We start from the raw sequence: 286,423 nt of genomic DNA on the forward strand, positions 1-286,423 counted from the left end.
GAGGGCTGGGATGAACAGGCCATTCATCCTCCCACTGTTACCAGCTGCCAGATGGACAAGGCTGTTTTTATGATCTTAACAACTGTGATTTTACCTCTGTAACACTTCCATGCGAAGTGAGGGGTTTTTCCTCTTTATTTTTGCTGCACAGGGCAATAGAGGAGGACTCCCAGTCTGCCACGTAAAAGGATAAACAGGGTAAGGCTTGAGCATTTCCTTATTGTTAATGAGAACTTTTGAAGTTCTCCTTTCTGCTGGTTTTTGGTTGTCAAAGATTTTCCAGCTGCCCAACGTGCCTCCCTTCCCCGAGTCGAACGATAATGAAAATTCAACAAAACAAAGGTCGGGCGCTCACAAGGATTTATTACAAATTTCCTTTTTTTTTTTTTTTTCCTTTTTTTTTTTCTTAATGACCGGTCAGAACCGTAGCCGAGGGGAGAGGCGGTGCGGGGGTGCCCGGGCCCCCGCCCCCGGGCCGGGCCGGGCCGGGCGGGCGCCCCGGTGCCGTCCGGCGGCGGCGCGGACTCCAAGGCCCGGCATGCGGCGGGGCGGCGCGCAGGCGCGCTGGGCCGGGCTTGAGTGGCAAGTTGTTTGTTCCAGCGAGCACCAGCTGCTCGGCACTCCGGGCTCCGCTGCCTCCCTGCCCGGCTCCGCTCCGCGCCCCGCCGGCCTCCCCCGCCGGGCCAACTTTTGCACCCTCTGCTCCTTCATCCCGCCCCTCCCCGCCCCCGGAGCCGGGAAGGGGGAGAAGGAGCCAGGGAGAGGGGGGAAAAAAAAAAAAAGGCACCGACAATAACAGCCCCCCTCCCCCTCCCCATTCAAAAACACAAAATAAACCCCAGGGATAGATGAACTACAAATGAGAAAGAGGAAAAGATGGAACTGCACATCCTAGAGCACAGGCTCAGAGTGGCCAGCATAGCCAAGGAGAGCATCCAGTTGTTTACCTATGGATTAATCAAACTTGCTTTCCTGTCCTCCAAGACGAGGTAGGTGCTGGGGCAGGGGCAGCGCGGGGGCTGGGGGCGCCCTCCTTGCAGGGGGACAGGGTGCTGGGGGGCACCCTCCTTACGAGGGGGCAGGGTGTTGGGGGCCTAACCTCGCTGCTACGAGGGGGCTGGGAGGGCACCCTCCTTCGTGCAGCAGGGCAGGGTGCTGGAGTAGGGGGCACCCTCCGTCCCGGGGTGGGGGGTACCTTCCTTGCAAGGGGGCAGGGCAGCCTTCTCCTTGAAAGGGGGTGGGTTAATGGGGGGCGGGGGGCGCCCTCCTTCTTGAAGAAAACCAGGGTCCTGGGATGGAGGACACTCCTCCTTGCAAGGGAGCAGAGTCGTGGGGTGAGAGGCGCTCTTCTTGCAAGGGGGCAGGGTGTTGGGCTGGGGGCACCCTCCTTGCAAGGGAGCCCTTCCTGCCAAGGGGCAGGGTGTTGGAGTCGGGGGGACGTCCCCCTTGTAAAGGGGAAAGGTGCTGGGGTGCGTGAGGGCACCCTTCTTGCAAGAAGTCAGGGTGCTGGGGAGAGGGGGGCACTCTCCTCGCCAGAGGACAGGGGGTTTGGGGGTGAGGGGTGGTATCTGGGTCTTCCCTGCGCTCCACCCCCCCATCCCAAGACTGGTAGATGGTGGTGGGGGTCAGCGCTGGAGTTTGGGGTCCCCCCGTGAGGTTTTCGGGCAGACCCCGTGAGGCTCCTGCCGCCTGCCCGGGCGCTGCGCTCTGCAAGGAGCGGATGAATGAAAACAGGTGGGGGCCGCGGGGGGCGGCCGGGGCCGGCTGGGGGCGACCACCGGACAACAAAGGCAACAACAGCAACCAGAGGAGGAGGAGGAGTGGTGGTGGTTTCTTTTTTTTTTCCCCTCTCCCCAACCTTCCCCCCCCCCCCCCCTTCCCCCGGGTTGTTGTTCGTTGCAGCACTTACTGAAAGAATCATCTTTCAGTGTTTGTTTTAAAAGGTGCTTTTTCAGTGCTGCCAGATTAGGAGGACGGTGGGCAATGCATGCTTTGCATTTGGTTCTCTTTAAAAATTGTGGTATTGAGTAATATGCATTGTGATAGCTTTCGGGGAGAAAAAAAACAACAACCGTAGTGGAAGGCACTGTGAGAAATTATTATATTTTTTTTTTTTAGGGCAAGGAAAAAAATACTCTGGCCGGTCTATTGAATGTGTATAAGCTGCCTAGGCCTTTCTCAGCAAAATGACTGGAATTGCAATTGCATGTTCTTGTGTCTTCACTTAGCTTGTTGACTTTGCTCTATTCAGAAAGAGGAATGGGAATGTAAATAACACAAGTCAAACTCTTCTTGTTTTTCCAGACTGATAATTAGTATTTCAGTTTTCTCCCCAGATTCATCTTGGATAGCATTCTTGTATGAAGGTGGGAAATTTTCTTTGGCAGTAGGAAAATAATAAATAGATAATAAATTTGCTTTTTATTTCTTAAGTTGTTTTATTCCAAGCTGTAATTCAATCCTCTCTCTGCGATAATGCTTACGGATGAATGGACCTATTTGTGGTGTAATTTGATTACAGTCCCTTATCTTGCAGTTAAACTTCATGCATTGAAATTTCACTCTGATTTGGGGCTCATCCCATTTGGCTCACCACTAACGTTGTTTGCAGTGTAAAGTATATCAGCACCTTGTTTACTGCTGTCCCTGAATACTCAACAGGGCATTAAAGACTCTTCAATCTTAATTCCTATTTTTAATGTGTTGTTGCATTATAATTTAAAGTGGTTGCTGATTTTTTTTGAGGCGTTGTTGCTCCCCCTCCCATGCTTAAAATGTCACTGTTAACGTCAACAGTGAAATCTTTAAATCTGTCACTCCTAATGCATAGGCTGGGTTTTGGTGGGTTTTTTCTTTTTTCTTTTTTTATTTTTTTTAAGTTCAGGTGTGAACCTGTTGTCTCTTTGTTTCATATTTTCAACATTAGAGAGTTGTGAAAGGGTAAGGGCAGTAAGAGAAGCCCTTTGGGGTGTCATACCTTGTCCTGCATTTGGGTGCAGCACTTGTCAGTTTGGTATCGCTGCTGGTTACTGTGGTGTCTGGCCCCTTCCATGCACAGTGAGTATCAGTAATCTTTCCCTAGCTTTCATGGAATCTCACAGGTCAGGAACAAAAAACCTGTTTGTGAAAAGGCTTGTTGGCATGGGAAAGTTGTTTCCATTTTGTTTGTTTTGTTGTTTTTGCAGATAGTAGAGATGCAGGGGAGAGAAAAGGAAGCTTGTTTGTGTCATTCTTAAGACAACTGACAGTACTGAAACATAGCTTTCTCCTGTGTGCTTTTTTACATGCCCTGAGGCAAACAAGGTCCCTGCCCCACAGACCTCCTGCTCTGATGAACACCATGTGTTTGAAGAAGGTGAGGGTCTCTGGGAGATGTGACTCCATCAATTTATGATCCCACTGTTTCTTTTTCCTTCTCTTTTAAGAAGTGAATGTGCCCAGGAGACAACTTTTTTTATGGTTGCAAGACAAATCTCCCCTCCCAACCATCCCATCTGAAAAGGACCACTTGGGGGTTGAAAGGGGAAGGTGGCCTACATCCCTGCTCATCTTTTCTGATGAGAAAACAAACATGCCAGTTACTTATACCACCTACATTTTTCCCAGTAAGACTTTAAACAGAGGTTTTTACCTGTGCTGCAAGGCTGCCAGTAACAAATGATTTGTTGGACAGATGTGATTCAAAGAGGTGGCAATGACATCATCAGTATCCTTATGTTAGTCATGCAAGAAACTACAATTTTTACATAGGTTCCTCTGAGAAGTGATCTGGAGGGAGTATTGGAATCTCTTTCATGTTCTCATACACCAGGGAAAAGGGCTGGAACAATTTTTTAAATCCTCTATGTCTTCCTCTTGGGAAGAAAAAGTAACAAATCTCCTTCTTTATTTGGCCTTTTGCCACTTTTAGTCTGCCCTTGTTCCTGACATGAGTCTTTTAATTTAGCTTCTGTTACGATAGCAGTATTTTTTTGAACAAAGAACAGCAATTTTGGAACTATTCCGATGGCCACAAGCAAGAAAGCAGTTAACGAGGTGAAGAGGTGAGACCAGTAGTGAATAAAACGGTGGGCTGAACTAAGCTGAAAGAAAAACACTATTAATCATAACTCTAAGTTAGGCATGAGGTATTTTATGCGAAGTTACATTATAGACAGGTAGTCCAGAAATAAATAACAGTGAAACTCCTAAGCAGTTACACTGAGCAATGTGCTTTTGATACTCTGCTTGTGTAGGTAAGTGCAGACCTATTGATTTCAACTGAGCTCTGTCAGGCACCTTAGTGGAGGATCAGATTGTGCAGTTTTTACTTGCACGCTGAAGATTTGTGTGTGTCTGATCTTCTTCCTCTTGCTGCATTCATCATCCTAGTGTTTCACTGATTGTGATGTGTCCATATTTAAGAGTTCCCTGGTGCCAAGGATCTTCACCTATTCAGAAGGCGTGCCACGTGTTTATGTATGTAAATACAACAACTGTGCCTTGTTTTAGCATGGCATCCTTTTTCTTTTGTACATGCCTCTGTAAATGTTAGTTCTCTGGGGCAGAGAACCGTGCTTACCTGTAAGCGTACACCTTCAGCTCCCTGTGTGCTGCAAAAAGAACAGCTTTTCTCCCAGCAGAATTAAGTTTCTCTGCTTCCTTGGTTAGTTAAACCATCTCATACTGTTGGATGATGTGCCACAAGTAACCTGCTTTGAGGACTTGATAGACATACTAATGTGCTGTTACATTCCTGTCTTGATTTCTTTTCCCTAATTGCAAAATATTTTTAACTGTGTCTCCTTTTACTGCATAGGAATTAAATCTGAATGGAGGGGGAGGAAGGACAGTCTTGGATAGCGCTTGCACTGAGCCACCAGTGCATGCAATAGGGAGAGGGAAGCTGAGCTCGATCTTGTCTTTTGAGCGTATATAAAAATATATGGAGAGTTTAAGTCTTGGAGAACAAAGTAGGGTCAAGGTTCTTCCAAGCACTGTATCTGTATAATGTAATTAGCCTGACTTCTGGGTAATGCTTTGGTAGACCCGTGAACATCTGGAGTCAATGAGTTAACAAGCAGACTTTCCTCTCTGTTCTGGTACCTAATAGAAAGATTTGGTGGTAAATGGTGAAGTAAAGTAATTGAGAGAGAGAGAGGTATTATTTAAATTCTAAGGCTATTAAATTATAACAAGGATGAAGTTGAGAGGTTAGTTTGTTTACGGGGCTGGGTGGTTAAAGTAATTGTAGGTCACATCTAGCATCGCAAATTTTAAAATGTCTAACAGAGTTTTCTGGAGCTGTTCATTTTGAGATGGTTGTTATTTCAGCATGCTGAAGAGGAGGACCAAGTTCTGCACGTGTAAAGGATGAGACCTTGGTCACAGAAGTATTTAGGGCAGCCATTCCAAAAGCATCTGTCAGTCTGGTTTCTTTTCTAAGATGCTCAGGTCTTCTTCTGGAGGTGCAGTTTGTGTATATTGGCAACTTGAAGCAGAATTACAGGCACTTTGCAAGCTTGCAGGTTTTGCACTAAATACCGAAGGCTGGCTGTGCAAGTGAGATGCTTCCCAGAGAAGCTGGGTAAGGTGGAAGAGCCAGGCTGGGCTCTGTCCCATGTTTGATGCTGCTTGCATGCAGCTTCTACCATGGGATGCTCAGAGGCAGCAGGTATTAGAGTGTAAAGGTGCTTAAATATATTCATTCTTCTAAAAATGTAGCAAGAAGTGAACAATGATAAACTGTATAGAAAAAGACCTGGATTTTCTTTGGTCTTTGAACAAAAAATGAAGCTAGGTTTGTTATCGTTACCAAGTTTGTTGTGATATATTTGATAATATCTTCATTTTGCATAGTAATAATTGACACTTCTGGTTATGAGCAGTGTGTTGTTGCTATTAATGTGTTTCTTATTCCCTGATCGCTTGTTTTCTGTCTAGGTGTCCTGAAAGTGGAGATACTGTAATAAAAGGTCTATTTTGGATTTCAGAGCATAATGGGACAAGCAAGTGCTTAAAATGTATCTATGCACCATTGGAGGACATTCAAGAGATCAGTGGTCTGTTTCCTTTGGTATGAATGCGGACAAACAAATGCCATTTATGCCTTTATATGAAATACAGATTGGTCTGCAACATTGGGTGATCATCTGGCAAACACAAGTTGCTCTTGTTGTTAAACCCCCTTTTTTTTTTTTTTTTTTTTTCCTTGGCTGCTTCTGCCATCCTGTATGTCCGAAGAAGACCGCTGAATGAAAGGTTTTGCAAGTTACAAGACAATATTTACTCATATAAAACAGGTTGCTCATGTTTTCTTAAAGTGTGGCAAAAATTCCCAAATGCCTTGGTATTTCTTTTTTCTTATTTTTTTCTGGGGGTGTATGTGTGTGTGATATCTGAGGTTTGGGGACTTCATTTTTAGTCTGATATGGTGTCCATCTGTTACAGAAGGACTGAGTGCTGATGTCCAGGCACCACAGGAGGCTGGAGGGAGGGGAAGCCTCATGGCTAAAGCCTCCTGCCTGCCCTTCCCCAAAGCACTTTGCCTTCTTGTTTGCATTGCCACGTGCGTGTATGGTGCTGAACTTGCTGGTGGATATTCAGGATGAGTAAGAGCTAGTGAGAATCAGATAAATGAGAAGGGGAGAGAATAGAAGTTACTGGTTTGAGCTAAAGAAGGACATAAGCTATTTAATTGTAAATGCCATCAATTTGTGTTCAGGCCTGCTGGGTGTTTCAGCTGCTACTGGGCTGTGAGAACATTCTGCGGTGTTTTAATACATTAAACCTTGGAAAGAGCAGGTTTCCTTCCTGATGGTCTCTTACTGTTTATCTACAAATGTTATTATTTCCCTTTCTTTTCTGCTTCTGGCACACGGGCTGACCAAGGGGGCACTGCTGCCTGGCAGTCCTGTCCTGCAGTCCTCAACCTGCCATGTGGTCCCATCCGGCTAAGGCTGGTGCCAAGTCAGAAGCTGACAGGAGTGCTTAGAAACTAAATGAGATTGAGAAGGTGAAACAGAAGTACTGGGTCAAACCCACAGTGTAGTACTGGGGAGCACTGTGTGCTGGAGAAATGCTGGTTTAGATGTTGGATGTTTTAACAGGGCTGTCGATTTTTTTTTTCTTAATTAAAGATATTTTTTTCTTCTTTCTGTCTGAACTTGGAAATTTGGCTTTTAAATAAATACCTGGCTGTAGTGTGTAGTGGACTGGTGGTTCTTCCTTATTTTGAATGCTGTTTCCATCCACTGGCAGAGCTGCTGCATAATTGTAATGCATTAAGGTATATGTATTAAGGTATATATATATGTATATAATGTATTAAGGTATAACACCAGTGATGTAAAGGAAACAACACTGGTGCCCACTGATGCTGAGCTGAGAAATAAGAGGAAACAATTTTTTTTTTTTGCCATGTAATTCATTAAATATCCCTTCAGATGAATATTCGTTTATTACTTTCAGATGAAAGTCAATATTTAAATGAAAAATGTGGCTTTTATTAGTTCCTAGATGGCTCCTCCTGCAAGCTGGGTGCTCTTACGCTTCAGCAGTAGAGCAAATGTATTGCAGGTCTGTTAAGGAAAAGTATGACTTGTGCATTCGTCATCAAGAAGTAACAGCTGAGTTGTTCATAAACACAATAGTTTGAATCCACAGGCTATTTTTTCCACTGAGTTATAACTTAAATTAGGCTCCATTTGATGGCTGGAACTATTTGACAATACCTTGTTTGTGCTCTATAAATATTAAATCTTTCCACTTAATTATTCTCCTTTTTTTAAATCTGTTGAGCACATTACCTCATTTATTTAATACACAACTCCTTAATCGTCCTGCATGTTTCAATGTTTTAATGTATTTGGACAAGGGCTACAGTTTCTTTTTTCAGAGGAAACAGTGCAGATTTGTTCTTTTGTTTACTGCCAACTCCAGAGTAAACTCGAGCTCTGATCTGCTGATAGCTGAAGGCTGGTAAAGGAAGAATTATACAACAGGAATGTGAGGAAATAACTCCATTCATTGCAGTTCAGAATCAACAGAGCAAAGCCTGTAAGTTGCAGTTATAATTTCAAAGTTAAAAGATCTCTCCTCCCCCCAAGATCAGCTTGGTTTTGTGTAGATAACTATAAGATGTATTTGTTAAGAGAGAAAAGAACAGACAAAAATATTTTATTATGGCACCAAAGGAGTAGAGATTGATTAAGCCTGTTTTGTGACTGTACAACCCCGTGTTGGTTTCAGACGTACTGCACAAAGTTTTACTGTGCTGACCATGGAAACAGAGAATCTGATCTCTTTTTTTGTGGTCTGATGTATAATAAACATTTTGTACTGGTTGATAAAGTTTTATTTTCACATCCAAAGAAAAGCAGTGAATGCCTAAACTTCCTCACCAACCAGAACTGACTTTTTTTACTTTGGTCTGTTAAATGTGCTTTACTAGAGATTAAAATAAAAAGCCTACTTCTGAACTACTACCTGCTTTAGAAGGCTCACAGCAGTAATGCTGAGATATCAGTTGCTATTTAGCACAAAGCTGGCAAATGGAAAAGAGAAGTGGTGAATTTGCTTGGTGGCAGCAAACCATTTGTTAATCTTTCGGGGACTTCTGAGGTACGCTTTTCTGGGGATGTCTCAGCAGGCAAAGTGATATTTTTTTTTCAGACCTTTGCAGTCCAATTAAGTTTTGTCAACGTGATGGAATAGATGTTTTTAAGAGAACTTGTGCTACTTATTGGGCAGTAATTGTAGGAAGATGTAGGCTGTTATTGGTGGTAGGCTGTCCTTGACCTAAATTCTTTCAATACAAATTGTTTATAAGTAGGAACCCAACCTTCTTGTAAGTGTGGATGCATTTTGATCAAGATATAACTGTAAAGGAAAAGTTCATTTTCTTTGCCTGCAAAATTTTAGGGTCCTTGTTACAGAGGATACTGAAGATGTCATAAAGTGTTGCAAGCTACACCACTTAAGTTTACAGTAAAATGCAACCTTTAAGTTTTAGGTAAAGTGTTCAAATAGGTGAATTAAATTGATACTGGGTGAATTTCTAAAGCTGGGAGGGGACAACTTACAAGTTTTGACGTGGATAGAACAGTTAAAACATAGGTGTGACTCCCCCTGTGTGTCTCTGTTCAGGTTTTTTAGAAATGTTATGTGTCAGAGAATCTGGGTAATGATATGTACTGTTTTTAGTAATTCTTGCATATTTATCCTAATTCTGTGGTGGAAAGATCAGTATTCAACCCTTTATTATGCCACACATGTATCCTGTTCTACAGGGTGAGTTGGTTGAAGTTGACAAGTCAGGGACCTTGATTGAAATGGCCCATGTTAATCTTGTTTAACATTTGTAGTTTTTATTTCTTTTCCTAAAGAAAGAGTGACTCTTCTCTTTTGATAACCTCTAAGGCACTCACTTGCAAATAAATGTAGTCGTGTCAGAAAGAAAAAAAGGTTGTTCTTAATAATGAGAAGGATATACTTTGTATGCATCTAAGCAACTGTATACATTTACATAGATTTACTTAGTCTTTATGCTTTTTTGAAAATGATGGATGACTTATTACATGATTAATCTTTCAGTTGTGATCTTTGTCAAGCTGCTTTTGGGTGGAAATTGGAGTTAGATTGTAAATGGAAAACAAACATTTTCATTTGCTTTTTTAAAACTAATAAGTAATATTAAATGTGCTGAGTATTTAGGAACTAAATAATCTCACCTATCTTGTGTTTATAACTAACCAGTGTAATGTGACCTGTACTAAACAAATGAAACTGATGGTGATTTGAGACTATGCTTGTCAAGGCATTGGAGCTAGTAGATCTCCCATACCTACTTCTTGTTTGCAGTCTGGAAAGAAAAAAACCAAGCCCACAAAAAAAAAAACCCAACACCCCCCACCCCACCCCCCACCCCAAAACACAAACCCCAGGTTTACTTGCTTTTTCAGTTCCTAATTTGTTTCTCAACCTGGGATGAACTAGTGATCACTCTGAACGAAACTGAGTTATTTGAAATGAGGAAAATATTCTCCCTTCTTGCAGAAGATGCTGTTGCTGTCAAAATCTGCTTTATCGCATAAATGGACTGGTTCCAGTTGCTTTGTCACCTATTTCTCCTCAATTAACTTGTTTAATTTGCTTTGTAGTTTCAGCAGCAAACTTACTTCTTTTGCTAACTGGTTTTTAAAATACGTTGTTTCCACCTAAGATGCCATCACTCCAAAAATGATTTCAGGTATCTTTAAATCAGGTTAGCTAATGTTAAGATAAAATAGTGCTTTTAATTGTTTTCACATTCAGACTACTTGGTTGCAAAAGGGAAATGTTGAATTAACCCGTCTCTCACCTCTGCTGGGGTAAGTTTAGGACAGTTTATGACATACTGAGATGATGTGTTTTAAGTTGCATGTTATTACCCATTTGGCATTTTCATAAGCTGAGCAGAGTTTTAATGTGCGTGGCTTGTTTGCATCTGCTGAGCTAGCAAGGTGTGAAACCATAGACTTGTGGCTCATTCTCTCCTGAGCTTACTGCAGGTTTTAGACTAGTTAGTGAATGGTTTTCTGCACTGAGTGGTGGGACTGTTCCTTACAGTATTTCCTTTTTACGCACTAAGGGGACACAAATTGAGATAGAGTTTTATTTTTGTTAAGAGGTCTTTTTTCAGGCAAGTCTTGGCAGTGCAGACAGTCTATAGCAATTTCTGTGCAAATGAAATTAATATATTATTCTGGAAAATAAAATGGATTTGAGTTACCTGCTTTGCAGGCAAGGTAATGGTAGTTACAAATGTACAAAACAACTGGATTCCTGAAGAACAGAGCATCATTTTTGACACGGATTTATATATATTTTTTTTTTAAATGATTGCTTGCTTTTCAGTATTTCTGGCATACAGGTGTAGTAATATTTTGATGGGTGCCAGGAATCACTTCGCTAGACCAGTAGAATTCTGGCTGAGCACAGAGGAGGATAGCAAGAATTAAGCTTGACCAAAGCAGGCTTTATGGTTTTCTGGAGGGAAGCAATGAGGGGGAGAGGAAGACGAACAGAAGATGACAAAGGATAGGATTGGTCCCGTGAATGATCGTGGATGTCTCATAGCTAGACAGGAGCCTCATGTGGGACTTTGACAGTCAGTGCTGTAGCAGAGCCTTAACCATTTTGTGTCGTTTTCACTCTAAGCCTGGTACCATGCTGTCATCACAAAATTAGAAAGTAGCAAATCCTCACAGAACAGCCGAGGTTGAGAAGGATCTCTGAAGATAATCTAGCCCAACCCCCTGACTCAAGGCAGAGTCAACAAGAGCAGCCTGCTCAGGATTTTGTCCAGTTGGATCTTGTACTTAAAGCTGTGCATGGTGCATTGCTCTCTTCTGTGGTAACATGTGGTTGACCTTGTAATGCTTTGCTCCATTTAGTGTTCCTTTCCACATAGCATTATAATTTATGACTTAATGTCTCATTTAAACAGGACAAAGTGTTTTTTGAACATAAGAGTGGGCTTGTACAACCTCTCAGTTTTGGGGAGATCTGTTGGTATGGAGGAGAAACTGTCTGCTGCAGTAATTTGTTGGTCCTTTATGTTTGTTTGTAAGCATTTCATGAGAAACTGCTTCTTGGCTGTAAATTGAAAAACTGGAAACTAGAAACCAAAACATTCCATAGCTGGGTAAGAGTAAAGCTTGCCTTTTGTACTAGTGCAGACAGCTGAATTACAATTTATAACTGTTAGGTGGATGTATAAGACTAATGAAGCTACTTCTACCCGAGCCCTCTACGCAGGATTTTTACTTATGTCCTTGACATAAGTAAGGGAGTCCCAATGTTACTTGGTTTGACTTTAATGTACAATATTGTGTAGTGGAAATGCCCTGCAGGACAAGTTGTGCTTTGGTTATTGTACGGTTTCTGAAATCCTACTGTAATAGTGGTCACGCGTTGAAACCACCCTGTATGAAAGAGTTTCCTCTGTAGTCCTTGTATTAGTATGAAGTTACTCCAAGGCCCTGTATTTCTGAGAGGTTCTCGTAATTCCTGTATGTACAGTCATTTTGTTGGCTTTATGCCTTGTCACATTAGCCATCACAGTGCTGTAAGCCAGGGGCTGCTGAGGCTTCACCCGAGGACAGGCACTCTGTGTTGTATGTGTGGAAAGCCTTGTGTCTGAGGAAGGATAAAAGTCTCCAAGGGAAGGGTTTGTGTCAAATCACCAAGCTATCCCCTGGTAGCTCGTACACTGTGACAGGCCAGAAATACTTTTCGTTTGCACAGGAGTGTGAAATCAGCCTGGAATGACTAATATAAAAGGACTTTGTGTATCCTGTACCCATTTGAATGGCTTTGTTCATTCAGTTGGTGGTTGAATTGTAATCTTAGGCAATGATTTAAATATGAAGTAGTCCCAAAACAATATGGTTATCTATTAGCTTTTAATGATCCTGTGAAGCAGTGTGTTTTGAATTGATAGTTCATTGTAAAGGTGATAATGACCTAATTATTGGTGAAAAAAACTCAGAAATAAAGTCAGAAATTATAAACAGTGTGTGCAGATATGTGTAAATACTTCATGTAGAATTTGTGTCCTTTTGAGATGTACATAAGCATATGCTTTAAATTAATTTTTTTCTATGTTTATAGTATATCACTGATACTTTAAACTGATACAACCTTGGCTGTTAATCCATGTTTGATAGCCTTCCATGGCATGTTAACTGCTGTTTATCTCCTTTTGAGTTTCCTACTGACTGGAACATAGCCGTGCATTTTTCTTATGGATTTGTAGATGGCCACAGTACTTAAAACTGTGTACTGGCTCGATCTTTAGGTGCAGTCTCTCTTGGCTGGAAAACTGAGGGTGTAGCTGGAGGATCATAGCAAAGCAGTTGATGAAATTCATGGCCCTGAGTCAACAGTTCCCACCTCCAGTGTTGTGGAAGTTGCTGTTAACTTGGTGAGTGTGATCCAAGTTGAGGAGGAGAAAACATCCAAATACAAACAAGCAAAGCAAAGCAAACCAAAAAAATCCTAAACCCCACCCACCCACTAAAACCCCCACACCTTTGAAACCAAATTGTTTTGGTTATGTTTATGACACAGGCTCACAGGCAGTTGCTCTAGAGCAGCTATGGGATGGTTAATTTCAGAGTTGGAATGGAAATGATTGACGACTTAACCTTTCTTTACTGCCCAGGAGAATGGTCAGATGATTAGATCTTGTTGTAAGGATAGAAATAATTTATTTGTAGAGCTATGAGCTATGTGACTAGCAAGTGTTAACATTTTTTCAAAACTATATGGCAGGCTTATCCTATATGATTACTGGTATCGTATTTTTAATATTATATTTGCTCATTTTGTGTTTTTAATTCCAGTGGCAAGGGTTTTCCCCTTTTACTTGGGTTTGAAAAAGCTTAGTGACAGGAATAGAACCGTTCATGGATTCCAAATAGAGTGGTACTTTTTCCTTGGCTTGTTTAAACATATTACTGATTATATATTCCTTGCAGGATCAGCACAGAGAAAAGGACAATGAAAGAATTTCATGGTACTCCTTCAGTGAGTCTTATATAAAACAAAGTTTAAAATGAATTAGGACCTACCTTTTAAGCACTTGTCAAATGTTCTCAGTGTCAGGTTTTCTTCCCACTTAATGTTCACTTTATATCAATCTAATGTGAGGTACATGATAATATTTTCAGAATCACCTAAGTTCCATTTAAAAAAAAAACCGACTTGAGCACTTGGCACCCAAGGCTCATTGGAAGCCAATGGGGCTTACACTCTGAAATGTCTGTTGCTGTTGGAGGGGAGGACACTTAGGGGTTTTAAAAATTCTGCTTCTTGGACAGACTGGCTGACAACATTCAGGACAAGAGCATGGTAAAAATGCATGAAAGGGAGGGGAGGCTTAGTGTGACTGTTCGCGCTGGCAAGAGTGAAGATATGTTTTTGAGAACTAGTTTAGGGAATTTAAATGGAGGTCTCTGTTCTTCTCTCTTCACATAACCAGGTGGGTTGGGGACCCAGTTTGCTGTCTTTCTCCAGTGGTACAGCACGGGGTCCCTGCGTGCCCCACTGCGCAGCAGTAATCCTGCAGTCACCAGCCCCTGTGCTCTGGGATCACCCATTACAGCCTGTACTGGCTGCACCTTGGAGAGGCAGGGAGATGCTGCTGAATTCCTTTGCAGAGGAAGAAACTCAGGCACGTAGGAGGGTGAGTGGCTTATCCATCTCCCAAAGCAGGTCTTCAGTAGGACCTGACTTGTATTTTTCAGGTCCTGCATCATCTCCACCACTACAAGTGCCTTTTTTTGGTAGCACAAATGAAGGCCATGTTTTGAGTCCATGTTTGTATTAGCCACTTGAAATCCTTGTCATCCAGCTACTACTTTCTTTTTCTTTTGCCTTTTCTGTTCATAGTTTTTGTAGGGTCATTAGTGGAGGTGTGCTCTGTCGTCTTTGCTTATACTTTGTGGGAGAAATGTGAGCTGAAAGATGTCCATTTGAGCTTCCAGTAATAACAGCGGTCTTCCTGAGAGTCATAAAGAAAACAACGAGCAATGTACTAGTATGTATGTGTGGCTTTTTAATATGCATAAATGCACATATGTATGTATGTAATATATATATATGGGTATATAGGTGTCATTCCAAAGTTGGAGCACTCTTGAAATGGAAATTGCCAGAGTTAGAAACGAGAGGTAGCTCATGCCGACAAACCAAACCACATGTTTTTAGGGGCTTCAGTAGCTGTGCTTCAGGACAGAGAATGTCTCTCTTCCCCTTATCCTTCAGACGACAGCTGCCACAAAGAAGGCTGAATATGAAGAATACATTTTCACACGGCTGTATCCTGGGCGTTGGGAAGGCTCTGGAGCTCAGAACAATAGCAGAATACGGAGCTGCCAGCAGGCAGTCTGAGTGGACAAGTATAATCATGCACCACTCAGCTTTCAAGGAAATTGCAGTTAGTGCACTGACTTGCTCATAATAGTGATGCATTGTTTAGCTTAATAACTTATCAGCTCTCCAGGAATCAGCTAGTGATCACTGTCATCATACACTGCTAATCATTCTGTTCTCAAATTGTCCCAAGATGAACTAAGGACCTGTCACATCACCTATTAAACTGGCAAACTGAGTGCACTATAATTTTTTTTAAGCTAGAAGGAACAATATTGCCCACCTTTTTTGTTCTCTTGTTTTGTCATTATCTTTATCATACGTAATTGTGCATGTAGGTTTTTTTAAATGTCAGCTTGAAAAGACATTGTCAAATTGTGTTGCGATTTTTTTTTTTTTTTTTTTACATTTCTAGAATTTTTGTTAAATTGCTGTTCTTTGTGATAACTACTAGGAACTGAGTCTGAAACCTGCTTTTTGAGGAACATTTGTTTTTCATAAAGCATTTGGGGCAGAGGGGCGATTTTTTTTCTGTGTGTTGCTTGTCTGTAGTACCTAGGCTCTTGTCAATCACTAGTAAATGTATCTTGACAATGGTCCTCTGTAGTAGTGAACAGTGATTATCTTTCTTACACAAATGTGGAACTTGGGCATGGGAAAACTGAGTGATTTACCCACAGGTATGCGGGGAGCTGTGGAAGAACAAGGAGGAGAAGCAAGCTGGTTTGAGTCCTGATCCCAGTAGGCCATATATCCTTGCTGAATGCATGCTGGCTTCTTGTCAGAGGGTTATTTGTGGGCTCTGAGCTGCTAGCACTGGAGCCTTGGAGCATTTCTTCTGAAGGAAAAGTACCACTGATACACAAATGGATTCTACCAGATAATATATCTGGATCCGTTCTCTAAGAGGTGACGTTTTAAACTCTTCTGACTCTGCCTGTTACTGCTGCCACTGCTTACTTTTTCCTTACTAGCTGGAGAATCCAGGGACCAGGCATTGAGATCTTATTTTGCACTTCTTAGGTGCCTGATTTTGTGGCTGTGGTTGGAAAGCTAAAACTTCCTCCCTTGATACGTTACTGCTGTGTGGATTGGTATCTATAGCTTTAAACTAGGTAGCTTGGGTAAATCTGGTGCTGTAACCAGTCAAACACAGAACTTGGCACGGGCTAAGTGACCAAGTGTTACTCTGGGTTTAGATGGACTTTTTTTGTAGTCCACGCTGGTCTGTGCTGCTACATACATGAGACCTTTCTTCATGCTCTTACAGCAACAATGGTCAGATGCCAAATAAAACCCGTTCTTGTGGAGTACTGCAAAACAGCTTTGTTTGCTAACATTCAGAAGAAACATCCTAGATCAGTGCAGACTACCAAAGCTGTAGGGACACCTTTTCGTGGTCAGTGGTGCACAGATGTGCAAGTCACAGTAGGGGAGATCTGGAGATCTCCAACCTGTTCCGTACTCAGGACTGAAACGATGCGTCTGTTAAGAGGGGAGGGGGAAACAGATGGATGTGCCCAACTGAAACAAGCCTCCTTGCTGTTCTGAATAGTGCAGGCAGCTGCGGGGTAGGATCTACTGAGCTCAGGAATTGTGCAAACGATGGGTCGGGCTGTTTTTATTAGACCAGAATGAGTACACCAGGATTTAAATGAAACCCTGAGCATTTCAGTGTTTTGTCAGTTTGAGGTGTTTGCTTTGGTTTCACCTTTCCTGTGTGTCTGTCTTCAGAAAGACAATTGTATCTCTCAATTGGTGACGACTAGAATTAAAATAGGAAGGAGCCTTCTGCTGCAAGATTTATTGCCTGGCACATCTACGTTGTCTGATGAAGTGTCATCTTTCATTATGTTCTGAGAAGCAGTTCAGAGATACCACAGTCAGGCAACATCATGAGAAAACATTTGGCCGCACCTATTCTTGTCAATTATGGCAGTATTCTTCTAACTCAAATTATAAAGGTCTTTGTGTTTAATATTGGGAAAATTTAGGTGCAGCGTCTGCTAATAAACAGAAAAGATCAGGCTGTTGCAAAATGGTGGTCTGTACGGAGACTTAGCTTTGCATATGCTTCAAATACATCACCTGTTTCTGGCAGCAAGAAATGTCCCCAACGTAGAGTTTCATAATAAGTACATACCTGAAGCTTACAGGTGTGGCTTTCTCTTTTCCATAGGAATGTTTCCCACTTCTCCAGGAGTTTGCCATCTTTCTTCGAAAATAATTGTTCAGGTAGTTTCCTGCTGCAAATAAGCCCTGTTTTATTGGCTCCAGTTGCTGTAAGGGCCAACAAATGGCATCCAGCCCAAACTTCAAGGTTGTACTAGTTCACTATATTTTGCATTGTACTAAGCTGAAAAGTGTTGCCAGATGAAAAAAAAAAAAGGATCGAATAGACTTGAATCGGAAAACCTAAAACCGGGTATGAAATAATGCCAATGTGTACTTTAATACAGAATAACTACTGTGTAATGATTTACCTTACTGTTTGTATTGAAGTGTAGCTGACTTGGTAGTTATGCTTGACCAGAGCTTTTCCTTGCAAGAAGTATTTATTTCTTTAGCATGTCTACAGGTACAAGAGTGGAAACTTCAATATTTGAGCCAATGATTTTGTTACAAATCTGCTTGGGATGCCCTGACAACCCAGTTCTATGCCTGGCAAAGTCAACAAGTTTCTCTCCATTGATGTCAGTGAGTTAGAGCCCAGGATGAAAAATTCATTTGAGGAGGGAATGTTTCTGCAAAATTCTGTTCAAGCAAATTGGACATCAGTATGCTTGAGGTTTCTGGGAAAATAACCCTTTTTGCTGGATGTAGCATGCATTAGGATCCTTGGATTAATTCATGTTATATTAAAGCCAGCTCTTGATTTATCTCTCGGTGAATTGTGTAAACAGTGAAGTTCCTATACTAAGGGGACAAAATATCCCATCTGGATTTAGATGAGCAGACTGAAAGCAGCATGGCATTTTACTGTTGATTTCCCAGCTCGGGAAACTCAGCAGGCAACAGGATCGCTGACAGTTCTTTCCCCAGCATCCCATTCCAGACTCATTTGTATGATTTTTTGCTACTTAAAGTTTTATTTTGCCAAAGCTCTCCCATCCCTTTGTTGGCCTGGGTAACTGATGTGTACAGTGCTCCCATCCTGTTGCTCAGCAGCTCTGCCGTGGTTTGAAGCCATTGTGTGTTGTGGTGAGTGTGAAGACGCTGATACTCTGTGTGATGGTTGCCTAAGCCTTGCTCTTCTACCTCTCCCCCTTTTATTGCTGCCTTTGTGGCTGTAAGATTCTGTTCAATACTAGTTTGTTGAAGAAAAATATCCATGGTGGCTCTGTGACATCATTTCAAAGAATGGCTATTCACGAGGCTCTTGATGGAGAGGTTTAAGAGGAAATGATTTTGCTCCTTGGACATGAAAATGCTGGTTAAGAATGTAACTGGCACAGGACTGCCTTTGCCTGGGAGTCTGGCCAGATAGAAATTTTCTGTTTCCATTTAAGACGTGGGTCTGTACCCTCAGTAGTCTTTTTTCATAGATGTTTTGTTTACAGCTGTCGGTACTGCTCAGGAGCAAGATGTGATGCCTTGCACTGAGAATAGCCCATGATGCCTCAGAACATCTGCTAGGTAATGGTGGGCTGCCATGCTGGGAGCAGGAGAATGCAGGGAAAAAAGAGTGTTAGACTTAATCAAAGGTCTAAGAAAACTTGCATATAAATTTTGGGGTTTTTTGTATTGAGCTTTCTTTTTGAAATTGAGGGGAACATCGTCTCTACACATCTGTTGTGTAAGCTTAGCCAAAGATACCTGCTAGATCATAGCTAGGTCATAGTACTGCTGGCCTCATTACACCACCTCTGTTTAGAGCAGGAAAGACTGAAATTCGTTAAGGGCTCAAATAATTGCATTAAAAACATCCAATCATTTTATCTTTGCCAAATCTTTGGCTTTCTAATTTTGGACTCTCATTTTGTCCTTTTTCCAGGTACCTTATATGGTTGTGTTATAGCTGGCAGCGATACAGGCTCATTTCAGGGCAATACTTTTATTTGAGGAAGAAGTTAACAGGAGCATGGCTCAGCGTTGAACGGTTTTTGGTAGACAATGAGCAAGCTAAGCCTGTGTAACAGGAGAAGTCTTTATTCAATCGAAGGCAGTGGCATATTGACATTAATGTAATTGGAAGGGATGGACTTTTCCCTATTGGTTGATAGATTCGAATGTTTCTTTTTCTGGCACACTTACCTTTAGTTCTTTATGGTTCTCCAAGTAGGACATGCTGCCCAGTGCTCACACAGCTCTAGGATTAAGGCTTATGCACCAACTGAAACTTCACAGCAGTTGTAGCTTTCCTTATTGCAGCCTCAGATGAAACTGAAGCTTATTTTACAGAAATCCAGTCAACTACGCTTCAGCTTTTCTTTGGACAGGTCAGCAGTGACTGGCTTGGAAACCCTGGTATACTGTTGAATTTCTGTTGTGGAGAAAACTTACCTGCCATTTAATCGAAAAGATTCTCCCACACCCCATTTATTCATCTGAGTGCAAAATTCTTACTTTGACATTTTGTGAGCTGGTTCCCATCCCTGCAGAGAGTGGCCTGGGACTGTAGCTTCCCAGGAAATCTATCAAAACTGCTTCATCCTGGTCTGCATACCTTCACTGTGTGTAACATTACTATTAAACTAGTAGTAGACTTCAGTACAGGCTTACACACTGACAGATTCGTGGCAACAAGCTCTGTAAAGCCATTTTTAGTATTTTTACCCATGCATTTGTATGGCCACATGGAGCCTTCTCCTGATATGTTTGCATCTGTAGAGCAGCCTTCCCATTCTGCAGATGACAGGCTGGGAGCATGTTTCTTGATGCCATGTAGAAAATTAGTGTCATATACTCACATGTCACCAAACTAGTGAATGTTGTGGCTGCATCCAGAATTGGGAAATATGACTCCAGGAGACTGGCTTTAGCTGAATTATCTGGTGTTCTGGTTAGCAGATTCATTGCTGGCTTTCTCAAAACCTCATCATGTCCCCTGGTCGTTTTCTTCCATAGTTAACTTGGTTTTATTGATCTGGATTGTTGGTCCTTAAATAATTACATCCTTCATGATCAGTTTGTCCTGCTTAGAAAAGTTGCACAGACTCCTCTTCTTTGTGGGCTCCTATCAGGATTTATTCTTTTGGATTTTGCTTGTGTCTTAACATGAGTCCAGAGTGCTTGGGGATTCAGGGATTGTGTTGACTCATTTCCAGAAAAAGACTTTGGTCCCTTTGCTGACAGTTTGTCTTCAGTTTGCCAGCTTTTGAAATCGTCTGCAAGTTCTGCAGTGACAATCCGTCAGTCTGTTGTACGAGACAAGGAATGAGTGACATTACTTGTTTCAACATATCGTAACTTGCTCCCTCAAGCCCTGTAAAGTCTTGTTATGTCAGGATGTGTGGGAGAGGGTTGTATATATTTTCATTGTTGGGGGATCTCCTTTTGAGTCCTTTATCTTTTATATCTCAGGCTTTGGAAGTATTTGGTTCTTACCAAGATGCTTTGTTCCAAAGAAATGCCCCTTGTGCTTAGCTGGCTAAAGCCTTTGCTGCTGAAGCAATTGAATTTGATGCAGCTAAGCAAGCTCCTTGGGGCAGAGACTGTACGTGCAAGAAGCCTGAATGTAGGCTGGAAGCTGTGGCAATACTGATGGTAGAAGAGTGGGGCAGGATGAAAGCCATGCAGAAGATCTAGACGGAAGTTAGGGGCTTGATACAGGAATTTTTCAGCCTATGTTTTGCAGAAGATTAAACTATATAATTACAAAGCCTTTCATCTTCTCTCTCTCTTTCTCTATCCTTTCCCTCCCTCTCTCTCACACAGAAAATAATCTCTTCCCTTTATCTTTTTCATTCTTCCTTCTCTTTAGTCTGCAGAAAGCAAATTCCTGCACAATTCCCAGCATAAAGATGGAGACTGATAACACTGGCATGTAATGCTGAAGCTACAGCTGTTCCATAGTTTCCAGCACAGGGCTCTTGTGGTGTAGCTGATGGAAGATTCCTGAGTGAAGCCTTGCAAGGGCAGTGTGTCCTCTTGCTACATCGAAGTCCAGTTGAGTGCCTGAGTGCCCAGTATGGGAGAAGGCAGTGGTTATAGTGGCCAAGCAGGCAGCACTTGTGTAGCAAGTACAGAAGTAGGAACCAGGTTTCCCAGCTTCTATTCATAGCTCAGTAACCAAGTCATTGCAAAGCCTTTTGCAAATCATTCAGGCCTAATCCTGCACATATAATGGCCCCCAATAAAGTCCTTTTTGTTTTTTCATTGGGGATGTAGGATCAGCTTCTTAACTGTGGTTCTTCTCTCACCCGGTAGGACCGGGGGAATGAAAATCAACATCTTTAGGCATAAAGTGTGATAATTTGTTGATGTTTATGGAGCAGCGATGTAGGCATCGCTGTATGATGTGTGTGACCTAGCATCTGTAAAGGGGGATTGATTGATTGATTGCTGTTATCAGCTGGATCTTTGGAGCATGGGATTTTTGGCCTGTCTCATCAGAATACAGTTTTACATGATCATAGAGGATAATGCTAAGTGCCGGTGCACTGGGCTTGCCACATGTCCAGATGGCAAGGTCAGTGTAGCGTGGACCTTGCTCAATTGCTTTGTATGCCAGGGTAAGCACTGCAGCTTCTTTCTCTCTTTATGCTACTGGCTCAGCTAGAAATTCAGGAGTTCTATGGCTGTCAATAAATTCAAAGAGTTGGAAATTAATACCTACAGTGAACTCTCCTTTTATTGGCCTTAAATTAATTTCCCACCCTTTCTCATAGGTGAGTGGGAATGCTAATTTTTGTGTGATACTTTTGCTTTAAGATAATGTAAGCTGTTTTAAAATGGAGTTGAAAACATTCAGGGCTAGGAGTTAATTTCTGGAGTATCTCGTAAGATAAAAGAGCACAAGAAGAAAAGGATATTATAATGTGCAAATCCCTTACCTTTATATTTGGCTGTGCTGCTTTTTGTAGCACGTGCAGTTCTGGTATCTGCCGAGTGCAGCATCTTGCTCTGCTGGTTTGTGTGAGGCTTTATTTTCCCTGTGCAAGGACAGAGGTGGATTAATCTACAGAGCTGCTGGCAAAAAAAAACCTGTTAGGTTTTTCAGTGAGATCAGCTTGAAAAAAACACGACTGTATTTTTGTGTCAAGTGAGTTTTTGGTAAGTGTTAGAGAAAGTATGGTCTCTGTAAACTTAGTTCTGAAAACACAGAGCCTGGTAGTGGATTTTTTTTGTTTGCTCTTAGGAAACGTTTGTTACTGTAGTGGCAATTTGTGCTGTCGCCTGTGAAGGGGCAAGCCTGGCCCAGTGCTTGCTTACAGGGCTTTAAAGTGGGCAGGCCTCGCTGAATAAATTATTTAGGTAATTAAGAGGTAGATGAGCAGAATTATTACCTCCTGGGCCCCTCAGGCTGGGACAGCATCTTCCCTTCCTCTCTCCCCACTGGATGAAAGTATTGTCCTGGCTTCTACAGCAAGCCATTTCTGGGAGCCTGGGGGGCAACGGTGCACTGGTAGCCCCTAGCCAAAAGTTTGAAGATCACTTTTAGTTTGCTGGGAGCTACGTGCCAGTACTTTTAGATACACATATAAATCTGTTGGTGACTCTCCAGCTTTACAGTTTATCTAATTGCTACTGCATATGAGGCAACGGGCTGGAGCTGCCACCGGTGCTGGTGACTCCTGGTCCTCATAGTGCATCCCTGGGTGGAGCGCCTGCTAGTGCCTGTGTCCACCCCAGCACTGGGGAAGCAGTCCCTATCCACAGAGAGCCTTTGAGACTGATACACTAGGGCTGGGTCAGCACCCCCACCCCAACAGGAATAATAATGTGTGTCATACTGCTCCTGGCAGTCACCTTGCGGCTGTGCTTCGGAGCCCCTGTGTGTGCAGCAGGCTCCTGCTCTTTAATGAGGTTCCCCTCATACTGTTCCAATGCTTGTCCAAATGCATTTTCTCATCCTCAAAGTACAGGAGTCCCTAGCTTTGCTGTCTGCTCTCTTTCCCTCTATCAGTCGCTAGATCCCTCCTGCCTTGAAGGGGAAGGCTCTCTGAAGGAGCCTCTCTGCTGCTGTTTTGCCTGAGGGCATCAGTAGCCCCTGTGGGTGAAGCATGAGACTTTTTGGGGTAAATTGGCTGCTCTGCTTGTCTGAAGGATACTTAGAAGTAGATGTAGGCTTCCAATTTTCTTCGCCCCTCCTTTGTAGAGAGGGTGGCAGCCCTGAGTGCTTCTCACCCTAGAAGAGCAGGAGGACTCACCCCCCAAAAAATGGGCGTCAGAAAAAGGCCAGGAAAAAAGCTTTTGCTTCTCTCAGTACTGCAGTAGACAAACACCTTAAGGTGCGCTTAAATGTAGCCCAGTGTTGACTTAAGTTGTACATTTGATGCTTTTAGGATTTTGACTAAAGCCTGCCCGAAATCTAACAGAGGCTCTTGGGCTCCTTTGTACATGGCTATTTTCTTTCCCATGATTTTTACTGTGTTTTCAGCCATAAAGCATTTTTTTATTTTATTTTAGATTCATTTCCTTTTGTTGACACTAGAGCATCATATGATTTAAGGCTTTGTTTTCAAGCTTGATATGAAGGCTAATTACTTCCTTGTTGCATCCTCTCAGTAAGAAAACATGGGACTTAATCTTTCACAAAAGAGAAAAGCAAGGAAAAAAGTTTAAGCGCGTGAAAGTGTTTGGTAAGTCCCTGGCTTTGAATATATTTTTCATGGTGTGATGACAACAAAATGTTAGGAGCTAACCTCCAAACTCCATAGCTTTGTCTGTGTGGACACAGTTTTCAATTTGGTTATTTGTCCTCACTGGGTCCAATTATGCAGTTACAATTCAGCCTGCGTCTGAGCACTTTTAGTAATTAGAGGTACACTCTGGATATTTATTGTATAAAAGTCAGTATGTATTTGTCCTATTTCAGCCCTGTGACTTGCTTTGATTATCCACAGTCTTCTAGGTAATTAAGCTGTGTATTTTCTCTGTGTCTCTTCCATCATATTCTCTCTTGCCTTAATTTGATAAGAGAAGGAGAAACTACATCAGAAGACTTGGGAGCATTGGTAAATTGTTTCGGTGGGTGACACTGTTTGACAGAGATGCCAACATAAGGGCAACCTGCTGTGGGCAGTTTGGGAAGAAAAAGGTTATTGCTTCCTCATCAAGTGTTTCTTTCATACAGCCAAGGCAACATCAGCTCTTGGGATCGCTGCAGTAATGCAGGACTGACAAAGCTGAAAGGAATCGTATTTCACTTCTGATCAAAGTAGTTGTTAAATTTTTATCTAGAATTTCTGTTAATGGACTAACTAGTAATGACTGAAGGCATGCATTAGGAAATGCAGTGCTCCCCAATGTGGTGTAAATACCAGATAGTTTGGGGATGTCTCTCTGGGAGCAATGGCCTTAAAATAGGAAGGTGTGCTTTTATGAAAACTTGGTTTGTTAGATGGGTTGGTTTTTCTCCAGGGTCAGCATGCATGGTTCGCAATATCCCTGGCTCATCAGGCTGCCTTAAGGCATGCCTACCTTTAAGTGCATGAGTCACTCCATTTAAAATTTATTAGCTAGGTATGTGATTAAGTAACTTGATAAATTGGGAATGCAAGTTGTAAGTAGGGATTGGGGGACTATTCCTCAACCATCTTCTCTGGCTGTAATCCCTTCTGTGGTGGTGTAATTGCAAGATTTGTTTGCTTCCAAGATCTACTAATGAACTTTTTCAAAATTTGGCAGAAGAAAACTCAAGTGATTCTTTTGAGACAGGCTTGTGGGATTCAAAGGTGATAAAACCAGAAAACTTGTTTTGAAAGCAGCCAAGTTCTGTAGAGTATCATTAAGAATAGCTTCTTATCCATGGCTGTCTGAACCATTTTAAGTGTTTGATATGGAGGGATTACAATTCTTTAAATACTTTACAGAGATATTAACTTTCTCTAAGTGCTTATGATATTCCTCAAGACTTTTTCAGCAAGATAAATAAGGGATATATTAAAAAATAATAAAATCAATAAAACTGTCCGCCCACAAGCTTTGTAGCAAAGGAGTTTTTACAACCTGCTCATGCCTGTGGCTATTTTCATTGTTGGATTCTAGAGTTTAAAAAAATGCAAGATAGATGGTTTTAAACATTTTTCACTCAGATAAAGTATATATACATCTTCAAAACAATGGAATTAATTTTAAAATTTTGATATATTTTTTTAAAATAAAAAGAGAGCTATTCTTATTCATGTTGAAATCTGAGCCTCTTTAGTTACACATGCATCATGTTTACCTTTCTTTTTCTGTTCAGGTACCTGTAATACATATCCTTGGGCTTCATGTGATTTATTTTTATAAGCTGGAGTTTTTAGAAAAGCTCATATCACAGGATCAGTGACAGTAAAACAGATCAGCAATGCTGAACTTTATTCCAAGTGGAATCCCAAATAGTATCATATGTGCTTGACAGTTGAAAGTTGGAAAGCTAAAGAAAAGATACGGAAATGACTTTTTTAAAAAAAAAAAAAGCTTGATGAGTGTCTAACTGTATCTTCAGCTGAAGAATAGGCTCAGATCTGACTTAAAAGTGACTGAGCCTATTTTGAACATGTGTAAGGTTTCTCAGATGACTCTCAGCCATGGTTTTGGGTTTGTGTTGTACTTCTGGAGAGCAAGTGTGTACACACATTCCCAGTAAAGGGCAGCTTTGTTCAACATCACCTTTTATTCTAACAGCTGATTCTGACTTCACAAGTATAATTGTATAATGTCTGTTGTGTTGGCTACAACATTTAAATGTAGGCTTGTGCTTAGGGGTCTGAGTGGGAAACTTCTGGTTTAGCCATCTTTTGCTATCAGGTGAGCATTCAGGTTGTAAAAGCAGGTTTGTTCTTTTAAGCAGAAGAAGGGTGAAATAAGTAGAAAAAAACAGCACAGCACAACTTGGACAAGTGCTGATGGCATCTGTTCAAACAGGCAGAGACTTGCCAGAGGCCAAATGGAAAGAATGTGATGTAGTGGGCTTGTTGGAGTTGCTCCTCCAGGTTGCTACGGTAAAGGATCTTTTTTTGATTATTGCTGTGTGGAATATGAGCATAAAAAAGATGTGCAGAAAGCAGACTCTGGCTGGGCTCTTCTGGCTTCTGCTTGGTTGTTTTTAGCCTGGGTGTGCAAGAGGCGACTGCTACACAGTAGCCAGGCAGATTCAGAGAAAACACTGCTCGAAGACCTCTCATAGCTGGCCAGCTATTTTAGGAACGGTGTTACCACAAACTCTGAAAAGAAATAGCTGTCAAAGGACCAGCAGCATTTCATTAAGAGTGGTTAAGCCACAGAACACCTGCATGAGGTAGGTGTGGGCTGGACGTTCCATTTTCAGCGTCGATATACCCAGATATCCAAAACCCCCAGGAGGCTGGGCCCTGAGAAATAGGAAGACTGGCTTTAAAAGGTGAGTTTTATTTAAGAGTATCCAGTGTGTGATTCTTTCTCTGACTAGTATCCAGGGTTTCAGTTTAGATTTGTATGCAAAGAGGCCTGAAGCTATTTTTTTTTCTTTTTTCTTATGCTTGTTCTTTAATAATCACATTATTCTAGGTAGAGATTTGAGGAAAAAGATACCTGCTTTCTTAACCATGTTGCATTGAATGATGGTCCAGTATTGTGCAGGAGGCTAAAACAGGGAAGCAGTTTGCTCCAAAGCTGAAGTACCTCAGCAGTTCCAGACCTCTCTAGGTTTATGGAGATCATTCATCTGAATGTGATCCCATGGCTTTGCAGAAGGAAGCTCTCCCTTGTCTCAAGCTGCATCACGTTCCCTTCCCCACTGCCCAGAAGACCTTGACGTAAATTCTGGGTGTGAATATGTTTGTAAAGAAAAATGATATGGGGGCTTTGGATACTGGTGAAGGATTGATTAAATGACTTTGAGGTAGGAATAATGAACATGTGGCTCTCATGTGATGGAGGTTTAAACTAAATACTCATGGCTGTATGAATGATAGTGTTCGGAAGACTTATGTGATATCTGAACATGAAGAGCTTTTATTTCTTGTCTCAAGCCAAGTTTTGACAAAGCCTGGAATTTCCTGCACGGGAGACTGCAGGGATGTGGCTTCTTGCTATGGGATCAACATGTTGAGCAATAATTAAATTCAGTAACAAAGGGCATCTATTGGAAATTCTTCTTGGAAGAACAGTGCCAGATCCTGACGGATGAGCAGAAGGAACTAAAACGAGTAAGAAAATGAAGGAGAAAGGAGATTCCTTTTTCCTCTTTTGCTTTTGAAATAGCCGCGTTTGCAAGTTTTGAGTCTGTGCAGTTGAAGGACAGTAACTGCTCCCATTGTATTGGATGGTGCTTAATGGATAAATGGCTGCATACCTTTGGATTAGAAAGATCAGCAGTGCTCTTGGCAAGTGACTTCCATGAAATCCCTGTCTGAAGAGTTCCCAAGCTGAGCCACGTAGGTAAACTTCAAGCAGGGTGGACAGGACTGCCCAGTGCTCAGCTTCTCTTCAATGCCACATGCTGGACTGGCTCCTTTGCTCTTCTGACCAGCGCCAGGATCTTGGCTAGCTAGTGGGCACATGTGTGCGTGATACATATATGAGTTTTTTTCAGGGGGCCTTTGGAGCTGCTTGGAGGAACATTCTCCCTTCTGTAACACTTACTTTCTTCTTCCTGACCTTGATCTTCACGTTTGCATCTTCCAGGAGGTTTTGTACTGTGGTCACGTGAGGCTTGTCCTGCCTCAGCATAAAGTGCCATAATTTGCATCTCTTTGTGGCAGAGTGACTGATCTCTGCGTCATGCCTTACTCCTCTGAGCTGCAGTGCTGCTGTGTTACAGCGCTACGAAGCTTGTGTCTACTCAGTGTTTGCCAGGAGGTGTGTGAGGAAATAGTAAGCAAGGGAAACAGTAGAACCAAAGGATCTGCAGGATCAAGGTGGTACTGAGATAAAATAAACCATATTATCAAACTTAATACCTGGGGGTGGGGGCCTTTGTTGTATGCCAGTAGTGTTTGATCGTTCATGAGGCTTTACTTCATGGCCAAGTGTTTCTTGAACATACCCCCCCCCCCCCCGCCCCCCCCGGCCAGCTATGGCACAGTGTAGCTCTGCATGAAGACTGCACGGCCAGAGCAAGTGGAATGGTTGGTTGATGAAGAGATTTTGGTTTGCAGTTGCTTTCCTTGGGACACAGTCATTTATTTTAAAGTTACACTCAATCCTCCTGGCAGCGTCTGTGTCGCATCCCAGCCTTGTTGGCCAGCCAGTGCATAGTACTTGACGCTGTCTTGTACCTCGGGATCACTTGGTTCCTAGTACAGGTGGGAAGCTCGGGACCCTGACCCAGTATGGGTCCAACGTTTTCCTTGAGACACCTAGCCAAAACACAGTTCAGATATCAGAATGATTCCCTGCCACAGTTCACACCCTGTAGGGGAGGTTTGAGATGCGTTTGAATTTTTATTACGTTATTTGTGAGCATATAAGCCAAATACTTCTTTCCCACATCCTGTGCTATACAAACTTCTTGTTGGCCTGTCTGAGGCAGCTTTATGGTGTTGCCAGGGACTGAAAGTCCTTGTTTTCTGACATTAGACACTTTTTAAAAATTCTGCATAGGTACAGAGAGCAGCTCTCTTTTCTCAAAAATACACTGTTGTGTACATGCCCTCTTAGTAGTCAAGCCCTGTGCAGTGAAGTGGTAGCCCTGTAGCAAACTGGGCTGTTTACTGAATTGTTTAGTGTGTTTAATCAGCTTTCTGTTTTGATGTGTATCTCATTGGCTCCTAAGATACTTTCGAGACACTTGCACTTGTGGTTTTTTTGTTGTACAGCCCTCAAGCGTGATAAGGAACTTCACAGATGTGCATTGGGAGAGATGGTCACAGCCCTAAGATGCTTACATAGATCAGAGACCCATCTTAGCATGCAATTTTGATGAGGAGATAAATGTAGTTTGGAAAGGCAGTTTCCAAAGAATTTGTATTTCCCAGAAAGTATTCAGAATATTTTTGTGACATGGTGTGCTGGTTTTGGCTGGGATGGAGTTAATTTTCATCACAGTAGCCAGTATGGGGCTGTGTTTGGGATTTGTGCTGGCAGCAGCGTTGATAACGCAGGGATGTTTTCATTATTGCTGAGCAGCGCCTGCACAGCGTGGGGGCCCTTCTGCTCCTCACCCCACCCCACCAGCGAGCCGGCTGGGGGGCACCAGGAGCTGGGAGGGGACATGGCCGGGACAGCTGACCCCGACTGACCCAGGGGTTATCCCACACCATATGGCGTCATGCTCGGCATATAAAGCTGGGGGAAGCAGGAGGAAGGAGGGGGATGTTGGGCGCGATGGCATTTCTCTTCCCAAGTCACCGTTACAGGTGATGGAGCCCTGCTCTCCTGGAGATGGCTGCGCACCTGCCTGCCCATGGGATGTGGCTTGCTTCACTTGCGCATGCAGCTTTTGCTTTACTTATCAAACTGTTTTTATTCAACCCACGAGTTTTCTCACTTCTACCATTCTGATTCTTTCCCCCATCCCACTGGGTGGGAGTGAGCGAGCAGCCATGTGGGGCTTAGATGCTGGCTGGGTTTAAACCATGACACATGGGCAGACTTTGAGGAAGAATTGTTATTCTGCAGGCTTGTTCTGAGTTTTCAGTTGATAGCTTATGCAAACAGACCAGTTCAGAGAGAGGAATAACTCATCATTGCCCTTCACCTTGCTGAACTGAGCTACAAAAAGGACCTTAAAGGGGATTTTCATCTGCAATAGTTTTCTTATTATTAATTGGTTATTAATGTCTCAAGTAAGTTAAGCCTTTAGTTCCTGACAGGGGCACTTTTGGCTTCCTGGGTTTGTTTGAAAGGCTCCGCTTAGGGCCCGGGCAGCGCCGTGGGGGCAGGCAGGTACAGGCACCCAGTGAGGCAGGGCAGCGGCGCTGCATTCTGCTCCTTGGTGACTTCACAGGGGCTGGCTGCTCCTTTGGCAGCACAAGTTTGCAGCTGGAAAAACCCACAGATAAACAGTGGTAGTTAAATCCAGCAAAACTGTGGGAAATACACTGTCAAGTGAGCTTAAACAGAGCAGGACTTCAGTTCTTGCTTTGGAAGCTAGACAGTTTCGACCAAAGCACTTTCCAGGGTGTGCTGCTGTAGATGCATCAAGCAAATCCCCTAAGTTACCTGCATTTTCAGAGTCATGCAAGTCTGCTTTCGGCATTCAGCAAGTGTTTTTACAGCTCAAGGTGGTGGCTCCAATGAGGAGTGCGGTTAATGCCGGGACGTCCTCCCTCCTCCCAGTGGTGATCACTCTGCACTTGCCGCACGATCCTCTGCTGCCTGGCTCCATCCCCGGTGGGGAACGTTACTCTCCTGAGCTCATCTGGGGACAGGGGTGGACTGTTACCACCAGAAGCCCCTGAGAAGTTGCCTCAAGCATTGCTGCAGCAGAAGAGGGCTGGGGCCTGGGGAAAGGTGGCCCCAGCCGTGCCTCGAGCGGGTCAGGTCTCTGCTGCCAGGTGGTCTGCCCTGAGGTGCCATTGCTACGTCTGGTCTGGGGTGGGGGGGTTTGGGGGATGAGGAAGGAGCAGAGAATTTGTCAATTCTTTTCTTTTTTTCCCCACATTGTCAAATCAAAAGAGCTGTGACACCCACAAACCTTTCACAAAATCAATAAACTCAACCATCTCTCCTCTCCAAAATACTTTTTGGCCAAGACATTTTCTGCCTGCTGTAGTTTCATGGAAAGGGCTTTAAAAGGCCTGATGGCAGTATGAGCCCTTACTCCATGGCCAGGCAGCCTGTCCTCCCCGTCCTCCAAAACTGGAGAACCAGGCAGGAAAGAAACTCTCTTGTTAACCGGTAGAGCTAATCGATTAATTAGCAGGGGACAAAGTGCACCAAACAATCTGTTATGCCAGATGGATGCTTCAGAGTTAATTTATGTTCTCAAAATAACTGGACATAGATATGCTCAGCTCTGCGGCCTAGATCCTGCTTTTGTTGCATTCAGTGGCGAAAATGATGTTGGCTTTAGTGATCCAAGTGCATAATTCTTCAGGAAAAATGTATTTTGGCATCAGACGGTAACAGTAAAATTAAATGAATAAAAGCTGTCCAGAGCAATGGACTTCACCTCCTTAAACAGGCATATATTAGTGCAAAACCTGAAGTTTTGCTTTTATCTCCCTAGAGCATTCCTATTATCTGAATGCCAAGAAATGAGTAATTTGGGGGGGTTTCTTTTTCATTCTTATAAATAACTTTTGATGTTATTTTCCTAAGGAAGTCTGAACCAAAGCACAGTGCTGGAAAAGTTAAGATGGACATTGCTTTCTCTTTGAAGGCACCGTGAAGGAGACTGAAAGAAAAAAGCAATTAAGTTTAAAAAAACCCAAAAAAACTCGTAGTGGTGGCTTATTCTACCACACTCAATTTTAAATGAGGGAGGCTTGCTGCAGATTTCCTTCCATATTTTTCTTCTATTCTTTCTTCTGTGGTTTCCCCCCCTCCCTCCAGTTTTTCATAGCCAAAAGCTGGGAGCACCAGACAGATCTATTTCTTATGAACTGCCGGTTGGAGAACCGCAGAAATCGCTGACAATCTGTGGTCAGACTTCAGTGGGAAGCTGAAGGCTGTTCCTGCTCATGGGAGGGGGAATGTGGCCCACCACCTCTGTGATGCTGGGGGAGGTTGCAAATTAGAGTTTAGAGGAGCTCTGTGTTGTACCGATAATTCATCCATGTGTTGTAAAAGGCTGTGGATTTGTTCTGTCATGCTCGTACAAGGAGCCAGGTATCCACTTAGGGTATTATTTATAAAGCTGGAGAAAAGGCAGGCCCTGGAGGGTGGAAGAAATTTGATTTTTTTCTGGTTTTGGTTTTTTGTTGAAATTCAAAATATTGATGATGCATCTTACCAGTTTTTAACACTAAAAAAAAAATCTATGCTGACCTTTATCAAAAAGCATCTGGACACTTATAGTAATTTACAGGATAAATTGTGTGATTAGAAAGCCAATTCAAATCACTTTTCTTTTTGCTCCATTAGTATGCTTTAAAAATAAAGCACTGTTTGGTATGCACAGAGTGATCTCACAGACTTCAGTTCTGTTTTCGGTGTTTAACTAAAACAGTGAACTACTTCTACCTTTGTGGTACTGTTTGGATTATTTTTAATTAAGTGAAGTGTTTTAACATGCTCTAATTTGTTTTTCTGCAAATGTGTCTAACACTTGATGGGGGGGGGGGGGGGGGGGCTGGTTCTGGGTACAAGACGTGCTCTGTCTTGCCTCATTTACCTGAGAGCTGGGTAAATACTCCTTGAGGACCTGGGAAGGAGAGGTTATTGATGAATTACTTCCTATTATAGCCATGTACAGATCCCTGAATACAGGGAGAAGATGACGTGTACAGGTTAAATGCTCTGACACAGAGTTGTGCTGTAGGAGCACCTTATTCCCTCAATAAACAGAAAGCAGAGGCTGAATCTGAGCAAGTCATTAGCTCAACTCATTCTTACTCCCTGATGTCCTCTCAGCCTACTTTTAAGGTTATACTCAAGCCTGAATATACATTCCTGAAAAAAACATGCCACAAATAATAAACTGTTTCTTTACCAAAACAACATTGCACAAGAAATTCGGTACTTTCTAAACAAGGCAACAGATGAACTTTTGAGGGGTCAAACCCACTGCAGAAGAACCCGTATGTGGCTCTTTCTGCCAGGCTTGTGAGGTCTGGCACGGCATAGAAGACTGGTGTGGACCGTACGGTGACTGAGTAACCTCAGTGGGGTGATGTTCTGACTTGAGGATGTCAAACCAGAGAAACAGTATTGGGCTCTTTCATTACCAGTCATTTTATGAAAACTGCATGTGACACCATAGTGCGGAATCACAAGTTTTCTTGGCAAAATGCAGCTTTAGGGAACTTCAGGGGAAGATCCATGGCTCTTTACGTGGCCTTGGCCTGAGTGTAGAAGGTGGGGTAAAACTGTCTGCGGAGAGGCTTAATCCAGGGAGGTTTGGAGATGCTGGAAAAAAAAAAAAGAGAGAGACACAAAAAGCAATAGACAGAAAGTGTGACAAAACCTGGGAAACCGAAACTGGACACGTTAACCTGATCTGTGCTGTTGCAGTGGGATTTCATTTCCCTTCAGAGTGAGTGCTAAGATTTGCAGAGAGCATGAAGGTCTGGGGCAGAGCTGAGCCACAGTAAGGCATGTTGGTACTGAGGCTTTACTCTTTTCTTTATTACTCCTAAAACCCAAGAGGTGGCTTTAGGTTAATCCTACCCTGCTATCTTCTGCTTGCTGCAGGGGTTTTGTTTTCTTCTGTCCTTTTTCCTGTTGGCTCTGAATCTGTCTGCTGGTCTGACAGCAGTAAGGTGTAGGGCTGGGATGTGCCCACCGTACCGGCATCTCGTGCATCAGTACAGACCGAGTGAGAATTGCTAAAATGGGGGCAGTGTGTGGTGCTGGGGTTTTTAAAATCGATGCCCTCAATTGTCTGGTTCACAGGGAACATCTCTGGGAGAAAGAAAAGGGGTAGGGATCTGTCTGTTCCTATTTTGGTTGCAAGTAGGTCGTTTTCCCTTATTTACTTAAGCTGCATTCAGATACCCCTGATTATGACTCCCCTACCTCCATGTCAGCCAAAGGTATTTAAGCGGAGTACACAACCAGGTGGTATCTTAATTTTATGCTTGGTAGCTTCCAAAAACTCAAAAGGGGCTAAAGAAAGTTTGTGTTTGTTGTTTGTTTTGGAGGGCAGGGCGAAGGGTAGATGAGGGATGTTGACCTCATAAGTAATATTTAGAGAGGCAGGGGTTAGAATTCATGTTTATAGCTATCCAATGCCAACTTGCTCAATAAAAACCCTGTTAGGTTTCCAAGAGTATCAGGAAACACAAGGTAGTGTTGGGAGAGGGAAGGGAAGCCAGCTGCTTTTTATAGATCAGGTTGCAAGAAAACTTGGGTTACTGTGAAGTTATATTTATTACTGGGGGACAGTGGGGTGGTGTTAAGTGTAAGCAGATGGATGCGTTGCAGATGGTAGCTGAAGTCTCTTCTTGTATTGCAGACTAAATGAATGAGTGGCAGCTAAATCATTTTAAGAAATGATCACTTCTCCTTGCTGTGGTGTTCTGTTCTCCATTTTCCAGCCCAAGCAGTCGATGGCAGCAAGCGCTTACTTCTAGTAATGCTTAATGCACAAACCTTCAAAACAGCGTGTAGCCATCTAATCTCCTGCAGTATGAGACCTGCAGGCTGTTCAGGGGGAAAGCTGGCCACAGGATCACGGAATAATTTATGGTGTCCCTATCAGGGTATATTAGAGTGCAACTTTTGGAAGTACACCAATAAATACAAATACTGTACTTGAGCAATAATCACTGCACTGTAGCAACACTGCTTAAATGTGTAACAACACATCTATGGGGGAGAGTGTAGAATTACACAGTTCATTCACTACACAGGTAGGAAAAAATTGCTCTCCTTGTGTGTCTCTTCTATGGCTCAGCTGGGATTTATTGTCATAACTAGATGATTTTGTACCAACAAGTAGCCGTTTTCTCCCATTTTAACTTTAAGTACTGATTTGGAGGTGGAAAGGCAGCCCTGAGATCTCTGTGGCTGCGTCTTGCCTGTGTTTCCTTCCAGCGCAGCAAGCAGATATGATCCTGATCCTGACACAATCTGGAGTGCTGCATCTCCTCTGCTCCCAGCAGCAGCCCAGGGGGTGGTGGCAACCTCCATGGCTGCTCTCCAAGACCCTGCCTGCCAGCAGAAAGTGAGAAACTTCTACTTTTCTCTAGGATGAGAACTTCGTCTCCTGCTCTCTCCCTGTTTTCTTCATTTGTCCTTCCACAATAGTAGATGTCTTTAGTGGAAAAAAATCTGTGAGGGGTTGAAGGTATCTCTGCAGGCTTCCTGGAGGTAGCGGCCTTCTTGGCATAAGGAGCATGTCAGGACTGAATGGAGATTAGCTGATGCTGGCAGGAGCTGGTCTTTGTCCTTGGCTACAAACAGGGACTTGCAAGTGCTTCTGTAGGCTTGTAAAGGGAGGGCTTGGGTTCTGCTGGCAGTTTCAGTGCTGCCAATGCAGCAGCTTCACAGGTTTCAAGACCAACAGCACATCTTTGGGAAACAAAAACGTTCTTGAAGCCAAGTATTGACATTTCTGGTCTTAATTTCTGTTTCCTTTCCCTGCCTGCAAAGCAGGATAAATGTCCTTCCATCTTCACCCTTTCCTGCTGTGTCTTTCTAGATAAGGAGGTTGCTAGTGGTACAGTCATAGCTTTTTATAGGAGACATGTGGGACACATCTCCCATTTTTACCAGGTTGTCATCCTCCAGTGCAGCCTTAGGGCACCAACAGCAAGCCAAGGATGCAGCTGACTTCAGGATGGAGTTCTTGCAGTGCTGCTGTTGTCGCCTGGTTGGTTAGATTTGTTTGTATGTTTTCTCCTTCCTTCTAATTATGCTGATATTTACTACTCAACAGCTGTAGCCTGAGAAAGAAAGTGGTGAGCGACAGCTCTGCAGCTGACAACCGCCTTGTGCCTTGGCTGCTTGTCAGCAAAGGGCTGTTGCTGGCTGGGGTAGAGCTGCGCAGCCATTGCCTTCAGTTGACCAAAAGTCTGTTTGGAGTTACCCGCTATGTAGCCCCCTGAAAGTACTCCTTAAAAAAGAAAAAAAAAAGGGGGGGGGCGGGGAGGGGAAGTATTTTTGTTTTTGTGGCAGGAACTACCTGGCAAATGACTGAGAACTTGTAACAAGGGCTTATCTGAGGAATGGGATCTGCTGTAGTGAAAAGCTTCCTCAAAATGAATGCTTGGGCAGTTTTTGGGTAGATGATACTATCCTGACTCCTGGTCCTGGATTGCCTGTTAAGTGTTTCATTGTTTTCCCCATATCTCTTTCTGAGGATTTCTGGATGTGCTGGTTTCACAGCATCCTTCCTGCTATGTGCCCAGTCTGGGCGAGCATCAGAAAATGGTCCTAGAAATTTTTCTTGTCCAGAGCCCTTAATCCTCCATGGCCTGAAGCCCAGCTCCAGTGTGATACCAGCACTAAAAGAGGCCTGGATTGAATGATGGAATGGTCTTTTGGGCCTTCAAATATAAATTTCAGAGTTTGCATAATGATTTGCCACTCTTCTGATTCTGCAGTAAAGCCTGTTTTATCTTTTAAAGCAGATCCATGCTCTCATGACTCTCTTTTCAGGGGTCACTGTCCTAATTCAGGAACTCTTAAATTTGCTTGGTAGCTGCTTCCAATTTCCATTTCCAGTAGTGGGAGTGCAGAGGCATGGCAGGAGCATTACCTTCTCTGTGGAGCAGATACGGGAGTGAAGGGGTGGGATGTCGAGTTGAGCTCAGATGTGGCATCTAGGTTAATGTTAAACTTGGCTCTGATCTAGGCTCTGGAAGTCGGTATTAGCCCTGCTTCTGTTCGTGAAGAAGAAAGTGATGAAGTAAATGGCAATTCACACCTGTTTGCTTCAGGGAGATGTGAAGATCTATTTGTAAAATACGTTTGCAGACAATGCATGTCCTGAATTGCTAAGTACCAGGCAATAATGTGAAATAGGCTGCTGAAAAGCCCAGTGAGTGATGCTGGATGCTGCATCGTGCCTGTGTGTTTGAGGTGTTGGCCTTCCGTGGCAGCATCAGACACAAATTATCCCCTGCTCTGGTGATGGCAGGCTATTTGCCAGCATAGAGCTTTGTATCGAAATCTTTGCGCCAGCATACAGTAATTGGTTGGGTTTTAATTTCTTTCCTTTCTTTAAACAGGACTTCAAATGCTAGAGCTTTGCCACAGGGGTATAATTACATAAGCCATAGAAATGTACTTCAGTGACCAGTGAAATGACTTTGTTTTTGCCAGTAGTTTAAGCTTGCCATTTATTAAGCTGTTGAAGGAATATAATTGAAATTCATTGGGGAGTTTAATTTTATCAAGCCCTCTGTAACTGCATGCTTTTGCTGTGTGTCTGTGTGCATTTGGGTTGCCTATAAATGGCTTGTTTGCTTTCATAAAGGAATTAGCACAAAAGTGCAGCTGTGTAAGGAACCAACCCCTGATCCCTGCCCCATGCTGGGTAGGGTGCGAGAGTATTGACCTAAACATGTGCAGAAGTGGCCTCTTAAGTATTTCAGCTGGTAAAAACAAAGTTTTATTTTTTTATTAATTTTGCTCCAGTCCTTTGCCTTACTCTATTTTTGAGCATAAAAAGATGCCAGAGGTCTAATATAGTCAAGAAGGTTTTAATGGCTGCTCTGAGGATGCTCCTGTGGTGCTGGGAGGTGTCTGCTGCCCGGCAGTACTGTGCTACAGCCCTGTCAGACCTGACGGTCAGAAGGAAACTGTCTTGCTTTGTCTCCGTGCTGGGTTTTTGAGCTCTGTATTACACAGTTCCCAAACGGGGAGCTTGTGGGCTGGCCATGCAGGTGTCAGCTTGGTCTGGGGTCTGCCCACAGCTGGGTGCACGGGGCTCAGCAGAGAGCGCTTTGCACAACGGGGAGTCCTGTGCAAGCAGTGCTTGCTCCCCTGCTATAGCCCCCTTTCCTGCACTGCCCTGGGTGTTTGTCTGTGTCTGCCGTGCGACCTCGCACTGTGTGTCCCCAGTCAGCCCCTGCATTTTGCCTTTTCTTCTGCATGTAAGTTGTTCGGTACGATGATGCTTTCTGGCGCTCTGAAATTGGGAGGGAGGAGTCATGGGACTTGCACTCCTTTAGATGTGGCAGGCCTCCTCCGCTGGGATGTCTATAACAAGCAAATCCGGGGAGGAGTTAAGGCATCACTTGTCTGATCTCAGGACATGAAATAGCAGGAACCTTCTCCACCAGCTCCTGCTCTGCGGAAAATACTGCCTGGACATTAAAGCCTGAATGGAAATCTGCTGTCTGTCATTTTGCGGCTGTCTTGGCTTTTAGGTGTTGTGGCTGTTCTGCTGTCCAGGAAATTGGTGTGCTGATCATGCACACTGCCTTATCTTACTGCTGCTAAATATGTAATCACCGCTATCCCCATGGAAACACATGAACTTTTTTTTTTCTGTGCCTGATAGTGCCTAGTCTGGATTTTGATGCTTTGGCAGTATTTTTCCTTAAACCAGTGACTTTAGCTGTGAAAGGTGAGCATGTGGGCAAGTGCCTGGTTACAGAGATCTGGGCTCTTGCTTTGGCTTCTTTCAGTAATGGGGTTCAGGTACTCAGTTTTTTCACTGTATTCCCTCGCAAGCGAGGAGGGCAGAAGGATGAGCACTGTGGATGGGTTCAGTACTGCTCTGCAGTCTGAGTTGCAGGCTGGGGAAAGGGTTGCTGTATTACCACTCTAGGTTTTCACTTAAGTTGGACTTTTGAGTGATCATAAAGCTTTTTCTCTGGTCTGTCTGAACTGGTTCTTGCTGCTCCCCTTGTTTGTCTGCCATCCCTGCAATTCTTCACTTTAAAAAGAACAGACTGATAGGGGCTGTTAACGTGGGCTGAGCCCAGCAGTACTTACATGCTTCTCTGTAGTGTGCTCTCCTTGCCTTTTCTTTTAATCCAACTTCAGTGTCTTCTAATTGCTTTCTAGTGATTGTGCTCCACTCTGTTGACTCTGTCCTTGAAATGGCTCAGCCTGCTAAGTTTGCACCAGAGCTTCTGGGCTTCTTGTCAAAGTGTCATAATGTCAGTCCTTCTCAAACTTTTTTCTGAGGTAGATGTGAAAGGGAGCTCGTGGAATAAAGAGACTGGCCGAAGATCGCACAAGAAACCTAGAATGGTAGTGCAGGAAGCTTTGAATTCTCAAATTTGATCTGTCAAACATGAGGGGGAAAAAAATTCCCTCCTTTTACTCTTGGAAGGGTAAGAGCATCAAGGACAGTTCAGAAAATACTACAGTTCTGATGACCATATAAATAAGTTGTATTTCAGGCATGAGGTTGCTACTGTAATACAGACTCCCCAGATTCTTGTCACCTCAAAAGATCCAAATGTTGTGTGCTGACTGTAACTGCAGCTGCAGTCAACAAGGTTGGTTTTATGAATGCATTTTGTTTGAGGATACTGCTGTAAGCACACTAGCAAAACTGTTTTCTGAGACTGTGCAGAGCAGGGAGGAAATTGGGGTGTGTGTGTTACGCTATACCTTGAAGTTTTCTGCTTACTTAGTAAGTATAGCTTGATTTCCGCACCTGAGATGTTGAAAAGGACTTAATGAAATATTCGGAGGTAATTGGGGGTGGGAGAGCTTGTTAAGCAGCCTTTTTAAAGTAAGAGCATGAGTTGGGGGGGGGGGCAGGGGGCGTATCTATTGCTCTGTTTAGAATGGTGCTACGACTAAATCATACTTACATCAAGCCTTGGGAGGCTAGGAGTGTGGTCACAGGGTGAAATTGTTCGTAAGTTCTGTTCTGTGTACAGGGTTACCTGGGAACATTGATAACCAAAGGGATCCCAAGGCCACCCTTGGCTGCTTTTGCAACGGCTGTGTGCTCTTCATGTTTCTGCAGCATTTATAATTGGGGACAAAATTTTCACTTGAAGTGTTCCAATGCCACATCTGTGCTGAAACACTGAGTAGGTTGTTCCCTACCGAGGTGCTGAGCCACTGCAGCTCCAGCTGATGGCAACAGGAATTACCATAGCTCAGCACTTTGGAAGCTGCTAGAGGACTTGCAGGCAGATGTAGGTGCCTGCTTCTAGGCAGTGAAGTTGAAAATGCTGGCCTGATTTTGTGTGGCAGAGAAGCATGAGTAAATAGCAAGAAATTAAGCAGGGCAGAGAGAGGAAGAAGTTCCTGATAGTTTTAACTTTTATGGAAAATTAACTCTTTCTCCCCAGCTGTTCTTGGGGTAGCAAGTCAGCAGGTGTGAACTCCAGTGGCATTAAACCAGTAACAGTGATTTGGTGCTCGTGAGTTAAGAGCGTGGCTGGCTCCTAGCTGTGTATTGATTGCATTGATCTTATTTGATAGAATTTTTCCAGCCCAGTGAATCACAAGCTTTTTGCTTCTGATTTACCCCCACCTCCACAACAGCCTAATCGTCCTTTCATTAATGTTGGTGACAAAATTTTTGTTCTCCATGTGCACAATAACGTTACTGAAGATGTACCTTGTCCTACCATGGTGTTACCCTGCCAGAACTGTCTTGATTGAGTTTGCAGTAAAGGACAGGGAGAGACTCCAACTTTTGGTCCCTTGAGTCAGACATTGTCCGTGTTGAATTCAGTTGGAGCACAGCTCCGTGGAAAAACTGTTGTTAACCACACATGGAGCAGTTACGGTTTTGCAGGAGAGTGAACCTTTCTCACTGTTGCGTCAAATAAAAATGTATGTGTAAAAAGGATCAAAACTCCTTGTACTGAGACTGCCTCGATACTGCTCTGCTGGAACTGTCATGTGTGTCAGCACAGTGTCAAATACTAGTGAGTAATGGGGCTACCAGAAAACCTTGAGTTTTAAAAAACACTCCCTGCTCGTAGCAAGTCTGTCTTATCTGATAGCAGGAGCAGGCTCTGAGAGAGAAGGTGTACAGGTGAGCACTTGAGAGTGTAATAGGCTTTGTACTGGAGCAGCAGTATCCTCAGAAATGCCCTAATATATGCCGTAATTATTTTCCTCCTCCTTTGTAAGTGAAGAGGTGAAAGGTCGCATGTATTGGGAGCACAAGACGTTGATGCTTAGTGTGGAGGCTAAGTCTGGCACTACACTGAAGTACAATAGAGCTTTATTATTTATATGCAAAAATATGCAATAGTTATATTTCAAAGCCATAACTGAATGTACTTGGAAACTTTTTCCATCTATTGCCTCTTTCTCTTCTCTCCTTGTTTATTTTTTGCTCTCCTTTATGTGCACAAATGCTTAATTTTCTCTGTGGGCTTTTTTTTAGCACGTGCAGCCGTATATTTGGTCTGAACATCAAATTACTCTTAGAGAAATACTTTGGCTCATGTAGATCCGTTGCTTTTATCAATATAGTCTCTTGCTTTGAAAATCTTGAGGTCATTTAAAAAGAAGAGATACCGTCAAACACTTTTCCAAATCTCCACTGCTGATTGAATACTCGCCCAAAGGAATTATTTGGTAAATCATAAAAGCAGTGCTATGGACATGGCAGTGTTCATGGGTGGTCAGGCACAGGGAGTGGGTTAGTTGTTCTGTGGGGACGTGTTAGTGTTTGGTCTCGCCCCTCCTTGCTCTTCAGTGTGAGGTAAGAATTAGGGCTGTTCATCTACAGACTTGATTCTTGTTGATTATAAACAAGAAGCAAGTTCTGATGAAGATGAGCATTTTGGGGATACCAATGATACTGTTCTTCTGTAGCTGACCTCTAACGCCATATTATTTATAACATTTGGATGTTCCCTGGATATCGGTCCTTTTTTTAAAAAAAAATTGTATTGGGTTGTGTTTTTCTGTGTTGTCTTTTTTGTTTGTTTTGGTGACTGATATCCCAGTTTCTGCCTGGGAATCTGTAAATTTATGCTAATGTCAACTGCAGCATTCAGGGTGCTTCAAATCTCCACATATGCACGTAATTTGGCATCCTGTTTTTGAGTTATGGGTCAATGCTTCAAGACCTTTCTCCCCACCTGTGAAGTCTAGCTTAGCTCCTTCATTTAAAAAGGGCTTCTTTTTTTTTTTTTTTTAAATGGCATGTGATTACATGAAAACTTCCATCTGCTTCTAGATATCTCAACAACATGGTAGTCATAAAATTTGACAATAAAAAAACCATGCAAATTTGGTATCATGGTGCAACAACAAATTGCTGCAGTTTGGTAAGTGTTGTGGGGAGTGTTGCTTTCTCTGTTACTCCCTCACTTTTATGCCAGCATGTCAGCAAGTTCTGAGTTGTTGGTACAAGATGGAGACTGTCTGGATACACAGGGACAATAAGGTGCCAGCAGTCTCTGTGATTAAGTGGATTTCTCTGTACTACATTCTCATTTAATAGTACACCAAGGCTGTGCTTCTCCTGCCTCCCTACCTGTTGACATTGTCTGATGTCTAAAATATAACCCTTCATGTGTAACCTTGCCCTTGGTTTTGTAACCAAGGAGTTAACTTGGTGACAGTACTTGGTTCAAACCATGGGCTTCTGACCTATGTCTTACCTTTTATTTCTTCTTCTAGCAGCAAAGGCAGCTAGATATTATTTAAGTTGGTAATAATATCTGAAGCATGCCTGGAAATATCTGATAAGTTGCTTCATTCTTTTGATAAGGGAGCGAGGCAGAGAAAAACAGAGGTTAGTGTAAAGTTTATTAAGTGGCAGAGCACGTTTAATTTTCCCACCCCACACATTCAAGCCAGAATTCAGCATTTGTCTTCAACAGTGTCCCCGGCAGCATTACTAAAAACCAATTTGTCTTCGCCACAGCAGGTTGGTTTTTCCTTTCTCAAATGGACACAATGGGTTGTTTGTTCTTTCTCCTTGGGCAGCTGAATAATATGTGCACAAACCCGCCTACCTCTGTGCCTCAAAATCATGAAAATCAGCAAGTTACTCAGCTACCCATTTTAACAGTATGGTAGCATGCTGTCAGCACTAATATTCATTAATATGCTTTGGCAACTACTTGTGTTTTGAAATGAAGTATTGTACAATTCCCAGTAAAATGACAGATGAACATGAAGAAGTTGCATCTTGAGGGGCAGGTATAGGAACACTTAAGGCATGTACATAAGCTCTTACTTGCCCACTGTTGAATACTCCTGTCCTTATCTCTTGCCCATGCCTTGGCACTTCAGTGCACTTTAATGAATTTTAAGTGTGATTGCAAACTTCACAAGTGCTGAATTGAAGTCCTGAATAGATAAGTTGTCATAAACCCCTACCCAAGTTGCAGCAGTAATAGTAGAAACCATAATGTGTTACCCCAGATTGCTTACAGTTTGTATTTTCTGGCTTTTCTCCATGGTTGTAGTGTTTTACCACATCTACTGAACTGTCACGTGAAAACCAGAATAAATTGACTCTTACTGATGCTGGGTGAAAGACTTGCCTACGAAATACAGTGCTTCACCACAGCTGGTAAGCTCAGAGGGTACCTGAGAGGTTGATGTGCTTTTTTTCTACTCTGATTTTCACTGGAAAAAAAATATGTGGAAGAGGATTTTCAGCAGCCAGCCCAAAATACTGCAGTGAATTCATGTCAAAGCCATGAGCTGCACCTAAGAGCCCCAAGTCCCAGTGCTGCCACTTCCATTAGATATCTTCCCTCTTACTTGCAGGTAAAGGTCCAGGCTCATCCTGGCAGTTGGAGCAACCATGTGCAATCACATACGCATTTCTACTCTTGTGGCTGTTCCAGTTTTCACTCCAGCTTTCTTGGACATTTTCTTTTTATCTAGGCAAAAATTGAGGGTGGTAATTTGCCTGCTCCTGTGCTTGAAAGAAAAAAGCCTTTTCAATTATGGACATAAAGCCAGGGAAGAATGCAGGAGCAAGTGCTGCATTCTTATTTTTCAGGGACATTTTCTTAGAGTAGAGGAGCTAGCCTTTTCCCAAGGGAATGAGGCTGCCCTTTGCATTTGCCTCTTGTTCTCAAGGGCTCTCACACACACCAAAACATCTTAAAATGGAAAAGTATCTTTTTTGGCTTTCTTTTCTTCACTAAAACCATAGCACTTTGTTACAGGGAACTCAGCACCTGTATGTGCAGTTGTTTTCCCACACCTGAGGTTCAGCTTTATATGCAAGTTTTGGGCTTGATGTCAAAAATCTGTGGCATGTGCTAGGGCGAAGATGAGTCAAGAGAACGTCGCCTCTTGGCCCTTAAAACCCATCTTTGGAGCGCTGGCATTTGTGAAACTGCGTTGTGATACTGCTTTTGTCTTTGAGGTGCGTAGCTTGAACGGTGAAGCCACTCCAAGTGAAACCTGAAATAAATCTGCTTTGTTGCATCAGGTGGCAGAAGTAGATGCTGGCCTGTATTGACAAAGCAGATCAGTCTTGTAGCACCTGTGTGATACATGGAGCAAAGCATGTCCCTTACTAAGAGAAAACATTTTCTCTTGTTCCTTTGAGTTTCCTTGTCTCCAGTGAGCACTCTTTTTATTCTGCAGTGTGTCTATACAAATGGCTTAGAAAAACATCTTTGCATGCTATAAGCTGCGTAAGTTCTGTCTACCCCAAATCCCGTGGAGCAGCAAGATAAACTAGCAAGACTGATTTGGCGGATTGCTCGTGATCAAGTGCATAAGTAATTCCTGTAGGCTCAAATTCACAATATTGCCCGTGAGCAGTTCAGAAGAGAGTGCATGTTGTTAGGAATGGGGTTTTCTGTGTTTTGGTAAAGGGCTGGTTGGATACAAAGATGGTTATACTAGTAAAAACAGAAGAAGGTTATAGATAATTTCTGTATGCATTAATATGACTGGTATATTTATGTGTAGTGAGGCAGATGTGAATTTATATAGGAGGATGTAAATGGTGTTTATCTAAGATAAGAGTAACTTCTTTTCTTAGGAAGATGAGTGAAATTTCCCTTAACTCTCTTACCTGCTATGGAGTGGAATTTCTCATGACGAACATGGGTGCTAAAGAGAAAACTAGCAATACTAGATTCAGTCATGTCTTTAAATAAAAGACAAAAATAAAACTGTCAGTCAGCTCCATGGCTTATATTTAGCATGTCCATTTAAAGATCTGCAGCTTGAGTATATCTGAAACCAATGCAGCAGAATGAATAAGAAACCATAGCACAAATTAGTGCAGGATGACATTCTGTTCCATGTGTAGCATGAAAGCGTTTGGCACCATGAGCTCATTTTTATCTCACTTGTTGTGTCTTCTGCCTCCTACCAGCCTGGAAGAGAGCTGGAGCTGTGCCTTAGCCAGATTAACTCAACATGAATGATCTCTGGTTTACTGAGAGTTTATCTAACTTAACTTTTGTGACAGCGAGGATGGCTTAGAAGGGGTTTCCCCAGCCTACTGCCAGTGCTCAGTGATTCACTGGGTCTAGAAATGATAACAGCTACTAGCAAAGTCCCTTCTCACTTTACTGGGAAAGGACCCAGTGGTACAGCAGCACCCTGGTGGGAAGCAGGAGTTCCCCACGTTTACAGGGTCAGACTAGGCACTGCATGTGCAAAGGCTTTTTGTTCATTTTGACACTTGGTTACTCATAGGGGTTTTCAGAGGTTTGCCTGACTCCTTTTCCATTTCTCTTGAAGGGGTGGGTACTTTGGAAACCTCGTGGTCTGTGCTGTTAGCAACCATGCCTACCTTTGGAAGTCTGGCCGCTGGGTTTTAGTTTGGCAGTTGGCTGGCTGGCAAGTAACTGGAAAAGTGCTGCTGTCAGTGAGGCAGAAGCAGCTCAAAGTTGATTTTTCCCCTTATATCAATGACTAAAGCATACCTTCTCCCAGTCTTAATTTTGGGGGGGGTTCTCCTCAAGCCTTGTTTGCTCAGTGGCTTATAGCTAATACACAGTGCTGAAATCTGAAACTAACTCAACCATATCAGCATAAATGGGTGGCCATTTCCAAGGACAAGAAACTAAACACTCTGTACAGGTTTTGCAATATGGTGAAAATCCAGGTAACAGATACAGCCAAAAGTGAAGGCTGAATTATATTGGATTCCTGAGTCATCAGCTATTGATGCAGAAGATCCTGCTACCTACGCTTTTGTGATGATGCTGCTAAGTAGCATTTCCAGCCCTCTGGGCAATGACATCAAAGGATAGCGAAGATAAAAACAGACCACTGTTGACTTTGAGAGAAATGTTCTATTTATACCAGGCAGATGTTGAGGTAACTGAAAACTTCAGGATGACTTTAATGAAAGTTTGTCAGTCCTCAGCCTTCAAAAACTTATATGCAGGGGCTTGCCTTCTCTCCTCCAAAATCACAGAGCTGGCTTTGCATGCCCCAGCTTCTTAGCGGAGGAGAGCTTCTTCCAGAATGAACAAGGAGCTCCAGGAGGGAAGGAAGGCCTGCTGTGGCCTGGCAGTGCAGGAGGGTTTGCTGAGCTCTGTCCTTTGCCAGAGATGCCCCTCCAGCATGATGATCTCCCGAGGAAGCATGGGCACAGACCATACTTCTGATGCGGACATCCAGGTGCCTGGGCATAGGCTGTTTGGTTTGGGTCAGGTCTGGTTCCCATCTGGGGTGGTGGCATTAATGTATTGGTGTCCCCAGCTCAGGCACTGGAACAGCGCTCTCCCACCAGCACTGCAGTCCATGTGCTTTTCTCTTGGCTGGAGACACTCGCTACTGGGTTTTCCAGCCCCTTCAGGCAATTGGTAGAAAGAAACACCACAGCTTTATATGGGGCTTCTAAACCAGCTAGGACTCAGCCTTGTAAAGCATGTCTGGGCTCCGCTTCTCTGATGAAAATGAGCAGCCAAACTTGTAAAGCTGGTTTCTTCTTGCTTTCTCTTGCAGCAAGACTCTCTGGAGTCTAGCGTGGTGTGAGCTCTGAGGTTTCCTGTGGTCGGGACATGCCCCTTGTGGATTCTTTGCTCTCTAATAAGGTTTGTGCTTGCATTATGACCTTTCCCTCAGCGCTGCTGCAGACAGGCCTTCCTCTTCTATCTAGCACCTTAGGAACCATATATGAATTTAGCACCTTTGAAATTTCCAGCTCTGGCATTTAACAGAAATTGGCCAATAGGTCAAAAACTTACATGGAAGGGACAAGTAGCATAGTGTGTTTGCCTTAAAACTGCCTTTCTCTTTAAAACTAGGGCCAAATTAGAGGATCTATCAGTACTACTTTCCCAAATCATCCCTGCCCTGTCTTTGGGAAGAGAGTGACCACCTCTTCCATGCTCCACGTGTTGCTAAGCAATTGAACAGCAAGAAAAACCCAGACCTTTTCATCTGCATAAGATTTTCATTCCTTCAGTAGGTCACTGCTCCTCTTCGATGCCAGGCAGCTTCAGTGACTCACGGCTTGGCCCTGTCTACCTGCAAGGCAGTTCCCTGGCCCACAGCCAGCCCACTGCGCTCGGCAGCTGCCGTGGAACTGGAGGAACATCTAGGTGTGTGACCCTGGATCATGCCTCATCTGCTAGAGCTCAGGCACGATTTCTCCAAATGCCTCCTGGGCATCTTAACCCTCTATTGAGGTTAAACAGTGTAATGTAGTTATAGGGAAGACAGCAATTAAAATTCACATTCCCAAAACATTCCTGTTGCGGCGCCAGGTCTGTAGGAGACAGCAGTGCATAAACGTTCCTACCAGCCTTCTCGCAGGTCCATCACGGACCAGGCTCTTGATCCCACACTCACAGCGAACAACACCTAAATCCATGGGTGAAATTGCTGTTTATGGTGCAAAATGCAGTTTGGGCTCTTTGATGTGATAGTTGACTGCTTTGTATGTCAGAGAATCATTCTGCAATTCATGGAAATACTCATTTTAGCAGAGGAGCAAAAGGCAAAATGGCAAAGAACTTGCTGGCAAATAAATGAATGGTAACTTCCCTCTGATGGATTTATTCGGTTCTTTGAGATACAAATGTGTTCTTGATGGCCAGAGAAATCAGTCATTCTGCATTGGGAAGCTTGATTGATATCTTCAGCAGGCCTTTACGAAGGGCTGTGTAAGTGGATCTGGAAATAACCTGCGGGGAAAAATATGATGTAGTCTAGTTTGTTTAATACACAAGTGCTCAATTATGGTTTTGTCAGTTTTGCTTTTGTTGCTACTTAAGGAAATTTTAATTGCACAGACATATGAAAAATAAGTTACTTCATCCCTCCAAAACACCCCTTGTGTGACATTCATCACCCCCAAACTATTGTGACTTGCACCACATCTGAATTTTAATGATTGTATTGTTATGTTTCAAGTTGATATCTCTCTTACTGTGACAAGATCAGATGTGTTTAATTATGGAACAGGATCCTGCTGAGATTTACAGATAGTGCTTGCCCCAAGGACGTTGCATCTGAAGTGTGTGGCTGCTCATCTTCCTTAGCAGCCTCCATGGTGTGTGCGACTTCCCATCCCCATGGGGAAGGTGGTGGGGAAGGAGGGGCTGCTCGCCAGAGCTTAAGCAGTGGGAGAAGGTACATCAGGGTGGAGCAGAATAGACCAGAGTTGCATATGGAGATATTCTGGATCGAGTATAATAGCAAACGCTCTATATTTGGATTCAGATGGACATAGTGGAGTCTGAGGCCTTGCCTATGATAATGTAGGTGCATTCATGTGTATTTTGAACTGGAGTAACAAGGAAGACTCTTGGCTTGGCAACAGGGCATGCTGTCATAGCTGTGGGGAAGGCTGTTTTGTTCCTAACCTTCCAGTGGGATTTGAATCTTGGCACTGAGTGAAGAAAAGCTTGTGCAATAACCACTGGATTTCCTAGCACCTTCTCTGTTGCTCCCTCTCTTGATTTACAGCAGCCTTTAAGATCAGAGGTTCGTTTGTGATTGTTTTCTGTTCTTTGAGTGGCTTCCACCCCCTCACTCTTTGTCTGATCAAAAACCCCATGTTGTTTACTTACTCACATAGGTCAACGACAGCAGGGGGAAAAAAGGTGACTAAGCCAGTTAATTTCTGCCAGAACAAAGCCTGTAGACTATCTCAAAGTGTGAGCTCAACAGTAAAGCCTTGAGCTCAGCAAAACAGAGGTTGCCCGTATGGAAAGAGAGAGCTACTTTTCCCAGAGTGTCCTGCGCTCTCTGTTCCCCCCAGCAGTGAAGTCCTGGTTCCAGACAGTGTTCTTGATAAATCCTCCACGTGCTGTCTGGGACAGGAGCGCAGGCAGCGTGTGTTCGCAGAAACCTCCTGAAACTGCTGCTGGAGACATCTGGTTACTGGAGGCCAGAATCCTGCTGGAGACCTGTGCACCATGTCAGACCAAGTGTAGATCACTAGTCATGGTTAATAGATCTTATTCATATTCATTCTCCGTACAGGACAGAATTTTATTTTTCAGCTTTTATGCCATCGCTTGGATTGATCTGTGGATGAGGATGTCACGTTGCTGGTGGTTTGGATCAGACCCTGCTGTCCTGTGGGACCATGCTGTCTTCTCATCTCCTCACTCTTTCTGCCTGTGCAGAGCATGCATACAGCAATACCTGGTGGTTTTGTTCCTGTTTTGTTCTGTTGTGAAAAAAGCAAACTCTTGGCTTGAAAGCAAAGTCTTGTATATTGCCGAAGGCTGTGCTCACTTTATCCTCAGCATAGGTTAAAAATGTTCTTTAACTGTTATGAACTGTTTATTCTACTAGAGGACTTGCTGGAAGAGCAGTAAATGTTCAGACCTGTCTGGGCTGTGTGAGGCCAGAGAGAATTACTGCTGTTGTGCTTTGTCCTGTGAAGCCGAGATGCAATAAAACCTGATATTGATACTAACTTCCTAAAGAAAGTGCTTAGAGGTCTATTTGTGAAAAGCAGCAAACAGGACCCAGGTGGAATTCTGTCTTTCTAAGAGTTTTCTTCTTTTGTTCCCTGACAGTAGTAATTTAGCAGTTGGCTATCCAGTCCGCTTACAGCCTAGCTATACTTGTGTTCTCTAGTTCTTACTCCACCTGTGGTTGTCTTATTTCAACATTGTACTCAGGTTTGTATCTTCTTCTAGGATAGTCAAGTGTTTTATGTGACCTAAATGTATTTTTGAGAGCACTTTCTGATGGAGCTAATCACAGGTGTTTGCAGGCTCTGGAGGAGGGAAGATCGCATTATGTGAGCCAGGCTATTAGACGCTTTCATTGATGCCTTTGCGTCTTGCCTTATGCTACCCAAAGGCCAGGGCTACATCTCACCTGAAGTTTTTGTCATTTGTCCCGATTGTGGCTCCTCAGTAGAATAAACTGTTTATCAGACTCTTCAGGAAGCAGTAAGCAAAATTTAGGTCATTCACCGAGATGAACCAGTAAGCCTCTGTCTTACAATCATACTTTCTTAGGATCATACTGGGAAGCATTTGGAACTACCATTGGCAGAAAGGACTTATGCAGGCCATGAAGGAGAATCTTCATCTGTATTTGTAAAGCATGCTTTAAATCCCGATTTGAGTTGAAACGGATTGTTAACATACCTTAAGCATATCCTTCAGTTCACAGGGCTGTGCTTTCCCTTAGATCTTCAGATACTTACGTTCTACGCAGGTCTGTTATCCTGGAATGCTATATTGCTGAAGTGCTTAGGTTAAAAAGTAAGTGCAGAACTGAGGTGACAGAAGAGCCTGTTATATAAAGGCTCAATTTACTGAGGTTTTCACTTTTTTCCTTTCCAAGTTGAATGCTGTTGATATTGCCGACTTGAGCTCCTGGGCGTCTGAGCTGGTTGCATTTTTCCAGAGCACAGGAACCTTCCCTTTAAAGCAGTGTACGAGCACACGGGTGTCACGGCTGCTTGAGTGTCTCAGGACCTCTCTGGAGGTGGTTCATCTTCCCTTTTTCCCTTTTTGAGCCATCTGGTGGTTTTAACATCTTTATCGATGAAAATTAAAAGTAACATCAGACACTTGACAACTTAGTAGCTGAAAGGAAGATTGAAGTCAGGAATAATCCCAGGCAGCTGCCTAGGATGGAGGGGGTATTGATATTGCCCAGCTTTACTGTTGTTTATTCTTGATGAGCCTCAACACAACCACACGCAGAGGAACATCCAAGACTCTTCCTCCTTAAGTTCTCATACGTTGGAGGTGTCTTTTGGTGATGCAGCCTTGTATTGTTCTGAGAGTGTTTGTTCTTCCCCAGACCCTTACATGAGGAAGATGATTTAGTTTTGTTATGGTTTTTTTAATTCCAGCTAGTGATTTCACAATTTTAATTTTCTGTAAATCTTAGACAGCTGTTATTTTGTTGCTTTAATTTTTTCAATCTATTTTAATACTCATCCTGCTCAGCACTTGGTGAGTACAGGACACAAATAAATGATTACAGCCTGTTGGGTCTTCATAAAGCCTGGCCATTTTGCAATCTTTGGCTGATTCCAGACAGTATGTTTATGGACTCTGTCAGTTACTGAAACATCCCCTCTCCCCCTTTCCCTTCCTCCCCTTCTCTGTGGGGAAGCAGGGAATGAACAATGCAGTAAAACATAAACGGAAATGGTGATTAGAATTTCAAGCAAAGCGGTATTTTAAATGGTTCTGCACTTGATTCATCTACATTTTGAAGCAAAGAGGGTAGGGCAGGGGAAAATCTGTTAGTTAAAGTATTAAAACCTGCCAGGGGCACAGCATTTCCTTTCACTTCCAAAATGCCTATCCAGTCTGAGACAATTGGAAATGGAAAGATGCTGTCTGTGCCCTCAGGCTCTCACTTAGAACTGCCTTAACTTCTTGCTACCTCTGCTCGTAGAAGGGTTTTCCCAGCATGTTAAATGCATTGGATTTGTTCCCATAGACTTGAAATGCCTCTTTTAAAACACAGAGAGACCACTGCCATTTAGGTGCTTTTTAATTTGACTAAGGTGACAGCTAACACTGATCTCTGATAGCTGAAACTTCTAAACCATTACTAAAACACTGACTTTTTCCTGACACAGTTCTGTCCTGTCCCTCTTCCCCAGCACAGCTCTCTTGTCTAAAAATACTTTACAAATTTAGTAACTGTGAGAGCTCTGCCAGAAGAGGGTATGTCTTGATAACAGGCTTTACCTGGCTTTTGGCTCGTGCTCCCTTCACCCATCCCGACATATGGGCTCAGGAGTGTGAATCTGAGAATCACAATTTGAAACATGGAATTCTCTGTGGCTGTGTGCGAGGCAGTGGGCTGTGATTGACCTTAGCTAGACAAGCGGCTCCGCTTTGTGCCGGTAATTGTCAGCCCTTTCTCAGGGTGGGGAAGAGACAAATTTCTCCTGAGGTGGAAACTCAGCATGAAATGTTCCTCTAGGATACATGCTTAGAAGGAGTGAAAGGGTGCAATGACATGGAGAGGGGCTTTGCTCTCTGCCTGTGTGTGTTTGGGGCCATTTGACCTTTTGCTCTGAGCTGTGCTATCCTTTGGAATACCAGGTTGGTCAAAGCAAGGAGCCATCCTGCCCAGCATGGTGTCTCCCGTAGCACTGATTGTGCTGCTCAGGGATGTGAAAAGGGGCCCTGTTGCACCCTGAAGCACCCTCCCAGAGCAGGGGTGTAAGAGATGTCCTAAAGGGAAGATTTCGTCAGGGGCACCATGTTCACTAGTGAACTCTTCTTCCTCGAACCCATCTCTTCCCTGTGCATATTGGCTTTTGTGTTATTTTCTGGCCACCCCCTTCTCATATATGTACCCAGTTATGCAGGTTTGTAAATGGAAGACTTTGTGCTATCAGATCAATCCATTGCATGCCCCACTTCCACACATGGTGAGACAGTGAATTCTTCTTTGATGGCTTTGGCCATAATAACTTCTCCCATAACCCCACACTGAGCTGTTGTTCCTGCAGTTGGACAGTTCTCACCTGTTCAGTTTTCCACTCCTTGGAACACCCTTGGCCCCTTGTCTGTGTTTCTTTCAGCTGAATTCAAACCCATTTGGTAGCCTTGGGATGATTTGTTGGAGAAGTACTTGACAGCTGGTTATGTGCTGGGTTTGTGCTTTGGAGCAGTGAGATGTTCTCGCCTCCCTGCCTGGTTACTCCTGTTCTCTCAGCTTCTTTGAAAGCCTTGACCCTTTCAGAGAACACCCATGATGATTCCCGAATCTCCTTTCCTGAGTGGTAATAGCTCATTTAGAGCCTGCCATTCTTCATTCAGAATTTAAATTATTTTCCCCCAGTATGCATTAATTTCCATTTATTGGCTTTGTGTTTCACCTGCCATCTTATTACTCAGTCACCAGGCATTATAAGATCTTTAGGTGGAACCTGAGTTTATGAATCCTTGATTCTAAGCAGCTGTTTTCTCATCACCCAAGAAACTTAACAGCTTTACAAAACAGTATTCCTAATGCGTGCTTTTGTGCCACATGCTCTTTAGGAGTGCCTGAGCCTCGTCATGCTAGGTGCTGTACAGAGAGCGAGAGAGTTCTTGTGCTGAAACCTTGAAAGGATCAAAAGCCAAACACAAAGGCGCTGCGGGTACAGTGCAGCCAGGTAAAGTAGCCAGCAAACACATCCAAAGCCCCAGAACGCAGACGTGAGGGAATGAGTAACTCCGTTAACTTCTGGAGACTTTTGGAGCTTGGATGTGAGGCCCTGACTCGAGCTGCTTTGGAGCTTGTTTGACGCCTCTGGCGCTGGTGGCCCTGGGGGTGCGGGGCTGAGCCCTATGGAGTGGCTGCAACGTTCCTTCAGTGGCCGAGCAGCGAGCAATGTCTGTGGGATGGCGCTGGCCGAGATGGTGGGTTTGGCTCAAACACTGAGCCACTCTGCTGCACCAGTGGCCTTGAGTTCTCCAGGAGCTCTGCCTTTATTTTGGGTGTTGAGCTGGCAGCTGGATTTCAGGAGCAATATTCAGAAACTACAGAATTTGGTCTGAGCCATGTAATGCTCACTTGCCGAATAATTTCTCATCTTTTTCTTGGGCCTGGTGGGCCTGGGAAGTTTGATGTTTCTACCTTTACCGTGGGCTTTTCCTTCACAGCCTGAAGAGATTTATTTAGAAAAAGCATTTTGGAAGAGCATTGTTAAAAATAATACTGGCTGGCATTTTCTAGACTGAAACTTTGTGGATTGTCAGTATTCACTTACCTTAAAAAAAAAGTAAAATTCTTGAAATGCATTTTCCCCTTTGCTTGTGTGTATAGGGGACTTTTTCCAAAAGTCCAGAGAGAATTGACATGAGAGCAGCTTCCTGGTGCTTCATTAGCAAAGGAAGCAAATGAAGCTTCCTTTCAGTCCCTGTGACTGTGGTAGATGTGGTAAACACCGTAACTACAGGTGTATGGAAAGCTGGCTACAGGCACATCTACAGTGCCATTCAGCTAGAATTTGCAGAAATATTACTCTTCTTGTTCATCACTGGGCTAGTTAATACCCGTGTTGGGTAGGACCCAAAATCAGAACCTGGGAGAATGAGAGGAGTCAAAGGTAGCTTTTCCTGTGAATGTGTCCTTAATTCATACAAGAAACGTATCCCCCTCTCTGTGCTTAAGGGAGAGTTGATGAAACTATTTCAATATTTTTTTTTATTCAGGCTCAACAATGGTTAACAATTGTTAACATGCATTAAATTTGGGTTTGATGTGCAGACTCACAGACAGCGTTCCCCTTGGATGGGGTTATAATGTGGGGTTTTGGACCCGCTTGCAAATGGAAGCTCTTTGAAAATGATGAGGACTGAAATGTGTTTCTCTTGCTGCTCCATTGTGATGGAGTATGGCTTGCTCGCTCTCCTCCTCCCCCTTCAATCTGCCTGCCACACATGTTCTCAATTACTGCCTGCATTGAAGCTGCAAACATTTCTTGTGTATCTAGCTTTCTATATTGAGCGCTGGAAATATATTTTAGTAATTTGTGGGAGAACTATTATGTCCCATGCTGGGAAAATTGTGTTTATGGTTCCTGCAGGGAAACAAGTTCATCAATTCCAGTCCACAACAGTTTTGCTCTTTCTTTCTCCTTCTTTTGTATCGTGGAGCAATATCATAAGAACCTCTTGCCCCCATTGGGTTGAGCCTGGGTTTCTCCCATCTTTGAAATAAAAAGCATATGCTCTGCAGTCTGTGTTTTTCAGTTCTGTCCACAAAATAATCATTGCGTTTTGGCTGAACACAATAATAGCTACTATGAACCCCAGATATTTGGGTTTGGATGTGCAGCAGCACTGCACTTAAGAAAACTGAATTGTATTTTATTGTTGGTAGGATTTCAAAGTCAATATTCTGCAGCAGAGGGCATTAAAGGAAGAATATAAGAGAGGATCAGACTTGCCAGTACTGGTGTATAGTGCCTGATATGGGAGGGGAAAAGAAACAGGACTTACTCTTTTTCTCAGCATTTGCATTGCACTGTTAGGGTTATCATTCTGGGTCCAGTTGGTAAAATGTATTCACCAGCCTTTGCTGTACATTAAATCATGCTTTGTTTTCAACTGTAAACCTTGGGTCCCACACCCACATCTGTAACATGTTTCTCAGTTCAGTTTCTGATTTGTAGAAGATAATTTTGTGGTTAAGGAAAATTCTGTGTTGTACTCCACCTCTTTCTTGTGCTGAAGTTCAGCTCTGACAGTGATCAGGGGATACTGTTACTGCCATAAAGAAAAAGTTTTTAAAGCACAGTTACCTTCTTAAATAAATGATGGGCTATTTCAAATGGAAAGAATTGCTTTTGCATCTCTTGTGTGGGTAAATTGGCTTGCAATAGATGAGCTTTTAAGAGTGCTGGCAGGCTGGAATTGCAGAGAGAGAAGAGGAAAAGGTGTGTCTGGATCAATTAGTTAATTGTTAGATAATAAATGAATCCTTTTCCAATGCACACAAACTAAGCTTCCTTTTCATTTACTGCTCCAACTTCCCCTTCAGAGATTTGATGACAGCATTCTGTCCCAAAGCAAAGAGCTCCTGCCATTTTGATGTAAACATTCATTGACCCTCTATGGAGATTTGAAAAATTACTTTCCTGTCATTAACAATGGTAAAACTGTAAACAATATTGTTAAAGATGCTTTGGGGGGGCCATCAAACCAAAAGGAACAAATTAAAGGACTTGGATAAGAAGTAATGTGCACTTTTACCATCGTTCTTGGAAAAGGAAATTAATACAGGCAGCACTGCACTATGCATCAGATACTACTTTTATCTTTGAAAATAATTTTATATTTTTCAAGTTTGGGGATTTAAACATTTTTGCCTTATTGTTCTGTTTCTGATATGTTGGTTAAAAAAAAAAATTTGGAGGAAGAACAGCAATAAAACACGAGCAGAGTGATGCCTGGGATGCTCATTTAGTTCCCATCAGCCCAGTAAATGAGAAGATGATGAGGTTTGGTTTGGTTTGATTTCCCCATACTTCTCAACAGGGCTGGTTTTAGACCCGTGTCCCAAATGGAGGCTGTCAATGGCTGGCCCATAGGACCAGTGTGGAGCGAGGTGTTCAGAGTCAAGTCTCTGGAGCTAGCAACATAACTCTGGCAGTTTGGGTGTGGGTTGCTTTTTGTTGAGTTGGGTTTTGGTTTGTTTTTTTTTTAAGTAGATAAAAGTGTTGTTTCATTTTCCTATTTGTAAAGCCAAAGACATTGCAGTCTAAATTAGTGGACTAAAATAATAGCTGATGTAATTTATGGGTTTGCCTAAAGGGAAGACAGCTTTCCTTGCTGCCGTGTAGGCTTCTTTGGTCAGGAGCTATAGCCACAACCTCCCCAGCTCACCCTTGCACATGGAAATGCACCTGCAGCCTTTAGGACTGATGCTGTAAGCCAGGATGTGTTCCTGCCTGCCTTTGCACAGGGAGGGAGCTGCTCCCATCCCACCAGGCATGGTGGAGCCAGGAAATACAACTGTTCTCGGGGTGATTTCACTTCTAAAACAGGATCTGGCTTAATGATTACAGCCCGTTTTGTGACTGTCCTCACGTAGTTGGCTGTAATGGCTGGAAGAGCGTGTTATCTAAGGCTACTTTATCTGTTGAATATTTCTATTAGCAGCTGCTGTCATGTGTCTTGGGTTTGAGGGCTGTGATACTGTTCATGCTGCTTGGGTCCTAGTCCCTTCTCACAGTTGTTCCTAATAAACATTTTTAGGAGAGGCAGAAGGGGGGCAGGGAACCTGTTTAAATACAGGTTTTGGGTTACCAGAGGAAAATATGCACAGAGGTCCTGTGGGCAGTTTTCTGGGCTGAGAGGAGGTGTCCTTGCTCTTCCTGCATGATAACGGTTGTTATGGTTCTTACTAATGGTTCTAGTAGGTCACTATAGCATAGACAGCACCTTGACAGTGCTCAGTATGGCAATGGCTGGGATGTATTCCAGGCTCTTGGTTTCACTGGTGCTGGCTGTGCTGTGCTGCTTTGGCTCCTAGAGAGATCTTGTTGTGGGCAGAGATGTGGGTCTGGCATTTTTTCTCGTGCTGTGGCTCACCTTCTGCCTTAGGTTGACTTCTTTTCATTTCATCTAGTGCCAAGCCTCCAAGTATTTCACTTTGACATGAAGAGTGACAATTAAATTTTTTATTAGTCTCCTGGCTTTGTGGGACTGCACAACTCCCTGGTAGTCCTCTGCTGCAGAAACGTGCCCAGAGTCCATAGTGAAAAGCTGAATACAGACAGAGCGAGACAATCCTAATTGGAGTCTTGTGTGATGCAGAGGCACACAACTGCTGTTCTTTCAGCTGCTAGTGTTAAAGGGAGATTTCTATAAAGAAAAATATCCTCTGCTTTTGCCCTTTGCCCATCTTGTATTGAAGGTAGTGTTGGGTTTGATGAAAGTCAGAGAAGTTGGGAAGAGAGTCAGTGCAATCCACTAACTGGGTTATGTTCAGTGAATTGCATGGACAAACCCCATGTTTCACTGGCTTCTTTTTAAATCGGAATACCATGCTAATAAATCCTGTGCTCTTTCTGGTTACATTTCTGTGAACATTGCAAGTTTGTTGTTGGGTTTACATTTTGTTTTTCTCCTGAATTCAAACTTGTGTCAGATGGATTTCCCTGATAGTTCACTTTTGCAAGTTGAGTTCCTATAATATGATACAGGTCGTTGACGGTGATGGCTGGAGGAAGATTTACTCCATGAAGTTTTCAGTGTTCAGAACAAAAATCTGCTTTCTTTATGTGCTTTGCCCTTTGGGGAGCATAGAGTCTTTAGTGACCCCAGACCAACTCTACACAAGATCCATTCCTACAATTTTTTTTTTTGTTTAGATGTCCCAATACCCAGAAAGTAACAAACTCATGAAGGCAGAAGTCACTAAACTTCTTGGCTGAAATTCGCTTAATTTCCTCTTATATTGCAATTAGAACTCCTCATGTTACAAACAGGGCTGTAGTGAAGCTGCGGGAGGCTCCTTCGAGTGAAAGCTCAACGTCAGCCCTGGCTTGTGTTAACAGTCGGGGGGGAAGGGGGGAAAGCGGACCCCGGGAGCGCTGGGGAGCTGGTGGGGATACCCTGCTAGCACAGGGATAGTGCCAATGCATTGTACCTGCCTCTGCTGCAAACACGCCACAGTGCTGCTTCTGCAGTGCAAACATTGTCACCCTGTCACTTTTTGCTTAGTGGTGCAAGACCATCTAAATCAGTAGAAATGTGTGCCCCGTTTGGTGAAAAGGGGTAGCAGGGGATGAATGCTGACTTGGGGAGAGTAGAGTATCTGAGCTTGCCCCGCACCCTGTGACGCTTGCAATGTGTGCTTGGTGTGCATGGCATGGCATTGCTCCGTGCCAGGCCCGTGGCACAGGGCTCTCTTGCACGTCTGTGTTTCTTAAATACTCCTCAGAGGCTCAGCAGCAAGCCTCGTAAAGCTGCTTTTAATGTCAAAAAATAGAGCTGGGCTCAGTTTGCCTTGAGCTCCGTCGAAGCAGAGCTGCAAAACCGTTTTGCCATAATAACCCGTGCTGAGCCTAGGCAGGTGCCCCGTGCTCATCACCCAGGTGCCCAGCAGTGTCCCACCAGCAGCCCTGCAATGTTACTTACTGCCTGTGCTTGTAGCCAGCACCCAGTTGCCACCACATTGTGCCATGCACTGAGATGTCCCGAGGTGCAAGAGAAGCCGTGGCTTTGCTGCCTGACAGGGGTGTCAGAGCAGCCTAATGATTTTCACTTCTAGACAGGTAGGCAAAATCAGTTAATAATTATTATTCTCACAGAACCTGAAGTTGCCAGATTTATGTTAGAAGAAAAATACATTTGGAGTGAGAAGGAACAGCTGACGTTATGGCTGTGTTCCCCTATGAACTGAACACTCATGCTGATGTTTTCCATAGAGTCAAGGGACAAAGATATATAGTTCACCCCATTCATGTTCACCCCTATGCTGATGAATTTGGGCTCAGAATGACTGTGTGATGACAGGAAGGAAAACTAGTACTGCACAAACAGTATTAAGCAACAGCTCTCAACGTTTGTGAGAATAACAGAAGGTGAATGACCTAGTAATTCCCCTCTGTTTTCTGTCTCCAATGGTTAGAGCATGGAGAGATGTCTGCTTTCAAGCAGAAAGGCAGCTAGTTCCATCAGCAGTTTGACACAAGAATTTTTTGCCCATAATGAATCTAGAAAGTTCAGATGGTATTTGGGAAAGTAAAGCCTAACCAAATGTATCTTTCTTCTCATTTCTCTCCTCCTCCAGCCTTTTCTCCTGCCCTACTGTGTTCCCTACTTAAGCAGATAATAAAAATGGGTTTTCCCAGAGGGGGAAAAGGCCGGCACTACGCTGTGCAACTCATTTATGGCTGCAGAAGAGGAAGGTGGGGTCTGTCATGGCTCACTTAACGCAATGGGGTTGTTAAACCCGCTCCAGAAGCAGCGTTTGTAGTGCATGCAGCGTGTGCAAGCCAGAGGGATAGCCCTGTGGTTCCTGGGTGAGCAAGGTGTATGTGGTGTTCATACACGCTGTGAAACAGGACAGTTTCAGAGGCTGGAGAAGAGAGTGTAGGAGTAGAAGCATAAGCATGCACCTACCTAAATGCTGTTTTGTTCTAGTACTTTTTTACCTTTAAGATTAGTGGAGGATCTTGTTCCTGTCTGCAGCTCTGAATCACGACTGCTGGATTCTTCCATCCCCCTTGTCATCTGCTGCACCGAGATAAACAAACATTTCCCAAGCAGAAGGCATTAAGCAGTGAAGATTCTTTAGGAATTAAGATTTGAGGGGCTCAGTTATGTCAAAATGGAACAGTGCTTTCCATGCAATGTTTGTTGCTGGTGTGACATTTTTTATTTCAGTTGAAACTAGAAGGCAGTGTTTCAATCTGAAACTACAAGAAGTGATTTCCTAGTTTTGATTTATCAACAACTTGTTCCCTCAACTCTTTTGTCCCTTTTTGGGAAGTAAGATGGCAGAGAAGACAAAAGAAAATGACAGCTGAGAAGTAGAGATGAGGTAATTCCCTTTTACTTTTTTTTATTTATTTGTTTAGGTTGCTTCAGGAAAATTGAAATTATGTTGCTATAACGGATGTTTTCTTAGATCAAGAGCTGCTTCCTCTCTGAGCACCAGATACACTTTCAGGCACGTTGTATCCACCAAATCCTCATGAGCATCATTATCCCCTACCACTAAATATCCAGTAAGAATTCTAAAACCTGGAGAATGACGTCCTGTGGTTGTGTGGAGTGGGGTGCAGCATGGATGTGCAGATCTGCTGCAGGCTCCTGGCTTTGTGCTTTGCACCCTTGAGCATGCTTATCATTGAGGATGCTTTATGTGGTACTTTGCAGACGGGACTCCCAAAACACAAGTGAGCCATTTGGAGGTAACTGGGTGTCTTTTCTCAGCGTGTGGATGGAAGGACTCCAGCCAGGCACCTGGCACTGGCATCATCTGGGCACCAGCCAGAGCGGTAGAGTTCAGATCCAGGTTTTTGGTTCAGCCCCATTCACTAATATAGGTGGTGAGTCGTGCTGCTCCAAGTAAAAATTGCACAGCAGAGCTCACTTGAAATAATTTATGACCCAGGAAGAAAAATCTGTGCTAAGAATAACTTTTAATTACATCAGGTCAGTAAATTATTCTACAGATTCATGCCCAGGACAAGTCTTGGGTATAGAAGATATATTAGCTCCGGTATGTCCACACCTAAAATCAGTGGTTTGTGTATTGTTCTCATTGAGTTAATCAACAAAAATCTCAAATGAGCACAGTAATGCTTGCGTGGTCTTAAACTGCATTTATGTTTTCTGTACTCCATCTACGGAGCACCACACAGTCTTCACCTGTTAGCAGTTGTGCTGAGGTGGGAAACCAGCATTGTCACATTCATCAGGTGGAGTGGCTTAATGAGGGAGCTGCACTTGGGTGGACTTGGACCTTTTCATCAGCCTTACGTAGTTTCCTTCAGTAAGCTGAGCTTTCCACTCCATTCCAGCACGTTTCTTCATGTTTTTTCATTCATTCCAGTTAGTTTCTTCATGTGGTGTATTTTCTTACTACTACTTTGGTGTAGTTTTGGCTTCTCTCTTCACATTTGGCAGGAATTTATTTCTACACATAAGTCAAAATAAAACAGATTTTCTTACAGAATCTTCCTAAATACAACGGTGTAAGTCTGTTGAAGGGGGGGGGGGGGGGGGGGGGGGAATAAACCACCCAATTTGCATGTTGCTTGCTAATTGTTTTTTTTAGGAAGTATTAAAAAAAAATGCTCTCATAACAAATGAAGGAAAGTTGTGTTTTAGTTTCCCAAGTAAGTTTTAGAAAGCAATACTGCAAATGCTGTACTTTGAGTAGTGAAAGCATTATGACTTGGGCTTTGCTAGTCATACAAAATAAACTCCAAGCGTGTGTTTATAGAACCAAAAAAAAAAAACAACCCTCCTGTGGTTATGTTGCAGGATAACTCTTGAGTATTGTAGCTTTGTTTAATCTGCAGCTTGGGAAGTCTCGACTGACGGAGTCTGACTCCAGGAAAAATAGAAATCGTATCAGTATTACTAGTTAGTATTGTTTCAAACTACTGCTAATCTTACATTTGCAGCAGTAATTTGATTTGCATGGGCTCTTGTAGTCCAGACCACACAGAACTGTTCTGATGAAGACTTGAACCACACTTTGATATTGGTTTAATGAAGGCAAATACAGTAGATGCCCAGCTGACGGGGTTTTTTTGAATAATCCTTGTTTAATTTTGCCATGTGTACTGGCTTTATCAGTAAGCTGTACTTAAGATTGGTATCTTCTTCATCCATATCCATCTAGTTATTTTTCTGTATTGCAGGTCACCCTTTTTGTGGTTTGATTTCTGTTCCTTCAGGGTGCTGATCATTTTTATATTATTCTGATCCCAGTTGTCGCAAAGCCTGAATAAAGGCTTAGATGACTTCCCCAGCTACACTAAACTAACTAGCAAGGAGAGGGGCTGACTGATGGTCCCCCCATCTAATTTTACACAATGTAATCTGTAATTTAAACTGTCATTACTATTATTATGGATTAGACAAGACCATCACGGTTATCACGTTGGAAGTTTGGGCACAGCGCAGGCTGTAGGACTTCCCTGAATTTATGTCTGTTCATGAATACTTGCTTTCCTTGGCCACAAATTTGTTAGTTTTGTTCTGTGTTGGTTTTGAAAATTATTAACTTTCTGTAATGAACCAAACTGTGCTATCACGGTGTCTTTTTAGACGGTCCCTGATTGTATTTGCTCATGTCTCTGTCCCAGAGCTGAGCACAACTAATGACTGAAAGGAATGTTGCCACTGTCCTTTGACCATTTCTAACAGTGCTGTGACATCTTTAGTGTTTCCCTTGGTAGGGACGGTAGTGCAGACTTCATTAAACAGCTCATATGAACAATAATGCTCCTTTTAACAGGGTAGCAGCCTTCTAATACCAGGCTGCAGAATTAACTTGGTGTAAGAAAGGTGAACCCACTGCTTTCTGATCGGGGCGCTGAGTGAAAGTCAACTGACACCTATTGCAAGGGGGCTTTTTTTTGACTTTGGGGTTCAGGTAAGCTGTGTTTTCTCTGTCTCACCAAAAAGATGGCAAAGTGTTTTGGCTAACAAACAAGTGTGCTGTTTAGAAAACACCAACCATTTCACTGTTTGCAATTTTCAGTGCCATTTGACTGTATAGTCTTGTAATTAGATGGTGTAAAGTACTTAACATGTTACACAAATATGTCAAAACGCATTAGCAGCACAAGTGTTCTTTACTGCTTTCCTAAATACATTTCACAATATGTCGTGCTAGAATCCACCTCTTGTCTTTATTTATAAACTGCAAAGAAGTTAAGATCACCAAGAATTAGATGATTAGCATAAGACTTTATGTACTAAGAATATATATTATCATGATAATGTACAGAGTAAAGCATATAAATCCTTTCTCGTCTAAAATAAGAAGACAGCCTGGAATGAAACTCAACAAATTATGTTTTTCATATTCACTTGGATCAACTTTCTGCTGCTGCTTCTTAATTCCCATTCAGTTCAACTGCTTCTTTGCAAACTTTTGGGTTACCTCCAGACTTTACATTTGAATGCCTTTTAGGCACTGTGCTGCTTTTGAATGGCATTTGGCCGTGGTTTCTGACTGGGGAGGCCAGCCACTCACCTGCTTCTGGGCAGGATCTTTGCCATAGAACCAGCAGATTTGCAACCCTTTAGCCTGCTGAGGCAACAATGAACTAAATAGTTTCCTTATAAATGAGAAGATGGGACTTGTGGCTTCCATTGTCTGTGCTGAACTTTTGGATGACCCACAGCAGTATTCCTGCAAACGTGTGTGCCCCAGAACCAGTGGCAGTTGCGTTCATCCCAGTATTACTGCGCTTGTGGTCTAGGCAGGCCTGGTGACTGAGTGTCTGGAGGAGACACATCTGGTGTGGACCTGCAAGTGAGGCCAACCATACGCTTTCCTGCCTGCCTTCTCCTCCTGTGGAGGCTTGAGTGCTGTTTGCAAACTGAAATGATGCTGTTGCTGCATCCTACACATGCTTTCCTGGTCTGTGCAAGCTTGGGTATTACTTCCATACGCAGTGTAAGCTTTACAGTTTCAAAGATCTAATCTAATAATAGATTGGTCTACATTTGCTGCGTTGCCAGAAAAAGACATATGTTGTCAGGCAGTCGAAGTCAGTAACAGTGCTGAAGTGGAAATGTGCTGAAACACAAAGAAAGCAGAAAACCAGAAGAATCTATCTGAGATTTGGCTATTAGGAAACTAAAAATACTGTCTTCTTACATATATGCTTTCCACACGTACTTAAAGAAATACTGTTTGCCTGATGTCTAAAAATGGTTAAAGGGCAATTATTTTCCTTTCCTGGCTTTGGCATGACAAAAGAAGATGCTGTTGGCATTCAGCTTACTGAGAACTGGTGTAAGAAGAAAGAGAAATGATTGGTATAACTTGAATGGAAGAGGCACGTGTAGTATAGCGCGGGAGAGAAATATGATATTGAGTTCCTTCTGTCATTGATGTTTCAAGACAATTTTTGAGTTGCACTTACAGTGGAAGTAGATCTTTACCGTGCTGAGGCACAGGTTTTAGGGTGAGGACTTGAGTTTCGGCAGCATGCAATGGTAAGAAAATTTTCCATGCCTTATTTTATCACACAATGTTTGCAATTCCAGTTTTTCACTTTCACATTTTCCCTGGGAAAAAGAATGCATCGTTGGCTCACAGTGAATGTGTACCACAAGATCCACTCGTGTTTGTGCTGGTGAAAAGACTCTGCTTTTGAATTCGGATGGCTGTGTGCTACTGAACTTTTACAGAATTGCAGTGAGGTGGAGACTGGGCTTTGAGATGGTATATGAAGATGTGAGGTTTTGACATATGTTCTGAGTCAGTAATTATGGGATTTCATCTGTACATATCCCTTAAATATCATCACCTTTAGATGTGTGCTAGGACAATGGCATCTGTCACAATCATACTTTTTCTGCTGGGGTCAATGTGTGCATACAGATGTGTGTTACTGTTCTGGAACAAAATTCCTCCATAAATGCCATTCCATATCAGGAAGGAGATATATATATATAGATAGATAGATAGATAGATATACATATTTGTATTAACATTTCCTTTTTGTAAGACCACTAGGTTCTCCCTAGTCAGCAGGCACGTGGCTCAGTCAGGTAGTAGTAACAAAGAATTTTATTTCAGTGACTTGTCCAGGGAATTCATCCGCTAAATAATAAATACTTGTATCTCCTGGGACCCACCTGGAGCAGCATCCCAGAAGTCCTTTTTACCCACCTTGGATATCACCCCTCGCCCAGGTAGCATCCTTGTGAAGTTACAAAGTGAAAGCAAAAAATTTGGGTTGCTACTGTTTTCTGCTTCTCTTGGCACTACTCCTGGAGAGAGTTGAGTTAGTAAATGTGGCTGTCACAGTAGCTATTACCAATGACACAAAACAATTAAGTTGTGGTTTCTGTTGTGGCGGGGCCACTTCTGTATTTTATAGAGATATGTCTGTGCTAGGAGGGAGAGTGTCATGCTTGATTGTCGTGACGGATGCTTCCAGGGAAACAGGACGAGTCTCTGAAGACAGGTTGTCTAGTACTTTCCATTTACATGAAGTCCTGTTGGTTACATGGCAGGTCACTAATAGAGCTGCATGTTGTTTCCTCTAGCTTTTCTGATGAGGTGAGGGGGAGGGCAGCAGCCATCTCATTTTTTTTCTCCCTGTTGTTTTTGGAGAGGATAGCTGCAATCTTGGTTCTTTTCAGCCAGTTGGAAGAATGCTCACGCCAGTTTTCAGTCTGAGTCCCAAATCGCGTGATTGCTTCCATTTTTTGGATGTCTTGAGCCACCAGCATGGAGATCCTGGCTTTTAGAGGTCCTGAAAACTTTGGGACACAGATGCTCAGCAGTGCTGAGAAGCCCTAGTAGTCCCTGGTTGCTGAGTCCTGCTGATCTGTGCTCCATGCAGGAATTACACTGTGAAGACACTGTGAAATTTGGGGGCCTTAGGAACAATCTTTTTTTTCCCCAATAGTTGAAATATTTTCTGTAGATCACCTCAGATAAATCTGATAGTGTTACAGTGTAAAACTTGCAAAGCCTTGTGGTGTAAAACTGCAAAATCCTGCTCTTTGGTCCTTAAAGACACAGGCTCTTCCTGCTGCACCCAATTTGGCTTCACAGAGGGAAAAAGTTCTCTTGTGGCTTGGGCAGCAAACACAGTCCATGTGCTCTGGCATGTTCCTGGAGGGGCTGGGAGCCCTGCTGGGGCAGGCAAGCCAGCCAGCACTGTACTGATGCTCAACAAGTGCATGCTTTGCTGAAGGTGAAAATGAGCTTGCAAAATGTAGTGCAAACCTTCCTGCCGTGCTGGGGACTAACTGGATAGATGCTGGAGTAAGTTTTTTGTTTGGGGTTTTGTTTTGGTTTGGTTTTTCTAGTAATGTTGCTGTAGACATTGATGTGTCAGGGAAAAAAAAACTTTTCAACTATATGTGGTGTTAAACCTTAAGGCTGAGGCTTTTTTTTGTTTGTGTGCCTACAGTGGAAGAATCCCATGTCACATTTGTTTTGTGTCTCATGTTAGAGGTGACATTGTGCTTGGTGCTGAATGAGATGGAGAGGCTGCGCTGCACATGGCCTGCGGTGTCAAAAGATGAGCACGGACTGGAACAGAGGCAGTAGGAGATTGAGAGGGGGAAAGCTCAACCTTGCGTTCGTGTGCTTGATAGCCACGACCACTTGTCTCCTCGCCTGGGGCTCCCCAGGGAAGGGAGGCATCTACCAAGGGAAGGGGCAAGGACCAGCAAAGGGAATTGGGATGCTGTCTGCTGGTGGGAAAAGCTTCTGAAACAGCAAGAAGCGATACTGGGGCTTGGTTGAGCGATTAGATGTCAAACCTTGACAAGGCAAGAAAGTTCAGCGGGCAGATAGGGAAGACGGGTGCGTGTCTGAACTGTGGGAAGGCTTTTGGAGGGTGAGGAAAAATTTCTGCCCTAGGTAGTGCTGTACAGCAGGTCTTGGGCTGTGACGGGAAGCCTTAAGGGATATGGTAATTAAGAAAAGTAACTAAGAACTAAGTCATAAAAGTAATAAGTGTTTTACCAGCTCCATTGTGCATAGCCAGGCAGCAGGGAATGAGGGTCACGCAGTGCGAGTGGCTGAGCCAGGAATAAAATCCAGGTCTGTTAATGCCTCAGGCCTCTCCATAAACACCAGACTGTGACTCTTTCTTCCAGCACAGCCTGGGTGGGAAGGGATCTCCGTTTTAGGGGAAAGACCAGGCTCCACTCAGTCCAGCGGCTAATCATGTTCTCCTGTTTGCCTCTACCAGGTGCAAATTCTTCAGCCTCACGGAAACCCCAGAGGACTACACCATCATTGTGGATGAAGAGGGCTTCCTAGGTAAGTGTCAGCATGTGCCACTTCGGTATCCAGCCTGGGAGTGGAGGAGGAAAACATGTCATCTCTCACTAAGATTATAAACCAAAGTGTTTGTAAAACAGGTCTGTTTGTCAGTGCTAGTAGTACAGCTGTGAAAGGTGCTTTGATCACTTAAGCATGCTGTCTCTGCCGCTGTGCTGTACAAGGAGTTTCACACATGGAATATGAATATATTTTAATGCTGGGAGAAGAGCACACACAAGTCTTAAAGAGCAGCTCAAGTGTATTTGAAAAAGCAAAACCATCTGTATATCATTGTATTAAAATGAGCTGGCCTTTGTCCCCAGACCTCCACGAGCACACCACATCTTGCATCTCCAGCTTGTTCATCCAGCCTCTCTCTTTAAAAGGAGCACTTGAAGATGAGTGGCTCATGTCATCCCCGCAACCATTGCTGTGGAGTTGCGAATCAACTCCTTTGGCTCATCACTGAAAGCTGTGATTTATCTCCCTTTCTTACACCCAGTTCTCTCTGTACGGCATGTGCCGTCTTTGCCTGTGGTGGCTGAAGGTCTCTCAGCCTGTGTCAAAGGTGGAGTCAGCTGTGTGTCGAGGAAGGTGGTTGGTATGTGCTTGGGAGCTGCAGATGCTTGGCATTGGGCAAGTGCTGATGAAGGGAATGGTTTGGCTTTGGGGATGGAAATAGTCGGTAATCACATTTATCGTGTGCGGAGGTTTTGTTTGTAGCAGTGTTATTGAGGTGGTGGAACGCAGAATTGTTGTGCAGCTATTATTATTTTTATTCAGTCTCTGCTTTCTGTGGTTGGAATTAAAAGTCTACACATTTTACCAGTTTGGAGAAAATTCATTAAATTAGGAAAAAAGAGGGTTTCATTCCTGAATAGGAATTAACTGTCGAGTAGCTACTTGTGACACTGTAATATTCAATGGGTTTGTAATATTCAAACACTAAGGAGAAAATTAGAAACTATACCATCTTTATTTAGTACAGAGTTAAAGTTTTATAATCAGGAGCATTGCTGAATTATTCCCCTTTCTGTTTCAGTACTCACAAACATAGAATAGAATAAATTACTATATTTTAGAATACTACAATGCTGACTAAACATTTTCGTAAAATAATCACTAGGTTGACAACAGGTGAATGGGTCTTCACAGCTATTGCTGTTTGTAATTTGGGAGTTGTGGGGTTTGATTGGAATTGTGCGTTACGTGTTCTGCTTTTGTTCCCAAAAGAGGAGGTGACATACATGTCTGTACTGCCAGAATATCTCTTGTTGCATTGGTTCAGGGGGCATATGCATCTAAATTTTATTACTACTGTCAGGAGTATCAGCTTTTTTATTATCAGTGGCAGCTGGGGGAAATTGATTCAAGTTTGGTTTTGCCATAATAGTAGGATGCAAAGCCTCCCTCCGAGAGCTTCATTTTAAGAGACAAGTCACCAAAGGAGAAGGGTTTTTTTTCCAAGGACCATAGCACGTGGCAGAGCAAGAAACCTAGAGATTCCCATTTCAAGGAGGGATTCTGCCACTGAACTGTGCTGTCCCTGCAGATTTGCCATGCTAGGGGCATGCTCATCTCCAGCATCACATCTGTGTCTGTGACGTCCATGGCACTCATGTCTCTGCCCAGTTGGCACAAGGCAGATTCCTGAATTCAATCACTGGTGGCAAGTTTGGATTGCAACCATCCCCATACAGCCTCTGGCAGCCACGCTGCTATTTATCTCACTGGAAATTATTCCAGCTTGAAACAAAGGTTGTTTCCAACAAGCAAGTTGGTTTTTTTCATCTGTAGTGGGAGAACTGTGTTGCAGTGTGTGTGCCACTGGGTGTACTTGGAGCAAATCCTAGCCAGACCAGTGTCCTGGAGGAGCTGGGTGTCCCACTGCTGGCCCAGGTTATCTCTGTGAACCAGACAGCGCTGCTGCACTTCAAAGCAGCAGTCCTCTCTGCTTGGACCACTTGGACTTTGTCACCTTGGCTCTCACAGGTGCATGAATTTACCACTGATAGTTACAGTACCCATTGTAGCTTCTGTTGGGCTATGGTTTTGGCAGCATATAACATGCCTTTTTTTCAAATGCACTGCATGCACTTGGTGTTAAAGCAGAGCTTTGCAGGAGAAAAGATCACCTTCCAGGCAACGCAGGGGAAGGAAGGAGCAGGCTAAGGCCATCCTCTACTATGGCATGACATGGAAGCCACGTGCAAAGCCCAGCGTGGGTAGTGGTGTCATGGAGCTGGCAGCCACATCACCTTTGCTTTGCTTTTTGTGAGGAAGTGACGATCTGCTGGCAGGACTTGTATGCTCTGCACACTGCTAACTCTCCTAACATAGCCCACATGCCCTTTGGGTTTGTGTGCAGCCCATGTTCTTTCGGAGTTCTCATCACCACATCCAGAGCTTCCTCTCAGTGTTAGCCCTGACCACAGTCTCCACTTGTTGCTCCATCCCTCTTCCTCATCTGCATACGCTGTAAATTTCTCACGATCGGAAGGAATTCGGGATCTACCATCGAGGAGGTGGTGAAAGGGCTCTGCTTCGCTCCCTGCTTGCCCCCACAGTCTGGCTGTAAATGCCTCAGGAAGAGGAATCTCACTTGGCCTTTGTATAGCATGTAATCAGCCCATGGGCTTGGACAGGATCAAAATCTGTTAAGAACTGCGGCATCCCACTGTCTTGCAAAAACACCACCAATCCCGTCTGCCTCAAGTGCTTCGGCTGCTTCTTGACCGGACTAGTGAGGTGCCAGGTTGGGTTCAAGAATTACAGAGTAAATCTTCACATTTGGTGAACAGTTTAAGTCGCCAGTCCAGCAGCAAGTGACTTCATCTTTCCTCTCCAGGTAACTTTTGTTCTTGCAGTGCTGAACAAACTCGGTGTAAGACTCTGAAGAACAGGCTTTTCTGTGTGGAAAATTAGGATTGACCTTTCTCAGGCACCTGTCTGAATTTTTGCTGCAGCAGCAGTGAGAAGGTTGACCTGTTAGCTGGCATCTCTCCTGTTCGCCAGGCCCCTTCTCCTGCATATCACAAACAGCACTGAAGGGAAAAGAATAGGCTGGAGAAATGCTGGCGCTTTCAGCAGTCCCTGAGGTTAACACTTCAAACATACTGACATGCAGTAATCATTCTTAACTGGTTTGTCAAAAAAATAATCCTTAGGCTTGTTGCCCTGAGAGTAGCGATGAATCTGGCTGGTAAAGAAGTCATTATTTCTTCTCCCCAGAAAACTTCTGTGGTGCAAAGCCGTAACCTGCTTAAGCATTCATCGTGCTGGAAGGGAATGGCTACAGCCTAATTCTGTGCTTTAATTCCCCAGCAGTGAGGTGGGGATTATATCTGCACAGAACCTTGTTTGTTCCAGTAGCCGTTTCTCGGGCTTTGGCCTGTTAATGAGGAAGAATTTTATTCAGCAAATAACACGGGGACAGTGCACAGAAAGCTCTTTTCCTGGCCGGTACTGGGATGAATTAGCAGGAGTTTGGCCACGGGCCCTCCTGCGTGGAGACAAGTGTCTCAGCTACTGGGGTGCTGGGACAGCCATGTAAAATCCCTGCATTTGTCACCTGCTGTGCAGCCAGAGTGTGGCAGAAAAGTCAAGCGGCTGCTGCTCCCTGAAATGCAGGAATATTTGTTTTGAGTTTGGTTTGCCTTTTTTTCCTGAGGTCTGGCTGAAAGCAGGAGCTGCCTGTGCGTGATGCAAACGGGCCACAGCCCCAATGTTCTCTGCGTGGTCTGTCCCTTTTTCAAAGGGGCAGCAAGGACGGGCTCCCTCTGTCTCTGGGCAGCTGCACCAGGAGGGCTTTTAGCCTGCGGTCTCACTGGTCCCAGTAGTCTCCAGTCATCAAGGGCTTTAGCTTTCACACACTAAAAGGAAAGCACATGCCAGCACACCTGGAGGTAGCCGTGCCTTTGGAAACCCTGTTTCTGTGCACCAGGAAGCAGTTGCTGATGTTGCAGTCCTGCCCTGAAGATGCCATCTGAATAAAAGAGTGGGGTTTGGTGATAACGATGTTCCTCCAGAGGCAGTCCCAACAGCTATCACATCGCAGCTTCTGTGCCGTGTATCCAGAGAGGCTTTTATCGGAGATAAAGGGGCAGTTTAGGTATTTGGTTTGTTTTCATTGTCCTTTTTCTGTTCCTGGCTTCTCCAGCTGTTTTGTCTGCAGTCCTGTTCATCCTTTTTTCTCCGAGAAGTCCACTGTGATGTTTAGCGATAGCTCTGCTTGGGTAGCTTTCCATGAAACGCCATCCATGTAGACTCCCATTTTACAGCACTTCTCTAATTGCACAGCACAGTGTGAAATGAAGAACGAACGCTCTCCCTCAACCAGTTTTACTCTCTACAAGCCTCATGAAGGAAGAGCCCATCCAGTGTCGTCTGTGTAAGTTGGTCCAGTTGCATGGAGGTGGGAGGTGGCAACAGTTTACCCTCAGGTATTTCTTTGTTTCAGTATCCACTTGAAATGAAGGCGAACTGTTTGATAAGGACCTTCCCAGAATCACTATAACTGGGACCTGGCTACGTGCTAAGGGAAAAGGAGCTCCTCTGTACCGTCATTCCTATGGCAAGATAGTCTCTTTGCACCTAGAAGGCAACAGGTTCTATACTTTTTGAGTTTCTGCTCTGCTTACGATGGAAAGAGGAGTCTCCCTTTTTGAGACCTCTTGCAGCGCAGTGAATGGAGTTTGGAGGCTTCTTTCTCTACTGGGGGGACAACCCCTAGCCTGTTGCTGCCCTGACCTAGCTCCCTTTGTGGCCGTGGCAGCTGTTGAATTGCTCCATGAACGTCTGCAGAAATGGAGTCTGCCACAGTGTCACCCAGGTGAGGCTGTCCTGAAGATGGAAGATTGTAAAGCAACATGTTGCTGCAATTTTCCAGGTGAGATCACTGCCTTCCTGGCCTCGGCACTGGGTTCATGTTCTGTGCATGCAGTCTTTTCTTTGTAGGCAGTGAACATATCACAGAAGGGGAAAAGAAAACAAACGCTGGGGTCAAGGGAGGAGTGAATCCTTGTGATTTCCAAGTTGGTAAACATGTGTATTCTAGCTTCTGGGAAGCTGGGAGTCAGTAAGGGGACCACATCACCTTCATGGACTCTGGTCTTCTGTATCTTAGAACAGGCAAGCCCATTTCATGTAGGTAGCTGCAGTCAGCAGCCCTTATATCCTGACAGATCTCCTCTGGATTGGAACCAGAGAGGAGAGACAAATTTATTTCAGTACTGAAGCAGTGGTGGGAAACATCTGCTCTGGTGCAGGTACCCTGTGTGAACACAGAGCAAGACTCTTGGTCTCCCCACACGGAGGTTCATCTGCAAGACGGAGGTGCCAGTCCTTCCTTTAACCTTCTTTGGCTGCTCAGTGTGGCTAGTAACTTCTCTAAGGCCAGAAATCTGTGCATTTACAGTTTTCAGAATGAGGAAGCTCCTCATCTGAGTTCATGCTTCACAATAAATTGCCCAGTACATTAAGAATAATGGAACTACTTGAAAAATCTAAACTAGTTAGAGTGGCAGAGAGATTTTGTCAGAATTCATAAAATGTTGACCTCATTCTAATAAAAGGAAAGGATAAAAAGAAAAAAAAGCCCTCTTGCTGGCAGTGCTTTATTTTGATAACCGCCATCTCAGACAACCTGTTCCCTATCTGACCTTGGATTCAGGACCATCATATGCTTTAGTACCACACTGAGTCCCTTTTTCAATAACATCAAAATGGTAAATTGCTTTCAATGTCCTCTCTCTCATCCTGTATATAAAGTGGGCAAGAAATCAGCTTATAAATAAGTGCAAGCACAGAACCCATCTAGCTGGGAGCAATCTGTAACTTTATTTAAAGATACAGAGAAGCAAGCACATAGATGAATTTATTTTTTTATTTTTTTAGTATTTCTTCTATAACTATTTCTCCTTTAATTTTTTATTGCCCACTGACTAGGCCTTTGTATCTCAGGCACAGTGGCTTAATTTGCTTGCTGACATTTATAGCGCTGAATTCCTTTCCCTGGACCGCCAGGAGAGCGTTCTGGTTGCTAGGCAGAAGATGTTTTTCTCTATTAAACACGTGCACAATCGCTCTCTTACGGATCTCTGTATTGGCCAGGCTACGTTGAGTCTGTGGTTTTCAGGTTTTTTAAGTAATGTGGTATTAATGACCTAAATGATGGGGATTTGACTATTGGCTAATTAGAAGTATGTGCTTGGTTGGGGAGGTTTTTCTGGCAGTGCATGTATGCTGATACAGATCAATAAACACATTGGGGGGCTGTGATTATATGGGATTTCTACCCTCTCCCAAGAGGTGCTAGGGTTTGGTAGTTAAAGCTTTTGGGGGAAGGGAGGGAAGGATCAGAAGTATGTAATATTCCAAGGTCTGGTTTGTGTCACCTGGGGAAGGGAGCACTTAAAGCTCATAAGTGAGTGGGTTTGCAAATTTTGATAGCACATATTATTCCTTATGTTTGTAACCTGGCTCGTAAATTCTTCTGGTCCAGTTTCTCTGCTTGCTCCTATTTAAAGAAATACTGCGTAAATAATACATATTTTTCGCTGTTTCCTCCAGCAGATGGGTGTGTATCAATATCTATTTTTGTTTCTCAGCCTGTGGTGAGAAAGCCCAGACATCTCTTCCTGAACCACTCGACTGGCCATGATTTCCTCCTTTAAATTTATTACGTCTTGTCTGCTTCCTAGCACTTTCCAAAGTCTGAGATAGATGAGCAGATAGATACCATGGCTTACTCTTACCAACCTGCTGTCATAAATGCAGGACCGAGAAAAGCTTTTCTGGCTGAAATGACAGAACGGTTCACTGAAATTTTAGGTTGGTCTCGAAAAACCAAGATGCAGCTCGACAGAGAAGAAGCAGTCCTGCCTGTTTGTTTCATGAGAAGGCATCTGTCTGTTTGCTGTTCCACTGGTGCATTTCTGTTGTTTTTGTTTTTTTTTTTTTTCTTAAGGCAGGGCTTGAGGGGAGTTGGTGGCTTCCATTGTTTGCCCGTGTCTGGAGCTAACCACAGTCTGCCAGCTTGGTGGAGATGCGCCAGGGTAGCTAATGTGCACCCCGTGGCAGGGAAGGGACAAGGCCAATACGCTCTGTAAGACCTTTTGAAGCATTTCTGTACCGTGGTGCTGGTAGGACCATGATTTGTGATCTTTTCCTACTTTTTAAGTCAATGTTAGGTGGAGCACCCTGTGAGAGATGAGGCAGTGCTGTTACACCCCAGTACAAGGAGAACTGTGGGAAATGAACCCCTTTTCCCAAGGCTGAAAACATTCAACATCAGTTCCCAAACTTTGCTAATTGTGAACCTACTTTAAGTTTCCAGCCATACTTTTCTCAAGTTCATGACCTGACGAGGAAGTGGATTTCCTCCGCCTTGGCATCTCATAAATGCTGTGACCTTAGTCTAGAAGAGGTGAGACTACAATAACCTTCCAGAAAAGTCTGTCATCACCTGCAAACAGAGAAAACAGTTCCTCTGTGGTAATCCCTTGCAAAATGCCAGCACAGGGCACTCCCCAGGGCTGGTCTCTGAGCAGATTTGCCAGATTTTCTATTCAGTGCAGGAGGTGGAGGCCTCCATGCCTCAGGTTTAGCCAAGGCTCAGCAGTCATTCATGAAGGTGAGAATATTTCTGGCAGGTTTGTAGTATCCTCCTGGTCAAGTGAGGAGGGAAACTTACGTCCTGACTGTACCTACACAAAAGCTCTCAGGCAGAGATGGCAAGCTTGGTGCCCAAAAACTTCACCAACTTTATTTTCTGCTGATGCAGTGATCAGTCTTTTTCAGCTTTCTGTCGGGTTAGTACAAAGTCTCCTGGGCTCACAATGGATCAAGGGTAGCTCTCGTAATCCCACTGCAACGTGTCTTGTTGCTTGGTTTTCACTAGGATCAGTTGAGTTCCTTGTATCTAACTGGAAGTGCAGGGTGATGAATGTGTTTTGACTCCAAACCAGCAGTTCTCCTGAGGGGAACGGGGGGAGGCTTGATGCTTTCAGCTAACTTGTGCAGTTGAAACAAAGAGGGGACATTCTTGCCTTTGCATGACACACTGGCCAGCCACCATCTGATAGTGATGGAAAGTCTCTTTCAGGTTCGTGGAAGGGCTGCCTGTTGGGCAAAGGAGCCTTTCTCAAGTGAGCAGCTTTGCAAGGTGAAGAAACAGAGAGTCAGGGCAAAGCAATGAAGTTCCCAGATCTGCTGCAGGCTTTTCTGTTTGACCTTGGACAGGTATCTCATTATGTCTCAGTTTCCTCATCTGAAAAATAGGGATAATCCTATTAAACCATCTCATAACGGGCCTTATTAAGATAAATCAGTAAACATGTAGAAATACTTTGATAATATAACAGGCAAGGGCCATGATAAATAATAATTGCAGTAGCCTCTGTCCCACAGGATTCACTTTTACCATGGGTACCCTTGCAGACCTACTGAATAAATCGCCTCTCTAGCAGAACAGCAGATTGGAGATTAGGGTGGAAAAAAAATACCCTTTTATGAAAGAAGTTGCATAATCTTTTTAAAATCTCATATCTTAGTGTTTAATCTTGCACAGGATTAAGTCTCACAACATCAAGGTTATAGTCATACAGTGGTTAGGAGTTTTATGGCTCCATCTTCAAGTCTTGTTTGAAATGTAATTATTTGCTCTGCTCTGTCAGTCTGGTGAATAGTCTGAAATGTGATTTGGGAAAAAAAAAAAGAAGAAAAAAAGATTCCTTGTGTTATTTTGTTTGAAAATACAGAAGGAATTGGAAATGGGAGTCCAACTCCATCGGTTTCTTTTTTTTATTGCCTTTTATTTCTGTGTTTTTCGTTTTTTAGTGAAACACGCTGTCAGCATCCCCTTGCCGGCAGTCATCTGAGCCATCAGCATTGCCTTCAACTGGCTGGGCTATCGCAGATTCTGCGAGCAAAGCCTTTGGCAAGAGTTTTTGAAACACAGGGAAAGTTTTGTCAGGAAGTGGGAAATCTGCTGATTTCTGCAGTTCCTCTCCCCTGATTATCCGAGGTAAAGCAGAGCGAGTGGGTGAGGAGAGTCTGGCTGGGAGTGATGCTTTCCTGGCGGGGAGCAAAGCGTCATGATCGACAGGTTGGGAAGGACCCAGCTCCCAGTCATGGCACAGGGAGGGCACTGAAGTCAGTGCACTCAGGACAAGATACACCTGTGTCCATGCTCTGAACACATCTTGAGCCAAACTTTTAATCTTCATTTTAATCCTAAAGAGAAAAGCCAGTTGCTGCTCCCTTCTTCCCTCTCACAAGCAAACACTAGCTTTTGGAGCTTGGATCTGGTTTTGATTTTCCAGGTTTGCTCATTATTAGTGGTGCGTTATCCCGTGAAGAGGAAGGAAGAGAACAGCCTGATTTCCTCAGAGCAGACTGGAGCCTAACCTGGATTTGTCTTCCTAACCCAGTTCTCCAGTGAGAGTGGACATAATGATTATTTTTGGAATCTACCTTACCATGTTCCACGTTTTTAGCCAAACATAACAATGATGCTTTGTTTTTGGAGTGTATTCATACTTCCTGTCTTATGATACCCCTGTGAGGTAAGAATTAGTATTTTTCTCCCACATATGAGGAAACTGATAAAAAGAAGACCGAATTATTTGTTTCAAGTTGCATCCATGCTTTGTGGGACCGATCAGGTTTTGCTGTAACTACAAGCCCAAATTGCCATCTACTTGTCTGCACTTCAAAACCAGGCTTAGTTACCGCTGTATTCCAAAGACTTGGGGATCTGTTCTAAGACAGTGCTGTGAACCCACAGTTTTCTAGCGACACCCCCCCGCAGTCCGCAGTGAGTCACTTGCCCCTCTGTGCCCACAGCCCCACGGAAGCGTGCTATCGTGTTGGAACAACTTCTACATTACGACTTGGCCGCCTTGTGCAATGCTGTTTCTTGCTAAGTCAGTGTCTGGCCTGGCAAGAACTCGCCTCCTTGTTCTTTGACTCGGACTGTTGCTGTTAGTCTGAGGTTTTGTGTTTCTCACAGGAGAAATCACAAGTAGGAAGCTAAGAAAGGAGGCCACCATAAACGTATTTTCTAAATGGACATTTTTGTGCTTTTCACATGACTGCGCCAGTCTCATTGGAAATGCACTCCTCCTTTTTGTTTAATTTTTAAAAAGTCACTGTAAAAGTAGAGCCGGCTTAGTTTTTAAATCGCTGTCAGTTTAAAGGGTACAGGGACTGCAAGAGGAGAAGTAATTGATTGAAAATGAGATGAAAGGAGTGGTTTCTGTGTAAGCATTTCCTTTTATCAGTCCTTGATTGCTCTCTTAGTGGACACTTGCACTGAAGGTCTTTCCTCAGGAGGTGCCGACGATTTAAGTGAAGAGACAGCAGTGCCTGTGCATACATCTGGATTTGCAAGTCCTCGGTCTCTAAAGGGCTAGCACATCGGCCCCTCCAAAGGGCTGGTGGTGTGTTATCCTGTGGCTTGACAGAAAAGCATAGTTGCGTGCCCCAGTCAGATGTTTTGTCCCTTGGAAAGCAGAGGAGCAACTTGTCAGAGTCAGGATTTCAGAGCTAGACTATGTGTTTGTACAGCTTCATTTAATTCCAAGTTACCCTTGGGTTATTTAATTTCCTGACAGCTGCAAAAACAGTGTTCTCAGATAACAATGGCCTCTAATTAGGCAATGTGCCTAAAATGGGAGAATGTTTTATTTGACCATGGCACCAATATTTTGTATGCAGCTTACAGATGAGAAAGCCGAGTGAGTTGCATTTCCAGCTTCGCTTGGCAGAGATGTGTCTATCTTGTGATACTCAATGCATAATGCTAAAGGCATGCCCGCGCTTCTGCCCCTGTGGTTAAAACGCTTCTCATCTTTTTGGACTGTGTCATCAGTAAATCTGTCTTTCAGCTGTAACCACCTTCCAGAAATATGTTTTATCAGCACAGCAAGACTAACAGGACTTGCGCAGCCGAGGCTGCAGAGCGTTTGAGACACACAGGCAACCACAGAGCGTATGGGATTTACCTGTAGTCGAGGGTTGTAGTTTCTGGGGGGTTATATTACACTGCAGAGTTGCCCATATGTTACTTTTATGGCTCATGCACTTAGTACACAATCAGGCAGTGACAGAAATAAATATACAAGTCAACTATTCTTCCAAATCATTTATTCAATTTGGAAAGGGTGTTAGCATCAGGTTTTGTTAATTAGATCCTGACTCATGATTTGTGCTTATGGAAGCTTTATGCATTGGGCTGTACAAATTGATGATGTCTGAATTCCCTCCTGTGACAGCAGGAAGTGGTTGTTCGGGGGTCCTTCTCCTCTAATTCTTAGACTTCCCTTGAAGTCTTGAATCTAAAAGAAAATAATTTTTTTCTTTTTCACCGTTCTACTCCCTATTTCAATTCCTTTCCAGAGCTCACAAATCTGACAGTTCCCATACCAAGTCCTCATCACTGCAGAGCTTTACACTCTTTCTTTAAGGTCCTGTTGATATAACCATGATGCAAAATTGTGGTTCTGATAAATTGGATGCCTACTTAAAAGTTTTGCAACCTTAATTAGGTGTTTGCTAATCTGCAGTTGGAGCTTACCACTGCCTTTCAGTTGGGCAGCCTTCACATGCGCGTCCTGTACCCCTGAACCACAGGTCCCTTTTGAAGGTTTCTGGTATGGATTCTGTACATCCATTTGCTTTTAGGTGACCGATCCCGCACAGACGCAGTAATATAATGGGGGAGAGGTTACTGCATCAATTGCAGTGTAGAATAACAGTGAAAATTTACTGCCTGCATTAATCTGGACTTACCCAGTTCTGTTGAGACGCTGATCTGTTTGAAAAAACTGGGGATGTCAGCTCAGACCAGCTTGTGGCTAAATGAGCAATGCCCCGCGGGTTGTCCTCTGTGTAAGATCTGCAAGGCTAGGAGAGGAGCCAGAAAGTTTGTATTCTTCCTTCCCCACTATAGTTCCCCACCAGTCAACAACTGCGGGATTCCTAAATTACAGGTGGAATCCTTATTACCGTATTTAATAGCTTTCAGTATACCAATCCACCACAAAGTTGTCTCAACCCCTTTTGAAGCCTCTTCATTCTTCCCGTCTCCATGACATCCTCTGTCAGCACGCGCAGCCGTGTGCGTGCTGTGTGGATTTGTACTCCAGATCCTCTAAACCTGCTCACGGATAATGTCGTCGGGATTCAGGTGCTGTTTGTTTGCGCTGTAGCATCGTGATGCCTGTTGTCTTATTCACAGTTCTCCTCCCAACAGTTCTTAAAGATGTTCAAACATCTCCTTGATGTTCATCCACAGTGTCTCCACTTAGGAAAGGGGGTGAACAGAGCCTTAATAAAAATATAAAATAATAGGGGCCCCTGGCAGGACCTATGTTAAAAGTCCCTTCACTGAGAACTCACTGTTTATTGCTGTATTTCTTAGAATTCCATCAGAAGGTCTTCACTTTCATTCCATTCTATTAAGGAAGTAATGATAAAGTTTGTAAGACAAATTCTGCCTTTTGATAAGCTTTTCACAATATATTTTCCCTTAAAATCCTGTCTCTGAGAACTATACTACAGTTATAGTAGGTTTTCTTTTTAGCAGAAAAAAATCCAGTTGATTTTCTCGTGGTAGAGAAGAAAAAAATTCTAAAATTACAAACACTTCATCCCCAGAAGACAAATGGAAAGAATCACAGTATATTTGGGTACATACCTCCTTTTCTCTTCTTCCCCCTCCTCCTTATGCACATACCAGTGTATCAGTTTGCATCACATCATTTTTTCATCCAAAATCCTGTCTCTAGGAACCTAGTTCAGGTATAAGATACTATTTACAGTGGTTAACTTCCTTCAGAGTAGCATAAAAACTCAAGTTTATTTTCTTCCATAATCCCTCTCCAAGTTTCTGCACACCATCTAGGCAAAAAGTGGTAAATGTCCCCAGTTTTGCTTTGCATGAGTTTTGTCCATTTTCTTTTGGGTTTGCTTTTGCTGGGATTTCCATCACCATGTTCTACCAAAACATCCTCGTGTTCATGTTACAAGATTTACCAATCCCTTTTCAGTTCCAGCTTCCCGACTTCCACATTTATTGAATTTTTGAAGTTGGAATGAACTGTATCTCCGCAGTCACAGTCTGCATCTGACGTTTGAGTTGGTTTGGGAGTACGTGAAATTGCAGTTTTGTAAGATGTGAGAGGTGACTTCTGGAGGGCTGGAGGTGTCAGCAGCACTGGGCTTGCGGGTGGCATGTCCTTGGAGGGTCCCCAACAACCTGATTTCTTTATCTTTGTATCTTGCACATTGCTAAGCAGATTGTAAATGCTAAAACGGTAATCTCTGGAGTCCTGCTGAAGTAACCGTGTCTGCGAGGTATTTATTTCATAGTTGTTTTTCTCTTCTGCTTCCCTGGGCTGGGGTAAGGTGTTTATTTACTGAAACACTTTGAGCTGAACTTGTGTAATTAAGAGTTGCCAATCTATATATAGAGATATATACATGTGCATATATATAATACCTGTGTGTACATATGTGTATATACCTATATTTGTATATGTATATATTTATTCAGGGGTGTAGAAGGGGATTAAACGCAAACATTTTTAGCTGTTCTTTTTCAGAAACTTGTCCCGAAACTCTAGCTGAAAACTGAGAAGTGTATTGGATTTTCAAGCTTTAAGGTGTCTAGTGAGAGCATCTGCCAGGACTTGGTGGCCCAGGACCAAACAAAGGATTTCTTGAGTTTGTGAATTAAATAGGCAGTTCACACACATACCACGGACATCTGTAACTGATGGCAGTCTGACAGAGGAGGGTGTCCTCAGGAGCTAGGTGGCAGGTTGTGTCCTGGTGTCTGAGTACTGCTGGCTTACAGCTGATACCCTCAGTGATACCAGGTTTTAGGTTTGGTTATTTATTTTAAAAAAATAAAATAAACATTTAGGATCGAGCCTTCAGAGATGTGGGATGAGGCTTTATGTGGATCATCATGTGGATGAGCCTCTGGTGGATGTCTGTTTTGGCATTTCAACCAGTGAACAAAAAATAAAACAGCCCCTTGAACAAGCTCTCCGCTGTTTGCAGCGGACAGGAGTGCCTGCTCCGATGGATGTTTACCACGTCTCTTCATGCTCTAAACAGAAAAGAGATCACTTTCCCCCGAAATTCATTTTTAGAATTTGTATAAACAAATTTTTAACCTAGATGAATACTCCAACATGTCACTCTGTGCCTGGTTTTAGTGGCTTGTATGTACCTTTACAAGGGAATGTATTTATGTGTCCAAGAATCAAGGACAATCCATGCCAGCTTCTCAGATTGCCTCCCAGTTGGATGAAAGGAAAACCACAAACTGAAACCAGTTCGCTTTCAAAAGTACAACCTGTGTCTCGTAAACATGAAGTTCAAAGGAACTGCAGAGTACATTTCACCAGCCCCAAAGAAAAACACTCTTGAGAACAGGAGGTTTAATAGCAATGCTCTCGGTGGAGCAAAGGCTGCACCTTTAAGGCATCATTAAGTTATCTTGTTATTTTGCCTCTATATGATACAATTTTGAAGCACATACTTGGACAGCTGTCAGCTATGCCTTGATATGTGGAGCAGGATGCACCTGCTTCGTTTTAAGCGTTTTAAGCTGGGGCTAAGAGAGCCACTGGCGTGCTGAACGTGGCTCAAATATCGAAAAATCCGGACCCCTTTATGTACCGCCCCATGGAAGCGGGGGAAGGCAGGGCAGCAGGAGGGAGACCAGCTCGTCACAGCGGGAGGGATGAGGGTGTCAGCAGAGGTTTTACTCCATAAAATCCTTGTTACGTGCATGTATCTGTCTTGGGTTATGTGACGAGGGGAGGTAATGGTCTGTTGGCAGTGCAAGACACTGGGTTTTGAGCGGGGCTCTCCAGCGCAGCAGACAAGGCACGTGCTGGCTGCAGGGCGGCTCTGATGGGCAGTGCTGTATTTCAGGGTGTTTGTCACTGATCCTCAGTCCTTCCCCAGCTGCTTTGAAAATGCTTTCCAGTTGAAAAGTTTCTGGAGGGAAATTTAGGATTGGAAAAAAAAAAAAAAAAGAGCCTATTCTATAGAGATTCCTGTGGTTGTTTGGTATGTTTTTTGATGGGTTGTTCTAGGTGGGGACACTGTTGTTTTCAGTTTTGATTAGTTGGGCTACTGACGGTAGGATACAGCCTGCTTCCTTGTTTGAAAATGGAAAGATCATGCTTAAAAAGCGCTTGGTGGAAAATTGGGAGAAGGAAAAGAATTAGGTAACTGCTTTTCAGCTGCTGCTTTTCATGCTTTTGAATTTTTCTGATTCTCCACCCCCCCACCCTCCCCCATGAGCTCAAGGCAGCTGGGCTCTGGTCCACGACCAGGTCTTCTAGCCTCTGCTACAGCGTAAATAATAATAGGAATGTTGTCCAGGAAGCAAAAAACCTTACAAGACTCTTGTGTGTTTGGCAAATACTTTTTTTTCCAAGCAGCCGTTGCAGCTAGAGGGTTCTAGGTGGCAAAAAAAGGTTTTAAACGAAGCGCAGAAGGTACTTATTTCCAAAGTGAGCAGAAGGCAAAGAGGCTTAATGTGAACAATTTCCCGTATGGAAAAGAGCTGCCTTAATGAACTGTATGTTAGTAAGCGGACAGAGTCCCTGCTGGTGGATAGTGACCATACGTACAGGTTTTACAGTGCAAAGATGTGCAATAATCTATTGTTGTTTTTCTCCCAGCTGCTTTCTTCAATTCTCTTACAATTTGGCTACCAAGAGGGGCTCGTGAAATTGAGAGTATGATTAATTTGGCCTTTTTCCATTGAGGCGAGTGAAACAAGGCAGCCCCTTGTCAATATAAGTCTAATTGGACCGGATCTTCACCGGTTTGGTGAGGTAGTGGAATAAGAGCTGTAGTCGCTGGTGCCCGTTGGGCGGGTGGCTGGCACGGCTACCAAAAACACACAGTGCTCAGCAGGCTGGGGAGCACTTGATAAAGAGAAGGCCCTTGTACTCAGAAATGCCAGAGAGAAATTGTGTGGAAAATTCTTTCAACTAATGGTCTGAAAAATATTCCGCAAAGGCTATTTTCTACCCTTACTTCTAATTACATCTTAAACGTTAATAGCCTGAGCAACTGGAGAATCACACACACACTAATGTCACAGTTCACTTGGAGCAATTTGTTTTGTAAGATAATGAACTGTGTCAGCAAAAGTTTAAAACTTGTTATAGGTGGGGCTGGTAGTAAGTACAACCTTCTCTTAACTTTGCCCAGTGTTTCCCATTAAAATACCCCAGGTCTTTGCGTGATTCCCTGCTAAATTTGGCAACCTGGGGTGAGATCCTCAGCGCCAGGGGACCTGACTTTTTCAGTTGTTTGTTTTTTGGGATTTTTAAAAAATTTTAATTAAGCCATTCTCAGGCACAGCTTGAAAGGAAATACTGCAAAATATTGAAAGCCTTTTCTTTGAAGAGCTGTAGTCCTCTCGTGCTTTGGCAGGGGAGGTGTCTTTGGATGAGAAGGTGCTTTTGCCTTATTGAAACCATTCAGCCCAGGTGTAGGTTTGCTGTGCCCTGGAGTTTTTCCACCAGTGTCAGAAGTGACATGGAGTCTCTTGTCATTTGTTGCAGTCTGTAGCACAGCACGTGCTGGCAGAGCGTGCTGTACACCTAGGGTGCAGGTAAGGCATCAGAAGAAACAGCTTTGTAACACCAGCTTCGGCGCTGCAGCAGGGAGCAGGGACCCTCGGGGGTGTGCAGGAGCAGGGGAGGTTGCTGGCCCTGCTGTTACGAACATAATGCAAAGGAGGAAACAAAATAAAGGTATAAATAGTGAGTCTGAGATTAGAGGGGAGAAACCTGAGTGAGAGCAGCAGTGATGGAGATGGACAGGCGAGTGGGGTGGGACATAGTGTTGGGGAAGGTGTCGGGGGGAAGGCAGGGCACAGGACTAGTGGAGAGGACAAGAGGGGGGGAAAAAAAAAAAAGAGTAAAGCTGAATGTATGAACAAGGAGAATGGGAGGAGATGATGAGGATTGAGTACTGCTGGTGAGAGTGATCGGAGTGCGGAGGTGGGAGGAGAGGGAACAGGAACAGGCTGGTGGGTGTTGGGTGTGTGGATGAGCAGAAATGGGCTGCCCTGAGCACTCTCCGCTCCCTCTGCTGAGGACTGCCGTGGCGTGGGTTACCTGTCTCACTCACCAGCAATGGGTGCCTTTCATTCCACGCCAGCTCTGGGTGGCGAAGGCCAGCTGCAGTTGCACTGCATATGGCAGCAGGTCTTCATGGGCTGGCTCTAAGAGAGGAGAATGTGCAGAACACAATGAAGCTCTGATGCAGTTGGAGTTTTTCTGTAGTTTCCAGTGCCTGAGCGGGTTTTGGTTTTGAGCATTTTGGTTTAGCTATTACTAAAAGTGCCTGGGGTTGTTAGAAAGGCTGATCGCAAAACTCAGTTTGCCTGTGATAATTTACCTCCTCTTGTGTCTGCTTCACCATGCAGGTATTCAGTTGCATCATTACAGGCTATTGCTTTGAGATCCATTACTGAAGTGTCCAAAGCTCCCACACTGGGGTAGCATCTAGCATCTAGCTCGAGTGGTAAATGTGGCTGGGGGCTGCAGACAGCTGCATCTTTCCTGCTGCTGGAAGCTGGAAACTAAATAAAGCAAATTTTAGGAAAAGAAATATTGGTTTAATGGCAAATAGGTTTGTGTCCCTGTCTGTGACAACCTCAGTTTGGCAGCCTCCTACCTTCAGAGCATTCAGTATTGTACCACTTTAAACAACATGTTTATGTGTAAAATAAATCCTTAGTAACTGTGCTGGCGTGGTTGGTGTAAAGCAGGCTCCAGGGTGGTGGTTTGTGAGAAGCTGGCTGCAAGGAACCACTGTTTCCAGCTCCAGGTGCTAAATGGGTGTTCATCCTCCACTGAGATTGGTACAAGCTTTAGTGCTTAACTTGATTTGCAGCATTGTTACTGACCGTGCTGTGGGGCATGGTCCCTGATCATTGATTAATGTATTGCTTTTTAAGCATGGGTAATAGCCCCCAAATTCCAGGCAGTCATGGGATCTGGAGTAGATTTTTCCTATGGGGAAACTCTGCAGGTAGTGTCCAGCTAGACTGAGAAGGCGGCTCACCCTTTTTGTTAAGGGCACACGTATAGGGAAGTTATGAAAGGTTAATAAATGATAAATAAATAGTTAATCAATTATTAACTCGGGTCTAGCAGGTCAAGGGATTGCTTTTACCTGTTTGAAGGGCCATCCATGCCACACATGGGAGACGTGGGGCTGCAACAACGGAGCATTTAGGGTTTTCTTGCTCTCTTTCATCTTCACGATCAGTTGGGAGTCCTGGGAGTGGAGAGTCATCTCCAACTGTGTCTGGTTCAGAAGTCCAGATTTGTTTACCCTAAGAAAGAGGTCATGCGAGTCCAACACAGACACAACGGCTTTGTTCTGCAGGACGCTTCACTTCTATGCTTTCTTTCATACCATGCTGTCCCATGTTGTGTCACAACAACAACAGGGCACAGCAGAGCTGAAAAAGTTAGCTGTCCTTTTATTTATATTTTTAGGACCCAAGACTGGTAGGTCCAATTCTAATTCTTACAAATTAGAGTTTAGCTGTGTCAGGGTAGCACTTTGGAAACGGAGTTGGGGAAGGACAGCCTGAAGACAAGAGTCGAAGCCGAAGAGCATGCTGAGCATTGAGGTTGCTGGCAGGGCTGTGCCCCCTCTCCCCACAGATTTACCAGCTCAGGAGGAGAGGGTAAAGCTACGGAGCAGTGTTTTATTCTGCATCACTTTATAAGCCTCCTTTTCTGGGACATCCGTCATTCCTCTCAATCAGTTCTTTCAGAACTTGTGTTTATATGAAGACGCCTGTTCTACTTCTTTGCTCAAGAGGTTGTGCTGAGCTTCTGCTAAGCCCTGTCATGGGACTTTCTGTTGCTTTTGATTCCCAGCAATGCACAGAGAAGTTCCACTTCACACTTCTCGGATTATGTCTGCAGAAATGAATTTAAGCTATTCTTGTCTATACTTATCTTCTTTACTCTCCTAATGTTTCTCATGCTGTGAAAGCAGCTATAATGCATTTTTGCTTACATCCGTTGCCTCTCTGTATTAGATTGAAATGTAAACATGGGGGCAAGAAATATCTCTTTGAAACAAGTGCAGGGAGGGGCCCATCAGAGTACTGCTGTCTCTGATCTGTTTGTTGCAAGTAAAGAGATCAGTAAAAACTTATATTAAAAACTTATGTGGTACAGGCATTTAAAACAAAGCTGCATGTTAAATCAAATCACTCTCAGCTGGTGAGGCACAGTGAAGATACTGATGTCTGCTTTTCTGCTTGCTCTGTTCTTTTTTTTTTTTTTTTAATTACACCTCACCTTCCTAGGCAGGTTTCCCTCTCCCCCAGCTGTTGTGCATTGTAAGGTTAGCAGGTAGGAGCCAAGCCACAGAGGTGCTGCCTGCTCAGGACCCTGCCCTCGGAGCAACCCTTTGGGACTGTACCTTGTTTCGCTTGAGGATATCCAGAAGCTACAGAAGTGACTGTGAGTTTGAACCCCCACCATTGCTCTCAGAGTGGGAAGCGCTGGCTCTGACCGGAGCAGAGGAGTGAACTCGCTGAGTCCTTCCAGCCAAGCAGCGGTTTGCTGTGCTGCAGCTGCAGTCAGATGCTACGGTAGGACTAACGCTGCGCAGCCTGCTCGCCCAGGCCGACCACTGCTCTGCACGCTTTAACTGGTTATTGCTCTGGCAGAGTTTAGGTGAGCACTGTTTACCCATTTTCTTCCACGCAGACCAATCTGAAAGCCCTTTAACTGCCATTATTTTCCGAATTCTTAGTGTTTTCTCCCTCTTTTTAAACATTTGCTTTTCTGTTGATGAGGATTTGCAGCAATGCAAATATCTCTCGCTGCATCTCAGCAGAGAGTAAATGCTTTGGTGGGGAAGTTCTGTTTTGTAAGTAATCTTCCCCCCCCTAATTTGAATGGAAAGCAACACTTTACTAATCTTCTAAAACTGTCAGCTTAATTCTCTGTTTGTTACCAGTGTAACCTCTTGTCTCTGCAGCGTTCTGGGCTATTTGCAAACTGAGAGAAGTTAATGGATATTTTGCTCGGCACGAGTCGGCAGGGGCCACTGGCTTGATGAAACGTCAGCTCTCCTGACCCAGCCTAGGCAGGTTTCGGCATACCTGGAGTTGCAGGGGATGTTAATGCAGTCTGAGAGATGCTTCTGGTATTTGGTGTCATGGGGCTGTGGCAATACATTTAATCAATAGGCTATTAAAGAGGCAGAAGGCTCTCTATCGCTGGGTGGTTTCAAATAATGCATTAAATAGAATTGGGAATGATCTGAGGCTAACTGGCTCTGCCATAGACCGGCTGTGTTATGCCTGAAGATCTTTCACCCCTGGGTTTTTTTTTTTATTGTCTCCATGGTGTGTATTGCAGATGTACACAGCCATCATCACCAAACAGGGACAGAGGCACATTGCATACTACATAAAAGTAGGGAGAGGTGGTCCGTGCCCTACAGGTTTAGTTGTAACAGCTAGGCAGGAATTAGGAGCAGGGCATATTATCCCAGACTTCAAGACGGAGAACTGAGCTACAGAGAGATGCTCTGCAAGATAATCTGTGACAGGGACTGGTCCCAGCCCCCAAAGCTGGTATTCCGTGCCCCAAATGGCCTCCTCTTTGCTGGAGCTAGTTTAAAAATACATGTCAGTGAAACAGAGCTTGCAGGCCTCTTTGGCAGAGTGCCCATAGCTAATCACTAGAGATTTCACAGTGAAGTCTTTCAGAGTGTCTGTTTGATTAATGGCTCATATTTTGCAGATCTGAGGCTTTTTATTTTATTCTTAAATTTATTACATATCACTTACATGAGTTAAATATGTTTTAATTCCATTTTAAATACAGTGGAACAATCTTTACAGTGAAGTTGGCTTTTTTTTTACCCAGCAGAAGCGTGTTTGCAGAGGCTTGTGCTTGGCCATGCAGCTGGTTAGGATTCTTCGCAGTCCTGTTGCACGTGCATCTCTGGAAGGCTCTTAAAAGTGAAAAACCAAGGAGCACTGAAACACCATTGAACTGAACCTTAGTGCGTTATGTGTCAAGGTGATGAGGGATAACTGTGCTGCTGTCACAGGAGAGAGGGTTGGTAACGTCAGGCTGTTGCAAAGGCATGTGTGGAGACGCTGGGGGGAATGGGAACGTATGTTTGGGTCCACTGAGGTGTGGAGATCAAGTGGGGCAAGGGAAAGAGCGAGCTACTTGCCTGTGTCACCTCCTGGACACTGCTTTGGTAGGGTGAGTGGTTTGGGCTCAGATGTGACCACACGTCTGTGGCAGAGTGGGGGTAAAATCCAGGAGTCCCTTCCTCGGTGTTCACTCTCTCCCTGGTGTCAGGCTGTTTGCAGCGCCTCAAGCCCATCACAGCAGTGCCACTTTGGGCTTTGCCCCAGTTGGGTCCTTGAGCGCAGGAGGTGCATATGGAGCCCTTTTTTAGCAGCTTTTCCCCCTCCCTGCTGGCTGGGAGTGATGGGGAGCTGGACAAAGGAAGCTCCCGATGGAGAAGGGTTGTGTTGTTCTGTCCTCGTAGAGTTCAGCTGGTTTTCTTTGGCCAAACTTCGAGTATGTCAGAGTGAAACCTGATTTTTACAAGTTCACACAGTTAGTACGCTGCTCCCTTCCTTTTAAATTAAACATCCTTTTCTTTCCCCCCGGCAGGAAGACCCCCAGGCGCGCTCCCATTGTGGCTGTGCAGCTTGCGGACAGGCAGTTTGCTGCTGGCTCCAACGCAAGTGCTGCAACAGCAACTGCAATCGCCACTTTGATAAACAGTGCCTGACCCTATGTTCAGCTGTTGATTCCTGAGGTCTTCCCCCCCCGCCCCCACATTTGCATACATGTATGAACAAGCTACCGATACGTATGTAAAGCCGTGTAGAACGGTTCGTTAACAAGGGATTTAGCAGTTGTGCCGTGTTTGCCTGCAGAGCTTTGATCTTGAGAAGGGCACTCAACAGCAGAAACAACACTGCGTCCGGACCCGTATCAAATGCCTTTATCCTGAGCACCTGGGGCTGGAGGCTCAGCAGGGCAGAGTAGCTTTGAAATGAATTAGGAGCATTTCTCCTGAGAACCATGAACGTTTGTCTCAGTTAAGCTTGTTTTTGCTATTTCCCAGTGCTGCAAGTGATCGGTTATTGTAAAATCCCTTAATGGCTTGTGTAGAGGAGAAAACCATGACAAATGCAAGTAAACTTACTGCTTTTGCTTGTTTTGACACTTGTTTCTGTAATATTTTCAGTCCTGAATGACAAATGGCTGTATTCTTTGTGGTTAGCGTGGACCACTTGCAGAGCACTGTGGAGCAGGAGTCTCATGCATTTGTATCTTCACAGCTCAACTTCTCAAGCCAGCTTTTCCAGCGTATTACTTTTTTTCTCAAGTTAATTATTGAAGATCATAATAGCTAGGTGTCAGAAGCCCTCAAAACAGAGCAAGGCAGTATTCCCCATGTAATAATATAACAATGCATTTGATAAGGTTTTGTATGGTACTCCTCCCGGCAGCTGCACTACTTCAGCCCAAACCTAGCACTGTCGTGCCAGCTAACTAATTTTTATCCTTTCTGCTCCCTCTTTGTCCTGTTTTCTTGCCTTTTTTTTTTGCTCATGTTCGCATGACAAGCCCTGCCAGGCTGTCCTTCTGCACTGGGCTGCAATCGCTGCCTTCAGAGCTGCTATCAGTAGTTACGTCTGCTGTGTGCTGTGACAGCTTTTAAAGCCAAAAAGCCTCTCTCTGCATTGACTTAGTGCTCTTCAGGCAGCTGCCTTTGTATTTTTTATTTATCCGCTCTCTCAGGGTTGTTTTTGTTCCTGTGTGTGACGCCCAGTGATGCGCTCAGCATGATGCCTTCCCATCCAGGTAGCTCAGGGTTTGGTTTATTTATAAACCTAGCACAAGTCAGGAGAGTATCAGTGGCATTACTAGGTTTGGGGAGGTGGGAGAGTGAAACAGCAGAAGGGAGCAGCTTGCTAGCAAAGAAGTGATTATTTGTCAGATGGTGTCTTTTGCTCTTTCTGGAAGTGGCTCATTTGTTTTAGAGGACCAGCCTGAAAAAGGCAGAATTACCGAGAGCGCTGTGTTTGTCAGAGAGGCTCTGTGCTGGGATAACAAAAGCAAAGTGAGCCCTTGCCTAAGCCCATAGGGTGGCGTGATGTGGGAGCTCATGGTGTGCCACTGAACTGATTTTTATTTTTGCATTCAGAGGCAGAGAGCCTGCTTCGGCTCTCTAGGTTCGGGGATAGGAAATAAAGGAAAGGAAACATTTCTACTTTTTTGAAACTTTCTTCTTTTTTTTCCTGTAGCACCTAGTTGCGAAGCGAAGTCTCTGTTGCTCTGCCAGTATGGCTGTTAGGAAGGAAAGATAAAAAGTATGCCAGAGGAAGATTTTAAAGAAACACCAATGGGCAATGATGTTGCCAGCAGATAAAGAAAATCTCCTTCAGTTTTTCTTCAGTATCTCTTACATAGTGCTCCCCCCTTATTTTTGTCTTCTGAGCTATCATCACTGTGAGATAAACACACATACACACACCGTGTTGAGAAACACGGTGTCTGCACAGAATCATAGCCTGTCCCTTTAAACTACAGATAAGCTTTAGTGGAATTTCTATTCTGGGAATAGTTAATTCTGTTTGAGGTTGGGCAAGAGAGAAGCACTCACAGGCTTAGTAACAATATTTTTACTCCATGTGATTTTTTTTTTTCTCCTAAGGATTTGCCTCCCTCGTTTGATGGAAAGTGCAATTATTGATCCGTCCCCCCACTAAGGAGATGATTGGGGGGTGGGGGGGGAAGAGAGGAAGAGAAAGAAAAAAAAAAAGCCCAAAAGAGTATTTGTAGCTGTGGTGCTGTTATATAATAGCCATTATGTAATGCCTGTTGGTGCCAACTAAAAATATACTGGAAGATAACTTCCAGTTCATTGAAGCATTTAACTAGAGTCGTCCCAGGGTTTCTGGTTCTGGATTCAAACACTTCTGCAGATGTTGAGAAGAGCTTACAAGTCCCCTAGACTGCACAGCAACCTGTTCTGTCTCTTATCCCTCTTTTTCTCCAGTCTTGTTTTTCTCTTCTGCCTGGAGTTTTAGAGATGGTACATGCCTCTTCAGCTTGCCTCTGCACACCCCACTGACCACGCCGTCAGTCCACGCAGCCCCTTTTCTGATAGTTTGTTCAGCTGAGCTTTAAATGTCTGTGGTAGACACTGGGTTTTCAGGAGGAGGTGAGTGTCAAGCGTAGCAGGGAATAGGTTTTACAGTTGCTCATGCAGCAGTCATCGAAAACTCGACAGGTTCATAGGCAGTGTTTTATAGGGAGCTCTTCTTCTGTAGCTGAGCTGTGGCTAAAAGTATATTGCCTTTTCCATCCTAAAGCTCCTCCTTGAACTGCCGACAGGACCTGACATCAGTGTCTAAATGCTCAGCCCAGCTGCAACTGCAGAAATGGAGTAAACCCCCAAGGTGCCCTTACCCAGCGCTGGAGTGGTGCGATGTGGGCCACGTTTTGCCCTTATTTTCTGTACCAAAATGTTGATGTAGCTGTGCAGGGCCTGGAGCAGCATTCCCAGAGGCAGGGTGGGCAGCCTAGGCTGAGCAGTGCTGCGAGATGGAAGTGCCGTGTCTGGGGCTCAGGGGCAGTGGCTGCCTCTCTGGGGCAGGGAATTAGACATCAGCTCTGGTTGCTGGGCAGGGCAGGGGGGGACAAGGGGACGTGACAGACCGCTGGAGGTGACCCAAGCAAGACCTGCAGGGAGGAAACACAGGCAGCAGCAGAGAGCTGTATCACTGATGGGGACCCTGCGAGGTTTGTTACTTTGACAAGCAAAGCCTAAATAGTCCTGGCTAAAAAAGCCTTGAGCAAAAAAAACTCCTCACATCCACAAATCCAGGATTTCAATCTGCATAGAAACTTAAACGCCCATAAACAGCACTATGTATCGCAAAATTATATGAGTGATTTAATTAAAGCCTCGCAGTAGTACCAGGAGAGGGTAGTTAGACCTGTTATCTCAGTGGTGAGACTGAGCTATGGCTGAAGCAACCTCAGTTGGATCATGTGTTCACACGTCATGATTCAGAAAGCGGGGTTTGGACTCCCGTACACCAATTTTGCTGTAATTGGTGTATATCATTGCCATTTCTCTTCCTCATTATTGAAAACAGTCGTTGTGCTGTTCTATACCCAAGCACAAAGACCAGAATGTCAATATCAATGCCATAAATCTATATTCAGGTTTCTTACTATAGTAGATGTGTCTTGTTAATGAGCTATGGCATCTCTGCGGTCAAGGAGACTAATGCTTCCATTGCAGCAGTAACAGCTGCTATTTTAGGTGACCAGAGATTGTGTCTAACTGTCCAAGTCCTCCAGGATCGCTGGTTCAGTCCCTAGTGGGATCAGCAAGGGGTTTTGCTTTTCAAAAGAGCAAAGGTTGAGTCTAGCTTCAAGACTTACAGAGCGTTTGTTTTGCATGAATTTACCCAAGAAGCGTCTTGATCGCACCAAGCAAGCATTGCATACATCATGCGGCTCCGTTTGCTCTTGAAGGTGCAGTAGAACTCATTAGTACCCATAGTAATTATTGTTGTTGCTGTTGCTTTATTGCAGCAGTATAATGAAGTATGAGTGTAGATAACTCCTGGTTAAACTCAATTTCCTCTGCAGGAGCAGAAATGTTGACAAACTAATGAAGGGAACCAACGGTGCTCTGCACTCGAGTTGGCTCTGTGTCGGCCACAATGGCAAGTGCAGTTCTGTTGCATCCAGTTTTAAGGAGGGGGAAATCCTGATAAGTAAGTAGAACTAGGATTTTACTGAACAACTAGTTTTATTGCTTGTTTTTTCTCCTGGAAGATGCCTGTGTAGGGAGGGCAGTGGGTTAAGGCAGTGGATCATACCCCTGTGTGATTGACTGGCTTAGCTTGGTTGTGTGTTGATGCTTGTCCCTGGTAGCTGCTGAGTAGAGCGATGTGAATGCTTACTCAAAACTACAAGTTACGTGAGTGATTATTGTTTGGTGCTATGGGATAAAGATTTAGGACTCTACAGCCGCAGGGCAGTGTGATTTGCTTTCTGTGGGGTAAGATGCGGTCTACAGCGCCTATTGCTTTATTTGTATAAAGAGGCCAAGAGCGCCCGTGGAAAGGGGGTTTTGCTGGTCTCTGTGTTAGCAGAAGCCACTCTCCATTTCCTTGTGCCTACGTGTGTTAAATGCCAGGTGGCAGGCAGTTGGAGAGGAGAAACGCAAAAGCTGTGGAAAAAAAGAGCTGATGGCTTTAACGCTGCCGTGTTGGTCCAGCCAAGCGCAGTTAGAGCAATATACTTACTTTGGCGCTCTGCCCTCGGTGATGTCGTCAGCATATTAACTGGAGATGTGGCCATGCATTTTTTAGTGCCAGCAAAGAGCCGAAACTCTAAAACATGGACTAGGTAATGAGAGCTGCCGTCCTGCAGTCTCCCCTGTGGGACATTCACAGGGGAGGGTGGCGTGGGGCAGGGTCCTCAGCCTGCATCCTCTGTGTGCTTTGAATGGGGCTGGGGGGGGGGCTCGGCTGCGCCGCGCCATGGTTTTTCACACTCATGGGCAAGATGTGTTGAGAAGAGCATTCATTCCGTTCTGAATAGGCACAAATAAACCAGGCGATACTGTATCAGCGATATTGTTGTGTGGGATTGTTATTTAAAATAGCGTTTCATCTGGAAGCTTTGACCAGCTCTTTGACTGGGAATCATCTGGGTTTGTTATTGTGCCTGTGTTTAAATTGCGCGTTGCTTTTAATCTCTTTAGTCTACATCTCACATTAAAAATCCACTTAATTTTATGACCAGAAGATGCCCTGGCTGCTCTTCCTGTAACAACTGCTTCACCACCAGATATGCCATAGCCATTAAATCGACCCCTGCGGTGACCTGTGTATCTTTAAGCATTTAAATGAGTTTTACAAATTAGGCTTTTAGGATTAGTCATCGTAGATTTGCAGCATCATTGGTGTGTCGCCAAGGACCCCAGTTTTGTCACCATGACGACTACCGCAGGGTTACCGAGAAACACAAACTGCGGGGAAGTTTATTAAACAGAAGATTCACGTGCCAGAATGTGAGTGGGTGAGCGGTGACGCCACACCGCCACGGCCGGGGGAGTGCCTGGCTGCTGGTACCCACCGCAGCCCAGAGGTTGGGCGCCCAGGGGAGAAAGGATGCTGTTATCCACCCACCGAAAATCACCATCGTACGTATTTCTTGTAGCGTCACTTGTGCCTGTTCAAGAAATAGTGTGTTTTGAGAAGGTGGGGAGGCAGTGGGGGGGCTGTGCTTAGTCCGTGAAATGCTCTAATCCTGTGGGGATCGTCCCTTCCCAGGAAAGGCTGTCTCCACCGTGGGATGGGAAGATGGAGGGAGGGGTGATCCTGTGATGAAGCATTTGTAATGATAAATGGTAAATTTGAAATGATAAATGAGCAATTGTAATGATAATATCCCTGGGTACTGTCTTGTGAGATCAGTGGGCATGAACTGGCAAGTTTGGGGGATTTTTTTTTTAAACCTGAGCACTGAAAAACAGGATGCTGTGGTTTATCTCTGGCAGGGAATATAAAACTCAACTCTTCTCCTCTGTTACTTTTTTAAATATATGCCTGACTTGTGCAAGGGGAAGCTCCTGGCCCCTGTATTCACTTTCTCTTCTAGACCCTCTTCAGGCATGTGGGAATTAGGGTTTAGAAATAGGACTGCTGGAAACTTCTAAGCGCCATCCCTTCAAGATTTGTGCTCTTCTATCGTTTGAAAACCCAGCTCCATAGCTCTTCCCCCTGCCCCGACATCTCCTGGCATATATAACATGTCCACGTGAGTTTGCTTGGGAACTCAAGAGAGCGTGCATTTGGTGGCTCACCCTGGCACGTTTATCCCCACACTGTTGATATACCTGGCCCTTTTTCATGGAGCTGTCTCCTGTTCCTCAGCCTCACCTGACTGTTCCACAGGGGCTCAGGACCAAAGTCGTCGTCCTGGCTGAACCTGTCCTCTCTGGCACACATCCTGAACCCTCGTATCAAATCATTCAACAAGACAGTGCCAGGAATCATCAGGGGGATGTTCGCTGACACCTAATGGAAGTAAGGTTGAAGTTATGAGATGTCTTTTGTTGTCCTTGGAGGGAAAAGGAAATCCAGGGAATGGTTCCTTGGTCTTAGCTCCCTGTCATCAGCTCTGCAGGCGCCTCCTCCTGCTGTAGGCAGCGCTGATAAACCGGCTGCCCAACAGCACGCTTAGTGCTGGGCAGGAGCAGAGCCTGTTTTCAGAGGGTGTTTCTCCTTGGGCATGAATCTTCCTTTTTCATCTCACCCCATCCCTTCCCTCTCCCCAGCACCTTCATGCAGGTCTCATGGCAGAGCGTCTCTGCAAGGTCGGCTGCCCTGTCTGAACATGGGATGCTCCCTGTGCTGTTCCACCAGCTCCGGGCCGCCAGCTTGCCATCTTGGCGTGGAGGCCTGAGTGGGTTTTTTGGTTTTGAAAGAGATTCTTTGACTTCAAAACACAGCAAATTCCTGGCAGAGGCAGCTGATGGATCATGCTCTGCAAGGGCTCTGTGCCTGGGACTTGCTCTTCTGTGGTCCTTCCCTGACCTTCCAGCAACGCTGCCAAAAACCTCTGTCGTGGGTTACGGATCAAAAATACATAAATGGTATGAACCAACACGCTGGGGTCAAAAAGGGGACAAATGCTCCTGATGCCAGCTCACCTGTGTGGCCTGGAGAAAAGTTGCCTGTCGTGCAAGCCTGCTGCTCACTGGAAACGGGGCTGGTCGGGGGGGAGAGCACTGCTCGTTGTGCAGAAGCTGGTGGGGTTATGTGTTACATATAGGAGCATGTATATAGATGCACACAAGCACATGATATGTTTATGTGCTAGCAGGCCACCACAGCCCAACTGCTTCCTCAGTTTGGAGGTTTCCCACTTAAACCATTCTGGTTTCCTTCGTATGTTTTGTTTTTACCTCTAATTTCCCACAAATGAGCGGTCAGGGAGTTCTCCTACCACTCTCCTAAAGGTTTCCTTCCCCTGAACTAAACTGCTTTAGCAGGGGATTTTCATTTAGCAGTAAAGTGCTTGTTAGAGGTCTGTGTGGGTGACTAAATGCTATTTGCTTTCCAGTGTCAGTCCTGTTCCATATTTGTATTTGTCTTGAATGTTCTGGAGAAATAGAGGAAAAATACATTTTCACTTCAGACCCATCTCAGCGTAAGTGAATTTTGTGCCTATTTCTTCCAAGGCTGGCTGCATTGATACCGTGGTTAAGGGAGTGGAAATAAAGAAGTAAAATCCTGAGCTATCATAATCCTGTTTGGGTGAACTGGCTGCCTCTGAAGTATACAGCCTGGTGCGGAAAGCATCCCATTTTTAATTACTACTAATGCTGCTGTTTTGGTGACTCTTAGCGCTGGATTACCTGAAAGCCTGTCTCAGGAACACCGATGTTCTCCATAGGAAAGTAGGGAGGTAAGATTTGCACACATACAGGGAATGATCCCGCTTGGCTGGTTTCAGCCAAATTTGCTGGAGGAAGAGGAGAAAATTCTCAAGAATCCCAGATTCCTGGAATTAATTGCACAAGTGGGTGAGTGGGAAATGGGAGAGGTATTGTGTCCTTGTTCACCCTCTGGTGCTCCAGGCAAGGTCCCATACAACACATCAAAGGGACCAGCCTGCCTCATGTGCCTTGTTCCCATTGAATCGTGCTCCTGACAGCAGATGCCAAGGAAAGGGAGCCAGTGGTGGGAGAGTGGCTACTCCTGCTTCATCCCATCAGTGTGAGCCCCTCCTGGAGCATGCCCTCACCCCATTAATATATTTTTTTTTTCCCCACTGGCAATTATCATAATAACAATAGAATCAAATGCTGAAGAAGAGGTGAAAATGTCATGGCATCTCTCACAAGGTGTATAGCATTGGAGCTGGTCCCTCGGACGGGAGTTGCTGGGAGATTTTGGGTGCTGCCTTCTAGTATGATGTTGTAATCTATCAGTGTGTACTCTTGAACTGTCTTGTTCTTTGTCACTCAGGGTAATAATTACCCAGAGCATTTTACCTTCCAGATGCTTTGCAGCTATTAATCACTCGTCAGCATTCCTGAAACGACAGAGTTCATATCCCCATTACGTAAATAAGGAAAGTGAGACGAAGAAGATGGTAACAAAACTTCATAGGAAGTATCTGCTGCTCTGGGGTGGGTTTGTTTGATTTGCAGCCTGATATTTTCGAGGCGCTGAGCCCCAGAGCAGTGCCAGCACCTCTAGGCTGAGAGCAGCACTTGTGCAGAGTCAGGCTCTGTGTGTCCCAGCGTAGGGAGGGGCTTTTGAAAAATTCCCCCTAAATTAGAAAGTTGAGTTCGGAGTTAGATCAGCTTTCCTCCAACTGGTGAGGCTTGTTTTTCTGGAGGACTCTGCAGGGAGACGGGAGGTGAGTTCGCAGCAAAGGCAGCAGTCTGCAGCCTTCCTGCATCATTTTGACAAAGCACGAAGCTGCAGCGTTACCGGCAACCTGGAATCGGAGAGGACTCAAGTTTTGCCAAACACCAACCAACCATGCAGAGGCAAGAAGAGGAGCCTCCTGTCTCCCATGTGCTTCATTTGCAGCTAACCCTTATATCCTGGCCATTTTTGTTTGTGGTTTCTAGCCTGTCCTCCTCCTCCAGCTCTCTGTATCCTGGCGAAGGAAGTGCTGTGATCAAATGTTAATGCTCAGGAAAACCTAGCTGTGAGCAGCAGCGCTTGCATCCTGCTGTTTAATTTTCCTTGTCATGGGCTACAGCGGTCAGTGGTTGGGACAGCCTGACTTTCCTCCCGGTGCTGGCCGCTGTGCCGCCTTCTCCTGCACGGGCCTGCAGGGAACGGTGCTAGCCATCGGTGCTAGCCATCGCTGCCTCCCTCCCTCCGAGCGCTAAATATGTGCTGTGTGCTCTCTCTAATACTCCTTATCGGGGGCCTGGCTTTGTTTACTTGCATAATTCCCTCAGTGCCTTATCAGATTAGCATGATTTCAAAGTGTTAAGAGCATCAGTGCCTGAAAGAGTTTTGCACTCCGTTTGCCTTGGCCTCCCCATGTTCAGATTAGATGCAAACACATTCATGATAATAGAAAACTGTTTGGACAGAGGTGGTTTTCCTTTCATCCTAGATTAATAATAGAAGCAGGGAGACCTGTTAGAAAGGAGTAAGGCTTTGTCATGTAGTTGCTTTAATCTGACTTTTTTGTGGGTTGGTGTTCAGGAATGGTGGAGAAAAGCCCCCACAGCAAAAGGCAGGTGTGCTTCCCGGCTGACGGGGAGAGGGAGTTGGTCCTGGTGGGATGGGGAACAGGACCCGTGTGAGCAAATGTCTCATTTCTCTTGGGTGAGTTTGGAGATTTGGTTTGTTTGAAGAAGGGCCGTGAAAGAGGTTGTACTGGAGCCAGCCACAGTCATTTCTTCTCTGATAGCAACAGTAAAGCACGTTACATATATGTGAGCATTATGTCAGCACAGAGTAAATAATGAGATTTTCCTGTTCCTAACAGCGGCACAAATGATCACACCGTTAGCTTCATAACATCCAGAAGGATGAAGGTTTTTGGTGTGCATGCTGTCAAGGAGCACAGTTGGAGAGGGCCACCCAGCCCCTGCGAGGATGCTCGCTCCTCTGGATGGGGCTGGTCTGCACACTCCTGGTGGACCTGCCAGAGCCCTAACCGAGCTGGCACCTGCTTGAAGCATTTGCCTTGTGCCCATCCACATACCTGGCACAGCTAGGATCTGTTGACAGAGTAGTTTTGCCTTGCTTGGAGTGCTGGGTACAGCAGAGAATAGGCTTGTGGTGTAACTGGGCAGATACCTTTAGTACCAGCCAGACAAGATTTGCTCTGCTTTCCATGGTGGTACCATATACCCGTTCCCTGGATGCAGTGTCCACAGCCCCTCCAGCTCCCTCTTGTCCCCCTTTTGCCTGGTTGCAAAAGCATCCAAAGCCACGTTCATATTGCAGCTTGGGTTCAGCCAGAGCCAAGCTTGACTTTTTTCCAGAAAAATCTATCCTTATTCCTGCTGCTCTCACCTTTCCCTCACCACCCTCCCTTAAAATTCCCACTCCTTGGCTTGCTGAATAATTTCAAGGTGCTAATTACCCCATGATGCAGCTGATCCATTGATCTGGAACACAGTCTTGAGGTAATTTTCTGTCTGAGCCAGTCTGGAGCTTACGCAAGTGCTGTTGTTTGTTTCCTTGTTTTTAATTTCCTGCAAAGAAAAGCTTTTGTGCTGCTCTCGACAAGATGCCTGTGCCTCTGTCTCAGTCGGCGGCTGCTGTGTCAGGCCACGTGGGTCTCGAGGAAAATCGACACTAACAATACCCGTTTCTTCTGTAATTGATGTCTGGGGGTGGGAATCAAAAATCCTGCTCACTCATGTCCCTCTGTCAAAACTGTTAGTCTGTTCCTTGAGGTATCGAGTGGCTTCTCTAGCCCATCTTTAACCCTGCCTTTGGGACAGGCTGGGAGCAACTCACACTCTTTGTCCTATTAGGAAAAGACTTGTTCTGTTAGATCGATACTTGGAGGCAGAGGTTGCTGGGGTTGCTCATCCCGGAGGATTCAGAGATCCCTTTCTGTGATGGCTAACCACAAAAAAACCCAGCGCTGGGTAACGACTGGCCACCGGAGAGTGCAGCACGCATCCTGCACAGCAAAGAGTTAATTTTCCTATGGCTATTGCTTCCAGCAGCCTCAGCAGAAGCGTTGTGCCTTTGCAGGGTTTGATCCATGGAGGGGGCGGGGGTGTGGGGATGATGTAATGTTAGCAACTCCCGGTGCTCTGGTAGTAGGAGGCTATGCAAAAATAAACTCATCTGCATTCATTTCTCTCCCCAGCTTGTATGCGCTGGTTCAGTGTACCTGGAGGACTTGCTCTCATACCTTTTAAATAAAATCAGTGGTGGTTTTGCTAAGCAGGGAAGAGGGCAAGGTTGGTGCGGCAGCTCTGGGCAGGGAGCAGGGCAGGGGGCAAAGGGGAGCGCACAGCCGGGTGCTGGTGGGGCTGCACACACCCCTCCAGTGAGCAGCACCGCTGGATAAAGCACAGAATGAGCTTTGCATCCCGTTTCTGGGAGCAGTCTTGTCTCCAGGTGGGGGGTGCATAGCAGTTGTCTCTCCCTGAATCATAAGCAGATTTTGAGACGTAAAATATAACGTAACACCTCTCTCCCTCCAGCATAGCAGCCCCTTCTTTACAGGGTCAGGCGAGGTGCTCGTGGCTCAGACCCCTTTTGATGAAATGCTGCAGCCTGGCTGGGCCAGAGGTGGAGGACAGCTCTAAGGCGTGCATGTAACCAGGTGGGGAGTGGGGGGTGGTGGAGAGGTAGGGGGGGTTGGTGTTTGCATAATTTGCAGTCCTGGCCTCTTTCCGGGCTGGCTGGTAAATCCCAGACCTCTGGCAGATCTGTCACTTTGGCAGGAGGGGAAGGTTTGCTCCCCACCAGTGCCTCACACAATGCCTTTGGAGGGATGTTGGCTTGTGCACACTAAGCCATAGTTTTAAGGACTGTATCTATAGAAAAGGTACCATTTCTTCTGCTGCTGTTTTGAAAGGATCAGCCTGAGTGAGTATGTGTGCAGCCCTCGCACCTGCGTACTTGGTTTTCCAGGAAATGGCAAAGATGGATGTCACCTCTAGAATAATTTGGCACCTCCCAGCCAAGGGAGGATTTTCCTAGTTCCAACGAAGTACCAAAGGTATTTATTTCAGTCTATCCACAAGTTCACAGATAGTGTAGGAAAGGGGAGGCAGAAAGAAAGAAACATCTCACAAACTGGAAACTGAGCTGCTGTGAATCCTTTCCTCAGCCACCACCCTGGACAGAGCAGAGCTCAGCTGGTCTGCATAGCTGGCAGCCAGGAACAGTCTTTGGGTTTTACAATGATGGGCTCTGATGACAAGTGGCAAACAGGCATCATCCTCACAGTGACAGGTTGGGTAGCCAGCACTCCCAGGTTTCTCTCTGGTTTGCCCACAGACATACAGGTATGTCTGCACTGCCCTGAAAGTCCCTTTTAAACTGATGTAATTGTTTGGGCGGTGCTTGGGATCCGTTCTGTAGTCTCACGGTAAGATGGGAACACCCAAAAAATGGACCTGTGTGATCATCTGTTATTGGACACTATTGAAACTGCCCCTGGTGTGACTCAGTGTGGTCACTGGTGTGTCTCCACAACATCTCCAAGAGAGATGTCTTCTCTACATCTTTGAACTGGAACAAGGGGAGGGAGGCATTCAGAAAAACAACTTAAAAAGTTCGAGAGCTTGACATTGTGATGTAAAAGTTTTGCCTTGCAGAGCCCCGCTGGAGCACTGTCCATCAGAGACCCGCTTGAACATTAGAAATGACCTTTCTCATTCATTTTGTTGCCTTAGCCCTGTCTGTGGCTCTGGACCCAGACATGACCCAGGATGCACACAAGACTGCAGCAGCATCCAGGAACAGAGATCTCATGTACCCGCCGGGGGCACAGCTTCACTGGGCTTTTCTTCTCGCCACAGCCTTTGTTTCAGGCTCAGGTGAAGGACTACAGTCAGCCTTGGGGACTTCCGTGAAGCCAGGGAAAAATGATTGTAGCAGCAAAATCCCTGCAAAGCCCAGCGTGTACACTCGTCGGGTACTAAATACTGAGCCAGGGAGGGAGGAGGGATGGGCACATGAACTCGGTGAGTCTTCAGAGAGTTCTGCTGGTTGCTTCTGGTGCAGCAGCTTGGGCTGCGGCAGGTCTGGTAGGTGTGCAGCAGAACCTGTCACTGCTTGGGGACGTGGTTAGTGTGGGACAAGCAGACCTCAGGCAGTGTTTGTGGCCTCTGTCTGCAGCGCCCGGAAGGCTGCAGTGCAGCACTTGGCGCTTGTCAAGTTCAACTTTCTGTCAAGTTGACACAGGGATGCTAATTCTTTGCTTGGTGATGGGGAAGCTGAGACTGGGAGGAATATTTGCTAATTTTAAAGGAAAATTGTGCTTCACGTGGCTGGAGATCTCCCTCCTGCAAAGGGAGCTTGCATTGCAAACACATTCTTTTCCCCCCTGGGAAATCCTGGCCTTTCACTAATGCAAGGGGATCCAGCTGCTCTCCAGATGCAGACCAAAGGAGTCACTTGTTTTGGTTTTAGGTTGGAGCCTAATGGGGGAAGAAAAAAGCAACTGCTTGGATTTCTGCAGCTGTTGCTGGTTTTTCTCCTTCAGAGGGAAAGAGGAGGCATGGGGACCCCTCACCTTAGTGTCACAGACACTGCTGGGGATGCCTCTGAGTGCCATGGTGCTGTGGACACAGGTGTCTTGGGGAAAACTGCATGAAATGAAAACACCCAGAGACAAATAAAGGGCATCTGCTTCCTTTAAATGCACCAAGATGGGTGGCCAAGTCACATCTCCTGAACTTATTTTTGGTGCTTTTACTGTTAACATCCAGGAACCGCAGTGCTCTGTGGTGCCAGTATTTCACCTGTGTATTGCAAGAGGGAGCTTCAGCAACCAAATTCTTAATGTGAGAGACACAAGTAGAGGAGAGGATGTGATGTGCTCAAGGTCACCTCACAGGCTAGTGGCAGAGGAACGCAGGTAAGCCCTGTCTGCTGGGGCCAGACCACTGTGATGGACTCTCAGCATCCATCTATAATGCTGCAGCCCTTGCCACTGCCCCAGCATCCCTGCAGGTAGTCTGGCTCTGGCAGGGATGGGGCACCTGTGAAACAGCCTGCAGCTTTACTTACCCCAAGCCAGCAGCCAGCTGGGCAATCAGAATAAAAAAATCTGGAAGAGGGATGCTGTGCTGCAGCCAGAAGAGCGTTCACTTGAGAGCTAGCTGCTCCAGAAAACACCAGTGCTGCAATCATAGAATTGTAGACTCGTTTAGGTTGAGAAAGACCTTTAAGATCATAGAGTCAAACTGTTAACTCAGCTCTGCCAAGTCCACCACTAAACCGTGTCCCTAAGTGCCACATCCATATGTCTTTTAGATACCTCCAGGGGTGGTGACTCAGGCACTTCCCTGGGCAGCCTGTTCCAATGTTCATAACCCTTCTGGTGAAGAATTTTTTTCCTACTACCTAATCTAAACCTCCTCTGGCGCAACTTGAGGCCATTTTCTGTCATCCTATCGCTTGTTACTTGGGAGAAGAGACTGACCCCACCTCGCTACAACCTCTTTCAGGTACTTGTAGAGAGTGAGGTCCCCCCTGAGCCTCTTTTTCTCCAGGCTGAACACCCCCAGCCGCTCCTGGTCAGACTTGTGCTCCAGCCCCTTCCCCAGCTCCGTTGCCCTTCTCTGCGTCTGCTCCAGCCCCTCAGTGTCTGTCTTGGAGTGAGGGACCCAAAACTGAATCCAGGATTTGGGGCACCACCACACTACTCTCACCAGTGCTGAGTACAGGGGACAATCACTGCTCTGGTCCTACTGGCCGCGCTATCTCAGATACCAGCCAGGATGCTACTGGCCTCCTTGGCCACCTGGGCACACTGCTGGCTTATACTCAAATGCTGTGGGAGATCAGCAAACAGTTTTGTGTTTTCCAACATGTAATTGATATGTACTCTAATTCCCCCATATTTAAAAAAGAAATAAGCAGTGGGAATAAGAATAAACATTTAACTTATTTTTCTGAATATTGATGAAAGTTAGCGTTATGTGGGCTCCTCTGCGTATATTTTCAATTACAAAAATCTTCCTACCTGCAGCATACTGTATTCATCTTTGAAATATCATTGCTCCTTTCTTCCGTAAAAAACTTCCACGAACTTGTGCAAATATTTGCTTGCTGTTCGGTGGCAATTTGGATAGTTACCAAATCCGGGAGCACAGCTGTACAAGGGAGCTGTGTTCTGCTGGAGGAATGCCTGCCAGAGGCGGCTCCAGCTCTAAGCGAGTGCAAACACCTCGTCCACGGGCACAGACCCACACCTCCACCTTGGAAGGGCATCTGCCAGCATCTACATCTTTTAGGTGAAAACCAGCAAGGCAGAGTGTAGTGGGAGAGCTTCATCCCCTGCGCTTCGTCTTCATCACCTCGGAGGTCAGCTGCTTTGGATTTCTGGCTCTGCTTTCCAGATCTGTATGCCTGGCACGTGGCAGAAATGTAGCCCATGCCGAGGGAGGCCTGAGGTGCAGAGACACAGCCCCATCCCTGCAAAAGTGTTAAAATCACTCCTGCAGCCACTGGTGTTTCAGGGACCCCAGCTGGGGAGCCAGCAAAGGCGCATCTTCTAGAAGCTTTGTTACCTGTCTGCAGTGCCATCGTTGTCTTTGAATTACATTGTTCACAAGCTCTCAGCTGTGCCTTCTCTTTTAAAGAGTTCGGGAGATGTCTTTACAAATATAAGGGTACTTTTGTTATGGTGGGGGTACGTGGGCTCACAGCTGGAGCCGGTGAGTATTGCTGGGCGATGTTTTGGCAGAACCCCAGGTAAGCAGCAGTGCTGGGCTGGACCGGGTGGGTGCTCAGGTGCCTGTGCATTGCTCTGCCACCCGATTGCTCCTGGGAGCACCAAGCGTGCCCAGGCCAGAGACCCAGAGGCTGCACAGTGTGTTTCTGAACGCAGCATGCTTCTCACCTTTGCTACTTAAAGTCAGAAAAAGCAGCAGTTTTAACCTTGCTTTTGCTGGCTTTTTGCATTCACCGCAAGCCCCAGCAACAATATGCACTTTATTTTAGCTCTTCCCTGGGAATAGGTTTTTCAGGTTCCTCTGCTTGCTTGTTTTCAGGCAGCGGAGAGATCCTGAACAGCTTACATTGGGTAAAAGTCACTGGTTTGTCTCTTCAGTCCCAGTGGTGTGCCAGGCATAGTTGATTGCTGGAACCAGCCCAAATTCCTGTCTGCACCCTTAATTGGGAAACAGGGATGGGGATGAGCAGGGGACTCCAGAGGTGTAAATAGATCAGTCAGCCACATGGCGTCATCTCTGCTCTGCACAAATGCAGCTGAGGACGTGCTGAGCAGAAAGAATAATTTTAATTAGCACATACTCCTTCTCAAGCTCTGAAACAAGTGTAAATGCGTGGCCACTTCTGCTGCTTTTAACAGACTAGCTAGGCAGCTTTCTAGGAAGGTGCCACCCCTCTGTGTCTACCTCGTCTCAGTCCTCAAATTCCATATAGGCTGTGTCCCTGTCAGCAGAGGTGAGGATCCGTTTGGCATCTGCTGGGAAAGGGATGCACGTGTTCCCAGGTGGGAAGGAGAAGCAGAATCATCCCGGGGCGTGGAGGCTGTGCTGGGGTTGTCTTTGTGGAACTGTGCTGTAAATGGTAAAAATACACCGACTTCTCCATCTTCGAGTATGATGTCTCCAGCACTGTCAGACTTTCCTACTTCATGCAGGTACGTGGGCAGATACGTAACAATGGAGAACCTGCACAGCAGGGTACCCTCCCTTCCCTGCAAACATCTCACACGGCTCTTGCTAGAGAGCTGCTTGACTGTAGCACCTGCAGAAATGGTCATGTTGTATGGGATGGTGAGTGGGGCTGGTTAGAAGAAGGAGGTACTCCAGGTAAAAAGTTCCCAGCTGTTTTGAAAATTCAAAATACTCACATGCCCCTGCAAATTGTTTACAGGGCCAGTGGAGCTTCAGTAGGGATGGCTGAGCTGACATGGTCTCTCTGGTAGCTGCCAAGGTGGCTGGAAATACTCAGTATTAAATCACTTGATGTGTCTAGTTAGGAGCTATTTCTCTTTGTGAGAGTGGGGCCTGAAGAAATGCCCCGATGACCTCAGTGCTCTTGGAAGCAGGTTTTTGAGTTTCCCGGTTTTTATAAAATAAAGGTGGGATGAATGTGTTTATCATTTCCCTCCAGTGAAGTGCTTGGAGAGCTCCCTTGCTTGTGAGCAGTAACAGTAGTTTCCATCAGATGGACATGGGACCTGGGGCCACTGTGTTTAATTCCCTGTGTATGTAATTTGTCCTATTCACATGACTAGTTTGATATTCAAACTTGTTATTACGCTGGGTAGAGTTTGAATTGAATTGTCAGGAAAAGATGAGAAAATTGCGCTGAGTATGTTTGCCCATTCTAATGTAAACCCATAAATAGCCTTTAGATTTAGCTAATCTGTAATTGAAAGAAAATCTGTAACAGCAGCCAAGGACCAGTATGAGATAAGTGTCATGTGAGAAGTGAAGGAAGGTGGCTGCATCGCTCGACATTACTTTGGGAGCACTCCTGGGTTTGGATTTGGGGAGGGCTGGTCCATACTGGGTGCTGTGTGAGCGCCGGCTGCTCAGAGCCCAGGAAGCAAGGCTCTGCCAGGCTCTTGGGTGCTTGTTTTTCCCTTGAGTGCTTTCTTGTTCGCTTCCTTCTTGTTTTCTTTTGCTTTCTTTCCCTCTGATTATCTCTTTGGCTGTCTTTTATGGTCTTGATAGTGGAAATTGAGAGACCTTTGCCTTTCAAACCTACCTTAATATCCCTAGAACAGCACTAGCATGAACTCAGCCATGACGAAGAAAAGATGCTCAGGGAGGCCAGAGCAAAACTTCTCAGTTCCTTCCATTCTCATCCTGTTCTCAGACACTTCAGTCTTCGCCATACTCCCTCTTTGGGCAGGAATTTTCCATGCTGCTTGTCTGCCTAGTGCTGATTTTTGCATTAACTGCGAAATGCTTCAGTTGTGAGATGTATATAAACATGAGCTAAACAGGTCAGCTGTTTCTTGAGAGCAAGATTTAGAGGAAATAGGTTTTTTATGAACCCCCTTTATCAATAGGAAACTGAGGCACAAGAAACATTGAGGTTAAATATATAAAATGTCAAGCTGTCATTTCCTCATGGCAGAGTGTTTGAGTTTATGAACCTAACAATGTTCTTTTGACAGTTTCGTGAGTGGGTTAATACCTAAATAGGAAAATGAGATGACAGGTTTCACAGCTTCCCTGTTGAGGGAGTTTGGAATAAAAAAACCTTGGGTTTTGCATGCTCTGTTAGGAGAAAATGTCAAAAACACAGTTAGAGATGGTGAGGTTCCCCGGCTGTGGATCCAGCCCTGCAGAGGTGCCCAGGCATCTCCATCAGGAGCAAGTTTGGGATGCGCAAAGAAGTGATAAAAAAGACAAAACCTGAAGTTTGATGGTCTGCTGTGATCCTGGAGAAACCTGCCATCCCATTTGCTGGTAGTACTTGGTATCTAATGAACATTCAGCACTTTAAAAATTCCTGATGTGCCGCTGGATGAGATGTCTCCCTGACTGCTCATCCCTCTGAGGCTGAGCCAGAGCACGTGCCACGGGGCAGAGATGCGGTGCTGGAGGCACTGCTCTCCTCGCAGGGCTGGTGCCTTCTGGCTCCACCACTGGCACAGGTTGCTCAGAGAGCTGGTAAATGCCCCATTCCCAGAAACATTCACGGGGGGGCTGGATGGGGCTCTAATCTAGCTGGAGATGGCAGGGGGGCTTGGACTGGGTGACCTTTAAAGGGGTCCCTTCCAACCCGAACTGTTCTATGACCACCCCTGGTACTGCGCTCTGGAGAGGGTGGCAGCTGACCAAACCATTAGCATAAATGGAAAAAATTGCAAGAGCCGCTTCATTGTGAGTGGGACAACCTCTTCTCAGGACAAGCTTGAGCTCGTTGGCGTGCGAGATGGTTTCAGCTGAATCAGAGCCGTGGGATTTTTTTCCTTCTCTTATGCACAAAAGCATTAACTTTTTGGACCTAATCATCACGTTTCCCAGCGCGAAGCCAAGCGGTGTGCTTTCATCTTGCCTGGCTATTGTGCTTAGATAAGTCCTTGCTGTGGGAGTGCTCTGTGGCACTTGAATCAACCTGACACCAAGGACTTTCTGCCCGGCAGCTGTCTCGCACCGCGCTGCAGACTGCCTGTGGGGCTGGCTTAGAATTTGTGTGGCAGCAAAAGTCTTTGCTTCTGGTTATTGAGTGTGAAGCTGGCAGCGTGTGTGTTTGGAGGCAAAAAGAAAGGGTATTTGCATCCTCTGAAAGGTTATGATTTGCATTGTAACATCCCAGAGATGTTTTTGCTGCCCTGGTGGGGTCCCTGTGGGGGAAGGGCAGTGCTGGATCACTTGGGCTTGTCCTTGCATCAGAGTGAAACAAGAAACGGGGCATCCTGCAGGAATAATCCTCGTGCCTCTGGAGTAGTGGGGGCTGGGACACACAAAGCTGGGCGCTGGACCAGCTTCAGGGCTCTTGCTGGGTTTTAGCACGCTATAGAAACTGATAGATGGCATCTTTACCCTGCTTTAGCCCCTTTCGTGAGGCTTTCTGGAAGTGAAACGAAGTGCTCCATTTCCTAACATTAAAGGGATGTTTATGTAGCCTAATGTCTCAGAAGAAACGAGGCTCAGGTGGTTGTAGCCCTCCCGTTCTCCCCTCCAGGTTCTGAGCTCATGTGGCCAGTTCCCACAGTGACTTCAAGGAGAAAAAGTTCCTAAAACGATTTCTGAGTGGAGACCTCTGGTTCAAACACACGCACCTGATTAGATGTCAGGGAAACCACACCAGGCGGTGACGGAGACCTGCCTTGGGCACCCCAGCTCCCCATGCACCCCTTCTGGCTTGGGCTGCTGCCGGCGCTTCTTAGCAGCACCCAGCTGCAGCACCCGCTGCCCCTCCAGCCCCTCCTCGGCGGCTCGTGATGGAGCCAACAGCCAAGTCAGAAAGACACCCAGGCTTTGGAGCAGGTTTTACAACCTGAGATAATCCCTCACTTCATTATAAGATGGGATTTTAAAACTGCAGAGCAATGAAAAGCTTCCACTGGGCAGTGGGAAGAGAGCCCTTTAATAAACATAAAAATCCTATTAAAAATATATATACATAAACTGTGCTGCCACATAGAGGCATTGGCGACAGCTCTCCCTATTTATCATGAATTTTGCAGTTGGCAGCGCTTTTATTTTTAATGCCTGACCACTGGAGTCCTGCTATTGCAGGAGCCTTTTTCTCTATCTTTTTAATAAATGCAAGAGTCTAGCTGTCATTTTTGCAGAGGGAGGCTATAAAAGGTGAAATAAGTACAGTGTAAGGGATCTAAAGCCAGAAGGCTGGTCAAAAACTCCACAGTATTTTAAAATTTAATTATTTTTTAACGTTTGGAGTTAGCCGTGGCTGTAAACGTAAGTCCTATAATAATGAATTGAGCGAGCAATCGGTTCATTCGGAATACCAGAACAAATCAAAGAGTAGCACATCACCCAGAGTACTGTGCTATAATGCAAAAAATCGTGTACTGAGCGAAGGTAAGAGCTTAGGAGATGATCTGGCATACCACACCGAAGAAACAAACCAGCTGAGTGCCATCATTTCTGTCCAGGCACTACAATTAATCCATTGTCCATCCACAGTTTCACTTGAAAGCTAATAGATGTCATCAAGGGGAACAAGGTCTACAGAGAAGGGTGTCCTTCTGGAGGAAGGGGTAAGTCACTGGCTGGCAGGGCTTGGCACGCACCGATCCAGATAGCAGTGTGGGTAGGTGAGATGCATTTCTGCTACAGAGCTGTGCATCTGCCAGTTTCCCCCCGCCCCCCCCCTTAACTATAACCCTTTTATAAGAAATTTGAACCCGTTTAAATTAAGTACTGAAAGGGGGACAAAAATCCTGATGGCACTTTTCCAGAGCATTTTGCGCATTTTCCAGGGCTCTTCCAGGGGGGTAGGATTCTCTCCCAGTGCTTTGCCTCCTGCTGTACCCGAGGCTGAGGGGTCTGTGCAGGAGACTGAGGGATCCCCAGGGTGGAAAGTTGTTGTTTTCCCACCGTTGTACAGACCCCACCATTGGGCTGGCTCTTCAGCCAGGGCTGTACACGGGAGCTTTTCCTTCCCTGCTTTCTGTGACCACCTCGGCTGCTTGCAAAGATCTGTGAGCTGGAAGCTCATCATCTGGCCGGCATCCTCTTAAAGGTATTTTAAGAATGCCACGTGGAGCACCAGCTCGCAGTACTTGCAGCGTTTTGTAGCGCTCTGGTGGCAGCAATTCAATCCTTATTTGGGTTTTGGCCAATGTTTGTTGTCCTCACTGGAAGTGGTATTGATTATTTGAGCTCAGGAGCCAATTATGGCCGATATGATACTCACCACCTCGTGTTCCAGGATGACGTGTGCCATGGAGGCTACCTTCAACTGTACCTGCCAAATGGGGCAGTGAGGCCCCGGGCAGACCTCTGACCTTCTAAATCACCTGTGATGTGACTAAGCGGTGTAACTCACGCCCTAAGCCTTACTTGACGTGTGTCTGTTGGGTTTGGTTTGAGCAGGGACTTGGCGTTTGTTTAATACCTCCCTTGGGTGGTGCAGCGTCCCACATGGCATCTGTCTGTCTGCTTGATGGCACTGCAGATCTCATGCGGCATGGAGAATTTGGGAGGAGAGAACACCGCTGTGCCAAGGGCAAGCGGTACCATCGGAGCCCACCAGCCATGCAGCAGGTCCGCAAAGTGTCACGGCAAACCCATGAAAAGCTGAAGGCTTCACCCCCATGCGAGTCAAAACAAGGGACCCTGATTATAATACACAAAGCCCAAATCTGTGACCCCTTAGAGGTCCTCCTCAGCCAGAGGTATGTCCCTTGTCATCAGAAGCAGGAGTGACCTGCACTCTGATAAACCAGTTGCAGTTCATAGCCCACGGAGATCTCTGTGGGGACAGGGATGCTGCAGGGCTGAGGCTGGGGGGGTCGGGCGCTCTGCTTTCCTGGAGGGGGAAGTGCCGGAGATGGTGAGTTCGGTGGGTTGGTGCTGAAACCCAGGTGATTCCTCATCTTGCTTTTTATTTATTACCTTATTCTGCCTCACTGAGTCTGCGTTAACGTTATGTCTGGTGTTGTCAGCTCTCCTTGGGTTTTCTACATTTAACAGTTTCCTGGGCAAAACACCTTCCCGTGTGGCTCATTTGATGCTATTTAGATGAATCGGTTGAGCCTGTAGCCTGGGTTTGTTTCATTAAAATTTGGGCTGTACTTTTCCATCTGGCAGCCTAGTGGAAACAGTGTCCAAAATTGGTATTTCAGTCACTTTCTGTATATTTTTCGCAAAGCTAATTGAATTATGAGGAGCAGGTTACTTAAGCAAATACAGTGGCCCCTGTCACACCTCATAGGACCTGTTAAACACAGAAAACCAAATGTGATCAACACTTTCCAGTAATTACAAATGCGATGGGCAAATCAGCCTCCCCTGCCCCTAGAGGAAGAGGTTGACGAGGTCTTCTTGGGGCAGCTCCTCCAGCACCACTACTGCCGAAGGGAAATGCGATAATGCCTCCGTCCACCGTGAAATACTGCATCTTCATCTCATTCCTGACCCAAACCAGTATTTCAACTGGTACTTAATGAACTGCAGCCAGGCCCATGCCGTCCGTACAAAGCAGGAATATCATCTACTCTGTTCATAGAGGGAGAAAGGAGTTGTGATCTCTTCTCGCTGCTGGTAACGAGTCATTAGCGGGCTTGGGCACATGGGACAGGGCAGCGAGCACAGGACCCCGGAGCACGCGGGGCAGCCCGTGCATCCTGCGCAGCTGGCGCAGTTACTGGGGCAGCCACGCTGCTGGCGGCTTTTGGGGATGAGTTTGCAGAGAGGAAAGGTGTCACTTGACCTTTCTGTGATTGGGTTGCCTGGCTGCTTTAATGGCTTTGGGATGCGGGAAATGGAAGTGTAAATACCGCTGACGTGCAGGTGGCCTCGCCTGCGCCTGCCCGCTCTGTGCTGCCAGGGACCAAATGCACGTCCAAAGAAGGAACACATCTTTTTTTTCTTTTTTTTTTTTCCCCCTCCTCCTTATTTATTTCACAGGCAAGGAGCAGAGGTGGGAATAAAGGAAAAAAAGACGTCAGCAGCTTATTAGATCAGCAGCAGTTGTTTTGAGCCCTTGCTTTTCCATGCCAGTTGATGTAGTAAGCTTTGTTTTGGGGGTGATTTTCTGATGCAAAGGACTGTCTGATCAGAAAATGGTATTTTGTTGCAATAATTTTCTCCGAGCAACTTGGCAGTGGTCTCTCTGAGGTAACATGCTGTTGATTAATGCACAAACTTACCCCCTCTCCCTGGTGTCTAGTTTTCATTCCATGTAAGCTCTGATTATTCAGTAAAAAAGAAACATTGGCCTATGAAGCTAAACATCAAAATGCAGAAGCAGAACCCTCAGTGTCCCCACTGTTTGCAGTGTGTTTGCTCAGGGTTATTTTCATGCCACACACAATTGAGGTTATTGAGGAGAGCAAAATGAACAGTATTTGTTATTCAGTTCATTTTGGGTTTTCAGCGCTGTCATTGTCTCACAGCAGTGGTGCCTGGGGATTCAGAGGGTGTGAGGTTATGGATTTATTACATGGTGTCTGGATCGGTACAGAAACAGCTTCCAAAGGTCTTGCTGAAGGAGAAGGAAAGGGATACTGTGTGGAGGAGCCAGGAGTGGGTGGACAGAGTAGGAAACGTGGGTGTGGAGGCATGAAGTGATGTGCCTGCAGTGCCAGGGTGCTGTCTGCAAGAGCAGCAATACTGGGATTTATGCTTTCGAACCACTGGGCTGCATCTAACCTCTAAGCAAAGTGTGTAGGCTTCTGCTGAGACCTCTGCCGTGGCTTTGCTGGCTGGATCTGCATCTGAGGGCAGGCTCCTTACGCCACGTAGATTTAACCGGGTTTACGCATTTGTAAGTCTGGATCTGGACCTGAACTGGTTGTTTCTATAATTTGCCAAATCAAAGTCCGGGGAGTCTTAGAGAAGTTTATGCCTTCTTTCCAGAGTCCACGTCTGGTTTTACGGGCTGTTAATATATTAAAGTTTCTTTAAAACAGTTAATAATTTGTATTAAGTGGTTTAGCTGCAGATTTTTACTACTGAACGACCATAGACTTAGAAGCAAATGGAATGGAACTGGGGTTATTCTTAAAAAGATTCCCATGATCTTAGTGTGTGATCAGCTTGTAATTTCTCATATGTATGTTACACCATCTATCCCTGACAGAGCTGTGTAGCTCTTGTCTTCTGCTTTAGAGATGGAGACAGCAGCCTGCCGATGCATAGGGTACCTGCTCTGCGTCTCCAAAGCCTTGGGCTAGTCCCCAGGCCGCTCTGGCAACCTGCATCTCAAGTCCATGAGAAGAAAATGTGGGTTTAGAGCAGGAAAAAGGGAACAAAAGAGACCAGAAAAGCTGGAGTAAACTCTTTGGAGAAATTGTGTGATAGAAGGGATTCGAGTTAAGTCAAAGACCTCAGGCTGTTTCTGCATGGGGAAGTCAGCAGTGCTGGTCACAGCATCCGAGTGAATTGCTGAGGCTCATGTAGTTCCCAATTTTGTCCTTGAAAATCTGTGTGAATCCCGCAGTGGAAGTTGATGCGATCGGGATATCTAAAAAGCGGCACGGTCGGCACAGTACCAGCCTGTGCAGCAGTGTGGGAAGCCCAGGAGCTTGGCCGGATAAGTGGGCTCATCTCATTCCTTGCTCTGAGGTCTGTGCTAACCACATACGGACCAGCTGGTGGACCTGGCACTCTCTGCCTCTAAACCAAACCTCTGTCCTCCCCCCCTGTCTCTTTGCAGAGCTCCCTTCCTCGGAACACTTGAGCGTGGCCGATGCGACATGGCTTGCCCTCAACGTGGTGTCTGGTGGAGGTGGCTTCTCCGGCTCCCAGCCCATCGGAGTGACCAAAATTGCCAAGTCAGTAATAGCACCACTAGCTGACCAAAACATCTCGGTGTTCATGCTCTCCACCTATCAGACGGATTTCATCCTGGTAAGAGGGCATGAGAGGACCAGGTGGCGTTACCTACCTGCCACAGGATGAAGGTTCAGTTGGGCAGTTTTAATGACATTCCTGGGAACAAGTTGTTGGAGCAGCAGTGGAATTACCAGAGTCTGCTTTCCCCAGAGCTCTGTGCCTGGTAGTTAGGCTCAGTGACACCTCAGGAGCTTTTCCCATGGGAGGAGGATGTGTTGGTATGGGTTATCAGGTGTGGAACGGGAGTGCTGGCCCACGCTGCGGTCTCTCCCGTAGTGGAGGCACTGGCAGCATTTCCTGCTGTGGTGGGTTGACCCTGGCTGGAGGTGGGTGCCCACCAAAGCCACTCTATCACCCCCGTCCTCAGCTGGACAGGGGGGAGGAAACACAAGGAAAGGCCTGTGGGCTGGGATAAGAACGGGGAGATCACTCAGCAATTACCATCACGGGCAAAACAGACTCGCCTTGGGGAAAATTAGTTTAATTTATTACCATTCAAATCAGAAAAAACACCTTCCTCCCAGCCCTCCCTTCTTCCCAGGCTTAACCTAATTCCTGATTTCTCTGTCTCTTCCCGGGGAATGGGGCTGGGGTCAGCCCCTCACACGCCGTCTCTGCCGCCCCGTCCCCCGCACACTGCCCCGCTCCAGCGTGGGGTCCCTGCCCCGGGAGCCAGCCCTGCGCCCCCTGCTCCCACGGGAGCCCTTCCCACGGGAGCGTCCCTCGGGAGCTGCCCCGCGGGGTCCCCGCGGGGTCCCCAGCCCTGCCCCAGCCCGGGCTCCTCTCCCCATGGGCCACGGGCCCTGCCAGGGGCTGCCCCAGCGCCGCTGCCCGTGGGTCACGGCCTCCGTGGGGCTGGCAGCCGGCTGGCATCGGTTCCGTCGGGCACGGGGGAAGCTTCTGGCAGCTCCTCGCAGAGGCCACCCCTGTAGCCCCCCCACCACCAAAACCTTGCCACGCAAACCCAATACATCCACCATGACTCAGACATTGGTTTTCTGCAAGTTAGAGGAACACGGTGTCTGCTGTCAGGTTGGCTGATGATGGCCAAGAGGCTCCAAAGTTGTTTTGGGGACAGACAGAGAGATTTTCTGTCTCACACACGTGTGTGCACGTACGTGGGGCACAGCCACGTAAGCTTCGTTTCCTTAGGAAACAAGGCTGAAGAACAGGCAGTGCTGAGTTCTGGAAGGGAAAAGAGGTGAAACATCTCCCTCTTGATCGTCTCCACGCTCTTTCCACAGTCTTAAAAGCACTGTGGTGCTTAATCATAGTGATACTTGCAGTGATACCACCAAGTGTGCTTCTCTAGACACCTGTGCTTACACGTCTGCTGGCTCAAGCAGGAGTGATGTGTCCGCTTTTCTGTGCCCTGAGAGTACGTAACCTCCCCTGCAGCGTACTTTGCCTTCTGGTGGATACCATCATGAGCTAATCCTGTTGTCACCTTCAGGTACGTGAGCGAGACCTGCCCTTCGTGATGCACACACTGGCTGCTGAGTTCACCATCCTCCGAGTGGTGAACGGGGAGACAGTTGCTGCCGACGACCTTGGGATAACGAATGGATTTGTCAAACCAAAACTAGGTAAGGACCAGCGTGGGCTTGGCGTTGGTGTCCCTGGCACATGGGGATGACAGTCTGCCTCCTACCTTCCTTAAGCGTTTTGGTGGATATTTATCCTGTTGTAAAATAATAAACTGTCTTTAACTCATGCCTGAGTCTGTCCCAGTTCAAGCAACGATTTGAGTAGGTGCTTAACTTTCTGAGCGATGCTGACGAGCTTTGAATTTGAGCCTTGTATTGCTAGCTTCCCATCTCTAGAGGAGACATGCCTTTTGTAGGACAGAAGGTCAAAGTACAGTTAATTTCAGTTGCAAAAATAACATTGTCTGTAGCCTGTATTTCCATGTTTCAACATTTCAAAGGAAAGTAGCTTATATAAAAGCTCGTTGTAGAATTGCAGTGATTGATTCACAGAGAATATGGTGGTTCAACTTTCACACTTCAGTACCAGCCAGGATCAAGGCCACAGTGAGCCCAGGGCTGTACGGAACCTCAAGAGCTTTCCAGTCTAGAGGAGCAAGTATCAAGCAAAGGGCACAATTAGCAAAAGGAACGACTTAAGTCCATATGTTTACCTACACACCTGTGTGTAATTTTGTACCCATAACCGAACAAAGCAGGGATCAGTTATTGCGAAGTGCCACTCAGCCTCGTTACTCGATAGCTATAAATTATCTTGTTTAAAAAAAATGAGCCTCATACAAAAAGTGTGAAGGAAGGGCACAGTGAAACACACATTGATTAGGTACAGGTATGCAATTTGTGGTGTTTCTCTGTTTAATAGTTGCGTGCCTGAATACCAGCTGCTTCTCAGCTGCTGGCTACATGTTTGTCAAGCTTTTGGGTTTTAATTTTTGTAGCTACAGCAAAATAGGCCCCCAGAAAGGCGGGGAAAGAGGGTGCATTGCCAGTAACCACAGCCAGAGAGGTGCCTTCCATAGGTCCTGCCTTTTAAACGGTGGAAGCCTGAATTTATTTCTACGTTCCAGTTTGTGTTGGCACCTCCTTTAGCTTGCCCCTTGCCTCATGTGGATGCACACGATGACCTGAAAGCCCCTCCAAGCAGAGAGCTAACCTGTGCCTCGTACCCTGGGGAGAACACCACAAGAGCATGTTGTCCCCAGGCTCTTCAGTCCCTGTCTGAGAGCCAACAGGGCTTCAACGGTGACCAGCTTTCTTACAGGCACTGGCGGCGCTCTCTGCAGCCGCTGCAGGCGTGTGGATAACACATCAGGTGGGACGCGAACCCGCTGCAGACGTGGCTTCATCGCTGTGTGTGTCTGTCTCTTTCAGTTCAGAGGCCCGTCATTCATCCCCTTTCCAGTCCAAGTAATATGTTCTGCGTCACCAGCCTGGATCCAGATACCCTTCCCACTGTTGCTACACTCCTAATGGATGTCATGTTTTACTCCAATGGGTAAGTCCCGGCAGGGAGACAGGCTTTTGGGGGAGGTGTGGCTGGCGTCCAGAGGCAGCAATTCACATTGCTTCTGCACGATGCCCAGAGATCTGCTGTGGCCTTATGCTGCTGCAGTGCCCTGCACTTAGGGAGGGAGGTTTCACAGGCTCAAGAGGGTTGTGCTGACAGGTGGAAACCAAATAGGAGGTTGGGGGTGTGCCAAGACACCTGCTGGCTTTGTAAAGATGAACCTCTTCAGATTTAACTGAAGGGTAGCAATGTGATGATGTGCTGAGTGTCCACATATGACCAGAGGATGTACAGCTGGCTGTGCTGCTGCCCCTCGGTGCCTGTGCCTCCTGGCCCACAGCTCACCTGTGAGAGGACCCTGGGGCAAAGGTGGGAGAGTTTTGTCAATTGTGGGGATTGGCATTTTTTCCCCCCTGCAAAATCCAAAAACCCAAAAGCAGTATAACATATCAGGACTTGGTGCCATTTCTGTAAGTCAGCGTATGAACATTTCTGATTTCACTGGCTTTATCTGCTTTAAAAATCTTCCTTTGCTTTTCTAGCCACAGTTAACGCTGTTCTTTTCTATTTCTTCAGAGTAAAAGACTCGGTGGTGGGCAATGAAGACTCGGGACATATTCGCTTTTTCTCCTTTTCTCTCATTGAGGGTTACATCTCCTTGGTCATGGATGTCCAGACACAGCAGAGGTGAGTTTTGGTCTTAGGGTCCCCTGGACCCCAAAAAAGAACTGGGATGTTCTCAAAGGAGCAGGAAGGAACTGAAGCTCCTCCATGTTAATTCTTGGAAGCCTCATTGTGTGTGTGTCACATGCCTGTACACCCTGTCACTTTTCTGAGTGAAGTCTGGCATGTTAATTCTAGCTCTTGAACTTTGGGCTTGTTTGTCCGAGCCCTCGGTGAAATCAGTAGCCAATGTAACATAGGGTTATCTCACTTCTGAAGGAGGAACACTGGAGCAAAGTGATTTTGCCATTTTTATTCCGTTGTGCTTTTAATAGCAAAACCCCAAAAAGTCTGGTGTACGCAAGTTGAAATTTTGCTGCTAAAGGCCAAAAGCAGGGTGGGGACATCAGTGATGCTGTCCTCCCGCTTTGCTTTTACACATGGCTGGGCTTGGTGCAGAATCTTGTTGTGATGATAATGTGCTGAGTCATCCCTGTGCAGCAGGAGCCCATGGCTCGTTTATCTGGCAAGGAGAAAGTCAGCTAGGGAGCAAATACCAGCCTGTTCCGTCTGTGTCTACTTCTGCAGCTTCACATCACAGAGGTCTCTGAGGTCTGGGGGCTAGACAGGGTGCTGCGCTGAGATGCAATGCATAGATTTGCTATTGACACACAGTGCAGTGTTAGCTTTGCTTCTTGCCTGCCCTAGGGACTCGTTTTGCAAACTATTAATTGCCCCCTTGAAAGTTTCTTCGACTTTAATTGGAATAAACCTGTCTGCCTTCAGGAGAAGCTAGAGGACTGGAGCAGCAGCCTGGTGCTTGGGGAACCTGGGCAGCCAGTTCCTTCTCTGTCCCAGGCTGCCTGCTTAACGTTGGGCAAGTCTCTTAGCCACTGGTCTCTTTCCCCCGCTACGAAATGAGGATCTCTGGGGGGATTCCGGGGACATCCCAGGGATGGTATGGAAAAAAGCACTGCTGATGCTCAGACACAAAACCAGTGGTCCCCATTCGCCTGGTTAAGAGGGTAGGTACGGAAACACGTTCTGTCCCTCGGTGTTTCTGAATGCAGCTCACATCGACCCTTCAGAGTAACAATCCTGACATTTATAAAGCTGGGGCACAGCCTGTTTCATAGAAACCTTTTTCCGTGCCCTCTGGGTGCCTGTGCATGCTACCAGCATCAGGTGCTGATTTGCCACAGGACATCTGGAGGGGCAGGCAGGTGCATCTGTCCCACTTGCCTTGAGTTTTCTCCGTTTCACCGAGCTGCTGCTGCTGCTATTGTTGGCTTCAAACAGCACAGGGATACAGGAACAGCAGCAGCCCCGCAGGCAGAATCGGACACACTGCTGTGTTTTAATTGCTGCGTTTGGTGTTCTTTTCCTTTTACAGATTTCCTAATAATTTGTTGTTTACAAGTGCATCTGGAGAACTCTGGAAGATGGTGCGGATTGGTGGGCAGCCTCTTGGCTTCGGTAGGTAAACATTTGGGGGATCAGTTGGTGCACAGGTAGTCACTCGCCTTAGGGCCTTCAAGGATGATGGAAAAATCCATCTGAGGCTTTGTAAGAGCCAGCAGCTTAACACGACTTTGCAAGCTGAGATTTTCAAACAGGAGGAGTGTGACTCCTACCTAATAAGTCAGACTTCTAAATGTGCTTTTAAAAGTGCTACATACTTGACAGCTTCATCGGAATTGCGTTCATCTGCTGGACTTTGCAGGTAGCTCCTAGGGCTCTGTTTAAAGAGAAAAATTGGACAAAAAGATGGCATGGGAGTGCATTGTAGGTTACTGAACTCAGTGGCCAGAAGGCACTCCAGTGCAGTCTTTGGGCAACTCTGTGGCTTTGGTAGATTTAGTCCAGATTTATAGTGGTCCAAATGGGAGCCCTGTTCATAGAACTGTTCCACATCCAGTCCTGCAAGTGGTTTCTCCACCTAGAAGGATATCGGACCTAGGTAGCACAGAGCAAATGCTTCGTGTCTGCAAAGTGTCGTGGTTACTTCTATGTCCCCTGTAACTTCAAGGAGTCTGATCTGAATATGGCAACAGAGGCCTGATCTTCAGAAAGCACGGCTCCTTCCCATGGTCTGTGAAACAGTTAGGAAATACAGGCTTCCAGAACATTTCTGAAAAGTGTTTGGCCAATTTTTATATTTAATTGCAACTTCCACACCAGACCACTAAAAGTAGCCAGAAGGAAGTTTTCATGCACTTCATGCATCTTAGAGGCAAAATATGTAGAAATGGCACAGTGTGTGTCACTGATGGGACAGCAGTCCTCTAAATATGTGATGTTTAAATATGTTTGCTCCAGAAGCAACGTACCATTGATCTGCGATGAATGGGACAGAGGAACTATATAAATCCTGTCTCGGGGGCTGTGGTCGGTGGTGGTCTAGGAGCCATGTGTCCAGCCCGACCAGCAGGTCAGCATCTCCTCTCTCAAGAGATGCAGTGTTTGATAGCAACAGCTAGAGAAAAATGGAGGTTAAGGATGTATGAGACGGGTTTTGGTGCTTCCTTTACGAACATCATAAATTGCCTTTCTTTGGATCTTTGAAAATCATTCCAGTTCTAATGTTTTGTGCCTTTGAGGAGTTTACGTGTGTCTGCTGCAAAAAGATGGCAGTAAAATCAAATGTGCAATGTATTGTGGTGGCCCAAAGAGCCTGATTCCCTGAGAAAGAGCATGTTTTGCTACAGAGATCCCTTCTGATAGGAGTTTGTGCAGAGAAACTCCTCCCTGTGTAGGCACAGAGCTGGTGAGACCCAGGAGTTCTGTGAGACTGACAGGTGCCATTCACACAATGATTGATTTTTTTTATCTCCCACACAGATGAATGTGGAATTGTCGCTCAGATTTCTGAGCCTTTGGCCGCAGCTGACATCCCAGCCTACTACATCAGTACTTTTAAGTTTGATCACGCATTGGTGAGTATCAAGACAGCTTCTTTGGAATAGGGGAGTTCTTTTCCCTGGGAGAAAACTCCATTATGAGAACATTGCTCACCTGGAGAGCTTCTCTCCAGCCTCCTGGTTGTCCTGGCCCTGGGATCAGAGGCTCCTGAACTAAGCCCAGCCCTACCCTGGGCAAAGCTGGGTCAGGGGGTGTCACTCCTGCAAAAGCCTGGTCTGGGTCCTTAAAGACCTTCGCGACAGGCAGTCTCTTCCACTGCATCACCAGCTTTTATTAGAAACAGCCATAAACCCTCTCTGGTTTCCTGGAAGTGTAGCTGATGGCTCAAGGCTCAGGAGGTTGCCTGTGTGTGGGGGGAACCTTTTGGAGAGTCTCCCTGGAGCAGACCCCTGCTTTCATCTCTTGGTACCTGCACAGCCCTAACTTTTGCATGTTGAGACCCATCTGAGAGTCCTAATCAGCTCTTCTGGCCCCGCATCCTCCTCCTCATGGTGTACGCCTCTGATAAAACAGCCGTCACTGTCAGCACAAGAAGGGAAGGTGATTTTGGAGCAGGGAAGGGTGTTGCCATGTTTGTTCTCCTGAGTGCCCACCAGCAGTTGCAGCATGAGGGTCTCACTGTTTGTGCAGGGTTCTCTTCTCTTTTGTACTGGCTGGTATTTTACCTTCTGGGCCTACCTCTGCTCTTCCTTTGGCTGTGTAGGACACCCTGAAAAATGAGGAATTTCCCTGAAAAAGGAAAATTGCTATGCCTGTAGCCATAAACAGAACGGCATTTCACTTGGAGCCCATTCCCCAGGTCCTGAGGGAGGGAGTCAGTAGCCCACGGGCTAACAAAGCTAACAAACCTCGGCTGCTTTGTGCTTTTTGGGTTTGTTTCTTAAACATGCCCTTTATTGCATGACGCTTCTCCTTCCATCACCGTAAATTCAGTGCTCAGGCCCTGCTTTTGACCTGTAAAAGCTCCAGTGAGTTCAAGTCAGGGTTTTTTTTCAGCTAATTACTTTGGGTTTTCACAGTTGGTGTAAACCATTTGCAGCCTATAGGTCATGTGTGTAAAGAGTAAAAGTAAATATTATTCCAGATAGCAAAGGTCAAAGTGTTATATATGTTTGTCTTATTTTTTTTAATATTAACTGTGCTGATAAGATAAGCCAATAAAACACCATTTTAAAATCAATACTGTTAGCTTTGCCTCGCATTCCTGCCTGTTGCTGTGGCCCCAGGTGCATGCTTTCTGTGCAGAGCACGAGGTGTAGAGTGCTTCCAGTTGTCAAGCAATATCTAGAGCACTAAACCTGGTCAGTTAAAATAGATATTTCACTTAAAACTTGTGCCAAACGATTGTGATGACTCTGCAGGCAGCTCCACCTTTTAAAAGCGTCTCATCCTGCCGCATGTGAGCCCAGCAGATCCCAGCCCCCCAGCAGCTGGCAGGGTGTTATTTGGGCCATGCACTAAGGTCTGCAAGTCTTCCTTACTCAAATCAGTGTTTTAGTATTTTGCTTGCTACTTGCTGGGGTTGGTTTTTTGTACGGTTTTAAAAACCTTTTCATCTGGACAGTGGCTATTCTAGCTGTCAAACCTCTCCACCGTGCGGAAGGTGCATTCCGAGCCCTCCTTGGCTTGACGTTGCTCCAGGCACGGGGGCTGGGCTGTGTGTTTGCTGGCTGTAGGGTGGTTTTGTTGGCCAAGACCCTGACCTAGATTTCGTCCTGTTTTTCCTAACTTTGCTACCGAGACACCTTGACCTCTAGTGACATTTGTCAAGCTCTAAGTGCACCTTGAATCCTTTCTCTACATCCTCCCTTTATTTATTTAAAGCTGTTCAGTACTTGTTGTCAGCAGTCTTGAGTGCTTGACAAAGCTTGTTGTTCCGTTTGACCTGATCTTCTTTCTCCTGTGCATCTTAAGGTTTTTGTTGTTGCTTAATTTTGTATTTGATCTGGGTGTTAATACTCGGGTCTTCGGGTAGCTGTAGAAGTTTGCCCAGGAAATCAGGACCTGTGCATGAGAAGAAATCCCTTTGGGAGACAGTGCCAAGATCAGACCCTCCAGGTCTCTGGTGTGTCCCCTGGGTGACAGAAGGTTGGGTGGACAGAGCTACGGTTTCCAGCTCCCTCTAGAGAAAGCAAGTGAGAAGAGTCCCTTTTCCAGGTGCTCTGCTCTCGCTGCCTCATGCTCAGGGCTGTCTTGCTCTTCTTCCCCAGAATTTTGCATCTAGCGAGGCCAAAGCTATGTCTGGGATGTAGTTCGGAGCTTTGCTTGTCCCTTCATGGTGGATGCTTTGATCCACCCTCTGGCTGCCAAGTGAACGTGTTGCACGGCTGCCCTGGGGTAGGGGTCTTTTGGGAGGGGTAGGACTTCTCCACTGGTGGCAAACTAGGATGTGACCTACAAATCAGAACTGTTCACACATCTGTCCTGGAGCAAATCCAGCCCAAACGTTCGTGGTATGGTTGATAGCATTTCCTTGACGTTAAGAGTCAAGCATTTTGCAGTGGGTGTTTAAGGGAGGAGGTGGGTCCGTGCAGGTCACAGCCAGCTGGCCAGGGCTGGCCGGTTCTGCTGCCTTCTGCACCTGTGCTGCACTAAGAAAATGTGTTTTGCAAAATTGATTCCTATGTCTTTCCTTATTATCTTCTGGAGAGGCAGTCACACGGCTTCTCCCACTGCAGTGTTCACTGTACTGGCAAAAAAGGATGGAGAGGAGGCAGCGGAGAGTCCTGTCCAAAGTCCTGTTCCGTGCGGTGGAGGTTTGCTGGGGTTTTCTTTCTAACCCAGAAGAATTTCCTGTATGGTTGTTTTAAGATTATTTTCTTCCTTTCCCAGCTGACTTTTGTTCACATTTCATCAGAGTCAGCCGCTCCTATTCCATCTTTCCATTGGAAAATTGAACATTTTTCTTGTGTATTTCTCCTGGGGTTTTTTCCTCAGTTTTGTTAAAAGCTTTGCAGAAAATCACAGTCCAGTTGTATTTCCACTGTTTGAGCTCTGGAGGGGCATCCAGTGAATCCAGGTACCATACTCCTGGCCAGTGACTCAAACACCTCGCAGAGGAGACAGTCCCTTCTTCAACTCACTGAATGTGAATTGTTTTGGCTTCTTGCAGCAGCTTTTTTTTTCTCTCAGACCCCCTTCCACTTTCCGAGAGCTGTTAGCTGCCTGTCCCCTGAGTGTCATCTTTGAGTTTATGCAATGGTCGGACACCTCTTTTCTGTCCGATGTAACCTGTGATAGTCTTTTCTACTGATGAGAGTCGCTCTGAGATCTTTTGCATCTCTGTTACAAGAGTATTTTTCTTGCAGGAAGTGTGAAAAGATAATAATTTAATAACCCACTAAGAATTTTGTATGTGGACTTCTATGGTTAAGTCTCGTCACAAGGCTGGATAAGAAAGCTCAGGTGGTACACTGCACTATCTGGGATGCCCCACCACAAGCAAACTGGCAGTTGTCTTCTTCTGATGGCTATGTTCTCCTGTCACCCAACACGGTCTCCCCACCCACATTTGTGGGTCCCAAACCTGTAGGATGCCCTGGAGAGTTTCATGGAGCCCTGAGGCAGCCACCTAAACCCATCAGCCTTGCATGAGCGAGCTCCTGGCGTACAAAGGCATTGCCAGCAAAAGGAAGGGAGGGGAGAAGAAGAGGAGAAGGAAAGGAAAAGCCCAAACCAGTTGCCTCCCCATCAGCACCCACCATACAGACAGCAAACCAGCCAGCTCTGACTCAGAGTGCTGCTTGCAGGGGTGCTGGGGGTTAGCACTTTTGAACTGGAGGGTGTCTCTCATAGATGGAGTCCGTTCTCGGTGGAGGTCAGGTGTCCAGCAGCGACGTACCTGGCTCCTTGGGACTGTTCTGGCTCTGGCTCCTGCCTGTCCTTTCCTTGTCGTCCCTGCCTGGCTTTGGCTAGAGCGTGACCTTTCTTTTTGTTTTCTTGCAGGTACCTGAAGAAAATATAAACGGTGTGGTCAATGCACTCCAAGTCAGTCAAGCTGAAAAGCATTAGAAATCTTCTGAGCTGGTTCCAGATGCTTTTTATTATTATAATTATTATTATTATTATAATTATTATTATTATTATTCTTTTTTTTCCTCACAGTATTTCTTGAAAAATCTGATTCCAGAGAGTGACATGAAAAGAGACTGTGGAAAGTTGAGCAGAAACAGCTCCAATAAGCCTTCGTTTTAATTATTATTATTATTATTGTTATTTTATTAAATTTATGAATGAGGGGCAGGAGGAAGGGGAGTTCAGACGGTTTTCCTGACGTTCAGCTCCAAATCGAAGCGTAACCTGCCCGTGTTCTCGGTGTGGAAGGAGCTGCCTGGGGAGCCCCGTCTCCCCCTGAGCGCGGTGGCACGGCCGAGAGCTCCGCGACAGGACTGGGACGGACGGGCAGCTGGCTCAGAGAGAACCCTGGCAGCCATCAGCGAAATGAAATGTGGAATTAAACAGAAAAGACGTCACATAGTGCTGGCTTGTCTCCTCGCATCAGACTTTCTGAGGACTGTCTGTCATTGCCCATGTCGGGATAGGACGGGGATTGGGTTCTGTTCCCCCTCACAAAACGGTTTGGCGTTAGAAAAGGGGAAAATACCCAGTTGTCTGAATTTTCACCTTTTCCCTTTCTCCCTGCTGTCAAAGCCTGACTGCTCTGAGAAGGACTGGGCGGGGAGAGCGTGGCTTTGGCCCACCGCCTGGCAGGTGGTGTCACCAGGACTTGTGTCTGCGTTGAGACTTGGCTGTTTTCGCTCAGTTTTCCCCAGTCACCCTCCCACTGCCCCCAGTGCCCTCCTGCCATGCTCCCTGCTCCGGGGCAGCTGCTGTCCCCTCACCCCCACACTGAAGCCATTGCCAAGCCCTTGTCCCCCAGGGCCAGAAGAGGAGGGAGGCATCTTTTCTCCTGTCCCCTCAGGCTTTTTCCCATCCACTTTGTGCCCACTCACAAGGATACAAAGGGTTGCCCAAGGTCCCTGGGTAGCTGCTCGTGCACATCCCAGGCCACCTTGGCAAAGAGCCGCAGCAGGTTGTTGCCACCAGGGCCAGGAGGGTGCCCAAGCCCTTCTGGGACCCTCTAGCAGTTTTTCGTCAGCTCCTTCATCACCAGAGTGGAAACTGCTGCCAGGTGGCTTCTTGAGGGCTTTCCCACTGGGTTCAGTGGGCAGCCCTTTGAAAGCAGAATGGTGCTGAAGATGCATCAAATGCCAGGTGTTTCCTTCTGGTCGCAGGAGGGTGACGTGGGCTTTTCCCGTGAGGTGGCTCATATGTTTGCTCCTGGCTTGCATCAAAGCCGCAAGCCAGCAGCAGTTGAGGCCCATGATGGCATCTGCCTCCGAGTTGCACCCGTGGCTGCTCCCAGCCCCGGGAAGGGCAGCAGGGACTGGAGCCAGGAGAGCAAGCGTCACCCGAGTCGCGGGTCCTGGCGGGCTGCACTGTGCTGTGAGCGTGCGGCCAGGGCTTGGAAAGGAGAAGCCGTCTGCAGAGGGCTCTGCCTGTATGGCTGGGAGCCCACCTAGATCTTTGATTTCTAGACTTCTTCCCATTTCATTTTTGACATGAAGAACTTACAGGTCTTAGCTTAGCTGAAGAGAGAGCTGCAGCCTGATTGCCCTGAGGCTGCCTGAGGGGCTGAGTCGGGGTTGTGCATTAACCTGGAGGCAGTAAGCAAGCACCTGAGACGTGGCACGGTTGATGTTGGTGTGTAGGACATGCAGACAGGTTTATACTGGTGTGTAGGGCACACTGACACACACACCGGCTTACAGCTCGCTGGTGTTCTCCGTTCGTGGTGCTGGAGGGCTGAGCTTAACAGTTGTGGTTTCTGGTGCTGCTGGACCCAGACACCGAATTTTAAATCTTCCCGATTTTCCCATCGGTGGGATGTTGTGTGGCAGCTAGACCAGGAGCCAGAGCATCCACAGGAAACAATGTGTGTAACGGCCCTTTGTATGCCCTGAGTAAGCATCCCTGCTGAGAAGCACTTGGGCACACGTTTAATACCTTCCCGAGCAGTATGTTTTGTTGTTCCTTTACGTGGCTTTTCAGAATTGCCTCATGATATGTTACACTCGCTCCAGATTTCTGGAGTAAACGTTTATTCCAGGTGTAGCACCATGTGTCCCTGGATGTTTTCTGGGAAAGATGCTTTGGTCTCCTGCTGCACGCCATGGGGATGTGAGCACAGGCAGCACGGTGCGACGTTCAAAGGCGCTCGGAGATGTTTTCCGTGAAGCTGCGCAGCGTCGTCGGTGGTGAGCTGGGCTGAAGGATGCGGCAGGGCTGCCGGTACCTTATCACCACATGAAGTGTTGCAGGGTTTCTCCTTGGGACAGCAGATCGGGGTGTTTGTAGGGGTGCGCTGGATGTTTTTGGAGAGGGACATCATGCGTTGGTGTTCAGCTGCTGAGTTGCCAGCCGAGCTTTCTGGTCAGTTGAGTTGAGGCTGCGTTTTCTCTGTGTGCGTGGATCGTGTCACTGGGACAGGGTCTTCTTGATGCTCCCGGGTTTTGGCACCCACTGGAAAATGATTATTTGGCCACTTCCCGCATCAGAGGGCCACGTGTGTTGCTCTTCGTATGTGCCAGTGCTGCTTTCTAAAGACCGCGACATGTACGGTAAGATATTACTTGAAACAAGCAACAACTTTACTGAGCCTTAAGAGAAACTGAAAAAAAAAAATAGGTTTTAATTGTTTTGATTTTGCTGGGGTTTTTTTGTTTTTGTTTTACTTTGCACTCAGGCTATTTTAGAGGCTGATTTTTGAATTTTTCACTTCTTTTCTCGAGGGAGTCAGCCTTAAATTTGTGAAATCTGTGTAAGTCTTTGGGGTGTTGCAAAACGTCACAAAGCAGGTTGATGTCCCAGCACGAGGAAGTTAGCCTGCAACATTCACCAGGTGTGAAATGCCATCGAGGGGCTCCATCTCAGCCATCGTCCTCGGCTTCACCTTTTTATTTCATCTTTTTGTCTTGAGAACCAAGAAGATTGTTTCAGACAAATCGGGGTAGTTTGCTGCTTTCTCTTAGCGTTCCCCACGTTGCCTTGCTGGTGGGAACTGAGGAACTTCAAATTTAGCCAGAATTGGTTGAATCTTGAACCAGAGCCCTGGGGAGGGGCGGTCCAGCGTGCGGTCAGGATCAGCGCAGGCTTGTGCAGCGGTGTTCATTGTGAGACCTTCACTGGGTAAGGCAGGAAGGGGTCTGTAATTAAAGGGCTTTGTTAAAAGGAGTTAATAATAGAGCACCACAGTGCTTAATGAGCCCAAAGCAGTGGCTCTTACGGCTGCTGAACAGCCCCTGCTTCCCAGCACCTGGCCTTTGGGGTGGGGAAAAATCGGTGGGTCTTTTTTTTTTTTTTTTTTTTTTGTAGATACCTTATGATAATAATGTCTCTGAGCATCCCTGGCGTTGTGCTGTTTACCACTGTGTGGATAAAAGGAGGAACGTGTTTTAGCAGGCTGCCCTGCAGCTGGGCGTCTGCGGCGCTGGAAGCCGGGTTACCTGCAGCCCCCGCGCTGCCCCCAGCATCATCACCTGCCCGCAGCCGCTGCTCATCAGGGATCACCTTAATGCTGCCAGACCCCCACTCTGCCCTCTCAGTTCCTCTTGTTGCACAAAAATTCACCAAACGGCAAAATGCAAAAAGCGTTTCCAGCCCCGCAGGGAGGGGTGGGCAGGGAAGGAGAACGTCGCCCTCCTGCGCGCTCCTTGTTTCTCCGAGGCCTTTGTTTTCTTAGAAATTACCACTTTCCCACGCTGTGTGTGTTACTTGTGTAGGTTCTTGTCTTTTTTCCCCCCACCCCAATTAGATTTGGGCTGCAGATTCCTTTCTACTGTGCAAATGTGTGCATATGTTCATATAATTGTATAGTGTTTACATAGAAATACTGAGTATGTCTCTGTTGTACACATAGATAAATACCTGTGGTTTATGTTCGTATGGCTAGATACTGTACACAGCGTATATACTTGAGCAATATAGGTTAATATATACAGTGTGAGTACATGTGTGTATACTCTAGGCACACGCTCTGGGTGCGTGTATATATGTAGTAAGTGCGCTATACACACATTTATTCACCATATATTTTTAATTCAAGTATATAGGCAATATGAATACTTCGTGACGCTCTCGGGATTTCTCTACACGTTTTTAGCCAAGAGCAGCAGCAAAGCTGACCTGGAGCAAAGCCGCATCGCCTCTGCCTGGTGTGAGCAGACAGAGACCTACACCGATGCGCAGCGCTGGGTTCTCCTGCTTCAGAGACACCCCGAGCCTCTTCCGTTTGGTGCCTCAAGCCCAGAGGCTGTAGGAAAGTCGCTCCTTTTTCTTCCCAGGTGTTTTAGTACTGAATTGCTTCAGGCTGTGAGTAGCGGTGGCTCATTCGCAAAGTGCCTGCTAGACCCTGGAGGGGGTCTGCCCTGGCGCTCCCAGTCCCCACCAGCAGCAAACTGGTGCCCCAGCCACCCGCCTTCCCGCAGCCGAGGCTGGCCCCGGGTGCCAGCCATGGGGAGCCCCCCGACCCTCCCGTGTGCCAGGGCTCCAGGGGGGCTGGGGCTTGGCACCGTGTGTCCTCCAGAGCTGCTTTGTGGTGGCCTTGCCCAGCATCTCCGCATGAGGCTGTGGGCGTGGAGGTGTCTGACGGCGGCTGGGTGGCCAGAAGGCAACCCATGGCTAATGGGATGGGTTGGGGAGCTCACACTTGGTGGCCTCGAGGAGCTTAAATCAGTCGGTTATTTTTAAATAGGTGGAAATGTTGGCGGGTCTTCCCCTGTTTGAAGTAGGAGAGGCTGTTTGCACCCAGTCACGGGATGTGCATGGTCTTTGCATCTCATCCTCAGAGTTCCCTGCTGACTGGGAGTGCTGGTGGGGTCCAGGTGGGCAAAGCTTTTTTCTTGTTTGGTTTTTTTTTTTTTTTTTTACCCAAAACATCCACATCCCCTGTTTTGAGATTTCCATTGGCTTCACCAAACGCAGCGGGGGTGCTGCCTGGCAGCTGACCTGTCGGCACGTTCAGGTGGCTGATTTTCGGTCTGCCCCATAGACGCATCCCGGCGTGGGTTTGGGCACTTTTCTCTTCCTTGTCACTGAAGCCAGTTTGCTTTGCAGTTGATAGAGCTGTGAAATACCGAGCTTTAAGTGGCTCGTATTCATCTCTCTTGCGTGGGGAGGCCTTAAGGGAAGTATTTGGGTTTGCTGGAGCACAGGGATCGTGGCACCTGCAGCGGATGACATTAGTATTAAGACCTACTTAATGGCAATGCCATTTATAAAGAACATTCATCATATAAACATCATGCTGCTACTTCCAAATGTATTTTTAACTCCAAGCTCAGTGTTGCATTCCCAGGGGCTCAGGCCAGGAATGCTGTTGGTCAGAGATGAATCAATCCTCGTCTCTAACAGAAGCCTTGGTGTCGGGCGCTGCTTGTGGGGTTGCAAATGGCACCGAGCAGTGATTTAGTCTTTTAAGACGTGCCATGCAGAGCAGGCGTGGGGATTTTCGGGACTGACACTTGAAGGAAAATGTTACTGGAAGGTCACGATGAGTGCTTTAGCCGAGAAAAGCATCCAACAGAAGTTTTATCAGGTGTAACTTTTCTGAAGCATGGCATTTTGTCCTGCAGACTCTGGCAGGGAAACAAGGCGGTGCAGCGCAGCAGGCGCAGAGCAGAGAGGTCGCTCAGGCTGCAGCACAGCTCTGTGAGCACCCGCTTGTTTCCCTGATGCTCTTGATGCTCTCGGCAGCCTGCAGGCACCTGAGAGAGGCAAGGCAGCTCTGCGATGCAGTTGCAGGGGGCTGGATTTGCCATGAGCTCCCACCGTGTTCCCCCCCCAGCTGCTCAGCGCAGGGACCTGCCCGGGGTTTAACAGCTAAATTGTTTTAAAGGCTAAATTGCACGTGATTGATCAGTCTGGCTCTGAAAGAAGACATTTCCCGTCTTTTCTTAGTTTTGCTGTACAATGCTTGAATTTTCTTCTGTTACAAAGCGGGCAGCCTCCCTGGGGTAAGCTAATGCGGCTGTTCCTGCCCTGCCTGCAGAAGCCCATGGCTTCGGTCCTGCAGCAGCCACAGTGTTGGACCCAGCTTCTCTGGACCCAGCTTCTCTGGACCCAGCTTCTCTGGACCCAGCTTCTCTGGACCCAGCTTCTCTGGACCCAGCTTCTCCGGACCCAGCTTCTCTGGACCCAGCTTCTCTATTCCGTGAGCACCCCTGTTTCTGTCCCAGCAGCTTCCCGCACACAGTAAGGGGTCTGTGGTGGTCCCTGCTTGTGGCCAGGCGTGGAAAGGCCAGGGGAAAGGCAGGGATAGCTGGAGTACCGAGTGATGCAGAGGATTCTTTTTTTCTTTTTCAGTTGTGCAAATACAAATGTACAGGGCTTTGTTCCTTGTTGAAAATGCTTTCATGGTCGCTGCATTCTTTTCCTCTTGGAATCCAACGGATCTCCTCTCCCAGCCCAGCCCAGTGACCCCCTGGGGATGCATCTGTCCCGGCAGCACCATCCCAGCAAGGGTGGCGTGAGCCCGGTATTCAGGACTTGGTGTTCAGAAAATCTCCCGATGCTCAGGCTTGCCCTGGGAGAAAGCCTCCAAGTGTCGCAGTGTGTTTTAAGGTTGCGGTGTTGTCGGGCGCTGTGGCCAGAGGGGTTGGTCACATCCTTGTGGTTTTTCCCATCCGTGTACCCAAGAGCACTGGGGCATTCAAACTCTGTGCTTTAGAGGTCCTGTGTCGGCACAGTTGGTGCTCAATGAGAGCAAATGTTCCTGTCTTGGCACTGGATAATTGGTATTTTTCTAATGACAACGGAGAAATTCTTTGTTCAGCCCAAGCCTGAGCATTGGCTGCTAGCTCCCGAGCGAAGGTATCTCACAGCAGCATTTTATGATGGACAAGAAGTAATTTTCTGATGAAGATTTCTTTTCTCTCTGTTACTCTTGACTATTGTGGACATCTCCAGTAAGGAGCTTAAGGCATCTCACTTACCTGTCCCAGTCCTGCCTGCAAACGTTGGATTGGATTAAACTTTTATTACTTGTAGAGAATAAACCCCCGTAATCCTTTGCCAAATAGTATTTACATTTTATAGCATGTGCTGGGGTGTGTTTACATTGGCCGAGATGTGCAGATCTGCCTCCAGATTAGATACCTTCTCCCCATGAGCGTGCCCATCTGTCTGTCTGTCCATGGGCTGTGTGTGTCAGGAGCCAGCAGTATTCCCTGGGCATCCTGGCAGCGCTGAGCCAGGACAGAGACGCTCTGCACATCCCCTGCGAGGGTTGCGGGACCTTCCCAGGCACCTGGGGGGGAAACGCTGGACTGTGAATCTTGAGTTGTTCTGCTGTCTTCAGTCCCCTGTTTTCCATCCCTTGGCCTCTTTCTTTATTTAATCTTGGTGAAGCACAGCTCGGTGGCGATGCCAGCCCAGGGGAAGGGAGGGCTGAGCCCTGCAGCGCGGGACGTGCGCTGGGGGATGAGCATCAGGTCCTGCCCCTGCAGCAGCCCTGGTGAGCACGGAGTAATGCACAGACCCTGCTCTAAGCAGGGGAAATAAGTGAAGTATGGATCAAAGTCTATTCTAGTTTTAGGGTATGAATGTGCAGAGGAACATACCTCTTTGGAACATGTATAGCCAAGATGTCCCTTTCTTCGTCTCTCTCTAGACAGCACCAGCCATTTCTCCTGCAGGTTGGGAAGATAATTTGTATGTGGCAGCCTGGGACTGAATGTTCCCTTGTAACGGCCGATGCCACGAGCAGCTTCTTTTTTCTGTAACTCCCTCACGGAGATTACTTGTGCTGCTGCCCACCCTGGCCTTGGGGAGGGCCCGTCCACGAGGGAGCCCAAAGGCCGGGCGGCTCATCCCAGCTGGAAGCGCCACGTGCTGCAGCAGAGGCGGGGGGCTGCCCAACGGCTGTTCATGCTCGGGGCTCCCTCGGGTCTGCGTTTGCACCCTTTTTTAGCTTTCTGAAGAATTTTGTAAAGGAACTGAGGGTGGATTTTGGAGCGGAGACGGGTGGAATTGCCCAGCAGGAATCTGGCAGGATTGAAATTTTGAAATCTGAGAGTGGAGCGGGAGGACTTGGCTCCCCTCTTTCTTAGCTCCGTCCTTTGCCGGTACCATCGGAGCTGATCAGCTGCCGAGTGTCCCTTGCTGGGCAGACTCGGCAGTTCTACCGGTGTCCTCCCAACCCTAGAAGATGATGCCGAACAAAGGGCTCCCTTCGTCCTTTACTGGAGGGCTGGCTGCTGCTTTCCTCCCCGTGTGGATGTGGCAGAGGCAGCGTCTCTCTTGCACGGCACGGTCGGGAAGATGCCACAGATTGGAGTCCCCCTGCTCCACCCCAGCCTTCTGCTGCTTTCTCAGTGTCTTGAGGATTTGAAACCAGCTTTCTGCAATTACAGTAATAAGCTTTTTCTTTTTTCCCAAAGGATTCCTACCAGCTCTTTTGTAACTTGAAAAACATAGTTTTCCAGGTACCTGATGCCCTGGCCCTTGTGGGAATACCGCTGGAAGTCCCTCGCTGGCTGGGATGGCTGCCGTGCACATTAATGCTCCTTCAGGCCCCCCAAAAGAGGTGTTCACCCCTGTTTGCCTGCTGAAAACGTGGAAGCAGCCACCGGGCTCAGGCTGCCGGGATGCTGCTGTGGGGACCAGCCTGCACAGGAGATGCAGCCCCAGCAAAGGGAGCTGCCTCCCGCTCTGTGTCCTTGTGCCCGCGCAGGGTCATTCCCAATGGCTGGAAGGGGCTGCAGAGGGAGCTGCCATTTTGCTGAAGAAAGCCAGTGGTCTCCTGTTTGGGTTTGTGGTCGGTGGGAAGAGGAAAGAGCATTTGCCACGTGGGAAGCTGGTGGAAGGGGCGAGGGGGTTGTATGCATAGGGTGAAGGAGAAAAAACCCACAGCCTGTTGTCGTCGTTTCTTGTGATTACTTTTAAGGCCGGCCTTGTGATTTTCTTGAATTTTTGAAGTCACTGAAATTACCTAAAGAGTTGGCTTTGCTGCTACAACTGCAGGAATTGCAGACCTTCCTAGGGCAGCGTTGCATGGGGTGCAGGGATGCTGCTCGCCACGGCTCAGCTGGGGCACGGGGCTCTCGGGGCTCTCCCAGCCGCGCCGTCCATCCACAGCCATAGGCGCAGGGGGGCTCTTCGGCTAGTCCTGCTCGTGAGGAAAGTGCTGGATCTGAATGTCTCCTTTCTGGGAGCAAACCTCGGTGCCGTCCGTCGCGCTGTGCTTGGGGTTGTTCAGCAGGGGCCAGTCCTGCACCGGTGTCTGGGGGGCTGTGCTGGGCTCGGGAGGTTCGGTGCCGGAGCAGGACGCTCTGCAGCCGGAGCTCCCGGTTTTCCTTTGACCAGTGGGAACAGACACTCTTGGCTCTGGCTCGGTGACCTCCGCCTTGCTTTGGTTTTCTCATAGAACTGAAAAAATGAATCGTGCCCTTGCTCTCCGGCATGCCCTGCCCACGGGGGTCCCCGCTCCCAGCCCCATGCCATCCCAGTTCCTCCTCTGGGTTTTTAGCTGCTCTGCGTTTGTGAACCCCTCCAGCAGCGTTGGGTGGGCAGCAGAGCACGTGGCTGGTCCTGGGGCGGGGGGCTGGGGTGCTTTTGCAGCTCCCCAGAGGTGCGGGAAAAGTCTTTCCCTGGTGTTCTTGGTTGTGGTGGAGCCAGGGCTGCCCACGCCTCTCGTCCAAAAACCTCGCTGCTAAAAATAACCACATAATGCACCCCAGTGGCTGGCGATAGCGGGCTGAGACCTGCGTTTGGGTGCTGTTAGTGCCTGGATCCAGCGCCTGGCGATGCCGAGGGTGGTGGCACTCACCTGCCTTTCCAGCCCAGGGCTGTGTCACAGCCAGCGTGGTCCCATCCCTGTCCCCTGTGGCTGGGTCACTCCTCCTGTCATCCCTCCCCCGTGCGTGGGCTGAGACACGAAGGTGAGGAGTGGGCCGGTGGTTTTGGCACTGTGGCAGCTGTGTTTTCTGCCAGTGCCGCCACCTCCATGCCACCCCTGCATGGAGGGGATGCTCGTCCTGCCGACCCAAGTGCATGGCCGGCTCTTGGGAGAGGCAGGACAGAAGGAGGCTGCTGGGCTGTGACTCTCAGTGGCAGGATCTGGCTTTGGATGCTCGGATTCAGCCTTTGGAAGAGCCTGTCTCCCTCCCCCTCCATTAACTCCCCAGGCAGCCTGCTCTCCCCTTGTTTTCACTAAAATTAGGGGGGCAGCGATGACCTCAGTTTGGTGAACAGGCTCACCTGCTCCCGCCACCAGGCCGGGCCAGCAGGTCCTGGTGGTGCTGGGATTTGGGGTCTCCTCGGTGCCACGGTGCCCAGGGATGATGCTCTGGCTGTGCAGCCCCGCAGCACCATCACGCACGCAGGAGGGTTCGCTTGGAGGCAGTGGTGCATGGAGGTCCCTCACCATCCTCAGTGCTTAGGGGCAGGTTTTTAGTGAGCTGGCAGCCTGCAGGGTCCTGGTGCAGGTTTATGCCGTAATTCCACAGTGTTGGCATGTTCAGAGCTGGACGGGTGGGGGTCAGCCCGTCCACAGCCATAGTGCATCACCACTTTATTAGTGTCTCAACAGGCTTGAACAAGACTAAGCATTTCTCTCTTTCTCCCCTTTTTTTGGACTTCAGAAGGAGCCCAGATTTTCCCCAGAAGCTCGGGGTGGCCGTAGCATTAACCCAAATCTCTGGAACTGCTGAGAGAGCAGAGAGGTTCCCAGCGCAGCAGCTGCCCCGCTCTGCCCCTCTGCGCCCCAGCAGCTTGGAACAGCCGTGCTGGGCAGCCCGAGGAGGAAACATAAATCTTTTTAGAACCTTCTTAGAGAAAATGATACAGAATTTTTTTTAAGTGAAATCCCACTTCAGGCCTCAGACACCCGCCAAACTGGCTGACATTGGGCTGGGGCAGTGGGCAGCCCCAGGCACCCCGGCCTCCTGCAGCCTCTCCTCCCTGCTCGCCTCGCTCAGAAACCCCACAGGAGCTTTTCCTCTGGGGGGGGGGGAGCAAAAGATAAGTATTTTTTCCCTTTAATTACCAAACTAATGCAAACTGGCAGGGTGGGTCGGCCCTGTGCAGGAGCCCCTGCTGCAGCCCCCGCTCCAGGCTGCTGGTGCCGGTGGCGTGCGGTGGGGCTGGCACTGGGCAGGGGGGCAGCGGCTGGGGGGCTTGAGACGTAGGGGAGACTGATGGCATCGGTGGCCTTGGTGCCAGCCGCTGCATGAGGCAGTGTTACACCACGGGGCAGAGGGAGCAGTGGCAGGAGCTGAGGCTCATGCGGAGCTCGGAAGTGGATGCTTTGCTTCCCCAGCGAGTGCACACGCTTCTTTTCTTTGCTGGTCTTATGCTGAAAAGCTGAGATTCATGTACTGTATGAAACAAACCAACCAACCAACCAACAACAAAAAAAAACCCACAGAAAAAAAAGAAAAAAATCCTAATGTTCCAAAATAAATGACAGTATATTTTGTACTTTGTAAAGTGTTAATTAAAATGAAAAAGAATAAAAAATGAAACATATGCTGTCTGCTTTTGTACTGATCAAACTGATGAAAATAAAGCAGAGCTTGGCATTGTCTATAAGATGTAGCTCTCTCGTTTTTTTGACCTTTGGCCAGACTGGGCCTTACTCTCACCAGTGCCCTTTGTCTACCTACACCCCCCCCTTAGGATGGTCAGCATCCCCCCCCTGAGGCTTTCCAGTGTCCCAGACCTGTCACCAGGTGTATTTTACTCCCTAGGGATGGTACCCGCCACCATCATCTCCATCCGGCAACACTTTGTGGAGGCCACCAAGCCTGCCCCATTCTATTCCCTTAGGATAAGCCGTCGGTGGGATACTGCTAGTGTAGCTGCAAGACAGTTTTTACCTGCTCAGAAGGGTGTGAGATGCCTGGCGAGCCCCAGCAGAGACCCCACCGGGGCATCACCCGAGCAGGGGCAGGAGAGAAGTGTCATCATGACTGTACCCAGGGCATTGCTGTTGGGTGCTGTCCCAGTCCCGGTGAGTGACGCGGCTGCGCAGTGCCATTGCCACACGTGCCTTGGCAAGGAGGAGCTGAAGAACCTGGCTAAATATGCCAGAAAAACCAGTGAAATTAGATGTATCATCACCCCATCACGGTTATAATTTATACTGGGTGTTTAAAGGGAAGCAACTCATCTACGTAAACTGTGGTCAAGGAGAGGATCTTTCAGTTTAGCATAACCTGGTTTTGACTCTTCTGGTCAAGTGTAAAATCACTCATGGAAGAATTCAGTGTGGTCTTGCTAATCTGGAATTCAGCCGTAATACAGAGCATTGCCTAGAGGGTTTAATCCATTTAAAAAAAAAAAAAATACAAGTCAACACAGCACTGCCATACCATCGCAGCACTGCCTGCAGCTACCCGCAAAAGCAACCGGCATTTTAGGGTGAATACACAAGATTTTGGCTGTTAAACTGGGGCCTGGCCCCCTAAGACACTGCACACGCCGAGAGGATTTTCACATTAGTATTTTTCTTTACCTGCCTAGGCTCATTGCCCTTCTGCAGGAGGTGCTGGGCCACTGGGCATCCCCTTGCAAAAACCATAACAAAACCAGATTCTGATGAGTCATGACAAAGTAATATTATTTCAGAATTATTATGAATATTTCAGGCTAATTATTAGTTCTCAGAGGAGTTTGTTTTTGAAGGATCCTGTAGAGAAAAGCATTTGCTGTAATGCAGCAGGTGCCTAAATTAATCTTTGTCTAATAGGTGTGAGGCGTTTGCTGATGGGGACGCCCAGCCCTGTGTGCGGGGGGCTTGTGGCACAGCCGGGGGGACCCTGCTCCTGCATGGCACCACTGAGAGCCCCCGGGCACTGGGCCATGGTCACCCCTCCCGACCGCAGCTAACGGGGGTCGCAGCCCTGCGGCAGCGAGCATCTTGTCCTGACGTGCTTTCAGGCTATTTTTAAGCCAAACTCGACAGCACGGCAGTGTTTGGAGAGCAAATTACTCTTGCTAATCAATGCCAAATCAAGTAGGTTATTTTAGTTCTAATTTGAGCTGCTCCCCCTGTGCACCCCTGGCCCATACCCCCCACGTACACTGCCAGTATATTTAGGGATGCAGGTATATTTTGGGCTGGCTAATTTGTCGTACACTGAAGGACAAATGAAGCAAAGTTGCCTTCTAGCACGTACCTGTAATGCCCCGCGGCCACTGCACCACCGTCGGCCATGGGGCAGCAGCATAAACCGCTCAGGTTTATGTTAAAAGCTGCGGCTGCCTTTGCTAGGCAAGGGGGCTGGGGTCAGGGGAGAGTGCCTTTATTTTTCTATTTTCTAAGCCTTTTTTTTCTTAAATAAAACATTTGTCTGAGTTATTTCCTAAATACAGCGGTATGAGGAAGGGCGCTGCTGCCGGAATGCTGGCACAGACATTTTCAGCCACCATCTCAGATTTTCTTAGACCCAAAAGCCCACCCCACCATGACCCCCCTCAAAGCTCCAAATCCATTTGGACCCAGCTCATCCCCGGTCTCTTTGTTTCCCAGTTCGCAACTTGCTGTTGGAGCCCATCCGGCCCTGGGACCACAGGGAGCAGCAGGTGCTGCCCCACGGGGAGGGAAGGGGCTGCTAGGGGGGGGGTGTGTCGGTGGGGTGGGGTGACTCCATCACACAGGGATAAAATATGCTGAGCTGCTCTCAGCACACAAACCAGAGCAGAGAGCCCCCAAGGAGCGCTGACAAGGGATCTGGGATGGGAAAGGGCTATTAAAAATAAACTCTCACCTTTTCCCAGTGTGGTTTTCTCCTGGTGGGCTGTGTGGCCATGTGGACCAGAGCCTTTGGCTGAAGGCACATCTGGCTCCTCTTTACCTTTGAGGACTGTGAACCTATTTTGTAGCTGTGCGGCATTAGGTGGGGCAGGAGGCCTCCATCTCCAGAGAGTGCTCCCACCTGCGGGACGCCGCCTGCTTCTCTACTGGCAGCTGAGGACTCCAAGGTGCTGCATCTCAGAGCTGCTCCCACCTCTCTCCCGCTGGCTGCCTCCTGCGCAGCCTGCAAGTGCCTCTCCATCACCACGACTGCGAGAAGCACCCAAAGACTGACCAAAGTCAGCCACACCGGTCCCCTCCTTTAGCAAGAGCCAAAGGCCAAGTCCTTTTCCAAGTGACAAGCAAGTCTTTAGAAGCCCAGCACCACAGCAGCTCCCCTGGGAGCTTCAGCTCCATCCTACGGCTGCTGGGGCTCCTGCCCAGCCAGGTTCATGCTCCTCACAAGCTGGTTTCTCTGGGAAGAGCTGTTCCCGGAGCAGCGTGGTGCTGGTGGGCACCAGCGCCAGCGGCTCCACCAGCCCAACAGCCGGAGGGGCTGGGCAGGCTGGCAGCAGCCATCTGCCAGAGCCTGCTTGGAAACTGGACCCACAGCTGAACTGGGAGGAGCGAGGCCCAACAGGACATTTTTCAGCCAGGCTTGAGAGAAAGATGCAAAAAATTGGTACAAGAGTCTCCTTTCTCTTTCAGGTACTGGTAGCGAGAAGCAACACGCTACTGAAGGGCTCCCTTTGGTGGGGCGCATTCCTGCTGCCCACCCCCCAGAAGGGAACCCCGTTTGTAAGATCTCATTTTGTGGACGCTTCTTTGCACCGTCTGTCCTGGCAGCCGGAGCCCAGGGAAGTGCAACTGAGTCCCCAGCCTCAGTTTCCCCCTTCACAGCACAAGCTGCTGGTCTCAGGCTTCCCGCAGGGACCAGCTGCGCAGGCGGCGGTGCCACGTGAGTACCAGCTCCTGGTGGGTCCCAGCCACCAGCTCAGCTTGGACACCAAGAGCACGGCCTGGCCAGCCTGGGGTGGCACAGCGGGGGCTGCTCTGCTGCGGAGGGGGGAGCCCAAAGCCAATTCTTTACTCAGTAAAAAATAAACAAACCCCCCCCAAACCCCTTAAACAATACAAATCTGTTTTAATGAGAGTGGGAACCATAAAATAGTGAACAGGTTGCCTATATTAAAAATTACGTTAATAAATTTAAGACTACAATGTAAAAAACCCCACCCCCCAAAGCCCAGGAGTCAGGAACGTGGCTCACCTGCACTGACACGCGGGCACTGATGCCAGCGCGGCAGCTCCTGGAAACACTGGCCCCAGCAGAGGTGGTTCTTTGGCCAACGCACCCATTTGCAGGCTCGTGCATCTTCTGCATCCCCTCCTCAGCCTCTTACCAGCGGCTGGCAGCGAGGCCGAGCTGCGGAGCATCGCACAGTCCCACCAACACCACGCTGGCAGCACCACGAGGCTTCGGGGGTTGCAAGTGGTGGCCAAACTCCTTCTTCCCTGCACCTGCCGTTTGCAAGGGCCACGAGGGCTTCAGGCTTCCTTAGTGTTCCATGCTGAAGGCTTGCAGGGAGCAGAGGATTTCTGTGTGTGTTCCGACCGCTGGGCTCTGGGGCAGGACAGCAGCTGAGCCCACCAGCGCTGAAGCCAGCGCTCCCTCTACCCCTGCCGCTTGCTGCGGGGCGCAGCTCTGCACCTACAAGCACCAAACTTTTTCCACCTGCATTCCAACATCCACAGCATGGTGCCGGCAACTAGAAAACATGGCATTGCAGACAACGTTCTTCTCTCTGTTACCGCTCCAAGGAACCTTCTGCCACTCCGACTTCTTTCCGCGGCAGCCAGAGGAATGGGGGCCCTGCTTCATTCCTGCACTGATGTCCCCACACACCCCAGATCTGTCTTTAGAGGAGCAGAGCGTGGCACGCAGCCTGGGAACTGCAGCCCCAGCCCGGGTGACCACGAGCCAGCTCGGCACATCCCTGCGACGCAGCTCTTGCTGGTGGCGAGGGAGGAGAGCAGCAAACCCCTGGCAGATCGGGTCGCTGCACAGAGCGCACAGGCAGCCCCTGCATGTGGTCCAGGAGGATGGGGTGGGTTTGGGGCACGTAGGAAGCCAGCGCATAGCTGGTTTCTTACCTGAGGAGAGCACCAACAGCCGAGAGATGAGGAACAGAGCTGGCTTTTGATGTTAAAGGAGGTAGCAGTGGTCAGGAGCGTGGGTTACAGAAGCATTCTGTCATTAGCAAGGGGCTGCTGCACAGCCTGGCCTCCGCTCTGCCCCGGCAGTGATGGAGGGAACAAAACCACCTGGTCCCAGTTTCCCTCATCAGAGCTATGGTTAGGCTGGTTAAAAAAAAAGTGAGAAATAACGTATTTGACATCCAGCTCTGGCCTCTGCTGCCTGCTCAGGCTTTTACTGACCCATCCCACCCATGCAGCCACCCCACGGGCAGAACATGCCTGCTCAGGTAGGTCTGCCTGGCCCAGGACACACAGAGCAGCACGCTACTGCATCTGTACCGCCCCCGCAGCTCTCGCCCTCCACTTCGCACACTGACCCCTCTGTACAAAACTGTTGAGCAAATACAGACAGGCTGGGAGACGGTGCCACAGGTAACTGCAAGTAATGCCAGACACTATGAATAACGAAACAACTGCAGCCATGGCCTCCCTAATGGCTCTGGACACCCGCTAGTCCAATCGTGTGGATCAAATCACTCCAGCAGTGCCTGCCGGTGTTGGGTGGTGAGGGTCTGGCAGCAGGGGGCTGCAGGGGTGGCTTCTGTGAGAAGACACCAGGAGCTGCCCTCACACCGCTGGCCAAGGCAGAGCCCATCGGCAACAGCAGCAGCCTCCTGGATAATGTATTTAAGAAGGAGAAAAAAACCTGCAGAAGCGCAGCTGGAAGGAGAGAGAATACGTGAGAAACCACTATAGAGACACCAAGGGCAGTGGGCAGGGAGAGCGAGGAGGCAGAAAAGTCAGGAGTAAGGTTGAGCTCAGGAAGGGAGGCATGGGGGGAAAAAGGTGGTTTTAGATTTGTTTTTATGCCTCATTATCCTGCTGTTTCATTGGCAATAAATTAATTTCCCCAAGTCGAGTTCGTTTTGCCCATGATAGTAACAGGTAAGTGACACCCCTGTCCTTACCTCGACCCACAAGCTTGCCATTCTATTTCCTCCCCATCCTGTTGATGGTGGAGTGCCAGAGCCCCTCAGTGAGCACCTGGCCATGGTCAACCCCCCCACTACTTTGACCAAACCAAGGGTCAGCGCTGGCATTTGCAAGACCACAGGCTTTCCACCACTTAACCTTGTTCCCATCAAGCAGCATGTTCCAGAATGTCCACAGCCACTGTAATAAAAGTGCCAACACTCCCACTGCATTAAGCCATACAACACCTCTATTTAGGGCTAAAGACCTTGCTGGCATCTAATTAACACACAGAACTTGCAATTTATTGCACAGCAAGACTGCAACACAACCAGGTACACCACGGCATCAATTCTCACGCCAGCTCTCTGAACAGCCCGGCCCCAAGCTGCACCAGGGAACGGCAGTGACCGAGAGCAGCTCAATGCCCGCAGCGCTCCCCGCACTGCCCAGCCGTCCCGCACAGCCCTCCTCCAACAGCAACAGCCACAAAGGGAATCAGCTGCAACATCGTGCTTACTATAGCTCCTTAATATTTGTTTTCAATGCTTTAATAAGCTTCCTCATGTTAAAAGGGCACTGCTACTCCCCACGAGACCAACAAGACATGTTTGGGCAGCTCAGGTTGTCCAAGGCGCATGTAGAAGGTATAAATCCAAGCTAACCTAATGGGAATTCACAGCAGCGAGGGTCTGCCACAATTTAATGGCAGCTTTCTGCTTGCTCTCCCTCAACCCACCACAGCAATACCAGTTCCACGGTAACGTTAATAACAACTCATATACGTGTCTATTTCTGTGTACTTTGTTTCACCTTTCCTGTACTTTACACAAAGCCCTTCAAGCCTTATTTCATCAAGGCAGAGTTTACCCCCTGAGTTTTGGTAATTACACAACAGATCTGATACAGATTTTCCACTAATGGAGCCAAAATGTGAGTATGCCGTGTCCCCTGGGTCTGTGGATACCGTGCCTGCCCTGCAATGGTATCGGTCCTACAGGCGGGGAGGTGTCGCAGCTGACAAAAGAGGTTTCCTGTCACATCATTGTGAGCCGAAATGCTTAAGTTCAAATGCAGCGTGCAAGACAGAGCAGCTCATCTGTGAAGTCAAGCTCAACAATATTCCCATCACTACTGATAAAGGCTTTATGATCACTTTATTTAAAACATATTAGCTTGGATTTTGCCAAAATAATTTACACAGTAGAAGTATCCCACACAGGGAGAAATGATGTAACTGTGCCTGATGTCTGGAGTATTTCACAGCAGACACTTCCCCACACTTCAGTGTGAGATTTGGTAAGTACCTGCTACAGGTACAGATAGCTGCATCCCAAGTGCACTCACCACAACTTCTTTGCTAAGAAGGTACCAAGAAACAAGGCTCTGCTTCTAGCCCATTAAGGCTATTTCCCTGCTAGGCATGACCAAAAAGCCTGGCTAATTTAAAAGGGCTCTTTGCAACCAAGAGCCACCATATCCCTGAAGGCAGAAAGGGTGCAAGGACTCCCCCCCTAGAAAAACCCCAAAGGCCGCAGGGTTTGCGGTCAACACGTGAAGACAAAGGTACTTGAGCAGTGAGCACTGGCCCTGCACAGAGCTAAGCTGTTTCCAGCCTCCCGCCGCGATCAGGACAGACTGGCCACTGTCACTATCAATCCATCCCTCCCCAGCAACGGCAGCGCAGCCAGCCTCCGATTTATCTTTCCGTGCTGTCTTATGGTGCAAACAAGTTCTCACTCTTCCAGTTTAATGAACATGTTCCTTGGGTGTTTGGTCTTCAGAGCCTCCCCGGAAAGCCTGCAGCAGCCTGGGATCAGAGCCGAGCACTGCCCCCACCGCTGCTGGTGGTGGGCTCAGAGGGCGGCTGTGCTGGGCTCCCGACAGCCAGCAGGACTCTTCTTTCACATAAAAAAATAGTTATAAACCCCCCCCACCCCCTTCCCTTAAGAAGCAGTTCGGCTCAGCCCAACGCTGACACCCCAGAGCTGGTGACAGAGAACATGTCCATAAATGAATGTCCTGTGCTACAGCTTTCACCTCATGCCAGTCGTCCTTGAGGGAGATGCTCTTCATCCTCAGGCAGGGAGGGACTCGCCAGCCATGAGCTGCGCCCCAGACTCTTTGGGAGCTCATCATGAACCAGGCAGAACACTCCTTGTGTTTCACTCTCCTCAGGGAACATACAGACTTCCTATGGCCAGGCTGGAGCGTTTCAACAATGCAGAGACGACAACATACCCAGGCACTACCATGGCTGTCTCCGCTCACAGTCACGTCTTGCTCAGCTTCACAGAACAAGTCTTGCTATCCAAGAAGCTGGTCACCAAGTTGCCCCATCTTCTTAGCACAGCGCTGAGGCCCAGCAGTATTCTAGATAAAAGACTTGGCCATGCTTACCATATGATCAACTCCACACGCAACATCCACCACCTCACCGGGTACAGTCACCTGGATCAGACACAAGAGAGAGGATTACTTCAAGCTGGTGCTTTGCACCTGGTGTTTGCTATTTCTCATCCTCCTCCTGCTTAACACACCAGCTGGTTTCACAGGGGCTTGCACCAGTGGAAGTGCCATCTTGAAACCCAGAGGAAGCAAGATCCAGCACCAGACGTGCTTGTGCGTTGAGCTGTGAAGTATTCCCCTTCTCCCTTCACAGAAGCACACAAACCTTTGGAAGGACAGACAGCGAGGAGACTGTAGCCTCAGCCCATCTGTTCAGCAGCAGAAAAGCACGACCGGACAGAGCATAATCCAGGCAGGGGAAGAGGACCTGCCCAGCCACCACAAGGATTTGCCTCTTCTCTCATCAGCAAGGACTAGAACAAGGCAAAAGCTCAACTCAGCCTACGGCAGTTTTCACTTGGATGCTAAGGCCCAGCTCACTCACCAGTATGGTTATAGCTCTTTCACTTAGAGCTGACTTCCAACTCACGGGAAGCAGAGGCTACAAACACAAGTTTTTCCTTAGAGCTAAGGGAGAGGCGAGATGGCTAGTTCTAGGGCAGGAGGTCACAGGCAAGCAAACTGCCCTTGCTTTGGTACCATGCCGTAGGAGTGTCAGACAGGAGTTGGCTGCTTGAGGGAACACAACCCTCAGCATCCACACTCCAGGAAACCTGGACGTGCCATGCTTGGTGAAATCAGAAACCCCACTCTGCCACAGCAGCGTGGTTTTAGGCAAATGCTCCAGGGTTGGTCTTTTTTTTTTTTTTTTTGTTCATTTTTACAGGAAGGAAAAAGCATGCTACAGAAACACATCCACTGCAAGTTCAGACACAGGGAAAGGGACTCCTGGGTGGTCCAACTGATTGCCTCCCTCCTCTCCTACTTGGCCTTCATGGAGACTGGGAACATCTGTTAGGCTGAGTGCTGAACTCCAGAGCAAAGACTCCTCTACACCCCCAGAGTCTGGCTCTCAGAGCCATCAGAGAAGGGTGTGGAACTGGAAACGTTGCGAAACAGCTATGAAAACAGTTCAGTGGCTAAGGATCTCCTGTAAGTACAGTCAGTCCAGTGACCCACCACCATAGCTGCTTGACTTGGAAGAGGAGCAGGGGAAGGAAGCCCACTGCTATGTGGACCTGCTGCTACTATAGTCTGACCACCACGACCAAAACGTTCACCTAATTTAGATGCGTAATGTAAGGGTTTTGGGTCACAGACAACCAATACCAGCGGTTTTCTTTGCAGCATGTACAAAAATGAAACGCAAGTTAGAAGGGGAGGGAAAAGGCAGCAAGGGCCAGCAGGTAGAAGACTCTGGACAGGAGGAAGATTAGTTCAGATGTGATGGCACAGCACCAGATGTTGCTCTGGGATCTGAAATTGATACTGAAATAGCAGATAAAAACATTTACTGAAGACCTCCCTTTCTAAAGCAGGCTATGCAAGGACCTCTGGAAAACAAAGCAGTTCTATAGTCATCTTAGGCTTCCATTTCTTTCAGAATTGATCAAGAGAACTACATAGCAAATGATGTTTCTTGCTCTCAGAATAACAGACCATCTAAAGAATATACTCTTGGCCTTAATACTACCATCCTTACCCTCCAGGGGAAATACTGGTCTTCCATTCTTCCAATTCCCAGGCAGCCTCTTAGATTCTTGCCCCATACAAACAGTTCTCCTCTGTCTATACAAAATGAAAAAAAAAAAAAAAGAATAAAATAGGGCAGACTCATTAAAAAGGAAGAATTCTATTTGTGATGCTGACAAGTGTGGCTACAGTGCTTCTGGGAGTATAAAGGTTTACACACGCAATGCAAAAGCCATTGAGTTTAAGTCCAAGTACAATAAATGTACTTGTGCTTGAGGACTGAGGAAAACAGTGCCTAATGAGCAAGACAAGCAGCAAGTTCTGGGCATGTCTTTGCTTCCCCCTCTTACAGCTCCTGCTTTGGAATTTTCTTCAAAGAAAGGGTGCAGCAGAAGAGATTCCAGGGAATCATTTGTGGTGAATAATTTGTGCTGGAAGTTAAGACAATTACAGCTGACCCACACCAGCTATCAGCACAGCAAACCGGGTAAGCAAGTCAGATCTGTCCCAAGCCATCACCTGGGGACTGGTTAGGCAGCTGCCTGACAGAAGTGACCTTCTGGGGAAAAGAAAAAACTTGCGTTCAACAGAGTCGGAGAGTTTTAATCTCCTCAGCAAAACATGCAGATCCCCAAAGTGTTCAGATCAGCCCCACAGCACAGACAACCAAAACATGATCTGTAACACAAGTACAATTTAACCAGAATAAGGTAAAGCACCCTGTAACTGACAGTGTCACACATATCGCTTCCCCAAGAGATATCGAGCACTTTGGCACCTGGCACTTTTCATTAGTAAACTATTACTTTCACTACCAAGCACAAGGGTTTTCTGTGCTGCTGCCCTCTGCTGCCCATTTTCAAGTGACTCTAATACTCAAAACTTCCCTTAAAGGCTGGTATCAAGTACAGGGTGCGTGTACCGGAGTGTCATACCCCTGGACGTTACATGTGTAGGTCTTCCCACCTCAGATAGCTAACTCGGTTGGTCAGAAGAGCCAAGAAACCCTGACATCTAGCTCCAATTTAGACTCAGTTTTAGTTTGCTCATTTATCACATAAATTCCTGCTGCTTCTAAAGGGAAACTGACTGACTCTGTACAAGGAAATGAGAAAAAAAACCTTCCCAGGTTTCCTGTCTGAGAGAAATTTTTTGCTTGCTTAGAAGAATAACACTTTCTTAAAGTCAGTGCAGTATCTATGTTAGAAACCATGCTGACACCTGTAATTGTGCTGCCTGCCCCTCCTGTTTGCATTCCAATGTGCTTTAAGTTTAAAGATAGATGGGTGCTTTGTTTTTCTTTTAACTGCCAATAATATGGCAACGTGACTTCTCCATGACAGTAGGACTAGAAACTTACTTGTAAGCGCCGCAAACTGGCTGAGTCCACAGCGAACGTGAGCAACACGGATGTCCGGATTGAAGTCTGACCAGCCAAAAAGGCTGGGTGGGATCATCTCTGGCACTGCTGTCTCTATTAGGTTTGGTCCTTTCCCAAGAATTCCGTATCCCCAGACAAAAACATTTCCTTCTTCTGTATTACAATAAGAACACATTCAGTAAGAAAGTCTGTGCTTGTGAAATTCATGCCATAACCAAAAGTTAATCTGACCCAAAGGAGTATTTTTCCTTTCTCCCAGAGCAGTCCAGCACCTTTGGATTATTTAAAATTTGCAAACAATGCACTCCCATCCAAATACCTTAATTTTTCCTAAGCTATGCAAGCAGATCAAGCTTCACAGGCAAAACTTTCATGAGGAAATAATGTCAGCACAGCCTGGATCAAAACTTCAGCTTACTGACTGATGGGACAGAGGTTGAGTGTTTTATTATCACCGCTTTTTCCTTTGAAGTGTGGCCAAACCAGCAGTAGGCTAGTCACTCTGCCTGGCACTCTGCCTTAAACTGGGTGCCTGGGAAAGGCTGCAGTTGGACAGCGTAAGAGTAAGTTGCTGTGTCTGTGCCTTCACACTAGAGGCTCAAATGTCTTGTCATCACATCTATGAACATCCTCCTTCAGATGATCCTTCATGAAAGTAGCACAATCCTCTCCCTCCTTCATTTACTCAGTAAATGTAGTACTCAGTACTACATTACTTTCAAGCTGTACTCCCCCGGCCACTGCCAAGCCAAAGCAGCATTCACTAGAGAAGCCTGCTGCAGAGTTTCAGTGTTCTCAGAATGCCACTCTCCAACCTAGTTTATCAGGATTTATTTACATGTCAGATCTATATTGAGTCTGAAGGGCTCTTCTTTCTCTCAACTGTTGCCTTACTTCCTCCCTATATCCATCTTCATTATAGGCCACACGGCCCATGTGATCAGCAAACAAGATGAACCACAAGCAGCAACCATGCTCTTGTTCCAGTTTGCGTGAGTGCTTACTGGAGACACACTGGAAGCAATGCTCTGCAGCTAGTGAAAATAACTCCCCTGGTACATTAAGTCACAGCTTTCTCAGCCTCCCGGCTTTCCTCGTAACAGGCAGTACTCTGTTTCCAGTAAACAAGATGCTGGCTCCACGATGTTACAATTCACCTACTGCTTGGCCTTGCACTAAAGAGGATGACTGTAAAAGCCAACTCACCTGTTAGCACAATATTGCCAGTCCCTCCACATGCAGCCTCCTTTATCTTCCCAATCTTGAATGGCAAATGTCTGGGAACGTTCACCTGTACCAGGTTGTAAGAGTTGTTAGAGACAAGGTAAACTGTAAACTAGACACATTTTTAACTTCTGCTCTGGTTCTGGTGAGAGCTTACATACATTGAATTCCTGATACAGACAACCTTTACTGCCCGAATAACACAATGAATGCACGTCCCAAGCTGACAAAAACTACATGAAATTCCTTTAGGGTTGAGAGTGAGGACAAAGTGGAGAAAGTTACCCACTGGAAAGCTTACAGGCATGGCAACAAAGCTGGGAATGCTTAACATCTGCTTATATCCCTGGCTTTCTAAGTCAGACACAATGGGAAAGTCAATAGGCAAGCACATTTGCAAGTTTTCACAAGGACAAGATGACTAAAATTTGGTCTGCAGTGGCATTTTTGAACATACTGGGGGGAAGAAAAACCACCACTCTAAGAAAATCATTCTATTTAGTACAGTTCGACAAAACAGAACACTACACAGTTTGTCATACGTAAACAGTGACCTCTGATCTCACAGATAATACCAACTCCGCTATTCCACAATTTCAGCTTTTAGATATATATTGTATGTAAAACTCCCACTTTGGCAAACATGCCATTCATCTGTTTCAGAACTCTCCGGTTTCCACAAAGCACCCGGTCAGGAAACTGCTACTCAACTTGGTCATCGTCTTCAGGCCTTACAGGTCTCAGTAATTAGCCCTGTGTTAAGGATACATCATCAGGAGAGGCATGGGAAACAAAGGTACTTATTTTGCTAAAGCCATACTAATGCAATTGTCTGCTCTCAGCCTTCTGCCAAGAATATCTTGAGTATTAATTAATTCCCTGACTCCATTTCCTACAATAACTGTGAGAGGAGAACATCTGCCTAATTACCTCAGTACTACAATGCTTAGTGTCAAGTAGCACTATATTTTTGTCCCACATAAGTTTGCTCCAAAAAAACTTTTCTCTGTGAGACACTGGGATTTGTTTAGGACTCAGCTATAAACTTACTAAGGCTGTTTGTGAAAAATTTACCAACATCGAGGTTGGTGGGAAGGGACTTCCAAGGGTTATCTGGACTAGCACCATGCTCAAAGCAGGACCACTCAAATTCCAGATTGGCCAGCCAAAAGACTAATTCTTGTCCTGAAGTCAGCACAAGCACTCAAACTGGATCTCAGCTGGGTGCAAAGTCCACGGGATGGGGAAAGGAGAACACGGGGCGTACTCTTCCTTTATAACAGACTAACAAACTGAGGTGAGGTGACACAAGCCTTTGCCTATCAATAGCTGGGAAACATACTGCCCTAAAGCTATACAAACATTTTAGACAGATTGGTTTTGTAAGCATAGGTAAAACCAGCCTGCTAGCGGTGTTAGTTTATATTGATTTATACTGCTGTCAGAAGAACCGGAGCAGGAAGAAGTGTGTAATTTTTAACTCTGTGCAGCAGCTGAACCGAAACTTGTAAAAACATGCCCCCAGGCCAACTGACCTGTGTGGTTTCTGTGACAGATGCCAACTGCAAGTACTCTGAATTTCCCCAGCCAAAGACATCTCCTTCATCTGAAACAGCCAGACAACAGTCCCCATAGGAAGAGACCTGGATAATGTTTACTCCAGCAATGTCACCACGTAGCTTAGTTGGAACACTGGTGATGTTGTAGTGTCCAAGACCTGAAAGGAAAAAGGCAGAGAGATGATGAATTTTTTCCAGACGTACTTTTAATGCCTACCAGGACCATTTTGTCATGTTATAACCCAACCACCCACCCTCCAAAAGAAAGCTTTCTGTCCATATCTCTTTACTACCACCTTCAATGGCCAAGCAGCCATTAACACCAGTTCTACTACCCAAAGCTGCCTCTCAAGAGTACAAAACAACTTTACACAATCACACCTGGAAAACAGTATCATCTCTCTTGTCTGCATGGACCAAGGTGTTTGAGAGTAGTAACCAAGACAGGCAGATATTCTGACAAAGGTGAAGCTTCACAAACCAGCTGCACCCTGTCTTCTGCAAGGAGAGCCACGAGTGACAGCACACTCAAATCCACTCAGACAACAGCAAGTCAAGTGGCAAAAGAGGCTGGGAAGCAAACACTTCACGTGACAAACAACTGCCTAGAAAAAGGGGCCAGAATGCAGATGACAGGAACAAGACAGGCTACAGTACATCCACAGAAGAGAACCATGGGAACAACCCAGCTTCATGAGCAGCAGAAGGACTAAACACTAGGAAGGATTGAGAGGAAGTTCTTTGACAGCAGAAGCCACCAGAAAAAGAGCACGGCCAAAGATCCCACGCTGAGACAGCTGTAGCTGCCAAAGGTCTCTGTCAGTTCAAAAGGAGCAAGCAGCAAAAGACCCTGAAACGAGAATTGGGAAGGCAAAGCCTGCACAGAACCAGGGAGCTAACCTTCCCATGCCACTTCCACATCCTCTCACAAGCTTTATAAAGTAGGCACATTCTCCTCAGACTGCACGCTTGGATCGCCAGCATGGCATCCTAAGGCTCCTCTAAAATTGAACTGATTTGTCTCAGTTTAGTTACACAAGAGTACACAGCTGGAAACGTACCAGCCCCTTTCTGTCCACGCATGCATGACAAATACACATCACAAGCTCTGAATTAGGACAGCTTGCTATCTTCATCAGTTCGCTGAAATGCAAGCTGAGCTGAGCTCCTACCTGTTTGTCCGTCAGCTCCCCATCCGCAGGCATAGACTGTACCTTTCTTAGTTCTAAACAGACTGTGGTCCTGCCCACACACAACCTGCACACAAGCAAAAAGTCAGAGCTGGTCAGGAAAGGTCACGTGTTCAGAATCGATTTAACCAAGCATTACTGGCAGACAAATTGAGCAATGAACCTCCATGATGCCCGTCAGCTCAGATTTTGACCCTTCTCTCCCGATCAAACGGCTCTACAGACAAAGAAGGCCAAGAACAGCATGATACAGCACAGAAAATAGCAGAGTTTTCTTTGTGGAAAGTGATGGGGCAGTTGATTTGGTCTGAGATCCAAAACAAGGCCTAGTTAACAGAAAGCTCGATTCAGCAGTACAACACAATAAAACAGCAAAGAGTAGACAAGAGATCTCCCTTCCCAGAGTGCTACCACATGGCTCTCACTGCCAGCTACAAACTGCTATTGATTCCTTGCCATGTAATCGTTCTAGGAACACATCTGTTCTCAAATTGACATTTATATTGAACTAGCAATCATGTCTGTCAAAGGCTTGGCATGAATTAAGTCTAAAATCTTCAAAAGCAGACATTAAAACTTACCCAAAGATTAAAAGGATTTAAACCACAAGCTTAGAGTGACTACCAAGAATATTAAGCACATAACTGCTGTCAAAGTACAAACAGGTACTGATTATTCAACCCCCTTGAAAAAAACCAAAATTATGAAAAATCCAAGCAGAAGTTTACAAGCCTAAATCAAAACATCATTAGGATGTACCACCACACACCCCCATCACATGGACCTAAATGAACGACCTTCGCTTTCCACAATACTGCAAGGAACAGGAGCAATGTCTGCCCACAGAGACCTGCTAGAGGAGCATAGGGATACTAGTAAACTGCTCCTGTGTCTAGAAATACAGCAGCCACGTGCACACTCAGTGGCGTTTATGCTGCTCCACAGTCCCTTGCTCTCCTAGAAACCTGCTCTAGGGAAACGTTGGCTGGTCCAAGTGAATATTCTCACAGCTCACTTTTGAAATGGGGAAGACCAAATTCAAATAGAGTAGCTCCCAATTGACAGAAAAGTGACAGAGCGGAACAAGAGCAAGGAATCAAGACAGGAAGAGATGAGGCATCAGAACAACCTCCCTGCCGTGCAGGTGTTACCTAGGAGCCAAGCAAACAAACGCTGCATTGGCACTGCCATCAAATTCTTCAGTAAGTTCAGACCCTGCCTTGCCAGTTACAACTGCTCTGCAGAGGCAGAGAGCAAAATGCCACCTTGTGCTTTTTATAAGCAACCAATAGAGTAGATCGCTTTGTCATTTCAAAGAGCTTCAACTGAATGATTGGCATACTGGTATTTTTTATTTTTCTCTCATTACAGAATCAGAGACTGGTTGAGTTTGGAAGGAACCTCAGAAAGTCACCTGGTCCGACCCCCCAGCTCAAGCAGGGCCACCTACAGGCAGTTGTTCAGGACTGTGTCCAGATGGCTTTTGAGTACCTCCAAGGAGGCAGACTCCACAGCCACTCTGGGCAACCTGTGTCCGTGCTCAGTCATGGTAAAAAAAGCGTTTCCTGGTGTTCAGAGGGAACCTCCGGTGTCTCAGTTTGTGCCCACTGCCTCTGAGCTTGGCTGATCAGCCAGTTCTCAATCCACCTTCAGAATTCAGTTCAGATCCTCTTACCTGGACAACTCTGCTGTCAAACTCCTTCAGCTGATGAATTAGATGGCTTTCACTGGACACCACCAACCAACCACCGAGAAGAGAAAAGGCAACACACACGATTTCAGAGGACTACAACTGAAGAATGTGAAGGTAGACCTACCTTTACTGAAAGCCCCATTGCTATTATGAGAAGAGAGATTCTTTCACATGTTCTGTTATATATTCAAAGAGCATAGTTCCACTGTTAAATTACTGCACAAAGGAGGAAAGTAATTTTGCATTCTCTTATTTAAGAAGTTAAGAACCGGCACTTTTTAAATATAGCCTCTCGTGGGAATTAGGGGTGGAGGCAATCCTCAGACATGTTCCTTAGTCTAGAATGAGCACAGATACTAAGTAGTACTGCAGCACCTATATAAACACTACACTTAAGTAGATTAACCAGATATTGCAGAGCACAAACAATGTTGTGTTAACATCCATGTCATTCTTTCACAAAAACAGGAATCCTGAACAATCCAATGACCAACTTCCACAAGAAAAAACCCAAAAAACAGCTACCCAAACTACAGCTATTTTCTTAAAACTCTGCAGGCCAATTCTTGTGGATCACAGAGAGAGCAATGAGATCTCTTCTAGGCCCTGCCAGAGAATCAGTAACTTTCAACATATTCCCCCTATCCACTTACATCACTACTATCTCACAGAGCGTTTTAAGAATATGCTTTGGTGTGGCCCACAAAAGCCCTGTAAAGGAAAGGCACTAGAGATTTAAAGGTAGTTACAGCAAAGGGATCCAACAGAAGGATGCCTCTTTCATCTTTATGTGGCACTTCTAACACCTTCAGAAATAGCATTTGCACTCTGAGAGGCTAAAGGGAGAAAGAATGACTACTAACACCAATTACCTCAAGCAATTTACGAAGGCTGGGTTTTCTCACTACACCCTGTGAAAACTGTCACATGCTGACATCTTTCTGTCTTTTGTGAACGTGGTCAAAAGAGTGCTAGTGTCCAGCCTAGTTTAAAGCCAGGCTGTTTATATGATGTCTGCAGCATAAAAGCCTGCTCTCAGACACCTTAATCTTAAATGGCATCCTTATCCTACCAGATTTTTCCCACCTTCAGGCTTTTCTGTAGGGTTGTTTTCACACAATTATGTTTTTAACGTTATGGAAGTTCAGGATCTCTGGATTCTCACCTGTAAGTTTCATCTTCAACAACCTTCCGGCCACACTGTCCATAAGCATTGTTCCCCATTGTGAAAACTGCAAAACAATGATGAAATGCACTAGGTTTATTACTGTCCAATCCCCTGAAAGCATCTTTTCAGGTACACAAAATATTTTCATGCGTCCTCGGCACAAGAGAAGGACTTTAAGTGACTGAATCCATTTTCGTCAACAACATCCTGGCGATATTGTTGCAGGCACAGTAGAGGTACCTGGAGCCCATTGGCTGTTTTTCAGTAATTGCCTAGTTCATCCTGCTGTTGCCAAGGAGACTCAGAAATAGATCAGTGCTCCCACAGGAGCGTTAAATCAACCAACCAACCAGCTCACCCACTGACAAGCAGCACTGGATCGCTCAGCACAGCACTGAAGCCATTGCACCAGAGAATTCCCAGAAACGTGGAGAGCCAATTCACAAACAGGATCTTCTATATAAAGACCTACTAATTAATTGCTTTTATAAACGTAGCACTCTGGGGCTTCAAGGGGAAAGTAACACAGGAGTATTGGCATAGCCATCCAAAACAGAGTTCAAAAACATATCTGACTGAACAAGACAAACAGGCTACACTTCAGTGAGGCCTGAGGCTAGATAAACAAACCATATTTTGCAACACTTGTAGTGAAAAAGCTTCCAACACATTTATAGCTTGAGCCAAGCAGAGCTCAACACACTGTTATCAGCTCAGGGCTCTCCCTCCCAGCAGCAATCCCACAAAGGCTAACAGCTATCCACGTTGCGTTTACAGTGCGGACAGCCCATCTGGGGTCTAGTTCTAAAGGGCAGAAGACAATTTTTTTTTCAGAGTTTTTAATAAAAGCATAGTCAGGCATCTCCTGTCACCAGCACAAGCCATACTATACCTCCTTCACTATCTGTCAGGATCAGGGAATGGGCTCTCCCACAGGACACCTGCAAGACTCGAGTCTGCTGCGGCTTCTCCAGTGGTAATGGAATTGGAGATGGTTCCAAGACATACTCATAGCCCTTAGCTTAAAGAAGACAGAAATTTAAAGTGTCACTAGCTTCCACAAAGCAAATTCATCATACATTTGCCCACCCTGCTGAACACACACACACTCTCCTATTTTGTTACAAAAGCAGATATATTTTAGAAAGCCAAGAAACTAATCAAAGTAAAAGACTGACTGGGGTTCATCAGGGCAGGGATGGATGAAGCCAATAATGACTGCCTAATCAAAAAATCTACCACACCTAGAGGCTCAATGTTATTAAGGCTTCGTGTGGCCAGAACTGAGAAACTGAGGCTTTCAGCCGTATGTTCAACTACTTTGGCAAGTAAGGCTGGATTACCAGAGAGCTTAACACCAAGACAAACTTGTGCAACCGGGGGTATTGCAAACAAGGTACAACGGCAGCAATCAGAAAAAGACAGCACAGAAGGTGAACAAAAAAAAAAAAATCATAGGGCTTCATATTTAAAGAAGAGTAGATTAAAGGACCTTTCAGAAAAGAGGAATGCAAGAAATGTTAGCTAGCCTGGCTCCACAGGGGATAAGAGATCTAATGCTTACGAAAGAAAATGACATGCTGTACTAGAAAAAGAAGTTTTAGTAACTTGAGGAATATGTAATCAGTTACAGTCCACTGGGGGGAAAAAAATGGAAAAAAAAAGAACAGCAAAACATAAATCAGTACTAGGGAAAAGGTTAAGGGGAGATAAAAAGCTTTGATATCAAAGAAAGCCACTGTAACAAGTGAAACCAAATCCCACAGGACACGAAGCAGCATTCTGCTTACATGTAGCAGTGTTTTAACTAGTCCTCACTACCTTCAATTAAAAAAATAAAACAAACAGAAAATCTACACATACCCTTTTACAGTAAGGCACTACCTGATGTGAGGATGGGCATGACAACAGGCTGTTTACAAATGGACAGAGCCTGCCACGCAGTACAGCAGGAACAGAAAGGCAGCAAAGTTTGTATCTACCTAACAAGACACGGAAGTCACAAAGCAAAAACCTTTTCCTCCCTCTGTTCCTTCCAGCAGAGGGACACAAGCTACTGGGATCTGTAGTAATCATCACTGATATCCGAAAGATTTTGGAGAAAAGAGGCAATGAGATGGCTAAGGAAGAGGAGGGTAGAATATTAGTAGTTTAGCTGAGAAACAGCTGAAGTTAGAGCATGAAATACAATTATCCAAAAGCCAGGTTGCAAATTCCCCTGGAAAAGCAGCATATACAGGGACATGGTGCTGGAGCTAGTAGGTACCACAGTAAGTCTGTAAAACTGAGTAACGAGCAGCGCATCCAACAGCAAGCTTGCTCGTGGGAAGTTAAATACAGAGCAGTGGCGATCCCACTGATCTGCACCATGCTTTCAACAGATCCTACCAAACACTGAAGACTCTCTTACTTAGAAGGGCTTGAACTGCAAAACTATTTAACCTATCTCTGGATTCTCCAGAAAAAATAATCAGCAGGTCAGGTGAAAAATGAGAAAAATCACAGGACACTCCTGAGACATGAGCACACGCAGAACTAAGAGTAAGAGCTGAAACCTTTAAAAGCAGAAGTGAGTGGAGGCTTCTGTGTACCCTTCGTTTTGCAGCTACTGTTGAGGCACACACACTTGCTACATGCACACACTCTTGGAAATCGATCCAGTATGCCAGTAGCAATGCACAACAGCAGCACCACTGTAAACTTCAGCATTCTGCACAGTAGCTGCAGTTTTCTTTTGTTTCTCCACAAAGTTTAATCTTTTGCCCAATCTGATGCGCCGCACCTTAACAGATTATGCTTTTATACGCTATAAAGAGAAAACCTACTTTTACCATGGTTTTCCCCCCACTGTTTATGGGGGAACATTTTCTAACAGTTAGAGACAGCCATTCTATAAGGGAAGCAAGTCTGTACTTTTCATATCTTCTTAGGTGGAAGGTGGCAATGTTCTGCACAGAAATCATCATCTTAAATGTATGTGAGAGCTCGGTACATGACAGAATGACTGAATAACATGTTTTTCCTTCAAAACACATTCTGGTATTAAAATAAAAAAACTCTAAAGCTTCACAAAAAAAATCCACTAACTGTATAAAAAGATCCCTGCAGGAAAGGAAATTAGTTCATGAGTGCAAGGGCAACAGAAGCAGCAAACCATCTTGCCAATTCTGTTTTATTAACTAGTCCACTACATTGTCTACTATCAAAGTACAGAGATTCAAAACAACAACTTAATCAACGCACACACACTTCTGCAGAATAAATACTTAATTTTAGTTACATCCAGACAAGAATGGAAGTGCAGGGCATAGAACTGGTGCATACCTTGATCAGTTACAAAGCACACAAAAACACAGCAAAGTCCCCAAAAAAGATCTCTTAAAAAAGAAAAAAAAAAAAAGCAGAGCCCCACACCCTGCACCAAAGCCTCCTGGGCATTCTACATGCCTTCTAACAAGATTCCCATATCATATGTATCCTGTAGTGCTGCCCTGTAAGTCTTTAAAACAGTTCAATCCTTACTTTGATCTCTTCTGCTTCTCTGGAACCCAAGCTGGGAATCCTTGTTCAGCCCCATGCCCCACACTTTGATGATGTCCGCGGTCTTAGAGGACAGCAGTGTGAATCCATAACCGCAGGCAGCAGAAGATATCTTTGAAGACAAAGAAGAACCACACCATTCAGTTATAAACTATGGCTCAGAAAAACAAGTTTCACCCCATGCCATTTGCTCATCAGCATTCATCGTTCATTAACCTACAGTTCAAATTCATGGTATATATGGTTCTTTGCAAAAATTATCAGAAACACTTGTCAGTGATAAGCACAACGGCGTAAACTCAAGTCCAACAGTACCACTTCAGAGTTTTGTTTTTGTGTGAATGCATCTTTATTTTTGCATTTTGGACCCATTCAAACACAATAGGAAGATTTATTGGATGACACTCAGCAGCAGTAGATGAAAAAATCCACCCGAAACACAAAGAGATATTAAGAGAATAACATTCCCCTGTTTTACTTCTTTTGCCAAAAAAAAGCCAGCATAAAACTCCAGCCTTCTTTGCACTGGGCAGCAGAGCACGAGCACTGTAACAGGCAGGCAAAAGGACATGATTTGCAACACAAGCTTCTCGCTTCAAGAATAGCTGTGAAAGCCACTGAAAAAGGAGGCCCATTTTCTCTGATAAATGTTGTTCACACTCCTGCTTTCTTAATTAAGCCTCTGACAAAAAACCCAATTATTTTCCAAATTGCACGCTACTGTAGTTATACCAAAACCCATCCTGATTGATATCGCTATATCAATTAAAAAGAAAATTCACGGCAAAGTCTTTAAACCAGGTTACTTGAGGCCTTCCAGGGCTGAGGGAAGGCTCCGGCCCAGCCCGAGGGGCCCGGCAGCGCCGCCACCCCCCGCCCGGCTCAGCCCGCCTCGGCCCACCTTGGCCGCCGTCTCCAGCCGGTAGGGGGTGGGCTGGATCCGCCGCCGCCTCTTCCAGCCCGCGTCCGGCTTCACGAAGCTGGGGACGCCCAGGGCGCCCGAGTAGCAGAAGCCCCAGACGAAGACGCGATCCTTCCGCTCGGCCGCCTTCCCCGCGTACTGGAACACCGGGGCGGCCTCCTCGGCCTCCCTCAGCTGCCGGGTGCTCTGTGGGCCAGCCGGCCGGGCCAGGGCCCTGCGGGGGGCCGGGGGCGGCCGCCGCGCTGCCCTCAGCGCTGCCCGCCGCGCCGCCCACATCGCCGCCGTTCGCCCTCCCCGCTCAGGCCGCCGCCATCTTGCCGACCTCTCACCCGCGACCCCGCGCGGGGGGCGGGGCCCGGCTCCCTCTGCGCGCATGCGCCCGGCCGGCGTCACGTGCGACGCTCCTCTCTTAAAGGGGCTGTGCCGCCCTACAGGGGTGGGTCCGACCCGCGCCCAGGCGTCTGTCTTAAAGGGGCTATGTCACCATCGCAGGGGGTGGGCCCGGCCCGGCCCGACCCCGGCCCAGACCTATATCTAAATCTAGATCTAGGTATAAATCCAAACCCAGATCCAGGCCTACAGCCAGACCCGAATTCAAACCCAGACCCAAATGTAGACCCTGACCCAGACCCAAATGGAGATCCAGACCCAAATCCAAGCCCAGATCCAGACCCAGACCTTGACCCAGACCCAGAACCAAATGGAGACCCAGACCCAGACACTGATCCAGATCCAGATGGAGACCCAGACCCAAATCCAAGCCCAGACCCAGACCCAGACCCTGATCCAGATCCAAATGGAGACCCAGACCCAAATCCAAGCCCAGACCCAGACCCAGACCCTGATCCAGATCCAAATGGAGACCCAGACCCAAACCCAAGCCCAGACCCAGACCTTGACCCAGAGCCAAATGGAGACCCAGACCCAAATGGAGACCCTGACACAGCCTGGCAGCCCCAGGGGCCCTGCCGCCAGCCCCAGACCCCTCACACCCAGCTGCCACTTTGGGGCAGCCACCCTGCCCCATGGCTCCTACCCCACCTGGCAGACACCATGTCCCACATCCCAGCCCAGTTTCCCCTAGGAGGGGTGAAGCAGCCTCCTCCCGGGGGGAAGCTGCTGTCCTTTCACCTCCCTTGACTGACTATCCCCCCGTCCGCACATTTCGCAAGAGACCCTTGCCCAGCCCCCCACGGGTAAACACGTCCCTGCTGCCAGGCTGCCCACGCTACCCAGCCGTCCCGGCAAACTCTGAAATACAGCTTCAAAGTGTCTCTATTGATGAAAAACGCAAAATAATTCAAAATACAAATAGGGGGTCTAGTGGTGAGGGGTGCCTGGTGGCTGCGGAGGCTCCAGCCCCCAGGAGCGGGCAGAGGACTGGTCCCTCCTCATGGTGCCCTTTGGACATCTTCGGCTTGGCACGGTGGGGGATGGAGATGGGCACCGGCAGCCCCGGGTCCAGCCCTGACCCCAGCAGCTCCTGATCAGGCCCCGACCCTGGCATCCCCTGATCCGACCCCGACCCTGGCATCCCCTGGTCCAGCCCCCATCGCGGCTGCATGGGAGCTGGCGGAGGGACGGCATCGGCTGCCGCGGGGGTCCAAGGCCTCACAGGACCTTCCTGCGGGTGCTCTCAGTGCAGCGGTTCAGGATGAGGTCTTTGCTGGGGCGCGGAGGAACCGCAGGTTGAGCCTTGGGCTTGTTCTCCTCTCGCTCGTCTTTCTCAGCTGCGGGTAAAGCAGATGCACGGGTGGGTCAGAGCTCTCCGTGACCCAGCACCTGCATGTCAGCGCTCAAAAGCTTCCTATGGAATGGCCACCAAAGCTCCTGGCTTGCCTCCTGCCTCAGCTGCCAGTGATGGCCTCCATGAGGTCAGGAGCTCATGGAAGCTCCTGGAAGTCAGGAGCCCGCTGGAAGCCCAGCTCTAGGGCTGCGTGAGGAGCTGCTGTCCCTTGGGCAGGTCACCAGTCCGGCATGGGGATTACCAGACCTAAAGCTTCTACCTCCGTAGCAGCTGCCTTCTTCATGCAACCCTTCCCTCTAGGTGCTTTGCCAACAGCGAATGTATGTGATAACGGTAACGTAAGAGCAGCACGGGTGAGGTGGGGGGCATGGAGGAAAGTGCAGGTCCTAAATGTGGGCCGACCTCCCACCAGGACCACATCTGCTCTTTTCTACCAGACCTATAACCTCATTGAGAGTAAGAAACCTCACTGAAAAGAAGTTCCTCCCCACAGACACTTGCTCCATAGGAAAAGGGTGGACAGGCAAGGTGTGACTTGGGGCACGGCCATGCTTGTGGGGATTCAGCCTGTGCCCAGGGTAATAGCCCCGCTGGGACTTACTGATGACGTTGGCCTTGTTCTGGAAGTTTTCCCTCATGTTCCTCCGGCTCTGGATGTACTTCTTGCTGTTCCTCCTGTAGGTCTCCTGGCTGATCTGCTTCCGTCTCTGCTTGTGGATGCTCTTCGCATTTCGGATGGTGGATCTGCAGCGAGTTAGAAACAAAACTTCCAGTTTTCGTGCCAGCAGCTCTCACACCACACACTTACTTGCCCAGGTTTCTCCCTCCACGCTTCCTTCTGTGCCTCACCCAGACCCCAACAGCTGCTTTTTGGTTTTGCCTGGTGGAAGGCAGCAGGTGGATGCCAGCCCTCAAGGGCAGCTGTAGGTGGGACATGGATGTACAGCGCGTTAGGAGGCAGCTGGAGTGCTGCTTTGGAAGCAAATTCTGAAGGGTGAAGCCTGAGCACAAGCCTGGAAAGTGATGATGGGAGTGGCGAGGTAGATTGGGCGTAAGGTTGGAAGGACGAGATGGGCGTGAGGTTTATCCCAGAAAGCTCATGGAAGTGATCTATAGCTCTTTGACAAATGGACATACAGCATCTATACTGGCTGCAACACCCAGACCCCTGTGTGGGGTTTGGCACGGCTCCCTGATGCCCAGGATCAGTCCCTGGGCGAGGGGAATAGAGCGCAGGGTATGTGTCAGCATGCAGTGCTGAACCCACAACAGAGAAACTGCTGAGAGAAGTGAAAGGCTGAGCAGCCCAGGGCTGTAGGGCAGCACGCTGCTGCAGGGGAACCCCCAGTGTCACAGCTGTCCCGACAGGCAGACGAATGCCACCACTTTGTCATCACTACCAGGGCATAAGCCAGGTGGCTCCTGATGTCCACCACATGGCATCATCCTGCTCTGCTCAAGGCAACGTGCCCCTCTGCCTTCAGCCCCTCCCTGGTGGGGCCACGCGCCCCATTTTGTAGCCAGCTCCTGCCCACAGCAGCAGGTCACCGCCATTGCACAGGGCTCAGCTGGCTGCCGTCACCAGTGCCACGGGGACATGCGTGCACAGGGGGGGCAAGTCACTGGCCTTGCAACCGGCCACCTCCCCTCCCCAAGGGTCAGTCAGCATCGCTGCATCCAAATACGTGGATCTGGGCCATTTGACACTGTCTCACACTCAACCCGTGCTCCAGCAGAGCTGGATTTTGAGAGATTTTATAGTCAGGCTGCGGTGTTTTCTTGCAGGCAAGAAAAGATAGTGGCAAGCTCTGCCCTTCCTGGCAGTTTTCTTTGCTTTGGAATTAATGAGTTAGTATTGCTTTTTATCTTTTTAATCAAAATAAAATCCCTTCCATTAGCTCAAATCCTCCCATCAGATTAGGCCATTTGGCAACTCTGATTAGTCAAATCTCTCCTCGCTTCTCAAAGGTTCAGTGGATGCACTTAGGAAATAAGAAAAAAGGCCAATTTGAAAACTAAATGAGATTAGCCCAGAAAAGAAACTTTGCAGAAGGACAAGGAGAAATACGCCTCGCTGAAGGACCTGTTGGAGCAAGGATCATGCAGCCCTGCGTCAGAAATGCTGGGGTGCCTCCCCCGCTGTGCAAGTCAGGGAGCACAATGCTATTTTTGCTGCAGCTCTGCAGGATCTGCCTCCTTCTCTTGGTCTGTCTTTGCCCTGCTCACAGCTCTCCTGGGCAGTTCCTCATTGCCAAGGCAAGCAAGGAACATGGCAAATCACGGGCTGGTTTCACTTCACCACCCTCGAAGAAAAGCTTTAGTCCTCCCTCCGGCCACCCAGGGCTTCTCCTACCTCCGTGGAGGAGCGCTCCGGTTCCTCAGCTCACTCTTCGCGGAGGGGTTTGTCTCCCCGGCTTTCTGCAGGTACATGGAGGGGTAATAACCCGTGGTTTCATCCTTCCTGCAGTGCAACACAAAGTGACATTGCTTGCAGTTGTGGCTCTGCAACCACCACATCTTCATGCCTGTCCCCAGATGGTGCTGGGTGAGTTCCCATGCTGCTTGCAGCAAGGGGAGCTCTGACTGTCCCCTCCACCTTGTGTACTTGTGGCTCTCCCTGGAAGACTGAGGTCAGTCCCGAAAGGAGTAGGTAGCAGGCAGAGCAATGGCTCACAGCTGAAGGGTCGTATTATCTCCCCTAGGGGTTTTGCTGGGCTCCTGAAGCATTGCTCAGGGCCTCCTGCCAGCCTACCTGGCTGCTGTGTGCTCCAGACTGCCCCCCCCCCCCCCCGCCCCCTGCCCAATCCCCCCCAGCCCAGCACACCTGCAAACATCAGATCTCCTGGTGCCACCCGCCCGGGCACAGGCTGGGGCAGGGGGTCCCCAGGGTTTGCAGCCACGCTGTGCCCTGCTGTGAACACGCAACCTGTGACTCTCCGGAGCACAAATGCAGCTGGGGTTCCCCTTGGGAAAGCCTGAGTTTGCAGGGCAGGCCAGGGCTGGGGTGAAAACTGAGGGTTTGCAATGCAAATTGTGCCAGAATACTTAGAGGTAAAATAACAGATACATTTTTTTTTTTTTTTTCTCCATCTGTCTCCTTCCTGGGTATTTCTGAAGCCCCCAGCCAAGGAAGCCCCAGCTGTGATGTTTAACATTTGGCAAAGCCACAAGCTACCAGAAGCAGTCTTGCAAAAGGAAGTGCTGGGCATCAGCACCCAAGGATCCACGGCTTCCACAGCTCCAGTGTGGAGAACTGCTGGCCCATCCCTTCCCTCTGCGCGAATCCCACTTGCCTGATCTGTTCTTGGCATCTCTCACCTGATAACCCACCAGCCATCAAGGAGCTTGTGGATGACTTCGATGGTGTTGCCCTCCTGGAGGGTCAGCTCGTCCTCCTCCACAGCTGTGTAGCTTTTCAGGACAACGTACTGCTCACCTGTGCACAAAATCGGGTCAGGGGGTTGTGTGCTACCACCCCCAGGGAGGGGGCTCAGCCTCTGCAGCCCCTCAGGAGAGGAGGCACCAGAGCATCTACCCTACATTTTAGGCAAGAGCCAGGGTGCTTCAGGTCTCTGAGTTCAGATTCAGGCTTCCCCCAGCCTTGTCAGTGCCTGTGGCTCATCCCAGCCCCTCCAGCACCAGTGCAGGAGGAAGCCAGTAGATGCAAATAGTGGAAGCACCCCGGTCTCTGCTGAAGAGTATGTTTATAATTCAGGTGGTTAAATGAGGAAGAAGGAAGTGTTGCGCTAATAGAGTCTGTTGCAGTGTTTTGAAAACCACGAAGCAGCAGCCCAGAGAGCAATCAGCATGGGTCTGAGGATCCTCCCCCTGCTGCACATAATAAGGCCCCACTGTCACGGTGGGGTGATGGGGAGGGCTGGTAAGGACAGCACGGAAGCCAAGAGCTAGGGAAAACCTGCGCTTTGGTTCAGATGCTGCACTGTGCTCCTTTGCTAACCCAGCAACTCAGCACTCACCCAGCTAGCTCAGAACAGCCGCTGGACAAACACGTGCATCTGTGATCAGCCAAAACAAGCATCTAATGCTGAGCTGCAGGTCATAGGAAACTCCTGAGGTTGACACCGGGGCCACAAACCATGAGATTTATCCTTCCTGGCAGTCCCTGCAGCAACATGTCCCTGCCCAGTGGTCCTGCTCAGCGGGGGCCCTGCAATGAACCCTCCCAGCGGGGAGCTGTGGTGGGCTGTTCTCCAGTGCACACATTTTACCTGCGTAGTTGGGCTCTTGCTCTTCAGACTCATCAGGACCATCCATCGGCTCCAGATAGGCAGCTGGCACCCAGCCCCGTTTGTTCTTCAACTGGCAAAACCACCAGCCTGCAAGGAAAGCGGCCATGGGCGAGAGTGGGGATGTTGTGGGGGCACCATGGGGGTGCTGGTCCCTGGCTGGGGTAGGCGTGGGCACCCATGTGGCCTGGGAGGAAGGGATGATGCTGGGGCCAGTCTCTGTTTACACGGTGCAACCAGGGAGCTTGGCCGATTCATCCTGTTTCCTCCTGGGCAGGAAACCTCACAGGCATGTGAGGAGGTTGCACAGTTTTCTAGGATCGCCCCACACCCTCCCCAGCCAAAACTGATGGTCATGTGGCTCCATCTCAGTATGAAACATGTCCCAAGGGGACAAAAAGCACCAAGAGGTTCAGTGCTGCTGGTTGCATTTGCTCTGAGCCTCTCCTCTCCATCAGGAGATCCTGATACAACCGCCCACCCTTTAACTCATGCACCAGCGTAACTAACTCGCATGCTGTGCTTGGATGCAAGAGGCAAGGGCAGTCCCCATCCCCCCTGAAATGGTGGCCAGGAGGGGGCTGGCCCTTGAGGGCTCTCCAGAGGGATGGACACATACCGCTCTCGCTCTTCTCCACGACGTCCACCATGTCTCCAGCTTTTAGAGCCATCTCGGATTTGGAGCTCTTCTCATAGTCGGCGATGGCTCGGTATGTTTGCAGGACAATGGGGCCCGTGATGTCTGCAAGGGAGGAATGAGACGTTCCCTCTCTCAGCCCCCAGCGCAGAAATAGCCTGTTTCAGGCAGGCCAAAAGCAGCCCCAGGACCACCCAAAGCACTCTCCCAGCCTCTTCTGGTCTCAAACCAGCTGGATCCCAGGACAGGGACTCATCCCCCCTGAGGCTGTGGTTTCCTCCCAGCTACAGCTCTGGCACAGACTGTGCTCTCGGTCAAGGCATCCGCTGAGGGATGGCTGCCCCTCTCCCCACTAGGCTTTGCTGCTGCCAAGGCAGCTGCTTGCACCCCTCCGATGCCTCTTACCGGTGGGGGTTTTCTTGGCATCCTTTGGCAGGAGGAAGACTTCGGGCTTCTTGATCCTGGCCGGGTCAGAGCAAAGGCAGCTCAGTGCAACCAGCCCTCGCCGCTGGCAGCGGTGCCCTCCCTGCAGGCTGCTGCCAGCACCAGGGGCTGGGGACGCAGTATTTCCCCCAGAATGGCAGGCAGCTGGACTCACTGGCTGTCTGTGACGGGGTTCATGTCGTCGTGACGGACCTTGAAGAAGTTGACCACGTGCAGGCACCGGGAGATCTTGTGGGGCAGGTTGATCAGAGCGTAGCAGTACTCGGCCAGCGTGCCCTGTCTGTTCTGAGTTGAACGCTGCCCGTCAAACCACTTTGGGGCTGGGGAAGAGGGGAAAATACTCCGAAAAAGCAGACAAAGCGCACTGTTTTTACAACTTTCCCAAGCGGGCTGCTCCGAATCATTGATTTTGCCCCCAGAACAAGTGGATTTGGCTTCAGGGCGCTGCACGGTGCCCATACGGTGCAGCCCTGCGGGAGTGTGGCCCCGTCCCCTCCCTCGCTGCTCCAGCCCCGGCCCCCGGGGGGGCACGCACAGTCCCGCAGAGCTGGCTGGAGCTGAGGCAGGGCCGGGGCTGGTTTGCAGAAGCGCTGCAGCTGCGGGTTCCTCTTCCCGGCAGCGAGTGCAGGGCTGTGCCCAGCCCAGGTGCTGCAGGCAGCGCGGAGAGCTCTGTGCTGCCAGACTCGTCCCCTGCAGCCCACGGACCCTTGCACAGCTCATGCCAGCCAGAAAGAGTCCTCATTTGGCCCCATGTCGGTTACAGGCTAACTCCCACTCCTCTGCTTGGGCTAAGCCCAGCTGCTTACTCTGCTGGGACACAAGCTGGGGCTCCAGGGACTAGCCTGCGGCCGGGGCAGACATGCTCGTTCCTCCATCCCACTGGCCATGGTGCAGCCGCTCTTGACCCCAGGGCTCCAAAATGCTGCTGGCAGCCCCGACCCACAGCAGCGTTGCACCCCATGGCGGGGTGCATGTGTGCGGCCAGTGGCACACCCCCCAGCAGTCTGACGCCTGTCTCATCCCCGGTGCTTTCACTTCCCCAGACAGGACAGGGACGCTCCGGACAGCCGCGGCATGGCAGCGGCAGCATGTAGGAAGGGTCCCGGCATGGCAGTGTTAGTCCAGCCCCAAGGGGAGCCCCCCAAACACAGCACCTGCACTGCTGTGTGGAGCATGTTTATTCCTCCTCGAGAGGTGTCGACCACAACCTGCAGCTATTTCTCATGTTCCTTCCTCCCTCCGTTAAAGCAGGAAATTAAATAAAAGGGGGAATTTTGCTGACCTGCACCTTGCATGGGGACAAAACATCAGCTCTTTGTATCAGGAGTTCATTCCCTGCCATTGAAGACATGTTGCATTGTTTCCTCTTACAAAATAACTGTGTTGCCATAAGACCACTAAAACCAATCCCAGTGATGCTGTCACCGGAGAAGGGCTCAGCTCAGCTCAGCTCGGCTCAGGCTTTCCAAAGCCAGACCCTTTGCACCAGCCAGGGGTTCCAGCCAATGCTGTGGTATGTGTTTGTGGGGTGCCCAGCCTTCAGGTTGGAAGGATGGGGTCTGCGGGGCTGCGAGTGTTGGGAGTAACCACCGCTGATGCTCAGACCTTTCTGGGGTTTTGATTTCAAGCCCAGTGGGCAGGAACAAAGATTGCATCAAGCACCTGCGTGGGAGGCAGCTGGCAGAGCTCAGCCCGCCGGGGAATTTCCCAACCAGCTGCAATTTCTATTTCACCCCCCAGCCCTGGCGTCTGCCCCTCACCTGGCAAGCGTGGGATGATCCGCTTCTCCATGTTGATGTCCCCGGATTCGATGGGGAACATCTCCTTCAGTGCTTTCTGCGGAGCAGGACCAGGCACAGCCGTGAGGATGGCACCGGGGGATCCCCCTGTGGCACCCACTCTCCTGCCAGTGGCTTCACCCCCTTTGCCGGCACTTGCCCCGCTGCCACAGCCATGTGCTGCCTAGCCACTGTGCCTCGCACTGGGAGAAATCTGCCAGGGGAGCACTGAGCCACCTCCCAGCTTCAAGAGGCAAATGAAGGGTGAAGGAGACTGAAGCACTGGGACCCAGGAGCCTCTTGGAGCCAGGTTTGTTCTGGGGCAATTCCAGCTGGATTTCAGCCTCCTCTTTTTTTATTCCCACCCCCTGCCCTGGTGTGCTGAGCCGGGGGCTGGTGCCCATCCCGGGACAACTCACGTGGAACTCGTAAATCTCGGTAAACCGGCGGTAGACGACCTTTTCGGAGAGGTCATTCCACTTCACCAGGAACATGTAGACCTGAGGGGCAAAGCAGAGGCACTGCAGCTCTGTGGGCAAGTGGGACCCTGCACCCCGCTGTGCCAGGGACCCCAGGGAGCACCCCCCACCCCCCATACCCCCCAGACAGTTCAATTTCGGATAAACTGCATCTTTTTCTTCCGCCACCCCAACGCAAGTAGCTTTTGCTCAGGTGATGAGTGAGCTGGGTGCTAGGGAAGCTGGGCAGGGATGGAGAGGGGACACAAACATGCAGATGGGTGGGAATCAAAGAGGGAAAAGCCCTTTTCAAACCTGCAAAGTAATCAACAGCTTGCAAAGGAGGTGCCCAAAATCTTGTGTGTTCAAGACATTTTAGCCCCTGGCTGCCTCCAGCTCACGCTGTCAGCCAGGACTGCCCCCCTAAAAAAAAGGATGCTCTCAGCCCCTCAGTCACATTTATCTCAAGAAATTTGCTGGCCAGGCTTTTTACTCCGTCCAGTCCTCACTACTCAGCTCATTGGAAGGTCGCCGCATACTCACATAGTGCTGGCTGGGGAAAAACCTTTTCTCATAGCCCAGCAGCTCGATGTGCCGGATGAAGGCCTCCCCCATAGCTGCTCCCAGCCACGCGTCCTGCGCCGACCCCTGTGCCTACCTCCCCTCTGCCTTCGCCCAGCTCCGCTTTGCTGATAAAGCTGCCAGGAAAGCGGAAGGCCCCGTTGCAATCGCACCCGTAATTGTTTACCCGCTGTGGTTTGTATTGAGTCGGTGCTTCCCGTTGGGAGTCTCCAGCCCGGCCCTCCAGCAGCTCCAGGGCTGGGAGGAGGCAGGCAGCAGGGACACCTCGGGGATGCCCTGGGGGCACCTCTGCAGCCAGAGGACAGTGAAGGGCCAGGGCCAGGCCGGCTGCCCCCATAGCCAAGTGGACCCTCTGATGGCTGCCGCTGCGCTGGTGGTGGCACAGGGTGCTACAGCCCCTGTTTCGCAGAGGGTGGGGGACAAAGTGCCTTGGCAATGGCAATCAGAGGAGTCTTCACCCTCTCAGGCAGAGCTGGATGGGCTGGATGAAGCACGTAACGTGCTCCGCAAGCCCTGGGACAGCAGCGCCATCCTCTGTAGGGATGGGAGACCACCCTGTGCTTCCAGGGCAGGCAGGGACGCTGGGGCACGGTGTGCAGGCAGGACGTGGCAGCCACAGGCCATGTGTGCAAGAGCTCCTGCCCTTGCATCACCAGTTCCTTTCAGCCACCTGCTGCTTCCCCAAAATCTGCCACCCCAGGACCTGAGCCAGCCCCAGGTCCCCTCACTGCTTTGCAGTGCTCACTGGGTACAGGGGCTGCCCAAAAGCACCGGGCACAGGGACCCCAGGCATAGGGGAAGCCCAGGGTGGGCTGCAGATGGACCCCCACCTGCCACTGGGAGAGCACAAGGGTCCCTTGCAAAGCCCCTCTGAAATGGCAGCACAGCATCCTCCTCCTCCCCCGGCTCTGAGCAGAAAGGCCTGAAGGGCCACAGGGACTGCGCTCACCGGTCCTACACTGCTCACAGGCACAGGGGCACCCAGCAGCACTTTCGTCCCCAGCGAGGCCACCCTCAATGACAGGGCTGCCAGCGCTGCTGGGACCCGCTCTCCAAGGGATGCTGGGGATGAGCTGTGAGGCCTCGGCCCCGTCCCCCACTCCATCCCCCCCGGAGCCCATGCTCAGGCGCAGCGCTGCTCACCGGAGCAAGCCCAGACCCCCCACATCTGGGGCTGGAGCCACCCTGCCCAGTGAGGCAGCAGCCCCAAGGCACCCGCGGAGCCAAGACGGGCTCTCCCCACGGAGACCACCAGCAAACCCTGCCACAGGGCCAGCCCCCCCACCCTTGTGAGCTGCAAAGACAAAAGCTTGCTCTGGCTGCATTAAAAATATCAAACACTAACTGTAGCTTTGCTCTGAATCTCAAGTACGGCACTTTGTAGCTGTTGAGATCAGAAGCGTGGTCATTTACATTCGGTTTCTTCTTATCTTAACATGGGGACTTCCCTGTATGCAAGGCAAAATTATACAACCAAAATATAAAAAAAAGACCTCGAGGGCGGTTTGGATCTTCCTTTGCTGACGGCCAGATCGCTGCTGCTTATACAGAACCCCACCAACTTTGTCATGAAAGCTAATTTCGTAATGACAATTGTTTGTACTAAATTTAAAACTGCTTTACAGACAGTGTGTGACTGGAAACCGCTTAATTCACCATTTCTTCCCGTTTCCTCATTCCTCGTCTTGTGATGTGAGAAATGAGATGAAGCATGGTAGATCTCACCGCCGGCGAGGGGCTGGTGCAGAGCGAGACGCCGTCTGAGACACAGCTCAGCTTCCACCAACACTCACAGCATTAGTAGGTGTCAAGAGGTCCTAATTTTGGAAGAAAACTCTTGGAGGTGACGCATCTGATAAACAAGCTGGGGTTATGGAGGTCAGGAGCTGATTCATGTTCTGGGAAACAAGGCTGGCATCTGAATACAGGACCTGGCTTTTGCGAGCTGGAGCAGCTCCCACAACCCCTGGAACAGCAGACACGGGACCCGAGGGGATGGATTTCAACCACAGCCATGGAAGATGAAGCACGAGGGGGGTTAATTCCTCAGGCGAATGGACTACCCGCTTTTCTGCAGTGTTCCACCCAAAAGTAGTACCAAAACCTCCTAGAAAGTAAAAGCTGAAGAAAGGAACTCCACTCTAATTCTGTTCAAAATGTCATTTTTTATTTTTTTTTTTTTTTAAGCTTAATTCAAATCCAGAGCCAAGGGAGGCCCTGCTCATGTCACGTCTGTGTTTCCTTAACGTGGCCAAATTGGCCACAGAATTTCAGGTCATTACACTCGGCCTCTCTAAACTGCTACACTTTTGGCAGAATACAGTATTTTTCACTGGAACACAGTTGTGCAGCTACTGGAAAGTTCTTAAACTGACACTGTGATGGATCTGCACCTACAAGGCAGGCACTCCCGTGTCAGTCGGTACTAAATCTCTTTAGTACTACACGCTCCAACAGCCGGGGCAAAAATCACACAAAACTGGACATCTGCCCTCTTCCTCAGCAGCCTGCCGTGGAGGGCAGCTAGGAGAAGAAACCAAGGAGAAAGGGCTCAAGTTTCATAGGCGCAAAAACTTCAAATCCCAAGGGAAAACACACAACAGAGGTGCAGGACCCGAAAAAGCTGGTGTGCCGTACCCAGGGAACATGGGGCTCTGCCACGGGCACCCTGGATCTTGCACCACTGGGGTCCAACATTCCTGTTCAGGAGAAAGGAGCCAGCCCAAGGCACAGGACAGGCTCCTAAAGGTCAGGAAAACACGGGGAATAAATACTGGTCTGCTACTTCACCACCACGTGGAAGAAAAAAAACCATATTCAGAGCTCTGTTAAGTTGTTGCAATTTTATTTATTTACTTGTTAGTACAGCCAAGGTTTTTTAGGGCATTGTCACTCAATACCCAAACAGTGACACACCTCACGTATTACTAGTTTGGAAACGAGTGAGATTTTCATACATGGTCAACATCTTCCAAGTTTGCTACCTATTAGAACTATATAGATATTTTTAATATAAAATTGCTATTTGGAAGGTATAAATATTGGTGCAATTATTTTGTCAGTCTAATTTCTCTCTACTGGATATAACTCAAAATGTCCGAGACCAAAAAGATCCTTCAGTGTTGAATGCTGACAGCATTACTGCAAGCCCAGCAGCAGACCGGACACAACGCACACCACCACGCCAACTCCCAGCATCATCACATAAGGATTCCAGTCCTTCCAGTAAAACCATTGCATCAGTGAAACCAATGCACCAAACCACTGTTTGGTTTGTTTTAGCTCCTGCACGCCACGTTGCAGGAGGTCGGCGCTCTGTTGTTAGCTACCTGGCAAGGCAGGAGCCTGGATTTAGTTAATTTTCACCATTTTTTCTGCTGGTGACGCCTCACCCTCGGTTGGAGTGAGCACCAACAGCCACACCAGCAATAATACAGAGCCTGGCTGGGGGGGCAGCTGCAGGTGAAGAAGGGATGGACCATCCTTCTGCTTTTTTCAAGGGGAAGCCGAGAGCCCAGGGAAAGTTGCGTGAACTCATTTCCCCGTTGGAAACACTCGGAGCAGCAATCGCAGAACTGCCCATTGCCCTGATAACAACCCGTTTATGAAGGTACGTTAACGGAGCATGTCTACCCAAGTCATCATCAGCAAAATAGGTCAGCAGGTATAATTTGGGACAGGACCCACGGGGCTGAGTTAACGGGCTCGCTCCCACGGGTCTGCCGAGGCAGGAAGGCAGCGCTCCATCGGCCAGCTCCATTTCCCATCTGGAAAGATGGAAGGGACAACTGGGATGAGCGTTTTCAAAATGACTCGGCACGGAGCTCACCCTGCTCCTACGGCCAGCAGCAGCAGCACGAGGCCCAGACAGCTCATCCGGAGCACTTTTATCTGCACGGAGCAATTGTGAAAACACGGGGACTCGTCCTACAGCTCTCCCTCGCCTCTGGAATGGCAGGTGTGTGCTGCTCCAAATTCACCTGCTGAATTTCAGGTTGCTCCCAGGGAACAGATGCTGCACCCAACTGAATTTAAGCCTTGGAAATCTTCCTTGAAGACACAACCACCTCACCCTCCCCCGGGCTGGATTCCTGTCTGAAAGGCATGACTGGAACTTGCTTCCTTTGCTGGAACAAAGAACTTTGCTACAGCATGTTCTACCTGCCTACAGGACTACTGCCACAGCTTGATTCGTTGTAAAATATGGGACAGTCATGAAAACCATCAGGAAGGTCTTTATTTCTTCATCAGGGCATCAAGTTTACCATTTGCGCATAATGCAGTCAGCCCAAACTCATGCCAATAAAAGAGAAACCTTTACAATAATCTGCATCTTCTCTATAGAGCTTATCATATAGCCAGCGCTTTACATCTCTTATGTAAGAGGTTTGTGAAACTTAAAATGCATACATGAGTCTCTAGGTGATGTGGGGAGCAACCAGGGCTGTAGGGGACCTAACTTCTGACATAGTAGGACTTAACGAGTAGCTTGTAGCATAGGTTTCCATGACTAGTTCTGGATGAACAGAAGGGCATCCCCCACAGCCTTCAGGAGAAAAGCTCTCGCACAGGTCCATGCGAGTTTTGCCTATGTTAGGACTGCGAGACCAGACCCACCATATATAAACCGTGTGATATTCTGGTAACATATGCACTTACTACTTTGCATTAATCGAACAAACTATAACAGGGTTTAATTTAAATTGGTTCCTAATCCACACACTGAAATACTGACCATTTCACAGTCCATCTCATTAATGCATACTAACGGTCAAGTGAACCAGTTTATCTTTTATTTATGAAAAAACATGAATTGTGATAGATATCATAGGAAAAATTAGTTCAAATATACAGATACTATTGTCCAGTCAGCCATTAAAGGAGTAAGAACCAAAAAGTAATGATTTCTCCCCCCCCCCCCCCCCCCCAAAGTAAAACTAACAAACTGAACTACTTGCAGGAATTTTTCCTCATTAGAAAAGCTAAGATGCATTCAGGTATGGCGAAATTCAGCTTTATTGGGAAATGCAGACAGCCTCTGTTAAGTCCCTGTTGATTTTAATCCCTGTCATCTCCCCAGCATTGCTGCATGAAATTTAGTCCTTATAACATATTCTGAAGTAAAACCAGCCATTCCAAATCTACAGTCATTCTTTGCTTTAAGTCAATTCACAGAACTGCTGAAAAAGTAGACATTTCTATCTAAAAGTACAAAAAGGGTTTGTATAGAAGGTACTTCTCTTATACAGTTATATTACACAGCTCAAGACAGTCCCGGCAGGCTCTTCTCAGAAACGGATGCTTGTGACTAGATAAGAAAAATTACAGAAGTGAGTTAGTTTCATCACAGCTCTGTATCTTATCACAAATAGGAGCAGTTTGCATCACCTTTGCCAGTTCTTTAGGCCTAGATTCAGAAAGCATGTGGAAGCTGAATATTGCTCTCACTAAATACGAGATTAGATGTGTGCCTGAGCGGTCTCTGTAAGAATTCAGATCAAATATTTGCTTTAGGAGAAGTTCAGTGGATGGGCTAAAGCATCCACAACTCCGAACCGCTGCAGCACCACGTTGTGCAGCCATCGCTCCAACAAGATTTCCGTGACCTTTAACGGACAGCTGAGATGGCTTTTTATACCTCCACTGGGGGAAGGGCTTCCCATGACAAATCAAGTGTTTCTTTAGTATATTTTCTCCCACCGTGTTCAGTTTTACGACCAGTATTCCCAAAGCAGCCTTCACCCATTTCTTGGGAAGGCTCCTGCTGCACTCGCAACGCTCTGGGCACAGCAGCGGGTATGCTGGTATGTCAGATTCCCCCAGTTTCTACCAAATCATTTCTGGATTTGCCCCTTCAGTCCCTCATCCTGAAGCCACCAGCAGCCCCCAGTGCACCAGGCTGTGCTTATGCTGCCTGGACGGGGACCATGGCTGAGGCTGTCCCCATCCCAAGCAGCTGTCCCCATCCCAAGCAGCGGATGGTGCCCGGAGTGCAGCCCACGGGCATCTCTGCTGGGACAAACCGCCTTCCCACCCGCAGCCCAGCAGAGCTGAAGGACAGAGCTGGGGTTTGCTGGTGGCCTGCGTCCCCAGGACTGGCATGGTGCACAGATGCTTTGGTCTCCAGCATGAATCCCTGCCTTTTCCTTACTAAAGCCAGGCAGGCTACAGCTCGAGCGTACTACACAAATGCATCCAACTTGGTATCAACCAAATCAAACTGCTAACGTATCCAACACTACATGAGGAAAATATTCGGTTGGGAATACGAACAAAAAGCTCAATACAGAGCTGTGATAGCTTAAAATTGCCGTTTTCTCTGAACGAAGCACAGACACGACCGTGGGGGTCAGCCTATTATATCTGGTGACGTGACGGCATAACCGGCACTGCTCTCCACCTCCACCAAATTGCCATTTTTAGGAATGAGTGAAGTTAAGAATAGTATAAGAGAAAGATTCAGACATTTTTGCAATGTAAATGAAACGAAGCTTTTCATAAAAGTTAACTGGAAAAGAAAAAAATCTTTCAAAGGAAACGGGTTTGCCATCACGATTAATAGCTTTACCAAGCATCCCAAGCTCAGACAACGCTGCAATCGTAGTGAAGAGCTTTTCCTGCCCAGCTACAATTTGGAAATATACAGGCTTTACCAGGAATAATAATGCTTTTTCACACAACTATCTCAGAGTTCTTCGTAAACACTAATTCCCTAAGTTTTCCTTTACTCTGCCTCTGAAATATGTCATTACCATCACCCGTTTTTATTTACAGGCCACATTTTCCCAGGACTGTCTGCCTCACCAATGTGCACACCGCATGTTTTACGTTGTATTTGGATAAGGTAGGGAAAACATTCTACGTTTTACAGGTGAGAACTGAGACAAATAAATTAATTCGTAAGTAAAGGACTGGTGCCTTCTGGCATTCAGTCCTGTATCTCAGCCCTCTTCTCCCCACCCAAAAATATAAAAGTGTTACTCCTTGACAGGTGCTGAGTTCAAGAAACAGTAAATTCTTTTACCCAGTGTTGATGAAGTCTACCACGTTGGGTCTGGTTCTTGCTTTATTTGACAATTTTCTTCTGTTTCTGTAATATCTGTTGAAAAAGCAGTAATGAATGAAGAAAAAAGGGAAGTTCCCAATCAATTTTGTTGTTATTGCTGTACTCAGTACGTAAAAACCTATGAAAATATGGAAAGCATTAATTTATCCTCTTGAAATATTAACAGTAAATAAAAATATATTCACAACAATCTGATTCTGTGGACATCGCCATATTCATGTCAATATAAAGCAGCCTGGGCTCTTAGAGAGCTCTAGTTTTTGAAGAACAGAAATAAAAATTTAAAAGGGTTTTTATACAGCTGAAAGACTCACTGGGCTGGAAAGGTACTTAAACCAAAAAGGAAACACCAACACCACATAATCAGTGAAAAAACATCAGCTACATCACTGTTTTGGCCCTGCCTGCTGCTCTGCAGTCCTTCTCCCTGCTCTGTCAATCCCCAGCACCACTCCTGCCTTCAGCCACCTCCTCAGACACGCGATGCTGGGTGAAGCTTTTCAAACACTCACAGGTTAAGCCTGTAGCTCCTGACTTCAACTGCGTCAGGCATGATCGCTGTTTCACGTTTTTAAAGATGCTCTCTTCCAAAGGTACCTACCAACATCTGAAGCTACTCGTGCTCAAGTCATGCCTTCTGGGTGATTTAGTAAATTAACATTCATTGCCCAAACTCTTGTTTTCACAGCACTGACTATTTTTCAGATTTTTTTCCCATCTGCAGGACTGCTTCTCAACTTGATACAGACTTCCACATTATTTTATATTAATCTGTCCAAACCAAATTTTGACTCTAGCTCATTTTATTTCTTCAACGCACAGTATCACATAGGAAGGCTTTATGATATGCTTAAAAAACCCCAACAAAACAGAGACAGAAATTTTATCTTCTTGGCTGAAGCGTTCATCATCTTTTGATACAATTTTTTGCATTTCCAGGAGACTTCATTACAAAATCTTCACTTTTTTTTTGTTCACAGGGATGCTTGGAGGTACATCAAAGAAATCTGGTGCCTGTATAGCACTGCCTATATGACCCGAAGCCTGATCTTGTTCTTTTTATAAACAGAGAATATGATGTTGGAAGGAAATTGGTTTTCCACTGAAGTTGTTTGGAAGATTCAGAGCTAGGGTAATTCATCACTATAAAGCCAAGCCATTTCACGATCATTTTACACATTCCAGCCTAGCTCTGAAGTGATTTGAAGTTCTTTAGCAACTGCATGCCTTTTCTCAAGATCATTCCTCTGGTTACTGGGTCTGAATCCAGTTTGGGATGACAAATCCATACCCATGCTTGTCTGTTTCTTCACAACCATCACTTTCAAGGCTCATAGCTAGATTTCCTCCGCGTGAAGGTACCCAGGAACAACTGTCTCCCTCCATCATCTCACAGTTTCAGCAATCCCGCATACTTATGGCATTACAAAGACATCTGATGTTCCAGATCTTTCAATATCCCTGTATCTTTCAATAACTGTGAGCTTAAAATCTGCAGCTCAGCTCTTCCGTGGCTCTTAACACTCGCCTGTTTTTTGTTTTGACCGCTGCAACAGGATTGATCTATGCTCCAAGAAAGACCTGCTCCCAACACTGGGAGAACCTGGCCCTGAGCTTCCAGCAGCAGTTCTGGTTGAGCATGTCATCCCAGTGACCTGACAGGGAAACAGGGGCAATGGGCACTGGAAAGGGCATTTCCATGGAAAAGGATACAGAAGAATGGAAACGCTGAGATTTGCTGCTTTCTCTTTTGGAGGGACCCAAGCAGGGTTAGGGAATGAACTCAAGGTGAGAGTTTTCAGATGACAAGCACTGAGGCACGGCGGCCACCACCCCAGGGCTGTTGGCTACGCTGCTGGCACATCAGAAAGCCCCTCCAGGACCAGCTGGCACAAAGGCAGCAGCCTGGCCAACTCGGAGCACCTGCCATCCCCTGTGTCAGCCACGCCAGAGGCAGCCACAGCCGCCCCGGGCTGTGCTGACAGGCTGGGACTATAGCAGAGGCAGCATTTAGAGGACCAGAGCCCACAGCAGCCACCAGCATCCCAATTCTCAGGTCAGTCCAGCACTCCTAATGCTCCCAGACCATTGCATGCAATGCATGCAATGCTCCTAATGCTCTGAGACCATGCAAAAGCACAGGGGGGTAAAAGATCTACAGCCTCCTTGGTCTTGCATATATCGACAGCTGAAAAAGATACAGCTCCGGTATGTTCTTGGACAATAGGAAAGTTGGATGTTTTTCAGGGCTTAAGCTCTGAGAAACATCAATACTCCCCTTCCCTGCACAGCACATGCAGGCCAATGTGGCATTCAAAGTTCCTGATGGTGGCAATCGTTTACTTGCATTAATTGTGGAAACTACAGTGTTGAATAACGAGATGCATTGCTCAGGACATGAGCAATCACTCAAAGCCTATATATATAGTAATGACTCACCAAGCAAGAACAACAACTCACAAAACTCCTTTGTAAAATTATTTGAATAATAACTTTTGCTGCAGAGTGTTTTTCACATGATGCATCCTGATATTAATACAGACAAAAAAATGTCCTGGGAACAACTAAAAGCCCTTTTCTGTTTTGACTGACCTGTCTCCTTTAAAAAAAGACGCAACTTTTTTCACAATTACTTAAAAATGTTTGTTGAAAATAGCTGAAGACAAACACTTACCTCCTACAGATACTTCCATTTGGCTTGGTTCAGCTGGCTCTTAAATGAAAAAAAAAAAACAAACCAACAGTCAAACGAATATGAGTACAGTTTCAACAATATGAATCAGATAAGCATCTTAGAAAAATTATGGCAATTAAGCTTTCCCTGAAAAAAAAATGCCTAATTTTTTTCTCTTCTCATTAGACTCAAATAGCTTTGTCTGGGAGAAATATGTGTAATATTCTATACAGTCTGCAAAAAAAAACCCCACCCAGAATATAGCCAAGTATTTATTATATTACACTACCTAAAACTTTCTCTTCTGACTGAGTTTGGCCCACTGCAGCAGACATATCAAGTCCTGGCAGAACATAACACACACTTGCAGGAAATACATCAAGTTTGGAATGGCTTTACTCAAACCACTTAAATATAAAGCAGTATTTAAAAAAAAAGTCACCCCTTCTGGTTAGAGCACTGTCTTCCACAGTGAGTATGTGTATTTTGGGAGAGAGTGAGAAGGCACGGAATAGGGGGCAAAAAATACGTTTTAATTCCATAATGCTTTTTCTCCCCGCTATGTTGATGGATTATAGATGGCCAGGTGCTGGGCAAGCTCTTCAGCCTCTGTAACACTGTGGGTGAGTGAAGGACGGACAGACTGCAGTGGTTCACTGATCACAGCAGCCGTTCTCCTCCCTCCCACCGCCTCCCACCGCAAACAGAGCAGCTCGTAGTTTCTTTTGTAATTATTTCAGCCATACAAGCATCCCTTACTCTTAAGAGGTTTATTGAACGCTCTCTCTTAGTCTCCTCGTTTCTTTGAGTAACAGTTTATCCAGATAATTGCAAAAGTCTTTCCTGCACTACACCAGTTCGGGAGACACGTTTTTAAAAGATCTGCGAGCATTTACGAACCATACTGCGTCAAATGGAAGTCGCCCAACTACATTCACTTTAGCTACCCATAGCGTAAAGCTAAGTTCTCCATTCACACTAAGACAGGTGACGTGTGTGCGGTCTAGACACAGTCTAGCAGGGGTTACAGAGCTCTGCAGCAGGCAGAAATTCCATCAAGACCCCATTCGAGGTTCTCACATGTACACAGAGAGATATGCAGCCAAGTGAGGTTTCCATGTGGCTCAGACGCACACAGACTTTGGCTTAAGCAGGTATCAATAAATGGATACTGAGTTTGCTTTATGTATTGCCCCTACTAATCATTCTTCACAGCTCACTCATCATCTGCAAAAATCAAATCAATGAACACGCCAATGACACAGCTTGACAGAAGCAATAGCTCTTTCTATTAATTTATTAATATTTAATAGCTATAAAAGTCACCGTCGAACACCATCTGTCAAAATAAAACGGCTCATCACGAGCAGCGTGTACCCAGGACACGACTACTAGTATCACCTGCCAATAAGATCGAGAACTCCATACCCTACCCCTCCTGCAAGGACATGCATCGCGCTCTGAATCACCTGGTAGTACTGGTGCTGCTGCTGGTGCTGTTGGCGATGCTTCTGCTTCAGCTTTTTCCATCAGCTCTAAGAGTAGACATGATCACTGTTTAACTTCACAATGACAATGGTCCACATGTAACACAAGGGCAATCTTACTTCTTGAATCTGCAAATCCTGAAACTTGCCGCACGAACAGGTTACTGATGCTTGTGATTGAGTTGCAGTTCAGTATTTTTTGTTACAGAAAACACATTCCCTATCTTGCCTGCAAGCACCATAAAACTTCCTTTGAAGTTCCCACATGTTCCTCAGAAGAGGAATAAAGCATCGTACCTATAAGCAGCAGGCTCAGAGCCTTTCAGTCATTGGCCTTGGTGTCTATCAATATCAGATCATTTCCAACATAATTAACGGACACGAACAACAGACAAACCCCACATGTTCAATGGCCAACCTGCTCCCCCAGTGACGGAAGACGGTCGGATTACCTGTGTTGCTCTTACTCAGCCCTTAGCTAGCCTCAGTCCCAACACATGCTGAATAGACAACAGTTTAATAGCTCCTTTCATTTCTAATTGAATTATTTGGAAACGCTATTACACACTTATCTGCCTGGAAGGTCCCCTCTTACAAAGGGGTCCCTTTCCCACCTAAGACGGCGTGCCCGGGACCGGTAAGCATGTCAGTGTGAGTTACTAGCTACAATACCTTCCTGAGGACACCTCGTGCTTGCAGTTCGCAGATCTCAGCACATTAACATACTGGAATATACTGGAATTATTAAAATGGAATATACTGGTGGCTGGATACAAAAGCGGTGATGCCGGTGGCTAAGGCTCAGGCTGGCTCGGGCCAAAGGAATGACAGCAGGTTACCTGCCCTCTGAACTTCTAACCTGACCCTGGCTCAGAGAGAACCCGGCACAAGGGACACGGTAACAGCAGCGTTTCGCAGTTTCGTTTTTTTCTCTTAAAGAAGATCTAAAAAAACAGGTCACAATTATTTTAGGCAACTGAAAATACTACAACTTCTTTTTTTCCAACCCCAAACAATTTCATTAACATGGCCAAGTTGGCCACAGCATTTCAGGTCATTACACTCTGCCTCTCTAAACTGCTACACTTTCGGCAGACTGCAGAATTTTTCACTGGAACACGGTTGTGCAGCTACTGGAAAGTTCTTGCTTATTAACTGACATTGCGGTGGATCCGAACCTAAAATGTAGGCACTCCCATGTCAGTCTGCTGCTCAGTCAAGGTCCTAAATCTCTTTGGGACTCTGCAGCTGAAAAAATACAAAATCAGTATCTTGTGGTTTTGTATCACAGTTCATGTGCTAATCTTACACTGCTCTGTAAATGTACCACGCTGCTCTCAAGTTAATTGCACGTGCATGTTTAGTCAGGGAACCTTCATGAGACACAGACAAGAGTTACACACAGAACTGAACCACCCTGCAGCCTCTGCCACCAAACCCAAAGGTGGAAAACGAATCTGGGTAAGCTACAAGAATACATTTGCCATCAGCGTCTCATAAATACTTACGATTGTTAATCACAAGTCCTGGCAATGGTCTGCAAGAGAAAAAGAAAAGTTTACTGATTCTAAAAGATACTGCATGGGCCTTCCCTCCCAAAGCAGCCTCACCTAACCTTTCGGGACAGAGGTCATGCTAAAAAACACACAGGGAGTTGGACCAAAGCATAAGGAACCGTCACAGCAGCTCTTGGGCACCCTGGCTTGTGTGCTCGCACTTTGAAAAGGAACATAGACAGAAACATCAAAATCCTTCCCTCGCTCACCACCAGCTAACCAGGGAGTCCCCTCTTCTTCAGAGCCCAACTCGACACCGTGGATCGAGCAAGAGTCCTTTCAGTTAGGACACTTCATGATTAAGGGTTGAGAGTTCAGACCCCTTAGTAAAACATATCTAAGAGATTTCTCTCTTTAAGTATAAACTGAAGCATTCAGACTCCTGTGAAGCAGTCTGCGACTTGAGAAGTCACATAAACTGTTAAATTTGTATTTTCTATCCCTGAACTCCTCCCTAGTATGATTCCAGAGTTTCATCTGTTCTGCTTCATGCATACAAATATACTTTGTATATATGTGTGTATATATATGTCTGCGGAAATAAACACATATAAATGAAATCCACTTATGTTGTAATTGGGCAATATTGTATTTTTAAATATTGTAGATAAACTCATTTTGTAGGGAAAAAACCATTTATCAAAGAGTTTACTTAACTCAGGATGCGTAACATCTGAAATATTAATACTAGTACAAACACTATTTACTGTTAAGAGCCAACAAGCTGTGGACTTGTCTCTCAGAACTTGATCTTACAAATGGGAGAGCAAGGCCCACAAGACTTTAGGACTCACAGATACGAATGGATTGCAACTGCTGTAATACGCCTGTAAATAAAATGCCCTGTGCCATACTCAGTTGGACACATCCTCCAAAGAGTCACCATCTTCACTCATGCTATGAACATCTGGGCTCCATTTGACCTGATCTGGTTTTACCCCAAGGAGCCAACATCTTCCACTATTTAACGATGCGCTGCAACTTCTATTCTTTCCAGTCTCGATTTATTCCAGACACAGGGCTGTCCTCGCGACATCTGTACAATCTGATCAGTGGCAACCACTTACCGAATGACAGTAAATTTGATAAACTCCGCTGATTCCAAAATCTTCCTCATGGAGCTAATTTCCAGATAACTGGGAGCTTTGAACGCCACGCCAGGAGGCATCCCATCCACCACCACACAGCCAGGATTGACAGTGATCTTTCTGTACGGGACTTTCACAGGGAAATTCACACCAGTGGCTTCACCTAAGTGAAAGAGGTCATGGGTCATGCTTATTTTCAAGTCTACATAGTTATGATTACCTTGAAAATAAAGTCCTCAGACAATTAAGAAACTAAATGCAAATCCAAACTTTCTATTGGGTCTGAAACTAGGAAAATTCATGTGACAAGGAAACCATTACAGTGTTGGAAATAGGATGAGCTGGATTCCGCTCATCAACATCACTACAAGAGCTACAACTCCAGCTCTGGCAGCTCAGCAAATAAAGAACCCATGTTCTGTGTTTACTAAGAAAAGGTACAGAATGGGGTATCTAAGGAAACAGCTAGATGGAGGAAAAAAAGAAGCATCTCCTGCAATGCCATGAAAGCAATTCAGCACAGCCCTAGCGAGGGAATTTCAGACCAAGAAACTCAGGTCATTATTGCTGTACAATGCAAATAGAAAGTAAAAAAGAAAACTATACACAGCAAAAAGACTGAGCTGCATTTTTAAAACTACTCTAGTTCCAAGTATTAAGAGGACAGGACTATGAAGCCCTAAGAAGAATCATGGAGTGCCAGCACAGTAAGTATTCCATCCCTGTTTACACAGAAAAAAACAGAAAGGGAGTGGGGGGGTGATGACATAACACAATCTATACTCTTAGGATTTTTTGTTTAAAACACCAAACAACCTACATTGCTTATAAAAGATGCTTTTTGAAGTCAAAGTACAACATTCATATACAGTTCTCAAGTTCGTTCATTTTAATGATCAGAGATATATCATCCACTGCGATGATTCAGTAATGTCAACACCAACAACATTAACTGCATTCACACCCATGTAAAAACAGGGAGGAAGAAGCAATTACCAAATTTCCGGCTAAAAAGATCATTTACTTGCTCTCTCAATTGTCTGGCCTTTTCTACTTTTGACAGTCGCTCGCTTTCATCATCTGGAAAAAATTGTTAGAAGAGCATCAGCATCAAGCAGACTCCCCCCCTCCCCAAAGCTTGTTTACTGTTGCATATTTACTCAAAGCAGGTACACCCCAGTGCCTCAAACCAGGAGCTGTCTTTGTTCCTAGCTTTAGCAGCAACACAGAATTGTAGAAATATGCAAAAAGAGCTGGTGATTAAAAAATCCTAGAATGGTTTGGGCTGGAAGGGACCTTAAAGTTCACCCAGTTCCAACCCCCCTGCCATGGGCAGGGACACCTTCCACAGAGCAGGCTGCTCCCAGCCCCATCCCACCTGGCCTTGATGGGATGAATCCTTCCAGGGATGAATCCAGATTTACTGCCTAGAGATGATTTTGTAAACTGACATCTAAAATCACAAATTATATTTTCTTACAGTACGTATAACGGTAAATAATGTATAAAAGCCAAGTGACCATTCTATAGGTGGCCACAGCATGCAACGTTCCTGTTTCTAATCAACATGATACATGCCTAAGAAAGACAATGCAGTTCAGTCTGCATGGTTATGTGATTCAGCCCAAGCACCAAACTCCTGAAGTTGCCAAGAAAATTGCAAACCAATATTTAATTTATTGCATGAGAAAAAAGGGAACAATGTGGATACTTCTGAACTAAGGGTTGGACCAAGACTATTATAGACCTGTCACTGAACAGATATTAATGAGTGCTAGAAAATATTTAACATCTCAGCAAAAACCAGAATGGTAAATTATGTTCTTTGTTGATAGTACTTGTATTTCAGCGAGCCAGCTTGACTGCTGGAAAAACTTCATCAGACTAAAGAAATGTCACCAAGGATATAAGCACAAAAAGCGTGATGTGACCCCAGGCAATGACATACCTGGTATAGTCACTTGAATGATGTTCAGATCTTCAACCCCTGCGGCCGTGTTCACCACTGTGTTTGTTGTGGTGCTTGCTGTATTGGCTATGTTAGATGAATTATTTTTTCCTAAAAAGGAGAGGACTGATTTAAAAAACAATTGTAGACAGCCCCAAATCTTGAATGGCTCATGAAGAAAATATTCCAAAATAACAGGTATTAGCAAAGTTTTCAATGTGGACCCAGTTCCATTTTCACAATGGGAGCAGCTTCCAATGAGACATACTTATTGAAGGTACATGCTCCAATCCAAGAGAAAGAGCTAGATGAAAGATATTAAATCTTTACCTAGCTGGGTTTCTAAAAAGATTGTTATTAAAAGGAAAACAAAAAAAGAGTATATGGAGCGTGTATTTTGGTATTTTTATTAACAGGAAAATCATAGCACTTGCAGTTAACTCAGTAACACCTACCGTGCATTCACAAAAGAAACACTTTACAGTTATATTTCTGAATATGTATTGTGCCACACTGTCCAGTGGCACAACATAGCCAAGTTCAAGTAACTCTGCAGAGTTTTGCCAACCCATAGTAAGAGACAATGATATGACTCAAAACACTTCATCCCTGACCTGCCTGACACAATATTTTCTACTGCTTTTCTGCACTCCTGTCTGTGGAGGACTTGTCATTTAGATGATCTATGCATTAGAAGCAAATAATTTATCTCTAGACCTGAATTACTTCTGCAAATCACACATTCCTTGTTACATTTTGAGAAAAGGTAGTAAAGAACACATTAGAGGCATGATTATTATGAATAACTTGAAAAATTTAACACTCCTTTGCTAAAGCTATATTTAACTGTAATGGGCAAGTGCTTTCCCCATTGTTAAAAAACAAGAAGCAAACAAACCAACCACAATGTAGAACGAATCTTTCAGGAGTTCATTAACACCGTGCAGCTCTCCTGATCTGGATTTAATCCTTGAAAGAGACTGTTATGTAGAACATTAAGCAGTTGCAAAACTCACTTTGGGGGCTTCTAGCAGAACATTCCTTAATAGCTGCCTCAAACATCTCAGGCCTGCAAACAGATTGAACATTTAATGTACAATTAAAAAAAAATTACATTAATTGGCATTAAAGAAAATGCAATTTTCTAATATTAATCTATCAAAGGCAGGAACCAAGTGACAGCCTCTCAGCCAAACAGCCAGACAAGAACGCCATGGTCGGGAGGCTCCCCAACTGCTCTTGCCACTGTTTCTGCACTGGCACACAGGTATCTAAACCTATTCCAGACAAGAAAAATAAGTTCTTACAATGCCCAATTATATGAATCTCCACTTCTCAGCTCCTGGTACCCTCCCAGCAACTTTTATGAGTAACCCGTAAGAGCTCCATGCGGTAGGAACTAAACCAGTGGTGCAATAACTGAAATGGGCTAAAAAATCTGGACTTGCTCTTCCTCCCAAAATAGGTTGTGAGCATCTTTCAGAACAAAACGATTACTGTATCCTGCTCCTCCTCTACAAGAGCTTTCTGACCATTTCCTCCTTTACTAAAAATACTCCAGTGTGTACTTTACAGGGTAATTCAGCAATTTGGCAACCCAGTTTCATTTTTTGTTCTACATCTCAGTTCTCATGGAATAGATTATCAGAGAGAGACGGGAGTCTTACTTTTTAATAATGAATTTTATCTTGGATTTGTTTCTCAGGATCTTCTCTAGTCTTGGAATTCCAAAAGTAGAAGGTCGGCGGAATGGCACCCCCTCGGGCAATCCTTCCACGTAGAAAACCTCCGGGAAGGATTCAAACAATGCAAAGGGCACCTTCACCGGTTCGGTCAGCCCCAGTGCTTCCCCTGAAATGCAACCCAGCAAATAAGCTACCAGCTAGGCAACTGGTGTGTGTATAAAAAGGAAAACCTTAGGTATGAATGGTATAGAATAGCTGGCACATACATACTGGACTAGGTGGAACCAGCAGGCTTTGCCTCTCTTGGTGACAGCTATGAGTAAGCAGGAAGGAAATGAAACACAGCCTCAAACATAACTCATTCTGCTGCAAGTCTGATCATAATTTGCCGTGGAAAGTTAGTAATTTGCCGGCAGCTCATGCCACTGGCTTGGTCTGCACACAAGACTATCCCATTTGTACCCTGCTTTGTTACAGGCAATGCATTCTGTCGCTGTCTCTTCTACAGAGCAGCATCAAGGGCAGGTGCGACTAGAGATCTTGTTCCAAAAGCTGCACTCAGAAGGAATTCGGAGAAGTCATTAGCTTCCCAACAGCCTGCACTAGAAGCGCGAGGATATGATGGAGCATCTCTCCAGGTACCACCCACAACGTATCGAGTCATGCAGAAGCTGAACTCATGCAAACTTCCATTCATAAGCAGTGAAGAAAACTTAAAAAGATGCGCCAGGATGTGGAATCCCCGCGTCTCTGGGTCATTAAAGCAGCGGTAATCCGACCACAACTTCTCCATTTCCAAACCCAAATCAAATAACCAGTGGAAACGTGACACAATTGCAAGCAACCTACATGAGAATGAGCTCAAAGGAGAAATGCCTAGAGCACACAAGGATTGCAGGACCTTCGGAATAAACACATGAACGCCTCTCTCACACATCTTTACTGTACGTTCGTAAGAAAGACAGCGCAGTAAAAAAGAATCAATACACTTACCACATTTTTCATTAAAAAGATTTTCGACTTTCTGCTTTAAGTCAGTAATTTTGGCATTCCACGCTTCTGCCAGGAGGAAATCGGAAAATTAAAGCAACACTTCCACAATGAATCAGTCCTTGAAGAAGACTTTAATAAACGTTTAATAAATTATTATGCTTGATAACTGATTTACTATAACAGTAAGACATGCAAAATGGCTTTCATCCTGCAAACGGCACCAAAACATGCTGCTGCAGTCTAAACCCATATCCACATCAAGCCTCATTTTCCCGAAGCTTTGAAAGATACTGCTACTAGGTAAAGCAAGGGCAATTAAAATTGAAACCCAAGAGCGATCCACATTTACAGCAGCAGACAGCATCAAATTTAGTCATCTGAAGCAGCACCCAAAACAGCAGCAGAAAGTTCTTCAGACGTTCAGTGCCACAGCCCCGCAACACACACCACTGTCCTGAGAGCTATAAACTCCATCTATATAGTTTCAGCTTCAGTGGGTAAGATTAAATCTCCATCTAGCCAGGCATTTTGTTCCTGACAGCAACCCGCAGCAATTCCTAAACCGGTTTACCCTTGGCTGCAGGTAAGTGGTCCATAGCTGGTCTACAAAACTAAAAACTCAGTTGAAAAGTTTAAAAAAGTTGCAGGTGTTTTTTTTTTTTTAAAAAAAAAAAAGCTTAGGTGTAGCAATAACAAGAAAGTCAAGAAACCTGCAACAGCTCTGCATAGGACTGCTGCCCATGCCAACAGGAGCCGTCATACCCAACCAGTACTGTATATTCACGCTAAACTGGCTCAGTGGGAGTAAAGAACTCCTTTGTTTCACATTTTATGACTATATGGCTAAAGAACAAGCACGGGAGACAAACACGATAAAGCAAAAAACAAACTCCCATATAAATATAAGCAAATAAACTCTGAAGGTCGGGGTGCTAAAAAACCAGTTTCAGGAGACTGGGGGAACTGCTTACAGTCACCCTGAACACAGCCACTCGGCTTCCAGTCCTCCCTGGCTTCTCCTTCACTGATTTTTTTCCAGAGCTGGGGACATCCATAAGGGTGATCTTGCAAAATCAGCTCGGATAGGTCACGGCTTACTGGTTTGTTAAATCCTTCCTAGTTCCTATGGGCCACCTGGGTGTCTCTGCACAGTGGTGCTCAACATTTCACGTTTGTGGAGCGCTTCTTAAGCTTCTGCACCATGACAGATCTGGACTGGGTTGATGCACGCTGGGGGTGCTGTGCACCAACAGGTCCCTCAGGGGTCTGCAGCACCGTGAAACAACAGAGCAGCAAAAGCCTGAAGGGACTGAGTTTGAACCCAGGTTAGTGAGACCCAATGGACCTGTGCTGCACTTGTGCAGCCACCTCTATACATCAGCCAGGATTTCTCCGACGTAGATTATTCTACATGATGAAGAACTGAACATGCACGAAAACAAGAACTTCTGTCATCCACTAACTGTAGAATAAAACATGAATTCCAGATCTCTCCGTTATGTCATCACCAGAAATTTCAACACCAACATTAACAGAAAGCACGTGAGTGAATTCCCACAACATTTACCGAATGAAAACTCTCTTCCTCGCGGCTTGAAGCTCATATTGGACCCATTGGTTTGAGAATTAGTTCGAACATCTGTTGTTTGTGGTTTATTTGGACCTGTAGGAAAACATTATATATATACCTGCAGCGAGCAGAAGCAAGCATCATGGAAAAAGAACAACACATCAAACTTGAACAGTAGAGAAAACTTCACTTCTGAATTACAAGTGGAATAAAAAAAAACCTTAAGAAGTTCCTCTAGCGCAGTATTTTAAGCATATTTTAAGTATTTTAAGCCAGTCATCTGCTCAGGACCACACCAGATCCCACATCTCTGCTTGGAATAACATGCCCAAGCAGGCTGTCAGACGCCAACATAGAAAAATGAAAAATCAGCCTGTTTCTATATTAAAGCATATCTGAACCCCTGAAACAAAACTGAGTTTGCTACATGAGGTGCATGTGTAAGTTAATTACGGACTGTGAAAATGGGGAACAGAAAGCATGAGAAGAATAGAAGAACATTAGAAGAGTATTTAATGATATTTCTTCCATACCTTCATCGACAGTAACTTCAATCTCTGGGACCTTTGAATTGCCTGCAGGACTTCGTGACCTTTTTGAACTCTTTGGACTCATTGCTGGAAGTGAACATAATACAAGGTGTAACAGGCAAACCCTCTGTAACATATATCCTGCACAGCTAATGAAAAAGCAGCTGTATTCTGAAAATCCTGGCAGACTGAGGGATCACTTGTGTCTGTACAAGTACACAAAATCTGAACAACATGGTGATGCTCAGCCTTAAAAAGCAGGCATCACACCCAAATTTTCACTCCACTAATTCAGAACACAAGACTTTGTTGTTTCCAAGTGTGAGGGACAGCTTTGGTACCACTTATTATCTAAATAATACCTAAATCTAAATAATACCACTAAATATCTAAATATCAAAATTATTGACTTCTGAAATTTTTATAGACCACTTGAAAGATTTCCTTTTTTATTCTTTTCTTACAAAACTTCATTGTTATAGCTGTAAACTGAAGTATGTAAGTTAAATATGGTTTGGGCCATTAAAAGCAAAATAAAAATGGTCAAAAAAGGGGTAAATTCAATTTCCTGTATTAGAACAGCCTAAAGTAAAAAGTAAATAAATTTACGTTTTGAGTAACTTTTTCAAATAATAGCAGACTTAGAGGCTACTATGCTAGATCAGTTTAAATAATGCCTTTTGTTTGCAAACCCCTACTTTTCAACCACAGTTGAACCAATTATGAATTGATGGCAGCAAATAACACTTAATTGTTTACCTTTAGTGTTTATTTTACTAGCCAGCCCTGGAGGCAAATAGGAAGTGACAAGCTCAGGCCTAGAAGTCGAACAGAACACAACCAGTTACACACGCCAGACAAACAACACAGCAAAAATGTTACCGATTTCTCGGAATTCGGCTGCGTTCCAATTTACGTACTATCAGCTTTCTATAATCAAGTTCTCCTAGAAGCATGGGTGACTCCCCATGGACAATAAACACAAAAAAAGTTAGAAAATGTAAAGCTACGTTTTCTACTCCGTAATTTTTCTTCTGGGATTAATTCAAGCATAAAAATAGAGAAAAAGAAGGAAAAAAGCTGACAGTTAACAAGGTTATTTCCCCCCCTAGATCCTTGATGCATGAAACACGCAATTTATACATCTCTGCAAGTTTAATAAGGAAGGTTTATCCTTTTACAAGATAAAACACACGTGTAAAACGTTCTTTCTGTTTAATGGAAACAGAATTTAGTTAGCATTTCAAGTCGCCGGGAAGAAACTCAAATTAACTTCAAAATCAGGAGTAAAAATAACTGAATTACAAACATACTTTTTAACAACAAATTTGATTTTGCCACTCTCACGGATAATTCTTTCAAGGCGTGGAATTCCAAACCATGTGGGACTCCGGAACGGGATTCCTTCTGGCAAGCCTTCGACGTACAGGTACTCAGGGTTTGATTCAAATACAGGATAGGGAACTTTCACTGCCTCTGAAAGCCCCAGAGCTTGGGCTGAAAATAAAGATTTAAGGATAGTTTACACACTCAAATGGGTGGTATTTTACCTCAAGTGATTTTAAGAAGCTTGGCTGACAGAAGCTCTGCTACTCAGAGATAATAAAAAACTCCCAAGAGATATACTTAAATAGATTTTCTATTATTTTCTGTAGAATAACTGCGAACGGTCCATCTGGTTACAGATAACATGGAAGCCTGCAGTGCCGAGTATTTTGACATTCTGAGAATGTTTTCCTTTGAAAAGCTTTTTGTGCACATATCATCATCTCTTGCCACACAACTAAAAAAACCACGGCCTAGGATGTTATAAAGTCATTTATGCCAGTTATGGGCAAGAGTCAGTAAAAAGTAGGTAAGAGGAGTCAGGACTTCTGTATCTGCCCTAGTACATTTCTGACATTTAAACAAGCCCAGTAAAATTTAAAACTCCTTTTACAGATGACTTTTTAAACTCACCGAACTTCATATTAAAGATCTCTTCCACTTGCTTCCTTAGCTTTGTGATCCTGATGTTCCAGTCTTCTTTCACTGAAAACCAGGAATGGATACACGTCAGAGCATTACCCAGTTCTACACAAGGGGCACTCAAACGCATTTCTTTCCATGCCAGAACTTGTAAACTATCAACACAATCACATAAGGACACACAATGAGTAATGATTATTAATGGCAGCTTAAATGACAACACGCAATTCCCTCTACATAATGGAAAATCTGTTTCAACGGAGTTACAAATATCAAACATCAGCCCAAGTGGGACAACTTGTTCTTCAGAGCCTTTAGACACAGGAAGAAATCATTCTAGTGGCTCTTAAAAAGATGGAATTAATTAATCATAGTGCATAAGAATAACACTGTTTAGAAAAGAAGATGAGGATTCAAAGAGTGCTTTGCTAAACATCTCCATTAGCATTAAAAAAAATCATCTTCAGTCCTGTTCTCTATTGTAAATAAGTGCCAATTATAGGAGCACTAGCCAGAGCAGACAAATTGTAGTTTACGTAGCGAAGAAAGGACACTAGCGGTGATAAAACCCACTTCTTTTCTAAGGAACAGCATCATAATTCATTATTTTTCATCATAACCCACAAATAACAATTAACTGCTACCAAGCTAAAACCATTCAGAGCTGTGGAAAGCAGGCATGAAGGATGCGATACAGAATTTTTTTGTTTCTGAATCATATTTTTGACTAAGAGACTACCTGACCTTGTTTATTTCTAGCTTCTTATATTTTCAAGGCAAGATGTGTTAGCACCTTTTTTGCAATCTGGCCTACCAATTTGAGAGATTTCACAGGCATTGAACACCTGCATGTATGTTTATACCTAATTCATTTATATACCATTATATATACAATATACCAAATTCTGCATTGCAGTCTTACTGCCAAAGGAAGTCAATTGACTAATTTACTTTAAAAAAAAATTAAAATGTTTAGAGTTTTAGAATGGTTTGGGTTGGAAGGGTCCTTGAAGATCACTTTGTTCCAACCCCCCACCACGGGCAGGGACACCCCCCACCAGCCCAGGCTGCTCCCAGCCCTGTCCAGCCTGGCCTTGGGCACTGCCAGGGATCTGGGCATCTCATCATCCTCACAGTGAAGAATTTCTTCCCAAGAGCTGATGTAAATCTCCCCTCTTCCAGCTGAAAGACATTCCCCCTTGTGCTATTGCTACATGCCCTTGCAAGAACCCTGCTCCAGCTTCCCTGCTGGCCCCTTTGGGTACTGGGAGCTGCAATAAGGGCTTCCCGGAGCCGCCTCTTCCCCAGTGCTCCCAGCATGTCTCCATAGCAGAGGGGCTTCAACCCTCTGAGCATCCCCGTGGCCTCCTCCGGACCCTCTCTCACGTTCCCTGCCCTCCATGTGCCAGCGCTGGGCTCAGTGCTGCCGGGGGGGCTGCCCACAGCCCAGCCCACGTGCTGCTCGCAGGTTGTCTGTTGGTGTTTACTTTGCAACAGAATAATATTTTGCTTTAAAAAAGGCCTAACATTCTTTAGCAACATAAAATTTGCAGCCGCAGTGAGAACCCCTGCTGGGTTTGCCAGTGTGACACCAAACCCTGCACCCAGCAGGTGATGCAGGCACTGGTTAACACCGGGCTCGCCTACAAGTCGGTGAAAAATCTGGTGGAAGTCACTAGGGCAAAAAAAGAAATGTTATTCCCAACATTCAGACAGGCTGAGTGTTAAGAATCATGACCACTGTGTGTCAGTTCTTTCCCAAGGAGGGTTTTCTCAGCTGTCCTTTTACTGCTGTCACTGGCACCCGCTGTTATTACTGCATTGTCAAACTGCCAGTTATATTGTCAAATTTGACGACAGTCAGGGTTTTGGCAACAAAACAAAGAAAAAAAACCAAAAACCCCCGATGCTGCCTTTTCCTTCTGCTCACACTGAACACGGTCTTTTCTACTGAGCTACCCTCTTGCTGAATAGCAGCCTTTTCCTAAAATCCAAACAAAATCCACAGTATGTGGTGATAAGACGACTACTGATTACATGACTATTAAACCATATTCCTTCCTTTTTTTTTTTTGCTGCAGCGAGCTCAACACAGTTATCTCCTACAGCTGCAGTTTGTTTATCCAGCGAGATGAGTGCGGGGAAATACCCCGGCAGCGCTGGATCTCACTGGATCAAACAGATCCACACTCCTAGAAAAACCTAATGAGATCTGCACGATGTGCTTCTGCAGTGAGAAAGTGCCGGCACAGTCCAACCCAGACCACTCACAAATAAAACTCAATCTGATTCTTCTCCTGGGTTAAAGGCACTTCACACTTCCAAGAAGCCAGGACAATTCCTGGCCAGCAGAAACCTGATGTGAGCCCAGAGGCGCTGCAAAGGGTGCCAGGGCTCCAGGGCGCTGCTCCGGACCAGGGGAGCAGCTCCAGCTCGGAGCAGGACCCGTTCCAGTCATCCAAAGCCAGCTGCACTGCACCAGCAAGCTGCCCGCCTTCCCAACCATCAGTTAATTCTTTTCACATCAGCACACCCATGCAGCACCGTTAATTCTTGGAAAAGGTTGCACTGACCCACGTGTGTTTCCCCACCAAACCCTTCCATTCCCACCTGGACATGGCGATGTCCTACTTGGGGTCTTCGACATGGGATGAATAACTTCGGTCGAAGTGAGCGTTAGCAGCTCTGGCCTGCAACCAAAAAACAAATCATCTGCCCCATCTTTGACACAAATTACATACTGCTGCCTATCATGACACGCAGCGCAAATTTTGGGGTTTTCTGTTGTGTATTTCACACCACAAAGGTGCCTTGGAAGACTTGTCTGGATTGCAAATACCCACTTCATAATGCAGAATATTTAATCTACTTAATATTTCATCTTCAATATTTCTATTTATTATAACATATTTAACTATTTAATATTTAATCGACGTAAGTAGAGGCTGAATGCTTCGCGACTTAACAAAACCAAGTGCTTGCTTACACCAAGGGTGATCGTTTGGCCTCTTAAAAAACTGAACATGTTTACACATTAAAACAAACAACTTACCTTTTGATCACAAATTTTATCCTGTTGCTCACTTGAATTATTTTTTCCAGGCGAGGGATTCCATACCAGGAAGGACTCCTGAAGGGGATGTTCTCTGGCAGCCCTTCAACGTACAGGTCAGTAGGGTGGGCTTCGAATTTCTGGTATGGAACAGCTTTCGGCTCTGTGCTCCCCAAGGCTTCGGCTGTTGGAACAAAATACACCCAGTGACGGGGCAGTAGGGCCATCAAACTGAATTAAAAACCAGCCAAGCTAACAGTTCTTCAGGCTGTTGTCATCGTCACCCCAGCGCCTGGGACAACGCAAGGTACCTACAGCCAGCAGGGTCCAAGTCTCAGCACATCAAACCCGTAATGACCGACCCTGCTGCACCATGCTGCTGCTGCTGAAGACCACTAGGTTCCTCGCTGGGGCATCATACGGAGGTTTTATCCAAGTTTTTCATCTATTTTTTATAGATCTGTATTTATCTATCTCATGGTGCAATTTTCTTCTAGCTCTTAAGCAGCTGATTCTTTTTTTACATCTGAGAGAACATAAAAATGTCCTAATACTAATTTTAATGATACTGCAATGGATATAAATAAAGAAACAGTTGTTTTATTCACCATCAAAGGAAAAAAAAATCCAAATAGGAAGGAACTGAGAGCAATTAGAAGAGCTGCACATAAAAGACATATATATTTAACTATGAACTTGCCTTGCTGTATAAACAGTAGACTAATACACTCTTTTTCACTCAGCTGCCAGGATGTTAAATATTTGAAAAAGCTGATCAAAGGTCTCATTCATGTAGATGTTCAAAAGGAACAGTGAAAACAACTTTCAAGAAATACAGAGACATAAAAGAAAAGAAAACAATAATAGTGTTCTCACCAAACTTTTTACAGAAGAGTTGATCTACCATCTTTCTCAGTTTGGTGATCCTGGCATACCACTCCTCTTTCACTGTATTTGAGCATGACACAGAACAAAAACAACATTCCCTAATTATTTTGGTTATATTTTCAGTCATTCAGTTTATAGCATGCATAACCATCCTGCATTCTCAGGTAACCCAGAAAATACTACGTGGAAGAAGTATGGCTTCAACTCAGAACTACAAAAATTAATTATAAAAAAATGACAAAATATTAAAACGGTATAAAAATTCCATTGAACCAGTGACATCACTCTTGCTACAAAATACATACAGTGCGTTGGCATGAGGAACTGCAAAGCTTCCATCATCTGCCTCCAATCTGTAGATCCCATTTGCAGATACGATTGGGTTTTTGCCAGCTTCCTTTTCTAAAAAAATTATCCTGATACTCAGTGCAGAATTTGGTATGCAGATGGGATGAACACTTGCCTTCAAGGAATTTTCAAAGCACTGACAACCCCAAAGCAAGCTTTTACAACGGGTGCACACAGCAGTTTGCTCCTTGCTGTATATTCACGCTGAACTTCCAGCATCTGTTTCTCCCAGTTTGTGGGCAATACTTTTTAAATGGAGATGCATAACTGCACCCAGTGACTCTAGGGATTTTGTCATTCTTGAGATGACAAGCAGCTTAGTTCCAACTCTCCAAAATGCTTCCTGGACACCACCTAAGGCATCAGTTAAGTTGTCATTCAGATACAGAACCTAACACATGGCAGCTATGCAGATTGGCATATCCTGGTCAATAAACTAGATTAAACACAGTTTTTCCATCATTTTATCACTTGAGCATCTTTGTTTATTGGCTGATACCCACACAGCTTTGGAGTTCACGAGACACAGTTTTGCACCTGAGGATGGCCATGAGCCTGGGTTCTGCTCCTCTGGCACAGCAGCAGAGCACAACGGCAATGTTAGTGCTGTCACCTGTGGCAGCGGGAATGGTGACAGCTTTTGTTTTTGTTTGCCCATGTGTGCTCATCATTTGGGACTGCAACCGGTACCCCCTGCTCCCAACCCCGGGTGACACGGTGAGCATAACTAATGCCAGTTTGCAAGGCAAGCAGCCATTCCCTGAGACTGAGCGGGTCACGTATCCGTTCCCTTCCCCTCATCCTCAGGTCCCACGGACCAAGCAAACCAAACAGATTGAAATTTCTTCTTTCCCTCTCTACCAGCCTCAAGGTTCCTGTGCACCAGGCCAACTGCTCCCTTCCTCACCGGCCTGGAAGGTCCCAGGCACCTGGCCAGCCCGGTGGTGGGGATGTCCCCAGCACGGAGCTGGGAAGCATAACAGCACGCAGAGCATCATCCCGAAAATCAAGCAGTTCCAAGTCCTACAGGGGAGCTCAGACCAAAGCTGCTGGCGGCCACGGAGACCTGTGGCCCCTTCGTGGCCAGGGACACCTCCACCATCTTCTGCTTCCTCCAAGGGTTGAGCGACTCTTCTTCTTTTATATAGTTTTTGAGTCTAGATTGTGATTGTTGTACTGATACAAGATCTGACCCAATCTGCAGAGGGTCCAGGTGATTAGAAACCATATGTTAAGTTGTATTATGAATTCTGTATTACACTACTCATAGATTGTGCTGTCTTGATTCTGCTTGTATAAATCCTGTGCCATTCCAATCATAAATTCTATGCTATACTAATTGTAATATATACGCTATACTAATTGTAATATCCTGTTATAAAAAATAAAACTTTAATTGTAACTGTCATTTACTGCAATGGTCATTCTGCAAGGATCCCTAAAAGAACCTGTCGGTCCCCTCAGTGCCAGGTGACAGGGATCAAAGGGCATAGAGAAATCACTTTTTTCTTCTGAATGTCTTTGTTGCCATCAAGTGGAAGCTCATCAGTCAGACAAGATCCTGGAGAGCTGCGATGCTGGGGGTTTAGACAGCATACAAGAAGCATCCTCTGCTCTGGGCTGGACCATCCTCACTGGCACCTGCTCACACTCCTCCTCCCCTTTCCTGAGCCAAACCATCGCTCCATCACTTTGTCTTGGAGCCAATATCAGCCACCTCAGGGCTTCAGGGCTGAGGCTATTTCATAAACCTTCCTGACCAGCCTGCTTCCCATAGGAATGTGAATGAAAACCATCTTTCTTCCAGCAGCCCAAATACAGCCCCCACCCCCACCCCATGCCTCCCCGCTGGGGGGGACAAGCTGGCAGGGCAAGGGACAGAGCAGGACGCTGGACACGGAGCCGCAGGGAGCCCAGAGCAGAGGCTGGTGCTCCATCGCTCTCCTTCCCGAGACGGCAGCAGAGGAGACTGGGAGCTACTGGGAAAGGGGGAATCCAAGCAGCAAGAAAAGCAAACCGCGGGAAAGGAGGCTCAGACAGCTGCTGCCTTCTGAGCTGTGTCCCCAGGATACTATCAACGGCTTCCACAGACGGTCTCTCCTCTCCAAAATAACGCAGAGGGCACACAGGAATATAGGATCAGTACCAGTGAGTGAGACAAGCAACATAAAGTGACTGTTCATAACACTGCCATAAAAATGGGTTACCACTAGTCTTCTCAGCTGCAGGGGTTTTACGGGGTATGTAACGTATCTGCTTTGTCTTCATAATCAGTATAGCCATATTCAATACAACAAAAAACAACAGAGAAAAGGGACTAATTAAAAAAACCCACATAAACTTAACATAAAAGTTAAGTTTAAGACTCAGTCGTTAGCCTACCTACTATTTTTGTGTAGTCAGATTTGGTGCTCGAAGGAACAGCAGATTATTAAGACTCAAGGCACAAGGTTAACTGATACTGCAGGAAAAGTTTAATTCCTACACACGTGTTAAAGTGACGTCCTTATGACATAATTTCTCAGCTTAATTTAGATCCTTAACATTCACTTTAAGTACAGTCTTTGACACACTTTTTACAGCAGAAGACTATGAGTATATAATACAACACAATGGTGCTGCAGTAGTGCAGATACTGCCTTTTATATGCTTGTGTCTCTGTCTGAACTAAGAATTTCTCTGGAATTACTTAAAATTCACAGTTGAACCAGGCTCAGGTTGCCAGTTAGAAATTTTGGGGCTGGGAGCAACTTGTTTGTGTTGGTTCAGGCATACAAGCTTTCAACACTTTGCTTAATTGGACAATTAAAAAACCACCCTGAAGTCCAAGAGACAGTAGAATGCAACTCAAGAGAAAAACAAGCCCAGTAAAGTAATTTACCCCCTAATGCCCATACAAAGGCACAACTCTTTCGAAACTTGATTTTTTTTCCATGCTAAACTTTTTTTCTCCCGAATTGAGGGGAAAGAAGTTCATGGGCGCAACTGTAATAAAAGACTATTCTTGTAGTTTTGTTTTCACATTGTCATTTTTGTTACTTTCGGATGGGTGCTCAATGGAGCCAAAACCTGTAAGAGCACGAATCTACTGAGAAACATTCCTGGTGGCAAAAGCAGTGAGGACACAGTCTTTGCACTGCGGTGTGAAAATGAAGTCACATCATCCCAGCAAATGAGATTTCGACAACAACAAATGTCACTATAACCAGTATGGTTCATTACTGCATTTCAGTTCATCTAATTTTGGCAAATCGCATAAGCAAACAATTATTCCACGTTACAGCCAGTTCCCTACCCAGTAAACTCCACGAACTATGGGAACTGCTGCCTTTTCTCTGTATCCCCCCAGACTAAAACCTCGTTCATTGTTTTTTCCTTCTGGCTAGCTGAAGCAGATCAGTTGGCAGCGTTAAGTCACGCTGGCTGGGCCAAGCCAGTGGAAAATTGCTGTCACTTTGCAGCTACAGGACATTCAGAACAAGAGGAATTATTTGCAATGTGTTCTTAGGAAAAGCACATGGCAACTGCTGGTAAAACTGATGGATAGGAAATCACGCCGTGCTTGCACAACTCACACGTTCAAAGACCCACCTCCTGCAACAGGCTTGTCCAACGGTCCGTCTTCTTGTGTCGAATTCAAAAGCTCGTGCCTAAAAGATTTAAGATAATGTTCTTCAACAGTGATGTATACTTTGATAAACCAGATGTTGCAGCCTACACTTACAGCTGAAGGATTAGCAGGAAAAAAAAAACCAACCTGAAACCAAACCATAACAGGGGACGTCACAATCCCCAACTTTAAATTCCAATTAGCACCAAAGTACTGTAAGAGCTGGTTAGAAACCTACTGACAAAAACATTTTTCATACCCGATACTCATATCTGCCTGAGCCATAACATTCCACGGAAACACACAGATTACGTTAAAAGTATCTCTGAGGTCTAAAACACACTTCACCAGAAACAAAGATGCATATAAAAAAAAAATAACCTTTAAAAATTCAAATCTTAAAACAGGCATTTCTATTTCCCAAATACATCTTGTTTTATCCATATCAGAACAACAACAACAAAAGTAATTTTAAATTCTGACATTTCTCATAGAGCTGAACTGCTTTTTGAGCTGCTGCGGTTGCCGCACGTTACCAAACTGATGAACAGCGTAAATGAATTACTGTTAACAGCTAAGACAAATTTGACAAGAGCAGGTGTCAGTATTGCATAAATATTAAAATCTTTGTATAGTGCTTTATTTTAAGTGAGAGAGAAGGTAGATCTACACTTCTTCCTCTTTTCTGGTTAGCTGCAAGCCTTAGGATGACAGGGATGAACATAAACCTCTCAAATTTAAGCAGGACCCGCACAGACGGCAGCACGCACAGAGGCACGGGCTGTCACCACCACCACGCTGAGCCTGACCACTGCAACCAACAGGCTCCTCTCTGCTTGGAAAACCCTTGGATTACACCCTCCGTCACTGAACAAAAGGAAAACGTCAGTTGTTACCCACAGAAGCTCCATTTAAACTGTCAATGCCCATCTGCAGCGTGAAGCATTGTGCCCATCTGACGCCAAGCACCCAACCCTCCAAGGGAAATACCCACCCACCACCACAGCGCTGGATCCCAAAGTGCCCTGCAGCTCCCAGAGCCAGTGCTCAGCACCCACCGGCGCAGGCACCTCTCCCTGTGCACCCTGCGTTCAGGATCGGTGCCCTCCAGCCCCACCTGCCTCTGCAGAAAGTGATGCAGGGTGGTCCTAGGAAAGATGTCAAACAAGAAAGGAGAGAAAGAGAACGGAGGGAGCCCAGGACATCTCACGCCTTTAAAGGCAGACGTAATAGATAATAGACATAATAGATAAAAGGTAACAGATAGCAGGCTAGCTACAGCAGGCAATGGAGCCCTCAAGGAACTTCTATCTACATCCAAGGTCTCCCGTCATGTTCACTACCTGATCTACCTCCAGACACACCAAGGACATGCAACCAACTACATCACATGAACCAGTAGCTATTTTGGGCTCAAGCCTGCCCCAGGAGATGCTACATAAAGATAAGGCCATAGACACCTTGGTACGGCATTCCAGCGAGAAAAAAAAATAAAAGCCCAAGCTGAAATTGAGGCCAGGATGCTCAGAAATATCCCCAAGTCAATGGCTTTCAACATGTATTACAACCAATTAAATTAAAACAGTACAAAGAGATGTGCCCAGGAGAAGAAGTCCATGCCATTGAAGAGATCTGTTCAGAAGGTGCTCTGGTGATCTGATAAGCTGAATTTATCAGAGCGAACATCAAATCCACATTACTTGTTAGTAACAGCAAAAGAACACATCATTAGAAATCGATTTGGAAGTTCTTGAAGACAAAATGAAGCAGAGCAGAGCCAGCAGAGAATGACGAGCAACAGACGAACAAAAATGCAGAATTCCTTACTTTTTAATCACAAACCGGATCCGCTCTTTTGCTAGAAGTATCCTCTCAAGCCGGGGAATGCCATAGGTGGATGGGCGCCTGAAGGGAATTCCTTCTGGGAGCCCTTCCACATATAAGTCCTCCACATGTGACTGGAAGAGTGGGTACGGGATAGACACTGGCCCTTTTGCTTTTATAGCTTGAGCTTTAAGAAAGAAGGAGAATAGAAACATCAGACTACCTTGTAGCTCTACTCAAGTTATCTGTTTGATGCCCCTCTGAAATACATTAAAACGAACAGACGGGCAATACTGCCCTCAGCACGTTTCAACATGCAAGCAAATACAAATTCATATTTGTAGGGGTTTGGTTTTGTTTTATAGCAAAATCACTCCACATCACAGTCAACAAGCTGCAGAGCTGCATACATACACAGATGCTCCTCTTTGCCCTTTACTCTGCAAACATTTAGTAACAGAGACCGCACGTGTAACAGTGAAGTTTCACAGTATTTTGATTTTGTTTAACAGCACATTGTGAAAGCTGAAATTATCTAGACTTGATGATAAACCAAGCATGTTTCAGTTCATTAGCTCTGATTATTATTATTTGTTACTACTACTGGGTGTAGAAGTGTCATTAATGCCTTGGAGGTGGGGCACACATCCCTTCTTTGGAGCGAACTCCTAAACTTCAGCGTATTTTAGAAATCCAAGGAACCGTGGATGAAATAAACAATACACTTCCAACACTCCTGAGAAAAGCATAGCCCAACTGATGAAATCTGGGAAGCAAATGAAAAGCAAGGAAAAGATTCACCCACAAATGGGAAATAACCAAAAGTATTTTTTTTAAGTCCGGAGGATGGCAATCATAGCAATACAGCTACCAGGCTGGCAGACCCTGCAGAACATGAGGATTTGCAAATACCAAGAGGGCTCGTTTCTTTCTAAGAAACGAAACTCCGTTAATTTTGTGGCCCATGCAACAAGAATTCTCTGTTACCGTCCGACTGGTCTGCAAACACTTTGGTACATCCTGTTGTTTTGCTGTGGAAATTCGATGCAAAAGCTATTTGAGGAGAGAAAGGCCAAGTTGAGGGCAAATTCCTGCGTTTCTGAACACAAAATTACTCAGGGCGCCTTTTCAAGCAACTTAAAAGGCAAAAATGGCCCATGGTTCAGACATCGGTGTATACAAACCGCTCCCGCTAACTCACAAGTTCTTAAAAGCAATAAAACAATTTAGGGTTAAAGGTGTTTGGGTAACACGCTCTTTCTGCCACTTGAAAGCAGAACAGTTCTAGGTACGTTTATCACAAAACAAGAAAGCTTTGAAAATACCCTGTGTTTCTTAGTCTTATATTCTGATGAGACCTGAGTATGAAAATTTTGGAAAACTGTGAGAAGAGCTGTGTTTCTACTCGACTTGGCTTCCACTGCCAAATATAAGATAGCCAAAACTGGAGACATGGAACAGATACGCAGAGAGATGGACAGGAACTTGGAGATGACTCTTCAGCAAACAGACTAAAGACACCTTCCTCAAACCTGCGCCAAAGGAGCTGCAGAACCACCACCAAAAGGGATGATGTGCCTCACACCAGTCCTTCATTAAAGTAGATTTTTATTGCAGTCATATGCCTCTTCCAAGAAACTAAAAATCATTATTCTCAGCCCTCGAGGCTGCTGTGACAAGTCATGAAAAGCATTAACAAACCCAGCAGGCAAGGCTCAGATGGCAAGGAGTGGTTTTGAACCAGTTAGCCACGGGACAAAAAAATTAAATAATCAAGAACATCACTAAAGCCTAGGTCAAGACGCAGCATTATGAACAGCTTCAGAGGGAAAAAAGAAGAAAAAAAAGAAGAAAAAAGAAGAAAAGAAAAAAGAAGGAAAAAAGAAGGAAAAAGGAAGGAAAAAAGAAAAGGAAAGAAGAGGAAAGAAGAGGAAAGAAGAGGAAAGAAGAGGAAGGAAGAGGAAGGAAAAGGAAGGAAGAGGAAGGAAGAGGAAGGAAGAGGAAGGAAGAGGAAGGAAGAGGAAGGAAGAGGAAGGAAGAGGAAGGAAGAGCAAGGAAGAGCAAGGAAGAGCAAGGAAGAGGAAGGAAGAGGAAGGAAGAGGAAGGAAGAGGAAGGAAGAGGAAGGAAGAGGAAAGAAGAGGAAAGAAGAAAGAAAATTAAGAACGAAGAAAAAAGATGAAAAAAAAAGAAAAAAGAAGAAAAAAGAAGGAAAAAAGAAGGAAAAAAGAAGGAAAAGAGAAAAGAAAAGAAGAGAAAAGAAGAAGAAAGAAAATGAAGAAAAAAGAAGAAAGAAAAAGAAAAGAAGAAGAAAAGAAGAAAAGAAGAAAAAAAGAAGAAAAAAAAAGAAGAAGAAAAAGTGTTTAAAGAAGTAACTAACAACAGGTAAGTTTTTACAAGTGAGAGTCTCTACTTGTCTTAAATCGGCGAATGTTTTGGCAGATACTCTTCCGACAGCCTAAGAACACGACCAGCATCACCGCCCACAGCAAGGCTTCTTACACTGGGAACCCTACACGTTTTTGCATAGAAATCCTATAGAACATAGGTTTCCTTTTTATAAATTTGTGTTTGTGAGCCATTCCCTTGTATTTAAAGAAAAAGTAATCCCATTTTGTTTACAACTGAACACAAAAATAACTATTTTTTTCCAGACAGTTGTAAAGTATGACCGCAACCGACCCTGCACAACACTTCGGAGCTGCAGAAGGCAGCGAATTCCAGGATCGTTCTGGGCATCTTGGACTTCCAGAACTGATAATGGTAACTGATAACGCAGCAAATAGGAAACCACATGCTCATATGGATAGAAAGAACTGGAACCTGATATGGAATTGGTTTGTGCCTCAATAAAGTGCTGTCACCCACAGGGAAAAAGGGGATAATTTCATACAATGTGGCTGGCTATGTAAAGTCAGGAATAGTTCCATATGCAACAGATTTTTTGGCTGGCTGCGTGTAAACACCAAAACCAAAATTAAAGCAGTTCCCCAAGAACGATGCCCCTTTCTAGAGCAGTTAAGATCCTGCAAACCACACCCTGAGCTCTATTTACTTGGCGTGAATTGCTTTGAGTGGGCTGTTTCACGTCAGATGACAGTCACAGCCAACACATGTAATAACGCTGAATCACACGCTTCCACTTGGTAGGGCAGAGCAGCACCACCATTTATTTTGAAATTCTTGCTGATGCTGTTTCAGTCTGTGGACACAAAATACGTCTAGATGCAGCATCTGGAGACAAATGCCAAAGTCTGCCACGTGAGCTGCTTTTTCTCTCCAAGAACCATTAACATGTAATTCTTGCCTCACTGCAAAATCAATCATCATCAGAAAGGAACAATCCAAGAGTGGTAACTTCTCCCCAGAGCCATTTTAAAGGTTTATTTCACTTAAGGACTCGGTGTAATTACAGAAGAAAGGCCAACTCTCTCCAATGTGGGTGCCCAAGACACGAGCACGCTGGAGCTCCAGGAAACTGAGCACGACTGAAAAAAACAACAGAATCAACTTTTGCACTTGGGCGCCAAACACAGGCACTCAATATTGAAATCACTCTGCTCATCAAAAAAAACTACTTTTCCCAGTTTTAAGCCTTCTAATAATATGCCACCCTTCGGCGCGGTCAGCAGCGGTGTGCTCCTGAGCCAACAACAAGCTGCACGCCAGAGGGCTGTGACTTCCAGTGTCAAAGGACTAGAGGCGATCATCTGGAGTGGAACACATACCGTATTTTTTTTCAAACAGCTCTTCAACTTGCTTTCTCAAGTCTGTAATTCGCGCATTCCATTTCTCTGCAAAGAAAAGAGGAGGACACATCAGGCTACAGACTGAAAACACGCCATGTGATTTTACTGCTTGCTTGCACACAAGTGCCCGTGGAGTACGGTACAGGCTATACCTTCACATGTATGGACACATTCAGGAAGAAAAAGGACAGAACAAAAGCTTTAAGATTACCTCCAAAACTTGTGCAGATATTAAATCACGTTTGGGGAAAAAAAAATAAATAATAAAAGCAAATCCAAACATAAATGAGGCCAAAGTAACTTCCCAAACTGGTTTCTCTTTGATGGCTCGGTCAGCAGCTCTCGCTGGCATCAGGGTAAAGTCAGTTTGCAGCTGCTGTTGGTAGTTATCTAAAGCTGGGTGCTGAAAAGCTTAATTAGTGAAGCCTGATAAAGCTTACAGCAAGTACATGAAGTTGTTTTGGTGCAAATCTGTACAACTATCTGGGTCAGGAGGTACTGTGCCATCCTCTACCTTAATCCAGCATTTCTCCAAGTCCTGATGTTGCAAAACATGCCCATAAATCCTCTTTCTGAAAGAAGATACAGGCTGCAAGACAGAAGTTATCCAAATCCAATCGTGTGTTCCATGGAAAGCTGGATTAAATGGCAGAATTTTAACATCTCATTTTCTGCCTGTGACAGAGACTGGATGTTTTCACAGCTTTTCGTCCTGTCTCAATGCTCTTAAATGCCACAATCCTTTTGTAGATGGTACCAGATGCTGGCTGGCCTTTTAAGAACAAGTTAATAAGCAAGTGTACTTACACCTTATTTCTAACACCAAAGACTTGAATCTAGTAACGACAGAAGTCAAAAAATGAGGCCATTCAAGCTATTACACTTCCAGTTGTCAAAAAAATCTTGTATCAGACAAGACGGAGGACTGAGTTTTGAGTCCGTATCGAAAGGGGTTTAAATATTCATTCTCAGACCAATGTACACAACTTTGGTGGCCATGTTTAAGCTTTTACTTTTTAAAATATAATTTCATGGATATCAATAGGACAGCACGCTTCAGATGTGGGCAAGAATAAGACCTGGTTTAAGGGGGAAAGAGTGTTTTTGCATGCTGCCTCGCACCCACACCTAAACTTTTTATTCTAGTTACCTGGTGTACCACCTACATCAATTAACCTGTTTATATTTTGAAGGAAAACACCCCCTGTGGATAAATATATATAATTGTTTTTGCCACCCTTTTTACCGTTCCCCTGTAGTGCACAGCTTCTTAGCTGATAAACACGTCTTGGGCTCAATGTTTTCTATTCCTGTACCCATCAACGTTGTAGTATTTCCCCCTTTACCTGCAGATGCATCAACACTGCATCAACAGCAGCTTTAGCAGGAAGAATCAGGAAAATACTTCCTGGCCTGAAGTGGAAATGCTGCTTTACTCCACGGAGCTGGGGAGCACACAGGGACGGTGCTGGGACAAGGGTTCCCCAAGGCAGCTGTGTCACCCCAGATTGTCACCCAGAGGAGCTGCAATCCCTTCAGTTCACCCAGCTCTGTAGCAAACGTGGTGAGCGATCTCCCCTAAAACTCAGGCTGGCTTTTGTCAGAGGGAGAGCAGCCAGGAAGAATGTCACGCTGCATTATAGAGCAACCGTAAAAAAGCACAGAAATAACCACTCTTCCGAATATTGGTTGTTGCTGCAATTTCAGAAGCTGCTCCCACCCAGCCTGGTCTCCCTCTGCTCATTAGCACGCTCATGAGAGCATTCCTATGTGAGCCACGAAGTTGTCAAGGCTTCTTTTTCTTTAGCTTCTTGCCACCAAGCCCCGCAATCCCTGGCCAAATATTCCATGTGAATCTTTTCAAGCAACTACTTCCATGGCCCCTCTCCAACGGAAACACTACAGGATTAATAATTGAACACACCGCAATACTGACACGTTTATTTGGAGTGGTGGCTAGACCAGAGCATAGGCATTCAAAAAACATTTTGATCAGTACACTGGGTTTTTTAGCTATTTTTGTATTTGATGAGCACATTGCCAAGTAAGGCAAGAGAAAATAAAAATTCAGAGGAGTTATCAATCAGCATGATTTCCAATTAGATTGCTAGCATTATTAACCTCTTGGATTCAGACCAATTACTGTAAAAACATCCTTTTGTCACACATGTCGCGAAGCTGAAGACCCACCACAAAGCTAAGCTGATCCTCTGTTTTGTATTTTTTTTTTTTTTTTTGCAAACACCCTGCAAAGCAGTTTAGTTTTCTTGTAGGCACCAAGGGAAGTGGTAGCTGCCTTCTGTTCCTATACACACACCTTCTGACACATGGGCAACACCACCCCAAATAAATAACAACCCTGAAAACCTTCCCAGCCTGTCCACGGTCTCTTCAGTTTAGCCCATCCTCTGCTCCTTGGGGACGTGCTCCAGGATAACGCCCATGTCAGCAGGGGCAACCTGCACAATGCACACAAAACGTCGCTCAGGTACTAAGCACATTCCTGTTCCCATCAACACACCACACAGTGCTCTGGGGGGAAATAAAAGGAAAACCACATAGCAATTCCAACGACGCTGCAGGCTGGCAAAACCCGTGTTCAGGGGCATGTCAAAATGGGGAAAAACCATGCACACTTCCCATCACTGTCGTAGTGAGACAACAGCTAAGGGACTTTTTTCCACTAAACTGGTATGACACAACTGCAAAACACAGCTTGAAGCTTCTGAGCTTTTGATAAAATCTCTAAGCACGCAAAAAACCACAGAAAGGTATTTTTACTGACAATGGCAATTCCTTTCAGCAAAGGTATTCTTAACCTTAAATAGCTGATTCAGAAGTATTTTTGAAATCCAGCCTCCCTTCTCCAAAGATTATCCGTTGCTATCAAGCATTTTACCAGACATTTTTCATCCCCCGCCCCGGGTACAATTATCTTTTTTTCTTGTTTCCATGAAAACTAAGGGCACAGCACATCCCCCTGTTTCTCAGGCCACCCGCGGTACCTGACCTGACTCGGGGCTGATGTACAGTCAGTGTCTCCAACTCACAGCCAACAAACATCTGCATCTCTGTTGTAGAAAACACTGAAAAGTCATCAGATGAGAGGAGGTTTGTCTCTCAAGCACCTCTAGCTCCCTCCCAGCACGTGTGCCTTTGTCATTCTGCAGCGACTCGTGACAGAATTAAACACCTCCTTTCTCCTCTCCAAATATCTAATATTAGATTTCATTAGACAAAGGTGCAAAGTCTTCTGTAACGTCCCAACAGCAGCACTGCAACCTACCAACACTTGTTCTTTCTCATGACAGCTTCTCACGTTCATTCTGTGCTTTATGCAGACCTTGCGATGCCGCAGAGAAGCGCTGCTGTCCGCAGGCGAACCCCAGAAGTGACTAGGAGGGACAACAACCTCGACACAACTTAGGAAGCCCAGGTCTAAAGATCTCTGATAACCTGTGAGCTGCAAAAACTGCACCGCTGGTGGGTAGGAGCAGTTTACTTGAGAACAGCTCAGAGGGAGAATCTACCAAGTCAACTCAGAAGCAACGGCGAGCAGATAAGCTGTGAGAAGTCCTTTAATCGGCGTTTCAACATCGAAAGATCAAACTTTTATCATCCACATATTTTATTACCTTTGCTCTCATCAGCCTCACCGCCTGTTCTCCCCAAACACTGCCGGCCTGCCAAGCTTAGATGCTTTTTTCTGCTAAGGGAATATATTCCAGCAAACGCTTCTGCAGTATTAACGGCTCCATCTCCTCCTCTACTAACACTGCCGTTATGTTGGCCTGACCCAACCAAAACTAACTGATGCTACACGTGGAACTGCCTATTAGTATTAGCCATCTTTTGAGAATAGAGCTCGCAACAATGTTTTATTCATTTTCACTGAAATTAGCATGAAATAACATGTTTCACGCAAAACAGATGTCAGGAGAGGTTCTGTGGGGATTTTTCAATTGACCTCAAATCCCAGCATTCCTAATAAACATCTCAAACACTGTGCCAAAGGACATATTCCCGATTATGCAGAACCTCACAGAAATACACAGATTCATGGGCTGTCTGCCCAGAAACCAAACCAAAGCAAGAAATAAACGAGAGGTATGGGGCCGGGACACATCACATGGATAAAGTATCCTTAACCAGAATAACGACGGTGTGGGGGTGCGTTTCTGCACTGCGAACTCCACAGAAGGTGTGCTAAAAGAACACTGCCAAGAAGACCCCAACCGCTGGTGTGTCGTCAGGGACCAAAATCATCTGGTTACCTTCCTTCCCACATGTGGCTCCCCTCCGCACATCTTCGTGGGTCGCAGCACGTATGGAGAAAGACCAGCCGGACGGGCTCCTGCCCTCCCGTTTGCTGTAATTCAGCACGCCAGTAAACACAGGCTTTGCTTCTGGCCCAACAAATCGGCTGGCAAAAATCTCGATTTATCTTCATTTTATGAAATCACTTGCAGTGTCTATTTAGACGGTCACTTGGAATAACAAGAAGCAGAGGTAGCTGCTGCTGCTGACGATTAGACTGCTGCAATGCATCTACGGAGAGCCCTGGGCTCTTACATGAATGCTCACACCGGCGTGTCCCACCCCTGCCACGTGAAATTGTGTCGTATCTTTTTTACAAAACAAAGCAGAGACAAAATAATCTTCAATTTTTATCTTACCAAAATTGAACTCTCTCACTTTTCTTCTCCCAGTATTGGTGGCTTCGTTAGATGACTCTGTGTTCTTCGGTCTCTTGTTAGTGGGCAGGTAGTCATCATCATCTTACAGAAACATAAAAATATCTGGTTTATGTCCAGAGAAACTCATGTGCACCCTTGGAACTGCTTTGAATTTCAAAGCTCTAATGCAAGTATTGAACTTTAAATTATTATTTTTATATATAAATGCATCACATTTTGCAACGAATTACTTATCTGAGTAACTTTAGAAAGCTACTGGCCTGCGTAGGAACAACTTGCATAAAAGAGCCAGCACAAGTTGTAAGATAGCAAAGAGCAAAGCTTCATCTGTACTTCCTAAGGAAAATAATATTGTGTTCTGAAACGCAACTGGACATCTCATGACCGTAAAATGACAAAAAGAAATCTGTAAATAAACTGTACAGACATAAACTACAAGTTTTTTCTCTCATTGGAAATAACCTTCCAGTAACAAGTCTTGAAATCCAGTACCTAAGCTGTATCTTGAAGAGCTCAAAGGCACTAAAACCGGTTTCAAACCCATGTAAAATTGATTGATGAAACTGAAATTCATTTAACAGGCTCGAACACACACAGACAGGGGGGAAACTGCAAACCCCAGTTATTTTTCAGTGAGCTGCTACCTTGCCAGTCACTCCCCAACTTGAAACACTACCTTCCCTACCAGTTAACGAGTTTTTAAGACTGTCCAATTACCGATACCTGCAACCTTAGAGAAAAAGTAATGGTTCAAGCAGAAAAATTAAGAAAATTAAAGTTAATTTCACACACAGAATAGCATCTGCCCAGGTCACCAACGGCACTTCCTTACGTAGGAAAAGTAATAGTCCATATTGACATCTCTCGCACCTATGCGGTTGCATTATATTCTGTTAAAGGAAAAACTTTTCAGAACATTTTTACTTTTGTGGTAAAGGTTTTTACATGTATACACAGAACTTCTGCTGAGGAAATGTAAGAATTCTTTTACTGCTGGATTACAAAATGGTGAAAGTAATGCCAGAAGTATCAACTTTGTCCTAAAATGCATCACCTAATTTCTAAATCACTGATTTGGTGGTCTTAATCTTACCCATTCCAGAAGCAAGCTTTGCAAAAGCTAATCTCAGAAGTGTTTTAAAGCAGTTACAGGACACATAATTCACAAATAAAAGAAATAAGCTGACCTCCAACACACATCCTAGCACAAAACCCACAAGGGTACTGGTTAGTGGCTTTAGTGCTATTCAGATGAGAAAGGGAGGTGCCAAGTTTAGTGTTTTTTATCTCATATTTATCAATATGAAACAAATAACATGTGTAACTCATAATTTCTGTTATGGTACAATTCTTCCCAGAAGCTAGTGTTATGTAGAAATTTTATATAACTACAGTGTGCTTGTAAAAGGATGTGCTCTTCAGAACGAATGATGCAAAATCTTTTTAAAACCTAAATTAATGCTATTAAATAAGGAGTATTCTTCACTACCGAGGCTTGAAAAATATGCAAAGATCTGTCGCACATCATTTCAAAACCAGCCCAGTAAGTCCAACACGCTTCAGTGCACGATGGTGGTATAACATAGACTTCTGGAGTGGGTATGTTTGCCAAGCAGTGCAAGAATCCAAACTGCAGGCAACGCTGGCACATGATCCTATTTAATCAGTGACAAGTAAGGCAGGCATTGTAAAACATTTTTTTTGGCTGTAAAAACGCCCAATGGACTGAAGTCAATGAACCGGAGAACTAACCTTCGATGGTGACCTCGACCTCCGGATCCTCGCTTGTTTCTGACGGGGCATGCTGGGAGGCATCTGGAGGGGGAAAACCAGGATTGCTGACAAACGCACACGGAAAAGGTTTTTAACCAAGCACTCCATGACTTTGTCTTTGAACTAACACTTGTCAAAGCAGCCCCCTGCATTCACAGCGTGCAACGAAACCAGAAGCAAAGATATCTTACCGTAAGCCTTTAAGCAATTCAAGACCAGGGTACGGAGGTGGGGATTATACTTGCTAAATTGCATGTGCAGCAGTGCAGCGTTGGTGTTATCGACAGTGGGAAAGTCCTTAGTCTTGGCTTAATGGGATTAATACAATCAAAAATATTTTTCCCTTTGATATCGAGGATTACCAAAAACATAAACAAAGGCTCTGTTCCCCTTCAGATGATGTATTTCTTTACCATTTATACAGACTCTTAGCTGTTGCACTGTAATGATTTCTGTAACAGGCTGCAAGGGCAAGAGTGAGGAATGGGAGGGAAATCCATAATCCCGCTGCTTTTGCCAGGGCAGTCGGGACCAACACAATAAATAGGATTACGCCTATCAATACTCGGTGGGAGCAAGAGCAGACTGCGTTTAGCTGCAGTAAAATTTTAAAAAGTGAAGCTAATTATATTGGAAACTCTTTCAAAACTAAGTAGTGGCATATGAAGGAATATATTTTAATTATTCTGGCAGAGTAACGCTGCCCTTGTGCATTCTGAAGAGTATCTTCTTTCAGATCTCTCTAAGCTGGATGTGCATCACTTTGGGAGCAAGTCTGAAGGAATCTCTGTTTCAAAAGCTCTTCACATGATGTCATGTACAGTAGAGATTCAGCAACATCTACTGAGACACCTTAAGTATTTATATTCAAACTATGTCAAATGTATCATCTAGTTCATAGAAAACATTGCATGAGGTTTTGATCTAATGCAGAGTGAGTGCTGGGCAGGTAAGTAGTGAATGCAAAGCACAACAAAAGGAAATAATTGGGAGGGAATGGTCTTTTAGCAGACATGAAGTGTGGTCATAAAAATAACTATCACCTCAATTAATCACTTAGAACCTTTTTTGAGAGCATTGGAAAAGTTTAAAAAAAAATTAAATAAGAATAAAAAAAAAAACCAACCATAGTTTTTGGAAATATAAGAACAGCCACAGAGACTGGCAAATGGTTCAGCCAGCCCAGTACCAAATCCCTGAGAAATAGCCGTAATTATGAGAAACATGCGAAAACATCAGAGCAGATGGTAACAAAGTTATGGAAGAAAACTCCCAGATGGGACATCTCTGAAGTCATACTGAACCAGCTGGTTTAAACACTACAGCAAGGGGTTTTTTACGGTAAAACACACACAGCTCCTAAGCAGCAGCCGCCTTCACTAAATGTTGTCGCTCACGGGCGCTGTCTCCTGTTTCTCAAATGTTCTTTCGTTCGGTTTAAAACAACTTTGGATGTGCATCCCCTTAACCCTCTGATTGCTGCACCTCATGCTCCCCACTCCTCCGGTCCCACGGACACCTCGGACACCTGCACCAGCTGCTGCTGGTCTTGGGCATCCCAGGCACGTGGGAATTCTGCCGGTTCCTTTTCCACCCTCTTGTCCAGGTTACTGGAAGGGAAAACCAGGCAAAACCGCCAGCACGCCCCTCTGATGTCTTCCTTGGCAGAAAACAACTGTTTCTGCCAATCTTCTGCATCACAGGCTGTCGCTTTCAGCAGAACTTTAAATGCCAATTACATGTATTTCTTTAACAGAAGAATATACACCAATGACTTCATAAAATCCAAACGCTGTCACTGATTTTTCTTTCTTACTCATTTTTGCGAGGATCAGCAATAAAGAATCTTATTTTACAGAGCCCAGACAAGACAATCTATGCTGCATGCCTACTTAAACAACAAACGGAATTTAAGAAATTTAAGTTAAGACGGTTGTTTGTGATTTTTAGCCACTGCCTATAGACTTTTTCGTAAATACTACTTTCACAAACAACAGATTTATTCTATTCAGCAAAACCAGGGTCCAACTTTCAGCATTATTTCTTACAGGAACTTGTAAAGGAGAACAGATTTGAGAAAAGGGTGTGTAACAAAACCCCGTATTCCGGGTTAAATCCAGGTTAAACCTGTATTAAACGAGCCATGCTCAGCATCTGTAGCTATAAAATTCTACATAGTCAAAACCAAAGCAAAGCCACTCAGTCATTTCATATCTTCACGGTCAGTCATAAAGCTCATGGTATTATGCTCAGGAAAACAATTATTTTTTTAAATATATTTCAAATCTCCATATAAAATTATATAAATTGTATGAATATATAACAAAATATAAACCAAAATATGTAACAAATATATATATCTTAATACATATTTATATTTTAAATATTATAAATTTATTTCTTCTCAAATAAGTAGATTTAATAGCGCAGTCAGCAAGAGCACAGAGCTTTATCCTCCTTTATCAAGAAAAACGCTTTTGCATTTCACGTAAGGGTGCCCTTACCTGTGGTGACACTGCCCTGCAAAGCAGAACCAAGGGGATTTGTTGCACACCGTGGCCCTGACACTTAGGACTCAGGATTGAGAGTCAGGTGCTTGGGCTGAAGCTGTCTGCAGAACGTCAAAGCACTAAAATGTTGGGTGACAAGCATCTTACAAATGCAATTTCTGATTTAAAAGATCGGCAGCTCCCACCACAATTGTTTATAGTAAGCCACAGAGCAGCACCATTTGGGAGATTAAAAGCAAAACAAAAAAAACCCAAAAGCCAACCCTGTGGAAAAGTGGAAAGAGAATGGTTGGAGAAGATGTACAACTTAATTAAAGTGCCATCTTTTCAAATATTTCTGTAAAAAAAATATATCCAATGATGTTAATTTATTCTCAGGAAAAACATTCCCTCTCTCTGACCTTCTACCAGGATTCCCACATCTGTCCCTTCACTGTCATCGGAACCCTGGTGGCTTCCTTTAGACAAACATGAAGTAAAAACCATATACCACCATGAAAATACAAAAGGAACTTTTAACACCGACTATTCAAAGTAAGGATTTCTGTTAAGCAAAAAATCCAGAACTAGAATGTTCACCTGAACAACATACAGAAAACCCAATTTCTGAATTTTAAGAAGAAATTCGCGGGCTGGACCGACTGCAGATTAGTATTTTTTTGCAAATGGGCAAACAATATTTTAAATAAAAACTGTAAGAAGCTGAAAAAAACCTCCTACAATTCTGGGATAAATTCCTTCCCGCTATTGTTCCAACCCAGTAAGGAACTCCTTCCACCGAGCACAGACGTCCCACATATTTTTTTCCACATGCGCCTGCTCCCCTCATGCACAGCTGAATTAGCAGAGATTTATGAAACTTCATAACTAACCATTAATTGGACCGAATTTCTTGAGAAACATAAATTCCCACAAATTACTTTAGTGTGATCAACCTGATGCTCCTTTTTGACTCTAGAAAAGAAAGGAAGGCGATTCCCTCCTAGGTGTCTCTCTCCTTGGACACCTGAAAATGAAGGCAATGGAAATTTTCGCTTCTTGAAATTTAATTCACAGTTTAAATTTGAAATTGCAATTCCAGTACCTTAACTCTTACTTCAAGTGAAGGAAGTGGACCCCTGGAAAGTTAACACATGCAATTCCCCAAGCAGATGTCAGAAAAATACAATGGAAAGACCTACCCGTGTAACTTTTTGCGAGGGCGATTTTTTCATCCATCTCCGACGTTTCGGAAGGGCCTGCTGGGGAACAAAGGCATTTATTTTTTTTGTGAGAGAAATCTCACAGCAAACGCATTTTTCAGGTGCACAGAGAAATTTGCCAAATCACTCTTCATTTCAGTTATCACGTACTATCTAGAATACTGAACTCAGGGAAGATGGTGCAAAATAGGAAAAATTTATAAACCCTTCCTTATCCAGTTCAACAGGGTAAAAATGTTGAGGGGCTGGGGGCAGGGTGTGCATTCCATGGGATGCTGAACAGCCAGAGACTCACGCGGAACAGCAGGTTTTCAGCTCTTTTGGTGTTAATAAACTAATTTTAAAACACGAAATGTCGATGGTTCTGCCCTTTTCCACTGAATTCTTAATCAGCTAAATCTTTTCCCCGTTTGCTAAAAATTTGTATTCCTAGGGGGTCCCTTTCTGACTTTACCATTTCTACCAACGTTAGGCAAATTCAGAGAGATTAAAATCATTCACCGCACTCCAAGGCTGTTTGCTTCTCACCACAGCCGCCCCTTCGAAGGCGATACACGGACCGCTTTCACAAGGCTGCTGCAGAAAGCAGCACGCAAATGACACTTAAAAAGATTAAATTAACACCCCTAAAATCCTCCTGCTTAATGCACCGGTGCTCCTGCAGTTACACTGAAAGAGGGAACTGCTTACAAGGGCTTCACACTGAGCCACGGACCATTCTATACCACCGAAACAGTATAGGTATACAAAGGTATATATACCTTTATATACTTATATATATATATACACACACACATATATACACACATATATATACACACACACACACTCCTCATATATATATAGGTATATAAAGGTAGCCTATATATGGCATATAGGAACGTCCTGCTACGATTAACTGCAGCTGAAGGCTTTGGACTAATTACTAATTGTGCCGTATAAATCAAATCTTTTCTGTGTTCATTCGCAAAAGGGATCTGCGGAAGATCACCGAGCTCCCCAGCAAGTCTGGCTGTTCAGAGGTAGGTTTGTAAGAGTATCAGCAAAGCTTATTAATCGCTTCACAACAGAAAAGCTGTTGTTAACTAATAGGGCAAGTGAAAAAATTTAAGCTGTGTTTCATATGCACAGTAATTTGCATAAGAAATAATTTGCCACAATCAGACGCTGGAAGTATTTCAGTCAACTGAATGTACGTACGCAGCATCAAATATGAGTTACTCAAGAAAAATGAGTATTTAGAAAACATGATTATTAGGTCGTTACAATAATGCTGACTTGAGATCGTCCTGCCTAATCTGATTGCTCAGATTCTCAAAGGGATTTTAAATTAACAGGATTTCAAGTGAGGAGCCTATGCAAGGTTCTTTGTTTTACATGCATCTCTTTCAGTAAGTGCTGCTTCAATCTGCTGTCACTTTTTCTTTGCTGGGGCAGGGAGGGGGGGGTTTGGTTTTTTTTTTTTCCTAATTGTCTGTTCAGCTCAGAGGAGCTCCCTGATTTGCTTTTAAAATACAGCTCCAGAGCAGGATGGGCAGATCCCAAGACGGGAAAAAGCAGGAGGAGGAGGAGGATGGCAGAAGCCAGGGACACTGGCAGTGCTCTAGGACACCGAGGAGAAATGCTCATCCAAAAAGCAGGATTTGCACCCATGATGGGTGAGTGGGAATAGAACGCAATCTCCCTGGGCACGCTGGAAAACATCTCCATGGACTAAACTTGTTTTTATTTCAATAAGCATATTGAGTGCATGCAGCCAGACGGGTATGTCATTTCCTAAGGACTCCTCTGAACATGCAATTATTATAATTCATAATGCACTGACACGCAGAAGCATGCATGCCATTATAAGCAAATATCCTATTATAAGCACACATTTTTGTGTTTATTCCTTTAATTCAGAAATCCTGACAGGATTGTTTTTCCTACATATTCTGCGGTAGTCTCGATACTGCATTATTTACATGCTGTGACACAAATAAAAAAGGAAAAACAGAGTCCGACACATTCAAACTTGAAGAAAGATTTCTCTAGTTAAAAAGAGACACTCACTAGGCTTACAGCCCTTGGGATTAAGCACAGAGTATTCAGTACTTTCAGCTTTAATACAATGAAAACTACAGTACATGCAGTAAATCCATCAGATTTTTTAAGTGACCCACACAGACTGTTTTATGAAGCTTTTTTTTTTTTTTATTATGAAGCTCTGACAGAGGGAAAAAACAACATGAAAAAATTGTTTCAGAAATTAGAAAGTGTAAAACAATATATCCCACTAGCTTAATTTAGTAAAGGCTAGAAAATTAAATTTAAAAGAATTCGGAAAGTTCTACCACCAGGAGATATTAACAAAAGCAGATACATTTCCACCTGACTGCACTCATGCACTTAATGGTCAGACACACACATATCACATAACCAAGAAAAGCAAAAAGGTATGGCGGTAACCAGATCAGAAGAAGTTCCATCTAAGAATAAAAGTATGAGGAAATCAGGAAAAAAAAAAAAAAGAAGCAAGAGAACGCCAGAGACAAAAACTTAACTCCACAGCAGCAGGTAGGATGCAGGAGGGAGGATGGACACAAAGGTGGGAGATTTAATTACTAAAACCACAGGACACATTAGAATCTTGCAGTACAGCTAAATCTTGGGGTCCAAACTCAAGACGTCCAGGCAGAGCTAAGCAGCATCACCCTGCACCAGAACAAGCACCAAGCAGGCTTGCCAGCTGACGGCCGGCTCTGCCACCCAACACAGACACCCAGGAATTCTCTAACAGACGAAAACTGGGTCTTGCATGAGCAAACACCTTGTTACGTATCGCACCTACACCATGTGCTGGGCTGGCACCTGCACTGAAACAAGACCTTTGTAAAAAGATGTCTATTGCCATAAAGTGTACGCTGCCGAAATGCCTCTTACAAAGATGTCATTTTTCACATTTTAACAATGCCTGTAAAAACAAGAATCACGTCACTCCCTCGGCAGCCGCAGCTACTCCTGCTGCTCACCCACCAACAAACCCTTCACTTATGCCTTGTTCAGATCCCTCAGCCTGTTCCCAGTGGATTACACCCGAACACTGCAGTGCCAAACCCGTGGCACTTGGCAGAAGGAATGGATTTATCATCTTACGGATTAGCACCGTCAGCGATGCTCACTTTTCTGGCGACACAGATGGCAGCGATGTGAGCAAAATGTAATTCCCAGGGTAGCAGCAGAACGCTTTTAGGAAACATGACATAGTGCTTACTTGTTTTCTCCATATATTCTCTGGAATGTCTTGGTTTAAGACGGTGCGACTCACACTGTGGGGTTAGAGCACTTCCAGCCCAGCTTTACAGCTTCAGCCCCATTAAAATGGATGTTATTTCTAGTATCATCTCCAAAGGAGGAATATTTTGTTGTTAAGACACACCAAAGGCATTCATGACTTTCACCGTTCCAGAGTGAGAATAAAAGCACGGTTTACATTCCCATTCTGGGCTTGAACGTCAGTATCTTCCCGCAGAAGATATTTTCAGTTTCATTTGGTTTTGGATGAACGTCCTGTATTTTAACTGCCTCACTAATCTTTCCAGAAATTCAAAAACTGACAGCACTGGTCAACCACATGGTGTTTTAACGGGAAAAGATGTCAGGCAGTTTTTATACACTTGTAAGTGGTTTATAAGCTAAACCAGTCCATTCAAGGGACAGCAGTCTAGAAGCTGACTCAGCCAGCTCGCAGGATGCGCTCTTTACAGCCTTTTCCTTCCTCTTCCACTTCTCTTGGGTTTAACTTCAAGGCGTCAGTGGTAAATTCACAGGAAAACATGCCTCTGAGGAAAGGGTCGGTCCTTAGTCAGCAAATTGCTCCGTTCTGCATGGGCTGTCTCCAAAAAGCCTTGCTTTACTCCGTGCTGATGAAGGGGATTGAAGGTGGCACAGATCCCCAAGAAATTCTCTTAATGTATTCTTGCTTCTTTGTAAATTGGGGGGGGGGGGCAGGGAAAGAAAAGTATAGCTCCTAATTCTATCATGCTAATTGATTCAGAGCTGCTCTCATTCTGGCACTGATATTTTGACCTCATTTTTTCCATCAAAAGCCTTCAAGGTAGCCTTGCAGTCTTGCAGGCAGCCTTCCAGTCTGAAGCTGGGATGCGGGTCTACTGATGTCCAACACACCAGCTCAGCAGCCCCCCGCCTGCAGGGAAGCCCGTACAGAAGCTGGGAGGGTCTGCAGGCACAACGAGGCATTTGCATTAATGCAAATTAAGGCAGTACAGAGCACATGCCCTGCTGCTTGGCTTTAGGCTCGCACGTTCCTGGCTGGTCTGGCAGAACAGAACGCCGGTCCCTCTGCAACAGCCATGGAAACACATCTATTCCTACAGCGTAGTAATAGGCTTAATCTAAGAGTACAAACCACAATTCAACCACTGAACTCAGAAACAGCATTTTAACTAACATTTCTTTTCATAAGAGCCATAGTAAGTTGGTACTTCTAGATAAGGTATATGCAGGACTATTAACTGTAACAGCTGGGATGCTCCAGTATGTGCTGTTTAGTCCTGCAGATCTCTGCTCAGTCCTTTTCCTCATTTAAGCAACAGTCAAAATCCAGACCTTTCTTCCACAACAGGTTGTCTTTGGTGTCACTCAAAGCATTTAACACTGGAGTGACATTCCCATCTGTCCAGGACACTGGAAAAAACCCACCCACTGCCACCAGTGCCTACCAATGGAAAAGCACCCCTAACGCTCTGTTGAACACCCATATGCAGTTTTGGATGGCTAAAGTCCCTATTTCTCAGTCTTCTTCTTGTGTACTGCTAAAACATTTCTAAATTTAGTAATTCAGCATTAACTCGTGGAGACACCCAAACGGTGCAGCCTGCTCCAAGATAATAAGAGATTAAAAGAATGTCCACCTACAGGTGTAATTTTCCCCGTGTTTGATTAACGGGGGGGTTTTGTGCGCCACCGAGGCAGACAGCGCTATGGTTAGCAACACAGATTGGTGAGAAGAAGCAAACTCTCAGGGAAAAAACAATAACCGTGAAATTTCATCAGTAAATCATTTTCTCCAAGAAGCCCGAAGCAGATTGCTGTTCTCTAACAGTTAAGTTGTTTTTTCTCCTAAATCGATAAGCCTGGCTTTTGCTGTGGGGTATTTTTAGTAAGAAGGGTGACCCTAGCCATTTTCTTTTTTTTTTTCTTTCTTTCTTTTCTTTTGCAGTATGTCTCCACAAAGGCAGCGCTGGGCAGACCTGCATCATTCCTCAGGGATACACCTCGGGACAACTGCGCTTGTCTAAGGCTCGCGGCTCTGCACCACCACGCACACACAGACCCCTGTACGCCTCTGGAATTTATAGCGCTCCGCACCTCCAGCCACCCTGGGCTGGAATCTGAGCAGCAGGAACTTGGAGAAATGCAGGGGACAGAGAAATGCAGGGGACGGAGAAGGAGAAATGCAGGGGACGGAGAAATGCAGGGGACGCTGCTTTCCTGCGGGGTGACATCTTCAGCTCGCACATGCCGGTGCTTTTAACCATATACACACTCTGGTCTCCTGTTCAATGCAAGTCTGGAGGGCTACGCTGGGAGAGGGGAAAGGGGGAGTTATTAATCAAGCATCATTTCATCGGAAAGATAAATACCAATACCTATTCCTCTCCACAAATCAGAAGGTTTAAATGGAAAGTTCTGTAAAAGACAATAGAAATGCCACCCCCCCAAATCCATATTGCTTAGGCTGCGCCGTGGAAGCATACTGCATAAATGAGATTTTTTAGCTCGGACGTGCTGCGCTACAACAGGTGACTATTCTGTAAGGAAGCGATTTCAGTACAGACTCGCTTCAAACAGCATTGGATTACACTTTGGGCTACTGGCCAACTTCTGACATTGCCTTTATGCATGAAATGGAAAGCCACAAAGGGCTGGAAAGCAAAAAAGATGACAGGACTTGAGCTTTAGAAGAAACAATGATTAGGTTGTCTCAAAAAAAGCATCTATTTTCACTACCTTAGATCATGCCTGTAAACCCCCCCATCCCCTGAGGCCAGGCAATGTACAAATAGGAACAAACCATTATCCTAACACTGGAGAATTCACCTTTCCAATCCTGAACTCGACCAGTGACGTTTTGCAGGGCTGTGCAGTTAAGATCTCTCTGAACAGCACTCGCACACTACTTGAGACTACCGAGTCCACAATCCTGTAGTTAGTTAGTAGAGCACATTAGAAAATAATCGCAAGAATCTTTGTGTCTAAGCACAAAAAACATCATCTCAGTAATATATAATATTACAAAATGAAGGGATAAAGGATGGGCTGTTTCACACTTCGTTGTTGACCATGCAGCTATCCTTCAAAGGTGCACGGCAGCTTGCCCGAGCTCTTTTGCATTGCTCAACTAACCTAACAACAAATGCAAACAGGCTGAAATAATCAATTTAGGGTTCTAGTTATTGTATATTCCCATTCATACTCATGACTTCTTAATTACCGTTCATTTCAATCTACAGACATAACCATTTCTTGCTTTCCACAGTATTATCTGGATACGTAGAGATGCCTTCAAACATGCACACAACCCAAGTCATACGGACCTCACGTTACACTTTGTCTATAGAAATAAACCTTTCAAGATTTCAAGACAATTTTGACACATACTGGTCATTCCATACAAGGGAAGTGATTGATAGACCATAAAATTTACTGCAACTTTAAAGAAGCGGTTGGAGCGGTGCTGTGGGCAGTATTGCTGTTGGGGTTTGTTTCCTGTTTAAAGAGGTCACTGGAGTCAGAGTCTGCATACTGGACCATCAGAAAAAACCCAAGCAGTTCCAAAGCCTCCTGGAACTTCTCCCTGAGCCCAAACACACACACATGGGAATGCTGAAGTTGTACTTTAGCTCTTTTGGCATTGTTCAGAACAACCGAAATGATAGCCAGTGCGGAAATGTTGTATCCCCACAGAGCTAAGCACTGGCACATTTAATGACCAATAATAAGTAAAAACAGAAGCACACTTAAAACCAGCAACACTTAAGCAATCAACCCTTTCATGAGTTGATTATGAGATATATTATATTAATGAGATAGTATCATTACCTGGAATATTATATTGATAGTAGTCAGGATCATCTGATTCTTCCTTCACTGTTACTGTTGCCATTTCTAAAGAAATTCCTGTAGAAGCAACAAAGGAATCAACTACGGAAACCAATAATAACCAGATTCTTAAAAAAAATCCAAACAAAACAGCTACCAAGATCCTAGCTGGTGTCTACTAAAAAAAAAAAATATTTTGAGGTGCTGAGACACTAAACAACTGTTGAACTAAAACAGCAGTAACAAAGGGACCTGCTGGTTTCTTGCATTTCAGTTTGGTCACTGTCAGAAAGGATTCAGGCTCAAATGTTTCCCTACAAACTCAGTATCCTTGGGCATTTTTTTTTTTAAACTGATAAATAACACATTGTGCTATTAGTTATTTATTTATTTCCATTTTAGCTAGAAAACAGACAATATTTTAGGTCTTTCTTATACCTATCGAAAGGTCGCTTTCGATATTTTAGTAGCATTAACAAATAAACCGAGTTTTCCTCTCCCCATCACAAACCAATCTTGAATCAGAACAAAACAAAGAACAAGAGGGTTTTTCTTCTTCTCCACTTTACTTACAAAAATACCTTATTTTAGGCTACCAAATTTTACAAATCTCCTCCTCCTAGAAATGGAAACATTTGGCTAAGGTTCAATACTTAATAAAAACTCCAGCTGCAAAGAGGACAATTTTAAGGAGAGAAAAGTTTTTCCTTCTCACGAAGGATGGCTCTCTGCTGCTTTTTTTCTTGGAGCTTCCCATCTTTGCCTAAATTCAGCCTTTGGAAGAGAAACTGACCATTTCTTTGCAAAATTTTGAACCTACCAGAGTCCTCGCTGGGTTCCGTTTTCACTTGGATAGGAGGACAACTACAAGAATAAACAAATCAAGCACATTGTCACTATAAAAAAATAAACAACACATTTCTGGAAAGTTCCTCAAGCTTTACAGGTTTGTCAAGCAAAATCAATCTCCCACTATTTTTTCCCCCAGTGTTTTTTTTCCCCACTAGGAACACAAAAATAAAAACTCTGCATCTTGGCTTATCTGATTTATCTCAAGGAGATTGCCAGGAATCTCCCATCCCTACATTTTTGGTATGTACACAATATTCAAAGCACGTTTACCATTTAATGAGAAGCAAACTCAGAAGCACAGAAAACTGATCCCTGTTTTCATGTAAACCAATTTTTTATTTATTCCAGACATAATCCCTTCATTTACTAACAAAAAAAGTTATTTCGCTTTTTTTAATTGAGGAGGGGGAAGGAAGCAACATTAAATCTGTTCCCCATAGCTGCTGGACCATAAAACATGACAAACTCACCCCTGACAGATAGACTGTGAATTAAGAACACTCATTGGGCTAATTAAACCAAGGGGAAACTTTGCCATCTGTTTAATTCTCAAGTTTCCCCACAAATAACGGTCAAAAGAAAGACAAAAATTCAGCTTCATGCTTTTTATAATCCCAGGCAAGCAAAAGTTATCCAAAGGTCAGCGGGACAGCAAAAGCACATTAAGAGAAAGATAAACTGTATAGTAATACATAGTTGATACAAAAAAACTACATTATTTTAAATTCACCTTCCACCTGGAGGTATAACTGAATGTGAAGGTTCTGTCATATGAGCTCCTGAAAGTTAAAAGACAATCTTTGAATTTCCTGCACTCTATTTCTCTTAAATACAAATTGAAAATGTAACATTTATTTCACGAACGAAAAAGCTGATCCCATTTTACAAGCATATGTGCCTATTTTCTGTATTCAGTTAACGAGGGCGAGATCTCATTAAATTGTTTTATTAATATATAAAGCAACACCAATATACAATTACTTCAAATGTGCATTTCACCATGCTTTTCAGTGCTCCCTTTCATAAGGCTAAATGAAAATCTTGGGAAACGAAGGCAAACAAATCTTTCACCTCAACTCTGCTAGAAGAAAATGGACCATTTGATAGAGACTCAGCTTAGCCCTAATTACAGCCAGACACAAATAGGTTATGTTTTTAGAATGTCATTTACCACCCTGAAAACCTGCCTTGCATTTTCAACAGAAATATATTATTACCACAACCTCTATAATTTCCCACTCTCCAGATCTCTCGCTGGGCACAGGCAGCACATTTCTGATTTCACTAACCCAGCATCAACTACTGGCTCTTTCACCTGAGAAAGTGAAATTTCTTTTTTTCACTATATTCCTATACAGATTGCTTCATCCTCTCCGTAAAACAAATCCTCACATATATGAATTCTGCAAGTAAAGCAACGTGATCCCATGAGAGGAACAGGAGGGATTTCTTCTCAGCTAGAAGGGAATCTTCGCAGTTTTAAAAAATCTCACTTTAGCTCAGATCTTTTAAAATATAGAGGCCTTCATAGGAACTACAACACCCAGCCACTTTAGAAGATCAAATTAATTTAAAAAATGAGATATAAGTGCCGTAATCAGCTACGCATTGGAACACGGAGCACTGGAAAGTCTTAGCATCTTCTAAAAAGGCGATGCAGCCCTCCATCAGTTCACTTCTTTCCCTGTGATACTATCCAATTCACATGACATTTAAATTCAGTAAAAGGAGGAAGAATATGATAGAACAAGCTTTATCTCTAATTAGTTGCTCCTGGCAGAGCGCAATAAAGGATAAGGTTATAGCTCCTTAAGTAAGGCACCTCACAGTCTAGGAATTTCTGCACAGTTTGCCACTTTATCCACGTGACCAAATCTTGTACCTATATTGCTGACTATATTAATTTTTTTGATCTGTTTCTGTTTAGTCTGAGTAAGTAGTAACTTACCTAGGTGTTTCTTTGGCTCTAGGAAAGGCCTGTGTGGAAATATGGAAAGAAAAACCCACAGCTTTAGCAAAGGCATCGTTACTTACTTGGTAGCGTAACATTAAAGAGAGACCACTCCTGTTTAAGAGAAACAGGCTGCAATGTATTTAATTAAAATTAACCTGAATTCATTTAAGTAGAAAGCCAAAGTGGACAGACAGAGCAGCAGAAGAAAGACCAAATAACCTTTTGATGATAAAGGAGATCCCAGACTTGTTTTCCAAAATCCATTTCAGGGTCGAAGCATCGTAGTTCGCTGGGTGTTTAAATGCCAGCCCTTCAGGCAGACCCTGCACCACGACAGCAGACTGGTCCCTCTGGATCTTCTCATATGGCACAGGCACCACTGTTGACTTCCCTAAAGCTTTACCTGGAGAAAGAAAAAAAAGAATTCCACCATGGTTGTTTCGAGGTCAAGAATGCTCAAGAAAAGGACAAGTCCCTGTAAAACTCATTATTCTGGAGAGAACTGGAGCGAATATGCAAGGTGCAGGGGCTCACATCCCACAAAACACACCAAGAAGAAAACTATCCAATATACAAGTATGGTTTAGAATTGGCTACTAGAAGTTAAACTTAACACCTTAACAGCAGTAGAGTTAGAAAGCTAAGATTGTGCAGTACTTTCTTCCCAACTGCAATAAATATTTAAAAATGCAGAACAGCTCTTTAGAAGACTTTAAAGGACCCACCATAGCAAAAGCAGAAGAAGTCCTCCACTGACTTTCTGAGGGCTTCCAGTTCCACAATATCCACCGTCAGTCTGTTTGCAGGTAGTACAGTCTTCGTTTTCTGCAGTTCTGCAGCCCCCTCCTCTTCCGTAACACCTTATAAAAATAAGACAACAATAATAAGTTATTAAATCTCCCAGTGCCTAGTCCCTCCAGTTCAGACTACAGACAGTTGGGAAGGATTCCTGCCAGAAAACCCTAAGAACTTCTTTGCCTTAGAAGCAAATGCACTTATCTATGCACGTGAGCAATTAGCAAATTTGAATTTACATCAAAATTATTACATCCTCCTTACAACTTTTATAAATATCACCCTCGGAGGTGTAAGAATTAAGCGACACAGCTTTTTTTTGGCATGAAGAAGTAGAAAACACAATTCATCTCAGAAGAGGATAATACAGTAGAAATAAAATGCAAAACTGCCAAGAAAAGGAAGACCAACAGAGTCACCAGGGGAAGGGTGAAATGCCTGAGTGGAGGGTCCCACCGCTCCCTAGTGCCGTGCATGATGCCTTACATAGCAGTTACACAGCAGTTATGTTCTAGCCTGTTTTGTTCACGCTGTACGTGCTTAACTCTTTATGGAAGGGATCTGACTTTTGCCACAAGAGCTCCTCTACCTTTCAAAAGACATGTTAAGCACACATCTCGTCCAGCCGACCAGGAGGAGCTGCAAACAAGCCAGCATGCAGCACACATATTTCAGCCCTATGCCTTGTTCCAGCCTCTGAGCAAAAGCTGCTGCAAAAGGAGCGAGGGAATGACAATTCCAATCCCCAAAAGCAAACAGAAGCGACCGTTGAAGGTGGCAGCCTTCCTTTACCAGCGCCCCAATCTTGCCAAGATTTCCTGAGAATCACTCAGCAAAACAACAGGGATATATACATCATATCAAAGAAAAAACATGGGAGATGCTCCGGTGTGCAAGGGTGATCAGTGCTGAGGCTGCCCTGGCTTCGCCCTCAGTGAATTTTACTATCTAATTCTACGCTAATATAAGAAAATAAACATCAGTTTGAACAACTGATGACACACAGGTTGTGAAATAAGCTGAAGCAGTGATGCTTTTAGTAAAAAACACTTTCCTCATCTTAAAAACTCCCGTCTTCATTTAAAAGAGACTCTCTTCCTTCCTCTGCAGATCACACGTCTGCTTTGTGCCCTGGAAATCCACCTCCACGTAGCATCTACCTCTCCCAGCTGCTCAGACCTACAACTTCTCCTTGTTCTGCAACGTGACAGGGCCCACTGTAACACAAAAAATAATGCAAAACCAGAATATGATTCTATACCAATAACACAGGTGTTTAATTAAAGACAGCTTGTAAGGTCTGCCTGCAGACTGGGGGATAAGAGACATCAGCTCCCATTTATAGCTACATGCAATGCTGCTTTCTGGATGGATTTTTTTTTTTCCCTACATAAGAGACTGATTCACTGAAAACGCCTTTACTGCCAGTAGCTTCTCAAGAGTGTACCCACACTTTCTAAAAATAACGAGGAAAACAAAAATAAAATGACGACACCGCTCACTTCCCATTAAGATGAAAAGCAAAAAGACACAGCAATTTTCCTACTTAACTGGAAAACGTTGTTACATGATTTTTATCCATATTCTTAAGCTCACGTTAGGCATCTACCTCCCTATCTCTCCCGCATTTGTTGGCCAATTTCAATCAAGTCTGACGAACAAGATCAAGTCTCAAACACAGGAAGATTTACAAGAGCTCTGCACAACTTTGATCTGGTTGATCCCGATAAATTGTGGAGTGATGATGATAAGGATAGGAACAGAAATTATGTACTGAACGGGTGCTACAAAAATGGAAAACACCCTGAACATGCTTTTTATGAGTTCACCTTCCGAAGGTTTTTTTGATGACCATGGCTACCCATCCAACCATCCAAAGCCCATTGAGTACGAGTACGGCAGTTCCCAAAACTCAGAACAGCAGTCAGATGATGATGCTGATGATGAACAGGTAGGTAGAGGAATTCAAAATCATGACCTGGTTTATATTTAGTAGAGAAATAGAGATTAAAAACTAAATAACCACCCCCAGCAGCCATCCATCTCCTCCAGATGGTGGTGCAGAACCGGTGGGCAGTCTCCACTTGCTGGAGGTTACAGGGTTCTCTTGAAGCCCCCACCCCAATTACTGGAGCACTGAAGAAGGATTGAGGCTACACTTGGGAGAGGATGCCTGTGACATTGTCCTGGTTTCAGCTGGGATGGAGTTAATTTTTCTCTGGTAGCTGGTGCATTGCTGTGTTTTGGATTTGGTAGACAATGTTGACAGCACACTGATGGGTTTGGTTGTCGCTGGGTCATGTTTTCACTAAGTCAAAGGTTTTTCAGTTTCTCAGGCCCTGCCAGTGAGATGGCTGGAGGCACACGGGGAATTGGGAGGGGACACGGCCAGAACAGCTGACACGAACTAGCCAAAGGGCTACCCCATGCCACATGATGTCATGCTGAGCATATAAAGCTGGGGGAAGCAGGAGGAAGGAGGGGGATGTTGGGCGCGATGGCATTTCTCTTCCCAAGTCACCGTTACAGGTGATGGAGCCCTGCTCTCCTGGAGATGGCTGCGCACCTGCCTGCCCATGGGACGTGGTGAATGAATTCCGTGGTTTGCTTTGCTTGCGTGTGTGGCTTTTGCTTTGCTTACAGAAATTTCTTTACCTCAGCCCACAAGTCTTCTCGCTTTGACTCTTCCGATCCTCTCCGCCATCCCGCCAGGGGGGAAGTGAGTGAGCGGCTGCATGGGGCTTAGTCACCAGCCAGGGTTAAACCACGACAGTCCTCTCTGGTACCCAACGTGGGGCATGAAGGGTTTGAGCCAACAACAGATTTGACAGGAATGTGCTAGTCCAAATCCATAGCTGTTACCGCTGTGTAGCTATTAATCATCTGCTTGCCATGGGGCTTGCTTGCCTCACTGTGTATTACAGGCTAGTGCTCGTTAATGGCTGGTTTTTTTAATTTTGCTGCTCGCTCTGCTGCTGCTGATCCTCCTGTGCCGTGCCCAGGAATGTTTTGGTAACAGCAACAGCGATGTGCCTGGGCTGGCAGATGGCCAGGGCATCGCTGCTGTGCTGCCCAGGCTGGAAGTCCAGCGTGACCTCCAGCCAAAGGGACCTCAACTTGGGGGTGAGTCCACCTGGGAGCAGCACACCCCAAAGTGGCTGTGGCCATGGGTAAGCCCATGCCAGAGCAGCTACATCGCAAAGTGTCTGTGGTCATGGTTATGTCTGTGCCGCAGCAGGGATACCTGCAAAGGGACTGTGGCCCAAGGACAAGTCCATGCTGGAGAAGGTACACCTCGAAGCATCTGTGGCTGTGTGTAAGCCCATGCTGGAGCAGGTTTGCTTCTGAAGGGACTGCAGCTGTGGGGAAGGCCATGCTGGAGCACAGCAGTAGTCACGGCCCATGGATAAGGCCACGCTGGAGCAGCATCACCCTGATAGAACCACGGCTGTGGCTAAGTCCACACTGCAACAGTTATCTCCCTGGAGAGACTGCAGCGTGTAGCTGAGGCTCCACCTGGAGCAGGTACAACCCTAAGGGACTGCAGCCTGTGGATAAGTGCAAGCCGGAGCAGGGACAAGAGGAGGATTTCACTGTGGCGTTAAACCCCATGAGCTGGTCCAAAGGGACCAGGGGTGGAGACTGTAACGGATACATTTTTAAATTGTTGTAAGCCATGATTTGAGTTGCATGTTATAGGAATTACTATAGCAGGAACCATGACAGAGGTGCAACAAGACCTCATGGGGAAGAGGGATGAGGGGCTGTATTTACACCATAAATGACTCAGAAAGGCTGAGGAATGGTTATGTATGTGCATTCTCCACAGCTAGGAGTATACCGCAGGATTAGTCCAGTTACTCTGCAAAAGCTATTCCAGATTTAGCAGGATTACAATGACCCAGCTCCTAATAATCCCCATTTTGCACTGAGAGTCCATATATGATTGAGTGTCTCTTATGTTCCTGTACTATCCAGGTGTCCTGGTTATTCAGAACACTCATCACTCTTACCTGTCCTGGGTTACTCTTACCTGACCGGGTTTGACAGCCCAGTCTCCCACTTGGCCAGAAAAGGAATCTCCAACCTGCCACCACCCTTATAAAATGGATATACTATAAAACAAATAGGCTACTTTAAATTAAAAAAGAACCGTCTTACAAAAATCTTTATGATGGAACAAAAAAATCAAATACTTGACATGATCCAGTTTTAATTTGGCCATTTTTTCTTGTTGCATGGGAGCAGTTACATAGCGACACCCTGCCCTCTGTACGGACAGATGCTGTAGCTTCTTGCCTTCAATACATGCTGTTATGCTTATAAACTGATGAAGACAGTTACAGCTCAGCAGTGTTACACAGCACTTACTCTGAAGGTTCACTAAAGCATCATCTGAGCACAGCAGACTGAAATAGGGCACAAAGTGCATCTGTCTTTAGAGCTCCTGACCCCAAGATAAGGGGAATGCTGCTGTTGGGAGGGGGCAGGCAGCACTTCTCCTGCAGAGCAAAGTCACGCCACAGACAAGCGATAAAAACATCTCACCCAAGAACAGGAAGCAAAACCCAAGCTGTAGAAGAGAAACAATTTACTCAACTGAAATTTCCTCAAAAGTGTGACCTGAAGATGAGACGCAAACACAAAAAAGCTGGTAGGATGCAGTATCTGAAGCTGATGAAGCTCAACACTCTTCCAGCAAAAGAGCTGTCAGTCCTGTGATATATACATCAGATGTGTACAACATCAGAAGGTTTTTAATCAGGTGGGGTTTAATCACCCAGGTAGAGAAAGCCAAGAAATGATTGTAAGAGTATGAATGTCACCCCTGCACAGACACTCTGAGAGGCAACTTAAGGGCAACAAAGATTTTATGACAACGCTCAGGTACATATATTTTACCATTTGTGCTTATGGAAAATAAGTTTCTGAAAATAACTACGAGCAATGAAAGAGGGAAAGTAACTGTGTGTGTGGCTAAAAGTGTTTTGCTTTGTTTTATAATGCATCCCCCCAGTTCATCTGTGAGCTTTTTATGGCCATCCAGTTTTACAGTTCAGGAAATTGGACAATAACCTCAAATTAAAGGAAAAAATCATTTTATGGTTATCAAAGGATGGTTTAAACCACAAGAAAAGCAAAGCACCTGAGGCAGAATTTAAGAGTCAGGGAATTTCAAAAAGATCAGCCATCTACAGTAATTTTCTGTCTGTTTATGACCCCGAGGGAACGAGATGGGTGGTCTCCACTGGAAGGTGACTGAACTTTCTTAGCAAGGTTTTGTTTTTTTTTTAAATTAGCTGTTAACTTCATACCCCTTGACTGGCTAGGCAGAGAGAGAACATGAAAGGTTTCCGACGAGCAGGATGAGCAGCCTAGCTCTAATAAGGTAAAGGTGCGGGAAAGAAAAGGCACCCAGACTGGCACACGACCTACAAGATGCTCCTGACATTCCCATGGAGCCAGAGAGGGACCTAGTGGAAGCAACGGAAGCACCCCTAAGGAAGGCAGGCAGAAAGTGATTGTATAAAACTCTTTAAAAAATAACTTGTGCCTACCTATTTAACAGAAGGTTTGAAAATTCATTGTTCTTTTCCTTTCGAGAACTTGGGAAAAAGGGGTAAACTGACCTGTAAAACAAGGGAAACTGCCAGTAACGTAAAGCTTAAGAAAAACAGATTAACCCACCCCTAATGCCATGAGAAAGGGTTTGCAAAAGAGACCATCAGAAATGCATGGCTAGCCAGGGCTGGCCACCACCCAGTAAAGCCCTTTTCCCAGTCTGGGAAGATGGGGAAAAAAGAAGGGAAGGAGAACAGTAGTATAAAAGAGTATAGCAGGCCACAAGGTAAAGCTAAAAGACGGGAGAGTAATTTCCATGTTTTTCACAAAGATCTAGGTTATTAATGAGGACTGCAGCTAATGAACATGTATTAATATGTGAGAAATATGCAGCACAGGACAGCTCAGAAACTACATTATCTGCATTTCAAAGGGTTAGGCAGAAGGCAACTGTAAGCTGAACGATTTAAGCGAGCTCCAGCAGAGACAGCAATGGCAAACAAAAGCAGCCCTTACAGTGAGAAGGACGGGGACAACTGCTTTGGATTTTATTTTTATTACTTGTAACTGCAAATGTTTGGTGCCCGCTAGGAATGTTATCTTTAAACTAATTCCTAAGTGCATGATTCATTAGGAATAAACTGATCAAATCTTTAAAGGTAGATGCTTTAACTCACAGCTACATTCTGCAAATACAAAATAGAAAGTGGAACTTAAATCTTGAATCAAAAAAGCTGTTGGGTATTCCAAGAATGAACACAGTTCAGTTCATTTATCAAGCAGTTACAACCACAACACAAAAACTCCCCCAAAAACTAGGGGTGAGGCAGAAACAGATACAAAATATGAACTAGTGCTTCCAATAAACAGAGTACAACATAAATACTTTGACTGGGAAAGCAGAAACCCAGAGTGCTGGAGGCAGTCACAATGTATGTAGCAAAGTGCCTTTCCAGCAGGAATATCTGAAGCTTCATGCTTTTTATTAAATAAACAAAAATATCCCACAAGCTTTAGCAATCAGGGCACTCCAGGCATCTTTGTAGCATCCTGGGGAGATGGAGACCCCCAGAACTAACCCACAGCGCTAAGGTTTTACAGTCAAACAGTGGTCTGGGCACAAATACAGAAGACCATCAGGCACAGAGAGCTGCGGAACAGGAAAGGAGATACACAAGAACAGCAGTTACCATACCCACAGCTCTCCCAAGCAAAAAGGATTATTAAACTGCTCCCTAATTAACTGCAGGCAGAGCCAGCCAGGTTAGCATTAACACCTCACTGAACAGGCACGATGCAACCTGGCTCACGTAATGTAAAACGGACAAGGGAACACTTATGTGATCCCTTCCACTAGCAGGGATGCAAGGTCTTAGCTCTCAAGGGACAGACACGGTAGGAGTGAATACAGCATGTTTGCCAGCATGGTTAGTCTGGGAAATGGCGATGGGCTACAGTCAGCACGGCCAGGAGCAGCTCTCTCTCTCTTCTGGTCTTACAATCTGGAGCAGTACAAGTTACTCCAAGCCATCTGTTGCTAAAAGGGAGGTGAAAACTCAGGAACACAACCCAGAGCCACAGCAGAGTAAGTTCCCATTAAAAGTGACTGGGAAGAGCCTGTTGTAGCAGGTACTCAGACAGAATAAGCATTTAGCAGAGGTAGTTTTTAGAGAGGCCAATCTCTAACAGCTGGAAGGAAATCTGCTGTGGGGAAAAAAAAAAAAAAAAAAGAAAAAAAAAAAAGAGAGTTCCAGAGTCAGAGGTGTAAACCAGCTCTGGCTTGGCAAGGGGAAACCATCCTGACAGTCACAGCTGTAAAAAGCAACTATTCCAACATCCTTCTTTCCTGCTGTGCACTCCGTGAAGCATACCCATTTTGAGGCGCACTGCAAGACCAAAGCTACATCAAAAATCATAGATCCAGCCCCCCATTTGCATTTAAAATGGGTAACAGATTAGTAATGGCATATATGCAACTCCACAAGTGTTCTGTCAGGATTAATCCTCTGCCTGGCTCTTACAGTCTTCCTTTCATTTACTATCTGCATCTACGATTTGATGACTCCTTTCTCTTCCAAAATACTCTGTAGCTTCAGGAGCAGCGAAAGCCACATAAGTCTCAGCTGGCCACAGAACAGTTTAGGGCCAAAGAAAATGACTGTGGGAAACCAGTTTCCACACCGGCACATCAAAAAGAAGTGGTATTTTTAAACTAGCTGCATTAGTGTCAAGGGATTAGCCTCTGAGCAACATAAAAATGTCAGCTAGTTACAGAATGGTACTTCTCTATAATACCGTGGCACATAATCGAGACAAAGATGATGATTGTCCTTTAGATATTATAAAGGGGACAAACACACACAATCATTAGCAGTTAGATCAAGCCACTAATAACCTCTGTTATTAGAGTAAAACTGAAAATAGATTAGGCTGCTTCCACGCGGGTCAGGGATTCAGTCTGTGCTCAATTTCAAGTCTGAGACATTCTGCTTCAGAGCTGAAAAGCTGACCACCTTGTTCAGATGCTACTCCCGAATTACTACAGGCATGACAAGTAAGATATACAGAATCAGAGGTAATCACAGTTGTAAGGAAGAAGCAAATCAACTGTATTAATACTTCACTTACATCGTTACTGGAGCATCCAAATGGTACCATAGAAGGACTATGGCCTGACTAGCGGTGCAGTACACACCGACGAGCAAGCTGCCAGTGTCAGGGGCTATCTCAGCGATTTAATCAAAGACATTTTTAAGCCCAAGTCCAAAATTAACCCAGAGCTACCAAGTTAATAAAAAGATTCACACTACTGTTGTTTGACTCCCACGTACCATCTCCTAAACACGAGATGCTCTCGGGGGTGCACTACCACAGGTTGTTCAGCGTGCCTTGTAGTGAAAGCGCACAGGCAATACACAGATGGGATTGAACACGTCAATAGCTTCATCCATTAGGAAAATGGAAGCAAGCAGCAAGATGTGCAACCGAGCTTCAGCACATTAAAATTTATATTTATACTAATTTCACTGAGCTTTTATTAAAAAATACTGGCCATGTATCTCTACATCATGCACTTGGGATATCATCGCTTACAAAGAGAACACAGTTCAAGACAAAAGTACTGATTCATGAGCTATTTCGATGCCTACAGAACTTTGCTCTAGATTTTTAGGTACCTAAGTTGTTTTGTAGATATGGTCCTGTTGCTAGCACTGCTTCTATTATTACTAATATTAGAACTAACTGCACCTGTGGTGATGCAGTGGCAAATATTAATGTTCTTTAAACCTCCATCACAAGAGAAGTATTAACTATCTTATTTTTCAAAATCATATTAAGCCATTTGGAGTGCACGTACATCCCGTCAGCAAGACACAGCACAAGACAGATAATGACAGGCACACAAACAATGGAAACTGCTGCTCAGGGCTGTAGTGTCCGTAGGCACTTTTCCATAGGGGATGACTCCAGCCAGCGCCACAAATTCCTCCACAGCAAAGTCCTCATGCAGACAGCAGGCACAGAGCTCGCGTTCACCTCTTGAAGCAAGCAAAGCCGTCACTTCTGATCAAAACATACCCAGAGCATGCAGCCTGCCTTCCAGCTGCCCAGGCTCTCAGCACGGTGCACGTGATACCGTGGCACAGCCCCCGTCCCAGGCAGGTGCACTGCATTCCCTGACAGCACTTCTCTTACTGCGGTATTACAGCCAGAGATGCTAAACAGCGCCCTGGGATGTCCGAATAGCTTTGTCCTGTGCAGACATAGTTTAAACATTAACATTTAACGTAAGGAAAAACTATTTCTGTCACTCAGAGAACAGCCAGAGTAAGATTGCACAAGGAGAATCCCTAGAAACAGATCAAAATTCTGCCACTGAAGGGAACACAGAAAGCAAAGACAGAAGCGAGTTGTACCTCTTTGGCATAGCTGGGAAGATGCTGCCTGGAAAGCAAGGTCTAGGCAGTAACAGATTTGCTTTAATCCCACACAGGCATCCTCCAGCCTGTGGGGATGAACAGCGAGGCACAAAGTAGACTGACACTCTCTGGTGTAGGTGTGATGTGCAGATGGACTACTCAGAATCCCATTTACACATTCTTGAAGACCAAAGGATTTCTCTAGTCTTTTCGTGCATTTGAAACCTTCTTGGATATTAAGCAGAAAAGCTCATTCTCCACAGAGAAGAGATCTTGCACAGTGAACTGCAGCTTCTGTGGAAGCCAAAACCTGAAGCGAGGACAGTGACTGCTTAGCTGTAACTACAGCTTTGGAGTAGGAACCTGGAATATACCACAGCAAGACCCTAGACGTGGTGTAACTTTAGCCAGAGTGCTTAAATCTCTCTAGACTACAGGGACAAGGTACTACAAGGCCAGAAATGCCAAATTCAGGTATTCAGATGGAAATTACAGCAGGCCAAAGTAGTCCAACAGTTGCCAGTCCAGTTAGAGACTGTTTCGAGTTTGTTTTGGTTTTTAAACCAGCAAGATCTGGCCTTTCAAGGTCTCTGGTTTTGTTTGCTTTTTCAATCCCCTCTAAACTGCTTAAGCATCAGGTTAGTTATGGAGTCAAAGAGATGGAGCACAATGCCAGAAGAATTGCCCAGAAAACCCAATACATCTATTTGCTCAATGGCTGGAAGGATTCAATGAAACACAAGCCTAGCTGCAGATCTTCAAGCAGGTCCACCATCGCCTAGTCTATGGGAAGAGTCATTTACTTGCCTGCAGATGATGCAGGATACCCAAAAGGGAGCAGTAATCCACACATCAAAGATACTGAGCAGCCAAAGCTGAGCAATCTTACCCATAAGGTCTTTGGAGCATCGTGTGTCGTTCATTCACCACAGGCAGGAGGAACAGCCGTGCCCAATCAAAGCACTCTGATTCTGAGCATCCTTGATGCTACAAGGAGTTCTTGCAACCTGTGGCTGGATGGACATGGGAGGTACAGGTAAGAAGAGTAAAAGATGCTGGGACAAAGCCTCTAGCAGGACTTGAAGCCAAACTCTGGCCCACACCAAATGCCTTGTTAAGATCAGCGTAGAAACATGAGGCCACCAGAAGGAAAACAAAGGCTCCTAAAAATAAAGGACCTATCATCCAAGATGAACCATCTACCGATGCAAGAGGGCCCCACCTCCAGCAAGCGAGCCCAGAGCCCTGGCACCAAAGGAGGAAAAGCAGCACGACTGGGAGAGCTGACAGAAAGTTGCAGAACAAGCAGCATTAAGCTTCCGTGCAACCTGTATACCGATGGTGCAACAGCTGGTACCAGTGGAAAGGCTAGCAGAGGCAACCGGGATTCTTGTGGAAGAATCAGTTCCTTGGCAGATGTGATGGAACACACAGTGCTGGGTAAATCTCCAAAGTCCAGAGCAGATAACCAAAAAGGTGCTTCCGAGTCAGGAAGCTCCTCCTCCTCTGAAAGTTCACTTCTGACAGGCAGATACAACCTGGAGACGATGAGGCCTCTTCTGTTTTGGTTTTCAGTTGTTTTCTAAACCACCTCCGGCTCCACTCAAAAGAGAATGAATTCCACAGAGCTGACACCAAACCTTGACCAAACCTCAAGGGAAACTGCCAAGATGACAAAGATGAATGCACGAAGGGAACAGCATCCTTGAGACTCCCCTGGAATAAATCTCCTGTTCAGGATGGCTGAGAGCCCCCAACTCCACAGCACTGCAGACAGCAAGGAGGTGCTTCATCTTGCCAAGGCCATCCACGAGGAGCCGAGGACCAACAACACGCTTCAGCAGGGAACAACAACTAGAACAAAGAGGTACTGGTAGGGGCAAGAGGCGTATGACTTTGCCTGCTCACAGTGCCCAAGTATCCATGCTTGTCCATGTTCTGAGGATGAGCAGGCACTCACAGAATATACTTTGTATATTCTCAGGCTGAGAATAGGCTCAGCAGGCTGAGAATAACTGACACTGTAGGTTACCCAACTTAGACATCAGGCGTACAAGCACATGCAGTCCTACATTGATTGAAAGATACCATTTCACCTTTAAATAGGGCTAACAGCCATCTTAATTAAGCACAATCCTGAAGGATGTATTACCTGACCCTATTTTAAATAACTAACGCCTGTTGACTGGTTCCTCAACACTCACTACGAAACCCATACTAACATTTACAAAAAAGCATCACTATGATTTGTTTCCAATGCCTTTTCCTGAGGTAAGGAGGTACAGGAGATATGCACAGGGCTCCCCCTTCCCCCACACCCAGGCGCTGGGGAACCCACGTGGGTGAAAGTCGTTATGGCTGAAAGCCACAGGAAACCAAACCCCAGCGCCACTTTCACTTTTTTTGTCAGTCCTATACTGCTAGAAAGCGTACATGCCACTTCCTTCATAAACCTCATATAGCCATTTCATCAATTTAGCCCGCTAAATTATACTCATTACTAAAAATAAGCAGCGGGTTTGAAGCCTGAGCCCTCCAAATTCTGAAAACTCCTCATATTTACTCAAACTATACAAAGGAGCTGTGGAAGAAGTGGAGTAAAGACTGGAGACACATGCTGGCTTGTCACAACAGTCAGGCATAACCAGAGGGATGCTCAGTAATTACACTTCTGCTTCCATACTTAAAGAAAAACAGAGACCCACACAAGCAGAGAGCTAATTCTCAATATTGTCAGCACCACGTGTTCCAGAGACCTGACATCACTGTCTCTGTGATGGTCTTTTTGGGGTTTTTTTGTTTGGTTTTTTTAGTTGTTTTTTTTTTTAAATGTTTAGTTCTAATAGCAATGTAAGAATCTTTTGGAAGCCTTTACTAATTGTAAAGGAACAAAAAAGGCCCAGCTCTAACTTATTAAAAACACAGAGAACTGTGGCCTTCCTGGGTTTTTCCAAAACACCTAGTAAAACTGCAACTAACGCTGCCCGTTGCTAACTTTTACATTTAATCAAAGAAATAAGATGTGAGGGCGAAAGGAACTGTTGCCTCCACAGCTCTAAGTTTAGATCAAAAGACATTACACCGTAAACTTTGCCAAGACTTCAAAGTTGTCAAAGGCAGCGATGGAATCAGCACCACCAGGAATGGGTAATGCTATTATTCCTAGAAAATGGTGTTCTGAAGTCAAGTTTTCTATAATTTTCAATATCTTTGTTTGCAACAGCAGAAAACTACCTCCAGCATCAGGACTCCCCAGAAGGCCCAGGGATATGCACCTAGTGAAACCACGGAAGCAATGGCTGAGGTTAGCTGGCTTCATTCACACGGACCTACAACACAACATTCTGCAAGAAGCACGAGGAGGATGCCGTTTTCAAAGTGAACATTGTTTAATCTCGTTGCCCTAACAGCACAAAAGCACTGCCCAAGAACCACACCTGAGGTGCTTGAACACAAGCATGGATGAGAAGCCGGCGCTTCCCATGGTACAGCACCAGAAATGCAGACCTAGCCAAGGCCACCACGGCCCAAATCCCGCTTTTTTTCAGACTCCCTACCAATAGATGTGCCCAATATACCAAGTCTTCAGTATATCAGGGCCCGTGATACCAGCATACTGGCAATAAACCAAAATACCTAGGACCTCAGGGAAGACTTTTAAGGAGCAAAAACCACCACCACCACAAAAGAAAAAGTAAAAAACTGAACTCCCCCCCACTATTCAGCTAACAGTTTTCATAACTACCAGTATTAGAAGGCTGCCCCTGTAAAAAAATAAAAAAAAAATAAGTGATTCATCTTACACTTGATTCCTTAGTGAGGTCGTAATTCTGCATTTTTATATCAGTTATCTGTTGCAGTGCAACACTGCAGTGACTTGCCTTACAGTAAATATACTTCAGTGCACAGAAAGTCACTGTCCGAGCAAGTAGGACAGTGGCAAAAATCCAGAGCCCCACCACAAACAAATGACCTCAGGATAAAACCTCCAGGACAATTTTAGCTAACAGCAAAAGCATTTTTAGGAGAGAATGTTTCTGTTACAGATCCAACATAGTTGCTTTCCAAGTGGTATTTAATTAGTCAAGCCAGAACATTTTACACCTGTTGCTTTTAAACTCTCCCCTTCCCCCCCAACTGATTCTTCTCTCATACCTGCCTCTTGACCTGCATCTTCTCCCTTTCCCTGGGCAGGTAAATGTATATTTCGTTATTGACTAAGCAGTGTCCATCAACAACACTTTACTAAATGAGTACATTAATGCTTCCCCAAAGAGTCACCGAATCTTTGTAACCTAACTCCTAAAAATACAGTCCTGTACTCAATGGGTTATATGAACACAAAAGATCCACTGTTTTACTATTAAAATGAAATCAAACAAAAAACACACCCTAGATGTACTTAAAAGGGTACAGAAGTTATGCAGTTGTAATTTTAAGTCATTATGGTGTAGATACGTATTTCTGTCTACTAAATAACAGTGATATAAAAAAGCGACATACAAAAATAGCATCCTGTCAAAAACGTGCATGAAGTGATCTGAAGAACCAGGACCACCTGAGCTGACAGAAGTAGCCCACCACCTGTTTGATTTCCCACTCCATCTTCACGAGCGGGAAAAAAAGACTTGGAGGAGGGGATACAAAGCAAAATTCACATGCACTAGGCAACGCAGGACATGTTGTGAGGGTGGACAGTCTAATGCTTCTTGTTGTACTAGTTTGTCACATTATCTACAAGAAGAAATGAACCTTTCCAGCCACAACTGAAATAACACTCCAAACATGACCACCGTTACTGATCACGTTTATGTTCATTAACAGCTGGTTTTGCCATCGCCAACGTAATTATAGCATGTAGCCATGATACACGGAACTTTGTTCTCCAAAGTTATTACTAGTATGCAATACACATTAAGCAGCTTGTGAAATACAGAAATACAACATTGAAACTTACAGTATTTGACAAAATCCTTCTGAAAATCTTTCCTAGAATTGACAAAGGCTCTTCCTCTCTCAGTTCCAACTACAAACACGTCTGTTTCATATACAGCAATACAGGCAACTTCTGCCTTGGACTTGGCAAGTTCTTTACACTATAAAAAGAAAAACAAGAAGCTTGTATTACCATCGTTAAGAGTACAGTTAATAGAAATGTATGTGGTATCATATAAAACAGTTATTACTTCTGCTGCCAGCATCCACCCTTCCAAAGGTACTGCGAGCAACGTAGCATCAGCCATTAGCAAAGGATAATTTATACATCTGGGGCGCTTTTCATCAGGAATCTTAAAAGCATTGTAGATGCATTAGTGAAATGAAGGCCTCGTCTAGACTCCGAGATCACACTGTTTTTAATTAAAATGATTTATGACATCAATCCATGTGAAATTATCACTTCCCTGTTAAGATAATCATATTGAGCATCTCGCTCCAACTCCCAACTTTCAGCAGAGCGTACAGGGGTTTGGTTCATTCCCAGCATGCCGATCACACACGTTCTGCTGAGCAAGGCGTGGACTCTGCCTTGCCCTGCCTGCCCTGCTCAGGCTCAGGGCAATTCCTCCGGAGCAGAAACATCGCACCTTCCCTGTGAGCACCTACGTGCGTTCTGCTGGAAGAAACGTCAGGCAAAGGAGTAAGGCAGGAAGCCTGCGGCGCAAGGAGAGAGCAAAGATCCTAAGAAAATTAGTGAGATCATCAAGAAGCGATCACAAAAGGTCAGTTTCTCCTAGGAGCTCAGACAGGAGTTTGCTGCAGCCTATAGACACCAACTGCAGCATGCGGGGGGAAACGTGACACAAAGCCTTTAGGAATTTAATATACCCATTGGGAAAAAAGGCTGGCAATCAATTATCTTATAACCATCCCATTCAAAGTTTCATTGCTAAAAAGAATTTTTTATCATTTCAGAAAACAATTTTAAAGAACCAAACCTTTGACAGTGTCTCAACTTTAATGAAACAAGACGGGCAGTTCTACTCACAGCCCTGTTCAACCACACAGTGATTAAATAACTTCTACAAAACAGGTTATATGCCAGCTTTAAAAAAAATGATAACTAATTCCTGAACAAGTTTTGTTGAATTAGCACGGCAGCTGAGGACAAGGCATTAGCCTCAAGACCATTTATTCACTCTATGTTATGGATGACAAAGACCAGAACTCTTGCCTTTCAACCACAGTCTACCTGAGCAATCAACAAATATTTCCCATTCGTTTATTCAACAATTTTTTTTAAAACCACCACCCCAAAACAAGAAACAAGAGATGACTGTTGAAAAGACTGTTAGCATGGCGTTCCATCAGCAAAGAGCCAGACTTACACCTGGTTGCACAGCACACAATAAGGTAAAGATAAAACATTACACCTTCCCTGCTTCCCAGTGGGAAGCAATACGTCGGTGTCATGCTGCACACACCAAGACAGAGTTACGGAGCAGCTGCGTGACTGCTCTACTAACCATTGACTCAAGCGCTGACATGAGGAACGTAACCACCATCCTGTTTTCAGAGGAGCCCTCATTACAGATGGACGATGCTGGTGCAGTAATTTGGGCCATTTTCCTCCTATAAAAGGAAATAAATAAAAAAAACACCTGTTCAGAGACACACAACAGTGCAAGAAAACAAAAACCTCTCTTAAGCAAGCGAAGAAAATAAAAATATTTAAGACCCCCCAACACCCCACCACACACAAGCAACCCAACATACAGGTCAATTATCAGGAAGAAGCGCTTGCTTTTTTGTTCTTTCATGGTTCCTGCCATTCCATCCAAAGCAGGAGGTAAACTTTCCAAAGTTAAAACACTCTGCCACGACTAGACTGCAAGTTGCATGCCTAGAAAGATGCACGTTAACCGATCAGCTGCATTTACATTGATTTTTCCTTCTAAGCATGCCTGCAACTCCAGCAGTCTGGATAAACACAGCAAAACAGACCAGCATTAACATTCAGGGGGAAAAAAAATAGAAAATCATAGATCTGACATAAATATAAGAGCAATCCTTCCTGTAATTATATTATTTTTTATTTATTTTTAATTATATAAGAATTATATAATAATTATCACAAACTAGCTCAAAACCAGCCACCGCCACCCTGCCCTAAACCCACAGCCTCAGACACTACAGCATCAGTAACCACAACGTGACGGGTTTATTCTCCCATTTTTCAGTTGTAGGAGTAACACCAAAGCTAAATAGTCCCAATTAAGGTGCTAAAATTAAAAACTGTATTTCAGCAGTGACACAAGATTTAAACCTATTTTCCGTATGTCATTCAGGACACTTTCAACTTAAGACGTAACTAATAATCTTATTTTATATATATAATATATAAAAAATAAAGGGATTTTTTTTTATGCTTCTGCTGGCAGAGCTGTCCAGACAAGAATGAATATCTTGAGACCCAAGTTCCAGCAGCTGCTAAGAGCGCATTTTTCTATCTGAGTGTTGCAACCTGTTACGTTTACACGTATCTAAAGCAATAACCTGTCTGGAGGAGGAGAGAACCAACCAGTAGAGATGTCACTGTTACCACTCCACACACAAGTCTTGGGGAAAAAAAAAAAATCACCTCAAAAGTCAAGACAGCTCAGCTAAACGAGACATTTCGCAATGGCTCGATGGGACAGCTTGCTGCTCCTGTAGAACCTGGGCACATGACGTGGCTCCAGTTTTCCAAGGTGATGGGTATCCTCTTGGATGTGCTGACAAGTCAGGGCAGCTGCCTGCGATCATATGTGCCTACACTACAAAAAAATGGCACTGCGTTGTTCTTCTGGTGGATCTACAGCACTTCAGGTAACAAATGGGGGGGGGGGGGGGGGGGGGGGAAAGCAGCTAGGATCACTGCAAGCTCACAATGGACATTCAGCAGCCTTCTGGCTCTCCAGGCACAAGGCCAGCGAGGTTAAAACAGTTTTTCAACTGCGTTCTGGATGCACCAGCAGCAGCACGGCCAGCAGCTGTTTGGGGATGCTGCGATGAGAGGCTGGAAGAGCAGCACCTGCGACACGGAGGAGCAGGCTAACAGGTCCAGCACCTGGGAAAGGAGCTAAACATCAGGAGTGACTATAAAGGGCTAACTGCTGAATAACAGCGATTCCTTCAGTGAACTAAGGGAGGGTCAGCTGTGGATGGGGAGGCAGAGGCTGATGGGGTTAACCTCCAGAGGAAGAGGGGCATCTTGCTTACGGGTTGTGGAATACAGCAGGAAAATGGAGAAGGGGGGGGTTGACCTTGGCTGGATGCCCGGTGCCCACCAAGCTGCTCCATCACTCCTCTCCTCAGCAGAATGGGGTGGGAATAAGATGGAAAACAAACCTTTTGGGTCAAGATAAAGGCGGTTTAATGAAGCAATAGCAAAAGTCATGTGTGCAAAAAAGCAAAGGAACACAGAAGATGTTATTCTCTACTTCCCATCAGCAGCGATGTTTGACCACTTCCTGGGAAGCAGGGCTCCAGCGTGCGGAGCAGATGCTCCAGAAGGCAAATGTCATAAGTAACAAATGCCCCGCTTCCTCCTCCTTTCTCTTAGCTTTTATATCTGAGCAGACGTTATATGGTATGGAATATCCCGTTGGTCACTTTGGCTCAGCTGTCCTGGCTGTGCCCCCTCCCAAGACCTTGCCCACCCCCAGCCTACTGGTGTGGGGGGAGGCTGGAGAGGCAGCCTGGATGCAGGAGCCGAAGCCCTGGTGTGTTACCACCATCTTTCCAACCACTGAGACAAGCACAGCCCTGTGAGGGCTGCTGCGGGGCTCAGCCAGCCCCAGTGCAGGAGATTATGATGAGATGTAAATAAATCAGTCTTCACTGAGCCATGATGTCTTGAAATGCAGTAAGAGTTCTCAAGCTCATCTTTGGAACTCCTTTAGATTTGGGATGCTGACAGTGATTTTAAACATGATAGCTTTTAGACTTTTTAAAATGGTATCTTAACAATCCGATATTAAAGATGAAATAGAACATAACTACACATTTCCCCTCTCTTCCCGGTCTCTGCTCACTGTCTGATGCAGTTGTTCTGCACCAGTTCAACACCTTCCAAGGCAGCAGTGGCACAAACATAGGCACCGACCCCATGCTAGGTGAAAAATCATGCTGTATAAAAACAAGAGTGAATTTATTTTCTATTTTGCAGAAGTACCTGGGTCCTGAAAGCAAAGGAAATCCCAGCCATCATTTGAAGGCTGTGGATGCACAAGCACATCAGAGAAGCACCAGCTCAGGCAGTCTTCCCCCATGCAGAATTGTTCCTGTCCCTGGCAGGTGGTTCCTGACCCACAGGCACACAGTGAATCCAGTCAGGGAGCTTCTCCTCCCCATTCCCTGGACAAGCACCCCACTGGGCCCGGTCCCAGTTTGGTTCAGTGCACAGCCCCGCAGACAGCCGTCCTGGCTCCGTGGTGAGGACAGCACACCCCAAGTGACCTTGCTGCTGCACATCAAGCCACAGCCTCCGTATCTCAGAATCACACTTGGATCAGGAGCTGGGTTGGGTTATCATGGGTCTACTTTTTTAACAACATTGGAAAGAGTCTTTCCAAACTGTAAAGTCATAATATCTTGTATTTTCAGGATACCCATTCTTTAACCAGTTTGTGTAGTGCCACTTCAGTGCTTCACGTAGATTCAAGAGACACCCTGCTGCACCATGGCAGCACCAAGAGTACTTCTTCCTACCCACTTGACACCAAGTCACACGTGGGGGATTTCTCCCCCCTCCCTGCCATTTTCCCAGTTTCTCCCTTTCCGACAACAGTTTTCTCCACTATCCTTACCCATCCCACTGGGACAGTGTTTATTATTAGGAAGAGTAGGGTATGGTTCAGCAGATCCCATGAACCTGGCTGCTTTTCCAGCCCGTAGGAAGTGCGTGACCCCGCCACTGTCCAACGTAAATCCCCAGTGCAAAGCCTTGGAAAGTGTAACGCCTTACCCATTACCAACCTGCTACACAAGAAGGACAATTTAAAAACCATCCTCTGAACAATTATAAGCCGGCTGCCAGAATATCACTTATGATGTATCTATTAATCTTAATCACATATTGCTAAAAAAGAACTTCCAGATCAGTTAATATTAGTTATAATTACCTATAAATCCTTCAGTTTAACTGTGCCAAGATGAGCCTTTGCCTAAGGCTTGTAGCAACGAACAAAGCTCAGCAAAATACACAGGCAGAGTACTGAGGATGCAGCATTTAGCCATCCCTGCTGTAGTTTAACCCCAGCCGGCAGCTCAGCCCCACACAGCCGCTTGCCCACCCCCCAAAGTGGGATGGGGGAAAGAATCAGGAGGGCGTAAAGTCAAAAAACCTGTGGACTGAGACAGAGAAGAAAAGCCGTGCTCACAGGCAAAGCAAACCACGTAATTCATTCACCACGTCCCATGGGCAGGCAGGTGCGCAGCCATCTCCAGGAGAGCAGGGCTCCATCACCTGTAACGGTGACTTGGGAAGAGAAATGCCATCGCGCCCAACATCCCCCTCCTTCCTCCTGCTTCCCCCAGCTTTATATGCCGAGCATGACGCCATATGGTGTGGGATAACCCCTGGGTCAGTCGGGGTCAGCTGTCCTGGCCATGTCCCCTCCCAGCTCCTGGTGGCCCCCAGCCGGCTCGCTGGTGGGGTGGGGTGAGGAGCAGAAGGGCCCCCACACTGTGCAGGCGCTGCTCAGCAATAATGAAAACATCCCTGCGTTATCAACGCTGCTGCCAGCACAAATCCCAAACACAGCCCCATACTGGCTACTGTGACGAAAATTAACTCCATCCCAGCCAAAACCAGTGTACTGCGTCATGAGAAGGTCACCTTCATACAGAGCTAAAAATCCCCCTGGATGTTCCTTTCACAAGGAGAAAACCAAAGACCAAAACTAGCAGCTTTTCAGGATGCCAAATCAAACCAACATGTATCTTACTCCACATGTTTCTGGCTGGCTTCTACTTTGAAGAACCTAAAAATAGAAACACTGAAGGCAAGAGAGAACAAAACAAGACACAGTTCCTTTCCATCCTCCCTTTACTCACCGAGGGGCAGACCCACCAGCCTTGGTAAACCCAACAGGAACAGATACGCTCCCTAGGACTTGCTTGTTAGACACACAAAAAGCAAAAGTAAGAAAATAATTAAGCTTGATGAAAAAAGACAGGTACCGAAGCACAGAAAGAACCCATATGGAAAATTAGGGGGTAAATAAAAATGAAGGAATATGCATTTCTGCATAGTCTTAATAAGCAATATCACACATTTTTACCAGATGTAAAGCAAGTGGGTATTCCCAAAATAGGACATCTATTCATTGTCTGCTCTCCAGACGGAATTCTCTCCAGAAAAGCAGCTGTGAATGCCAAAGCATACTTCTCTCCACTAACCCCTCACCAAGCGTAACAAACACTAAAACAAATCTTGCCACGCTGATAGAAAAGAACGTTCCTGCAGTACAGCTGGACACGAATTTGCATGAGCCCATCCTTACACGCCACTGAAGATGTGCTGCTCCCTACGGGACAGAAGTCCAGCTCCTGCTCGATGCCCACGGGCCACTTCTGTTACCTGGGGAAAACCAGTTATTCTAGCGGAGGAAAAAAGCACACGTTTCATTATGAAGCTGGAACAAGAAGAAACCTAAGAAAATATATCATTAAAAAAAAATAATAAAAATCTCATGAAGCCAGACTGCTTCTTGGCTGTTGCAGCTTTCACCCCTTGGCTTCTCTGCCTTCTGAGCCAAGGCACAATTTCAGCATATTTAACTCTGCCCCAATATTGGCCTTCTGACAAAGGGCAGAAGCTGGTTCCTTCCAAACTGTCCAGATTAATACTCACAAGCTGTTAAGTGCAAATGAATCTTTTTAAACAGATCTTGGTTAAAAATCTGTCATCATCTTCTTCCTACAATTTAGTTCAGCGATCCCACGCTTCAGAGGAAATGAAGTCTGACGGTCCTCAGCTAAGGCAGCACAGAAACTCTGTTGGGATGCAAACCTACCACTGCCGGCATTCCTGATTTTCTGTAACCCATCCACCCTAGCCACGGTGCACACAGGGTTAGGAGACTGCCACCTGCATCCTCCAGTGTTCGTTCGCAGCTGACATACGCCATCCCGTTATTCCTTGTTAAGACATGTCACTGATCATCTTAAAATTATACAAATAACTCTATAAGCAACAATTTTCTGCTCCTTCCAGCCACTAGACTGCTCACACGTAGCCGAAACACAAGAAGCTTAAGAGCAAGGGTGCTCCGGCTGCGCGGCATCCCTACCTTCAGATACACACAACGATTTTTGGAAAGGAAATATTTTCAACAGCCACAACCCAAGAGAAACAGAAGCAAAGGATCCGGGAGCGCCTTCACAAAAGCATTGCCGGTTCTTCACCATCTGCATCTGGCACGTGTAGATTATGAATCAAATTGGATGAGCAACATCCCCGTTAGCTCTGTGAAGGACCAGGCTGCCGTGAACCACACGGAGTGCCGCAGTGCCGTCCCACACCAGGCAGGAGCAGCTCCAGACAGTCCCAGCCAGCTCAACCCAAAGCGAAGAGGCAGAGGCAGGTCTGGCAGCGCTTCACTCTGCTCACAGCCTACACCGCAAACGAGAAGGCAAAGCTTCCCAGCATCAGGAACAGGAAGGAGAGACAACACGGAGCTACCGGAGGGCATTTAGTCAACCCAAACCCATCGGGGTTTCTCTCTTCTGGTTTACTGCCAGCTCCTCCAGACAGGAGGTGGCTCCCTTGGAGGTACACAGCTGGGCACATCTGCCAGAGCCATGTCACGTACACAGGCATGTCAGCCCTTAGCCGAGACTGAACCCAGGCTACTAACCCCCTGCTAAAAATGAATAAAAGTGACTCTCAAGGACAGCAGAGCAGCCCTGAAGAAGCCTCGTAAGGTCCCGGGGAGGCTCTGCCCCTCTCCCCCCACACATACTCCCTGAAGCACCCCTGCTGTCTTCCATGCCAGCCTCAGCCACAGCAGCAGGGTGGCCGACTCCAGAAAAGCATGCAGCATTAAAGTCAACCTTCATTTTCCTTTGCTCACTAAAAAACCTGTTTATCTCCCCAACCTCGAGCTGCAGCACCTTCTAGCCCCAGCCACCAGGAACAGAGGGGTGGCACTCGCTGGTTTCATACCCTGGTGAGCACACCCGTGCCGTTCATCCCTGGCACCACCACGGTGCAGCACAGTGGCCATGGCACACGGCAGCTGGGACTTTCACTGCCACCATGTCAATCCCACTCCCATCACAGGGATTTAACTGGCAGCAGCAGAATCAACAAGACTCAGTACGGAATGTTTGGCTTACCCCAACAAACCCCACCACTAGAGCACCACATCCCTCTCTAATTAACAGAATTTGCAAAATCACGCCACTCGGAAATACCATCTCGCTGGAAATCAACACGCCGCCCCACACCCCCACTGCAGTGCTCACCGATTTAAGCTTGCCTTCCCCCCCCGCCCCTCCCAGGGCAGCTGAGCAGGTCTGCGACCACAGGCAGTCGGGGAGGAGGAGAAGGGCACTAACGAACCAAGGTCGGAGGGAACACGGGGTGCCCAGTGCACCCAGCACACCCAGCCAGCACAGCCACTCCAAACCAGCAGCGTCTTGCTGCGGGCAGGGGGAAGCATGGTTCATGACACAGCTGTGAGACCCCCCCTTCACAACCAGCAATAATTAATCCCCATTTTTCTAGGTACTTTTATGATACTCAGCACTGCATGATGACTTAAGTCAGCCTAGATGGCAACTACCTCCACTGCTTCTAAGAACCATTAAAAAAGTAAACCAAGATTCCAGCGACTTATTTTAAAAGCACCTCTGATTCCTCTCATTCCACATTCCACGTAATGTTTGCAAAGGGATATTTAAATCTGATTTTCACCATTTCTAAAGATTCCTATAGACCACAAAATCTTAGATAAAACGAAAATGTGGTATCTATATACCTCACAAGGCAACTATATAAAAGCGAACGTAATTAAGAAACCATCAGTGTAAAAGTCCCTTTCTGTACTCAAGACAGACCTGGGGAACAACTCACTTAGCTTTTGAGTACACAGCATCCTCCTGCAGCACGTAGGCATTCGTAAATTATGGTGAAATCATGTAAACAAAATTAAATATTAATCACAGCAGTCCTGACCACCTGATAACTTCTGTCTTTACCAGCATAATTATATTTACTTAGTCAACATGATCGTCGAATAACAATGACTTTAGTTCTGTGTGTCCATCAACACTTACTCATAATATTTGAGAAGTGAATTAGTCTAAACTCTTTTGGTATTTATTTAATTATAAGAAAATTGGTGCCGGCGCCTTTTCCAGAGCGACAAATTGATGTCCTCCCTAGCACGAGCTGTTCCTTTGGATTTCCGTGCCATACCGCTAGAGTCACAGGAAACACAAGGGCAAACAAAACAGTTCCGCTGGCATCCCCACAGGGAGCTAAAGTCACACTAGGTACCCCTCTGTGGTTTAACACCTTGGAAAAAATTAAAAAAAAAAATATATAATCACCCCATCAATTTATGTTAGGTGGTACTCGAGGCGCATCCCTTTGCTGCCCAGCACCAGCATCTCGTGGCACTGATTGCCCCATCACTCCTCAGCAGCACCCGGCCCTTCGCTTAAGTCACCTCCTTCCCTCCGCGTTTTCCTCCCTTTAGTCCCATTATAGTAATTAATTTAGTCTTTAACCAAACGGGCCAGCACACCCATTTCCACAGCACTGGGTACAGGTGTTCCTCCTGGGATTGAAGCGTTTATGCCCATCCCATCAGAAGTCACTCTCCTCCCAGGATCGGAGCCCAGAGATAAAAGCTAATTCCACCAGCAAGCGTTTGGGAACGTGTCATTTTTTGTTGGAAAACTGACAAATTCATCGGTTTTCCAAAAGAAGACCAGTTTCAGCCAAACTCCTGGGAAAAAGTTCCCATGCCCTGATGGACAAGGGACCCCGGCAGCCTCTCACCGGGCTGTACAATGGACAACCCTTCATGCCATCTGGTCTACCTCATGCATTTAAAAGAAAAAAAATATATTCAAATGTTAAGAAAAAAATATTCTAAATTCCACCCTAAACTGCTCTAAACGTTAAGAAAAAAACCACTCTAAAATCCACTAAAGGTTAAGACAAAAAAATATTAAAATCTAAACTCTTCTAAAAGTTAACAAAAAAACATAAAAAAAACTATCCTCCCCTAAATGTTAAGGTAAAAAAATTAAAAACCTCTAAATGCCTCTAAATGTTAAGCAAAAAAACTCATTAACTCCTCTAGATGTTAAGAAAAAAATAAGAAAAATGTAAACTCCTCAAAATGTTAAAAAAATAAAACGAATCTAAAACCCTCTAAATGTTAAGAAAAAAATATCTAAACTCCTATGGATGTTCATAAATTTAAAAAAAAAATCTAAACTCCTTTGAATGTTAAGAAATATAAAAGAACCTAAACTCCTCTGAATACTAAAAATTAAAGAAAATTTAAAAACCTCCAAATATCAATAAAAAATCCAAACTCCTTCAAATATTAAGAAAAAAAATTAAAATACTAAACTCTACTAAATGTTAAGAAAAAAAATATCTAAATGCCTCTAAACGTTAAGAAAAAGAAATACAAAACTGGAAGAGGCTGCGCTGGGACCCGCCGGTGCTGGGACCCGCCGGTGCCGCCCCCCGCTCCGTGCAGCGGCGCGGCCCACGCGGGCCGCGGCCGGGAGGGGGCGGCCCCACCGCAGCTCCTTTGCATATCCCGCCCCGCCCCCTTCCCGCCTGCGCCCAATCGCCGCCGCCCCTCGCAGGGCTCCGGCACGTGCGCGCCGCCCCGCCGACCAATGGGAGGCGGGGGCACGGTGGCAGCGCCCACCCCCCCCCCCCCCCGGTGGCCGGGGTCCCGGGGGAGGGGGCGGTGAAGGGCGCGGGGCCCCGCCCCCCCGGCGCCGAGCCCCCCTCGCCCCCGGCCCGGGCGGGAGCGGCGCGACCGGCCACCCCGCTACCCCGCGGCTGCGGCCCCCGCCGCCCCTCACCCCCCGCCGCGGGGCCTCCCCTCGGGGACCGGCGGGGGTAACGGTGCCGCCCGTCGCGCCGGCCAGGCCCGCTCCCGCCCTCCCACTCACCCGCCGCCGGGCGCGGGCAGCGCGGTGCCGCTGGCTGCAGGCGACGAGGCGCCGCCGGGCTGCGGGAGAAGGGCCGGGCCGGGGGCGCGTCTCCCCGCGGGCTCGCAGCGGGCACGGCGATAGGCCCGGGCGGCCGCACGGCCCCGCTCTTATCCTCACGGTGTCGGGCAGAGCCCAGCGCCGCTCCGGGGAGGGGAGGGGGCAGGTTTTTTTGTTCGCGGAGCCGCGGCCGCGCAGGCGCGTCCCTCGCGGGGGCCGCCGGGAGCCGCAGTCCGGCGGCGGCGGCCGGGCCGGGCCGAGGGGAGGGCCCCGGACTGCGGCTCCCGCCGTGCCCCGCGCCGGGAGGGGCGGCCGGCGCCCTGCGCCCCGCGGGGGCCGGGACGGAAGATGGAGGCGCGGGGGGAGCGGCCTCCCGCCGCCCCCGGGCCTGCCGCCCCCCTGCGGCCTGCCCCGGGGAGCGCCGGGCCTCCCGACGTGCGGCGGCCCAGCCTGGCCAGTGGGGCCCGGGGCGGTCCCAGCGCTCCCGAACCCGCGCTGCAGCCCTTGAGCAGAAACCCCTGCCTTTTCCATGTATTTTTTTCCATTTAATAACGAACCTCAGAGCAAAACCATTTCCCCGTTGGAGAAAGTTCGTTTCTTTCTTTGACAAAGGTGCTCCGCGCAACGGATTCCACCGCCGAGGTCTGTTCTGGGTGCAGCCAGGCCCGCATTGCGGCTGGCATCGCTGTTCTCATCCTTTGAACTTGGCTTCAGCACGGTAAATGCGGATAGAAAGTTTTCCGCTCACCAGGAAACGTTGCATTGCAACGTCAGTTCCAACACCAAAAAAGTGCTCTTAAAAATAAACTCTTTCATAAATACCAACATTTTTCTTACAGTGTGTATAGGACTGTTGAGATCTAAATAAAACAGTTAATGGTATTTTCAAACATGAACCATGTCTAGAGTTGGTCAAGAGCAACCATCAAACACCACGATTTCAACTAAATTTCCCTTGTAAAGGAAACAAGCACGCTCAGTTGAAAGCATTCAGCTTTCCCCTCATTGCAATACATAGCAATAAATCAAACTGGAAATTAAAGCTTAGAAGCTGTCTGCTTGGAAAGGGCCCTGCAGGAGATGCGTGGGCCGTTCCCGTACCGTGGCTGTTGGGGCTATGGAGTTTGTGCAAAACAAACACCAATCTGCAAACCCTGACCAGCGTCCCTCAAGCAAACGGCCCAAGTGATTCAAGATGTTGCAGCTCTCAGTGGTTCCCTGCCAGTGTTCAGCTGGATGCAACTTCTCATCATTGTGGGAAAGGGACAGAAGCATCCTGCAGTGGCACAGCAAAAAAGAGAAAAACACCAAAACCAAAAAACCCCACCAAAACACTAAAAAAAAACCCAAAAAAGACACACACACAAAAAAAAGCCACCACCAACTTTCATCACTACCTTAAACTAAACTAGAAGATTTTGCCTTACAGCACTTGGGCGATTCCTTCTGGCAGATCCTGTGTAGGGAAAGGCATCACCTCTGGTGAAGGACTTCAGCATTAGAGACACTGAATCTTTCTAAGCAGCCACAACTCTTTTGTAAATCCACATCAGCTCCTCTTGCTGTTCAGATGGCATTTTTCGCGGAAGGCATCGCTCCTCCATAACTGCATACTGTCATCTTACTGTACCTGACTGCACACGCAGCCCATAGTGGCCATTTCATGCAGATTTCGATGTGCTAAGGACACCCTGTCCAAAAGTTACTCAAGCAAATCCTCCTGGAAGACGGGAGAAGTTTTACCTGCCTAAGAAATGGAAGCTCATTGCCAGGACATCACTTGGAGGCTGTGTCCGGACCCTCGTCCTGCTGGCATGAGCTGTTCCTGGTGGCAGAGGAGATGCCTTTTGGCTACGCAGCATCACCTCATGATGTATTTTGAGGGTCACGTGTGGCAGCTGCTTCCTGCTGGAAGGACTGTGTTGCTGCCACGTGGGTCCTCAGAAGAGTAGAAATTCGGTATTTCTCAGGGACAAGATTTTGTATGCCTCTCTGCCACCCGACCCAGCCACGTGAGCTATGGAGCTGGATAAAGTTTAGGAGTTAACTGAAGTCAGAGAGTTAAACTTAAGTCATGCTTCATGCAGAATAGTGTTTACCCAGTGTGGCTGCAAGATGAGTAACTGAAAAATTGGTTCCTTAAGGCTTCTAAATCCATCTGAGACATTCGCTGGGTGTTGTAAATCAATGCTCAGACTAGAAATAACTTGTATGTTTTTAGTAGCTAGAGTAATTAACAACTGTAACATATTACCATGGACCACAATGGTTTCTCCATCAGTTCAGAGCCTAGAAATTCAGGAAATACCTTCTAGAAAAGACGTTCAGTGTAATACACAGCCTCTGTGGATTTTTACCCGCAGATTCCTGAACTGACCGTTACATATAACATCTGACCAGTTAATCTTTACATTGTTTCTAGATTTAAAATTCAAGAACGAGTCTTCTAGCTTCAGAAAATATTTTGATGTAAATTCCTTGCTTCAAAGTATTTTGTATCCCTTTGCTTTTCCCTTGACTAGTTAACCAGCTGGGCTTCAACTACAGATTGAACGAGATTTTCACACAACTACAAGGCAAGCAAAACATTTATTTTAAATAAGGGAGCCAGACTGTAAAACTAAAAACGTTGGAAGAGAGGAGTCGAATTCAGTTATTTTTGTCATCATTTAAAAAAAAATAATATTCCATTTCAAGTTCATAAGCCTTCTTCTGAAAATAAATTGAGACCACTACATTTATTTTTTTTAACTTACTCATTAGTTTGGGGAATTATTCTGTTTCATCCCCAGAAACATGCATTATTCTCTTTAGCACTGACAAAAGCTAGGCTGCCTTTATCAGAAGGCTTTGCTTCACTGTATGGAAGAAGTTACAAATTTAACCTCAAGCTAAGTTAGCGTAGGGGATTTCAGTCAACTCACCCTTGAAGTTTCTATGGGTAAATCTAAATATCCTTGACAACTTCCATCTAACATCTGAGAGTCTGAAAACCTTATCGTATGCCCTCTGGAACTACTGGAGTCCTTAAAAATGTGTGAAGGGGTGGAGGGCACAGAGAAACCAACCAGTCTTACACTGATCACCACTTGCTTTTCCAGGCAGGAAAACTTCAACACCCCTGCTAAAAACTTCATGCGTGGCAGGTTTGGATCCAATCCCAATTCTTCCACCCCAGTACTGCCTTATCTTTGTCCAGCACAGGATATGCGCCTCAATTTGCCAGCCTTTACTTGGTGTTTTGCCATTTCTTCCTCAAAGCGTTTTAGTTCCGAGATTCATGTATATAACCTTTGAATAGAGGGGGAGTGCAGACGGAGAGGAAGCCCCAACGTCTTGTAAAAAAAAATAACACAGAATTATATTGTCTTTTATATTTAGTGCAGAAGTCAGGCTGCAGAGTCTGGAAGCTATGAGCAAATCTGTCAGACCCCCAGAGCACTGGGTTCGTAGTTCCCCGCTGTGTGCTGTTTCTTTTATATGTAGATGTAATCTCTTTCCTTCTCCCAAATTTTTTTTTTTAATTGCAACTTCCAATCCAGTATAGCTCTACTACAGCTCAGGAAGAGCAACACGCTCTTTGTGTCAGAGCACAGTAGCGATGACAGACCAGAACAAGACTATAGCGATTCACATTTTTTCCAGCACACGGCTCCAGATAAGCTTATTTCATGCTCCTTTACCAATTTTCCTTTGCTCCAGTTCTCTAGATTCCTCTGCAGTTTTCTTTCACCAAGTTTTTTTCTCTGTTAAATAGTAAATAAGGACATCCTGTATTTTTCCTTTGAATGTGGTGCATGTGATAAGGCTGGTGAACACATGGGCAGTACAAATATTTGGCCAGTAGAAGCACAGGCACTGTTTTCTCATATCATTTACTCATCTTCCCTCAGTTACAGATGTTCTGGGAAGTTTAGCAAGGAATGTTTACTAGAATGTCTTGGCTCTCCCCTCCACATCCCCCCAGAGTGGTGATCTTAAATCAAGAGCCTTCTATTACCATTTTTAATGTCAACATGAAATCTATAGACTAGGCAGAAATTCTGCACTGGCTTGTGTGCTGTAACTTGAAGAAGGAAGCATTTAAAAATAATTCACCTTTTGTGACAGAGGGTTACAGTGACAATAAACATGTGTTTTTCCAAAGATCAGGAAAAAAAAAAACCCACAAAGCAAAACCAAAAACTTGACATGCTCTCCAGAATTGCAGGCGCTAGCAGTAGGTCACTGGGACCCCTAAACACATCTACTTACAGCACAAAAGAAGTTGCCACTCTGAAAATACCCAGCAAATCTGTGCGGTAAGATGCTTTGATGAGCACAGTGGTTAACGTGGACATGAAAAGTATCTGCGGCTGCTGAGTAATTATTCATGTCTCAGAATGGTCGGTGCCCTCGCAGGCTCATGCAGACGTTGCTGCATCCGCTGGTGCTTCCCAAATTTTCCTCCCAGCCATGCCAGCCGGGGACCGAGTGTTTCTAAAATGAAAGCCGGGAGGGTTGTGCACAAGATGGCAGAGCGGGAGATGTGCCAGCATCCCGCCACGCGCTCCTGGGCCCGCTCCAGCCCAGCGCCAGGCTCAGGCCGGCACTGCAAAGCGTCCCAGGCAGCAGAAAGGACAGCGCGAGCAAACACGAAACGTGATAGTTCAGACCTAGTGCAGGCGCGCTGCAAATGAGTTCAGCTGTGTAACCCACATCTTCAAGGAACGCAGAAGCCAGCAGTGCTTGTGTCTTGTGTGTTTAGCCAATCCCTCAAATAATTTTTTATTTTTTTTCTATTAGGAGGGAATTAGATCGGGGGGTTGCCAGTGATGCTTTATCATCCAAGAGAGGGTTTGGGGGATCTTCTAATTTTGTTTGGGTTTCCCCCCCCACCCCCCCACCCCTTCATGCTCCTCACTAAGAAATCTTTGCTAGTGTAATTATGGAGCCTAGATCAAGCTGTTGACAAACAGACCAGCAATTTGGGCACCTACATATTTGATACAAATACCCACAACAGCAAAGGCTGAAAAGGGATTCTTGTACTTGCAATAAAAGATGGACATTTCTACTCAACCTACGTTTCTAGCAGAAAGGAGTTTGGGAGCATTTTTGCTTTACATTACAGAGCAATTTCATTGGCACCTGAACAAAAAAAAACCCCAAAATATCTTTATACAAAAATGAAAAAAAATCAGCAAAACCAATAACCACTTTAGAGCATTGCCTGTGCTCAGGTTACGGTGCCAGTGTGATCTTCCCAGATGCTGTCCATCCCTTCCCTGCACGAGCTGCGCGGGTGTGCCGGGACCACGGCAGCGAGGAGCAGCAGCAGGCTGCCGGGGACCAGGGTCATCTTCTAGGGTTGGGGGCTCTTCTATAGAGCTGCTCTAAACCTGACTCTCCCCTGGATCAACTCCCCTGCCCCTCCCCAGGGCACACAACTTCTCCCAAGGGGCCAAAAGCCACCCAAAAGCAGAAGTGAAGGAGCTTAAAACTGAGCAGCAAGGAGCAGCCAGGTGTTCCTAGCAGGGAGCCCAGGCTGTGCGAGCGCTCTGCGCCGATCATTGTGGAAGTGAGAAGTCGAAGCCAGATGCAGTTTTCCTCAGCTGCAGAGCTGGGCATTTTTTGTGCAAACTAACCATTCGGCATTCCTCAATGAAGGAGAGCGTGTTTGTCCACATCCATCACCACCTTTGCCAGAGAAGTGATGTTCCTGGGGAGTGCCTGGCAGCACCAGCATGAGCAGCGCTTCACACAGAGGAGCTTTCTCACCCATCAGTGCCATCATCTGCAGAGGCTTCCCCAGGCAAACACTGGGCCATCGTACTTATTTTTGGCTGAACACAGTTGGCTGTCACCATCACTTACATATCTGCAGATCTATTAGTGCTTCTAAACATAATCAGCCTATTGCATCCTTATCTCCAATTATTCTGCACTCAGGTCTGTTGACATTTGGGTGTGAAGAAGAGGGTCTTTTTTTGTCCTGGTTGCAACAGAAGACTGATTTACTCATGCAGACATCAGCAAGATAACCAGCATCTTTAAATGAGCCATTAATATCAGTAGAACAACTGCAAGGAAACTCACTCCGGTAGACAAGTGAGATGCACCTCTTTCCTGAGGATTTTATAATCCTTTATAAGACCTTGAGCCTGCAGTCAGCGCTCCATAGACTGGCACCAGCACCACCAGGGTCTGTCCTGAAGTGGAGGCTTCCAAGCTGCCAAGCCAACGTAGCATCTTTATAACAGAGAAGAAATTCCATGCCACCACATAGCAAAGCAGCGATGGTGCTACATGTGGTGGTGGTGGTTTTCTTAGCTCTCATCTGTACGGTCGTGAAAAAAACCCCAAACCCAAGCAAACCCAACAACAACAGATAAGCTGTACTGATTTAGCCAGAGAAATGGGGAAAGCGTTTTGGAGAAAGCTTTGAAGCAGGACAGGAGGAGAGATGGTTATCATGGGCCACTCAGCTGCAGCCACTTCTAGGAGCTTTCCCAGGACGGGCCGTGCCTCAGGTGCAGCAGCACCTCGCTGCTCGGTGATGCTGGATTGCACCCTGGCACACCCCCATGCAGGTGCCAGAAGCAATTCCTTGGTGTTCACACAACATAAGACCAGAGAGAACAAGCCTGGTGGGTCCAAACCAGGTCAGACATCTTGGCTTGGGTCCAGCAGGACCAACACCAAACCAGAGCTGAGGGGCACAACCGAAGGAGTAAAAGCAATGGCCTTCCCCAGCACCGGTCACCTGTGACCCTCCCAGCTCTTCCAAACCCCAGGAACAGAATTGCTGGGCAGATCTGCACATACTTCTACAGCTGTGTGTCCAGAGGACCAAGCAGAAGAGCAGCGAGTCTCCATGAAACAAGCCTCCCTACCCAGGGCGCTTCTCCAGAGCGAGCCCTGGGTTACACAGGCATAGCCACGCTCACTGGGGCTGCGGGGCTGGGGCACAGCGCAGGCAGATGCTGCTGTGGTTGCACACGGGTGGCCCAAAGAGGGAACAGGGCAAGCACAGGCAATGCTGTCCCCAAGTACTCACCCAGGCTGTGGTTCGCCTGCTTGGCAGCCCTCAACCCAATGAGGTTTGACAGCTTGGTAGCCTTCAGCAGGTCTTGCTTCCAAGTTACTTCTCCAGCCTCCCCTTGAGACCACAGAAACTCTCCACAGCATCCTCTGGCACTGAGCCTCCCCGAGCCTCGATGAACCATTCCCAGCACCTTCCCCCTCCTCCCATTTCCCTTAAAAAGCTCCTGCCCCGACCCTTTTATGGGAAGCACTAATGTGCAGGTTAACGAGGAGCCTCGTTACCCTCCTGTGACCACACAGCTGTTCCAGGGGAGATGTCCATCGGTCTTCTCTGCCACCAGTTGCCACTGCGGAGCAGGGTGAAGCAGCGGAACTGCTGGCTCCCCGAGCTTGCCGATGGCAGCGGGTGTGCCACAGCCCTACGTCCCCAAATTGTGCAGGCAGCGATGAAATCCCAGCCCCTGCCGTAAGGACTATGAAGCCACTTCAGTAAGATGAATGGTCTTGCTGGAGATTCAGCCTGTCCCTTCTAGGAGTGCCCATTTTATCAGGGAAAATATGAATAAATAATGATGGCTTCCAGAGATTCATTCCACTTAAACATCACCCCTCAAAAAACCCCACTCATGCAAACACGTTAATCTTCGCATGAGACTGCGCCAGTTCAGTTCAGCTACATCAATCTGCCTTTATACCCCACAGACCCGTTAATCTGAGGCTGAGACCGCTATTGAACACCTTCATTGAACAACAGACTCAGATACTCCGCTGGCAGCGTCTTCTCTTCATGAATTACAGCACTGCGGCTCCCTCCCCGTGCTTGACCCTGGAGCCTCCAGCATCGCCGCTGCCCACCAGCTCACCCATCCAGTGGCACATCGGCAGGATTTCTTTCTCTGGATTAGGTAATCCTAATCAATAGGGTTAGCAGTTTAAAATGAACAGTGTTTGAGCCGTTAACTGGGGAAAATAATCCAAGAAATGGCAAGGCACAAGTTATACGTTATATACAAGTGGGAAAAAATATAAATGTATACATATAGAGATAGATACATTTATATACACAAATATATATATATATATACACACACACACAAGTTACGTAGGGGAAGGAAAGCCATGGCTGAAGGTCACACAACTCGCAGGCACATGATATAAATCGAAGTCCCCGTGCTGTTAGGTGGCTGCCACCCCTGGAAAGGCTCGGTGTACGCTTGCTGGAGAGAGCCGGCACAGAGACCTGCGCCTGCCTCTTGCTGAGAGCACAGCAAGTTTTGGTGTGCAAAAGCATCCGCCGGGCTGCCCTCCCCATTGCACCACCCCGCAGGCTGGCACACGGGAGGCTTTAAACCTCCCTACAGCAGGGTGGGCACATGGGGCTGGACCCGCAGGACAGTGCTGAGCCCCGGCCAGAGCCATCCTGGAGCAGCCAAGCCTCAGCACCACCTGAATGGAGCCTCCTGCGATACCTCAGCCTCTGTTTTTTCAGCTTTAGCTTTTGATAAGCAACAGGCTATAAGCTGTATAGGCTACAAAGGACCACACGTAACATATGTGCTAGCCATACTGCTTGCACGCTGCTGGAAGGGGATAGTTACTGCGGGGAAACAGCCCAAAACTTGATTGTATCTCAAATCAAGTCTTGCTTTGGCATCAGCTGAACTCTTCAAAAATAAAAATTAAATAAAACACCCCAAGAAGGAGGCCAGAGCTCCCACTTGGCTGCATTATTCATTTCCCAGCCTTGCCGCAGCATCAGGGGAAGGGGGGTTCCGCACGCAGCCAGCCGTGCCGGCCCGGCGAGCTGCAGCCCGCGGCTCACAATTGCTCCGAAAGGGCTTGCAAAGTGCTTCCTCGCCAATGCATTCAGGCTTCTGAATAAAAGCACAGATGCTGTTTATGCCATTCTCTAGCATCTCAGTGCACTATATTTTTTAAAAATGATTTGAATCAAAGCTTTCATTCTTTAATTAAACTTCATTTAGCTGCCATCTGCCTGGGATCAAAATGGCTTCATGTTTTGCAACTCTTAATGAGGATTGTTATTGGATTTGTAAACACATAAACAAGAACACACACACACCCGCCCCAACAAAGTCTTTGAAAAGTAATAAATGAGAAACGTGGCTCAAGTGTTAAGATCTGAATCTTCACTTGCCTAATTGCAATGGAGCAGATCCTGTTCAGCATATAATCATGTTATACACAAAACGCGGGTATAAAAATACCCTGTGACTGCAGGATCAAGATTATGGAAGCTGCGAGAATTACAACTGAGGGAAAACACTAATAAAGTGATACCTGTCATTTTTCCAAAGTGGGAAGGGTCAGCGCTCCTGGGTCAAAGCAAACACAGGCGCCAAGCACAGCAGTTTTCCACTCTGGCCACAGAAACTTAAAAGTGGATGCTGTGGCCCTGAAATTCCAACGGGAATTACTGCCATTTGCTCCCAAAGATATGTCTGTCACCAGAACCCAGCAGCCTCAAAATCCAGCCTGGGGATACTGGAGCTGCCAGGCAGCCGTGGAGCTTCCCAGCTGAGGGCAGGGCACGAAGGGCCACAGGGGCACGCAGAGCTCCGTTGAGAAACTTTGGGAAGAAAACACAAGCTTTGGCTCAGCCCATGCCAAAGCGGCACAGCAAGCCTTCCCGTGCCACATCCTGCCATCCAGGCTGCGAGCCGGGGATGCTGGCTGGCAGAGAGGGAAGATGCAGAGCGGGGAAACAGCCCTACGCTGCTTCCTTGCTCAGCTTCCCTCCCCCCCTACCCACTTACAGCCTTTATGGCTGCATTCAGCTTTCTGAACTACATCATTAGTCCCCGGCGTAGCTCCCATGCCCTAATTTAACTCGGCTGCCTGTGCTCACCCCTGCCTTCCCACAGCAGCAATTAGTGCCCGCGCAGGGCGCAGTGCTGCAGACCTGCATCCCGCCGCAGCATCCCCAATGCCGCTGGCCTGTCCGTGGGATGCCGGGACCAGCAACAGACCTGGGGCAGCCCCAAACGTCTCCACTCATTACCGAGCTGTGCTGCCGCCTTCGGGGCTACAGCATCAGACCTTTATTTTTTTAATGGCAAGAGAAAAGAAAAGTCAAAATATAATGAGTCTCTCTCTTAGGAGACACCTACTCGGTGGGGTTTGATCTGTGAATAAGCCCCTTTCAGACATCTGGGAAGAGAAAATCATATTTTTACCTCTGAATCGTGTTTCTTTGTTTCCTAATTGGAGACGCCACAGGTTTGAGCATCAGGCAGAAACATGAAAGACTTCAGATTTTGATGCCAACCGCTCAGATGTCAAACTCTATTTCTAATTGGGGTCACTGATACAGATCTTTGCCCTTCTTTTGGCTGCCGCCTTTGTGCAGTCTCCTACATTTGTTTGGGCTTTTATTATCTCATGTGATCATTTGTATCCAACTCTGCAGCAAATGCAAGTCCGGAGCAACTGCAGCTGCCTGGAAAAGCTTCTACCCACCATCAACACCCTCCCACTGCCTGAAAAGACAAGGACTCGAGCAGATCAAAAACCTGTAAAACAAGTAAATCAGCACATTGCACTCAGAGAAGCTGCTACCAGCGACCTGGGTCCTGTGCCCGCTCCCGTGCCCCCTCCCGCGGACCACGGCCGCTGCTTCAGGGACCAGTTTGCTCAGAGAGGAGGCTGTGACCCATCCTGCCCAGCAATGGCCACCAGTGGTGACGCCCCACCTTGCTGCTTGGGCTGACACCAAGGCTACAAGCCCCAGGGCACCTTGCTTCACCGGTGGCTCATGCTGGGCTGCGTTTACCTACATGGGATGTTTCTTCTTGTTGGCTTCTCATGCCGCCCTCGTGCCGTCTGGCCCATGCACGGCTCTCAGCAAAGACAACGCACAAGTTAAATACGTGCGGTAGTCAGTTACAGGGGTTGGTGCCATTAGCTTCTGCTGCCAAACTCCAGGAATGGAAGTAAAATTGCAGGAATTTCAAATATCCCTCAATTTAATGGGTTGCTTCTTAGACAGGGTGAAGCGGCTCAGGGCACGCGGAGGAGCCCAGGGACACCCCTGGATGCTCTCAGCAATGCCACTCGCAGCTCTTGGTCCAGCGTTATGGAACCTGTGGAGCATCAGTGGGATCAGCCTGTACTTACTGTGGGAGCTTCTCCCCCAGTAAGGCATCAAAACCTCTTAGAAAATCATAAATAGTGAAGAACTTCACCAGATGAAAATCTTTTCCTGGTTCAGAAGCCAGTTAAATGCATGCAATCGAACTTGCTTCTGGGCCTTTCCAAGTCTGGGGTGGCAGGAGGCCAGCCACGAGAGGCCTTGTGGGGACCCCACTCCTTGGGGGGGCTGGAATCTCCTCCCCACTTAATCCAAACCCACTTCTGCTCCAGAGCCAACAGGACTCGCGGGCGCAGGTCTCTGGTGCTCCTAAGGGCTGGCTCCCTTGTCCGTCACCGCTGCAGTTTGGTCCCGCTCCTCCTGCAGCTCTCTATGTAAATTTTTACACCTTTGATCTAAATTAAACAAAGCATTAAAACGTTTCAGACCTCTTGGTTTCAAGCACTGGTGACATTAAGGATTTTATTGAGCAGCCAAAGCACGACAAGGTCTGTCTGGGGGTGCCCTCCTGCACTTACTCTTACCTGTAAATGCTATTTATCAATAATATATGTAATAAAATAAGTACTTTTAAGAGCAAGGCAACACTTTTTATCTTTATTTAAAAAGGCCTTAATGGCAGGAATATAGTGTAAAAATCATTGGAAAAACTAAAAGGCATTGATACATATTGGAATATACACTTTTTACATAAATTACATTTATTTATTTATTTAGTCTTTCATTTGAGGTTCTTATTCGGTATTGAGGTCTAATAGTTAATAGGTCCTGGGATCTGGACGTTTAGACCACCATAGTCTAACATGTACATGTTCATGGGCCATTGCTGAAAGAGAGGGAGAGAAAAAGAAGGCAAAAGTCTCTGTTAGGACACAACACAAAACCACGCACACATCACATCTCTGACATGTTCCAACATGGGCTGTTGCTCCCACTTCCAAATAAGAGAAAAGAACCAACCCCAAACCAAAACACCACCAGCAAACCTGACAACAAAAACACCTTTTAAGTTGATGTTTCTCGTGAGCTTTTCTTTTTTATTATTATTTTTTTAAAGCAACTGATATCATCCACAGCCGAAGCCAAGCCCTGAGGGAGACCAGTGGGATGCATCGCCCTGATTTCGTTTCCTATTTTCACAGTCGCGCTGCACGCTGGAGCTCTGTGCGGCACCCAGGACGGGGCCGGAGGCACGACCTGGCACAGCTCAGACCACGGGGGACCCACCGGCTCCTGTCGAGCGGTGCCACGGGGCTGAAGCCAGGCCACCAGCACCGCTGTGCTAACCCGGTGGGGTCGGGGATTCGCTCGAGCCTGTCCCATGTGCGGCTCCCGCTAGTGCCGAGCATCCCCCCGTGGCCCTCGGCAGGACTGATGCAGGAGAGCCCCAAGGGGCGTGGGTGCTTTGCTCCGCTGACCTCCCCCAGACAAACCCGGCAGAAAAAGGCAGCCCCAGAGGTGCGTCCCCTCCTTCGCCAAACCTGCTCGTGCCATTTTACATCACACTTTACAGTGTTTGTCAGGTGGAGGGAGGTGGTGGCGGATCGAGGAGAGCAGAGAGCAGCATCCTGAAGCAGAGAGATAGGTAGGCAGTAACCCCCCTAATATTTGGAAGGCTTTACCACAAGTGAGATCTGATTTGTTGATGATGTAGACTCCATATTGGAAGAGGAGGAAGAAGAAGATGAGGAAGAGGAAGATACTGAGTTCCCTTCGGAGATCCTCTTCCGCTTCCGTTTGGGAACGCTGGTGTCTTTCTCTGCAGGGGGAGAGGGAAGGCATGAGGTGTCCGAGCCCTGCGAGTGGTCCCTAAACGTAGGGACCCTCCCGCCGCTCCGACCTCGCCTCCCGCTGAGCATCCCCCCGCGGCCATCTGCTGTGCCACTGTTGGTGATGCAGGCTTGGCCTCCACGACCTGGCACGGAGCTGCCAGCTTTCCTCAGGCACTGGCAAAGAAAATCCCAAAAATAAGTGAATCCCAAGCTCCAGCACTTACAGAGCCTGATATCCCACAGACTTGTGTCCGTGCTGGGTGCTTTGGGGCTGTGAAGGTGCCAGCTGTGATGATGATATGCCCATATTTATCTGCAGGTATGATATACCCATATTTATCTGCATATATCAAGTTTCTCATGCGTCTCTTTTTACATCACATTGCAGGCATGCTCCTGCTTGCCACATGTCCCTTCTCCACCTAGCCACCCATTTTCATAAAACTAATAGGATCCTAATTATCTCTGGGGCTGCTAATTCTGACACATTTGATTAAAATTGCCTGAGATTTATTGGGGAGGATGGGACAGAGAGAGAAACGCATTCACAGCGATCACAGAAACCTTGTTTCCTTAGAAGCTCAACTGCTAGACGATGGCTCAAATTAAGGGCTTTAACCAGTGAATAAATTGCTCATGGTGAGTAAATTGCTAATGGGAAAGGGATAATCATATTCTCCAGAATATGGTGAAAGTTTGAGTCTGACAGCCTGGTCTCTCCGCAGCTCACAGAAGTGGAATCATCTGTGAGGATGGTTTGCTCCTGAGCAGGCGCTGAGCCTGACTCTTCTTTTTCCAGGTAGGATCTTCTCCCCAGCCTCCCCTGGGCATGTGGGAGGTGCAGACACCTCCCCACAACTCCCATCCATTTCGCCTGTATGTTCTCTCCGCCACAGGGCAGGGAAAGTCACGGTGATTTCTTAGCCCTCCCCTTACCTGTTTGTTTGGCCTCAGTGCAGATTTCGGTGAACGGCCTGTGTAAGAGACAAGGGGGTGAGAGCAGGCGGGTGCTGTTGTTTCTCCCCCACGTGCCTGCCTGTCCTGGGACACAGCCCAGATCCTGACCCCGACCTTCCTCCTCCAACACCCTGCTGCATGGAGATGGGACACGGAGCCTCCTCGGTGGGAATAAACCCAAAACAACTCAGCTGGGTCTCTGAGCCATCCCACTGCCTCCATGTCGTGCCCCTTCCCAGCATCATCATCCCAAACTGTGCAAGAAAAAGGGGATAAACCGGCCCCGCGAATGCTTTATATATAATATATAAATGGATGGTGGGTGCTGGGGACGGAGCTCTGGTGGCCCCTCAGTGACTTACCCCACTCGTGGCTGGAGAAGCAAGGGCAATGCTTAGCGAACAGAAACCTTCCCCGGCCACAGAGCTGGGGGAACTTACTGGAGCTGGTTTATAATCACCATCCGGATGCTCTCACGAGCCTTCAGGATCTTCTCCAGCCGATGGATGTCATAGGTATTGGGGTTTCTGAAAGGGATATCGTCCGGCAACCCAGTAACCTCCACAGCGTCGGGACTGTCCCTGATGAGTTTATAGGGCACCATGACGGGCCGGTTCAAGCCCAGAGCCTCTCCTGTAATGGCAGAGCAGAGGACAATGCACCAGCTTTACCCCAGAAGGCTCCGGATCCAACCAACCATAGGACCAAGAGCCCTGGGAGGACCTGGGGAAGTCACGGCTGCTGTGATGCCTGACCTTTGCTGCAGCCACGTACCACCCAGACGTTTCACATCTGTCTGCCCTATTTATTGCCTGCTCTGTTAGTCTCCACTTGGGATCCTGCCAGAAGCCTCAGGTCAGGACAGTTTTACAGCACCAGCACTTGTGCACCCACCTCTCCTCCGTGCAGAGCACACCCATGGCCACACTTGCACTAGCCCGTGGCTGGGCCAGCAGCAGCAGCATGGGGGCCAGCCCAGGAGAGAGGGCAAATGGAAGAGATTTGCCCATCTCCTCTTGCCTCTGGCTGTCAGCAGGTTTGGGGGTCACTGGGGTGGAGATCACATCCATCGCTCATCATCACATCCCACCGCTCCTGCCCAGTTTTTGAATCACTTTATCCCTTTGGCCTGCACAATACCCTATGGCAGTGAAATAACACAATTTAATTCCTTGCTGCATTAGAAGTACTTCCTTCTGTGTGACTTAAACCTACTGCCCACCTCTCTGGGTACCCCTTTAGTTCCTGCACTGGGGGGAGCAGTGAACACCTCTCCCTCCTGGGCTGGTCCTAACTGTAAAAGCCTGCTCTCACCTCGCATCTCTGCAGCCCCCAAACCTGAAGGTGTGAGCTGCCCCTCAGCCACATTTTGGGCTTTCCTTGCAGGGAGCTCGTCCCCGGAGCCCACCTGGCATCTTGTGCTCCATAAACAGTGCCAGGACCATGGGAACACAGGGATCTGCTGTGGCCTCAGCCCCCACGTGGGGTGAGGGCTGCTGAGCTGGATGGGGATGCTCAGAGCACAGGCACCAGCCTCCCCGGGGACCTGTGCCCACACACTGGCACCTCCAATGGGGCAAATCCACCCCCAAAGCAGCACACAGCCTGTGAGCAGCATCCCAAAATGAACAGGGTCTGTGGGAAGGGCGAGCAGCCTTGGTGGATCAGAGAAAGGAGGGGGGTGACATTCCCCACTGCTTTGCTATCCTTTTGTCTATTTTCCTTCTCCTCCAGACAATTATTTTGGGGAGGGAGGCAAGACACGGCACTGACACGGTGGGGTAGCACTGAGCTGCCATGGCCTGGCTGCACAGCCCTGGGGAGTCACACATTGAGAAATAACCGCCCAGCATTTACGCAAGCTGTGCCCCAACTGCGGCAAGAGGACAGCTGTGAGCAGGAGCAGCGGCAGCCCGTACCCACGGGGCTGAGCCGGTGACACTGCCCAGGGCTGTGCATCCTGCGGCTGCCTCCTGCGCTCCCCCCACCCAGCTGCTACCCCCACTGCACCTCTTCCCAGCAACGGGTGGAAGGATGGGTTCGCCAGGCAGCGCAAGGAGCCTGCAAATTTCAGATCTTCAATTTCCTGACCTCCTTCTCCACCGCAGCTCCATCACGCTTTTCCCCAGCTTTGCCCCACATCGGGCTGCGGCTCCAGCCTTGCTGCCAGCCCGGCAGGTGGAGCAGGCAGGGGCTGGCAGCCAGCAGGCTGGCACAGGGCAGGCACGCTCAGCGCGCACGCCACGGCTCATACCGGCTCGGGACAAAAACGCATCAAAGGCTGACACCAGACTGAACAAATCCTGCTCCTCAGCTGCATTTTTCCATCCTCCCTCCCCTCGCCAAGGATGAGCTGTCAACAAGAAGGTCACGGTCCCACCTGCCGCGAGCGAGACATGGGAACGTCCCTGGGGACGGGCTGTAAGGTGAAGCAGTGGGACGAAACCTGCGCTGCAGCAGGCTGCTGTGCGCTCGGCCTATAAATAGAGGCCTTCAGTTGAATTAATTTTAACTATGGCTGCTGTCAGCATAAACAAACTCGCTCAGTGATGCGTGCAGATGGGAGACTCACCGTATTTTTCATTGAAAAGCTCTTTCACTTGCTCTCGGAGAATCACCTTTTCTCCGAGCCTGTTGGCATCATCCTCATCTGCAAAGCAAAAAAAAAAAAAAAAAAAAAGGAAGGGGAATAACATACCCTGTTTCTTTCTGAGCCCCTGCAAAACCCGTCCCACTGTCACAACGCATGACCGTGCCTCTGTCTCTCTGCCCCAGCGCGGCAGGGGGACACCTCAGAGGTGGCTGCTTTGCTCTGGCACCTTGCGTTGCCTTTTAGAGCCGTGCAAAGTAGCTATAAAATGCTGCCAAATCTGCATTTGCCACGCGCTGCCACGGCTGAGAGCATTTTACATTCACTTTGCGGTGCTGTAAATGACTGCAAAATATGCAAAGCGATGGAGACTCAGGCCCTCAGTGCCACGAATGCTCCCACAAGTGATATCAAGGAATGAGATAGCACTTTTATAGCTGGGCTCCTAAGTACAGTATTGTTTTATAATATGCCATATAATCAGCTTGGCTTTACTAGCTTTTTTAATTGTCCTCATCGTGCCAGACAGTTTCTCCTCCATTCTCTCATTTCAAGCGACGTGCCTATGTCAGTAGATTTTCCCCCCAGCTATTCAGCATCCTCTGGGGGCTCCAGGAAAAACGACTGGAGTCAGTACCAGCCTCCTTTGATGCTTTTTCACCCCGCAGGTATAAAGCACCAGCTGAACGAACCTTACCCACCTCTCGCCAGGGTCACCCCTCCAGCCCCACGCCAGCTGGGGTGTGCAGCATGGGGCTGGCTCGGGGGCTCTCCTCCCAGCAAGGAGGCACCACCACCATGAGCCTCACGGCACCCAAGGCAGGCATTTTCACTCAGGTGGGCACGCCATGGGGTGGAAATCCAGGCTGGTTATTTACAGCATCAAGGTGAGCCCTGCAAACCTTGGCACGAGGGATCTGAGCATCCCCTGCCCCTGGTCTGCAGCTATTTAATTTGATTTTGAGCAATCCCATGATTATGATTTTGATTATTTTGGCCATCCCCTGATTTTGATTTTGATTTAAGCAAACACATGGCTTGCAATTTTGTTTTAAATGCAAGCTGAAAACCTGATGCGAGTCCCTGCCTCCCTGCACAGGACCCCAGAGCCCAGCGCCAGGCACCCCCAGCAGAAATCACACGCCTTGGCCACCCTGCTGCTGAGGAGCCTGGAGAGAAGCTGGCACCCTTACATCTCAGCACCCTGCTACTGCAGGGTCCGGCCTCAAAAAAGCCTCTTCTCCACCTGGAAAACAATAGTTTTGTCTTGATATAACTAGGGGAAAAAAAAAAAAAAAGGGGGAGAAGCTTCTGCGAAGGAACCTCAGGGCCAAGTCATGCTTCCAATCCAGAAATGGCAACAAAGCAGCCTGAACGGGAGGGAGCAAAAAATACATAAAATAGAAGAAAATCAAGTAACTGTTGCCAAGGAGCTCTGCTTTCAAGACCCAAGACCTTGCCTTGCAGTGCTGTTCCCGAGGCTGCGGCAGGCCAGCAGGAGCAAACCCTGTGGGCTCCCTCTGTGACTTCCTTGTCATTGATGCTCAGTTTCTGGGCTGTATATCACACCCGTATGGATGTGTAGATGGTAGCAGACAAAGAAACACCAAATTTCAGTGTTCTCACTCATTTAATTCTCTGGGACTGAAAAATGCAGCAGCTCTTTCCTTTCCGCTCATGCCCCGAGCAACCCGAGTGCAAGAAACAAGATCCCAAGGGGGGTTTTTTCCACCTTGTGGTGGGCAGGACTCCCAAATTCCTATCCAAGGACACAAATAAATGACATGAAAAACCTGGAACTGAGCATGCATAACAGAGAAGCCAGAGAGGAGGCTCTGGCTGGTGGTGCCGCTTCCCAGGGACTTGCTCCTCCATCCCTAGCCAGCTCCGGGCGAGAAAGTTCTCCAGCTACCTTTGACTTTATCCATTTCGGTTTAGGAAATAATCAACTCAAGGAAGCCACTGGCACCCCTGGGATGTGCTAAGTTCTTCCCATAAAGCAGGTTTATGCATGCTGCTGGCTTCAGCTCTGTGTTATCTTTTTTTTTTTTTTTTCCAAATTAAAAAAAGTAGCCCATTGATTGACTTACTTTCTTCCCAGTCCTACTTGCCTGAAGCAAGGACCCCTGCACTCCACAGGCACTTACGTACAAGTGGTCACATTTTTAAAGCACCATTTGCTCTTTTCCAATAGGACTCGTCAGAGCTCGGCATTTCTTTCAGAAACACCAAATTTACAAGTTATTAAAAATGGGGTTTAGGTGCCTGCTGTGGGACAACAGGATCCAGAACACCGCCTGTTCTACTGACTTCAAAAAACCACCACAAACCCAAATCCAAGGTATCCCACGGATAAAGATGGGCTCTGTCTGTGTCTGTGACGGCACGTGCAGAGCCCTGATCTTGGCGGTGAAGCTGTGGCACAGCTGGACAGGGTCCCCGGTGCAGCCTTCCAGCTCCCCGTGCTGCTGCCAGCACCCCGGGGTGCTGCGCCAGGCAATGCACGTCCTCCACCCATCCGCCGTGCTCAGAGGGACAACCTCCCGTTAGCCGGACCCCCGGCGTGAAGCCCATTCCATCAGGAAAACAGCCACTGCCCAACACATCCCACTGGGAAAGGGGCTGAGGTCCCTCCTGCAGGTGATCCAGTGCCAAAGAATCACCCAGCCAGGGTGGGCTGCTTACAGCGGCCAGGGTCTGGCCCTGAATCTGCAGAGGATAAATCCATACCCCTTCCCTGCTTCCAGCTTCAATGGGTGCAATTCAGTTACACCCCCGTGAAAATCTGGAACCAACCCTCTGACTTCGCTGAGGCTGTTCCACAGCAACTCAGGGTGAAGTACAGTTAGACTTAGCTCAGCATATGCATGTTTTCAAAGCGGAGCTATAAACTTGTGGGAGCAGGCAATTAACATCTAGACACATGGCCAGAATCCCAGCGGATGGAACTAAGGCTGGATCTGCCGGAGACACACCGTGCCCTAGCACAGACACAGCCAGGCGAGTTCTTCTTTACTCCTGTACGTTAGTATATATGTTAAATCCTGGAGCCTACGTGACTGCACACCGATCCTGGCGCAGAGTATGCGTTAAAGCAAAGCAAGAAAACCCCAGACCCCGTCTGTGTGAGCATTTCTTGTGAATGGCAAGCGGATTTTTGAACAAATGAATTGCTCGGACACATGGATGAGCTGAGGATAACGCGGCAGGTTGGTTTGTCTGGAGCGGAACCGGCACCGATGCCCAGGGACTGCAGCAACGGTGCTTAGAAATGCAGAGAGGATTAATAACAATAAAATACTGTTAAACACATCCTGCATCATTCAGTTCTCAGTATCACAGGGAAACAGAGCAGAGAGGAAAAAACAATACCTGAAATTTGGGGGTTTAAGACATTTTCATTCCCATATTAAAACACAAGTGCATTTCTTGTCTGCTACCATCTACGATGCATCAACTGAGCTACGTACCATTCAAGGCAGCGTAGGCTTTTTCCAGTGATGTTATCCGTCTAGGGGCTACAGCGCAAGTTAAAAGAATAAAAAAAAAAAAAAAAAAAAAGGAGAGAGAGAAAGAAAAAGAGAGCCATGAGTGCTGCAGCTTGGTTTCTTTCTCAGTCACAAACAAAAGCAAAACCCAGGATGACACTGTCCCTAGCAGCTTAAAATTCCTCCGGTCCCAAGGCCCCTTGACACAGAGATGCTTTCAGTAGCTAAATAACTGCCCAGTGAGCTGGGCGGGCGGGCTGGGCTCTCCACCGCGCACCAGGGACCTGTTTTGGGATGGGCTTGAGCCCACGAGCATCCCTCGAGCTACACTGCACTCCTCAGCAGCTCAAGGTCCATGCGGCCGAACTGCAGCATTTACAGCAGGTGCCAAAGCAGCAGTGGTTGTGCTGCATGGTCACGCCAGCATCAGAGGAGGAAAAAAAATATCTGAGGTTAAAGCAGATGAAAAGCAAACGGGGAAACTGTGTCAGTTTTGCAGCAACAGAGGAAAATGGGAGAAAAAGAGATCCCTAAGGAGAGGCTGGTGTTCGCCGCTGACTCCAAAGTGACGAGCGGTATCAAAATGAAATAAATTTCCTGGGCAAAAGCAGCAGGGACGGGGCTAGGGGCAGGATTTGCATGATGGGCAAAAGAATGAAGCGGCTCATCACACTGAAGCCGGCAGCCGTGGGGAGAGCCAGTAGGGAGGACGGGGTCACAGCACCGGGGCAAGGAAGGGGCAAGGAAGGGGAGCAAACTGCACATGTTGGCACGGGCAAACTGGAGGGGCTGGGGGAGAGAGCAGGGGCGTGTGTCTGGCTTTGCTGAGCAGAGACATAAGCGATCCAAAGTAGCTCAAAATATGTATCAGTCATTTCCAGCAGGCTCAGGAAAGCAGCCGCTGCAGCACAGAGCTCTGTCAACTGCCTGCGCGGGGAGAGCCCGGCACTTCAGTGGCACCAAAGGAACCAAAAACCAAGGTTTTAGGCAGGGCAGCTGCAAGCGCCAGCGTCTGGGTGCAGATCACGGTGAGCCGGGGTGCTGAGCTGAACCCTGCACCACCTGGGCTGCAGGCGGACAAATCCTGCTGTCAGCAGCTGGTGGCTGCAGCACCGCCGCTCACTGCCACGCAGCAGGACCCAGCTGGAAAATACAGGGAGCTGCATGTCGCCTGCCGCCCCAAAGCGCTGGGTGACATCCTGCCCGTGTGGGCACCCCATGGGCAGCGCCTACCACGCACAATGTTTCGGCAAACACGCAGTGCAAAAGGGGAAGAGATGTAGATGGGTCACGGCGGCGTCAGGAAAGCCAAGCTAGGGTCCAAGCCAAGAGGGAACAAGGTCCTGGCATAGCTCCCACCAAGGAGGAATGCAGGCAGGAGCATGGGCAGGAGCGCAGGCAGACTGCAGGCAGGCAGGAGCATGGGCAGGCAGCAAGGAAGAGAAGCATGCAGCTGCAGCTTTCCAAAATGAATCAGAAAGAGTTTGGGAAGGGTAGCATGGCATTTCATTTGGTTGGCGGCAACTCAAAGGCATTTGCAGGCTTTCAGGTGAAGATTTCAAAATGCTGTTACGAAATCATGCTGATTAAGAAAGATAATTAAAATTTCTTGTCCTGGTAACCCACATGTGCTGCTCAGTTTTAACCATGGGAGGCATCCCACCAGGCTCACAGTCACGGAGCACATCCCTAAGTGCCAGACCACAGCCGGGATGGAGCTGCACCCATCCTGCCATGCGATGAGCACCCTGAAAAATGGGGCTTTTAGGGTCTCTGAAGGACACGGCAGAATATAAGGCTGGCCGGGAGTGGGAGGGAGGCAAAAACAAAGCAAACACAAGGGCTGGGATGAGCCGGGCAATGGCGGTGCCTTCTCATTGCCACAAGGATGTCACACACACAGGCAAAAAGGAAAAGGAGACAGAAAACAGGTGGGAAAAAAGGTGATTGGAATCGCAGAGATGCTTATAAACAGGCTTTGAAGCTCCACAGCTGTTCAGACTACCTGCTTCAATTTTTCACCTTCAGACTAGAAACACTGACCGGCTGAACACTAAAAAATAATTCACCCCAGGTAACAGGAAGGTGGATCAGAAGGATAAATAACCCGGCTGCTCCCACGGGGGTTAAACGTCGGGGCTGGGGGGTGAAGGGAGAGGGGCATGGACCTCGAAAAGCAACCTGGTGATAGAGCAAGATGCGCTCAGCTCCCATCACTGCCCCATCGAGCGCTTTCCTCTTTTCTTTTTTTCTTGCTGGGAGTTTCCAACGCGAGGCACATCTCATCAAAGTCTTGAGGAGGATTGTGCTCTTGTGATTAAAAAAAAAAAATATAAAAAGGATGCCTGGATGTGTGGGTTTTTTAATTAAAGAACACTGCCTGCCCTACTTTATTAATTGGAGTATGGGAAATAATCTATCAGGGTGGTAGGGAGCTTGGGGAATAGGACAGATGGAGCTGGTGTACATTTTCAATCAGAGCACATAAAAATTAACATACAGAAAGATTTTTGTGTGTGTGTGTGCTAGATTACTTATGCTTGATATTTTTTTTTTCAAAGGCTCAAATTAAGCCTGTTTTGTATCTCAGTGCCTCAGGAAAGAAGAAAAGAAAGGATAAGTGCTGCGTTTATAGTGCTCAAGCTTCACCCCTGCTCACCCACTTCTGTTTTAATGCCGAAAGAACATTCTGCTTTCAAAAAGGGGTTTTGAAGGTCTTTTTCACAGAGCAGAGACCAACGGTGGGGAGACAAGAAACTGGAAATCAAAAGGAAAATCTGTGGCTGCCAGGAAGGCTGTGCTCCTGGGTTAAAGCCCCCAGAGGTGGGGAAAGCGCTGCCATCATCCCACCTCTGAGAGGCTGCAGATCTGCACTGCAGAAGGGAGTTGCAGCCACTGACCTTCTCTGAGCACTGGGGAGCACACCGGCTTTATTTTCCCCCAAATCAGCCTCATTTCACCCCAAAACCCACCTCTTTCTGCAAACAGCATCTCTGCAGGTGCGCACCCCCAGCCGCCTCTGTGCCGGCAGCCTCAGCCCCCGCACTGCGACCCATTACAGGGGAGATACCATCTCAACAGAGAAATTACAGATTATCTTGAGAAAAAAGTGTGCGAGGTGCTGAGATTACAGTGAATCCTTTTATCTGTTTCTGTCACACTTGAAAAATGGGTGTCCCCAAAGAGGGAGATAAGGAAGCCGGTCCTCCACAGTCCTGCAGGTATTGAGGATGCTCTTTGCAATGCAAGAGGTGCATGACTTGTTTAAAGCAAATTAAACTCTGTAACGTAACCTAAAGGCAACTAAAATTACCCCAAAGGTTGTTTTGGTTTTTTTTTAAATATATTAAACTTCCCTTTTCCCTTAAAACGTGTACTTTTCATGTACATTTTTGCCAAAATAATCCACAAAACCCATAACTTCCCTTATATTTATACAGTCGCCTCCTGAGCTTTCCAGCTTTTAGACACTTTTGCAGTGCCATCCTGCTTGGGAGTAACTATTGCTTTCATTTTAACGCTCTTCTGTGAAATAAGTGATTTTCATTGATTTTGTTTCAATGCCAAGCACGCACTTCTGCTGCTCCTCTTCATTTTACATGGCAGGACTTTACTACACAAGATTGAGGTAAAAAGAACACTCTTAAATTTAAATTTTTAACGATCTATGGCTAGTTGGAAATCATTAATTTTGTTAAGGCAGATGAAAAGTGATCAAAGCCAAGGCACTGTGTTGCCACCATCCACTTCAGTGTAATGGGGTGGAAAAGCAGATGAGAGGTTAATTGCTGTCAATGGGGATTTTTGGGGGGCAAAATACAAGCTTTTTTCTCAAGGAGACATTCCAGTGGTAGTCTGACTACTAGAAAATCATTATAAGTCCTGGAATTGTCTCTGAAGTTCTAGCAAATATATGAAAGAGTCTATAACAAATTGAGCAGTCAAGTAAGAAAACCCCCTCACCTGCAACTGCTCTTATTTAAAACCCCTGTGGGAGGAGAGGGTGCGAAGCACTGAGCCTGGCAGGGATGCTGCGACCTCCTCCCCAGCCCATCGGGTATCACAATACACAGAATAAAATATGTCTTTGTGTTTGTGCTAGTATGGGCCAGCTCCTGGTGGGAGCGTTCAGCTGGAGAAGGAGGAAAAAAAAATGTTGTGCATCGAAAAGAAAATCGATTTCCTCTACATCTCTATTTATCAGGCTGCATTTCCCAGCCAGCTGGCAGGTTGAAGTATTTGTCTTCTGATATGCTCCTTTGTTAATGGTGTGATTTGTGTCAGATCAGCGTCTCTTAACATAATTATACCGATTACAGCAGAGGAATGGGAAGACAAGATGCGGCTGGAGGAGTGGATACATCCTCGGCTCACGCCGGCGTTACAGCCACGTAATTCCATGGAAAACCAGAGTTCTGCAAAACTTGCATTTCACCGAGGGCTTGTTTAAGGTCCAGCTGATGTGAGCCAGCACGTTGCTGCTTAGGACCAAAAGATTGGAAGTCTACTGCCGAGGTCCGTGGAGGTCTCGGGGGACCTCCCCATCATCTGGGCTGGGCCATGCACAGGGATGCAGAGGGCTGACACACAGGCGATGCCCTGGACTGAATTTCCAGACAGCTTGCCTTTTGTTGGAGCCCTCTCAGGCATCTAACACCTTTCTGCTGTTCCCAATAAGGGCATATAAATGTTTTCCTCTCCGTTATATTTGTCTTCCCTAAATTGTGCCATCCCCATGGAGGCTGGCCAAGGAAATGGGAAGCCATCAATAAAGACGACAATGTTTTTTGCACCCATCTGTGCTCTTCCAACAGTTGTAATTACAGACATTTAAAACCAAGACAGGTTTTTACCACGTTTCTGACGGCAGCTCTCTTTTCTGGTCAGCCTAGAAGCGAGAGACAGAGCTACCGCAGCAGTCCACAGGGAAAGACGCAGCTCCGGGATGATGATTTCTGCAAGTGGGTATGACACGCACCCTGGACACCCAGTCCTGCCCTCCCCTATGTCTCCTCTGGTGTATCTGCATGTGGGACTATCCACCATGAGCCAGAGAGGGCTTTCACTGCCGCGCTGCTGCAGCCCCATGCGCACCCTGTGGTTAATTACCCCCTTCCCTTGACCCTCCCTTGCCATCAAACCTGCCAGCTCAGTGCAATACACACTTATTTTAAGAAAACGCTTAAGAAAGTGGGTGCTTTCTTAACTACAGAACACAGATCCCTGCCCTAGATTAGCTCTTGAAAAATGCTGTCATTACAAGGCAACTGCAGCAGCACTGATGGGTGATGCTGAGGCCAGCTGTCTCGGGCAGGGGAATGTCAGCAAATGCACCAAACAACAAAACCAAAGTGAGAAGCCCAGGAAAGCGAGGTCAGGGGCAACTTTCCTCCAGCTGATAAAATTATCGCTTGCCATCCACAGCTTAAAACTCCCAGACCACCACTAAACACTTGGCCAATGTATTGCTAAAGGCAAAAAGGCATCATCTCTTACCGGGTTTGGGGATGAGTCCTTGAAAAGGCCTGTGAAAAATAAGGAAAACGGGAGATTTAAAATGGAACACCACTGGGAAGCCAGCATGCCTGGACTGAGCATCCTCCGGCAGCCCAGGGATCACCCCGTCCTTTGCAGGCTGTGGCACAGCTTCTGCGGGACCGGCAGGAGCTCTGTGGGGATGGGCTCCCCACAGTCCCGCTCGGAGCAGCATGTGCCCCGTTAGTACGGAGACAGGCAGCATGGCTCAGCCAGAGCTGGTGGAGCCACTCTTAAAGCCAGTTTTTTCCCTTTCTCACTTTACAGCAATACACTGATAAAGTGCTTTTTCCCTCCCACTTGTGTCCATCCCCTTCGGCTGCAAAACCCACAGGACCCTGGCATGGTCGGGCAGTGCCTGGCACCTCTCCAGGTGCTGTGGGACCCCGAGCGCTGCCTTGCACCAGCAATAAACCAAGAAACGCTTCTCCTATCTCAAGTCTCCCAGTAAAGGGGCTGGGATTATTCTGCCTGTGCATCCATCGCGCTGAGCACCATTTTCTCCTGTCAGTGCCTTCCCCACTGCCTCCCTGGGCAGCAGACAGAAGGAAAGAGCAGGAGCTTCTATTTTATGGTCCCCTCCTTTCTGTCCAGTTGTTAGCTGCCACCTTAATTGCTGTCTTGGAGGACGGGGGCATATATAGTATTTACAGCCCTGCCTCAAGGGGGCTGGCAGAGCTGGGGATGCATTTAGGTCAGCTCCTTCCTCTCCTGCTCCTGGTGGGGTGGCTGACACATACCTCGTCACGGTGAACTTGATTTTATCGGCAACGGCCAAGATCCTCTCCAGGTTCTGTGAGCCGAAGGTGCACGGCTTCCTAAAGGGGATCCCGGGGGGCAGCCCCTCTATAATCACTGACCCCGGATTGCTCTTGATCCGCTTGTATGGCACTTGCACAGGGTATTTAATCCCCAAGGCCTCACCTGGGAGAGAAGTGAGTGGTAAGTGAGCAGTAAGTGTGCAAGCTGCCATTTCTACCACGGCTCTGGCTCCATCTCCGGCCCCGCCAAAGCATGGCACAACGTGAGCAGGCTGCTCAAGGTACCACGTCAAGCGTTAGATCAAGGACCAGCATTTTCGAGCTGCCTCCATGATGGGAGCGGAGCCACATGCATGCCACAGAGCTGGGGGGGGCGAGGAGAGGCGCCGTCCTGTGTGATGATGCCCAGGCACTGCAGTGGGAGGGATGGAAAGCTGCTGCTGTTTGCTTTGGGACATTATTTGGAGCTGCATGTTCCTTCTCTGAGGTCTGGCTGCAAGATCAAGGCCTCATATTTCCTTGCAGTAATTGCTCTTGCAGGTACATGGGAACCTGCACAAGTCTTACCCCTGCCTGGAAAACGGGGATAACGGCATTTCCTTGCCTCGCTCAACAAAGAACAAGAGACTAGGGCAGGCAGGCTGTGGGAGTGCTCTGCAGAGCCCCAGTAGGTGCCCTGAGGACAGGAGAAGCAGCATCCACTGTCTCCCAACTCTCCTGCGAGTGCTTGCTATGACCCCTCCTTATTCCCTTCCCCACCTCCCGCCACCCCCCACGCTCCCACAGCTCCGCAGTTCTCCATTAATGAATTTACCAACGCTGTTCTTCATGGAAAGGGGGGGGGGGAAAGAAAAACCAAACCGTGGCCAGAGAGAGCAGGCGGTGAAGGACTGCAGCGGGGAGGGCTGCAGCACGCTCTCCATCAGGGGCTTCCCTGTGCTGCCTGGGAGCTCCCTAAGCAGCAAGTGCCTGCGGCAAAGAGCACCAGCTCCCAGAGCCGCTGTTCCCATTCCCTTCCTCCCTGGCCCTCCGAGGTGCCAGCCGTTCCAAGAGGCATCTGGCAAGGAGGGATTGGGAGGAGAGGGATAGGGAGCAAAAAGTTAGGAGGAGGTAAGGGGAGAATAAACCCAACTCCCCCCCGGTTTCTCACCGTATTTCTTATTGAACAGGTCCTGGACTTGCTCCCGCAGCGTGTTAGCGATGTCTATTCTGGAAAGCCTGGCATCATAATTTTCTGTAAAATAAAGAAACAATTATGGACTTCTGCTGGTAAATTAAAAGGCACTCTGTGACTTTTAAGTAATGCCATTTTCTAATTATAGGAAAGTCCTTATCTTGCAATTAGCTAATCTCTGGAGTGGGCCATTCAAAGTCCTTAAAAATAATCTAAACAGAAATATGGTTGTTTTTTTCCCCCGCCTGTTTGCTAAGAATAAAAGCCGCATGAAATCGAAGATTCAGTTGCGATAATTACTAGCGTTAACATAAAATGCGCTCCAAAGCCTCTCTGAAAAGCCAAAGCCTTTGAAAAGCTTCTGTCCCTCCCTGCACACCCTCGCAGTCCCCCATGGCCCGAGGAAAGGGGATGCTCAAGCAGGGCAGCACTTGCCCCCCCAGCCCAGGGGCTTCTCACCGCAGGTCCTTCCCCCAGCGGAGCCACCGCACCAGCTGCCGCTGCACGCCGGATGGGAGCAGCGTTTATACAAACATCACCCAGGTGGAAAAAGCCCCAGAAAAGGCAAACCCTAAGGCTTGGAAGACTTAATTATGCATCTCGCAAGGTCAGACGGTGAGATAAGCAAAGCTGGTTAATTAGGGCACCATCCAGAGCACTTCGAGCCTCTTCCTTGGATCTACGGGACCGCCTGCCCCGGCTGTGCGTCTTGCCTTCTGGCTGCCCATCCTTTCCATCCTCTCACCCCACCTCCTCCTCCCTTCTCCTCTCCCATCCTTGCCTTGCCTTGCTCCTCTGCCATCCCTGAGCCCCGTTACCCCACGGCTGCTCCCTCCCCACGCCTGTTTGCTCTGCACAGCCCCCGCCAGGGGCCAGGGGCTCTGCCTCAGCCCCCCCAGACCCTCACCTTGAAAGCCCTGTCTCTTCACAGTGTCCTCCAGCAGCACCTCGCTCGAGTCCCTCTCACCGGTGGCTGGGACAGGGGACAGAAGAGGAATTAGGATTCATGGCATCGCCAAGGGGGATGCACGGGAGGGGGTTTCCAGCCAAAAAATGAGGTGGGGAGGGAAGGCAAGAGACACACTGTAGGAAAACACTCTCACTCCTCTCCTACCTAGTCCTTAATGGCCCGGCTGCCGGGCATCTCGCAGCCTACCTTTGGCTGCCGGGCTGTCCGACGTCGGCTCCTTTACACCCTCCGCCAGCAGCTCCGGTCTGGAAAACAGTGAGAAAGAGGGCACCGTCAGTGAGCTCCCTGGCTGGAGACACCCCGCGGCTCCAGCATCCCCTAGAAGATGCTCCTACTGCCACAAACCACTAATCGTGTCCAGCTAACACAATTTTAAAGCTCCTGCAATGCAGTGGGGGAACTTTGGATGTAATTTTCATGCCGACAGACTCTTTAGTGAGCCAATGTGATGCTCCTCGGGATGAGATTAAGCTGGTGATGGCTTAGCAGCTTAAGTCAGCCGCTACAGACTTTTAGGAGACATGGTCCTGCACGTTTCTCAGGGATGGGAGAAGCTGTGCACAGCTCCTTTCAACATGCAGTTGGCCCCCAAAATTGTCACTTGAATATCTAATGCTAAAACCGAGCAGCGAGATGATAGCAGGGCTCATTACGAGCTGCACTGAAGCTGTGTCACACAGAAATGGGTCTGGGATGAGGATAGGAAACATCCCAAAGTGTGGTCAGGCTGGCCTGGGAGCTGCTGGTCTGATGCCACAAAATGCCACACTCCAAACGTTTATTTTCTGTTTCAGCCACCCACTGTGCTGGTTGCATCAGCTCCCTCTCTGCAAGGCAGGCTGAGTCAGCATTTGGGTGAGAAACCCCTCAAAATACCTAAAGACGTTTTAAAATCCATCTCTGCTGGTTTCATTCCCTCTTCTAGGGCAATGGTGTTGCACTACATTGGTCATGGCTTTGCACAGCCCCCCAGGCTCCTGTGATACCCCCTGTTCCCCAGCGCAAGGACAGCATCTTCCCTGATGCCTGCAGCATCCCATGTGCATGTCTGGACCTCAGCTGGAGCTGCTTCCATAGGAAAACCCTCTGGAGCAACCAGCCCCTCTCCTAGCCCCACACCTGGGCACCCTGAAAGTTAAAGGCTCTGGCTTCTTCAGCCACCCTTGGGTGCTCCCTGCTCCTGTGGCCAAACCTTTGGAAAAGTGGGTTAAAAACCCAAATGACATCAAGGGAAAGGTGACACCACCACCACTGCCCCCCAGGGATAGTTCCAACAAGGCAACAACCCTTGGTTGCTTCTAATCAAGCACATTTATGGAAGGTGACCAAGTGATGGATGTTCCCCAGGACACTGCACAGCAGCAGGAGCTCCGAGCAGGAACATCGTTCCCAAGGGATGGCCATTCCACCAGCCTTACCTTTTAATGACAAACTGGATGTTGTTGCTCGCTTGCAGGATCTTCTTCAGCTTTGCAATCCCGAAGCAGTTGGGGCGCCGCAGCAGAATGCCTTCTGGCAAGCCCACAACAAAGAGGTCCTCGGGGTACATCAGGAACTTGGAGTAGGGAACTTTGACCGGCTCTGATATTCCTATGGCTTTCGCTGCGTGGGGACCGAATCTCATTAGTTTGCTGGACCTCCACATCGGGTCAAAGTGGCAGCGATATGATATGTTGGCGGGAGGGGTTGAAGAGGTTTTTTGGAGAGTTTGTTGTCACTCTGCGCCTGCTGGGGATGTCCCTGACACTGGCAGACATGAGATGAGGGATAGAGCCAGGCAGCCACCCGAAGCTGGCTCTTGCTACGCTAACACAGCCTGCCTTTCGGTAGCACGCATCGAAGGGGATTCCTATAAAGGTTGCAAGCATCTCTCCACAAGGCAATGGGACCCCGCATCCATACCTCCATGGACATCCCTCTGCTAGATGAGGGGACAGGGAATGTGTCTGGGGGTGCCCTGCCAGTCTGTGCAGCCCACTAAATTCAATATTTAGCTGGGCTCTGCTAAATATTGCCAAAAAGCAACTGAAGAGCCAATGCCAAGCAGCGCTGTTTGTCTAGAGGTGAAAAACCAGGACAAAACCCCACGAGCGTGGGCCCAGACTCCCAGTCTGCTACTAAAGCATGGGGTGCATAAGGGCCATCACTCCACCAGCCACCCCACCTGCAACCCCAGCACCCAACCCTCCCGAGAGCATCCCGGCCCTTCTTTCCCTGGTCACCATGGGCTCTCCCAGCCCAGGACCCTCAGCTCAGCTCTGCCCCCAGCTTCTGGAGACCACCAGGAAGAGCCACATCTGGTCCTGCCAGTGGCAAAACCTTTCTGCTAGGTCTCAAAAGGCATGTGTGACCTCACTTGTATTTTTTTCTGGGTTAAATAACCTTTCTAAAAAAGGGGTGAGCAGAACATGCCAAGTGCCAGCCCCTGACGCCAGGGTGCCACCTGCCTTCCTGAGCCACACCACAACCACCTCCGGTGGAAAACCCTCTCTGATATTTCACACCAGGCATGGGGGGAACCACTTTGGTCCTTCCCTCCACAGGGGAAGTCTGAAGGTCACGGCGGCAATTCCTGGGCTGCAGCGAATGAAAAGGCATCGAGGAAATCAAAGGGAAGAACTGCAATAACAAGGCCCGGGGAGATTTCAGATGCATTTGTAAGTCCAGCAGACAGCAAACGAACAAATTAGATTGCACCTTTACTCAGCTACTGTTTTGGAAATGGTAGGTGATATTTCTGAGCAATTAGGAGCTCCCCACGGCAGAGGCCGGCACTCGGCATGGTGAGCATGTGTTAATGACTACCTTACCGTATCTTGTGTTGAACAAAATTTCAACTTGTTTCCTCAAATGACTTAAAACGTCCCCTATACCATCTGCAAAAAAAAAAAAAAGAAAAAAAAAGAAAAAAGAAAAAAAAAAAAAAAAGAAAAAGAGAGAAATGCTCTGAGAAACCAGCTGCCTCCGGGGCAGGGCAAGCAGTGCGCAGCGCGGGTGAGCAGCCCCTGACCTCCGGCAGAGCCGGCCACACGCTCTTTACGCCTCCCAAATCGGTGCCAGTCCTCTGGCAGCTGCCTCCAAGCTCGTCACTGAGTGAGGAAGGGCAGCGATGCACCACAGAGCTGTGCCAGCAGCCAGGAGCAAAAAAAAAATAGGGGAAAATGTAAATCTGGGCAAGAGAGGGGAAGACATAGCCTGGGAACATGGCAGCGCCCTTCTGTGCTGAGCTTTTTGGAGGCTGAATGCTTTGCTAATCATGTCAGAAGACCACAAAACCCAACCCAAAATACATCTTCGAAGAACTTGCAATGATGGGCAATGCTCAGAATTCATTGCACACTCACCTGATCCCTCCATCTGCTTTTCTTCATGTCGTGACTCCTCGCTGGGCCCCTTTTCTGTTCCTGCTGAGGAAGAGGAGGGTTACCAGCAGCTGGCACCAGCAAAACCAGACCAGACATGAGCAGTTCTCTGGGTCCCCTGCTGTCACTGAAGTGTCCCCCCTGCCCTTCCCAAGCTCTGCACATGTGTCCCAGCACAGGCTTGGGCTGGCAGCATCATGCCAGGGACTCTGCCTAAGCAGAATAAACCCATCACTTACATCGAGAGATCTGCCCACCCCCCAGCACGGACTTCCTAGGAGAGGCAAGACCCAGTGCCCGGCACGAGTGAGCGCAGCTGCAGTGCCACCACAATCCCCCAGGTAAATCCCAGCTGTGAGCCGGGCAGAGGAACCATTTTTTTGGTTTGTTTGGTTTTTTGGTTTGTTTGTTTGTTTGTTTGTTTACTATTATTATAGTTTTTTGCAGCATGCTGGGGCTGGAGAGGGGCTGGGAAGGAGTGGTGGTGCCAGAAAAGCCACCAGGGTTTGTCTATTGGAGCTCCCAGCTGGCTTTATTGGGGCCACAAATCTGGAAGTGGGTGCCAACTCCATCACCTTGGCTCATAAATGGTATTTACTCATTTCTGACACGTGCACAAACTCCTGTGCCCCTGCGCGGTCTCCTGGATGCTTCGTTTCTGGTACCTGCTGGCGTTTCTAGGATGTAGTTGGGCTCCTCCGAGGCCATGTGCGTGGGCACCGGGTCGTGCATCTCATCTGAACCGGGTGATCGGTCTGCAGACAAAACCCCATGGGCAGCTTTGTTTTGATGTTGGGGGGGCACTGTCCCCAAAAGAGGGTTCAGAGGGTCCTGGCCCATCAGCAAGGGCTGAGCCAAGGGCCCCCCGCTCCTGGGAGCCCCACACATCACAGCCCCACACCAGGAGCTGCATCTGCCTTATTCCTCCCTGGGACCTCCCAGAGCTCATGCCTGAAACACACCTGACCCCTCAAGCCCAAGGGAAAGGAGCAAATGTTTCTTCCTAACCTGCATGGAAGGTGAAGAGCAAAAAGAGTTCAAAATTATTTACTGGGCTTGATTCCATCTAGACACTCAATTTCAGCTTAAAAAATTAACACTGCTTGACTTAGCTGCTCCGCTGTGGGAAAACCTTTTCACTAATGCTGCCTTCCCTCCACAAAAATCACACTTCCTTGGGTTTCCCTTCCATAATCTGCATGCCCTCTCCATTTAAACCTGTCTCCCCTAATGCCGGGCTCTCCAATGCCCTCAAAGAGCTATCCAAACTTAGCTTTAAATAAACCTTCAGCTAGTTTAAATACTTCAGTCAGGTCACTTCTTAATCATCACCTCGCAGGATAAATAATCCAAATTTCATCAATTTCTCCCTGTAGGTGAGCACCTCTCTTCTATTAATCCTCCTCCCCGCCCTCAGCTGTGCTCTCCCTGATTGAACTTGATCTTCAAATAAGGGTAGAAAAGGTGGACTCTGGACTTGAAGTATGATCTACCCGGCACCAGAGAAGTGATAACACCTCCTCCTCCTCCACCTCCTCCTCCTCCTCACACGCACTGCCAGCTTGCCGTGTATTAGCTTTCTTCTCTTCCGTTAGCTGCCAAGTTGAAAATTAAAATGTTTGATCTACCACTGTACCTTGTTCCTTCTTCCCCTACATTAACCGTAGGTTAAGTCTGTTCTATAGTAATCCCGAAGTCGCTCCCCAGATATCACTGTATTTAGGGGACTGCTATAATTTGGGTGCAACAGAGGCGGCAGGGGTGCGGCAGGGCCGGGTGTCACTACCGTCCCCAGCATCGCTCGCCCTCAGGCACGTTGGGAGTCCTGTTGCTGCCCTCATTCTAGTGACATTATTAATTAATGTTTGTAAAGCACACTGAAAATGCAAAGTGCTAACTATCCACTCATTAAACTCTGAGGCTCATCCTATGGTTTGCTACCCTGTACAGGTCAGGTAAGTGGAAAAAGACTCTCCCAGCTGCCCCCTCAAGCACCCAACCACTCATCTCCATCATCACCCATCGTCACCAACCTCTCCAGGCAGAAACGTGCAGAAACACACCAGTGCTACCAATTCCAACACATTTTCAGCACTTGCTTAATAGTAAACCTGTTCTTATGAACTCTTCCTAATCAAGCTGTTTTTTCTAAATTAAGGACCTCATCAAAAGCATCCCGTGTTCGATACCTGAAATCCTCCAAGCCCGTGTGTGAAGGAAAGCAGCAAACCAGGCTCGCTTTCTCCAGGGGGAAGGCAAGACAGAAAAGCAACGAGGGAGAGAGAGAAACAACAAAGAGCCCTAAAACACCCTCCACTGTCCCCAGGAAACGAGTTCATTCCCAATATGCCCCTTAAAATGTCTTTCACCGAAGGAAGACCATTGTGCAGGCACGGGGGACCTTCTGTGCTGGGAGATACCCTGCAAACGCCTCTTCTCAGAGCAAAATGCTGAGATGATGCGGCAGCCCTGCCTGTGCAGGGGCTGCTGCGCACAGCCGGTACCCCAGCGCCTACCTGGCACGGTAATCTGGATGATGTCCAGCTCGTCGGGCTCGATTTTGATCTGCCTGATCCCACCCAGCTCTCCTGAGGTACCTACCGGGGAAAGGCAACAAAAGGCAATTGCCAACAGGAACCAGCAATGCTGCGTCTGCCCACCAGTGTGGGCAGGGAAATCGTGGCCGGCTGCCACTTCAGTGCCAGCTGAGCATCCCGCAGCACCCAGGCTTTGGCCAAGTGGCCCAGTGGCATCAAGCCCACAGCACGGAGGTACCCGAGGGGCACCCGTGAGCATGGCCTCGGCCAACAGCCTGGCTGGCAGGAGCTGTTGGTGCCCTCACACTGGCCGCCAGCCCCATTACATGCTCATTTCCTGGCTGTCTTCACTTAAAACAAACTGGGTCGCCAGCAAGCATTGGTGGGGACGCAGGGGGAACCATCCGCAGCAGGCGCTCCTGGCATTTTTACTGCTCCCCAACTCATGCCTGGGTCATACCCCTCTGCAGACCCGCGCTCTGGGAGGGCCAACCACAGCTGCATCACAGCAGAACACGACCAGCTGAATCCTGGCAAAATCCAGCCTGGTTTGAACCCCGCCGGCCCGGCTGGCTCGCAGGGGCTGCCCTGGGAGGAGGCTCTGCTCGCTGCTTAGCCCAGCTGTCTCCCATCTCCAGATAAATGTCCTCACTTAGGGTGGGACTGATTCACTGCAAGGGGCTGAGTCACAGCTTGCAGCTTGGGCGGGGAGGACAGTGAGGCTCCGTGTGGCAATTCAATGGGTCCAAGCCCCTGAACCTGGGGAAAACCATTTCTTTCCCATTTGCGGTGCTCAGAACCCCAACACTGCTGACTTCTCAGTGACCCGACCATGGGGCTTTCAGGGAGAAGGGAACTCAGAGACTGAAGACTTCCCTTAGCTTTGCATTTAAGCACATGCTTAAGTCTTATTATTTTAATTGACGCACTTTTGGAACCCAGCTGGAGGGCCACGGGGTAAGACCCCTCGTCTCTGCATCTATCAAATGGGCATAAAGTCCTTGGAGAACTGTACTGTGGAGCAACGAGGCAACTGGTGCCACACACCCATGTGCAGGAGCTTTCTCTAGTGCCCCCTCCCAATATCACTATTTGGCAAGAGAAAATGAACTGTTCCTCACCTGGTTCACAGCTTTCAGAAACGCTACACTTCTCGGACCTGGAAGGGTAAGAGCAGACAAGAGTGGTCATGGAGCAACCAAAGGGAGAGCACCCAGCAGTGTGCACAGGACTGATCCTGGCAGGAGGGAGAAATGTTGCAGTCCCTCCCCTGCGTGCCAGGCAAGGAATGCAGAGGGGTCCCCTGGGGATGCTGCATCCACAGTCCCAGCATCGGCACAGCGTCTGTGACTGCAAGGGAAGCCATGGTCTGTGGGTTTCTCTGCAAATAAGCCCTGCTCCCAAACCCTCCCTGCTCCTGCACCATTGTTGATTGCAGCCCTGCCCCTGGACACCAATGGATGTAACTGCAGCACAGAGCTCCTGAAAGCGAGAGGGGTGTTAAGCCCAAAACCTGGTGGACTCCAGCCCTTTGGAGCAGACAGCAGTGCATAAAGCATCATTACAATGTGGTTACTCATGGAGCTAAAGCAAATAGGGAGAAAGGAAAAAAGTCAATTGATTCAGTAAATATTTATTCTGCTCAAAGCTTTTCTCCCCTGAAAACCGGGCACTATCCCAAACTCATGTCTACAGTTAACTTCACATGCTCAGGAATTTACACAAGGTGTTCAGCATCCAAATGGGATTACTTTGCATTCTCAGGATGCATTTACTTTCTATCTCTCTCTTTTTTAAACAAGAACCACCATGGCTCTTCAGCAGGA

At 46.4% G+C, this 286,423-nt stretch overlaps 5 protein-coding genes across 17 annotated transcripts in view; 1 reads left to right on the forward strand and 4 right to left on the reverse strand.

The window, feature by feature from the left end:
- Nucleotides 1-585: 585 nt before the first annotated feature.
- Nucleotides 586-124,781, forward strand: CASTOR2 (cytosolic arginine sensor for mTORC1 subunit 2). The gene is made up of 9 exons (XM_055797289.1): nt 586-989; nt 66,707-66,777; nt 113,402-113,595; nt 115,034-115,166; nt 116,439-116,562; nt 117,151-117,261; nt 118,631-118,713; nt 120,079-120,173; nt 124,105-124,781. The coding sequence occupies exons 1-9, from the start codon at nt 877-879 to the stop codon at nt 124,168-124,170; spliced, it is 990 nt and encodes a 329-aa protein (XP_055653264.1). The 5' UTR covers nt 586-876; the 3' UTR covers nt 124,171-124,781.
- Nucleotides 124,782-142,262: 17,481 nt separating this feature from the next.
- RCC1L (RCC1 like) lies at nt 142,263-158,376 on the reverse strand. Its single transcript, XM_055797964.1, has 11 exons — nt 157,822-158,376; nt 156,903-157,032; nt 154,273-154,401; nt 153,378-153,444; nt 152,195-152,246; nt 150,502-150,586; nt 149,306-149,487; nt 147,753-147,837; nt 146,526-146,699; nt 145,176-145,261; nt 142,263-143,575 (listed from the first exon to the last, which is right to left on the reverse strand). The coding sequence occupies exons 1-11, from the start codon at nt 158,215-158,217 to the stop codon at nt 143,498-143,500; spliced, it is 1,464 nt and encodes a 487-aa protein (XP_055653939.1). The 5' UTR covers nt 158,218-158,376; the 3' UTR covers nt 142,263-143,497.
- A 723-nt stretch (nt 158,377-159,099) lies between these two features.
- Nucleotides 159,100-168,071, reverse strand: NCF1 (neutrophil cytosolic factor 1). Its single transcript, XM_055797965.1, has 11 exons — nt 167,697-168,071; nt 167,115-167,195; nt 166,678-166,753; nt 165,072-165,237; nt 164,879-164,934; nt 164,456-164,578; nt 163,819-163,926; nt 162,908-163,025; nt 161,943-162,050; nt 160,191-160,333; nt 159,100-159,572 (listed from the first exon to the last, which is right to left on the reverse strand). The coding sequence occupies exons 1-11, from the start codon at nt 167,766-167,768 to the stop codon at nt 159,454-159,456; spliced, it is 1,170 nt and encodes a 389-aa protein (XP_055653940.1). The 5' UTR covers nt 167,769-168,071; the 3' UTR covers nt 159,100-159,453.
- A 3,879-nt stretch (nt 168,072-171,950) lies between these two features.
- Nucleotides 171,951-250,589, reverse strand: GTF2I (general transcription factor IIi). 6 transcript variants are annotated; one of them, XM_055797959.1, is made up of 34 exons: nt 250,276-250,588; nt 240,603-240,708; nt 239,096-239,234; nt 224,587-224,721; nt 224,081-224,264; nt 223,856-223,884; nt 222,638-222,686; nt 221,876-221,919; nt 221,056-221,133; nt 213,931-213,987; nt 210,219-210,281; nt 208,446-208,547; nt 203,749-203,814; nt 200,026-200,209; nt 198,180-198,238; nt 194,229-194,300; nt 193,353-193,536; nt 192,911-192,990; nt 190,292-190,363; nt 189,646-189,829; nt 189,092-189,150; nt 188,336-188,419; nt 187,800-187,895; nt 186,233-186,298; nt 185,222-185,405; nt 184,571-184,623; nt 183,555-183,665; nt 182,603-182,686; nt 181,586-181,769; nt 180,471-180,499; nt 178,945-179,010; nt 177,476-177,514; nt 174,760-174,834; nt 171,951-173,043 (listed from the first exon to the last, which is right to left on the reverse strand). In XM_055797959.1, the coding sequence occupies exons 2-33, from the start codon at nt 240,699-240,701 to the stop codon at nt 174,776-174,778; spliced, it is 2,994 nt and encodes a 997-aa protein (XP_055653934.1). In that variant the 5' UTR covers nt 240,702-240,708; nt 250,276-250,588; the 3' UTR covers nt 171,951-173,043; nt 174,760-174,775. The 6 variants fall into 6 exon arrangements, 5 of the variants coding, with proteins under 5 accessions (XP_055653934.1, XP_055653933.1, XP_055653936.1 ...); XM_055797958.1 differs by having other exon boundaries at nt 213,931-213,990; XR_008746175.1 differs by lacking the exon at nt 171,951-173,043 and having other exon boundaries at nt 174,791-174,834; nt 178,945-179,906; nt 213,931-213,990; nt 250,276-250,589.
- Nucleotides 250,590-262,019: 11,430 nt separating this feature from the next.
- Nucleotides 262,020-286,423, reverse strand: part of GTF2IRD1 (GTF2I repeat domain containing 1) — a 67,658-nt gene continuing 43,254 nt past the window's right edge. For 2 of the 8 annotated variants that reach the window (XM_055797235.1, XM_055797234.1), the window contains 17 exons: nt 285,719-285,756; nt 284,577-284,657; nt 282,726-282,815; nt 282,043-282,105; nt 281,509-281,574; nt 280,117-280,300; nt 278,885-278,943; nt 278,636-278,701; nt 277,705-277,788; nt 276,534-276,717; nt 275,755-275,783; nt 270,241-270,288; nt 266,753-266,830; nt 264,621-264,813; nt 264,160-264,197; nt 263,074-263,210; nt 262,020-262,277 (listed from right to left, as the gene is read on the reverse strand). In XM_055797235.1, coding sequence (XP_055653210.1) covers nt 262,203-262,277; nt 263,074-263,210; nt 264,160-264,197; nt 264,621-264,813; nt 266,753-266,830; nt 270,241-270,288; nt 275,755-275,783; nt 276,534-276,717; nt 277,705-277,788; nt 278,636-278,701; nt 278,885-278,943; nt 280,117-280,300; nt 281,509-281,574; nt 282,043-282,105; nt 282,726-282,815; nt 284,577-284,657; nt 285,719-285,756 — 1,513 coding nt within the window. In that variant the 3' untranslated portion in view covers nt 262,020-262,202. The other 6 variants (XM_055797236.1, XM_055797232.1, XM_055797231.1 and 3 more) reach the window with 6 other exon arrangements.

Source organism: Falco peregrinus, chromosome 2 (genome assembly GCF_023634155.1).
Source record: "Falco peregrinus isolate bFalPer1 chromosome 2, bFalPer1.pri, whole genome shotgun sequence".
NCBI classification, from domain to species: domain Eukaryota; kingdom Metazoa; phylum Chordata; class Aves; order Falconiformes; family Falconidae; genus Falco; species Falco peregrinus.

Bases quoted from the DNA above. Each gene is read 5' to 3' on its own strand.
- CASTOR2 (XM_055797289.1), top strand. From the start codon at position 877: ATGGAACTGCACATCCTAGAGCACAGGCTCAGAGTGGCCAGCATAGCC. The intron at 113,596-115,033 runs GTAAGAGGGCAT...TGTCACCTTCAG, and splicing joins ATCAGACGGATTTCATCCTG to GTACGTGAGCGAGACCTGCC. The intron at 116,563-117,150 runs GTAAGTCCCGGC...CTATTTCTTCAG, and splicing joins GTCATGTTTTACTCCAATGG to AGTAAAAGACTCGGTGGTGG.
- RCC1L (XM_055797964.1), bottom strand. From the start codon at position 158,217: ATGCGCGCAGAGGGAGCCGGGCCCCGCCCCCCGCGCGGGGTCGCGGGT. The intron at 149,488-150,501 runs GTAGGAGCTCAG...TTTTCCTTTCAG, and splicing joins GGGAGCTGACGGACAAACAG to GTCTTGGACACTACAACATC. The intron at 145,262-146,525 runs GTAAGTTTCTAG...CATTTTGTATAG, and splicing joins CCAGTTTGCGGCGCTTACAA to ACAGAGGAGAACTGTTTGTA.
- NCF1 (XM_055797965.1), bottom strand. From the start codon at position 167,768: ATGGGGGAGGCCTTCATCCGGCACATCGAGCTGCTGGGCTATGAGAAA. The intron at 163,026-163,818 runs GTAAAATGTGTG...TTTTGTGCACAG, and splicing joins GCAAGAGCCCAACTACGCAG to GTGAGCAGTACGTTGTCCTG. The intron at 162,051-162,907 runs GTGAGAGATGCC...GTTGCACTGCAG, and splicing joins GATGGCTGGTGGGTTATCAG to GAAGGATGAAACCACGGGTT.
- GTF2I (XM_055797958.1), bottom strand. From the start codon at position 240,701: ATGGCCCAAATTACTGCACCAGCATCGTCCATCTGTAATGAGGGCTCC. The intron at 188,420-189,091 runs GTAAACAATTAA...GTTCACTTCCAG, and splicing joins TAGTAAAATAAACACTAAAG to CAATGAGTCCAAAGAGTTCA. The intron at 187,896-188,335 runs GTATGGAAGAAA...GTTTTCCTACAG, and splicing joins TGAAGTTACTGTCGATGAAG to GTCCAAATAAACCACAAACA.